This window comes from Anabrus simplex, chromosome 1 (assembly GCF_040414725.1).
Source record: "Anabrus simplex isolate iqAnaSimp1 chromosome 1, ASM4041472v1, whole genome shotgun sequence".
Taxonomy (NCBI): domain Eukaryota; kingdom Metazoa; phylum Arthropoda; class Insecta; order Orthoptera; family Tettigoniidae; genus Anabrus; species Anabrus simplex.
In genome coordinates this window covers 692,827,266-693,115,623 of record NC_090265.1, presented here as the reverse complement: position 1 = coordinate 693,115,623, position 288,358 = coordinate 692,827,266, and the positions used below count along the sequence as shown (strand labels likewise).

Below are 288,358 nucleotides of genomic sequence, written 5' to 3'. Positions count from 1 at the left end.
CTAGCCTGTTAACACTATCAGAGGGAAAAATGGAAGGGATATGACACTTCGCAAAATGAAGGTATCGGCAAAAGAAAGATAAGAGCCACGAAGGGCGTGAAAATTAAAGACTCCCTAGACCTCGAATGCTCTAATACTGTCGGGGTCGGAAAAGAACAAGAGTTGACCAAGGGAGGTCGGATAGGATAGATAAAAGTGAGGAGCCTGGCACAAGCAAGTGGAAATAATGCCATGACTGAGCTAAGGGTCCCATGGTCATCAACCTACGCTCCCAGGTTTAAAGATCTTGGGACCCCTTTTAGTCACCTCTTACGTGTTTTGCTCTTGGCTATACAGTGCCTATCTTTTTTCAGGTTATGTCTGGACTCACACTGATTCATTCTGGGTCTGACAAGAAAGTAAGACCAGGCGCAATTTCTGACACCATGTGATTATTCGGGGGAAAAACGGACTCTAGTATTAACCGGGGTTCGAACCTTGGCCATCTAAGTGACCATTGGATTAATGACATAGCCTACTGTAGTAATATTTTAAACTTGGGAATGTTCTTCCATTCTTTTTCCTTTCCTCTTCTCGTCTCCTCTTGCTTCACTTCATTTATAAACCTCCGATTTAATCTCGATGACACTCTCAAGGATCTATGTTTTTGTTAAACTCCAAACACTGGCTCAATTACGTAAATGTTCTCGTGATTGCCTCGCCATCTCTCGGTCGGTGCATTCCGATGCTGCTCGTGACCGCCATTTTGTATGTGTGTTTGGAGAAGTACGCTGCCCGCACGACAGAGCTGCTTGCTGAGATGCAGCCTACCAGGCGTTGAGACAGAATTCTGCGTACAGGAATTTCCACGCCCCCTTCTCATTAACATCCTGTAACTCCCATTTTCCACTCACGTGTAGCGAGGTCCAGAACTATAAAAAGTCATATTTCCTGATGACTTGTCCCTCATCTTCATCTCAACGAGTACCACACTCAAATTAGTGAATGACAGTTAATAGATTATTTGATAGAATGCTCCGAAAGTTACCACCAGTTACGGATCTCATTCTGAACATATTTTCAATTCTGCTGTGATAAACATAAACAAGTTAAGCGAGTACCTTCTTTCTTCGGTTCTTAGAAGTAAAAATTAAAGATATGAAGAATACAAATATCAGAGACAATTGTTTCATTTTTCAGTAACCATTCTGATGATAGAATTGCACAGTTACCAAAATATCTCGTGTATGCAACTTGGATTCACACTAACTCCCCAAAGTGACAACCCTGGTTCAAAATCCATCAATACACATGATTTTAGACTACAAACAATCTTTGTTTTCAAGGAAATGTGGTGTTACTGAAGATTATTGAAGGTGGGATGGCTTAATTTACACATTAAGAGATACTGAATCAAATTTGTGAAAGCAGGGAAATTTATCAAAATTTGATCGAAAACCAAGGCATCCTAAGTTACTTAAGTTAATACTTCCTTGATTCGTTTTATAACTAATATATCGATCGCCTAATTCTAATACCACGTTATCTCACAATGCTCTTCTTATCGATTATTTCCCTTAAGACTGGTCACGCCTCCCAGCCACATATGAATATGCAGTCCGTCAGAACAATTTTCGTTGTCTTCATTTTCCTATGCTTATTTACTGATTATTTATTTATTTATTTATTCATTTATTTATTTATTTATTTATTTATTTACTTGCCAGGCTGAGTAACTCGCATAGTAGATCGCTGGCCTTCTGACCCCAACTTGGCAGGTTCGATCCTGACTCAAACCGGTGGTATTTGAAGGTTCTTAACTACGCCAGTCTCATGTCGGTAGATATACTGGCACGTAAAAGAACTCTGTGAGACCAAATTTCGGCACCTTGGTGCCTTCGAACACCTAAAAATATAGTTAATGGGACGTACAATTATTATTATTATTATTATTATTATTATTATTATTATTATTATTATTATTATTATTATTATTATTACACGACCCATCATTTGGAGGAAGAGAGACTATGACATGTAGCCTACTAGAATCCTATTTAATGTCAATGATATAGGCTACCACTTTTAATTTCATACTGTGCAGTACCCAGTTTAATAAAAACTTATTTATCTCCAAATGTGCTCCATTTTGGATGGGTAGTAACTTACTTCCACTAAGTGCCTCAGAGATAGAAGGAACTTATAGGAGTTTAACCACCGGGTCCTGGGCAATATATGAGTTAACCCTGTAATAAAGTAATAAATGCTCTTACAGACAGATATTGTGAAGTCTGTTAGTCTTTTGAAGAGAGCACATTAATGCCAGAACCTTAACTCTTGATCTTTTAAGTGGTGTTAAAAATTACATTCAGAAGGCTTTATTTATATGAATACATCCCCAGACCGTAAAATCTTCACTTAACATGACTTATTAAATAGTTCAGTTGTCGATTCGTATCAATCCTTAGGGGGGATTTAAAAGCCTTTTTCCTTATAATATTTGCATCACTGAAACAACATTTTCTAGGGCACCTATATCGGTAATGTTAAAAGAAGCGCTTTGACAGATAGAGTTGGAGGAGAGAAGCATTGCACGGTGTTGCCACATTCCTGCATTCCTTTCTCCTTCCCTTCGCTTCCAACTCACTTGTTCGTTCATACCGCTGTGTTCTCTTTTACGTAACTCAGAAGTGAGAGGTTTGGCAACTCCAAACAACACGAGGCGGCCAGGAAGCTTATCTTCATGGCAATCTCAGTAGATCCACCCACGTTTCCATGGCAACCATAAGCCCCTACACCCTTTTCTCCACCCAGGCAGGCAGTGAACGAACCTCCTTCTAAGAACTGTCATAGCGCATCTTTCAATATTACGACTACATCAGGAAGAGAAATTCTGCTCTGTAACAGCGACGTTAGATCCCTCTGTGGAGGACGTGCAAGATTGTACAGCCACTACTTCAAACTCTTAGAGGAAGGAGAAGGCATTGCAGTGATAGCTACGACTAGGATTTCGATCCAAATAGAGTTTCGTATTTAGCTTTTGCTAAATTTAGAATTGGAAAGTTTAGAAGATCGAAGGCGGAAGATGCAGTAGGCCTAAATCTCATTTACAAAATAATACATTCGCAAATTGATAATACTGAACTCTTTTCCATGTAATCAACCGAGCCGAAATTCATTACTAATTTTAACATTTTAACGTAAATACAAAAGTTAAAGCATCTCCCCATCAATATTCACCCATTAACAGACAATTCAGTGTCTATAACAGTGCGTCTCAGAAAGATAATATTCATTCTTTCACTACAAGCATGGCAATATTTTTAAAAGAATTCATAGCTCTTGCGTGTTTCTGTGAGAGTTGAAAATGTAAATGAAGTTGTGTTTATTTATTTCTTAATCCGTTTACCGTGCACGGTTGGCTTTTCCCCGGACTCAGCGAGGGATCACACTTCTACCTGAAGGGCAGTGTCCCAGAGCGCGAGATTTTTGTCTGAGATACAACTGGAGTGGAGGACCACCAGCTCGCCCACGTGGCCTCACCAGCTATGCTGAACAGGGGCATAGCAGGGAATGGGCAGATTGGAAGGGATAGGGAGGGAAGACGGAAGGAATCGGCCGTGGCCTTAAGTTATGTACAATCCCGGCATTTGGCTGGAGGAGAAGTGAAAAACCACGGAAAACCACTTCGAGGATGACTGAGGTTGTAATCGAACCCATCTCTACTCAGCTGACTTCCCGAGGCTGAGTGAAACCCGCTCCAGCGCTCGTACCACTTTTCAAATTTCGTGGCAGAGCCGGGTATCGAACCCGGGCCTCCGGAGGTGGCGGCTAATCACACTAACCTCTACACCACAAAGACGAACATTATTATTATTATTATTATTATTATTATTATTATTATTATTATTATTATTATTATTATTATTATTAGCCTATACCAAGGCGAACAAGCCCATTAGGACTACGCAAAGTACTTAGAGGCATGCATTTACTTCCTTTGTGCCCATATATCTTTCATTCTTTTACCGTGGGCTTCCTTTCTGTCTTCAGGCCAGGCTGTTCCATTCTTCTTCTTTGGTCTTTCCTCTTGGTCAACTTGCCATTTGTGAATTTTGTATCTGAAGATTACCTTCTTTTGGGCATCTGCTGGTATAATTCCTGCCTGTTTCAAATTGGTTTTGATTTCGCCAATCCATTTCCTTGTGTCAGTTTCGGCTTTATCCTATTTTAGTAGAATTCAACTATTTGTTTTGTAAGTCTGTCTGGGTTCATTCCTTTAATATGTCTATAGAATCTTAAGCTTTGTTTTCTATTATTATTATTATTATTATTATTATTATTATTATTATTATTATTATTATTAGTCTATTATTATTATTATTATTATTATTATTATTATTATTATTATTATTATTATTATTATTATTATTATTATTATTATTACCTAACGAGTTGGCCATGCGTTTGGGGGCTCGCATCTGTGAGCTTGCATCCGGCATATAGTGAGTTCGAAAGCCACTGTCGGCAGACCTGAAGATGGTTTTCCGTGGGTTCCCATTTTCACACCAGGCAAATGCTGGCTGGGGCTGTAACCTTAATTATGGACACGGACGCTTCTTTCTTAGTCCTAGCCTCTGTTGGTGCGACGTAAAGTCAATTGTAAAAAAGTATTATTATTATTATTATTATTATTATTATTATTATTATTATTATTATTATTATTATTATTATTATTATTATTATTATTATTATTATTATTATTATTATTACGTATTAAAATATAGGCCTACTTGTTCAACTTTGTGAGAGAAGAACGATTTGGTGAAAATTTGATTACAAGAAGAGATAGGGCCTACGCTGGTGGGGTGCATCTTGAGAGAAACACAGGACATGTTCATCTGATAATTGAGGGAAACGTAGGACTATGGATGGAATTGGTAGGGGGAGATGAAGGCTTGTTATGGCAATCCAGTGATATCTGTGGTGGTGGTTGTCGGTTTAATGTGAAAAACAACTGGGCTATCAGTCTTTCACGACGAGATCAGCAGTGTTCTCGTATGAATTTGATTTTTTCCGACAAGCCAAGTTTCCGTTTTAGGCCAGGGAGATCGTCTGAGCTACGGTCTGACCGTCACCACAATCACAGTGCGCAGATCTTCCTTGACTAGTGTGCGCGTATGTTCCGTAACGTAACTTGGGGTTCTAATAGACTGGGCCCCTAATGTTTATGCAAATATCTTAGCAGAGTTGTTGTCCGGGCTAGAGGATGGTAATTGTTACTCTGTTCAGCAAGTTTGTATTCTAACCTATAGCCTAAATACACAAATATCCGAGATCCGAGATCAATTCATGACCTATCTTCAACCTGAGCCCATCCCGCGGTGGAGGGGTAGCGTTCCTGCCTCTTACCCATAGCCCCGGGTTTGATTCCCGGTCAGGTCAGAGGTTTTTACCTGGCTGCGATCTGGTTGAAGATCCACTCAACCTACGTGATTACAATTGAGGTGATGCTGAAGTAGAAGCCCCGGTCTAGAAAGCCAAGGGTAAAGGCCCAGAGTATTCGGCGTGCTGACCACATGACACCTCGTAACCTGCAGGCCTTCGGACTGAGCAGCGGTCGCTTGGTAGGCCATGGTCCTTAGAAAATATTGCACCATGGGATATTTTTTATCCTCAACCTGCACAATACTACGGCATCCCTTCTTGAAGTTCGGAAAGAGAACCGCTATCTGATTTTTGGAATTACCTACCTCTGTTCACTTTCCCTCACCTGTCATATGAGAATCGTTTGAAATGAAGAGAGGCAATATTCTCGCCAAACACACTACACTATAATCGTAATATTGAAAGATGCGTTCTGACAGTTCTTAGAGGGAGGTCCGCTTACTGCCTGTCTGGGTGGGGAGAAGGGAGTAGGGGGTGTGGTTGCCATGGAAACGTGGGCGCACACACTGCGGTTACCATGGAGATGAACCTCCTGGCCGGTTCTTGTTGCTTGGAGTTACCAAACCTCTCACTTCTGAGTTACGTACTTCAGAACACAGCGGTCTGAAGGAACGAAAAAGTGAGTTGGTCGCGAAGTGAAGGAGAAAGGAATGTAGGAATGTAGCAACTCCTCCTCCCAGCTCTATATGTCAAAACAGATACAGGAACGCCAACAAATTGAGGTGGTAGAGACACCGCTTAGGATAGGATCTCATGGAGGGCTACATCAAATCACACTGACTCAAAAATTAATGGCACCTGGGATGGTAAAGGAATTTCAAAGTGTGGTACGCGTACCAATAGGGGTCATCTCAAGGGGCACGCAAATTTATCGTAGCTTATATTTTCAGCGAACAGTTCAGAAAAGCGTTGAGCCAGCTCTTTTTCAACAACATCTTGTTTTGATCTAGTGTTTTTTCTACCACTACACATAATCCCCTTCCGAAACTATTCATTCTAGCATACGCCTATGTGTCAGTTTGTATCTCCCATTGACCAGGTACGTAAAAATGTTTACTCACGTTGCATTGCTATTTTTTAATTTTTTGCTTCGAAATCCACTCATTCAATTCAAATTGCCCGGCTCCATGGCTAAATGGTTAGCGAGCTGGTCTTTGGTCAGAGGGTTCCCGGGCTCGATTCCCGGCAGGGTCGGGAATTTTAACCATCATTGGTTAATATCGCTGGCACGGGGGCTGGGTAGCCTATATGTGTCGTCTTCATCATTTCATCCTCATCACGACACGCAGGTCGCCTACGGGAGTAAAATCAAAACACCTGCACCTGGCGAGCCGAATATGTCCTCGGACATTCCCAGCACTAAAAGCCTTACACCATTTCATTTCAAATTTTTCAGTAACAGTGTAAGCCTATACCCTATAGTACAATAGTACAATGGCAACAGAACAATAGTAATTTGTCATTGATGCTTTCACGGCCCGTACTTATAGACATGATACTGTAGGCCTATAGACTTTTGGGCTTATGCCGTGTCAAGAAAATAAGGTGAAATTCGTTACGTTTCGCAAGGAACTTTGCTCTGCGTCTTCAGGAATGTTTACAAGAAAGGCTTCTCAAATAATTGCTTGAGAAGTCGAGATTTTCTTCTGAAGATGCAGAGCAAAGCTCTCTGCGAAACGGAAAGAATTTCACTTTATTTTCTTGGCGCGGCATAAGCCCAATAGCCTATATCATGTCTGCGATACTAATTGTTGCATTAATAATTATACTCTCTCTCTCTTTGCTAGGCAATGAAGACCTCGTAGCCTAATTCCGCTCGCGAGAGTGCCACGTTTTTCTATCTGTCCTGGCTTGCTGCGTTGCCTGAGAAGGGAAAAGAGGACCGCAATGGTTGAATAACTTACTTGGGCTATCGTTAAGCAGTGGAAATGCTAAGAACAGTTCTCCAGCCATTGCTGACCACTCAATTTTGGGCTTCTTCTATAAACTTTACTCCGAAGAAGTTAGGAGGTTTTATTTTCCCACCGACGACATATATAGACTAGTCTATGTTATACAATACATTATTGTTATTATTGGGAAAAAGTGTGGTGCGCCTTAGCTGCTTGCCTCTCATCCCAGCGACCGTGGTTTTATTCCTGGAATTGCTGGGGTGGGATTCTGAGTTGAAAATCCCGTGGTGACAGAAAAGGTATGCGACCTTAAATTCCCGGCCACAACTCTTTCATGCCTCAATGCGTGCAGGGATCTCGAACAAGCGGCATAAGCTGGGGAAGATGATGAAGATTATTTTTATAGTTCATATTATTTAGAATCCAGCAACAATCATTTGTTATTTATGGTATAATCGCAAGATACCGTACTCGTAATTCGGGGGTACAATAACATTTTTGGGTATGCCAACCAAGAGGTTTGAATACCACCGCGAGAATCCTGCAACAAGTGTAATATCGACGAGGGGAAGACGCCACATTACTGGCCAAATAACACTGGACAGTTGAGCTCAATGACTGTTAGCAATGAGGTCGTGGTACAGCGCTGTCCTCCCCTATCAGCTGCATTGGTAATAACAGTTATCTAACCCCTCCGCCCTATACACTCTCATTGGCTAAATTACAACCAACACCTGGCCGTTCGTTTGGAACAATCCTATTGCCGTTGTGTTTAAATCTCTGACCCCACATCCTGGAAACGATCAAACATTCGCATCCGACGCCCCTTCAGAGCCATTCATTCAAAATCTAACGTATTTTTCCGCAAATGGTCTGAGCCTCAAATCTGTATATGAAGCTGAATATGAGTGGATATGAGAGAGAACCGACGTACTGAAGAAGTCTTCCTCTTGAACCAGTAGCGTATGGAGGAGAAGGGGGTTATAGTTACAAAATGATGAAGGAACATAATGAATGTGATGTGTCGGTGCGACGTAAAGCAACTAGCAAAAAAAAAAAAAAAATACTGAGCGAATTCCACCTGCCTCAGTTAAACCCGAACACTCGAGTTGAACGACATACTGTCCAGGTAAAGAATAAACATGGCCCTGCTGCATTTCTTTTTTTTATATTAAAAGTAATTTGACTGTACGACTATTGCAGTTAGAGCTATTTGTGAAGGTCTTTTAGCATTTGTTATGGTGGAAGTCTCACACAAACTAATTTTCAATTTGTAGCCTTGTAAACTTGAAAATGGTGAGATTGGCAGTTTTACTTTGATTAAATGCGTATCATTCAAACTAGTTTCCAAGTTGAAGCCTTGTAACGAACTAACCCCTAATCATATGTTCAAGGCACACATCAGCGGTTCACTCAGTTCGAGTGTTTGCATTTAGGTGAGGTGGGTAGAATTCCCTCAGTTCGTGTGCGCCGATGAAATACGTTGATATTCAGATTGCAGTACCGGTACGCTACAAAATCACAATAATCGGCTATCGCTAAAATAAATCAGTGAATACCTAAATGAAATTGACATTAATAAAGAAACAATTAGACCCTAAAGATAGAATAAAATTCAGAACCTTAATTCACAAATGCAAATTTTCTGTAAAGCCCACCCGACTAAATACAGAATGGACTGAACAACGTAGGCCTACATAGAAACACACAGTGAGAGAGGGAATGAAGATGCACTGGGAAGAGAAGAAGAAGAGACATAACGAATCAAAAAATTAGGTCTAATAGTCTAGGCCTAATATTAATAGGCTAATAACAATAATAATATAGACTAGAAAATAAACAAAACACATACTTGCATTTAAAACAAGTTCGACATGCAAATATAGGCAGGGAGCAAAATATGACACTTCATGAATATCCGAGCAATAATAATAATAATAATAATAATAATAATAATAATAATAATAATAATAATAATAATAATAATAATAATAATAATAATAATAATAATAATATATGCAGCAGAAACACTAAACATGAATTTCAAACGCCAGAAGGAGAAACTTGATCTAAAAGAAAGGAAAATGTTAAGAAAGATCATAGGACTAACATAGGCCTAGGCCTACATCAAGAATGAAACACTCTACAAAAAAGATATGAAAACTTTCATAAAGGCTACTATGCGAAAAAGAAGGATAAAATTTTTACGGTCATCTTCTCAGAATGAACTCTAATAGATGAACCAAAAAATCTTTGACTTCTTCCGCAACCGCAAAACAAACCCCCAACTGGCCTAAAGAAACTGAAAAAGACCTAGTAGAATTAAAAATTACAGAAAATTCACAATTCGATGGAACAGCTAAAGTAGGCCTAATAACGAAAGACGAAATTATTATTATTATTATTATTATTAGACTACAAACTAATGGACCACTGAAAATGAAATGGCGTATGGCTTTTAGTGCCGGGAGTGTCCGAGGACATGTTCGGCTCGCCAGGTGCAGGTCTTTCGATTTGACACCCGTAGGTGAACTGCGCGTCGTGATGAGGATGACATGATGATGAAGACGACACATACACCCAGCCCCAGTGCCAGCGAAATTAACCAATTATGGTTAAAATTCCCGACCCTGCCGGGAATCGAACCCAGGACCCCTGTGACCAAAAGCCAGCACGCTAACCATTTAGCCATGGAGCCGGACAATGGACCACTAAGGATTACGCTACAACTTCATTTCTTTCTCTTCGTGCGGAGTTTTCCCTGTGTCCAATACTCCTTCATCCGTTCGCTGGCCTGCTTCCCTTCTTCTTCTTTATTATTATTATTACTATTATTATTACTATTATTATTATGTAATGTATGTTATTATTGTCCGACTCGTTGGCTGAACGGTCAGCGTACTGGCCTTCGGTTCAGAGGGTCCCGGGTTCGATTCCCGGCCGGGTCGGGGATTTTAATCGTCTCTGATTAATTCTTCTAGCCCGGGGACTGGGTGTTTGTGTTTGTCCCAACACTTTCCTCTTCATATTCACACAACACACTACACTAATAACCACCACAGAAACACGCAATAGTGATTACATCCCTTCATATAGGGTTGGCGTCTGGAAGGGCATCCGGCCGTAAAACAGGGCCAAATCCACATGTGCGACACAGTTCGCACCCGCGACCCCACAGGTGTGGGAAAAGCGGTAGAAAAAGAAAGAAGAAGAATGTATGTTATTATTATTATTATTAGGACCTGAGGGCAAGACAGTCAGGGAGACAGATTGCGATGAAGACTGAATTCAGTAAAGGATAAGAACAAGTTAGCAGTATGTAGACTCGTTTGATTGAGGAAGGGGACTCGCTATGTTCATGTAAGAGGGAGTACAGATGAGCAAGTCCCCTAAACCAGTCTTTAATGGAAGGTTTCGGTCTCGTAAGTCAGTTGTGTTTGTCCACTTCTACTACAGGCACGTGTTGAAGAAGTGAATAGCAAATTTGTATCACAATAGCGTATGGGCGAGCTGGCTTGGGGAGGGTGGCGCTCATACTGTGCAAAACGGAGCCGCTCGGTGCCCCCACTCCCAACCCACCGCTCTGCTGGCACCTGGTCCAGCAGGCCAATCAGCGGGGAGCGTCACGAGGCGGCAGGCGCGCGCTAGCCAATGCTTGTCCACGACACTGCCGCGCCCAACAGCTGGCACATGCGTATTAGCAGCAGAAGGCGGAGTGTGGTTGTCATTGGCGAGGCTATAAGTAGCAGTGAGACCAGCTCCGCGAGCCAGTGCGGGATGAACCATGCCCCGAGGATTTCTAGTCAAACGGCAACCAGAGTCGGATTATCATCCGCTCTACCTGTACTCGGAACCGCCGCTGGATTTGTCGGTGAAGGCGGCAACACCGATAACTCCACCATCAACACCATCGCCTTCGTCACCAGTCAGAAAGAGAGAAGCGCCAGCAATAGAAACATCCACCAAGAAAACCACCACCAAAGCCGTCACACCAAAGAGAACTAAAGCGGTACGGAGATTAACATTCGACGAGGACAACACTTCTCCTGTATCAGGGACAATCATTCGAGAGCTGAGAGACGATGAACCTCCGTTAGTGGTGCGCAAAGGGGACATCGACCCTGCCTTCAATGTAGTAGAAGTGACAGAAGAAGCCAAAGCAGAATTAGCGAAGATTGAGAATCGTATTGGTGATTATATTTGTCGTTTATGTAGGGAGATGTATGAGGACGCTTTTAGTCTGGCACAGCACCGCTGTTCTCGAATTGTTCACGTCGAATATCGCTGTCCAGAGTGCGACAAGGTGTTTAACTGTCCGGCAAATCTGGCGTCTCATAGAAGGTGGCATAAGCCTCGCGTCCCACCTCAGGCGTCGTCACAACCTGTGGATCTACGTCAGTGCGATGATGCCGATAGTAACAGCGCTTCGGATGGAGAGGCGGCGTCTTTCCCATGCCCTGCTTGCCACAAACGCTTTCGACGGCAGGCGTACCTCCGTAAACATCTGGCAACCCACGAGGCGCCAACAACACCGCCGCCGTCATCATCGTCACTGCAACAAGTAGAACATATTCAGACGCCACCAACTATTACTGCTACCACCAGTGGTGTTGTGAGTACGACGCCGACGCCACCACCGCCAGTTTCGCCAAGTTACCATCACCATCACCATCCTCTCCACCACCATCACCACCACGCACACCATGCGCCGCCTCTTGCTCTGACGGTGCCCACGTTCCAGTCGATGACCGCCGCCAACTGACACCCGCTACTGCTGGCTCCACTCTGGCCGCCGCCTCATCCGCCGCCCCCGAGACCTGTCCCACTGCCGCCTCCACCATTCTGGAGGCTGGATCTGCTTTAGCGAGGTGAGTCCTCAAGGGTCGTGCAGTCAGCATCAACAAAACAGTTCTAGTCACATCTAGTCACAAGTCATTCTAGTCATGAACACTGAGTGTTCGCCCATCTGTCTAGTCAGTAATTCTAGTCATCAGACTCTAGTCAGAGAAGCAGTATCTAGTCAGCTGTATCTAGTCATTTATCCACAGATAGTCTACTATAGATTATTATGTGTTTCTAGTCATTAATAGACCTAATAATAATTGTGTGTTTTCATCTACCCACAATATATCTAGTCAGTTTACCTAGTCTAGTCATTTGTTCTAGTCAGAAATATTCGGATACTTGACCATGGAAGTACATTCCTATGTACAGCCAACAACTACACCGAGTAACCCGTTCATGGCGTAATAATTGTTAGGTTAAAAAAATGAGCTTATTAACTCACTGAATGGATTTCAATAATATTTATTTTGAAATAGAATAATTTATCATTCTTTTCAAAATATTCACTGTAATTATTTCAAAATTTCCCTTATTTTTTCATTAAAACAAGAAACAAATAATCGATTCCTGGACATTCCTAACATTTTTGGAACTAATTTTGAAAGTTAGAATACAGTGCTTTCTGTTAGAGATTACCAGATACGTTTTAAACTAAAATATTGGATTAATTTAAACTCCCTTAATCTCTTAAAAAGGAAAGTAAATTGACACTTTTCACCAGTGTATTATTATTATTATTATTATTATTATTATTATTATTATTATTATTATTATTATTATTATTATTATTAACTGTCGAAAACATTTTTCCTCATTCTCATTATAAAAGGCAAGTAAGCAAGATTTGTAGTTTAATGTGACTGTTGATACGTGATCATAGCCAAGAGACTTCCAGTTTTACGCTTAATCAGACGATAGGTCACCAGCAGGCCTATAATCATTTTGATTTCAAAAATTTTACATGCACTGGCAGGGATTCAAACCAGATCCACCTCGATGAGAATCTACTGTCTATGTCACTTGGCTATCAAATATCTTATTATTATTATTATTATTATTATTATTATTATTATTATTATTATTATTATTATTATTATTATTATTATTAGGAAAATGACCTTCGGGCACGAACAGGTTAGAATACAAAGGTATTTGAACAAGGCGCAAGTATGATCTACCCACTCAACAGTTTTGTCGGTGAGTTGCATACATTTTAGGAGTTTTGAAGTTCAGATCGCTAATGTTTATGCAAATCTCATAGGAAAATAGTTGTGCGGCTAGAAGACTCTTGTGCCTTGGTGAAATACTGTACGTTTGTATTATAACCTATTAGTGATTAGAAGTCATTTCCTTGATTATTATTGATTCTATCGTACTTTGTAACTGAATCCCTTCTGTGAGTTACGGCTCTATTAACAGTGTGTTTCGTCGTATCAAATTAAAAATATTAGCTACATTCAACAAATTATTTTCGGGAAGAAAATAAAAGACAATCATATGTTTGAAATAAAATCCCATTCGTGTGCTGCTTCAATGTGAATGTGTGTAGCTGAATACTGAGTGTAGAAAAAGAGTATTAACAACTTCAAAGATTTATTTACACAGATTTTTATTTATTTTTCAAGTTATTTACGATCATATATTATATTTGTTTAATGTGTTCCTTTTATTTGTTAGTTTTAACTCTATTCAATTATTTCTTATTTTTGTTTATTGATAATGTCTGTGAGTAATGCTAAACACAATAGTTGGAGATGGTTAATTTGTGAATAATATTACTCATTCGACTCTACCGTGCAATCGTCTTCAATGTTGAAATGACATCTCTCTGATGTTATTAAGTTTTTGTTTACGTATGCTGGGTGTATTAACATTGTGTTCTCTCATTAGGGGCTAAATAACAGATGTTTCATTTAATTTTTTTAAAACTAGACTATAATCTAACTTCCAACAATTTAAGAAATTTCAGAAGAATTTTCCTTTATTTCCAAATAGTACAACGTATAATATCAATTACAGCTAAGTTTTCAGTCTAATAATAGGTTAGAATGTAAATTTATTGAAGCGAGTATCAAGTGTTCACTAGCCTGTACGACGGGTCTGAAATGAGATCTGTATTTATATTTGGGTACCTACGTCATGTAAGAACCGCTACAGTCTATGCAGCTCTTCCTACATAATCGTAGAGCAGGTTACGTGATACTTGCTAATCCATAGATATATTTGCAGTATGTTGTATAATTGTACAATAATCCGGGCTCCCCATCACATTAAATAACACTGGCAAAGTTTTTGTTAACTGATTCTATTGACAGACGTACATTGAATTTGCAGCTCTAAATAGCATAATGTATGTTAGAATCAAAATTTAATTCAACATATTTTCACATTGCAAAGGAATATCTGGTTAAGAATATAATTAAAAATATTCTTGATGGAAAATTGAAGAAATTCGCCTTGAAGTTATCACAATGCAATTAATCGAAATGTTCATTTTCATTTTCCATTGAGGTTATTTCTATCCAGTTGAATATTAACAGTCTAGAAGCATAGGTAACATTAATCAATTGATCTTCCTTTTTATCGTAAATTTAAAATGGAATTGAAAACTCTTACAATTTATGCAGCTCTTCCTACATTATCGTAGAGCAGATTGCGTGATACCTGGTACTCTATAGTTAAGTTTGCAATCTATCCTTCAATCTACGATTTTTGAATATTTCTAATACAAAATTACTTTCGTAAGCTAGTAGCAAATCAGATAGATTTTATTATGAAATATCTCAAGTCTCATTTCCATCAAAAACAGTCAAAATTATAGTGGTGGGGGGGGGGGTATTAATTAGAAATGTCCAAAAAATGTGAAATATCAAGAGAAATGATACTAGGCCTACTACCATCACTTTGTGCTCGAAATTTAAATAATTATGATTTTACAGACTGTTTTTCTAAATTTCTTGTATGCTACTTCCTACAGCTGAGATTCAAATTTCTTGTAAAATAAGGAAGAGATAACGTTGGCTCTATGGTTGATTGTGAATCATTATTTTCATAAAGCGCTTTCAAATATTATTTCGATTCTCATAAGAACCATTAAGTATTCTTGTACCCAGAAATGTCCACAAATAGGTGAAAGCCAGCGAGTGGAAAATTTACTCAGTCCCCTCAAATGTGTACGAACTTCTACGAACACATTTTTCACAAAATGAACGTACGCTACTATACGCATTTCATATCACACTTGGCTTGTTAAATCGCGGGTGATGTTTCAGAAAGCGAGACATTCTCATTCTTATTTCACCCCCACCTCACGGCTAAGGACCACTAAGGCGAAGCTTTTATATTGCTTAAATTATTGCTCTTTACACAAAATATCTCTAAAAGTTAAATGTAGATATGTACATAATGAATATTATGTTTACATAATATGAAGATGAAAAGTAACTTCAGCATCCCTGGAACATATCTTATAGCATCAACAGTCACTGTGAAATACAAAACTATTGTTCGTTTTTTAACTAATCATCGTAAAAGCAAGATTACCGTACGTTATTATAGCCTAATCATGCTATTAATAAACCTCAGTTTCAAAATTTAGTAAAAATAAAGAGAGAAGGTTTTTCAGAAGTTCTTTCTTCCTCCAAAAAATATTAAGATGGCAATTGAATTGTAAAAATTGTAAAAATATTTGCATTTGCAAATGAAATTATGTTTCCATAGAACAACATTAAAACCTATCTAATGGCATCATCACCCAAATATTTTTACTTCGTAAACAGGTCTTGGAATAGGCTTTCTCCAAGCGGGAAGTTGTAAAAGCACCATCATACTCTAAATATTAATTTTTCATACCATATGAGATACGCAAATCAACATTAGAACAATCTTAAAAGTAGTTTTCTAGTCTAGTACATTTAGAATTCGCGCAGGATTTTCGCAATGTTCCGCAACCTTTTACGCAATGCCTTCAACACTCCCGCTCACTATTTAGGCGCGTAGATGCGACGCTCTTTAGAAGCGTGGCGGAGTCTTTGGCGTCACCTCGCGTGCTGACGCGTCAGTGAGGGAATCTTTGTTGCGTCACAGCTTGTGCAGCGTGGCTTGTTCCAGGAGGCTTGCCTGAATCAGGGAATCCCCGCTACCAACTGCCTACGCCGCTCATTGGCGCTGCAGAGAACCGTTATGTTGACGTAACGGCAATTTTTTTAGTACTTTACTGATCTTGGAATTCAAACAAATACGAGAGAACTGACAAGCCTCTGTTTTCACCTTTCAATATTCACGATCAATATCACAGTTTGGTTTGCTTTGTCGTGACGCGAAGTACAAATCATTACTATTTATATGTTTTCAGTATATTAGAGTTTGAACAAAAATAGAATGTAAGAATACGTGATACTAAACGGTAGATATCACAGAATTAAAAAGCATTAACCTCAGGATAAATATAAGCAATGTATTTTTGCTCCAGAAAGGAATATAGGAGAATAATATTCCCAAGCCCTTTCCTCCAATTAAAAATTCTATTTTATTTCTAACATTACAAAAACTTAGATAAAATGATATATGTTAAAATACGTCCTAAAATAGAAAATAATCACATACTTCCAAAAAACAGATATATATATATATATATATATATATATGTTGAATGTGTAAATTTAACCTTCAGACCCGTTTCCTGATATGAGGTCGGGGATGAGGTGAGATGAAATTTTTATGGCATGCTTTCACGGCCGGATGCCCTTTCTGGTGTCAAACTCAGTTGAGGCGATTTTGAATATGAAATGAATTATAGTAAATGATATTGGATCACGAGGTGGGAGAAAGCGGGTGCGATGTATGGACAGGAGCTAGGCCTATTTGGAATTTTCCTGTAAGTGGAAATCTGAAAACACAGAAACCCATTCTCAGAACAGCTGACGGTGGGGTTCGAACCCACTCGCCTTCCGAATGCTGAGCTTGGCTCCATAGCAGTAGAGCGTTAATACGCGTGGCCTCTCCGCTCAGCAGATAAATCAACTTGTTGAACGTTTGGATTATTTTCTAAAAATTTAATAAAGTTGTGTGATTATTGAGAACTAGCGTAATAATTTTAATTGACTTGATTAATACTTTAGTAAAAATAGTTTTCGACAGTAAGATAATAATATATAAATAGATAACTTCTCTTATACTTTCCCGGAAACCATTTTTGAGAACGATTTCGTGTAAGACCTATTAAGGAGCAGCTACATGAAATAATGTGACAACAAAATTGTATCAGAATTAATAATTGGATTTCAAACATACCTTACGTATAGAATATCCTTAATCAATAAATTAAATATTTCTATAAAAATATATGAATTTACAAATTTTAAAACGAGTTTTATTGTTTACTTTTTCTGCTATAGGAGGTTTGCGAAAAAAACTATTGATCTTAATTCTCTGCTCTTCCCAGCTAAGAAGTAACAAATAAAATAGACAATAGACATAAGAGATACCGAACTACGATAGATCCAATACTTATGCAATTATAAAAATAATAAAGTTAATCATCACTTAAATTCGCAGTAAATCCCAGTTCCTATTTTGGTGAACGTATTCAACCTTCGTTATTCTGATAGTCTATCTCGAAAACTCGTTGGTAAATAGTTATTTCGGGATTTTATTAGAAAATGAATCGGAAGAATTCATCGTTCAATTTCGTGTTGTATTTCATGTATACAATCGTTGCATTGATATTCCACTTCCTACAAAGTCAGATTGTTGGTTTGCCTAATACAACGGATGAATTTGATGTTATCCGGCTAAGTGGCTCAGACAGTTGAGGGGCTGACCTTCTGACCCCAACTTGGAAGGTTCAATCCTGGCTCAGTCTGGTGGTATTTGAAGGTGCTCAAATACGTCAGCCTCATGCTGGTAGATTTACTGTCACGTAAAAGAACTGTTGCGGGACTAAATTCTGGCAACACTGCGTCTCAGAAAACCGTAGACGTAAAGCAAATCACATTAATATTTACGAATTTGATTTTGCGATTTTCTGAGTGAAAACTGTGAAATGAATTTAGAAGTAGGTGAGATAAACTCATTTACGTAATATCGAGTAGATATTTCTTCTCTTTAATGTACATATATCACTTAAACACACTACAATCTTCGTGTAAAAGTGAATGAAAGACAAAAGGTATCATTTTGTACGACATTGTAGATAATATCTCGTATGCTTACAAAAATGGGAAGCATACTTAGGCCTACTTGTAACTAAAATACGGCAGATTCTCCCAGATTTCGAGTTAAACAGCGCTAACGACTTCATAGTAACATATCGATAGACGACACTCGTTACGGAAGAAGCAAGTTTAAAACTCAGAGCCGAATGTAATGTCTCGCCACACGTTAGGGAAGCATCTATTTCTAGATATTTGAAGCTCGAATTCTAGCTATTCTGTGTATAGTTATTCCCGAGTGTTTCTTAATTCAGCCCTGGTAAATGCTTTAAACTGAAATAAAATTTAAGTTTGCGGGTGTATTACCAAATTCATTCAAGACAAAGTGTTCTTATAAAGTCTCATTTCGGGTATCGAAGTATCTATCCCGAACAGAAACTCAGAATAATACTTCACAATATTTATGCAACAGTAACACAAATAATCAGGCTCTTAGATTCCACATAGCCTATTCTATAGAAGTACGAAAATAAAGCGGATCAATAAATGAAAACAAGAAATACCATTTCATTTAAACAATAAGTTTAATAATTTTGTCCTCAAAAGTACTTTAGTACTCAACCAACTGTAATTTATATGGTTTACGGAGAAAGGGGGAATGTAAATTTTATTTAGAAGACCATTCGTAAATCTTTTCCCTTCCAGCGTCTCTGTATTTGCATCCACGAAGCTCCTAATACGGTATGCAACCCGTCCTACCGAACTGTCAGGCGAGTAAGCTGCAGCGCACACACCCTTGTCGTGATGGTGGGGGGATGTAGAGGAAGCCTCGATATTATTACATAGCCTAGAGTGCCAATATTTGCGCATCATCCCCTCAGATTTATTAATGAATTTAACGTGTATCATCAAAGTGTAAATAGGCTAACGTTTCCTTAAAACACTGCCTTATAACGTTGTGTGCATATCTTGTACTGAGGGCCAACTACTGAGAGAGGTCTTTTGAAGCGTCTAAGGTCTAGTTGAACCATATTATGTCGACAATCGGGATGAATATTAAACACTGTACCGTAGATGTTACACCATTCTTCCACACATAACGACAATACGTGCTTCAGAGCTATTTGGTCAACCAGTTTATTTATCCTAATCGCCCCACTATCTATATACTGTCATGAAAGTCTAACAAGGTAGTCCATAACAATTAGGGATGGAAGAAAACAAACTTCATAAATAGTTTCCATCACGGAAGAAATGCAAAGAAGGCAACATTACAATAATTCAGACGAGAATAATTCCACTCGAGTATTCGTCGGCTTTTCGTCGTCAGACAGAGATTTTCGTAATTAGTTTCACTGTAGCAGATCGTCATCCATTAATTCTTCTATCATAAAATTCTATTCGGAGGATGAGATTTGTAAAAAATTCACCGATTCCAAATATATCTTTAAAAGCAAAGCTTGTGTTGCAGGTCAACATTTTGTGAACCTACATCAGACTAGTGATGACCCTTCTGAAGTTGCAATCGAGTGAAGATCGCATTACTGATCATTTAATATTCTGACGGAGCTTTCCCGGAGGTTAATGATACCCTTTACGGTTTAATTAAATAATTCGGCTGAGTACGTCTAAAATTATTTAAGGCAATTCAATAATACGATAATAAATTCTAAAGAAGTAGTGGTCAATAGTCGCCGATGAGGGTGGTTGTAAGAAAGCGAGGATATACGCCTGTTGCTTTCACTCGTACACTCGAGCTTTCAGCATATTTTAACTCGGTCCGACATCCAGAAATTGTGAACTGTTTTCCTGAAGTAAGCTTCCAATCTTATAATAGAGAGAATTAAACAATTAGCAGCTCACATTCATAACAAATTGATGTAGACCACTCCGGAAGAGAAATCATAAGTTAAAATGTCACTTTTCTGTCAGTGACATTCAGAAGAAAACTAACTTTAAATACCTACTCTCTTGAATAGGAGTCCTCAATTAAGAACTGAAATATTTGTTAATTTACTGTTCTGTACTGAGAGAACACATGTGATGACACCCAATGCATTCTATTATGGGCATGTTTTATTATGTTTTCGTTCCAGAATCAGAGAGAAAGATGCCGATTTTATTTACGTTAATCTAATATTTTGTTTTCTACTTCATGAACCAAGTATAGACAACTTGTTAGAGAGCTATATCACATGTTCTGATGTTGGCACTGTTTAATTCCTGTGTGCCATATCTCTTGTATTGTTGTACGATGTAAGGACTTCAATTACGATCTGTGATGACGATTCATAAGAGAAATTATTTAGAATGTATTTTTTCATATTTTTTTTTGTATCAAGATCGTAATTTAGTTCTAGGCTAAGCTTATTCTTTCGACATGGTCTCTTTGTTTTAAGATATTTAGAAACAGCTTAAATCGAGTACCATTTTGAAAGAAACGCTGATTATTTATGTGTATAATTAGGATACAAAATATCTGTAACCTACGCACAAAGAAATACTTTCTCTTCAAGGTGATCACAAAGACAGTATATTTTATAATGTCCTCAGTGATGTATTATTCTGAAATTAACTCTATACCTTCGGAGAGGAATTGTATATCTAATCCGTGAACTAGTCTCACCTCTAGTCAGAATAAAGCTCCTGATGAGGGCACGAATAGATTTTCTAAAAGCGCGTTCAAATTTGACATGCAATGAACGTGTATTATTTTATTTATATAATGGTTTATTCACGAATATTAACCTATATTTTACTATTAACTTGGCGATCTTTTGCTAGTTCCAATACTCTACAACTGATTCAAAGAAACTTACTCCAATTTTCTGGTTAGATTGCTCCCATTCAGGAATTCTATTAATAAAATAGAGGATATACAGTGTAATCAGGTAATTTTGTTGAACTAGGCCTGCAGTTTAACAGAATTCCAGTACACAGTGTCCAGCAAAACGCAATAATTTCTTAATTACAGAGAGTAGAACTAAATACTTACGATATATTAAAACGTATTAGTGTGCAAATATCTGAGGAAAGTTTCAAGGCTTTCAAACTAAGCTTGACACCGAAAAGTAATTTATTCTGACACCAAACGCAAGTAGATTATTATAAGATAAAAATTGCTTCAAATATCTTAACGATCATAAACTTTTGTAAGTTTGTGTTGTTCGAAAAAGCAACTTCAAACATACTCTACACAAGACAATGCCCCCGAATAATGCAAATTATTTAGACTATATAAAGAAATCAGCCGAGAAAAAATCATAACTACGATACCATTCTACGAAGGACAGAAAAGGATAAGAATTGTTTCGCAGGTTTTGAGTGTTGTAAGAAGTTCTTAAGCACCTCACTTCTAATAATCTGAACTATATGAAATTTAACGAATTCTATGAATTCCTGATCATTTTATTTAAATTCTTGAATAGCCTCTTGGCGAAATCATATGTAACTTAATTTCTCATAATTGTAAGGTTGTGCAAAGTACTTAGAGCAAGCAAATGCAGTATTCCTTGACAAAGACAATGCATTTCATTTTTAATTAAACAGATTTATGACATAAAAATTCATAATCGATATTTGAAGCAATATTGCTTAAGTTAGTCTCTAATGAAGGCAATATGGAGAGCAGAAATAATTTGGATAGTTTCATTTGGTGTCCATGATTCTACTCTCGCGAAACAATACGAACAAATTTTGCAGTAAAATACACAATGAATCTTCATTTTATCGAAACTAATTTACATATATACTTACAATATGCTGGCAGGGCACTATAGACGCTGGGAAAATTCGTTACCTTTAATTTTTCCGTAGATCGTACTATGAAACCAATTGCTCTGCTTCACACTACTTTTGCTTAGGAATGAGCTGCTATTTTCAGACATTCAACTGTACTTCATTTAGTTTCAGTCTAGTTATAATTTTCTATGCCTAATATCAACGCCGTTATTTTTGGTAGACGAGTTTTTCTGTTCAGTTGTAGAGTACCTGTAACACGAAAATTGTTCAGTTCTTGTGTGCATGATGAAGATGTTGATGAGGACGTTGGGAGCGACTGCATCTCCGTGGATTCGCGTTGCCATGTGTAGGGACAGGGCCAGTATTAGAGTTGTAACCCTGAGAAATTGTGAGGGAAAGAAGTTGGAGCAATCTGACAAGCCTAAAGCACAAGATTTGCACGGAGAGAATTCTGCATTTTGTTACATGTAGCCATTCACACTTCAGGTAGTGTTAATGAGAATAGAGACTTATCTCGAAGCCAATATTTTAAAATTATTTTTTCAAATTTTTCTTATACATATTTTGTGTTCTGTTTATGATAAATCTCCAAAATTTCCTATTACACATCTCACTGTTCACTTAAAAATGAATATTACGCACAGGAATACTCTTGGTGTTGATATTTCATCGAACAGCATATTCGTGTTAAATGTCCTCATTTAAGTGACTTTGGATATGGTCAACACATGATAGGATTCTGTGTAGATTCCACTGACGAGAGAGAGAAAATTGAATAATAAATCCTCTACAGTAAGCATTAACGGCCTGCTTGAAGATTTGTATGAGCTTACAGTATTGTAAAATGACCATTTTTTTCTATCCTTACAACCATTTTAAAGTTCTAAGCAGAATATTCAATTCAATAAAAAAATCCAAGTCACTAAAAATAACCGGTCATTTGCCCCAGCGTGGCACTGGGCTTGTCAGTAGGAATACCATTAACTCTCCGAGACACTAGCCAGAGAGTAGGGCTTTCTTCAAGCCATCCTGTGATAAGCACGATTCAGTCACAGTTAGTTCCTCCATTTGCTATGTAGCCTATGGCCTCTCTAGCTTTCATAATTTTAGAAAAGCCAATTTGGAAACTTAATTTATTTAAACCTATTGAGAAAAATATTGTTTTTAAATCATGTTATTCTATCGCAAAAAAGTATAAATTTCTTAAAACTATTCAGTTCATGGTATAGAGATATCAGTGGTAATCATTTACCGTATCCTGAACGATTTTAAAACACACGGTTATGTAATTTTGATACCACACTCTGCAAATAAATAGGCTGTGAATTAATTATTTTTGTGAAAATAAAGTAAATGAATCATTTATATCTAATCGAGGACCTTATGATAAATTACAATAAGTTAATATTGTATTCTAAATATCTCTGTACGTCTTAAAAGACGCCGGAATGCCAACGTTTTGCCGTAAAGTGAGGGATATTCTACCACTTAGGACTGTGCTTGGATGGGCTACAGACAGAAAGCAATTTTCCTCCAGCATGTTAAGATGACAACCCTTCAGAAATAGTATCATTTACTCTGATGAGAGATTAATTGTACCTTTATCTTTAATATTTCAGGAGTAGAGCTGTTGTTTATTACAAGCAGAAATTCTTTCCAAGAGTCAAATTCGTGTTCTAGGCGTTTAGGTCGCTCTAAACTGTGTGCCTCTAACTATAGGGTTGTATGCAGTTATGTCTAATTGTAAAAAGCTATCTAAATATTGTATTTTTTTGTAATATGTAAAATAGAAGAAAGAGAGGCATGTTTATTGTTAAATGTTAAGTGTGGCAGTGTGAGTGGTCCTAAGTTCAGGGCCGTTGTTATTCGTTGTAACTGCTACTGATATCTTCAAAACCTCGTGTACATATTAGTCGTTCACACCAATGCTGCATATATAGTCAATAAGTTTGTTTTATACATACCTCACTTTAATTGTTTATTCTAGTCTTATAATAGGTTGTATCATATTATTATAAATTAGATAAGTAATATTCCAGCTTAGCATTTAAGATATTTTGATACATTCGTGCCTTTTACTATAGTTAGCCTAAGTTAATAACATACAGTACAACAGGCGAAGGTAAGTTCTGAAGAGATTCAGAAGGTTTCAACTGTAACCCTTTCGCCTCTGGCTTACGCAAACCCGCCATACGCTCAGGTGATGTCGGGTGCCTGTACCTGGCCCCTTGACTCAGCAGACCGATCTAAAATGTGAATTTTAGTTCATGGAAGACAAGTAGGCAGGTTAACTAGCCTGAACTATAATACTTTCTGTCTATCTCTTCATTGTATCCCTCAATGTAAGATTTCTTTTTCTGCTTGAGAAACATTACTTAAAGATGAAAGAACATAATTTCAATGGTAAGAACATTGTAAGGACTATTATCGCAGTCTTGTTAAATTACTGGTCGTTCGTAATGAGTTACAGTTAAACCTCATTAATGAAAATTTATTCAATTTGACTCAGTGCGTAAAATAAGCATATTTTGTAAATAATTAGTGAGAAATTAATAAATAGAAAATTTCAGAACTTATTACGACTCGCATTTCCCATTCACAATTATAAAGTCAAAAGAACACGCTCCAAAAATATATCTTATATAATTTCTTCTTATATTGAATTTATTTAATTGAATTTGCAATGAGATGGAAGTATGTAAAGATCTATTTATTTAAATATCGCTTCAGTAGCCTACATTGGTAAAATATATTTATATTTCCATCTTAACATGTTATTGAAATGTTCATGTTTACCCGAATAACAATAGCGTGTGGCCTCCGGAGAGGCCTGGTGAAGGTCTTTAGACTTGACATCCGTAGGCGACCTGCGCGTCTGGAATGTTGGGGCCCTACTTACGATATATTCTGATGTTGAAGACGGTAGACACACCCAGCCATCGGAATCAACCAAGCATAATCAGGCCAGCACTCTAACCATTTAGCCATGGAGCCAGAGATCAAGCTTACTCAAAATACGGTACTGAGACGTGAAATTCAGTAATAACAACTGCAACCTAGACTCTAGATTTCTTTTCGTATATAGATGTTACAAGCCGAAAAATGAAGCGTAATAGAGAAATATAAAATGCAGGACAGTATTCTATTACGTTTCAGATTTTTAACCATTAAAACTTTCAATGAATAATGATATTATTTCCTTCACGTCCCACTAACTATTTTTACGGTTTTCGGTGACACCGTAGTGGTGGAATTTAGTCCCGCAGGAGTTCTTGTACGTGCCAGTAAATCTACCGACATGAGGTTGAGTATTGAGCACCTTCAAATACCAACGGAGTGAGCCAGGATGGAACCTGTTAAGTTGGGGTTAGGCTTTACCCTCTTCTCCTCCAAGGGGCTCCATGGCCTGTGAAGAGAAAATTCGCTTTCTGTGCCATATAACTAAGAAATTTTAGGCAGCAGTCCTAGTAGGCTAGAATGCAAAAGTACTGAAGCGGGTAACAAGTAGTCTGTTTCACAGAACGTTTATGCTATGAGATTTGCATAAACGTTAGGGGTACGGCCTAACACAACCCCTAGAATTTATGTTACTCTCACTACATTATAGAAGAAAGGTTGCACGAAACTTCCTACTAATCAAATTAGTTTGAATTCTAATACATTACTGACTAAAAATGGTCTACGTATTACTTAGGCCAGACTCGCTGTGTAGGAGTAGGGTGCCTGCCTCTTACTCCAAGGCTCTGGGTTCGATTCTCGGCCAGGTCAGGGATTCTTTACCTGGATCTGAGGGCTGGTTCGAAGTCCACTCAGACTACATGATTAGAATTGAGGAGATATCTACAGTGAGATGGCGGCCCCGGTCTAGAAAACCAAGAATAACGGCCAAGAGAATTCGTCGTGCTGACCACACGACACTTCATAATCTGCAGGCCTTCGGGCTGAGCAGCGGTCGTTTGATAGGCCATAGCCCATCGAGGCTGTTGCGCCGTGGGATTTCGTTTGTTCTACATATAACTTATCGACCTCAGGACTGTACTTTCCAATACCAGACTATCCGCCGTCCAAACCGCGGTGGTCGCTTCCTCTTTAGGTAATCAATTATTAAGTATGACCTCTTTTAGACTCTCCTACTTCAGTACATTCCCGCCAATGTACTGGAAAAATGGAGGTGTTGAACTCCGGACACCAATAGGCTGAACTTTCCGTCGCCAGACCCGCCTACATTCGAATGTATTGGCTTAACAATAATTGAAATAGGGAATTGACAATGTTTCCTGGAATCGAAGCCGTGTATAGTGCTGTCATGTCTGGTACTGGCGACATGCGTGACGTCACAGAAGGCTCACGTAACAAGTCCGCAAGACAGGCGACTGGCGCCAACGAGAGACGGCTATTTGCCTGCCTGGTCATATGTATTATCTATGGACCATTAGAGTAGAGGACACATGCCAGGACCTCATTCGTATTGACGACCTTTTCGGGTTTGCTGCCAAATACAGAGATGTCCGAAGAGTTCAACCACCCCGCCTCACCAATGGTGCAACAGTTCTGAAGGGTCATGGCCTACTAAACGACCGCTGCTAGGATTACGAGATATCATGTGGTCAGCACGACGAGTCCTTGCGGTCGTTATTCTTGGCTTTCTAGACCGTGGCCGCTATATCAACGTCAGATAGCTCCTCAATTGGACCAGCCCTCAGATGCAGGTAAAAATCTCTGACCTGTCCAGGAATCGAACCCGCGGCCTCCAGGTAAGAGGCTGGCACGCTCCCCATACACAGTGGGACCGGTAAGAGTTACAAAATCGACTCTTTAAATGCAGTGGAGTACCGATGATCTTGAAAGCAGACCGCTCGGAACAACGCCCAGACCTTCAGAATGCTTGTGTTCGACTAATTTTTTATAACCGTAGAAATAATCAGTGGCTTAAATTAATAGAAATACGAATACTTAAAATATATAGTCACTGGGCATGGGAAAACCACCGTGTGATAATCAGACCTCGGATTTTTGGGTGCTAAAACGTTACAGCATATAGGTATAGGCATACTACAATCGTCATATTTAGTAAAATATATTTTTGTAGGAAAATTTCAAATATTATAATTACTTTTTTCTGAAGTTTTGTTGAATATATTATGACCTCTTTTTCATGAATAAAGATCTACATTCATGATTGTAGTTCACGGTTAAGACACTAACACCGTGTGCCATATTACGTTGGTTTATCATCAGGCGTAGTTACTGAGATACTGGAGTTATATATTTTGCTTTGTATTACTCTCCTGTAAAAGAGTATTTATTAGAATATTTTTACCACCTCTGGAACTATTAATCACATACTAATAAAATTCACCACACTGTTTTAGTGCACAATTATCTCAAAAATGTACTTAAATCATGAATGTAGCTCATTATTTATGAAAACAAGGGCAATAAAATTTTCAACAACATTTATGAAAAATCGATTAACGATATTTGTAATTTTCTTGACAAAAAACTATTTTAGGAAATATCATTATTTTAGTCCATTTTGTACCTACATGCTCTGGGTAGTACCTGTAAATATATAATTCATGTCACATGAGTAGTTTCCGAGTTCACCCTTCCGGCAGCTTGGAGTGAATTTGCAGCCTTATAAACATCAGCTGTCATAACAAATTAACCATGAAGTATAACCAGTAAATAATGAGTTAATAAGTAGTGTTCGGAAGTTCATGACTAAAAGAAGTAGAAAATATGCACGCAAATATATCCTAAAAAGTTGGTAAATATGCCCCCAAAACTAGCCAACTATGACCTAAAAAGTAGCTAAATATGACCTAAAACTAGCTTAATATGCCTTGAAACTAGCTAGACATGATATAAAATAGCTAAATATACCCCCCCCCCCCTCAAAAAATTAGTTAAATATAGTCTAAAACTAACTAAATATGACCTAAAATAGGTAAAATATGACTTAAGCAGTTTAGCGATAGGTAGCAAGTTTTAAGAGTATTACTAAAATTAAATGTGCCAAGAAGTGATAAGCGATAATACAGCAGACACATCTAATCATGCAGACAGACAGAGCTAGAATTGTTGCGGTAAAAAATTAATTAATTCATGAATTCATTCATTCATGTATTACTCTCCTGTAAAAGGGTATTTCTTAGAATATCTTTACCATCTCTGTAAAAATCATCATCATCAAATTTAGTACAATAGATTTTTGTAGGAAAATTTCAAATATTAGTATTAAAATTCTCTATTGTTGACTATTTTATGGCCTATTTTTCATGAATAAAGAGCTACATTCATGATTGTAGTTCACGGCAGTTCATGCTTTTTGGTATCTGCCGGCGTACGTTCATGCAGCATCTTTCTTTTTCGGAATAATGTCTTCTAAACCTACTACCTACCTTGTTTCGAGAAAGGAATGAAAAATATATCCACTACAGTATTTTGAAATCCTGGAAATTCTGTGTTTTAAACTAGACGCAGATAACATGCAAAGCATATTTTATGAAATGATGCCTCCATTTAAACAAAAATGATCAAAATATAACCAAATATATCAATAAAATGAAAAAAGCACATAAAATGGCAACATAAAATTCCTTTAAACGGGGTCAAGAAACCATGATTCACACTTATTTTTCAAATTTAGGGTAAAATGACCTCAGGAAACTAATATCACTTTTCCTTAACATCCAAACTTGACTGATAGCGATCTACAATGTTCATTAATTGCACATGGCAATTTCTGTTATTTTCTACTGCTTTACTGTCCGACTCGTTGGCTGAATGGTCAGCGTACTGGCCTTCGGTTCAGAGGGTCCCGGGTTCGATTCCCGGCCGGGTCGGGGATTTTAACCTTCATTGTTTAATTCCATTTGCTCGGGGGCTGGGTGTTTGTGCTGTCCCCAACATCCCTGCAACTGACACCCCACACATAACACTATCGTCTACCACAACAATACGCAGTTGCCTACACATGGTAGATGCCGCCCACCCTCATCGGAGAGTCTGCCTTACAAGGACTGCACCCGGCTAGAAATAGCCACACAAAATTATTATCATTACTGCTTTACTGTGGTCTTCACAGACGTGTGCCCTCAACCCTTAAATTCACAGCATACGTGCAACGGAGAATTTACTTGCTTGTTATACTGTATCTGCTATATGATTTTACAAGTGTGCATTGCTTCTACCTGGCAGACAAACTCGCAAGGAGTGTATTTTATGATTTTTTTGCTAATCGGATGAAATGAAGTGTAAACTTTAAACAGTTATGATTAGAGCCCGGATTTTTATGCATTAATAGGTTAGAATGCAAACTTACTGAAGCTAGTTAGAAATATAATCTATCTTCACAACGATTATGCTATGGGGTTTGCATAAAAATTAGGGGTACGGCCCATCAGAACCCCTATAATTCATGTTACTCTTGCTACATTACGGAAGAGCGGGTGGCCGACACTTCCTACTAACCAAATTAGTTTGCAGTCTAACCTGTTACTGCGTAAAAATCCGGGCTTTAGTGATCATAAAACAAACAAAATATTGTTTACCTCAGAAAATTCGTGAGCAAGGACATCCGTAAGACTGAATTGTGACAGTAGCTACAGTAATTTTTTTTCGCTAGTGGCTTTACATCGCATCGACACACATATTAGGTCTTATTGCGACGATGGGTTAGGAAAGGCCTAGGAGTTGGAAGGAAGCGGCCGTGGCCTTAATTAAGGTACATCCCCAGCATTTACCTGGTGTGAAAGTGGGAAACCGCGGAAAACCATATTCAGGGCTGCCGACAGTGGGATTCGAACCCACTACCTCCCGGATGCAAGCTCACAGCCGCGCGCCCCTAACCGCACGGCCAACTCGCCCGGTGATACAGTAATCGTACAACTTTGCGTATAGCGGTTACATAAAACATTCAAAACACTTGACTGATCCAAATAAATAACAAAATATTTATTTTGAAAAATAAATTTTGAAATATTTTTCCGATTATAATGTATTATTTTTCAATGAAAAACCATAATATTTAAAAGAAATAATAAATTGCGCATTTAAGGGTTAAGACCCTCATATCATTGCGGTTGATATAGCCTACCTCTGAGCTCATTCATTAGCTGTTCTCCTGGGACCTCGTTACTGCGATCTGAACACGTCAGGGTTAAAATGACACTGAATCAGTCTGCTCGCATGATCTAGTAGTAAGGGAACGATCTAAATATATCCCATGAGGTAGTCTATAGTAAGTTGACTCATTATGCAAGTGTATCATGTCCAGAAGACGCGTCTTTCTGTGACGTGTGGCATGACTCAGGCCAGCGTCGCCGGCCGGGCGCCCTGGCGTCGGCATGCCTATACATTATCTATCCACGGCGAGTTTCGGCAGCCTCCTTGGCTCTTCTGTTATTGACTGCACGGAGGAGTTCAGGACCTCGCTAAATACCTCAGCACGCTAACAGAAATATTTCTGTGCCACGGCTCTCAATAATACATGGGCTAGCAAGTCACTGGCAACCGCTGAACTCCTTGTGACTGGGGTTGTAGAACTGTACCCTGCTGCTAAACCTGCACGTGACTTAAGAACGTCTTGAGAGTCATGCCGAGAAATCAAACACAAACTCACCTTTCATTTCAGCCATTGTCACAGTAGCGTAGTCCGGCTCCATGAATAAATGGTAGCGTGCTGGCCTTTGGCCACAGGGGTCCCGGGTTCGACTCCCGGCAGGTTTGGAAATTTTAAGCAAATTGGTTAATTCCCCTGGCACTGGGTGTATGTGTCGTCTTCATCATCATTTCATCCTCATCACGACGCGCAGGTCGCCTACGGGAGTCAAATAAAAAGCCCTGCACCTGGCGAACCGAAGTCTTCGGACACGTCCCGGCACTAAAAGCCGTACGCCATTTCCATTTACCGTAGCGTACTTACTTTGGCGCGATCCTGTCACCTCGGAGGCCTGTATTCAAACCCCTCACCTGGCGAAGTTTTATTCTTCGACTGGTGCTTTCATGCCAGTCTTAATCCACGCACAGATTCAGCAACACCACCTCGCAAAGTCCATTTGAATTCGCCTGCGAAGTGATGTGATTGTGATTGTGAATGTGAATGTAGTTATAAGGGCTTAAGTGAAACTCTGCCTTGCCTCACATTAAACCTCGCAGTCGTTCTTTGAAAAACAGCATTGATTCACATTAGCGCTCGTAGGGATAGAAAAAGGCGAAATGCTAATCTAATCGACCGGATAAGGATGATTAAGAAAAGGATTGTAACTTTTTTGGAATGAATAAAGAAGATATTCTCATACTTTATTATTATTATTATTATTATCATTATTATTATTATTATTATTGTTGTTGTACTTTTACGGCCGCATTGGACCACTGTAGTCAATTGCTGTCCGGTCTTCTATGATGATTTATGTTTTTTCTTTCATGTTCTTCCAGTAGGCCTATTTCTTTATTCTATCTGATCTTCGTTGTCGTTCTTCTTCTAAAAATACCCTTTTAGTTGCCGTAAAATAACAGCCAGAGAACATCTTGAGGCAACCTCTATGGTTCACAACCATAGTTGTAACTCGGAGCTTGCTCCATCCAAGGCTATATGCCTTTGGCAGTCAAGAATGGACGGTAATCTTTTCTCATACTTTATTATATATTATTTACCCCAAAATCGTACTTCGATCCCTAGGATGTTTTTTACATTGAGTTACTTACCTGAAGGGCAGTCGATTTTTGGAGGTGGTTTATTAAAATGTATCTCCTTGTTTTCGTGTCTTCTACACAATCCTGCAGATAGTACCAATAATTTTTAAACATCCTGAAGTTCAAATCTTGATCATATATTTTACAACCACCTTTCGCAGGTGGATAACGAAGGAAAACAGATCGGAGATTGGATTAATAGGGAGAACTATAGAAACAGGTTGAAAGAAAATGTGACTAATTTATTTGGTTTCCATCAGTCAAATCATGAGATTGTTCGAGTGAGTTGCCATTAAACCAGATCATCCCGACCTGACAGAATATATTCCTCTTTAAATGTTCAAGCGAAGGCGGTATAGATATTGATGTGGACGTAATACGCTTGTCTCAAAGAAGAGAAGTCTAACAAGATTCCTCTCGAAGCCGTACCACCCACTGGCCCGTCTTAACGGTTTGTTTCTGACATCTCATCAGTAAACGTAATAGAAATGGCTCCTTGACCAATGCCGCCCTGTTCATGGAAATCATCCTTACCAATAAAGAGAAAAATCAGTCATTTCTTTTATCTTGTGTGAAACAAGATAAACTACTGGTTCAACCAATCAATCAATGTGCATTTAGAGCTGTCGCCGAGGTGGTATATTCCCTATCATATATTCCCTAGGCTTTTATTAAATGATTTCAAATTAGATTAAATTTATCAAACTTCTCCCTTGGTAAATTTTTCCAATCCCTAAATCCTTTTCTTACAAACGAATGTTTCGAATTACAACTTTATCTTCATTTTATAATTTTTCCAAATTCAAACACTCCACTGAAGCTTATTCGTCTACTAATGTCAATGAAAGCCATCTTCACTGACAGCTAGAAACATAGGCCTACCACATAGTCGAGCATCTCGTCTTCTTACTCTCAAGTCTTCCCAGCTCAAAGTTTGCAACATTTTCATAACACTACTCTTTTGTCGGAAATCATCCAGAACAAATCGTGCTGCTTTCCTTTGAATATTTTCCAGTTCTTGTATGAAGCAGTCCCCGTGGGGACCACATACTCTAATCGGGGTTTTACCACAGACTTATACGCCATCTCCTTTACAGACTTACGAAACCCCTGAATACCCTCATATCTACAGCACGGATTTATATCCAGTGATATCTTAGAATGCAAAGTTACCGGTACTGAAGCAAGTAACAAGTATAGTCCTTCCCGGACAACAGCTAAGCTGTGATTATTGCATAGACTTCAGGGGTATGGCCCATCAGGGCCCTTAGAATTTATGTTACTTGCAGTACACTACGGAAGAGCGGATAGACGATATTTCAGTGTTTCAGTTAGGACAGTGTATGAATTATACCGGAAGTGTCGGCTTCCAAGTCATCTTTGACTAAGCAGTGGTTACACGAGTTTCCCTATTTCATAGCGAATGGTATAATCATATTCTATGACATTTGCAGCAAACATGTGAGTGAAATTTTTTTATTATTTCGACCTAAAAAATCATTAGCAATTAGCAAAACAGAATTGGCATTTTAATTCATAAATTACTGTTTAAATTCGTAAAATTGAAGCTGCCTAATATATACTTTTAGAACCTATTTTTTCATAATATCTGAGAACCATTTTTTAGACACCTAAAATAATATTTTTAGCACCTAAAAATCCAAGGTCCAATGATGATTCACTGTACGTCTATCTTACGAAATAAACGTTAATATCTGTGATTTAATGGATATTTTATCACAAGATGTCTCATTCATATTGTGAGAGAGAGGTCCTGGTGTTCTGCTATCGAGCGTGTTTAATTGGTCACACTCAGTGAAGATATTCGCTGTTTGCAGCTCGAGTTGCGGCTATATTAGGACGCCGTGTGTCTATATGGGCCAGGCCGCCCTCCACCGCCGCACCACAGCGCCGAGGAAAGAACAATTTTCAAACAAGTGGAGGAAGAATCAGAGGCGCCTCACGCGAGCCACGCCGCACGCGAGCTTCTCTACGTCACATGAGGTCGCCTTACTTCGCATAGCTTTGCCCTGAACTGACCAGACCTCGTCAAACGTACTCCAATTCCTCGCCAGGTCGACAACCCTCAACCAATTCATACATGCGTACTGTTTCATTACGGACCTTGTCTAGCTCCATGGCTAAATGGTTAGCGTGTTCGCCTTTGGCTCAGCAGGTCCCGGGTTCGATTCCCGGCCGGGTCGGGGATTTTAAACTTCATTGGTTAATTCCAACGGCTCGGAGACTGGGTGTTTACGCCGCCTACAGCATTAGATTCTTCACAGGTAGGGCTCCATCCTCACAGACACTCAGGTTGCATATACGACGTCAGCTCGAAAGACCTGCACCAGGCCTCTTCGAAGGCCACATGCCATTATTATTATTATTATTATTATTATTATTATTATTTTCTTCCTTCTTTCTCAATCCGTTTACCCTCCAGGCTTGGTTTTTTCCTCGAACTCAGCGAGGGATCCCACCTCTACCGTATCAAGGGCAGTGTATTGGAGCCTCAGATTTTGGGCTGGGGGATACAACTGGGGAAGAGGACCAGTACCTCACCGAGGTGGCCTAACCTTCTGTGCTGAACAGGGGCCTTGTGGGAGGAGATGGGAAGTTTGGAAGGGATAGACAAGGAGGAGAGAAGGAAGCGGCCGTGGGCTTAATTTGGGCACCATCCCGACATTTGGCTGCAGGAGAAGTGGTTAACCGTGGAAAACCACTTCGAGGATGGCTGAGGTGGGAATCGAACTCTCCTCTACTGAGTTGACCTCCCGAGGCTGAGGGGACCGCGTTCCAGCCCTCGTACCACTTTTAAAATTTCGTGGCAGAGCCGTGAATCGAACTCGGGACTCCGGAGGTGGCAGCTAATCACGCTAACCACTACACCACAGAGGCAGACCTATTATTATTATTATTATTATTATTATTATTATTATTATTATTATTATTATTATTATTATTATTATTATTATTATTATTGGAACTCTCAGAAAAGGCCACTGAGGCTGGGATGTGCTAGAGTGTTGGCCCCCTGATTCTACGACCGCGGGTTCAAACATCACAGAGGGCAAAACAAAGTGCATTTGTTTGTTTGCTTGTTTGTTTGTTTGTTTGTTTGTTTGTTTGTTTTTGTAGTGTTTTTAACGTCGCATTAAGTCATCGAAGGTTTTTGGTGACGATGGGATTAGAAAGGCCCAGGGCTAGGAAGGAAGTTGCCGTAGCCTTAATTAAAGCACAGAGGTACTATGAAAATGGAAAACCACAGAACACCATCTTCAGAACCGCCAACATTTAGGTGCGATTTTGATCCACTGTGTACAATTGTGTCAGCAGGATCTAACTATGTTCGATTACATGTCACTGTTGTACGATTTTTTATCTTCAAAAGCAACTAGTCAGCATTTATGTCACAATGAGCCAACTAGTGAACTATTTTATGTCAGCAGGAGCCAATATGTGAATAACTGTCTGTTACTGAAACCAACTAATGAATGATTTTATGTCATCGAGACCTAACTAATGAACGATTTTATGTCTCTGATTTCCAACTAATGAACGAGTTTATATCACTGAGACTCAACTTGTGTACAATTGTATGTCAACGTGACCCAACTAACGAGCGATTTTATGTCAATGAATCCCAACTAATGAACGATTTTTTGTCAATGAGGCTCAAATAGTGTACTAATTTATGTTACTGAGACCCAACTAATGAACGATTTTATGTCAATAAGACCCAACTAGTAGACGATATATGTCACTGACACTCAACTAGTGTACGGTTTTATGTCACTGAGACCCAACTAATGTACGAATTTATGTCAATGAGACCCAACTAACGACCGATTTTATGTCAATCAGACCCAAGTAATGTACGATTTTATGTCACTGAGACTCAGCTAGTGTAGGATTTTATGTCACTGAGACCCAACTAGCATACGATTTTATGTCACTAAGACTCAATTAGCGTACGATTTGTTATCACTGGGACCCAACTGGTGCAAGATTGTAGCCTATGTCACGGAGATCCTGCTAGCGTACGATTGTACGTCACTGACAGCCAAATGGTGTACGATTTTATGTCACCAGTGTACGATTTTGTGCCAGTGGAAGCCGAGTAGGCCACGAAAATTTAAGTTACCGGAACCCAAATCCTGTGTGATTCAATATCACTTCGAACAAAAGTAAGTGTTACATTACAGACAACTTTCCGGGCTAGGTCAGGGATATTTACCTGGTTCTGGGGATTGGTTCGAAGTCTACTTGGCCTACGTGATTACAAGAATTGAGGAGCTATCTGAAGGTGAGATAGTTACCCCAGTCTACAAAGCCAAGAATTCGTCGTGCCAACCACACGACACCTCGTACCGGTAATCTGCAGACCAGCGCCATGGAATTTGGTTTGGTTTAATTTTTGTAAAACGTGTAAGTTACACTCGGCTCTAAAGGGTTACAGAGTGAAATCAGTAACGTCTTCTTGAATGGTGATACAGTTCTTAAATAAACACTTGTCACTATCCTTAAGCCAACGGCCGTAGCCGTGTTGAAGCACCGGATCCCGTGAGATCTCCGAAGTTAAGCAACATTGAACGTGGTCAGGAGTTGGATGGGTTGCCACGCGCTGTTGGTGGGGGGTAAGGGAATGGAGGAGCGGAAAGGAACTGGCCACCCTACCGCACGTAAACTCCGGCTCAGGAACACCTCTGCGGAGGTTCGGACCTGCCTTCGGGCAGAATAACCCTTGCCAACGGCCGTAGCCGTGTTGAAACACCGGATCCCGTGAGATCTCCGAAGTTAAGCAACATTGGGCGTGGTCGGGAGTTGGATGGGTTGCCACGCGCTGTTGGTTGGGGATAAGGGAATGGAGGAGCGGAAAGGAACTGGCCAACCTACCTCACGTAAACTCCGGCTCAGGAACACCTCTGCGGAGGTTCGGACCTGTCTTCGGGCAGAATAACCCTTACCTTACTGCTATCCTTAAGGAAATTAACACCTTAACTTTTGATAAAGTGCAGTTAATATATATAAGCTAGTTTTAGGCTAATTAGAATTAAATAAGTCATTTCAATAACGTAATTCTCAGATTTACAACAGATCTGATTTCAGCTTTCACTACAATGATCTCATCTCAACAACAAATAGTTTGACAGTATTAAGTCAACTAAGTGTGTGAAATGAAATATAAGCTAATGCTTGTAGAAATGTCGCTTCGCGGAGAAATTCCCTTCGCTTCCATAGAACAAATCACAAAGAAGTCGAAGAAAAGTTGGAATTTTAAATCAAACATTCGGCATTATTAGAAGAAAGATGGTTTGTTCTGAGAAAACGAAGAAATATCTTCATGAAAAATCAGTTTTCCTAAGTAGCTTCTCTCGTTTCACACGGCATTATTATTATTATTATTATTATTATTATTATTATTATTATTATTATTATTATTATTAAACTGAGTAAACGTCATCAATTATTACATTTACGTTAGTTAAGTCAAGTTCATCTGATACAAAGAGGTATTTTCATGTTTCCCGTAACATTTGTTTGATTGTAAGCACTACTAAAATAAGAACACGAGCCTAACAACGCACATGCGGATAGTTATTTCATTTGAAACAAATGACGGACACGAGGCGGCACGCGACGCGGCTGTAAATATACACGTTATCCATCTGTGAAGGGCGGTTTAACATTTTCCATGTTCAGTCCCCATGAAATTTATACGCGCCTTTCGCATGCACTGCACGTAAACTTGAAGTGTTAAACAGTGTAGTATGGAGAGCTGCTATTTTATTGCTAAGATCCTATCTTCAGGGCGCAACCGATGCCAGCCAGTTACATTTTAAGCTAGAGCCGGGGGAGGGGTTATCTGCAACTGGTGGACGCATTTTTGCCATTCTGTTATTGATATTTGTAGAGCAATAATTTCCTTTCTTTCCTTTTCATTTTTTACACAGAACAGGGAGAGATCGGATATAATTGTCTGAAGAAAACAGAATTGGCCAAGAGCAGTCGGATAGGAAAGTAGGAAGAGAAGGAGATTGGCCGAGAGAAGACGAATAGGAAAGTAAGAAGAGAAGAAGTTTGCAAGACAGAAGTCGGTTAGAAACTAGGAAGAGAACAAGACTGGACAAAAGAGGTCGGATAGGAAAGTAGGAGGAGAACAGAATTGGTCAAGGGAGGTCGAAAGGGAAAAGGAAAAACAATCCAAGGAGGAGAAATCAAAACTCTGAGATTTGCCGATGATATTGTTATTGTATCTGAGTCTGCAGAAGATATGGAAAAATTGCTTAATGGTATGGACACAGTTTTGGACAAGGAGAACAAGATGAAAATAAATCCAAAACAAAGGTAATGGAGTGCTGTCGAACAAAGTCAGGTGATGCAGGAAATATTAGATTTTGTAATAAAATCTTAGTCCGTCTCTGTGCGTAGTAGTTAGCGTGATTATCTGCCACCCCCGGGGGCTCGGGTTCGATTCCCGCCTGGGCGAGGCACAAGTCCTCCTCCCCAGTTGTATCCACGACCCAAAGTATGAGGTCCATGACACTGCCCTTGAGGCGGTAGAAGTTGGATCCCTCGCTGAGTCGGAAGGAAAAACCAAACCTGGAGGATAAAGAGATTAAGAAAGAAAGAAAGAAAGAAAATCAAATCTTAAAGGAAGTAGATGAATATTGTTACTTGGGTAGTAAAATAACTAACGACGTCAGACGTAAGGAGGACATAGAATGCAGACTAGCACAAGCAAGGAAGGGCATTTTAAGAAAAGAAATTTGCCTACTTCGAACATTGATATACGAATTAGAAGGGTATTGTTGAAGACTTTTATCTGGAGCGTGGCATTGTGTGGAAGTGAAGCATGGACAATAACTAGCTCAGAAAGAAAGAGAATAGAAGCTATTGAGATGTGGTATTACAGAAGAATGCTGTGACATGGGTAGATCGTATCACCAATGAAGAGATACTGAATCGAATTAATGAGAGGAGATCCATTTGGCGAAATTTGAGTTGTAGAAGAGAGAGAATGATAGGACACATCTTAAGACAACCAGAACTTGTTCAGTTGGTTCTTGAGGGAAGTGTAGGGGGTGAAAGCAGGGTATGAATATGACAAATAGATTAGAGTAGATGTAGGATATAGTAGTTACGTAGAAATGAAAAGGTAAAGTAAACTCGTGTCCTAATCCCGAGGTGGTGCAGCTCTTTTCAGGCACACCCCCGATGGAGCATGTGCATTCTAACCACATACCAGTCCTCCTGCCATTCTTACATTTCTGGCAGTCCGGGAATTGAACCCAGGCCTCCAAGGACGGCAGCTAGTAGCGCTAACCGCTATGCTACGGAGGTGGACAATGAAAAGGTTAGCACAGGATAGGGTGGCATGGAAAGCTGCCTCAAAGCATTCTATGGACTGATGACCGAAACGACAGATACTTTGATTTTAATGTTTACGGAGATGATTTAATTTTCTCTCTCTACAGTTCCATCATTCCCGAGAATCGTCAACCTACTTTTCTTTTGTGAGGGTTCTCCATATTATTCTGTCTTGAGCTTCCTTGCATGCCGTAAAACTACCTCTGTCCACAATCTGCATTCACTTACATCGGCGAAAAGTGGTATGTTACGTCATGGCAACACTAAACAGTAAAGGTTAAAGGATAGGAAGAGCATTGTGACAAACGAGGTATACCTGGGGACAAAACATGACGACCTCGCCTCACATCACTGCAATCCGGCGTCTATTAGTGATCTATAGGATTTACTACGTCTACTGTAGCCGAAGTTGCCAAATCGTCTACTGAAGTTGACACGAACAAAGGTTAAAGACCGAAGAGAATGTGGAAGAAAGTGGTTTGGCAACCTCTCGACACCAAACAAGGATCACTTAGAACTCGTTAACTCAGCAGGCTGCAAGGTATGATTTACTGCTGGCTCCAGCTAGTTTCCAGGAACTGAGTCCGTCATGTCTTGTCCCAAGTTTCTCCACCGACAATACAGCTTTGTAAACTTAGAACGCTGCACAATATCCAGAATGCAATCCATCACTTGTCACTCACTGTATCTGTATGTTGCTACAAACGTTTCAGTGTTTTTTTAATATTCTGATACCATGAAGGGGTAGCCATTCTTCCTCTTCCGTGGAGGCCCAGTGTTCGATTTCAGGGCACGTCACACAAGTCCATACAGCTTACGCGAGAAGAATTGAGGAACTACTTCACGGTGAGATGAGTAGCGCCCATTTCGTAGGCTAAGGCTGCCATAGAGTTTCGGGGAGGAGGGGGAGGGGGAGAGAAGGTGATACCTGTCTCTTATAAGCGTGCTTAGCACTTAGTAATTTGATGAAGTTTTTTCAAGATGTATTTGTTACATTCTTGAGGTAACTGGAACGGTCTGTGTTCCGGTGGCTGGTTATCAGTTTAGAGTACTCACGCGAGAAATAGCGTCCTTTAGGGAAAACTATGGCATGCTGTATAAGTTGTCGATAAACTAATGTGCTGTGTTTTAAAACAATATCAAAGGTTATCTTAACTATGCAGCAACATAACTGAAATACCTGAAATAACCACAGAGCTCGTATCAACATTGCTGCCACCCTCCGGATGTAACAATTGAGAACAAAAAACTAATAGCGCATTCCTCCAACTGCGGCTTCATGGTCATACTATTTTACTTTCTTGAGAGCTATTGCTTAAGTCGAACCTCGATATCTCGAACCACCATTACTCGAATTTTCAGTATCTAGAAGTAACTTATATTTCCCGAACGTTTGTCCTGTTCTTCGCGTGTATTTATTTCTCTATTACTCCAAATTCAGTTACACGAATTTCTCGAGGTTACGAGCTCCTCTCTTACCTGGAGGGCCCTGGTTTCATTCCTGGCAGGTTAGGGGTTTTTATCATTATCTGAGAGCTGGTTCTAGTTTCACTCTGCTTACGTGATAAAAATTGAAGAGACATAGTGCCCCCGGTCTAGAAAGCCAAGAATAAAGACCGTGAGGATTCGTCACGCTGAGGAGCAGCTATTTGGCAGACAAAAGCCTGCCATGGCTGTATGCCATGGGTTTTTTAATTATATTATACCTTTCAGCATTTATCGCTTGGTGACACCTACTTGTATCGTACTACTATTTCGGTTCTTTATTGGATTTCCCAATTCCTGTCATCTCTGTAGCAGAAACTCCGTCTTGAAGTAAGCTCCTCTATTAAACTCGTCCATATAGGATGCAACAAAGGAAGAAAGCCTTCAAATCTTTTCCTCTCGTAATAATTCTTGAGATCGGATAATGTGCTTGCGCTCCTACCTGGGAAGATTACCTCTTGCTCACCACGGAGTGCACTCACACACAGCCGCCTGGGGCTGTTCCCACGCGTAAGCCACCGCCTTCTTCTTCCAGCTCGGTACAAACATTTCTTTGCTTCTTAGATCTGCCGTAATTGGGGAGGATTTTCTGAAGGGGAAAAATGTGTTCCCCTGAAGAATTAGTTCCCTCCGCTGTCTGCCTGGCCGAGGCGGTAAAGGCGTGCTCGGTTCGCTCGGAAGGACGTGGGTTCGAATCCCCGTCAAGAAGTCGGAAAATTTAAGAAACGAGATTTCTACTTCCGGAGGTGCACATGGCCCTGAGGTTCACTCAGCTTACACCAAAAATGAGTACTAGGTTAATTCCTGGGGGCAAAGGCGGCCGGGCGTAGAGCTAACCACTCTATCCCATCATGTTCCGAGGTTACGGATAGTGGAAGCCTTTACCTTCCACCCCTCCCATTGCCTGTACGGAGATGACTTTGCTTTGCTGTTATAATCACCAGCTGGCTTATCTGAATATCTTCAAAGGCTATTTCCAGTCTGGAATTAAACCTGGAACCCCTATACATGGAAGGCAAACTCTGACCGTCATGTCAAGATGCTAAAAAATGTAATAATAATAATAATAATAATAATAATAATAAACCACCGAACGAGTTGGTTAGCGTAGCGTAGCTGTGAGCTTGCATTTGGGAGAGAGTGGCCCACTTTTCCGTCCGGATGCTTTTCCTGACGCTAACACTTGCACCACGGTTGCGTGTTTCTCTTTTCTTTTCTTTTTTCGTTTGTTTGCCAGTATTTAACGTCCCACTAAACAGGCCTAGGGATGAGAAGGTAGCATACGTCCATCCGTAGCCTTAATTAAGGCACAGTCCTAACATTTACCGGATGTGAACACGGGAAACCACTGTGGGATTAGAACCCACCATCTTCCGAATGCAAGTTGCATATGTGTGGTGGTTGATGGTGTCAATGTCTTATATATAAGTAAAGATGTATATTATAAAGAACACAAACCGCTGTCCCCGAGCTACAGCAATTAAGCAAACGAGCCTAAAATCCCCCGCCCGGCCGGGAATCAAATCCGGAGCGTTCTAAACCAAACCTCCTGAACGGTTCCAATAAATTAAATGTTAATAATTTTAAACATTTTTAACTAATAGATATTTCATAGTGGAAACATTTTAAAGAAAATTTTCGTAATTGTGTCGAAAAGCACAGTAAATGCTAAAACCCAACTGAATAATTTTACGAAATGATGTTTTATTGAACTAATTTAATCGAGTATGACACAATCATTACCTCCACAATGACAGGGTTTCACTAATTACGGGCTGTTTATAAGAGTATCTTGTTCCCACAGTGGGTCTTGAGCTGGCAGTCTTTACATGGAACGGGCGATTCTTTCTTTTCACACAACAGTCCCATGTAGTCGAGCTTGAAGGCACGTCGGTTGGCTATCACAACGCACACGATTGATGTGCACTTGGTTCGACTAGAGACAAGACCGATAAATTGCACAATCAACACACAGGACCTCTCCACACACTGAACTCTCCGCTTAAGACTCGTAACTGACTATTCAAAATTTAACACACTCTTCGAAGCGAGCTTACTTTTATTTACCTGGTGATGATGTTGAAGAATCTTCGGGGTACGGCCAGAATACAAGTGTTCTAGTTTCGCCTTCCAGAAAAATTCACGGGGTGCGGTCTATCACAGATGGAACTCCTGATCGAAGATGACAACTGTTTCAGGTTAAAAGGATACTGAACACGCGCGGAAGGTGTACCTTTTATCAACCTGAAAAAACGAACAAAGGTCTGTGACTCGCCAAAAAGTTCCGTGTGACAAACAGCGGCGTGCGCATTAGGGAACACTTCTCTAGCGAATAAAATAGAGCGTTAGCAGATACACACCTAAACCATGACACGATGCAGAAATGAAACATAATACTGCAATAAACACGAAAGATTAGTTTGTTTGACTCCGTTTTCTTTGCTGGTCGCGTGGACGTGTGGTATAACTGGAAGGAGAGGGCTCCGTTTCCATCGGGAAGGTGATTGTGGTAATTTTACTGCCGCGTCCCTTGCGTCCGCTAGTCACGCAATCCAGAAATGTTCATTTTATTCCCAGTTCTTGTTCGAAACTACAAATGACAAGAAATAGGTTTTTTAAAGAAGCACAGATGGAAAAATGATAAAACCAGCCAGACGTGATTTAGTTTCATGAGCCACTGCTGAAAAGAAATTAAAAGTCATGTTGTTGGACCAATTGGTCTTGTCAGGAAATGAATTTTACATAACGGAGAGATGTGATAAGGATGTATAGTCTGGTTCACATTAAACGGAACGGTTCACTTCATATGCTACTAACGTAGACTTATGTTCCTTGACAACGGATAGGCCTACATGGAAATAATTTTTTTGTTTGTTTGCTAGTTGCTTTACGTCGCACCGACACAGATAGGTCTTATGGCGACGATGGGACAAGGAAGGGCTAGGAGTGGGAAGGAAGCGGCCGTGGCCTTAATTAAGGTACAGCCTTTGCCTGGTGTGAAAATGGGAAACCACGGAAAACCATTTTCAGGGCTGCCGATAGTGGGGTTCGAACCTACTATCTCCCGAATACTGGATACTGGCCGCACCTAAGCGACTGCAGCTATCGAGCTCGGTAAGAAATATTTTAAGACGCTTTCAGTGTTTGAGTGGGATGTGTATATCGCCGAGAGTAACTCACGATTATTTGCTACTTCTCAATTAACAGATGTTCCATGTATATATAGCCCTATATCTGAAACATAGTTTTCGTGAAATAGCGCTTCAAAGTAAGGCAAAATTTGTGCTACATATGTGACGTCACACGCATACTCTGTTATAAGATGGCGCTGTGTTGACTCGCGCGTTCAGTTGGAAGTCAGCTGTCATTGTGAATACATCGTGGTCAGTTGTAGGGCCTATAATACAAAGTGAATAATGGAAAAGAAAGATTTGATTAGGATTCGGAAAAAAATGTGTAAAAAGAATTGAAACGAGAAAATAAGTAAGTCTACCCTGCGGCCGCTACAATAGCGACAGCCTACCACCTTTTCTTTTTTTTACAATATTGGCTTTTCGTCTCACCGACACAGATAGGTCTTTAGCTCTTACGGCGACGATGGGATAGCACAGGACTAGGAGTGGTAAGGAAGTGGCTGTGGCTACCTTTTGCCTGGTGTAAAACTGGGAAACCACGGAAAACCATATTCGGGACTGCTGTCAGTAGGGTTCGAACTCACTATCTCTCGAATGCAAGCTCACAGCTGTGCCCTCCCAACCGCACGGCCAACTCGCTCGGTCTACGCGAAATGATTACGAACCCAAGATACATTGACTTGGTCTCCATTCACAGCGGTTTAACTCCTTCTCATTAGTAATCATTTCATGTTATGTTCCTGACGTCTCTTCAACTGCCATTTCCAGGAGATGTCAGAGTGCCGATTTTTTTTTCAGAAAAATATATTCTTCCACAAGCCAAGTAAACTTAATCACATTCCTCCCTAAAAATCGAGTTCTCTTAAAGATCGTTCGACTGCGTCTGTATTCGAACCAACTGTGGAGAGTTTTAAAGGTGAGCGTTTAACCAAATAACCAACACAGCCATTCTCCTTCCAATTCTAAATTCAATTATTTATACACCAGAAGTTGCCATAATAACGTACGGCTCTATGGCTAAATGGTTAGCGTGGTGGCGTTTATTCACAGGGGTCCCGGGTTCGATTCCCGACTGGGTCGGGAATTTTAAACATAATTGGTTATTTCCGCCGGCATAGGGGCTGGGTGTATGTGCCGTCTTCATCATCACGACGCGCAGGTCGCCAACGGGTGTCAGATCAAACCTGCATCTGGCGAGCCGATCTTGCCCTCAGACATTCCCGGTACTAAAAGCCATTCAGCATTTCATTTACCATAATAACGCAGGATAAGAGAGGCATTTTTAAGACTTACTAAAACTACAACACGTTGGTGACTAAGGAGCCTTAGTCCCTAAACTATAGGCCTACAAGAACAAGAATTTTGGAGAGTGCTGTTGCAGAAGTGCTCATAGTATGTGATCAGTTATTGATACATATGAAAAACTCTGACAAATGTCTCGAATAGTAACATAAATATGCAGAGAAGACGAACAGAAAATGAAATCAATTTGCATGATATCAATTTGCACACTTAGCCTTTAAGATATATTATTTAAACCTGAGGTTTACAGTTTCAGTAGCAGTAACAACGAATTAATTGAGTAAGTAAGAAGCCAGTGGGCTCAAGGATGAGTGGTATCTAGTCAATTTGTAGTGAACCGCAGACATCTCACTCCAGAAGCGTACGTGCTTCCTTCGTTGATCTCTGTCTGTGGACTAGTCAGTAAGTTAAATATTAGTTTGTTAGTGACTGTGGAGAACTCCGCGACTAAACAACCCAGAGCGTCAGTGCTCCATTATGTAATTTCATTATAATTATTATTTATTTACATGTGTATCTAGTCATGTGTTATCTAAGTGTTTGTGTTAAATATTTATAGAGGTATTACATGAAAATAACAATTTCCTTCAAGTATTATTATTATTATTATTATTATTATTATTATTATTATTATTATTATTATTATTATTATTATTATTATTATTATCACCATTATTCAGTGTGTATCTAGTCGTGTTATCCAAGTCTTAGTGTTAAAATGTTCCAAAGGATATCGAATGAAAATTGTAATTTTCTTCAGTTATTATTATTATTATTATTATTATTATTATTATTATGTATAACTAGTCATTTTTATCTATTTTTCTGTTGATTATTCCAAGAAATAGTGAATGAAAATGAGAATATTCTACAGGAATTAACTATTATTTTAACATTAATAAAATTATATTATCATCGGTGAAGAAACATTACCTGGTAGGCCTATGTCAAAATGATATTCCTATCCATTATTTTCCTTAAGACTTGTCATGACTACCAGCCACATATTGGTATGCAGTCCATCAGAACAATGTTCGTTATGTTCGTTTTCCAATGGGGAAGTGTAAAAGAAAATTAACGTTAAAGAGAGTATACTGAAGGAGTGTTTAAATATGCCACGCAAACATACATTCCTACAGTCCGGTACCATTGCGGTTACGATATTCTGAAACTCCAAAATGAGGACAACCTGAATGGGACTGATCAACACGGTCTTAGGACTGCCGATTCCCGAATGAAACGTTTATTAGTTCTATTTTATGTTGTCAGATAACTATATTTACATAAGAAATAAACAAAATAAAAAATATTACACACATCGCACACACCTACACTTTAGAGCCCATGTCCCATGTCACTAGAATGATTTTTTTAACAGTTCCTTTAGTTTACACAAATATTTCAAATGTTTTTTTTTGGAATTCACATGTCTAAAAATAAATTTCACCATGGCAGTATCACAGTCTATTTCTGTCCTTTGTCCACTGCGCCTGTATTAAGGAGAACAACCTCTCAACACAAGCGTTCTGGGCTGGCACTGCAAAGAAGAACCGCGGAATTTTAAGTAATTCATTAAATTGTTCTTCGCTATTACACGAATCAATGTACTGCACCATTTCTCCTGGCTTGGCTATAAGTTAGCTAAAACTATCGATACGTCGGTTATTTTCGGTGTTACTAGCATAAAAGATCGATTGTAAGCGAGTAACAAACGATGCAATTCAATAATCGATATAAAAATTATAACTTGTTGACGATTCGAGATGAAAACAAAAATAAAAATCTTACTTCCCAACAATAAAAATGCGGACAACACTAAACGTCGAACACACGGACATGTCTGCATAAATACGGACGTATGGTGACCCTAGGTACGATAAGGACCATTTTCCCTTACACACATGCATAGGAAAATGAACACGAAAAAAATCGTTCTTTATGGATTGCATGTCCATATGTGGCTGGGAGGCGTGACCAGTCTTGAGGGAAATAATGGATACGAGATACGAGGTTTTGTTTGTTCAACGACGAAATACTATTTCCATCATGTGTTTTGTGTCAAGAAACTATAGTGTCTGTATAACAGAAAGAGAAAAATAATGTATAAAATACTTATATGGTATTTATATGTCTATATAGTAAAAGAACTAATCATTTACGGTATAAGCAATTTTAATATATTTGGAAATTTATTTCTAAGCGCTGACTAGCTATCCTTAAAACATATAAATTATTTAAAAATGTGTACCTGAATATAAATTAGCACGTAACAGTAACAGAGAAGTAATTTTGAGGTAGCGGAGTGCTCCACACAGCACAATGGCGAAACTAATTTTCGTTTTGTTCTGTTGATCGAATATGTGTATATTCTTCTCTTATGTGGACATTCAAGAAGCTTGGCATTATTGCTTCAGTGGGATGATAATGTATGTTACATAAATAAGTATTATTAATTATATTCATATTCCCGTCAGCTTGGAGCAAATTAAACACGCTATATTCTAGAATAATGAACTCTTTCAATGTAAAGGAAAAGCATATATTTTTTCACGAAATGTATATATTGGTACAGAACTTCACATAAATGTCTTTATTACTTCATATGAAAGAAATGCCATCTCATTAAATAACGCAAGTTCAAGCTTAAGAACCTTTAACGTAATGCAATACCTCTTTGAAATCATACACACATGTGGAGTGAAAATTACATATACAAAATATAATTTTTTATAAGGACATGTTTCCTGATATTTAAAATCTGGTCGGTGAAAAGCTCTTTGTTGTTTATCCCTAAACCTGTGGGAAAAAGGAGGTCATTTGGTTTCCGTTCTTTATTCTTGACTTACCTTCAATGGTGCAAAAGATGGTTTCAGTGACCTTGACAACTGAAAATGCTACAGAATTAGAAAACAAACATCCTTATATTAATGATAATTTGCATAACTATTTCCAGTTTTTGTTGTTGTAAATTTGCAAAGAAGTATGTAAACCGATTTTATTTGAATATTGTTACTGTACAGAATTTTCTATCGATTTACAAAACAACCCCTCTTCGTTGTCAACTTTCCAAACTTATTTTATAATGTCATTCCAGTTTAAAAAAATCCCCTTTTCTGTTTGAGTTAAAAGTATAATTTAGTTTTCGACCAGGTCACGTGCTTAAGGGCTCTTTAGGGCACACTTAACATTGTGCTAAGATATTCATATTTAAGAAACCTCTATAATCTTTGTTAACATCTCAAAAATATTATAAAGAAAATAGGAAATAATTACAAGTCCTGAATGATCCCCTGTGGTGTTTCTGTGTAGCTTATCTTCCTTACACCCTAGAATAAGACAAGCATTAGCTACTGAGATAAAGGAAAAATTGAGGAGGTTTCTTGCAAATACCACTTAAGTCACTTTTTTAAACATTTTTGTTCTTGTGTAAACAATTCTTGTTAGAATGACGTGTTCGTGCTCTAGTATAAAACTGTGCAAAAAACATTGAAGTCACGCCCAATTTACATTTGAAAACGCGCAAGCTTGTCATTCTAACAAGAATTTTTAACACAAAAACAAAACGTGTTAAAAATGACCTACGTGGTGTTTGCAAGAAAGCTCCTCAATTGTATCTCAAGAGTCTCTGGTAAAAGTCAAAACTGTGCCGACGTATCATTAAAATGGTATCTAACATTACGTTTGCAGAAGATGTGGTTAGTTGTTTAGAATATTATGAATATCGAATGGCAGTTCTTTCACTCTACTTTGTTGATCAAAGTAAATGTTAATTGACAAGGTTACTAGTGCCAATATTGTGTAAATCAAAATAATGTAATATATTTCGAAGAGCTGATTGTCGTATGTATCCCCTCCCCTAGTCTCAGTTTATGTAAACCTCTTGTACAAAGAAAGATGTTGTAATGTACAAATAATGATCCTGTTAGTCGAGGCTTCTAGTCTCTTAGCTTTTCAACGAGAAGCTAAATTAATTGCATCAAATGTAAAGGTTATTAATAATACGAGAAATAATTTCTTGCATTGTAATATTTAAATGTATAGTATTTATATGTAATAGGACCATATTTTATGTGTTACAAATGTGTATATTTAGAAGGAATCACTGTCATTGCCATGTCTTTGTTGACTGAAATTAAAAACATAGTTGTAAGCTAATCTGTAAGTAGCTTTCGAAAATAAAGCTTGTTCTTCCACTTCATGTTTCATTTCGTGCTTCCTTTTAAGTCATTCTCCATTCCCTGCCTCTACAACTATCAATGGCCAAAGGTAAGTTTCTGTTGCGTTGTAGACTTCTTAAAAATTATATGTTAAAGTCATTCAACCATAGTGGAAACTCTATTACTGGAACTTGGGATAAGGCGTAGTAATTCATATTTCCATAATTCAAATGAATGGTTTACACATATTTACATGCATTTTTCTTCCTTTACGTCAAATTTCGATAGTTGAAATATTTCAAAATTCATTCTTCGAGCACCTTGTGTTGCTTTAAAGGAAAGTAAATAGATAACCACCCATAATGACCGCAATCGGAAGGTAAAAATAAGAGGTATGATAATTCGAAGAATAATTAAGGTATCGACTAAGGGAATGTAGGGACCGGAAAGAGCGTGAAAGTGAAAGACAACTAGGTCTCGCAAACTGAATACTGTCGGAGACGGAAGAGAACAAGAGACGGCCACGGGAGTTTGGACAGGAAAGTAGAAAGACGACAAGATTGGTAAAAGTGAGGTCGGATAAGAAAGTAGGAACAGAAAATACTGGACAAGAGAGAGGTCGGATAGGAAAGTAGCAACAGAACAGGACTGGACAAGAGAGAGGTCGGATAGGAAAGTAGGAAGAGAAGAATATTTGGCCAAGAGAGATCGGATAAAAAGTCTGAAGAGAACAGAATTGATCAAGAGAGGTCGGATAGTAAAGTAGGAAGAAAACAAGCTTGGTATAAGTGAGGTCGGATAGGAAAGTAGGAAGGGAACAAGATTTGTAAAAGTAAGGTCGGATAGGAAAATAAGGGGGAAACAAGTTTGGTAGAGGTCGGATAGGAAAGTAGGAAGATAACAAGTTTGCTAGAGGTCGGGTAGGAAGTAGGAATAGAAGAAGATTGGTAAAAGTGATGTCGGATAGAAAAGTAGGAATAGAACAAGCTTGGTTTAAGTGAGGTCGGATAGGAAAGTAGGAATAGAACAAGCTTGGTATAAGTGAGGTCGGATTGGAAAGTAGGAATAGAACAAGCTTGGTATAAGTGAGGTCGGATGGGAAAGTAGGAAGGGAACAAGATTTGTAAAAGTGAGGTCAGAAGGGTAGTAAGAAGAAAACAAGATTGGATAAGAGAGGTCGGATCGGAAAGTAGGAAGATAAGATAATTGGTCAAGAGAGGTCGGATAGGAAATTAGGAAGATAAGAAGATTGGGCAAGGGAAGTCGGACAGGAAAGTAGGAAGAGAGGAAGATTGGACAAAGGGAGCTCAGGTAGGAAAGTACGAAGAGAATTGGTCAGATGGAGGTCGGATAGGAAAGTAGGGAGAAAAAAGGAATTGGTCAAGAGAGGTCGGATAGGAAGTAGGAAGAGAATAAGATTGGCCGAGAGAAGTCGAATAGGAAAGTTGGAAGAGAAGAAAATTGGCCAATGAGAGCTCATATAGGAAAGTAGGGAGAGAACACGTTTGCAAGAGAGAAGTCGGTTAGGAAACTAGGAAGAGAACAATATTGGACGAGAGGGGTTATATAGGAAAGTAGGAGGTGAACATATTTGTCAAGGGAGGTCGGATGGAAAAGTAGGAAGAGAATTGGCCACATGCAGGTCTGATAGGAAAGTAGGAAGAGAACAGGAGTAGCCAGGAGAGGGTGAATAGGAAAGTAGGAAGAGGACAGAATGGTCAGTATATGTCGGATAGGAAAGTAGGAAGAGAACAGAATTGGCCAATATAGTTCGGATAGGAAAGTAGGAAGATAACAGAATTGACCAGAGGGATATCGGATAGGAAAGTAGGAAGAGAAGATGATTGGTCAAGAGAAGTCGGATAGCAAAGTCGGAAGAAAAGAAGATTGCTCAAAGGGTGCTCAGATAGGAAAGAAGGAATATAATTGAATTGGCCAAGAGAGGCCGGGCGCGGCTGTGAGCTTGCATCCGGGAGATAGTAGGTTCGAATCCCACTATTGGCAGCCCTGAAGATGGTTTCCCGTGGTTTCCCATTTTCACACCAGGCAAATGCTGGGGCTGTACCTTAATTAAGGCCACGGCCGCTTCCTTCCAACTCCTAAGCCTTTCCTATCCCATCGTCGCCGTAAGACCTATCTGTGTCGGTGCGACGTAAAGCCCCTAGCAAAAAAAAAAGAGAGACCGGATAGGAAAGTAGGAAGTGAGGAGAGAGGCAATGCCAGCCTGAACTAGCGGACCAGTGGTCGCCGACCCACGCTGCCAAGTTGGGAGCCTCTTACGATGGACGTATTCTACCACCCCCAGCTTTAATGTCGTGGCTAGGACTGAGAAGGAAGAGACCATTGCTTTATTGAAGGTACAGTCCCAGCAGTTGCTTGGTGTAAAAATGAGGCAACCAGAGAAAACCTTCTTCAGGCCTGCCGATAGCGGAGCTCGAACCCACCCTCTCTCGAATGCAAAATATCAGCTACACGGGTCGAGTCGCGCAGCCAAGTCGCTCGATCCCGTGGATATATTCTATGCTCCCACACACGGTGGATATAACCATGCTTGATGAAATCACTCTCAGCTATACTAGCTATTAGCTTGCATTTGGGAGACAGAGCGTTCGAACACCACTGTCGGCAGTCCTGACGATGGTTCTCCGTGGTTACCAATTTTCTCAGGAGGCAAATGCTGGTGCTCTGTCTTAATTTTTTTTTGCTAGGGGCTTTACGTCGCACCGACACAGATAGGTCTTATGACGACGATGGGATAGGAAAGGACAAGGAGTTGGAAGGAAGCGGCCGTGGCCTTAATTAAGGTACAGCCCCAGCATTCGCCTGGTGTGAAAATGGGAAACCACGGAAAACCATTTTCAGGGCTGTCGATAGTGGGATTCGAACCTACTATCTCCCGGATGCAAGCTCACAGCCGCTCTGTCTTAATTAAGGCCACGGCCGCTTTCTCCCCACTCCTGTCCCTTTCCTATTCTATCGTCGCCATAAGACCTACTATATGTGTCGATGCAACGTAAAGCATATTGTAATAATAATAATAATAATAATAATAATAATAATAATAATAATAATAATAATAATAATAATAATAATAATAGAATGCCTCTATGGATCAGAGACACTAATTTTGAACAGGAAAACTGATCTAGAAAATATTCAGAAAAAGGAACGCAAGATCATTTTAGAAAAAGGTTAGGCCCAAAACTCGTAGATGAACAGTACCGCCTTAGAGGGAAACAGGAAATCAAACAATTTTCTAACATTCACAGCGACATCAGAAAACGCAGATTAAGATTCTTTGGACATATAAAAAGGATGAACCCAGATAGACTTACCAAGCAAATAGTTGAATTTTATGAAAACCGAAGTAAAGCCAAAACGGACACAATAAAATGGATTGGCGAAATTAAAACAGATCTCAAACTGGCAGGAATTACACCTGAAGACATCCAAAGCCGGGTTATCTTCAGAACCAAAGTTCATAAGTGGCAAGTTGACCAAGAGGACAAACCAAAGAAGAAGACCGGAACAACATGGTCTCAGGGGAGAAAAGAAGCACACAGCAAAGGAATGAAGGAAGTGTGGGCACAAAGAAAGGCAAATGCCTGTCTCTAAGTACTTTGCGTAGTCCTAATGGGCTCATTCGCAAAATATAAATATATATATATAATACGTCAAATGAAGAAAATTGCAGCATGCTGGCAGATTACTTCAAGAATTTACTTAATTGCTCTAAACCGCAAAGCGCCATTGAGACCAAGGAACCCTTACTCAGGTACCCAGATTCCAGACCACCCGACAGAGATGAAATCAAGCGCCACATTGCCCGTCTCAAAAATAACAAAGCGCCGGGGGAAGACTCAGTAGTAGCAGAACTATGGAAATATGCCCCAGAGGAATCATTTGATATCTTGCAAAAGCAAATAGAAGAAATTTGGAACAAGGAGACCCTACCCGAAGATTGGAAAATAGCTTTGATCCATCCATTACACAAAAAAGGCAGCATGAAGAACATCAACAACTACAGAGGAATATCTTTGTTACCCGTGACTTATAAAATTCTATCACTTGCCATCCTGGAGCGTTTGGAAGCACAAGTCGAACATCAAATAGGTGAATACCAAGGAGGGTTCAGAAAAGGTCGCTCAACAGCTGTACAGATCCAAAATCTCAAAACGATCATCCGATATTGTACACTAAGGTCCAAGCAGTATGTGTCTGTCTTTGTGGACTTTAAGAAAGCGTACGACTCCATTGACCGGGAAGTCCTGCTAAACATCTTAAATGAATTTGGAGTTGATTTGAAACTGCTGGCATTAATTAGAGCCACCCTGACCGATACAAAATCCAAGGTGAAGTTCCACGGATGTCTCTCGCATTCCTTTGACATCAAAACAGGAGTCCGACAAGGTGATGGGCTATCCCCGATACTCTTCAACTGTGTTCTTGAAAAGATCATCAGAACCTGGATTACAGGAAACCAACTACAGTCCATTGAGAATAAGAACCAAATCCAAGAGGATCGCAACAGACTGCTTAGCATTTGCCGATGATATTGCTGTTCTCTCAAACGACATAGAAACCGCTAGAGCTCAAGTTGAAATTTTAAAAGAAATTGCTGAACAAACTGGTTTCCAGATATCGTTTGAGAAAACAGAAGTAATGACTACCATCAAAGAGGCTGCACCAAAACTCCATACAAAATACGGGGACATCACCCGAGTAGACAAATTCAAATACCTGGGGGAGATCATCATGAAAAATGGACTGGACAAAGAAGCACTTCAGGAGCGAGTACGCAAACTGGAAATAGCCTACCAAACATCCCGCACAATCTACAACAAAAAATGCCTTTCCCAAAACACCAAGATACGTCACTATGAAACAGTTCTGAAGCCAGTAGTTCTATATGCAGCCGAAACCCTGTCACTAAATGCCAACAAAGGACTCCTTGAAGAACTGGTGAAAAGAGAACGCAAAATTGTGAGAGGAATCTTGGGATCAAAGTACAGAAATGGAATCCATCAAAAGAGATCCAACAAGGAAGTTTACAGCAAAATAGAGAAAATTACCGACACAATCAGAAAAAGACGGGCACGATTTTACGGTCATCTGAAAAGAATGGACGGAAGAAAGTTAACTAAAGAAATCTTTCACTTTTTTATTCAAACCCCCAAACCACAATTCCCTGGTTTAGAAATACCAAAGAAGACCTGCAAATGCTACATATCTCAGCTGAAGACGCCCTCAACAGAGATCTCTTCCGCAAGAAAATATTGACGAACGGGCTAAACCGAGACGAGCAACCGAAGAGAAGACACGGTGCCCCTTGGACAGAGGAGCGTAAGCAGGCCCACTCACAAAGAATGAGGGAAATTTGGGCTCTAAAGAAGGCCAAGTTTAGTGTCAAATGCAACAAGACTTAACGTGGTCCTTGATGGCCCCAGCGAATTATATAATAATAATAATAATAATAATAATAATAATAATAATAATAATAATAATAATAATAATAATAATTAACAACCATCCTCTAATCAATAGTTATGGGAAAATCTCCCAAGTAGATAAATTCAAATACCTAGGTGAAATTATACAACCAAACGGGATAAATCAGCAAGCAAACAAGGAAAGAATGACAAAATTACAAAACGCATTCAGTATTGTCTGGAGTAGATAACAACAAAAAATCTATATCCCAAAACGCAAAATTACGACACTACAACACAGTTGTCAAATCAGAAGCCCTTTATGCATCAGAAACTCTGATAAATGGTGGCAGATCACAAATAAAAAACATCGAAAATCAAGACAGGAAAATTCTCAGGAAAATTCTAGGACCTAAATGTGAGAAAGGCATTTGGATGAAAAGGAAATCACAGGAAATCTATCAAGTAGCAGAAAAAATCACACAGTTCATTAGAAAAAGAAGATTAAAATTCTATGGTCACTTGATCATGATGGATAACAGGCCAACAAAGAAAATACTAAATCTCGCAGTATCCCTAAAAAAATCACAACTGGCTTACAGAAATAAACAAAGTGCTTCAGGAAATTAAAATAAATGAAGAAATCATGCAAGACAGAAAAATTCAGAAATCTCATAAACAAACACAAATTTGCTGATCAACCTAAACGACAAGCTACAGGACGGACGGAAGGGTGCAAAAAGAAGCACAGCGAAAGGATGAAGAGATTTTGGGAAGACAAGAAGAAACGTTGTGCTAAATAAATTCACACTCGCTCTTTAGTTGGGCATAACGAATAATAATAATAATAATAATAATAATAATAATAATAATAATAATAATAATAATAATAATAATAATAATAATAATTGTTACGGAGATATCCGTAGAGCAGAAAGAGGTGAAAGAAGATGAGGGTGTTGAATGGGTCTAACTATGATATCAGGAATTGAGTAAATAAAGGTTATATTTCGGTTATATTTCTTTCAGAATTTCAAACTTAACGAAATTTTCACTCAGTGAAATAATGAGGTTACATGTGCAATGACAATTTCAAAAATTAGAAAATTCAAGATCCAGAACTTTAACAATTCTGGGCTTCAAGCCCCCAGGTTAAAAATTTACAATTTCAAAGTGGTATTATTTAGGCAAGGGCAGAAATCCCCCAATTCAAGAGCACTTTGCTCCAACAAATTTACAGCCTTCCAGAGGCACTCCTCAATATTACAGTAAACAAGAAAAGAGCTTACGTGCTTTCCAACACTCATCCAATTTTAACCGCCATCTTACGGCAACATTACACAAAGCTTTATGATCTCTGACCTCTCTAGGCACAATTTACACCTAACACAGATTGTACACAGGATTATCTAGTACCCAACCTACTGGGCCTTCGTAGAAAAAGAACAGGTTAAATTAATGGCCCGAAACACAAACTGAATGGAGGCGTACAATTTCACTCCTAGATAATCTTATCTTATCTTACTATATATAAAACTGGATGTATGTGTGTAAATGACACATCTCCTCCTCAACCACTGGAGTAATTTCAATCAAATTTTGAACACTTATTATTTGCTATCTGGAGACGAGCACTGTGGGGGTTAGCCATCTCTAGCCCCCTTAGTGGTGGGGGGTTAGGGGGTCAGGTATAAAAATAATAAAACATAGTGTCGAATCCATAGTTTTCGTGGTCGCCGAGATGAATAGTAACATTCCGATTTTTTAAAGTCAAAGTTCAGCCCCATTGGCGGTGGGGAGCAAGGGGGTAGTTTGCGATGGGGGGCAAGGTGGCAGTGAGATATAAAAATAATTTAAAATAGTGTCCAAACCATACTTTTCGGGGTCGCTGAGATGAATAGTGACACTCCGGAATGTTTTAAAGTCCAAGTTCATCCCTCTTTGGGGTGGGGGCAAGGGGGGAATGATATATAAAGTTAATCGAAAATAGTGTCGAATACATAGTTTTTGGGGTCGCCGAGGTGAATTGTACACTCCGGATTTTTAGTATCAGGAGAAAAACCACTTGGGGGTAAGACACCACAGGAACCCTTAGGGTGGGGGGCGAGGCGGGTGAGAGATAAAAATCATCGAAAGTAGTGTCGAATCCATACTTTTCCGGCTCGCTGAAATGATTAGTGACACTCCGGAAATTTTTACGTCCAAGTTCAGCCCCCTTCGGGGTGGGGGGTGATGGGGGATATATATAAAAAATATAGAAAGTAGTGTCGAATCCATAGTTTTCGCGGTCGCTGAGAAGAATAGTGACACCCTGTATTTTTAGTATCAGGAGACAAACCATGTGGGGGTAATACACCCTAGGAACCCTTAGGGGGGTGCGAGGGGGCTGAGATATAAAAATCATCTAAAGTAGTGTCGAATCCATACTTTTCGGGGTCACTGAGATGAATAGTAACACTCCGGAACTTTTTAAAGTCCAGTTCAATCCCCTTCGGGGTGGAGGGCGATGAGAGAGTGATATAAAACAATAATCGAAAATAGTGTCGAATCCGTATTTTTCGAGATCGCTGAGATGAACAGTGAGACACCGAATATTTTATAAGTCTAAATTCATCTCCCTTTGGGGGTGGGGGCGAGTGACTTATAAAATTAATCGAAAATAGTGTCGAATACGTAGTTTTCGGGGTCACCGAGGTGAATTGTATACTCCGGATTTTTAGTATCTGGAGACAAACCACGTGGGGATAACACACTCCAGGATCCCTTAGGGGTGGGGGCGAGGAGGTGAGATGCAAAAAACATCTAAAGTAGTGTCGAATCCATACTTCTCGGACTCGCTGAAATGAATAGTGACACTCCGGAAATTTTGAATGTCCAAGTTTAGCCCCCTTTGGGGTGGGGGGCGATGGGGAAGTGATATATATAAATCATAGAAAATAGTGTCGAATCCATAGTTTTTGAGATCGCTGAGATGAATAGTGACACTCCGGATTTTTAGTGTCAGGAGACAAACCACGTGGGGTTATACTCCACAGGAACCCTTAGGGGCGGGGGGCGAGGTGGCTGTATATAAAAATCATCGAAAGTAGTGTCAAATCCATTCTTTTTGGGGTCGCTGAGATGAATAGTGACACTCCGGAATTTTTTAAAGTCCAAGTTCAGCCCCCTTCGGTATGGGGGCGATGGGAGAGTGATGCATAACAATAATCGAAAATAGTGTCATATTCATAGTTTTTGGGGTCGCTGAGATGAATAATGACTCTCCGAATATTTTATAAGTCCACGTTCATCCCCCTTAGGGGTGGAGGACGAGGGGAGATTGATAAATAAAAATAAACGAAAATAGTGTCGAATCCATAGTTTTCCGGGTCACTGAGATGAATAGTAGCATTCCAATTTTTTTAAAGTCCGAGTTCAGCCCCCTTTGGCATAAGGGCTGAGAAAAGGTGGAAAAATAAATTGTACAAAATGACCGAGATAATGGACGTGTGTATGTTCCAGTATGACTTACAAGTATGACCTACTACCTAGAAAATATACTTGGGAGTAAGACGCTCCTAGAACCACTAAGGAAGGGAGTGAAATGTAATCCATATTAATAAATGGAAGTCAGTACCGTATGCAGCGATCTATATATACTGTACTATATATATATATATATATATATATATATATAAATTATGTCATAAAACTTGGTACTAGACAAGCTGATGACTCCAGGATCGCTAGAAAAATGGGAAATTCTCAGCATTCTCTGAGGGGGCACGCTGGGAGTTTAAATTCTACCTAAGAACGCAGTCGGATATATTTATCCAAAACGATATACTTCATGTTTGTGGATTACTGTAGTCACGTCCTAGTTCGTGAACCATGGGCAACGGCTGAGTGGCCTAGTAAGTGGTCCTGAGAGTCGGGATACCAGTTGCTATGGAATAGGAGTGGGCATCTCGGACATATTCTGAGTCGTGGCCCACCTTGTGCTCAGGCGGCTAGGACTATACAATTCACCGGTGGTCCCTAACCCGTTAGAGGAGAGATCCTCACTTGGACTATGTGCAAGTAGGGTAGCATCCTGCTTCATGAATTTACCGAGCTCAGAACACTTTAAGCAAGCCTCGGACCTATGGGAGTATCGGAGTCCGACTCCCATTTGACAGGCGAGGGACTCCTTGGAAACAACTTGGCGAACGAAATGGAATTCGATGGAGAGCTATCAATATTAATGGGGCTTATGGAAGACACAAAGTAGAACTGGCTGAGTCAGCAAAGAGGATGTATTTGGATGTGCTAGGAGTAAGTGATATTAGGGTAAGGGGAGATAATGAGGAAGAGATAGGAGATTATAAAGTGTACTTGACGGGTGTTAGAAAGGGAAGGGCAGAGTCTGCGGTAGGGCTCTTTATCAGGAATACCATTGCACGCAACATAGTTTCTGTTAGGCACGTAAATGAGCGAATGATGTGGATAGATTTGTCAGTTGCAGGAATTAGGACTAGAATTGTGTCCGTGTATTCACCATGTGAGGGTGCAGATGAGGATGAAGTGGACAAGTTTTATGAAGCATTGAGTGACATCGAGGTCAGGGTCAACAGCAAGGATAGAATAGTGCTAATGGGCGATTTCAATGCGAGAGTTGGGTATAGAACTGAAGGATACGAAAGGGTGATTGGTAAATGTGGGGAAGATATGGAAGCTAATGGGAATGGGAAGCGTTTGCTGGATTTCTGTGCTAGTATGGGTTTAGCTGTTACGAATACATTCTTCAAGCATAAGGCTATTCACCGCTACACATGGGAGGCTAGGGGTACCAGATCCATAATAGACTATATTTTAACAGACTTCGAATTCAGGAAATCTGTTAGGAATGTACGAGCTTTCCGCGGATTTTTCGATGATACAGACCACTATCTGATCTGTAGTGAACTAAGTATCTCTAGGCCTAGGGTGGAGAAAGTGAAATCTGTCTGCAAACGAATAAGGGTAGAAAATCTCCAGGACGAGGAAATTAGACAGAAGTACATGAATATGATTAGTGAGAAGTTTCAAACAGTAGACAGTAAGCAGGTTCAGGATATAGAAAGTTGTAACTTATTGATGATAATAATAAATAAAATCATGAATAAAAGTATATAAATAAAATTACTCAAAAACTTAATAAAATTAATAAGCATAATTAACCGAAATGTCCGTAGTATGGGCGCCAGAGTTCACCAGAATGGATCCCTCGAATTTAGATAAGAACATGATAAACTGTATATCCCAGGGCGTGTACATAATGCTGCGTACTGGTACATCTGCTGCAGGCCTTACCTAACCTCCTGAAAACGACTAATTATGTAGGAACTGCACCTACGTTCATCAATAACACTGATTCTAAAATAGCTAAATATATTCTTAACAAATTCCGTGCATGAGCATCTCATCAACATACAACATTATACATATAATACACACATAAAATATTGCTGGAAGACTCCATATTTACAACAACAACAAAAATAATGAAAATCGTGGGAAAACGAAAGCGAGAACTAAGCTACCATTTGTAGATAGTCCGATGAACAATGTACATGTATGAAGATAAATATCCTTCACTGTCTCTATATCAATTCGACTTACCGATTCTCATAATCGGCAGTTATCACATCTCACAGATACTGTACCTTGTACTACTGTGTTCACATATTTTAACACTTGTTGTAAAGATATATACACACGTCTGTCGATCCTCAACATAAATTATGGAAAGTCTGAGATAGCTCTCACCAACATATAATGCTAGGCTGCCACAAGTGCTACAATACTTAATGCGCAAGCACTCTCCACAATCAGCCACTTTCCGCGAACATAACAAGACTACGCTCCACGAACGTTTGAAGTCCAGTCCATTGCTGCCGTGTCACTCCAGTACCGTGTATCAGCACTACTTCCTTCCCGTACAGTGTGTCAGTTGTCGTTCCTTCATACAGTGTCACTGGTTGTAGTTGTAGTAGTTGTCTTCCTTCTCGTTCCTTTACAATCACCCATACAATGTTCCTGGTTGCCGCCGTATGATCAACCTTTATAGACATCAACATACCCCTCCTCTCAGATGATACGTCTGGATTGGTGCTTGCCAGCCAATCATGGGTGGTCCTCTTCAGAAGCCCAAGCCCTGAACTACTTCTTCCTCCCAAGACAATAACAAACTCTGGGGTATATTCCACGAGTCACGAAATTTTCCTAATACAACAACAAGCTCATCTCATCAGGCTGGGATATATACATGACTCATGAATTTCCCGACACAAGTACATCACAACAAACACTGGGGTGGCCATATGACTCATTCAAATTACCAGAGTTATTAAAGCAATGTTTTCCCACTCGTGCAAAACAAATTACTCATACCTACATATGTGGATATCTTCCAGCTTACCAATATAAATGGCAAAATATACAAATGAAATACTAATACTAATACTAATACTAATAATACTAATAATAATAATAATGATAATAAATCGAATACTGACAATAATATCTATAACTTCTACATATAATTCGGGGGTGTGATATATGTACTATCACATAACGCCCCCTTGGTGAATCGATGATATCACATATTATGATTCACCATAAAACAGAACTTCATACATAACCTTATAATGACATAACTGAACACTTAATTTACTGTAATAATGATATATACATTGCGTCTACTGCATTGTATTCGCACACACGGAATACAATTTGTCCAAACAATAATAATAATATGGCTATATACACACAACTCTGATTGTTTCATATACCATTGAACACAATCCCTTCTTGCTACTGTACACATAACTCATAATTGATAATATATACATCCAAGGTGCAGATCCTATCTCTTATATCTGCGAAGGCTATAGATATTAAATGTCCCAAGGACCTTTTTGTCAGTGGTTAGGAGCCTATAAGCTCACTTGCCTATTCTACTGTCCACAGTATATGGACCCTGATACAATTGAAAAACTTATGCATAGTTTTCTGATCGGCATTCGACAAATGAGGAACTCTGAGAAGCACCTCGTCTCCCACCTCAAACTCGTCCTGTACTTTCCCCTTTTGCTGGCGAATTCTCCTATTACCTGCCTTAATTAAATTATCCCTAGCCAGCTGGATACAGATATCCCTGGGTACCGCCTCTCCTGTAGCTAAACCTAATATTCTAGCGAGTTCGTTGGTAGGCTTCCTACCTAATTGAACCTCAATCGGAGAATGTCCAGTACTGTCGTGCTTAGTGACGTTAAACCACCGCTCAATATCGTCGAGGCGATTAAACCATGAGCTGTGTTTCTCGCTCACATACGACCTGAACATCCTGCCGAGTTCTCTCATGACTCTTCCAGACATATTCCCTTGCGGATATCGTATCGACGAATAAATATGCTGGATCCCAATTTCCGCCAGTTTGGTTCTCCAGATTTTTGAGGAAAATTGTGATCCAATGTCTGATAGTATCCTGAGTGGCTTACCAAACTCAGGCACATACTTGTGAATGATCAGATTGACACACCCTCTCCCTGTGGCTTTCCTCAGGGGATACAACTTGACGTATTTGCTGAAGGCATCTAATACGACAAATATAAACTGGTATCCATACCGAGAAGACACTAACGGTCCATACAGATCCACGCATACAAGCTCTCCAGGCGCCTGCGTCAAAACTACCTGTCTAGGACCCTCTAAATGCCTGTTGGGGTGCTTGCAGCGCTGACACAAATCACAAGTTGCTAGAATTTTCCTAACGTCCCTTCCCATGTTCTTCCAAATGAAATTGTACTGAAGAGCACATAAAACTTTGTCCGGACCGAAATGGCCCAACTCCTTGTGCTAAAACCAAACAATTTCTTCTGTCAAGGACTTGGGGACTATCACACACCACACATCGTTATAACACTTCTTAGCCAGTAAATCACCTTGTAATCCGTACCACGTGTTACCTTTATGAATCTGAGTATCAGGCTCACTAGCCTCCAATTCACCAATTATCTGAATGAGGTCAACCTCCTTCCTCTGTTCAATTTTAATCTTACGCAAACGTAACTTCTCCTCCTTACGATCATAAAATTTAGCAGTACATACTAAAATGCCCCTTGACTGTTCGGCGACAATGTCTTCACGAGATACCTGAGGGTTTCTACTCAAGAAATCTGCTAAGACATTGTCTGCCCCTTTGACATGAGATATGTCAAAGTCGTACTCTTGTAAGGCCAGAATCCAACGAGACATACGATTAGACGTTAACTTACACGTCTGCATAAAAATCAGAGCATTGTGATCCGTCATAATCTTAAATTTAGTTCCTAACACATACGTTCTAAATTTACCCAAGGAGTACACAATGGCAAGCAACTCTAATTCGGTAACAGTATACCTCTTCTCAGCTAAACTAAGTCCCCTACTAGCTAGAGACACAATCCCAAGGTTACCCTCATCATCCTCCTGAAATAACACCCCCGCAATCCCCTTATCGCTAGCATCAGTCATCACTAAGTATGCACGTTCTGATCTAGGATATTTTAGCATTACAGCTTCTCGAAAACCTAACTTAAGCTGTGTGAAAGCTGTATCATGCTCCAGACCCCAATTCCACCTAGCATTACTCTTAAGGAGTTCCCTAAATGGCTCTACAAGGAAAGAATACCTAATTACAAACCTCCTAAAATAATTGCACACTCCCAAAAAGGACCGAAGTTGTTTGACGTTACGTGGTGTTCTGGTGTTGAAAATGTGTTCTACTTTCGTCTGTTCTGGAGTTACACCCTGCTGCGTGATAGTGTGACCTAGAAATGTTATGTGTTGTGCACAAAATGTAGATTTATTCAATTTCAAGGTAAAACCCCCATCCCTCAACTTACGAAAAACAATCCCTAAGTGTCTCATGTGTTCCTCGAATGTATGTGACGCAACGACCAGGTCATCAACATAGCCCTGATAAGTGCGGCAGATGATGTTTTTGTGCCAAAAGGGACGCGTGTGAACTGAAATAACTTATTCTTATAAAGAAATGCGGTGAATTGCCGATCTTCCTTCCTTAAGGGAACTTGCCAGAAACTAGAGCTTAAATCTACCGCCGGGAGCCATTTCCTACCATCGAAACGTTGGATTAGGTCTTCGGTAGTCTCAGGTCGTTGTTGATCGGGTGCAATGCGTCTGTTCATCTGTCTGGCATCTAAGCACACACGAACACTCCCATCCTTCTTGGCTACAACCACTAAAGGGTTCACATATTGACTACTTGAAGGTTCAATGATCCCATCCTCTAACATTTTCGACATAACCTCATCTACAGCTCTGGCATGAACATGTGGGATAGGGTACCGCGGTCCCACAAAACTCGAGCGATCAGTGATGTCAAACTTATGTTCATAAAGGTGAGTTTTTCCAGGCTTACCACTAAAAACGTCGCTATACTCTACTAACAAAGAAAATAAGCAATCCTTCTGCTCCTGTACTAAATTCGTTCTGTCCACAGCCTCGAGGAACTGGTCTTCCTGACCAGTCTCCAGAGACATGTGACACAGATTTACCTGTGACTCTCTATCACAAACTTCATTTACTTCAACATCGTAGGCCACCTGGATACAACTCAACACATGAACAAAAATTCCCTCATCGATCTTGTACTCCAATTTCATTAAATCACGAGAACTACCCCAAAAGAATCAAACCGTCGCACTATCATACTCCAACTTAACACCTTGACTACCCAACCAATCAGCCCCAAAAATCACCGGATATACTAAATTAGGCACTAATAAACATACCTGAAAAACAGTCTCATTGCCTATCTTAACTGGAATAGCCACTTGACTCTTAATTCTATGTGATTTGCTGCCTACCGCAGACAAGATGAAAGTGTTACTAACAGGAATTTCCTCTATGACGTGTCCTTTCCTCTTAGCATCATCATAAAACTTAAGATTAATACAAGACTTCTCACTACCTGAATCTAATAAAGCCTTGACCTTGCTCTCCCAAATCTCAACTTCAATCACAGGCGTAATCATAATAGCTTCAGATTCCTCTTGATCACAAAACACTTGGTCATTCAATAATTCCTCTTTCACGTCTAAATCATAACTTACCTGTTTCATCACGTGAATAGGAATTTCGGTATCGGACTGCCTATCTGACCCAACTAAGAAGTCCGATTCCGGTTTAAATTACTTGACGTGGACTGTTCACTATTATCATGTCTCTGCACTTGATCTGGAGGTCTTTGATCCGTACGCCCCCTACTTTCTGATTCCCCTTGATTAGGTCTTCTGTCATAATATTCCTGGTGATTACCTCCTTGATTAGAGTGTCTGTTTCCCCTTCCGGAATTACCACCCTGATTCCCTTGCCTAGAATGACTGAAATTCTGATTATTCCTATCTCCCCCTAGCTGATTACCTTGTCTCCCATTATCCCCGTAATTCCTACCTTCACTTTGCCTAGTCCTCCCCTGCCCTTCCAAAGCATCAAACCTCTCTAACAGCTGCTCTAATTCCTTAATCGTAACAATATTCTGCATACATGCAGCTAATCCGACCTTCTCAGGAAAATGCCTCAACATCTGGCGGACTGTATCTCTCTCCGATGCTAGATCTTCAATATTTTGGCTGATCAGAACATGCGCCAAGAAATACTCCGTCATAGATACACCTTCCTGAGGTTTATACTTGCCAAACAGCACGCGATCTCTTTCCCTTCCCTGAATAGCTTCACTCCAAAATTTAGAACTAAATTTCTCCCTAAATTCCTCTAAACTCGAAATACCCTGTCTATAAACTTGAAACCAAGATCTCGCTTCTCCAACAAATGCAACATCCAACAGCTCATCAACCATACTCCACTCAATCAAACCATCGTCAAGATTCTTGGAAAACCGTTTCTCCACCGTTTTCAAGAATTCCATCGGATTAAACTGCCGACCATTAAACTTGGGTAATTTAGAGTCCTTCGTACAAGATACGTACCTATTACATATACTGCTACCTACTTGGATTTGACTGATCTCCTGCCTTAATTTCACATGACATGATTTAATTCCTTCGTCCTCTACCATTCGGGCATTTCCTTCTATTGACTTGAGGTCTTTCTCCAATTTCTCAGTCTTTTCATCTATTCGCCTCGCTAAAACATTCTAACTGGTTTTAATTCTATCTATTTCTTCGACTTTATCTTCCACTATTTTTATTCTCTTGTCACATTCCTTGCTGTTTTCAACAAATTCCTTCTTAACTACATTAAATCGGCATTCGATTTTCTCAGTCAATTCCAAGCGTTGAGATTCTACCTTATTGTTGACTTCCTGAATTTCCCTGCTTTGATGGTCAAATTTCTGGTTTAATTCATCTATTCTACCATTCACAGCACTGCTTAAACTATCAATTATACTATACAGTTCAACACTAACTGAATTTAACTCTTTACTATGATTATCAATCTTACTGGACAGTTCCGTACTAACTGAATTTAATTCACTATTAATACTGTATATTTCATTGCTTAAAAAACTCAATTCACTCTTCAACTCTTTACTCTGACCATCAATCTTACTTGACAATTCAACACTCACTGAATTTAACTCGTTACTATGACTATCAATCTTACTGGACACTTCATCACTCTTACTATTTAATTCAGCACTGTGATTATCGATTTTACTGGATAGTTCAACATTATTATTATCGATTTTACGGGACAATTCCACACTCTGACTATCAATCTTATTGTTAACAACATTTAATTCATCCTTGAACTCTTTATTTTGGATAAGAATCAACTGTAGCAAACTACGAATGGAAGCCTCCTCTAAATCCCCTACATTCTGAGTTTGAGACGGGTTACTCGATTCCTCACCTATCGTTACCGATTGATCTTTCCTACTATCAGCCATTTCGCTATTCTCACTTAAATTAGATAAACTCGATGTGGTGGAATTCTTCTGATTTCTCTTATTCTGACTCATAGTATCCACAACTTTAACAACCTCTCTACTTCTCAATTTTATAATACTGGACTCGCTACAACATTTCTTCATACTCCAATATACATATCACGTACATATAAAACACTTCACTGATATAGTTTGTAGAATTCCATCCACACCTGACAAGTGCACCTACGCTTATAAGCCTAACAGATGTACCAATCATTCAGCCACACGTTGGGAAGCCAATTGTAACTTATTGATGATAATAATAAATAAAATCATGAATAAAAATATATAAATAAAATTACTCAAAAACTTAATAAAATTAATAAGCATAATTAACCGAAATGTCCGTAGTATGGGCGCCAGAGTTCACTAGAATGGATCCCTCGAATTTAGATAAGAGCATGATAAACTGTATATCCCAGGGCGTGTACATAATGCTGCGTACTGGTACATCTGCTGCAGGCCTTACCTAACCTCCTGAAAACGACTAATTATGTAGGAACTGCACCTAGGTTCATCAATAACACTGATTCTAAAACAGCTAAATATATTCTTAACAAATTCCGTGCATGAGCACCTCATCAACATACAACATTATACATATAATACACACATAAAATATTGCTGGAAGACTCCATATTTACAACAACAACAAAAATAATGAAAATCGTGGGAAAACGAAAGCGAGAACTAAGCTACCATTTGTAGATAGTCCGATGAACAATGTACATGTATGAAGATAAATACCCTTCACTGTCTCTATATCAATTCGACTTACCGATTCTCATAATCGGCAGTTATCACATCACACAGATACTGTACCTTGTACTACTGTGTTCACATATTTTAACACTTGTTGTAAAGATATATACACACGTCTGTCGATCCTCAACATAAATTATGGAAAGTCTGAGATAGCTTTCACCAACATATAATGCTAGGCCGCCACAAGTGCTACAATACTTAATGCGCAAGCACTCTCCACAATCAGCCACTTTCCACGAACATAACAAGACTACGCTCCACGAACGTTTGAAGTCCAGTCCATTACTGCCGTGTCACTCCAGTACCGTGTATCAGCACTACTTCCTTCCCGTACAGTGTGTCAGTTGTCGTTCCTTCATACAGTGTCACTGGTTGTAGTTGTAGTAGTTGTCTTCCTTCTCGTTCCTTTACAATCACCCATACAATGTTCCTGGTTGCCGCCGTATGATCAACCTTTATAGACATCAACATACCCCTCCTCTCAGATGATACGTCTGGATTGGTGCTTGCCAGCCAATCATGGGTGGTCCTCTTCAGAAGCCCAAGCCCTGAACTACTTCTTCCTCCCAAGACAATAACAAACTCTGGGGTATATTCCACGAGTCACGAAATTTTCCTAATACAACAACAAGCTCATCTCATCAGGCTGGGATATATACACGACTCATGAATTTCCCGACACAAGTACATCACAACAAACACTGGGGTAGCCATATGACTCATTCAAATTACCAGAGTTATTAAAGCAATGTTTTCCCACTCGTGCAAAACAAATTACTCATACCTATATATGTGGATATCTTCCAGCTTACCAATATAAATGGCAAAATATACAAATGAAATACTAATAATAATAATAATAAGAAGAAGAAGGATCTGGAAAAAGCCCAGATAAACCCAAATGACACCGCGGACAGAAACCTTTATAGGAAAAAAATTAATGGATGGAAAGTGCAACCAGAGAATGAAGTGAAAAAGAAGACTGGAACAAAGTGGACAGAAGAACGAAAAAGGATCCACGGAGAAAGGATGAGAGCTGTTTGGCAACTCAGAAAACAGAATCGTTAGAGCTTTGCGTGATCCATTGGGTCCATACGCACATAATAATAATAATAATAATAATAATAATAATAATAATAATAATAATAATAATAATAATAATAATAACAATAATAATAATCATAATAATAAATCGAATACTGACAATAATATCTATAACTTCTACATATAATTCGGGGGTGTGATATATGTACTATCACAAAGTGAATGGGTGGCATACAGGGATGCTGTAGTAGAAACAGCAAGGGAATGCCTAGGAACAACTGTGTGTAAAGATGGGAAAAGGCGAACATCTTGGTGGAATGATGAAGTGAGAGCAGCCTGTAAACGTAAAAAGAAGGCTTATCAGAAATGGCTCCAAACAAGGGCTGAGGCAGACAGGGAATTCGTAGATGAAAGAAACAGAGCGAAACAAATAGTTGTTGAATCCAAAAAGAAGTCATGGGAAGATTTTGGTAACAACCTGGAAAGGCTAGTTCAAGCAGCAGGGAAACCTTTCTGGACAGTAATATGGAATCTTAGGAATGGAGGGAAAAAGGAAATAAACAGTGTTTTGAGTAATTCAGGTTAACTCATAATAGATCCCAGGGAATCACTGCAGAGGTGGAGGGAATATTTTGAACATCTTCTCAATCTAAAAGGAAATCATCCTTGTGGTGTTGCGAACAGCCAAGCTCATGAGGAGGAGGAAAATGATGTTGGTGAAATTATGCTAGAGGAAGTGGAAAGGATGGTCAATAAACTCCATTGTCATAAAGCAGCAGGAATAGATGAAATTAGACCTGAAATGGTGAAGTATAGTGGGAAGGCATGGATGAAATGGCTTCATAGAGTAGTAAAATTAGCATGGAGTGTTGGTTAGGTACCTTCAGATTGGACAAAAGCAGTAATTGCACCTATCTATAAGCAAGGGAACAGGAAGGATTGCAACAACTATCGAGGTATCTCATTGATTAGTATACCAGGCAAAGTATTCACTGGCATCTTGGAAGGGAGGGTGCGATCAGTCGTTGAGAGGAAGTTGGATGAAACCCAGTGTGGTTTCAGACCACAGAGAGGCTGTCAGGATCAGATTTTCAGTATGCGCCAAGTAATTGAAAAATGCTACGAGAGGAATAGGCAGTTGTGTTTATGTTTCGTAGATCTAGAGAAAGCATACGACAGGGTACCGAGGGAGAAGATGTTCGCTATACTGGGGGACTATGGAATTAAAGGTAGATTATTAAAATCAAACAAAGGTATTTATGTTGACAATTGGGCTTCAGTGAGAATTGATGGTAGAATGAGTTCTTGGTTCAGGGTACTTACAGGGGTTAGACAAGGCTGTAATCTTTCACCTTTGCTGTTCGTAGTTTACATGGATCATCTGCTGAAAGGTATAAAATGGCAGGGAGGGATTCAGTTAGGTGGAAATGTAGTAAGCAGTTTGGCCTTAATGGCAGACTGTGCCGAAAGCCTGCAGTCTAATATCTTGGAACTTGAAAATATGTGCAATGAGTATGGTATGAAAATTAGCCTCTCGAAGACTAAATTGATGTCAGTAGGTAAGAAATTCAACAGAATCGAATGTCAGATTGGTGACACAAAGCTAGAACAGGTCGATAATTTCAAGTATTTAGGTTGTGTATTCTCCCAGGATGGTAATATAGTAAGTGAGATTGAATCAAGTTGTCGTAAAGCTAATGCAGTGAGCTCGCAGTTGCGATCAACAGTATTCTGTAAGAAGGAAGTCAGCTCCCAGACGAAACTATCATTACATCGGTCTGTCTTCAGACCAACTTTGCTTTACGGGAGCGAAAGCTGAGTGGACTCAGGATATCTTATTTATAAGTTAGAGGTAACAGACATGAAAGTAGCAAGAATGACTGCTGGTACAAACAGGTGGGAACAATGGCAGGATGGTACTCGGAATGAGGAGATAAAGGCTAATTTAGGACTGAACTCGATGGATGAAGCTGTACGCATAAACCGCCTTCGGTGGTGGGGTCATGCGAGGCGAATGGAGGAGGATAGGTTACCTAGGAGAATAATGGACTCTGCTATGGAGGGTAAGAGAAGTAGAGGTAGACCAAGACGACGATGGTTAGACTCGGTTTCTAACGATTTAAAGGTAAGAGGTATAGAACTAAATGAGGCCACAACACTAGTTGAAAATCGAGGATTGTGGCGACGTTTAGCAAATTCACAGAGGCTTGCAGACTGAACGCTGAAAGGCATAACAGTCTATAATGATAATGTATGTATGTATGATAACCTATAGGTTTCATGGGCTTAAAAGTTTCCTGAAAGTCCCATTTTTAACCCCCTTCCCCATATCAAGATGGCAGCACAATCTGCCAGATGAACTAGAAAACTGGAATTTGGCAAAATCATGCCTTTTAGCCTGTAACCGACGGGAAATTTACAAGATGTTTAAAATTTTTATTTTTTAACCTCGATAAATATCGAAATATGGAGGCAATGTTAATGACGGTGCAGACCTTCCTTTTGAGGTATTTGGTGGCTAAACGGCTAGTCGTATAACAAAGCTGATGGCACAATCTCCGTTCAATTTGGAGTGATTTACAACTTTGTTCCTATCACTTTTTGTCGTATCTCTATCCTTTATACGTTAAATTTAGCTCTATTTCTGGATTTACCCAAATTTTGCACTTTGTACGCGTATAATTGATTGTTTGATTCACTTAAAGGCAAGGTAGGATCATTAAATTCTACACAAATATTGGGCCACCTAGTTCGCAAGCCAAATTCTATGTTTGAATCTGTCACATAAGTATCTGAAAAGTAATTCAATGTATGAAAACCTTACACAAATTTCACCCTATTCAATGTTTCTAAAGCAATCTTACCTTTAAATAGGTGAGATACGACGAAATATCATAGGACCAGCCATTTAGTTCGCTAAATGAGGCCAGAGGCGTCTTATCGAACGATCCGTTTTTCGATATGATGCACCGTTTAGCAGCCGTTATTCTGAAAATGAAGGTGAACATTCATATACTTCCGTATGTCGATCTATATTTATTCATTGAAGTCGAATTGTAGCGATCTAGAAGGGGTTTGTCTGCCATTGTAATTAATAATTTACAAATCAATAGTGACTGTCAGCAGGAGGGCGTAGCTATTGTAATCAGTACTTCCCACATCGCCTTTAACTGGCAGTAGGAATGGGGTCCACCTCCAACTCCTGTGTACCGTTGTAATGAATAATTCCCTTCTCGATTTTACTAGCACAATGCAAGGGAGCTTGCAATTCTTTTCAAAACCCCTTTACCGATTCTGTTTTTCAGTAGGCGAAGGTGCCCCCTTGAAAGAGTACCCCCATTATAAACAAATTTACCCATCAAAATGTGACTGACGTTACGCATAGTGAATTGCAGTATACAAGTGGACCTGTCGTTATTATCACAACTCTGCAACTCGCACTTTAAATTGGAAATAAATTCTGCGGACCTCCCTATGCTGTTTCTCGGATAACGCCAAGAGATATGCAAGTTAAAAAATGTACAGTAATTTACTTAGATATCCGTATACAATGTAGAATATCGTAGCGAAGCACGGGTACATTTGCTAGTGAAATATTAAAACCCTAACAGGGCTCTCGGCCCGATGATACAGGGGCTAATCCCAAGCTACTGAGGTGACTCGAATGAAAGTTAATTTAATACATTACAGGAAAGAAAAACGGTGCTAAATCGTAGTCACCTCAAACCAAGTTGAAGGGGAACTCGAGAGGGTAACGCACCTCTCTATGCCCGATTTACAGTTTTAAGAATTTATGAAATTTTACATGAAAAGGAAGAAGTTTACATCAAACGGTTTACATAGCCAGAAATTTGGACCTTCCCCTCGGATACGTTTGCGGAGACAGCTAGAAAGATAGAATTTATGTGGCTGATGTTCGGCCTGCCGAAGAATGAGGCGCCCCGCCTCGTGCCTTATCACACACACTCAGAAAGACGACGATCAATGAGACAAGGTAGCCAGAAAAGCCTCAGCTTATATACCCGAAGGGGAGGTTCGAGAGGATTCTGGACTAGTCCGGACACACCCTCTCAATTTTATTGGTAAATTCAAAAGTTACACCCAAAAATCAAGAAGCCTGTTATAGGCTGAAAAATAAGTACAGAAAATTAGTGAATGATCACATTCAAAAACTTCGGAATGAGAGGGAAGTGTTGAAAACCTTGAAATATATATTTTTAAAAATGAAAGTTAATTTACTTGAGAAAACCTATAAACACAAAATTTCTTTCCATAACAGCTTCTTTTATCTTGCAACAGAGTGCATGGCCATAGTTTTTGGTAGTGACATCTATGGAGCAATGTCCAAACTTCTTGAAGTAAACGAACACAAAGCAAATAAATCCCATCAGTTTAGGCAACTTCACAATAACACAATTACTTAATACTTCGGTAGTGACATCTTCTGATTAAAGTTCCAACTTCATGTAGTAGCGCACCGCCGTCTCAATCCCATATAGATTGAGACGGCGGTGAGTAGCAGTTTCACATTTGGTTAGATAGATAGAGTTCTTTAAGGCGCATCTTTTGAATGTGCGGAGTTGAGGTGTACCTCCCGGTACAATTATAATAGAGGAACGTCAGCCGGCGTTGACTCACTACATTGTTCAATAGGGTGATCTAAAATAACAACAACAACAACAACACATGCACGTATTATATTATAGCCTATTTTATGTGCTGCTTTAAAAGAAAAAGTATTAATGTACAGTATACAGTTAGCTAGTGATATTCAAAATGTTGTACGCGTACCACTAGGGGTAGGCTAAGCGGAGTCGTCTCAAGTGGTACTCAAATTTAGCGTAGCTTCTCACTATTTTCAGTGAGCAATTCAGAAGTGAATTGAGCCTGCCTATTTTCAATTAAATCTTGTTTTGATTTAGGCCTAGAGTTTTTGTCTACAACTACACTGTCCAATTTCCGAGATGTTCGTTATAAAATATGTGTCAGTTTGTACCTGCCATTGAAAATTCTTCTAGCGAAGAAGAGGAGCTTGAAGAAGACGTAGCGTGTATTTTCTGCAGTGACTATTATTCTAATTCAAAAGACAAAGAAGGCTGGTTACAACGCTCAGGATGACAGGGATGGGCACACGAAGATTATTGTGGTTTGGATGAGGAGGACGATGGCTTTGTTTGTGATCTGTGCAAACTAAAATGATTGTTTAATGTTTTTGCATAAGGGGACAGTCCATAATTTTGTGCACAACTATATTCAAATATGTACGCCATTTTGTTGTTAAATAGGACTAGTTATCTCCATTTACAATATTATAAAGTAGGCAATGAAATCAAAAGCGTTTTCTAATTTTCCATATAGGCCTACTCCCGGTTTTTTTCTGATGTTTATAGTTTAAGCAAAATGATTGTCTCGTTTATTACTGATGGATACGTTATGAAATAAAACTATTTAAAGATCATCTATGCAGGTTTTAATAGTTATCTGAAAAAAACAAAACAAGAAAGCTTCAGGAAGCCGCCAAAGTCTAGTCACCAGATTTTACCCCACTTTCTCCTACAACACTTCTCCTAAAATTAGGTACGATAATTCACATGCCATGTGTGTCACATTGTGTATTAGTCACCATTTGCACAGAGTTCAGGGGTAAACAATTTATATTAAATGGCTATTTAGTACCCTCTTAATTAAACCCAATTTTAGTTAATATTTCCCTCCTCCCGGCAATATAATTAAGCTAAAGGGGGTGGATGAAGTCCGCTTACCGCAGTGGCTGGTTGAACAGAACTTAAGCACTCATAAAAATGACGCCCTTCAGAAGACCCTTGAGAGCCCAGGGACGTAGATTTTGTACGCTGTACATCCAAGCGGAAGTGTGGAATGGGAGCGTATCAGATGGCTGATTCAAAATAAACAAATCTATCCTTAGCCCATCGCTCTTCTATTATTATCGATTCTTAATTTTCCCGCATGGTGGCCATGATCGTTAAGACGTTTGACACCGTGGTTAGCTAGTTCGAGTCCCGTAGGAGGAAAAAGTCACGATGTGTTAACGATGTGTGAACACCCATTACATGCGAGTAGCTGGCCAGGAGATGTGCACGCATCATGCTAGTCCACTTGCACCGTGTGAACCCAGCTTTAACCTATGAGCTCACAAGACATATAGAAGAACTGCGATTATAAATGTCATTGCCTTCTACGACACGATACCAAGCTTTACATCGAAAACTGTAGGATAAAGAGGCGAATATATGAATAGATTTTTACCAAACAGATGGCATGATAACGTCAGAATTGATGAATTCTGACTAAGAACTGCAGCGTACCATAACGCGCTTCTAATTTAATGTTCATAAAACCATTGGCAAAGGCAGGCAAAACAATATGACTAAGACAGGCATCAAGACGAGTTATCTGATTTACCGTATTTATAACTGTACCGGGCGGTACACCTCCACACCGCTAATTCAAACTTTGCGCCAGTTGAAACTCCTCTACTGGAGGAAGTCAGAACTTTATCTACTGTGTTAATTTTCAAGTTTCTCAGAAGATGTCACTACTTGTAAAATTTTGAAGTTCTGAACTGTGTCAGTTTCGATTCATTTTTGTTTTCTCTGTAGCAAGAAGTGTGAACATTCTCTTCTAGATGGCACTACTTAAGAACTACTATTGTGCACCCTAGTGCGAAGTGAAGGAACCTTTTTTTTTTTTTTGAAGAAATTTAGTATGTATAAGTTTGCTCTTTGTTAAATTTCCTTCAGTCATTGTTTGTGTTGGCAATGTTAATCCTTTCGTTCCGCCAGGTTTGAATTTAGCCAATCCCGAATTTCTTTAATTAATTTATGACCAATCAGGTGTATCTTCTTCAACTTGGATATGTTGCTTAACCCTAGCCAATAAAGTGAGGATGGGGGGGGGGGGGTGGCTTCTCATTCATGAAACGTCTCGAACTTTCCGCGAGGGTTTATAAACTGCTGATTTTAGGGTCTCTGCGCCACTTCAGTAACATCTATCAGTGTGTAAAGTACGTAGCAGGGGGCGGGTAGCGCCTCTTTCTTCGGGCAGCAGTTCAGCCACCAGGTAATGGCCCTTTAATAACTTCTTTTCTTGCTAGCTCAGCAGTTTAACTCTCGGGGCAGGTCCGAAGCCTTTCTACCATGTAACTTTTCCCCTAAAATGTAAAGACACTTCGCATCAATTCTATCTTTTGAACTACATATTGGGATAGAGAGTGCTTAACCCTCTCGACCTCCCACTCATATTGCGTTGAGGTGAACTTATTTTCTCAACCGTTTCTTCCTTAATGTAATGTAAATTGTCTTCTTCTATAAGTCACCTCTCTAGTATGGGATTAGCCCTTGCAGTAACGGCCTAGTGCCAAGTAGGTTTTATATAAAGTGTATTAGGAGTGCAAGAACGCCTCCTCTCAAGTTGGTATTTTAGAGGCCATGTAATTAACCTGTTTCTTTACTTAATAAGGCCTCAGTAGGTTGGGTATTTTACCCCTGTTTTCATGTCCTTGGAGGACAACTTGAAAGTGGAGTTTGGTGTGGCCTTTGATAGGCTTAAATTTTGAGAGCGAGTTGCTCTTTCTTGAAAATTGAGTTGCTGTATGCCTCGAGGAGGCTTTACCGTGTAAAGAGGAGCAAGTGCTCCTAGGCCTGATTGGGGTTTTCTGCCCCTTTGTTGAACCTTGAATATAAGTAAAGTTGGGCTCATTGCTCAAGAATTATGTGTCTGGCTCTCGGAGACCAAATCCTGTAATCACTGTAATTGTACATTTTCGAATTGTGTTTCGGCTACTGAGTACCTGTTCTATTTGTTATTTCTTAATCTTGAAAAGAAAATATAACCTTGTTAAATTTTATCTTAACTTTAATTTCGTATTTTGAGACCTGTTCACCCCCGCACCTTCTTTCACCTCTGCTAATCCACCAAACCACGGTAACAATAACGAATGCTGCGGAGCAGCGCGGGCCCTCTAGTCTTACATTTTTCCCCCTATGATTAGTGAGAGAAGAGGGTGGTTTTCTAATCATCATCACTAATCTTCGCTACTGCAATAATAATATCGATATAGAGAAGCATATACGTGTCACTAAGAATCAATTATGATAATGATATAGGAAGAGGGTGAAATCTGGTATCGGCACATAGCGTACTCCTATCGAATAATACCAAGTGGTCTGCTAAAGGCTTAACGTATCCATCCGACGGGTAAATCATCATCGTCAGCAGCGCCATATGCTCTCAGTCCGTATGAACACTGCAGATAGGTTTAGCATTAAACCCAGGCTTTTTGCACGCAATCTAATGATTAGAAATTGTATACCAGCACCTCTCCTACCCTGTCGAAGTTTTGTATTTCTAGGTTTTTGGTAACTGATTGATGCTCATTTATTTTTGGGTTGGCAATTCTTCCTTTTATTTCCGCCAGTTTTGAATCTAGCCAATCCCTAATTTCTGTAATTAATTTCCAACCAATCCCGTATTTCTTCTTCACCTTGTGTTTAACCAATAAACTGCAGCTTTTCATGTCTCTTGGCCAATTGATCGTCATCTTTTCAAGTGTGTGTGTCAAAGCAGGAGGCGGGCGGCCTCTTTCATCGGTCAGCAGTACATCTACAAAGTAATGGCCACATAAAATCTTTCTTTCATGCTAACTCCGCCGTTTAACCCGAGGGAAAGGTCCAAATCATTAACTATGTAACCTACTTTTCTAAAAATGTAACTTTCTGCCAGCTAATGTAAACACATAAAATTTTTAACTGTAAATCGGGGATATAGAGTGAATTACCCTTTCGAGCTCCCTTTCATCTTGGTTTGAGGTGACTACGTTTTTCTCTAACTGTTTTTCCTACTGTAATGTGTTAATGCAATTTCTATACGAGTCACCTAAGTAGTTTGGGAATAGCCCCTGTTTCATCGGCCTAGAGCCCCTTAGTTTTTTGTGTTCATATATAGGAGTGCAAGTATACGCCTCCATTCATTTTGTGTTCCAGCCATTAATTTAACCTGTTATTCGTATTCCACGAAGGCCCAGTAGGTTGGGTATTTAATACCCCTGTAAAAGTAAGTTCAATTTTGTAAATGGTGGTTTGAGAGACCAGAGAGTGATGTAATGTTGCCTTGAGCAGGCAGTAAGAAACTGAGAGCCTGTTAGCCCTTTTTCAAATTTTGTGATTGTAACAAGTGCCTCTGGAAGGCTAGATATTGCATTTTTGGAGCAAGTGCTCCATGAATTAGGGAATTTCTGCCCTTAAATAAATTTGTGCTCTTTATAAATTTGAGCTTTTAGCTCAGGAAATGTAAAGCTAGGGGCTTAAAGCCCAAAGTGTTACGGTTCTGAATCTTGGATTTTTCCCAATCTGGTTTAATGATTGCTACCTGTACCTGTAATATTGGCATGAACAAATTGTTAAGTTTGAAATTCTGAAAATATAACCTTCAGTTTAAGTTTTAAATTCAATTCTTGACATTGTAGTTAGACCCATTCACCCCGGCACCTTCTTTCACCTCCTTCTGCTCCACGGGTGTCTCCGTAACAATTATCATCATCATGAAGAAGAAGAAGAAGAAGAAGACCGAGCAAGTGGCTGTGCAGTTTCGGTCACGTAGCTATCAATTTGCATTCGACAGATAGTGGGCTCGAACTGCACTGTTGGCAACCATGAAGATGGTTTTCCGTGGTTTCCCCATTGTTCACACCAGGCAAATGCTGGGGCTGTTCCTTAATTACGAGGCCACGGTCACTTCCTTCCCACTAACTAGCCATTTCCTATCCCATCGTCACCATAAGACCTATCTGTGTCTGTGCGACGTCAACCATATTGTAAAAAGAAGAAGAAGAATACTTGGGCATTATGTGAATATTGGGGTACACTTATCATTCGAATTGCATGTATCATTGTTGTAGGAGTGGTATAACACTTGCGGTATATAACTGCGAACCTGTTTGTATAAGCTTTCATAATCTTTACCCCCCACCCTTCTCCGTGGCTAGGGGTGGTAGAATAACAAATACGATATCCCTTTGCCTGTCGTAAGAGGTGACTAAAAGAGGCCCCAGGGTCTCTTAACTTGGAAACCCGGATTGGCGACTACGGGGCCCTTAACTGAGTCCTGGCTTCTTTTCTGTCACTTAGCTTACTTGTGCCAGGCTCCATACTTCATTTTTTCCTAAACGACCTCCCTTGTGTAGTTAACTCGAAAAAAAAAAAACATGAATAATATTATTATACAGTTCCTATTACATTTGCTGCTTCTTTTTTAAAAAAATCTTTGTTTGGAAACTTTCCTATAACATTTTAAAGACTTGGGTGGATTAGAAACATTTTTGGGATCGCAATTCCAGTTGAGTGTTACTGTCCTTCAACACTCTTCTGTTCAAATTGCGACTCATCAAAATGATATCAGAAGAAAATACATAATGGAACCTACAAATACAAAAATTATTCATATAAACATGCGATTCTTCAGGAATATTACCGTTGTAATAACTTACTAACCTCGAACAAGACGGAATTATAAGTGGGTTGCCATTTATCACGCCTGTTATTTTTTACCGTATCCACTGAGCTCACCATTGCTTATCACTGGAAAGCGAAACACTATAATCCCACGAGTTGACAAATTCTGACAATTTGGTGTAGCGCAGTATCCCATTTCCTTTAAAAATGCAAATACAGGTAGACCTCGGTATACGCGATAGTTACGTTCCGCGGAATTGCCGCGGATACCGAATTCGCGTAAATCGAGAGCAATTTTATATGTAGAATATAGGGTTAGGTTTCCGTTTACTCACATATTAAGTTTAAAGTAGCAGAGATTTTAGTATTTTTACACAAAATAACCATTATCGTGTTTATGAAATGCATTTTAATGCAAACTTTATACACTTAAAGTTTAACACTGAAAAACACAATAGTAAACTAAACTCTGCATACAAGTTCTTGGCTTTAGCTTGAATAGCAGCTCCAGAGAGGGGCATGTGTTTTTGGTTGCGATGCCCAATCCAATCCATTCTTTCCATCGCTTCTGAGCGAGATTTGGTCACTCTAGTCACACTTAAGTTAGTAGATGACTGAGCAGTTTTTCGAATTAATTTCGCATTTTCGCGAATGATGATCATGATGATTGTTGTTTAAAGGGGCCTAACATCGAAGGTCATCGGTCCAAATGTCACAAATAGTTCTCACAGTAGACTCACCAAGTCCCAAAGCATGCTAAAAGTCAACAATAAGCTCACCATTCTCACAGCGATCCAAAACTTCTAACTTTGTTTTTAACGAATGCACCACGAAGTCACTTGTTTGATTAATGGAATTTTGTAGAAATATCCTTCTGGGAGATGAAATTAATCTGGTGGTTAAAGGAGGTGATTATTGTTTTACGAGGAAGTACAACTAGGCAACCGTCCTCTATATAAAACTAATTAGAAAGAAAAAATGGAAGGGGTCCGACACTTCGAAAAAATGAAGATATCGGACAAAGAAAGACAGGGGTCATAAGGGCGTGAAAATTAAAAACTCCCTAGGATTCACAAACCTAATACCGCCAGGGTCAGAAAAGAACAAGAGTTGACCAAGGGAGGTCAGACAGGAGGGATGAAAGTGAGGAGCCTGGCACAAGTAAGTGGAAGCAATATCAGGACTCAGCCGGGGGCCCCGTGGTCACAACCCACGCTCCCAAGTTAAGAGCCCCTGGTACTCCTTTTAGTTGCCTCTTATGACAGGCAGGGGATATCATGGGTGTTATTCTACTGCCCCCACTCACAGGGGAAATGGTTGAACAAGTCAGAAACATTTTTGATTCAATCCATAACAGGAGTATTAAAATGTTCTTTATCGCAGTAATCCGCATATAAAATGATATTTTCCCATCAAATGAAAGACCAAATCCAAGTATTTCATTTCTTAAAACATAATTTCCAATGTTTGGCTAGTCCAGGTAATATTAAACCATGTAACCATAATTGGACAATGTAGCCTATGGAGAAGGCAAGTGTTTTAAGAAACTGCAGCATTGACCAAAAGAAGAAATTAGGCTATCAGCGCAATAGTGGCCTAACCAACATTTTTGCATGATGTGTGTTATCGGCCTATAATAACCCTTTATGGCCTTATTCAGTTTCTTAAGTGGCCACAGCTGTCTACCGCCGACATTCATGATGTGGCAGCACAATATGTTTGCCTGGTGCCATAAAAGGCCAATATCGCACTCATCAAAGAAAATGTTGGTTAGGCCACTATTGCACCGATAGCCTCAAACAGAAGAATTCTGATCCTTTAAAATGTGAGTATGGGTTCACGAAGTGGTGTCAATATGTAATCACAGCGGTTTAGGAGAGTATTACAAAATTTGTATATTTTTTGAGGTCAAGTATTTATTGTTGTATTCTAAAAAAAAAAAATATTCAAATGTTTGGCTAGTCCAGAAAATACTTCCGACACACAACTATAACTGGACATAGAAGAGGTGTCTGCATTAATCAAAAGAATTATTCCGATCCCTTGAACAATGAGAACGTGTCCACACCAGGGTCATCCATGGTAATGGAGAACTGAGATGTGTCACTGAATATAATGAGACACTACTTGCATCATCAGTCCATTCCTCCTGGCTATGGTACAGCTCCAAACAGCAGCCCATGCATGGGATGGTAAAACCATAGTCCAGTTGGCAGTCTCTCCTGTAGCATGTGGGAGCCCTCAATTGTTAAATTATGACATCTGAATTCCAAACAAGCCAGCCAATTGCACAATATGATGACTCAGCCTCGTGGAGTACCACAATGCAGTGCCTTTCAAAGTCTATTAAGTGCTAGTAATGCTATCTAATGTGTCTATAAGGTATATTCTACTGTGTTCAGTGACTTTCCCTACGTGTGTTGACCAAACGTCTGGTGGTGACACTACTAATACACCACAGAGCTCGTTCCAGATCATTACAACTGAAGTTCGCACATGGAATCTGTGAAGTATGGTCACACACACACACACATACACACACACATTACTCAAGAGAGAACGGAGCCTGGCAGGGCATACTTATCTTTACTTTCTCCCAGCTAGTCACAAGAACACAGCAGGCAAGTGTATAATGTAGATGCGCAGAACACATACCACCTGCTGATGTGATGTACATAACTTCCCTTAGGCTTCTTTTACCGCTTGTTCCTTACAGTTGTATGGTTGTGAACTGTGTCGCACATGTGGATTTGGCCCTGTTTTACATCCGGGTGCCCTTCCTGACACCAGCTCTATAGGGAGGGATATAATCATTATTGCGTGTTTCTGTGGTGGTAGGTAGTGTGGTGTGTTGTATGAATATGAAGACGGAAGTGCTAGAACAAACACAAACACCCAGTCTCAATCCAGAAGAATTAATCACAACCTGGCTGGGAATCAAAGGTGGGATCCTCTGAACCGAAGGCCTCAACAATGACAATTAAGCCAATGAGTCGGACTCTAATGCTACTGTTATTTTAATATATTAGTATGCAATTTTTATTTTTACAGTTAAACAGACTTTTTCTTTTTTTCCTTCAATTTTTGACATATTCTCTGCTTCAAGACTAACAGCCAAATGGGTAATGTCAACAGGTTATGTTTCATCTCCCAACCCATTCCTTACTGGACTCAGTGGATCAGTCATTTTAGATGCTGCCTCCGCAGAAGGCTTGCTTTCTCGCCAACACTCACCAATTCTGGGTAGAGACATGAATCATTTATATGCTTATTGATGGTAAGCAAGTGTATGAAAATATGTCAAAATAAGTTTATTCTTCAAGAGCATGTTTTCTTTGTCAGTGAATACAAATTAACAGATATGTTTTTCTCTGTGTTTTACAGGAAACATTCAGGCATTTATTATTTTGATCATCATCATCACAGACAATATCACAATGTTGTTGAGAGGTTAGGGATGGAAGATCATTGCAGGTAAAATGTTTTGATTCAATTTGAAATAAGCTCATCGGACAAAAATTAGTCACCCTAGTGCGCGACTGTAAGGCAGTAACGATCAGTGAGACATTGATGTTTCAAGTGAACAATGTACGTCAACATGGGTGGATGTAAGGATGTGACAGAGTGGCAAAAAGGGGCAATCGCGTTTGGCCGTGCCCATGGCCATACAGTGCATGAAGTTCCTGAATTTGTTGATGTTTCGCAGCGGACTGTTCAACGTGTCTACAAGCAGTACTGTACTACACGTGGTCACGAAACACATCATCAAAATTGTGGTAGGAAAAAGATCCTGACAGAGGGACCAGAGATGAGTTTCATGGCTTGTGAATCAAAATCGCTTCCATACCAGACAGGAATTACTGCAGCCAGTGAATGAAGGTTGATCCCAACCTGTCAGCAAAAGAACATTGCGATGGGAACTGAGTAGGTCACCTCGCAACAGGCCATTGCTCACACAGGCACATAAAGCTGAGTGTCTTCAATGGGCCCGAAAACATCAAAAGTGGACAGTAGCTGACTGGTGGAACGTAATGTGGTCTGATGAATCACGCTTTTGCCTGTATTCCAATGATGCACATTGTCGAGTGCACCAAAGGCCAAATGAAGCATTTTGTCCTGAAAGTGTGCAAGGTCAGGTTCAAGCCGGAGGTGGGTCTGTCGTGTTTTCCGTATCATGGATTGGGTCTGTTCTCTGAGGTGACCACTAACTTGAACCAGCATATTTATTTAAACATTCTGGATGATCAGGTGTTGCCTTTCAGTCAACAACTGCATGATGAGTATACTACCGACACCCCGATTTTTGAAGATGACAACAGCAAAGTTCATCGGGTAGGAACAGCGGGTAAAACGCAGACATAAACATCCCTGCAATTTGGTGGAATTGCGCTTTCAAATCCTCAGCGATGTGACGTACTTGTACAACCTTGTGGACTCATTTCCTAATCGAATCCAGGCAGTTATCAAATCCAGAGGCGGAATTACACGATATTATATAATGCTTGTAATGATTTCTCCAGAGGTGACTAATTTTTTGTCTGGTGAGTTTAGGACTGTTTACATTTCTTGCATAAATTCAACACAGGATTGTTGAATACAATTATCCTTTCACTGCATATATTATACTCACACTCACACAATTGCATGATTACCTATTTACAAGAAAGGTCAAATGCTACAATTACAACACCCATATCTGATATTTTGACTTTATTTACATGTCAATATAAGAAAATATATATATGTACAAAAACTGATCTGGTTCATTTATGATCAGCAAAGGTATGAGTGCCATATTCAGAACAGTGATAGTTCAAGGAGAGGGTGTGATAAGAAGTACAACAATAGAATATTATTTAGATATTGTGAAGGCAATGCATACTATCAAGACAGGGATAGAGTATGTACAAGAAATGAATGGTAAGTTGCTTATCCTCACTGTTCACATTACACAAAAGTTCTCCATTTTTACCACACAAAACAATACAGATCCTCATCTCTTCTTAATTTCACTTCATACAATCACTCAACATTGAACATAAGGTGTTATTTCCAAGTAACAGTCACAGGTATGACTAAAATAGGGACTCAGATTTACAGGGTTCTCTAGATTTCAAGTTACTGGGACTAAAGGCCAGAGGTTCAATCTTCCACCTCAGCAATGGTTCAGTGCAGACTGTGCCCAAAGAAGAAGAAACTGGACATTCTTGTCCAGAAAAAAAAAGTCTGTAGCTTAAATTGAGGGAAAGTATTCACATTTTGTGCAAGTCACAATTTGCAGATAACAGTAACTTCTTAAGAAAATCCAATACAGTAGAACCTTGATTCTCTGGACTAAATGGTACCAGAAGTGATACGGACTAACAAAAATTATGGATTATAGAAAAATAATGTAAAAATTGCCATTATACAACATATTTTTTACCATTCTTCTTTTACAGGAATAATAGCTGAGCCACATCAAACAGGTTAATGGTAATTCTTTGGTACTAAGGCAAAACCTGGTATGTCAAAAACATTGAATTTTCAGTTTTAATGGTAGTATGGTAGATTTTTTGATGAAGAGTACGATGGCAAAGCCTGGTATAATTCTGGTACCCATGGAATACGCTGTTCTCGAAGATTCCGATCTGTTCCATATATAGACAGAGGCAACTGAATGATTTGTTCCCTGAACATGCTACATAAATAAGAATTTTTTTGTTGTTTGCTACTTGCTTTACGTCGCACCGACACAGATAGGTCTTATGGCGACGATGGGACAGGAAAGGGCTAGGAGTGGGAAGGAAGCGGCCGTGGCCTTAATTAAGGTACAGCCCCACCATTTGCTTGGTATGAAAATGGGAAACCACAGAAAACCATTTTCAGGGCTGCCGACAGTGGGGTTCGAACCTACTATCTCCCGAATACTGGATACTGGCCGCACTTAAGCGACTGCAGCTATCGAGCTCGGTAAATAAGAATAAAACTTGTTCCTTCTTTTTATTACATTCACAAATGTATGCCACTTCAATTTAGTAGTCATTGAAATATAATACAAAATTCAGTGAGCTCACCAACTTTTAAACGCACCTCCTGAAAAATCAAGGTCTTTGACATATCACGTCCTGCCTTAATCCCACAGAATAATTAATAAATTAAAAGATACAGTGCATATTGGTTAAAATGTTCCTCTCTAGCGTGTTTCCCTGGTATTTACACTATTATTCCAAAGCCCCAGTCCATGTCCTATTAAATACATGCTAAAGAAACCTGGACAGCACATTTATGTCACTCTTTAGTACATTCGTAACTACCTCCACAAAAATTTTGAATTAGTGTTCCCAGCCACGCTGTGGGCACGACACGCAAGTAACGATTGGCCTGGGTAAGGATTTGGTAGAGAACTTAATTTCACGGCCCTAGCGTGGCAGCCTACAGCTGCAGGGAACGCCAGTCTTAAATGTGGGTGTGTGTTTGTCTGGATCGTGCAACAGTAGCTTGTGTGACATGTTGGTGCTTAATTGTACATTCGTAAGTGAATTGTTTAACAAAGTACGTAAATTAGGCCTATGTACATACGTTACAGCTGATGTGTTGGTGCTTAATTTTATGTTCGAAAAATGAATAATGAATTGTGTAACAACGTACATAAATTAGGCCTACTGACACACAGTGGTTTGCAGGACATTAAGTTAAAGAGAAGAAAGCTACATAGTTTACAAATGATGAAAAATTAAAATTTATAGAGAAAGCGGATGCTAATCCACACATGAAACATGTGCAAATCGCCCACATGTTGGACATTCCTACGATAACTTTAAACATAATTGTAACCAACGTGTATAGTTCGTGTCTCTAAAAATGTTTTCCTTGATGTTTTACTATGTTGGTGTTCTTAAAATGTATTATTTCTTTATTTATTTCATTAATTATAACTGTAAACACTAGTTTCTTTGTTTTTACCATAATTATTTTTACGTTCAAACCTAACCTTAAATTTAACAGCGTAATTGTTTTTCATTTTATATCATAATCCCTCTTCATGACTTTTCTTTTGGTCCCCACAAAAACATCCTAACCAGTTTCGGCTGTAATAAGAGTATACCAAATAATGTTTTACCATACTGAACCAGTGCACTATTTAATTTAGGCTAATGCAGTTATTTACTCTCATATTATAGTTTCAGAAATAAAGTACTGAACTCTAATCTATGATAAATTATTTTTCTGCATAATGAATGAATACAAACTTTTCCATAAAATAAAATGTACTAACATTTTCGCTAAACTTGATCCAGACTAAACAAGGTTCTACCATACACTGACGCAGGAACTAAGAAGTGAACAAACAGCAAAACAGTTTCTTTTTGTATACTGGTAAGTAAGCAAATAAATTTGTGTCCCTGCCCTTGGCTCTTTTCAGGCACACCCCCAAAGCAGGTGAGCTGCATGCATCTTTCTCAACCACATACCAGCCTGTATGGAGGCAATGATCATTAAGGTGCCTAGTCTATATGGTCCAACATCCATGGTTAGCTGGTTCGAGTCCAGTTGGTGGAAAGAACTTTCACTATCAGACAGTTGGCCAGCAGAGTAGGAGAGGTGGTAGTATTCAATTTCTATTCACTAGACTGCAAGTCAAAAGTCTGTATTCAATTCCAAATCTCACTGCAGTATTCATATGGAGTGAGGGCATAAGACACTGCTGATGGCGGTTCGTCTGTTGGATGGGGATGTTAAGCCTTGAGCAGATCACTGGTATTATTTCGACAGGAGTAGGCTATGTGTTGGCACTGGCTTTTACAATTTTCCTACCTCATTATCATCATTATATAACACCCAAAAGTGTAGGCCGCCCATGGCCGTCAAACAAAGGCCTGCACTAGGCAAGCCTCTGGCAGTACTAGGAATCAAACCCAGGCCCCACAAGGAAAGCAGTTAATAGCACTAACCATTACATTACGCAGATGGACTGGAAACAGGTAACAACACAAATCAGGAGGATGATTCAAATCCAAATTACTGGAACAACTTCAGGTTCCAAAATTCTTCATTAATTAATTCTCCCGCTCATGTGTTTATCAAGTGGACACCAGAATACACATTTTGTACATGGGTAATCCCAAAAATAAGGTATCCTATTTTTTTTATAAATACAGAACTCTGTTCGTGTGGCTGTTGGTCACAATATTGTGAAGAGTGTTTCCCACGCTCGCATATAAACATGCACATGCTGCGCTCAGGCACTCAGTCGTGGATTGGCAGCCATTGAGAGTGGAGCTCCCATTGGATGTTACCGCCAAGTGCGAAGTGCGCGTAGTTATTCGGTTTATGAACGCAAAAGGTACTGAACCAATTGAAATCTCATCGCCAATTGACGGATGTATATGGTGAGTCGTGCATGGATGTCAAAAATTTTCATAAGTGGTGTAGAGAGTTTGCAGCCGGTCAGACTGAAATTCATGACGAACGAAGGAGCAGGAGACCGTCAATTTCCATCGAGACAGTCGTGAAGGATGAGCAAATCATGCGTGAAGATCGGAGGAACACCCTGGATGATCTCTGCACTTTGGTTCCTGAGGTTTCCCGAAGCGCTGCTCAGATAATTTTAATGGAAAAGTTGAAATACCGGAAGGTTTGTGCAAGATGGGTGCCACACATGCTGACTGAAGACCACATGCGGCAATGAGTTGATTCTTCTCGCGCATTTCTTCAACGCTTTGCAGCCGAACAGGACAACTTTTTGGACTCAATTGTCATGGGTGACGAAATTTGGGCATTCCACTTTACACCTGAGACCAAGCAACAATCATGCCAGTGGCAGCATCCCTCTTCGCCAAAGCTGCGGAAATTCAAGCAAACACAGTCTGCTGGTAAAGTCATGACAACTGTGTTTTGGGATCGAAAAGGGGTATTGTTTGTTGACTTTATGCCCGCTGGGACCACAATTAACGCTGACAGGGACTGTGAACCCTGAAAAACTCACACAGGCAATTCAGAACCGGAGAAGAAGTATTTTAAGCAACGGCGTAAACATTCTCCATGACAACGCTCGCCCGCACATCGCCCGGCAAACCGTTGCTCTCCTGCAACAGTTTCAGTGGAACATCATCACCCACCCACATATAGTCCTGACTTGGCGCCCAGTGACTATCACTTGTTCCCTAAATTGAAAGAATATGTGGCTGGAAAGTGATTCAGCACCGACGACGAAGTGAAAGATGAGGTTCACAACTTCGTGAACAGCATGGCAGCAAGCTGGTATGACATGGGCATACAACCTCAATAAGAAATACCTACTTGTTAGACAATACATGACTGGGCGAGTTGGCCGTGCGCGTAGAGATGCGCGGCTGTGAGCTTGCATCCGGGAGATAGTAGGTTCGAATCCCACTATCGGCAGCCCTGAAAATGGTTTTCCGTGGTTTCCCATTTTCACACCAGGCAAATGCTGGGGCTGTACCTTAATTAAGGCCATGGCCGCTTCCTTCCAACTCCTAGGCCTTTCCTATCCCATCGTCACCATAAGACCTATCTGTGTCGGTGCGACGTAAAGCCCCTAGCAAAAAAAATACAATACATGGAAATACAGTAAAACCTCATTAAGACATTTCTGCAGGAGAAAAGGAAAAAGAATGTGTTAAGCGAGAAAATGTACTACTGAATACACAAATAAAAACTATCTAACAGGGATATGGAAACATTAGATATGAATTTTTCCGACATAGGCGCATTTTATGTCGTATATCCACCGGCACAGTGAGAAATCTAAGAGAAGATAGTATTAAAAGGTGTGGAAAATACGAGAGGACACAGAAAACTTATCCTGCTGGGGCTTATAAAATAACAATGGTGCACTGAAAAGTGTGAAAAACACAAAAAAACAAATATGAAAACATTTGCATGGGGTCCATAAAAATATCGAAGTATTTTTGCAGATCACACCCTTTCTAAAAGAAATGCTAGTAGAAGCCAGCCCCGGAGGCCCCAGGTTCAATTCCCGCCCAGGTCAGGGATTTTTACCGGATCTGAGGGCTGGTTCGAGGTCCACTCAGCCGACGTCATTAGAATTGAGGAGCTATCTGATGGTGAGGTAGCGGTCCTGGTCTAGAAAGCCAAAAATAACGGCCAAGAGGATTCGTCATGCTGACCACACGACACCTCGTAATCTGCAGGACTTCGGGCTGAGCAGTGATCGCTTGGTAGTCCAAGGCCCTTTAAGGACTGTAGTGCCATGGGGGAGAGGAGGGAGGGAGAAGCCTTTTATTTCGGACCAGTGGGTTATTAAACGTTATTTTTCTTGTCACACACTTAGACAATGAATTGGAGGTTATCCTCGGCCATGTGTGACTGTGACAGAATGACTCTGGCCGCCATTTGGAATCAAACAAAACTTTGACCAACCAAAATTGACTCGAGTGATCGAGTCGAAACTGGAAGGTGCGAGTTTCAATATTCACGCCAACTCTGCGCGCTTACAGATGCGGATGTCAGTCGACTTGCTGGCAGATTTTGTCTTCATTAGTAAGGAATTTCATGACTTTTTCTGTATCCATAATTAGGCTATCACAAGACAAATATGCACCATGCTGTTCAACTTCACACGATTATGTTCTAGGTGTAGGCTATCACGCGACATATATTCGCTACCCTTCCCTGTACAACTCAACACGAAATACATTTCTAACTTCCGAATGGAATACAAAATACAAGCTCAAACAGGCTCATTATGTTATTATGCAGTCTCACTGCTAACCGCTAAGCAAAACTTGGCATTTCTGAGACTAACAGCTTGCTCCCCGAAGGTGCAACTTATCCTGTGAAGTTCAAGAATTCAAGGCCTTTTCCTGTTATCACGCAACTGTTGCGAGGACTCTTACCCGAGTTGGAAATCACGTTCCTTCTACAAGGGATGACAAATAACATTTGCAGGGCTAGCAAAAATGTGATCGTACTAAGCGGTAATAGTGATAATTCGTGACATGATAAGGAAGATATTTATGTAGAGATTTAATACAATGATAATCGGGACTTCGAATTTACGATGTGCTAAGCAGGAAAAAGTGTTAATGAGGAATGCACTAACGAGGTTTCACTGTATTACATGTACACTAATTTTCATTTATGCTGTCAAGCTCCTTAGTATTTCCAAGAAAGTTAATTCCACACTTTCCCTTCCCACTGTTCCTAAAGTTTGAGAGAGAGAACTGATACTACCTGGGGAGGGAAAAAAGGAACTCTACAACATGAATAACAGTATCTCCAGGAGTCATATACACAGTGTAATAATAAGGCATGACCAAACATTCAGGACACATTCCTCACACGTACAAGAAGAAGGACATGTGTCTCGGAAGGCTTTATTTCCCATGTTTTAAATCATTTTCTACAACTCAGGTTGATCTGTAATGCCAAACCCAAGAATGGAGCGATTGGCAGGCGCAATCCGGCTAGCGCCTAAATAAAAGGAAGAATGAATATATAACTTCAGATTCACGAGCAATCGGAACTATTCAGGTAGACGGTGAAGACCTGCCGCGAGTGACAAGATTCAAGGATCTTAGCTCCACGATCACTGATGATGGCCAACTTGTCAAAGAGGTTAATGCAAGGATATCCACAGCCTGGATGAAATAGAACAATAACCAGCATCACTTGCCATTGGGCAATGGAAGATAATCTCAAATCAAAAATCTATCCTACTGCCATCCGACCTGTTGCACTGTATGGTTGCAAATATTGGCTGAGTACGACTGAGACACAGCGACTGGGCGCCATGGAGACTAAAATGCTGAGGTGGACACCTGGCGTCACTAACCTCGATCGTATCTCCAATGAATCCATCAGGGAGAGATTTGACCTTTCACTGATTCAAGAAAAAATGTGTGAGAGCCGTGTACGATGGTCTAGACATGCACTAAGGGCAGATGCCGACACTAGCGAAGAGAGGTTACATGTTAGAAGTCGCTGGTAGGAGACCAAAAAGACAACCAAAACAGCGATGGGCTGATACCCTTCACAAAGATCTTAAGAGTATCAATCACCACCCTGACATAGCCCAGGACAGAACTAAATGGAGATAATGAATCCATGTAACAGACCCCGCCAACAGAAGGGACAAATGCTGAAGAAATAGAAGAACCTATTTTCTACAGCTCTACATAGTACATTAATAATGAGAAACACACACGAACAGAACGTACCAGCATACCACATGAAACTGTTCCTCAAAAGGAAATGTTCAAAACGCCCTCCATTAGCATCGATACTTACATATGTAGCAGTGAATGCAGGATTCAATGCAATATTTCCACTTCTAGTATAAATTTTAATCACTTGAGGAAACTTTGTCTAGGGCAAGAAGCTCTAATAGGAATTAAGGGGCAACAATCTTCATGGCGTCAAAAGTGCCATACGCTTCATCTACAGTGACAGTGACATCTTTTCAAAAGAGGTTGTTAGTTCTGGACAGTGCCTTCCCCGTCTTCTCATGGTGAAGTGCAGCAGATATTATAAGTGCTCTGTCGAGCTAGGTCATTCAATACAGCTGTTAATTGGTGTAGATGTTTATTCCCATAGGGAATCTGAAATATTTGTTCCGAATGAGTAAATTTATAATACCAATATAAATGGCCCGTTATTGGACATTATAAATTTTCCAGCTAACACATTCCTGGTTGTCAGCATTTTGCCCCCGTGTGCTAGGCTGGGCTCATCAGTTGGTACCTAGCACACCTACCAAGATGCTGGCTAGTGCATACCGTGGAGGCCACTGCGTAGGCTAATTGTAGCCACCGGCAGTGCCAATGCTCTATGAGGGACTGTCTCATTATCAAAAATTGATGCCTGCTTGGCCATCAGATGGTGTAGATGTTGATTCCCATAGGGAATCTGAAATATTTGTTCCGAATGAGTAAATTTATAATACCAATATAAATGGTCCGTTATTGGACATTATAAATTTTCCAGCTAACTCATTCCTGGTTGCCAGCATTTTGCCCCCGTGTGCTAGGCTGGGCTCATCAGTTGGTACCTAGCACACCTACCAACATCTACACCATCTGATGGTCAAGCAGGCATCAATTTTTGATAATGAGACAAAGTCTCTCTGCATTGGCACTGCCGGTGGCTACAATTAGACTACGCAGTGGCCTCCACGGTATGCACTAGCCAGCGTCTTGGTGGGTGTGCTAGGTACCAACTGATGAGCCCAGCCTAGCACATGGGGGCGAAACGCTGGCAACGAGGAATGAGTTAGCTGGAAAATTTATAATGTCCAATAACGGACCATTTATATTGGTATTACAGCTGTTAATTGTTACAATGTCAAAAAGATGAGGCAGTATTGAGGATGGGCATTTTTCTCATAGAGGAGTACTTTTATATGGAGCCCTGTATATTGCACTCAACAGAAAGAAGTTCAAAGGAAGTTTTCTATAAATTATGTTGAGAAAAAGGAACAAACACTCAGAAACTAAGTTTATATAATTAAAAAACTATTACAGTAGAACCTCAATAATTCTAAATCGGTTCATTCAAAATCACGCCTAATTAGAAGAAGCTCTCGCTCCTGGAAACATGTGGTGCGGTTTTGCATGTTATTTAAATTGTTTAATTCAAAATACGGATAATACATAATTTGAAGAACAATGTCAGTCCTGCCTTAAAGTTTTTAAAAAGTAGTATTTTACAAGTAATTTAAATTCAGAATTTATCCGCGCCGTGATAGAATGCGTCTTCCGAAATGTAGGCCTACAGCAGTAAGTAACTGCACTTTCACTCACTACGGTGTATCTACAGTGTGTTTCATATTTGCTAAGTTCAAGTAAAATCGTAAGTCTTTTGTATTCAGCGTTTTAAGGAACGCTATAATATCACGTAGCAGACAGTGTGTGGAGAAGCAGAATCTGTGAACACCGGCGATGCCGACAGTTGGCGAAAAAGAGTAGCTCATAATCAATTCGTCTTGTAATGCACACAGAAGCGAAAGACTTCCTCCCCGCCTTGTCATAGGAAAGTTCGATAAGCCACGATGTTTTAAGGGCGTCTGGCACTTCCTGTGCAAGTACAAGGCATCAAAAACATGCAAACATTATCAAAAAGGACCTGCATCTGTACCCTTAAAAATTTACTGTTGTGCATGTGTCAAAGCGTGTTGATTTCTGCCGGTGACTTCTGAGTGAAGCGGAGTCTGAGTCAAGGACTTTTGGATCCTCAGTTTTTCATTACTTCAGATGAAGCCATTTCCAGCATCTTCTGTGAGGTTCATTAACAAGGGTCAATCCTGCATCAGTCCTATTGTAAATATCTTCCGGGCCAGTTTTATTTCGTCCACCAGGTACAACCTTGTCATTTTTACTTTAATACTGCATGAGAGCAGGCAGCAGTGATTCAGTAGCCAGTTTATAATATTTTTCATCTAATCATATCTGTACAACCACTATTGTAGCAAACACCATTTCTGACACTGTTCATGTGAAGAGATATTATACTGTGGTAAAAATGAGTTTCGAATACATTTCAGACTGTATTAATAAAATGTTAAGTAGTGCTATTAGTGATTGTGATTCCTCTGATTCATACCACCCATCGAGTGATGCGACTTCGTGATGCGACTTCAGACAATGTAGGAGAGCTGAAGCGTTCCGAGAGGTAGTGATATTTTATGTTTATAACCACCTATAAGTTCCATTGAACTGTATATTATTTTTAAGGTATTTTATAGTGTCACAAACGAAAATAATCTGAACACGTTAAATGTTCACCAATTAGAACAATTTACTAAGGAACAGACATCTAATTCATGAATAAGATTAGTAAGAGAGAATGAATCAAGATGAAGCAAAGCTAATGTACACAGCAATCAATGGTATTCTGTAAGAAAGAAATCAGCTCTTGGATTAAACTATCTGAGCACCAGTCTGTTTTCAGACCAACTTTACTGTACAGAGTCTGGGCGGACTCACGATATATTATTCATAAGTCGGAAGTAACAGACATGAATTAGGATGTGACAACAGTAACCCACACCACAAACCATATGCGAGATTGATCACTGGTAAAAGCAGGTGGGAACAATGGCAGGAGAGTACTTGGAATGAGGAGATCAAGGCAAAGTTAGGATGAAACCCTGCAAGAAGGTTTCGATTATGTACAAATGGGCAATGCTTTAATATCAAAATACAGTTCTTTCACCTACATTTTTGTATGGAAATCTTAGTGAGGTGATGTTGAAGAGGTCCACTAGTTCTTTTAAGGTCTCAACCAAAAATATGACAAACATTAAATGACAATGGTTAGACTCAGTTTCTAATGACTTAAAAATAAGAGGTACAGAACTAACTGAGGCCACGGAGCTAAATGCAAATAGAGGATTGTGAGTAAATTCACACAGGCTTTCAACTGAATGCTGAAAGGCATAACAGACTATAATAAAGATGGATAGATCAAGTGAGAACGGGTGAAAACTGTCTGACCACAAAGATTTTTGACTATACTGTAAGACTAAGGGCAACCAAGAAGTAGGTGGAGGAGGCTAAGAAGTTACGCAGAAGAGACTGACATCACAACAGAGTTCAGGAGTAGAGAGGGCAACTTCAAACTTTTGCCAGAAAAATTGCAAACAGATAATATTCCAGGAACAGAGGAAGATAAGAAGTAAAAGAATTAAGAGGTTCTGGAAAATTGAGAAAATAATGGCCAGAATGCCTTAGGTTCCATGTGGTTCATATCTGGACAAACTTATAAGAAGACACTCTTGAGAGGAAGATGTTGGAACTTCCATAAACAATTTCTCAATACAGTGGAACCTCGATTCTCCATTTTTGGAGGGACCACGAAAAAAAAACGTACAACACGGGAAAACGGAAAATCCGGGAACGAATGAACCATCAACAATTTGCCTAAACATAACAAAAATGAAATATGTATACTTATAATCTTACAAACAGCTGCCTCTGTGGATCCGTGGTAGAGTGTCGGCCTCCGGATCCCAAGATAGCGGGTTCAAACCCGGCAGAGGTAGTCGGATTTTTGAAGGGCGGAAAAAAGTCCATTCGACACTCCATGTCGTACGATGTCGGCATGTAAAAGATCTCTGGTGATACATTTGGTATTTACCCGACAAAATTAATTAAATCTCAGCCATAGACGCCCAAGAGAGATCCGGTTTACTCTAGGTCCGCTAGATGGCAGACAGAGTAAACCGGAACGTCGAAACTGACGAGCAGACAGCCAGATGGCGTCAAATCGAAATGTCTGCAAACGGTAGCTGAGGCCATACGATTATTATTATTATTATTATTATCTTACAAACACTCCTAAACCAAACCAAACCAAACCACAGCCTTCCGCCTACCAAGCGACCGCTGCTCGGTCCAAAGGCTTGCAGATTACGAGGTGACGCATGGTGAGTGTGACGAATCCTCTCGGCAGTTATTCCTGGCTCTCTAGACCTGTGTCACCATCTCACCATTAAATATCTCCTCAACGAAAGGTAATCATAGAATGAATGAACCTGGAACCAGCCATCATATCCAGGTAAAAATGTCTGACCTGACCGGGAATCGAACACGGGCCCTCCGGGTGAGAGGCAGGCAAGTTAGACCGTGGGACCGGCTTCGAACATTAATTACCGGTACGCGACTTAAAATTCTCGAAATTTTACATTCAGTTCTACCGGGGAAACTTCGTCTGTTTCCTCTGAAAACTTCTTTCAGTTCAGCAACTTTGATCAGCTTTGATCTTCGAAAAATCTAATATCCGTAACGCCAAGCCAAACAACAATCGACCACAAGTAGTTTTTAATCTAATAAAATAAAGCTCATTAGATACAAAAGCGCCCAACATGATGGCGAAATCCCCCCATTTTTTAAAATCTTCCATTGTAATTTGGTCACCAGTATACTACTGTTCGTAGTCAGTCGATGGAAATCTTGTACCACATAAAATTAGGTCTACATCGACTTTTAAAGGTTATGCCTGAACTCGAGAATATGGTTTCGAATGTAAGTATGGATCCTCAAGTTCTCGAATGCATTATATTCCATTCTGCCCGTCACTAATCACAATAAAACTGGAAAGAGAAAAATATCATTAACACTTCCGAATTTACGGTTATTCACGACCTTGAGCTCAGCTGGAAAGCGCGCTCGCTGTACAAGTCGTACGAGTGCGAAATGATACGAAGTTTTTAAATGTAACGTGCGCAAATAAAACGACTGAGGTTTTTATAACATTTTAACACAAAAACATGACATTCCCAGTCTTACATGAGGACCAAAACAGTAATAGGCAATCCTAAAACCTCCCATGGCTGTATGTAAGGTGCAACATTTGTTCTGGTCTCGGTAACATAATCGTATACGATAATATTGAAATACTAAATTTGTGTTACTTAAGAAGGAGCAGTTTTGATACCTGCCTGAAATGCCAGTGACTATAAATACAGTGCCCTGAGGAGAGTGCCAAAAACCTGTTCGGCGATACACTCGGGGAATTTAAAAAAAAAAAAACTTGTTCCGTCTTGAAGTAGAGCTGTTGAAATGCGCTCTGTCTCCTTCCAACTGTTGCGGACACACTCTGCTTTATGATTTCTGAGGATTCTCTAAACAATACCACCCGAATGCGATAAGATGGTCCCTTATGCAACTATAGCGCCGACTGCTTTTCCAGTACAATACTTCCTCAAATTACCGCAATGACAGGACATTAACACCAAGATCCATGCCGTAGCCGTCCTTTCGAGAGATACAGTTTCTTGAAAAACGCATGATCGAGGATTTAGCGTTGATGGGACTGAAATTTCTGGACGGTTGATCTGAGAAATTGTTTCAAGGAACGGATAATGCGAGATTTTTAGAACGTGATTTAATTAGGATGCTCGCGGAACCACGTAATTTGAACGAATAATACGGGAAAACGTAGTTCCCGGGAACGTATAATTGAGGTTCTACTGTACACCACATATCTGTCAACAAACACTATGGATCTGGATTTCAAAAATAGGAAACCTTGCAACAAGGTTTTGACTGTGTAAAATGGACAATGCTTTAATATCAAAATACAGTTATTTCACCTAAATTTTGTATGGAAATCTTAGTGAGGTGATGTTGAAGAGAACCACCGAATTTCTTTAAAGGTCTCAACCAAAAATATGACAAACATCATTAGTTAACCTGTGGATTGGTTCAAGAAACTGAAAATTCCTTTCTCCTATACTTATTTTACACAAAAATACCAATAATCTTCATCTTCCTTTAAAAAAATTATTAAAAAAGAAATCTGCCTAAGAGTACAGTTTGAGCGTAATGTCCAGCACCGTGTAATAAATTTTGTGATGAGTACGACATTGCTTTAAAATGAATGAATAGAATTAACTGATGACAAACTTACACAGATTTCTGAACAGAAACAATAATGTGACTGGCCTCTAAGTAACATAGAAAAGAGATGCAAAAGACATCAATATTAGATGATATAAAAGGATTACAAAAAACAGGCAGAGAAGAGGTAACATAAAGATTGTTATAATTCATCCACGTCATTCCGAAAATTAGTTATATAATTCCTGTCATGCACTGTTTCCAACATTCTCCCGCACTGATCATACAAAAATCCAGTGAACAATGGAGAGAGGAATGTTTACTTTTGGCAATAAAAGAAAGAAATGAAGGATGCCAGACTTTGCTAACACCAAAATATTTATTCCCAAGAAGCTCAATTTGTCCTCCTACCGCTATCTTTTCACCAGCTACTTTTAGTAAGACAAACACAGGCAGAACATGTACAATGACCTTCTTGAATATCAATTCTGTCACGGTCAAAGCCTAAAATGTTTGAAACTCAAAATGGTGACATTAACAAGATGAAAAGACACCCAGCAAAACCTTTAAAAAAAAAAAAAAAAAAAATTATTAAAGGGGAGAGTTATTTTAGAACAATGTGAAGTGAACATAATGAAACAAACTCTTTGGCAATCCTTCAAAGGTTTCTCTCGACGGAGGAAAGATCATCACAAATGGTCAATTTCTTTCTAGTGGGTAGTTCATCTATTGTTACCTGGAGAGCTGATGGGTGTTTTCATTTTCTCTCTTTCTTTTCTCTTCTATAAAAGATCACTTCTTTACTAGCCTCATGAACAGTAATAACATATTAGAACATTTAATACTCAGGTGTAAAAACTCATTAATCCTATACTGTATAGAAATACTCAATCTTATATTCAATGCTTGTTTGAACATTACAGGTAAAGCTCATTAGTTCTGTTTGAATCTGTAATGATTTTTTTTTTTTCATATCTACTTTATACAATATTAACTGAGTTCCCAGAAGGCTATGTCAAACAAGAACAAAATATGTACATCACAACAGAGAGAATTAAAGAACAAAACTTAGGAGAAACAATGACCGGCATTTGCTTTTATACTGCCTATAGCGAAAGAGGCACAGCCCCTTAAAAACAGCCTGAAACTGCTCTGGTACAATGTACCATACAGGATGAACAGGAGGATTCCCAGTCCATAAATTCCTGTAGGCATTTCCATTTCACGCTGTTGCACTTCATGACACATGATAACTGTCGACATACATTACAATAAAATAACAAAACTCATTCCTTTGCATCACCAATACCATCAGCATTGATTGCAAACATAGCTTCAGTCTCTGGGAGGCAAGGCGAGTCATAAATCTTGCATATTCTCGTTTCACCTCGACCTTTCCTTAGGTAAAGCCTGAAATAAAAATAAATGCAAAAAACTTTTAGTCACCAAGTAATTATTTCCACTTAACCTAAACAAAATCAACAATGTAAGAGGGAGAGAGGCAATAGTTCCTTTCATAATATTATCTAGGTGTATAGGCACTTTGTGCTGGAACAGCTTTTCGACCGAGTTCGATAACTGCAGTCACTTAAGTGCGGTCAGTGTCCAGTATTCGGGAGATAGTGGGTTCGAACCCCACTGTCGGCAGCCCTGAAAATGGTTTTCCGTGATTTCCCATTTTCACACCAGGCAAATGCTGGGGCTGTACCTTAATTAAGGCCATGGCCGCTTCCTTCCCAACTCTTAAGCCTGTCCTATCCCATCGTCGCCATAAGACCTCGATAAATCCTGTAAAATAACAAAATCTATATATATAAAATAAGAGTTGTGTCTGTACATTGCTCAGAATTTCAAAAGAATGGTATTTCTGTATCAGCCATGTCCACAGTAACAAGGAAATGCACTGTTTACTTTTCCGTAATTTCTGTCTGTATCTCTCTCTCTGTCTGTATGTATGTACACGCATCACTAGCAAACAGCTGAAGAGAATTTAATGAAAATCGGTATGCAAAGTCGGGGAATAAGTCGCTACAATCTAAACCATAAATAATTTTATTCTCGCTGATAGAAATGGTAGTTTAGGGGAAGGTCTAAAATTTAATTTTCAAATATTTACGTTATTAGTGGTACTATTTAAATAAAAATTGGTATGCAAAGTCGGGAATTAAGCCGCTACATTCTAGGCTATAAATAATTTTATTTACGCTGAATGAAATGGTAGTTTAGGGGAAGGCCTAAAATTTAATTCTCAAATATTTATATTATTAGTGGTCGTATCGATAAGTACTTCATAACTAAAGTTATATAGAATTAAATTTCCGACCATTTATGTCTTATACATTTTACCGTACCGGCTATGATAACACAGATATTAATGAATTTGTATTTTTGTTGCTAAGTCCATATCGACGCCGAGTCACGAGAAAATGGGTTAACATAATTTAATGAAAATCGGTATGTAGAGTCGGGAAATAAGAAACTACAGTCTAAGCCATAAACAATTTTATTATAGGGTATTATCCTGCCCATCTTGTAATTTCAAGCTGAAGGTGACGCTACTATGCGCCGAAACTGGTACTTTAAACTAATAAATAACATGTTGTAAACATCATATACGACATACTTTGTATTGACTAGGTTGAACTTTTCCTCAATTCCAATTGTGAATCTCAGTTCAATATGGAAAAATGAAGTTTTTAATTTATAACATTCCTGGTTGCCAGCGTTTTGCCCCAGTGTGCTAAGTTGGGCTCTTCAGTTGGTAAATAGCACACCCACCAAGACGCATGGGTAGTGCATACCGTGAAGGTCACTGCGTAGGCTACTTGGAACCACCGGTAGTGCACTTTGACAGAGGTATCAATTTTTGGTAATGAGACAGTCTCTCAAAGTGCATTGGCACTATGGAAATCAACATCTATATCAACTATTTGTTTTTTCATATTGATTTCTTTAGGCTAAATTTAGGAGCTGTAAGTGAAGAACATGGTGAACGCTTTCACCAAGACATTCACTGCAAGGAAAGAAGGTATCACGGATCTTGGGACTGTGCTATGATGGGAGACTATGTGTCTGGGGTATAGTACGACCAGAAGAACATAAGAGGAAAAGCTGTTCTAATGTACATTTATGAATGTTACCATTGTTGGGTGAAGATTCGGTGTTATTCAATATTTTTGCACTTATTCCCACCAATTCTTGAGGTACTGTATGGTAGATTTCTTCTATAGGACTCTAGCTGTATTAACCTCTTAACATGAAAGCCCGAGTATACTCGGGGTTTTATATATTTATATAAAATAAAATCCTGAGTATACTCGGGAATGTCGCTCATTGATCGGTACCTAATTTAAAAGCCCGAATATACTCGTTTCTTTTTGTTTCTCAATATTTCCGCCAAATGTTTATGAAATTATTACTTCAGGGTCCTATTTTTGCAGATGTCTCTGACTCAACCGTAGTGGATGTCGGTGACTCAGGCAGTTCGTTTTCGCGGCTTTCCCGCCCGATGTAGCATTGTGTGTTGATCCTTGTTTTAGGGCATTTCACACAGCCACAAACATATGAACAGTATTGAGTGTCAAGTTGTATTACTTGCCATCTGTCTAGTGCTGAGTTATTTATTTTAGAACCCATAAAAAATATCACGAGTACACTCGGGATTTTAAAACAAGAACTTTTCGGTGGCTTATATTTCATTGTTAAGTTCGAAAAATATATTTTCATTGTTACCACTGTCATTAGTTTTCAATAAATAGCCCATTTTAACAATAAAAAAATTAGGTAAAGAAAGATCACAATTTTGTAAATAATTGGAATGTTAAGAGGTTAAATAAGCTTAAATAGCTTTTTTTTTAAAAAAAAAAAAAAATTGAAGCATTCATTATCATATCCAAAATATTGACACTTAAGAAAAACTACTTATGTATTCATAAACAGCATAACCAAATTAACCAATAAATGCACAAAAAATAAGATAAACAAAAACTTCGTAAAATTTTGTTACGTAGTGTTATCCTCCAAATCAGTGATATACTCTGCCATATCTTGAGGTGCATCATGTATGTTGGGTATTCAGCCAGAAGGCTGGTCTGATCTTCCACAGCTTCACCAAAGGTTATCGTAGACAGCCTAGGCAGCACCGAAGAGGCATACTAAGGGAAATGGGGAGTGAGGTAGTTTCCCGTTGCTTTCCTCATTGAGCCAGAAGTTGCTATTGCATAACAGTCTGCCAAGCCCACTGAAATGCATGCACCAACCGACCTTATGGGCGATATTTTCACATCAATCATAACAGGGACTGGCTGCATAAGGAATGGTATTACTACCATCACTCATACCTCAGTCACTTTCATATTGTCAAAGCCAAGGATGAGACTGAGACAGGTCAATTAAAGTAACAAATTGCTCTAGAGCCCATACCAGAAGACATAGTGCACTGTAAACACTACATCTTGCCAGCAAGGGCTCGAGGTGCATCACATTCTTCCTTAATTTCAGTATATACCATTAAAAATTATGTGATCGTTTTCTTCAGCCTTCAATTCTAACGTGTTAACAACTGCTATCGCCACGACATTTACGCATTTATTATGAAAATGTGTTATCCTCTTTCACTTTGAATTTTCTTCTACAGAGCAGCAGTCGACCGGCATTACTAACCCCTCAGCGCCGACCTCTATACGTGGTATAGACCCTCTTTTCTTCCGTAGCCGCCGACCTCTATACGTGGTATAGACCCAAACATGGTTTCACTTTTACAGCTATAGCGCGAAGAGTTTTGGAGTTATTGATATGCAAATTCTTTTGTTTCCAAGAAGACATTTTCGGGTTTATCAGTGTTGTAAATAGAAATTGAAAATCGTTATAATGTAGTTGATTTTTACGAGGTTAAGCATCTGTCAGGTAAGTCTGAGCACCATTCTCTGCTTTTTTTAAAAGTCTGTTTGCTTCATTCTTTCCCACAGAATAAAATAAAGAAATGATGATCTGAGTAGTTTGTCTTTTCGCGTGATATTCTTTGCTCTATTTGTACATTGAGAATGCGGTTTATTTATTATATTGTCTTTATTTCTCGGCTTGTAATATTTTCATAACTCTCCACGAGCGCTCTGTGTAGGCATCAGTTAGTGCTTATTTCTGTCTTACGATACGAGAACCAGTTGTTCATGGTATATATCTCGCTTGAAAGACGATGTCTCGACCTTTCATCTGAAATATGTATCAAGTTGGTTTGTTTCGTCATAAATGTTATTCCCCTCGTTCAGTTTCATCCTGCTGCTTTCGGTCTCGCTGCAGCTTCATCAGTCCATGTCACGCACCGCGCTCAGCCGTCGTTTGACTGACAGTAACGTGCTTGAAATATTGTATAATTCAGATGAAAGTTTAGTCGGAAGTAGTAGTGACAGTATGAGCAGTACTGATATTGAAATAGATGATGTGACAGTGGTAAATTATGACAGTGACGATAAGGAGGAAACAGTACTTGGAAATTTCGTGTAGGAGACTATAGATAATTATACAGGTCAAAGGGAAGTTTTCAGCAGTGAATTATGATACCTAAATTCTCTAATAATATTCACACAGGTCACAGAGATAAATATTGAGCAATTACCTTATCGGGTTGAGCAATTACCTTATCGGGTTCAGCTGGTGAAAGGTTTGTTTACAAAATACGCTCGCTCGAGCGGGGAAAGAAATATTCAAGACCGGCGCGCATCAGATAATACAGTTCCAAGGTTGCAGGGAAGACATTTTATCAGGAAATTAGCACCAAAGAGTGAGAAATCCAAACCTCAGAGACGTTGTATCGTGTGTTCAAAACATGACAAAAAGAAGACGTCAGTGTACTGCTGCCAGGAGAGTGACGTGGGTCTCTGTCTCAAAGAGTGCTTCGAACACTATAACACGGAACTAAATTACTAACGAAATGTGAAACAATTATGTAATTATCTGCATGTACTTAGTTCTGTCATAAGGAATTCTAAATTTCGTGAATATCGGGCTACTCTCATACTTGTAGTAACACTTTAAGTGAATCAATGTATTTCCGTCGCGCGTACTTGAAATCTCATCCAGCCGCGGGGTAGGAAGCTCTTTAAATGGCTGCGACGCTGAGGGGCTAATCGACTCAGGCATCGCCTTCGAATGTCAAGGAGAGAGCTCGCAAGTCCGAGAAAACAATACGGTACCATTTTGTGGCAATGTTTCAGTTTTCTTATTCAAACAGTGTCACTTAACCTAACTTCACTGTGCTATATGCATAATAAAAACATATTCCAAGCGCCAGTACAGAAATGATAACATTCTTGCTATAAATTCAAATGGGAATGGCCTCTCCGAAATTTAACCAGATGCGAGAAAATATAAACTAACCTCTGAAATCAGTGACTGGCTCTGCGATATTGTGAGGTGTACTGCATTCTTACTTACTGTATTTACTTGTGTCTTAGACCCCTCTTTTCCCCACTCTTACAGCAAAAAAGAGCAAGGGGTCCAATATGCAATGACCTCAAATTTTGTGCAGTGAACACATGACTTCTAGGCTATAGAGAGCTATAAATTGTGTAGTCCGCGCACCTCTTAGCGATATTTATTTGTACGGGGTATGAGGAGTAAGGAGAGAGCTCTCCCGGTTCCCGGTAATACTGCCAACTGAATGGAAATTAAATCTGAATTGAATCGATAATATGATCGATCAATATGAATTTTCTAAACCTTTATTATCTCAAGCCAACAGTGGTGTCATACACACATTATATAACATTTCGCGATGCAAATTTTGTTCCTAGCAAGAATTCTATAGTTTGACTTGGCTGTGTAAACAACAACAGTACTAGTACATAAAGTGCATGCTAGATGTCGCACAGCGATGCATCCACAATTCATAGTTTGTGTTTGAAAAGTTGCCAACATGAATCTTGAAGATACCCGAGGTCGACCGATTCAGCACTAGGGTGTCCATGTATCGCTAAAAGGTGCGTGTACTATACGTGTAAACATTCTAGACTGTTCTATGTATTCTGAGTTTTACCGGCTATTTTCGTTGGAAGGCAGTACTTCTAAATGTAAAAAGACAACAAATGGTGAACACATGACTTTTAGACCTACATATAAAGTACCGTATAATCCCAAATACCACCCGCCATCGAATAAGACCAAAACCCTAAATTTGAGACGGCAAAATATAGAAAAAATTAAAAAAATCAAATAACTTACATACCTATTTAATTTTCTTCAAATATACCACAAATATAAATTCAAACAGCTTACAATTAATAAAATCATCACAAAATTGTAAAAAGAATTGGTCCAATACTAAGATCATTCACAATTCACTGTCGTCATCTGAAGTTTCATCATAGGAACTATCGTCGCTGACGTCTTTCCACAAATAGTCGTCCTCACTACCGTCCACTGAATTTGAAATTCCACATTTCTTAAAGCTTTTGGACACTAGATCGTTGGGAATCACCGCCCATGCGGTCTTCATCCAGCTGTATATTAGTCCCAACACAGGCCCCTTCACTCGTCCGGTTGGTGTAAATGCATGATCGCCATCAGTCATCCATTCAGTGTACAACTGTTTCATTGCAATTTTGAAAGGCCGGTTCACGCACACATCCAACGGCTGTAAAATAGAAGTGAGTCCTCCAGGAATTATCGCAAGATCGGTTCTTCCTTTCCTCATATCTTTTACGGTGTCCGTTGTATGTCCTCGGTAACTGTCCAACACAAGCATGTTTAGTTTTTGTAACAAAGCTCCCGAGCAACGCCAAACGCACTTCACCCAGTCCTCAACTAACGCACTGTCCATCCAGCCGGACTCGTGTTCTAACACTAAAACCGGACGACAAGTTTCCTTTCGGAAGTGTTTTCCTTTTCAGAACAACATATGGAGGGAGTTTGGTTCCATCCGCTAACATGCACGTTACCGTGTATCGTTGATTTTCATTACAACCTGTTCTGATGGTTACACTTTTAGAACCCTTCGTATCCACTGTATTTTCCAACGGCAATTCAAAATAGACAGGTGTCTGGTCAGCATTCCCAATTTGTGACAACAAATAAGAATTTTGCTTCCTCAAATGAATAATGTGACGCTGAAAGGCCGTTAATTTTTTTTTCATACGCCCCAGGGAGACGTTGTGAAATAGACGTACGTCTCTGAATGCACAATCCCTTTCTCCGATAAAAGTTTCGGATCCATCTGTGGCTTGCCGTAAAATCCTGTGTTTTGAGTTCTTTTGAGATCTCTAGTGCTTTCAACTGACACATTTCACTAGAAACACCATATCCTAACTGACGTTTTCCTATCACAAATTTGTGCAGTCGTTCAATTTTCGGAAACACTACACTCCACCCACAGAACGCTCTGCAATTGCCGTAACTCTTTAGAATCTTTTCCTTCTTCAGCCAATCACTAATACACGATTCACCAATATCATACTTTTTGCCAGCAACATGATTTCTGTATATTTCAGCTTCACTTACAACTTTAAGTTTCTTACGCACAGTAAATGACCACAGATGCCGTTTTGAATCCATAGATTACTATCGAGAGAGCACTTTCACGGGACAGATACAGAACTTGAATGTGAGCGAGGTAGACTTCCATAACCAGCAGCGGCTTTCATATTTACCGCATATTTACCCATATTCTTTGACTTACTGTATGTCATTACTTTACATTTCGCGTCTACATGGCACTGTAACCGTATTGAGAGAAAATCAATCTTGTTTCCTAGAACGCAACTAAAACACAATAAGACATGATTGCCCATTTACATGTGGTATATTGAGTACGGTAACCGTATTCAAAATCTATTTCAATACTCCATGTCAATGTAGTAAATATTTACAAGAATGAACAGCTTCAATACGATCCACACCCAAGATTTAGAACCAATATTTCGGGGAAAAAAGTGCGGGTGGTATTCGGGATTATACGGTAAATACAGTCAGTTTTAGTTACTCTTTTATGACTTCATTCGCTTGATCTCATTAACGCCTCTGGCAAGGTTTATGTCAGGAAGGGCATTCGGTCGTAAAAGCTCGCTACTCATCCATGAGTGAACATTGTAAGGAACTAAACAATAAATACACAATGATCTTACATTATGAACAGAAAGGCAACCTTACTCAATATACTTGAGAATATTTATATTGATACTGACCAATATAACAATTCCTCACACAATCTAAATGAAATTAACGAGAAGAAAATGTTTTACTGGAAACCTTTGTCCGGCTCATCTGTCAATTTTTTTTTTTTTTGCTATGGGCTTTACGTCGCACCGACACAGAAAGGTCTTATGGCGACGATGGGATAGGAAAAGCCTAGGAGTTGGAAGGAAGCGGCTGTGGCCTTAATTAAGGTACAGCCCCAGCATTTGCCTGGTGTGAAAATGGGAAACCACGGAAAACCATTTTCAGGGCTGCCGATAGTGGGATTCGAACCTACTATCTCCCGGATGCAAGCTCACAGCCGCGCGCCTCTACGCGCACGGCCAACTCGCCCGGTCTGTCAAAAATTTGTTAATAAAAAAAAAAAACGAGTTTCACTCTCCTCTAAGAAATAAAATATATCAACAAGGCTCTCATCCTCTTTAAGTGGTAATCTTCCAGCACCTTTTCAACTGGTAGATTAATCAGGAGGCAAACGCAACCTACGATGGCAATACCTGGTTGAACTTCTTTCAGAACTGCTGAAACCCCATTTTTGTGTCCTATCATAACAGAGCATTGTTGGAGCAGAACGTCACATGGTTTTCAATTGGTATGTTATGAGAATTCAGCTGTGACAACATCAGGTTACCTATGATTCTCCCTGTGGAGTCCCTGTCTAACGCTGGTATGGGCAGCACTACTTTTTCCTGCGGAATATCATAGAAAGTAACAACAATAGGATATAACTTGGCATTTGTATCATTTGCTTCCATCCGTTACCAAAGAAAATGGTCCATTCTGAAGGCACTTAATAACTTCAGATGATGCATTTTTGGCCATGTCCATGTTATTAACAATGCATGTAGTTTTCGTGCGACCACAGTTATATTTCTTTTCAACTTCTGATGTGGGGAACATCTTAAATAAAGCACCGGCATGATCAGCCGCACTTATGGGCACATTGTATTCCACCAAAAAGGAAGTAAACAGACACTCGGCCCTAATTACGTCACTGTCAACGTTTCCAGACTTGGCAAAAAAAGTGTCGATTTTCGTGTTATCTTCCTTCGATTTAACATAACTTACGCATGTTTACTGCACTTCACATGATTACTTAAATCGTTTCTTCAACGATGTGCAATATTAATATCACACCCACATACCATGCAAAAGGCAAATTTTTCTCCCTTTCTTGATTTTAGTATGCATGGGAAATCAACAAAATATGATTCTTTAAATGTCTGAAAGTATGGTTTCTTGTTGGATTTATTAATGAATACAACAGGAATATAGCGTACGAAAATGTCCAAGAACAAATGTCTCGATATCTACTGAAATAGAAAGGAATCTGGATCACAGAACGTCATATAAAATTATAACAAAACATTCAAGGCAGTCAAACACTTCATTAAAACATGTCAAAGCACACAAAGTTTAAACCATTAAATGAACACAACGCCAACCTCATGAACAAAGAATATGCACATGGTAATAATAACAATAATAATAATAATAATAATAATAATAATAATAATAATAATAATAATAATAATAATAATAATAATAATAATAATAATAATAATAATGTTTGTGGGTTACTGTAGTCACGTCCTAGTTCGTGAACCATGGGCAACGGCTGAGTGGCCTAGTAAGTGGTCCTGACAGTCGGGATACCAGTTGCTATGGAATGGGAGTGGGCATCTCGGACATATTCTGAGTCGTGGCCCTCCTTGTGCTCAGGCGGCTAGGACTATACAATTCACCGGTGGTCCATAACCCGTTAGAGGAGAGATCCTCACTTGGACTATGTGCAAGTAGGGCAGCATCCTGCTTCATGAATTTATCGAGCTCAGAACACTTTAAGCAAGCCTCGGACCTATGGGAGTAATGGAGTCCCACTCCCATTTGACAGGCGAGGGACTCCTTGGAAACAACTTGGCAAACGAAATGGAATTCGATGGGGAGCTATCAATATTAATGGGGCTTATGGAAGAAAGAAGGTAGAACTGGCTGAGTCAGCAAAGAGGATGCATCTGGATGTGCTAAGAGTAAGTGATATTCGGGTAAGAGGAAATAATGAGGAAGAGATAGGAGATTATAAAGTGTACTTGACGGGTGTTAGAAAGGGAAGGGCACAGTCTGGGGTAGGGCTCTTTATCAGGAATACCATTGCACGCAACATAGTTTCGTTTAGGCACGTAAATGAGCAAACGATGTGGGTAGATTTGTCATTTGGAGGAATTAGGACAAGAATTGTGTCCGTGTATTCACCATGTGAGGGTGCAGATGAGGATGAAGTTGACAAGTTTTATGAAGCATTGAGTGACATCGTGGTCAGGGTCAACAGCAAGGATAGAATAGTGCTAATGGGCGACTTCAATGCGAGAGTTGGGAATAGAACTGAAGGATACGAAAGGGTGATTGGTAAATGTGGGGAAGATATGGAAGCTAATGGGAATGGGAAGCGTTTGCTGGACTTCTGTGCTAGTATGGGTTTAGCTGTTATGAATACATTCTTCAAGCATAAGGCTATTCACCGCTACACATGGGAGGCTAGGGGTACCAGATCCATAATAGACTATATCTTAACAGACTTTGAATTCAGGAAATCTGTTAGGAATGTACGAGTTTATCGCGGATTTTTCGATGATACAGACCACTATCTGATCTGTAGTGAACTAAGTATCTCTAGGCCTAGGGTAGAGAAAGTGAAATCTGTCTGCAAACGAATAAGGGTAGAAAGTCTCCAGGACGAGGAAATTAGACAGAAGTACATGGATATGATTAGTGAGAAGTTTCGATCAGTAGACAGTAAGCAGGTTCAGGATATAGAAAGTGAATGCGTGGCATACAGGGATGCTGTAATAGAATCAGCAAGGGAATGCCTAGGAACAACTGTGTGTAAAGATGGGAAAAGGCGAACATCTTGGTGGAATGATGAAGTGAGAGCTGCCTGTAAACGTAAAAAGAAGGCTTATCAGAAATGGCTCCAAACAAGGGCCAAGGCAGACAGGGATTGGTACGTAGATGAAAGAAACAGAGTGAAACAAATAGTTGTTGAATCCAAAAAGAAGTCATGGGAAGATTTTGGTAATAACCTGGAAAGGCTAGGTCAAGCAGCAGGGAAACCTTTCTGGACAGTAATAAAGAATCTTAGGAAGGGAGGGAAAAAGGAAATGAACAGTGTTTTGAGTAATTCAGGTGAACTCATAATATATCCCAGGGAATCACTGGAGAGGTGGAGGGAATATTTTGAACATCTTCTCAATGTAAAAGGAAATCATCATGGTGGTGATGCAAACAGCCAAGCTCATGGGGAGGAGGAAAACGATGTTGGTGAAATTATGCTTGAGGAAGTGGAAAGGATAGTAAATAAACTCCATTGTCATAAGGCAGCAGGAATAGATGAAATTAGACCTGAAATGGTGAAGTACAGTGGGAAGGCAGGGATGAAATGGCTTCATAGAGTAGTAAAATTAGCGTGGAGTGTTGGTAAGGTACCTTCAGATTGTACAAAAGCAGTAATTGCACCTATCTATAAGCAAGGGAACAGGAAGGATTGCAACAACTATCGAGGTATCTCATTGATTAGTATACCAGGCAAAGTATTCACTGGCATCCTGGAAGGGAGGGTGCGATCAGTCGTTGAGAGGAAGTTGGATGAAAACCAGTGTGGTTTCAGACCACGGAGAGGCTGTCAGGATCAGATTTTCAGCATGCGCCAGGTAAGTGAAAAATGCTACGAGAGGAATAGGCAGTTGTGTTTATGTTTCGTTGATCTAGAGAAAGCATATGACAGGGTACCGAGGGAAAAGATGTTCGCCATACTGGGGGACTATGGAATTAAAGGTAGATTATTAAAATCAACCAAAGGCATTTATGTTGACAATTGGGCTTCAGTGAGAATTGATGGTAGAATGAGTTCTTGGTTCAGGGTACTTACAGGAGTTAGACAAAGCTGTAATCTTTCACCTTTGCTGTTTGTAGTTTACACGGATCATCTGCTGAAAGGTATAAAATGGCAGGGAGGGATTCAGTTAGGTGGAAATGTAGTAAGCAGTTTGGCCTTAATGGCAGACTGTGCCGAAAGCCTGCAGTGTAATATCTTGGAACTTGAAAATAGGTGCAATGAGTATGGTATGAAAATTAGCCTCTCGAAGACTAAATTGATGTCAGTAGGTAAGAAATTCAACAGAATCGAATGTCAGATTGGTGATACAAAGCTAGAACAGGTCGATAATTTCAAGTATTTAGGTTGTGTGTTCTCCCAGGATGGTAATATAGTAAGAGAGATTGAATCAAGGTGTAGTAAAGCAAATGCAGTGAGCTCGCAGTTGCGATTAGCAGTATTCTGTAAGAAGGAAGTCAGCTCCCAGACGAAAGTATCTTTACATCGGTCTGTTTTCAGACCAACTTTGCTTTACGGGAGCGAAAGCTGGGTGGACTCAGGATATCTTATTCATAATTTAGAAGTAACAGATATGAAAGTAGCGAGAATGATTGCTGGTACAAACAGGTGGGAACAATGAGAGGAGGGTACTCGGAATGAGGAGATAAAGGCTAATTTAGGAATGAACTCGATGGATGAAGCTGTACGCATAAACCGGCTTCGGTGGTGGAGTCATGTGAGGCGAATGGAGGAGGATAGGTTACCTAGGAGAATAATGGACTCTGTTATGGAGGATAAGAGAAGTAGAGGGAGTCCAGGACGACGATGGTTAGACTCGGTTTCTAACAATTTAAAGATAAGAGGTATAGAAGTAAATTAGGCCACAACACTAGTTGCAAATCGAGGATTGTGGCGACGTTTAGCAAATTCACAGAGGCTTGCAGACTGAACGCTGAAAGGCATAACGTTCTATTATAATAATAATAATAATAATAATAATAATAATAATAATAATAATAATAATATGTTGCCTCCAGAGAGGTCTGGTGCAGATCTTTAGATCTGACGCCCGTAGGCCACTTGCACGTCGTGATGAGGATGAAATGATGATGAAGACGGTACATACACCCAGTCTCCATGTCAGGGGAACTAACCAAATAAGGTTAAAATTCCCAACTCTGGCCGGAATCAATCCCGGGACCCCTGTGGCCAAAGGCCAGCACGCTAATCATTTAGCCATGGAGCCGGATAAGCACATGGTAAAAAACACACATACACGTGGAACGAATGTAATTAGTCCAAGGAATACAGGAAACGGTGAAGCACGAAGTTATAACTCGAAAACTCGAACCTTTCATTAAAATACGTCATTACCTTAAAAGGCCAAAACAAACATCACACAGTTAAAAGTACCAATCATATCAAAGAATGAGTTATCGACTATCGTCGACTTGCCTTCAACCCATGCAAACAATCGATTGTACAGAAGTGGGGTGATTATCAAATGTTAACATTTCAAATTTTTATCTGCGGTCGTAAAACACCAAACTTCCATAAAACAGTAAAAATGTTGCAATTTCTGTAAATTTTACGGGAAAACCATTTAAGTTGGCAGGTGTGTATTTAGAAAACATGTTCACCTCTTTCATTTCCATTTTTCTTTATGGAACAGCAGTCGACGGGTATTACTAATAGACTCCGACATCGCCTTCAAATTACTACAAACTATAAATCTCATCTTTGTTCTGTATTGAAAACAGCTATCTCACTAAGTTTACAAAAGGAGTATTTTTATTACCCCACCTATTCAATACAATTAATTCTACAATTATGTGGTTAAATAAACATAGAAATTACTAAATTTAAAGGGACATGTTTCGCCCTTCTTTCATTGGGCATCATCAGCCTTATTTAATATTAAAACAAGCATTGGTCAGAGGACATTATCACTTATAACTTGTAAAAATTGAACTGTGATTTCTTAAAAGTAATAACTCCAGATAGACTAACGCTGCTGATACATTAAGATGGACATAGTTTAAGGCGAATGATATAACCACATTCTTTTCCACAGCGTTCTACATCTTCTAGAGGGACCACACTTTCACGAGAATGTCAAACAAACCTGTCAAATTCTCTGTTATACTCATCTCAGCAGCGACTTCAACCAGCAAATCAACGTCTTCTTGCATTAGTTATCTAATAAGATAATTTTAAATCGTTCGCCTTTTCCCGGCCAATATTTTTTAGTTCTTGTTTAATTCTGTGTTTCATAAAAACACAGAATTAAACCTCAGCTTTTGTGTATTTTCATATCATTCTAGTATACTAGACTTGGGTTCGATATCTGACCCCCAAATGATACGTATGCTCAAATTTCTTATGAAGAGGATCCACTTCAGTGTTGGACATGTGTTGTTTTTAGAATTAATATGACACAAAATTCTTTTCTTTTTAGACAAACATATAAAATTGTTTAAAGTGATTTTAGCATGTGTTGTATATGTTATGTCTCAACATCTTTATTTTATAACAACTATTCCACATTGTTGTTACTTTTAAGAAATCACAATTCAATTTTTGCAAGTTATAAGTGATAATGTCCCCTGACCAATGCTTGTTTTATTAAATAAGGCTGATGATGCCCAATAAAAGAAGGGCAAAACATGTCTCTTTAAATTTAGTAATTTCTATGTTTATTTAACCACATAATCGTGAAATTAATTGTATTGAATAGGTGGGGTAATAAAAATACGCCTTTTGTAAACTTAGCGAGATCGCCTTCAAATGTCGACGAGTGATCTCACTAATGGACATAGCGAGGAAACTATACTGAAGATGATTGATCGCATGCAATATAATCGCTGGGTGCATAGATGTTCGTAACGGAAATAATCGCGTACACTTAATTACTCGTCATAATACATGCGTCAGTGATAGCGCTCTCTCTGTAATCGAAGGATAATGCACAGTTTAATATAAGAATTTTGAAGGGACAGACAAAACTGTTGTTATAATGGGGTTCTCGTTATATGCCATGCTCGTTATAGCAGACTTCTACTGTAATTACTAACAGTACCTTATTTAATCAAAAACCGTTGTCAACTACCATACCTTAGAATACAGCTAATATCTTAACTAGAGGGAACCTAGCAGGAAGAAGTGAAACATGTCAGATACTTGGAAGTAAACACATTAACCCTTTGGGGTCTGATGTTGCTAATATGCAGTTCAGGTCCTGTATCAGATCTAGTCCTACCTAACTTTAAGGTTAGAATTATCGCAAATTTACAGGAAAATAGTGCACCTTGTATACAAAATGTTATCTCAGGAAGTATATCATCTATGGACTAATACAGTAGAAGTCCGCTATAACGAGTATGGCATATAACGAGAATTAAGAACTAGTGTTAGGTTTGATGGTACACTCAAACAATACACTTGATTGGGTGGACCATTAAACCTAACACTAGTTCTTAATTTAAACTGTATCAATACAGATTTATATGATGAAGTTCGTAAATTGTAAATATAATGAGAATCCCGTTATAACGACAATTTTTGTCTGTCCCTTCAAAATTACTATATTAAACTGTGTATTATCCATCAATTACAGCGAGAGCACTATCACTGATGCATCCGTTATTATGAGTGATTGAGCGTGCGTGACTTTTTTCCGTTACCAATATTTATGCACCTAGCGATTATATTGTATGCGATCGATCATCTTCGGTATAGTTTTCTCACTATATCCACTAGCGAGCTCTCTTGTCGACATTCGAAGAAGATGTCAGAGTCGATTACTAATACCCGTCAACGGCTGTTCTCTAAAGGAAAATACAAAATGAAAGAGTATAACACGTTTTTGATATAAATGCGTAAATAACATGGCCGATAACATTTGTTAACTTGTTAGAAATAAAGGCTGAAGTAAATGATTACTTAATTGTGTTGTTATATTTTGAAATTAATATAATAAATAATGTTATTTGCTTTATGTCCCACTAACTACTTTTACAGTTTTTGGAGATGCCGAGGTGCCAGAATTTAGTCCTGCACGAGTTCTTTTAGGTGCCAGTAAATCTACCAACACGAGGCTGATGTATTTGAGCAGCTTCAAATACCACCGGACTGAGCCAGGCTCAAACGTGCCAAGACAGGGTCAGAAGGCCAGCGCCTCAATTGTCTGAGCCACTCGGCGTGGCTTGAAATTAAGTAAGAATGTGATACACCTCAAGACATGGCAGAGTACACCACTGATTCCAGGAGGTAGTTCATATTTTCTCGCGTCTAGTTAAATTACGGAAAGGCTGTTCCCATGTAAATTTGTAGCAAGGAGGTTTATCATTTCTCTACGTGCAGTTGAAATATGTTTTCATGATACATATACGGTTAGATTAGGTAACGTTGTTTAAAGAAAACTAGAACGTTTGCCACAGAGGCATCTGGAGTGATACTATATTTTTTCAGTTGAAATTAAACACACACTTTCAAGTAATATCAGATTTTGTAAAATACCTAACGAGTAAGCCGTAGTGTGGATATTGTCTGCAAAAACACAAGTTTTGAACAAACTGACTGCTGTTTCATACCGATTTTAATGTGTATAGGGTTTTCCTGACTGACGTAAAATCGGACATAATGACAATCCATTACAGCGAGTAAATTTTTCACCGTTATGAATTCTGGCTTTAACGGACTTCTACTGTACTTATGTTCAGCAGCAAAATGGTGGCATGCATGCTGACGATATTTACAACCAGTTATTTGATAGTACGATTCTAATGTTCATTTTCAACTCAATACGAAGCTATGCATCATTCATGCCAGAGAGGACAGGAAAATAAAGGACTGTGCCATGTGTTCAGGCAGGAAAGGAAAGGAAAGGAAAGGATGTAGATGTCTCTTTACTGTGGACCAATTCTATGAACACAGAAATGAACCCAACAAGAGCATTCTTAAATACTGCAGGATAGAAAAATTTTGCTATGAGAGTAGTGTATGAAAATATCAGAGTATTTTTTCATATTCATCTGTATGTGGCATGCTTATATACTTGCGTATGGCAGGAACAGAGTTGCCAACAGAGTGGGTGTAAAAGTACCAACTTCCAGATTCTTGTATGTTAGGAACACTTGACACAAATAATACCCACACCCCAGCTTTCTTCCATAAAATTTTGAAAATAAAAAAAATAAAAAATAAGCAGGATTATTCTCATGTATACAGTATTACAACAAAATAATGATCAACTGATCCCTAACTATTATCTTCAATTATGAAACTAATGAATCTAAAATCCATAAAAAATGACCAGGTTTGTCACAGCCACTTCATATACAAGTTTAGTATAGAAAATCTCTCATCTTTTCTTCACTCTACTTTTTTATAGGTGAGTGGTCTATGTAACAGTTTACAGTATTTATCTCTACATCATCAAAGACAAAGAAGAAAGTGTATGATCAACACTGAACTCAAAAGGGTAATACAGGGAAATAAGAATGCAGTCAGGATAAAAGAAATCACAAGTCTTTGTAATAAAAAAAATAAAAAAAAAAAAAAAAAAAAAAAAAACAACCTTCTCTTTGTGATGTTGGAGGAAAAAATCTAGAGCCTAATATAAATAAAAGAAATCTAAGAGCATAGATCAACAAGCAAGACAGGTTTCAAGGTCACCAGCTATGTCCAATAAACTGCATGCTAACCGAATTACAGGGTGGTCCACAGGAAATAGTAAAAGGTAAACGTTGATACAGAACAGTCATGTATATTTACAGCAACATTACTTGTGGCTTATAGTGCTATACATATTGCGAATAATGAAACACAGAACCAAAGGTTATTTCTGGAACAAAAGTTAACTAATGAAGCATGTAAGCAAAGTTTATTTCTGGAACGTAATTTTGTTACTGCAACACAAAACCAAAGTTCTTTCTGGAACAAAAGTTCATTATAAAAACACAAAACTGACATTCATTTCTGGAACAAAAGTTACTGAAACACGAAACCAAAGTTCATTTCTTGAAAATAACATCACGAACTTCATCCATCAGTGGCGCTGAACTTTTGCAGACAATCACGAAAGCTCCTCAACATTCTGAAGCATTTCTGGAGGAATGGCCTCAATCTCCTCCTGGATTGCGTCTCTCAACACAAAAATTGTGTGGAGATGTCGTGCACAAATTTTGTCCTGCAGATTTCACTTTGCACTGCCACAACACTCTTCAAATGCCTCCACTGCCTCTGAACTTTCGAGCGTGTGTTGGCGACCACGGGGCCCTTACCTGAGTCCTGACATTGCTTACACTTATTTGTGCCAGACTCCTCACTTCATCTATCCTATCTGACCTTCCTTGTTCAACTATTGTTCTTTTCCAACACCGACAGTATTAGAGCACTCAAGGCCTACGAAGTCTTTCATTTTTACGCCCTTCGTGGCCCTTGTCTTCTTTGGTCGATACCTTCACTTTTCTAAGTGTCGGATCCCTTCGATTTTTCTCTCTGATTAGTATTATATAGAGGATGGCTGACTAGTTGTACTTCCTCTTAAAACAATAATCGTCACCACCACCACAATACACATCTGCACCGGTCGATGTTCCATGGTGGACTGAATGGCATACCATTGCAGGTCCTATAATATTTGACAGATGGTGCGATTGCACATCAGCCTTCGCAGGATTATCAATTACAAATGTACTATTTCCCATGGGCCACCTGATAAGAGGGTGGGTTATTTTATAGGGAAAGAGATGCACTCAAAAAGCCAGTTAAAAAGAATGAGATTGGCTGGGAAAATTCAATATTTCATTAAGTTTTCTTATTACCGTGTTGTAGAAGCGTGAGCCATGATGTTTCCACCAATTGGCTTCTTGGGGTCAGCAGCAAACATTGCAGCTCCATCCACCTGGGCAACCACCTGGTTTGTGATTACCACTGCAACACCAAACTGTAACAATATTAATTATAAAAATTAGAATTGGCTTTAAAGGGAAGGTAGGTAGCAGCTATGGCTGGAACAGTAACATTATCCAAGTCCATTACATAAGACCCACAGCAACAATGCCATCTACCACAAATTAGTGGCAGCAGAAGGTAAAAAGCACACTTCAATTAACTATGGTCACTTAAAACATCATTACTGTCGATTAGTTTCAGAGGATTAAAACTTTATAGGCTGCAGTACATCTATGTTTAGAGGCATGATATTTTTGTATTAATTTTGTTGTGATCTATACATTTATCCTCATTCTCCCACTTACATTACAAAATTCTTCTAATGACCTCTTACTTCTACATTGTGCAGCAATACATTGCTTTTCAATATCCTTAACTCTTAGGGGTATATTTTTACATATTTTCATCTTCTCTATACAGTCTCTTTTCCAGTAATATCCCATTCCTATTGTTTCCAAAATGTTCCGTACCCCATCCACCAAGTATCCTTCATTCTGGTGTTTCATTTTGTGTTGATATGCTATCTGTAATACTTCGCCACCTTCTCGCAGCTTCAGTCTCAGCCAATACTTTATTATCCTTTTAATAATATTCGCTTGTAGTATCTCTGCACATCATTCTCACTCCACAGTTAACTGTACAACTGGGTAGATCCATAATTATTTTACCATAACTATTCATAATTGTATCAAGTATATCAACCCTCCCTTCAACTCCCCAAATTTCCACTCCGTACAACACTCTAGATTTCACTAATACATTAAAAGCATTTTTATACACGCTGTAATCTGTGTTGGGCATCTTTTTCTCCAGTATGTTAATGGCTGACAGTGCACTCATCCCTTTTAGTTTTGCACATTTTATTTGCTCAGCCCATTTTACATTTACACTTAATATCAAACCCAAATATTCCACTTTCTTGACGACTTCCAATCTCGCCTCGCCCATCCACCATTTTTCATTCTTCGACAATTTATATCCTTTTTTACATACCATTACCTTGGTTTTCTGTGCATTCATTTTTAAATTCCACTCTTTACAGTAATTTATACTACACTGCATACTACTGGGTGTCAAAGTGAGCAGAAGGATGTCGTCAGCAAAAATGAGACCCGGAATATCCTGGTTCTCAAGACTTGGGTAAACCCCTGCTTAAAACCTTTCGATTGAAAGATATCATTTATAAACAGTAAGAACAGTACAGGTGACAACTTACAACCTTGTTTGAGCCCTACTTTAGAGAATATTTCCCCAAATACTACTCCCTCCTTAGTTTTAATAGAGCACTTAACTTCTGAATATACATTTTCAACAGCTCTTATAATCTTCTGAGACACCCCTATCCTTCTCATCTTGGCTACGAGCACCCCTCTCCTCACAGAATCAAATGCTTTCTCCAAGTCATTAGCAGTAATGTACAATTTTTCACCTTTCTTTTTTACATACTTTTATCCATTATTGTTTTCATTACAAAAATATTATCAGTTGTCCTCATCCTTTCTCTAAAGCCTGACTGAAGTCTCTCCAGAATCGATCCCCACTCTGCCCACTTCATTATCCTTTTTGCTAACACACCTGTGTATATTTTACTTAATGTATCCAGCAACATTATGCCCCTATAATTATTTGGGTTAGATTTATCTCCTTTCTTCTTGTAGATTGGGCAGACCACTCCCTCTTGCCAAGATTTGGGAAACTCCCACCCTTCAAATATTCTGTTAAATAATTTCACCATACTTTCTAGGATATCCTTATTCTGCACCACCTGCTTACAAAATTCGTTAGTAATGCCCGAAAATGCTCCTGATTTGCCTTTCTTGGCTTTCCCTAAGACCTCTCTCACTTCTTCTGTCGATATTTCCTTACCTAATGCAGGTACAGTACACCCCAGCCCTATCGACATTCCGTTTTCATCTATTCTCGGTCTCCACCTATCTTCAACCTATAATAATTTCTTATAGTGCTCCATCCAGATAGCTTGACTTATTTCAGCTTTCCGAGGAAGCTTCCGCATTCCACAAATCCTCCTAATTGTACTCCATACTTTACTACTATCATTCTGTTTTGTATTGCTATTCAATTCAACAAAACTCTGCTCCTGCCATTCAGACTTAGTTGTATGCAGTATTTCTCTATATTCTCTTCTCAAGTTACAAAATTCAATCCTATAATTTTCTCCCCCCGTGCTTTCTATACGCCTTCAATGCTTTCAGTACTTCATACTGTTTGTGCCTGCATTCTTCATTGTACCAACCCTTTTCTATTATATTCTTCCCCTCCTTTATCCTCATCTTTTCCCCTGCCATCTTTAGAGTGTTTTCTATTATTTTTACTGCTGCACTCATTAGGTTATTCTCAATCATTGAATCTATTCCAGCTTTCACTATCTGGCCTATTTCTCCCTCATAATAGTTCATAAACTCCTTCTTTAGCTCTTCTCTCCACCTGTATTTAGTAACTAACGTTTCTTTGAATTTTATCGTGTTGCTTGTTAATGCCCTACCCTCTCTATCATTTACTCTGACAATAATTGGTAGACGATGTGACTCACCCCATTCCTTAACCTTCATGCTTTTAATCACAGGCAATGCATTCCTAGAGCATAGCACCAAATCTATGATACTATCCCCTGTCTCTGTTATGTATGTCAGATTCCCTAATTTGTCACCATTCCACCATACATTCAAAATATATAGTTCTACCGTACCACACAGCTCTAGCAACTTTTCTCCATTTTTATTACAGCCCTTATCCTGGCTCACTCTCTTTTGTACATAAACTTCTTCTGCCTCTTTGTCATACACTGGCTTCTGATCCACAACCCTTGCAATGAAGTCCCCCATTATTAGAATACCTGCATCCTCAAAAGTGTTTTGAATTCGATTAATTTCTAGAGCCAACTCATCAAAGAAATCCTTTTTCGCAAATGGGGAGGCTTCAGGAGGGTTGTAGACAAAACCGATACATAAATCTAGCTCGCTCTCATCATACATTTTTATTTTAACCCACATCATCTCCCCCATTTCTGATTCAATGTGGTCTATTCTAGCTTGCACATCCTCTCTAACCATAACCATTATCCCACCCGGGTATCTGCCCCTGCTGGTTCGTCTTTCTTTTGCCTTATAGTAAACCGTGAACTCTTCTATTTCTACATTACTTTTTAGTGGAATCCAGGTTTCCACACACGCGAGGATATGCAAGCTTCGTAACAACTCTTTAAAAGATTTGCTCTGTAACTTACTTCTAAGGCCTTCAATATTGATGCACCCTACTGTCATCTCTAGTTATTTCTTCCTCCCCGGCCCCTCACTCTGACTCATCTTCTTAGACCTCATAATCCTAGTAACACCTAGTTCGTCAGAGTTCTCATCTTGTGTATTCACACATTCCCTGTCGAGGCCACCCTCGTTTAAATTACCTTTCCTGTGCCAGAATTCCTTCAGACTCACACGCCAGCGTTTCGGTGTTGTGTCTCTCACTGAGTCAGCACTCAGTTGCCACTGTAGGTCACCAGGACTACCCTCACTATTAGTTGTCTCTGCGTCGGCTTCTTCCTCTCTCTGTCTTTGTCGCTTCACTTCCTGGTCGCCGCTCGCAGTTCCGGGTTCTGCTGATCTCAGCTGCCTCGTACGTTCACCTTTCTCTTCAGCCAGTGTACTTTGTGTGTTGTACATGCTCTTTAACTGCTCCACCCCCCATGCTCTAGTCCACTCGCAGTCACCTACCACTAATTTGTTGCCCCTTATGTAGGCCATTAATCCTGCACGCCTAGCTTTTCCTAGGTGGAACTGTAGCATTTTCTGGTTCCTGAAGGCCTTTTCTCCAGCTCCTGTTTGATCCATATTCTTTCACCTTTCAATCGGCTTGTTTTATATAAAATCTTCTTCACTAGTAGGGTTGATACAAACCTCACTTTCACTGGTCTCTTGCCTTTTGCCTTCCCCATTCTCTGTATCTCGTCTATATCGGCTTCTCTGCAGCTGATCTTCAACCTCTCGTTTATTAGCTCCAGCACTTTGGATACCAGATCTTCTTTAGAGTCCTCATATAACCCATATATAAAAATATTTTTCTTTCGGGTTTCCTGCTGACACTTTTTCTCCTGCCACCTTATTTCTTTTATCTCTTCCTCCATTCTTCTCAATTTATCCCTTAAACTTGATATTTCTTTATTATTTTGGACCATCAGTTCTGTCACCTTGCCTATCTCCTCTTTCACTATTTTTCGTAGTTCACTGGCTTGCTCTCGTAGTAACTCTCTCATTTGGTCAGCTTGACCCTTAACGATTTCCCTTATCTTCTCCATCTCTTCCCATCCAACTGCATTAGCAGGATCAGATCGGGGTTCATCTCGACCCCTCCAATGACCAACAACACTGCCATCACTGATTCAGCCATCAAAATTGAAATCAGACTCACCTGCTATCCGGCTCTGCAATCCATGTTGCACCTCGTGGGCCTGCCTCTACCATGCCAACGACCTATTGTCACCCGGTACAATTCTATTGAAATCCCCATGTCAGCACTCACTCACTTAACATCTTTGCTCTTCGCTTGCACGATTACAACTGTTCTTTCTTAGTTATGAGGGCATTTTACGTCGTGTATCCACGAGTACAGTGAAACCTACAGTATATCTAACATTTCTAAAAATTAGAGGGAAGTATTAAAATGTGTGAAAAACACAAGAGAACATATATGAAAACCTTTTATGCTGGGACTTATAAAATAACAAGTGCACTGAACGGTTTGAAAAACACCAAACAACACAAATGAAAACATATGCATGGGGGCCAATAAAAATATCCAAGTATTATTGCAGATCACACTCTTTCTAAAACAAATGTTAGTAGAAGCCTTTTATTTCGGAGCAGTGGGATATTAAACATTATTTTCTAGTCACACTCTTAGACAATGAATTGGAGGTTACACTTGTCCATGTGCGACCGAGAGGAATCAGGATTGACTTTGACTGACATTTTGAAAAACTTTGACCAATAGTCGAATGATCGAGTTGAGATATGCGAGTTCAACATTCACGACCTCTGCGCGCTTAAAGATGCGGATGCCAGTCCACTTTCTGAAAGATTTTAATTTTGTCTTCATTAGTAAGGAATTTCACGACTTTTCCATATCCATAAGTAGGCCATCTCAAGACTAATATGCTCCACACTAGTCATTTTCACGCGATTATGTTCCTAATCCAGATAAAGGTTACTGTATCACGCGACAAAACTTCACTGTATCACTCAACACAAAATAAATTTCTAACTCCTGAATGGAATGTGAAATACAAGCACAAATAGGCTCCCTTTTTCTGTAATCACGCAACTGTGGCGATGGCTCTTACCCGAGTTGTAAATCACGTTTGTTTCACAAGGGATGACAAATAACATTTTCAGGGCTAGGAAAAATGTGATCGTACCAAGCAGTAATAGCGAAAATTCATGGCGCAATAAGCGAGGTATTGTTTATATTGATTTAATACAGTGAGAATCGGGACTTTGAATTTACGACATGCTAAGCGGGAAAATGTGTTAACACGTTGACTGCCAGGACACATAGCAAGAAATGTCCCGGTGGCCAAAGCATTTTTTCTAAAAGGCATGTAGTAAATAAGCAGTAAAGCAAAATTCGAAGTGATATTTCACTTAAGTGTTCAATGTACGTACGAAATACAATAAAAATTCTCAGCACCCCGAGGTACCGCCGTGGCCCTACAGAAAAGTTCACTGCATGGTTTTGCCTAGACGGCCAGAGCGGTACAGTCTAGCGGTACCAGAAGCTTGCATCACATGACAGTACACATTGTAGATAACAGAGTGTGCCACGATTTGTTTACTAGCGCTTAGGACTACAATCGCAAGGCACTCATTCTTTTACAGTAGGGTGTGTGTGAAATACTTGCGAGATATTTCTAAGTTATTTTACTAGTGAATGGAGAGGTTAGTTATAAAAATGAAACCGTTTTCTTTTCGAACTCGGAAAATAATGACGCTAGCCCTTCAGTATGAGATCTCTGGTAAGTAGTGTCCATGTCAAACTGGTCTATTACATTCTGCAACACAAATAACTCTTCACCAAATTAAATTTGAAGGATATTTATTTCCTATTTACTCCTTGCCAAATGCTCAGCGGTAATGTAAAATTTTGCTATGTTGTCAATACAAATACACTCATTTTTACGCTATATTTATTGCGATAACCGTAGAAATCAGCTCAGGTATGGGTGCAACAGTTTGGAAGGAATCAGTGTGGCCTATTGATTAGGTAAGCATAAGCTTGGGGTGAAAATGGGAAATCACAGAAATCCATAACCAGGTTTCCCAACAGTAGTGTTCAAACCCACAATCTCCAAAATCTTGAGCTTGCGAGTTAGCTAACCCGGCACACCTAAGCGCATGGCTAAACTGATTGGACAAATACTCACATATTGCCGATAAAAGGAGGTTGGATTAATAAAAAATAAAGATTATATTTTGGAAACCAAGCACGCCAGAATTTGCTCCGAGGCCATAGCGGTACGCTAGCATAGCGAATTCAACGGCTCAGCGGTTCGCCGGCCCGGCAGGGAAAGTCAAATAGCAACACCTGTCAGCGGTACTTTGTACCGCCGTGGCCTCGTGAGACACTCACTCAGCGGTACAATGTACCGCTCTGGCAGCCAACGTGTTAATGAGGAACACACAAATAAGGTTTCACTGTATCTTTCGTAGTGTTTATCGTTACTGCAAAAAAATAATGCCTCTACCCATGTTCTTGGGTGTGTCATACAGTGGTAGGATAAAGCAAGGTGTGTACTCTGACTAATTTGAGCTAGGAATCTGGTAAATGATCCAGGACTTAAGAAACGTATTATCCCAACCATTTCCTGGAGGGTGTAGAATATCCAAAGAGAAAGCCACACCTAGCTTAGCCACATAATTAAAGTTGATTATAATAATAATTATTTGTGCTTTTCAATGTAAAAAATATGACACAAATATATCAATTTGTAATCCTTTCCATCCCTGAGATACGAAGCGTTCATCAATAGGTCTACCGAGGTATTTATTGGTCAATAACTTCTCAATTTGTTGATGTTCAGAGCTTGTTCAATTACAGCACAGACTTCCTGTGAGAACACCCTACCAAGAAATGAATTGAACAAAAAATGTTCAAAATATTTCTTCCCACACTGTTCTACGCACTTACTTTAGAAATGTAACTATTGTGAAAATAGGAGCAAAAAACACTTAGCGATACCTCTAACCACCATAACCCCCCACTCCCCTCTATATACAGAAATATTATCATAGGATATAAACTTCATGGTTTTGATCGGTATTGAATTGTGATCACAATAATAATTTAACTTATGTTGTAATGGTCCACCTTTTCAATACTATAATGTTTAAATTACCTTTCTAATCTAGGAACTAGTTTCGGCCTTGGCTGGCCATCATCAGCCTTAATGCAAAACTGTACACACACATCCAATAACTAAAAGAAATGCACAACACACACAAATGACATTAAAACGTGTTAAAAACATATGGGATGAACTATGTGCACAACGTGTACAATATGACGAAATCAAAATCAGGCTCTAAAATTCTGTTAAAATGTTCCTTAGTGTTTGTTGTTAAAATATCATGAAAATGCTGAAAAGTTCCTCTGTTGGACATTGTCAATGGTTGAATCAAGGACGGCACACGAACATGAGTTGACCAGGTAACTAATCAAAACATCAGCTACATGAAATAGAGGGTAGGTATCATTTTGTTACTAATCTTTATTGTTACACAACCAACACATCCTTCTGCTTCTACTATCAACTTTCCCTTACAGAACAAGTTGCTAAAGTCTACACTTCTTGCCACGCACGATGTGTCCAAAGTACTTCAACTTCGTGTCTTAATTGTCAGCCGAATTTCCGTCTGTGCGCTCACGTTTCAAAACTTCAGTATTTTTAATCCTTCCCATCCATGAGATACAACGCATTTGTCAATAAGTACGCTGAGATGTTTATTGGTCAAAAACTTTTTCAATTTGTAGAAGGTGTTCAGAGCATGTTCGATTCTAGCATAGACTTATTGTGAGAAGTCCCATTGATAATTTAAATGACATTCAAGGTATCTGTAGGTTTTCATACATTCAATATTTTCATTGGACAGTTCTAGTTGTGCATTAATACTGTATACTGATCTTTGCTGACTGTCTTTAATTTAGTCCTTTTTAGTGTTTACATTTTAGACCATATCAAGTACAAGCCACTTGTAACTCACCCGTATAGGGGCTCCTTGTCCATATAGGGGCTGCCTGGCCGAGGCGGTAAAGGCGTGCTCGGTTCGCCCGGAAGGACGTGGGTTCGAATCTCCGTCAGGAAGTCGTCAAATTTAAGAAATGAGATTTCCACTTCCGGAGGTGCATATGGCCCTCAGGTTCACTCAGCCTACACAAAAAATGAGTACCAGGTTAATTCCTGGGGGCAAAGGCGGCCGGGTGTACAGCTAACCACTCTACCCCATCAAGTGCCGAGGTTATGGATAGTGAAAGTCTTTACCTTCCACCCCTCCAAGGGCCTTCATGGCCTGGATGGAAAAGACTTTGCTTTGCTTGTCTGTATTGAACCAAGATTAAAACTTTTTATTATAATTATATTATAGCCAGAAAACTAGAAGCTTATGTACCGTTTGTATGTCATATTATTTTCTTCCTTCATGCTGGCTCAGTCATACGTCTGCCTCAATCTTGTAAGAATTTGTGCATTTGTTATTGCTTTCATTTAAACCATTTGTATTTTTATATTTTTCTTTGCTTCTGGCTGCATTAATTCTTTCTTCTCTGTTTTCCTCTATAATGTAATGAATAAATCTCGAGTTTTACCTGCTACTCTCATTTGTAAGATTTGGTCTAGTAGTTACATGTTTCATAGTAAGATCTGACGAGTCTGAATTCAGGCTGTTCATTGTCTGCCTCAAGTCGAGCAATTGGACGGTTATTTTTCCCTTTAACTTTTTACTTCTTATTTCGGTGTATTCTTCTCGGGGTGCATCCGGTGCAGTTCAGTAAATGTCCATCATCAGGCGCTTAATATCTCAGCAAAGGAATTGTTCAAAGATAACACGAGGCAGTTTTTAGATAGACTAGATGGCAAAAAATCCATGCTCTGACGAAAAGTGGAAAGAAGAAAAAGTCCATTGAACCTGTGGCGAATGAATAGTTCAGGGATGCGAACTCGTCACACCGTGAATCGTGGCCAACAGAGTAAAAGCCTGGAGTATCATGTATGTTATATAGATTGGATGATGACGTCAGAGTAAAAGCAGCCATTCAACAAGCGATGGATGTGACAACAGAAACAGGAGTGACGACCATAATCACGATGAACGAATGAATGAACTGTAACAACAGATAAATACAGTTAATTTACCGTATAAGTAATGTTTAAAATTAAAATAAATAAAAAATTAATACTCTAACACAAGCTTTTATATACATATTCCTTTGCAACAAATTACTGTAATACAAGTACAGTAGAACCTAGATTATACGGTCCCAGAAAATTCCCATATTAGTTCAAATTACGTGGTCCCGCAAGCATCCTAATTAAATCACATTGTAAAAATCCAGCATTATCCGTTCCTCGAGGAAACATTTCCTAGATCAACCGTCAAGAAATTTAAGTCCCATCATCACTAAATCCTCGATCAAGCATTTTTCGAAAAACTGTATCTCAAGAAAGGACGGCAAAGGGATACTTACGGATCTCGGAGTTAATCTCCCGTCATTGCGGTGATTAGAGGAAGTATTGTACTGGAAAAGCAATCACCGGTGAATTCGCATAAGGAAGCATCTTAGCATCGCATGCGAGTGGCACTGTTTAGAGCATCCTCAGAAATCATAAAGCACCGTGTGTCCACAACTACTGGAAGGAGACAAGAGTGCATTTCGGCAGCTTTACTTGAAGATGGAATGAGTTTTGTTAAATGTTTGTACTTGCAAAACGTCTACATTATGTCCGGGGTTAGATGTTTATTTTCACTTTTTGAAGTGTATCACCGAACAGGTTTTCGGCACTTCGCTCAGGCTACTGTATAGTCACTGGGCTTGCAGGCAGGAATCTAAACTACTCCTTCTTAAGTAATACAAATTTAATATTTTAATATTATCGTATAAGATTATGTTATCGAGATCAGAACAGATATTGCACCTTACATACAAAAAGCCATGCGAGGTTTTGGGATTGCCTATTACTGTTTTGGTCCTAATATAAGACTGGGAATTTCAGGTTTTGTGTTAAAATGTTATAAAAACTGCAGTCGTTTTATTTTTGCACATTATATTTAAAAAGTTTTTATCATTTCGTACTCGTACCGACTTGTACAGTGAATGCGAGGTCAGGAATAACCATAATTTGATGATATTTTTTCTCTTTCCAATTTGATTGTGATTAGTGATGGGCAGAAGTAAATATATTGCAATTGAGAACTTGAGAATTGATACATTTGAAACCATAGTCTCAAGTTCAACATAACCTTTAAAAGTCCATGTAGGCCTAATTTATGCAGTACAAGTTTTCCATAAACTGACTATGAACAGTATATCGGTGACCAAATTACAATGGAAGATTAAAGAAAGTGATTTTCCAATCATGTTGGACGCTTTTTGTACCTAATGTGCTTTATTTTATTAGATCAGAGAATGAAAAACTACTTATGGTCGATTGTTGTTTGGCTTGGCGTAACGGGTATTAGATTTTTCGAAGAGTTTGGCTGATCAAAGTTGCTGAACTGAAAGAAATTTTCAGAGGAAACTAAGTTTCCCCAGTAAAACTTAATGTACGTTTTGAAATTGTTTATAGATCTCAGAGAATTAGAGTAGGCAAAGCTTTATCTGACCCTGTAATAATTAAGAGGGGAATTCCTCAAGGCAGTATTATTGGACCTTTATGTTTTCTTATATATATAAATGATATGAGTAAAGGAGTGGAATCGGAGGTAAGGCTTTTTGCGGATGATGTTATTCTCTATAGAGTGATAAATAAGTTACAAGATTGTGAGCAACTGCAACGTGACCTCGAAAATGTTGTGAGATGGACAGCAGGCAATGGTATGTTGATAAACGGGGTTAAAAGTCAGGTTGTGAGTTTCACAAATAGGAAAAGTCCTCTCAGTTTTAACGACTGCGTTGATGGGGTGAAAGTTCCTTTTTGGGGATCATTGTAAGTATCTAGGTGTTAATATAAGGAAAGATCTTCATTGGGTAATCACATAAATGAGATTGTAAATAAAGGGTACAGATCTCTGCACATGGTTATGAGGGTGTTTAGGGGTTGTAGTAAGGATGTAAAGGAGAGTGCATATAAGTCTCTGGTAAGACCCCAACTAGAGTATGGTTCCAGTGTATGGGACCCTCACCAGGATTACCTGATTCAAGAACTGGAAAAAATCCAAAGAAAAGCAGCTCGATTTGTTCTGGGTGATTTCCGACAAAAGAGTAGCGTTACAAAAATGTTGCAATATTTGGGTTGGGAAGAATTGAGAGAAAGAAGAAGAGCTGCTCGACTAAGTGGTATGTTACATGTTATAAACCTCATTTTAGGTCCGTATTGAAAATTTAACAGTTCAACAATGATAAAGGTGTTTTAATTTATTCCACCTATTCAATACTTATATTATCATGTATAGTTGTTACATAATTAAATTCTTAGTTACATGGGACATGTTTCGCCCTCAATTAAGGGCATCTTCAGCCTAAATACAATAATCAAAAATACAACTAAATTAAAAGTGGACGTTAAATACAATCATCAAAAATACAACTAAAATAAAAAGTGGAAGTTAAAAGTTTAGTCTGTTCTTAAAATTCAGAACAATAAAATTGTGAAAAATGATAAAATAAAAAGATGCTAATGGAAAACTGTCTTATGATTAAACTATAATCTTGTCAGAGACTAAAACTTCTATTAAAATTCGAATTAAAACAGTTCATATAAAATATTGGAAAATCAAAGTGGTAGTAATAAAAAGCCAACGACATGAGGGCGTGTACACAAGCATAAACTTGATTGTCATGAATACAATCTTTTCAAGGCCGTTGATGAAATTCGTAGTAAGTAAGGCAGAAGCATCTATTGAAAAATTGTAAGAGGCCGTTAGCACCGGTAGGTAATAAAATGACTGAATCCTTGCCAGAAAATGTCAACAGATGCAGAAATAAGTTTTATGTAAGTGGAAGTTGTTATTTCTTAACTACTGTTGAGTTGGTTGCTGCCCGTCTGTTGGCTCTAAGTCTAAGACAAGACACCAGACTTAGAGCCAACAGACGGGCAGCAACCAACTCAACAGTAGTTAAGAAATAACAACTTCCACTTACATAAAACTTATTTCTGCATCTGTTGACATTTTCTGGCAAGGATTCAGCCATTTTATTACCTACCGGTGCTAACGGCCTCTTACAATTTTTCAATAGATGCTTCTGCCTTACTTACTACGAATTTCATCAACGGCCTTGAAAAGATTGTATTCATGACAATCAAGTTTATGCTTGTGTACACGCCCTCATGTCGTTGGCTTTTTATTACTACCACTTTGATTTTCCAATATTTTATATGAACTGTTTTAATTCGAATTTTAATAGAAGTTTTAGTCTCTGACAAGATTATAGTTTAATCATAAGACAGTTTTCCATTAGCATCTTTTTATTTTATCATTTTTCACAATTTTATTGTTCTGAATTTTAAGAACAGACTAAACTTTTAACTTCCACTTTTTATTTTAGTTGTATTTTTGATGATTGTATTTAACGTCCACTTTTAATTTAGTTGTATTTTTGATTATTGTATTTAGGCTGAAGATGCCCTTAATTGAGGGCGAAACATGTCCCATGTAACTAAGAATTTAATTATGTAACAACTATACGTGATAATATAAGTATTGAATAGGTGGAATAAATTAAAACACCTTTATCATTGTTGAACTAAGTGGTATGTTCCGAGTTGTCAGCGGAGAGATGGCATGGAATGACATTAGTAGACGAATAAGTTTGAATGGCGTTTATAAAAGTAGGAAAGATCACAATAAAAGATAAAGTTGGAATTCAAGAGGACAAACTGGGGCAAATATTCATTTATAGGAAGGGGAGTTAGGGATTGGAATAACTTACCAAGGGAGATGTTCAATAAATTTCCAACTTCTTTGAAATCATTTACGAAAAGGCTAGGAAAGCAACAGATAGGGAATCTGCCACCTGGGCGACTGCCCTAAATGCAGATCAGTATTGATTGATTGATTGACTGATTGAAGGTAATTATTATCTGAAGCCGGCCCCCCGATCTAACTGACTGCTTCTCACCCGGAAAGCCCGGGTTCGATTCCCGGCCAGGTCAGGCATTTTAACCTTGATATGAGGGCTGGCTCCAGGTTCACTCATTCTAAGAACCTTTATTTGAGGAGCTATTTAATGGTGAGATGGTGACCCCAGTCTAGAGAGCCAGGTGGTGGTGGTGATTATTGTTTTAAGAGGAAGTACAACTAGGCAACCATCCTCTATACAATACTAATCAGAGAGAAAAAATGGAAGGGATTTGACACTTCAAAAAATGAAGGTATTGGCCAAAGGCAGACAAGGACCACAATGGGCATGAAAATGAAAGACTCACTAGGCCTGGAGTGCTCTAATACTGCCAGGGTCGGAAAAGAACAAGAGTTGACCACGGGAGGTCGGATAGCATAGACGATAGTGATAAGCCTGGCACAAGTAAGTGGAAGCAATGCCAGGACTCAGCTAAGGGCTCCATGGTCGCCAATCCATGCTCCCAAGTTGAGAGCTAGAGAGCCAGGAATAACGGTCGAGAGATTCTTCACACTGACCAAGCGTCACCTCATAATCTGCAGGCATTCAGACCGAGCAGTGGTCACTTGGTAGGCGGAAAGCCCACTGGGGCTGTAGTTTGGTTTGGTTTAGGCGTGTTTGTAAGATTATAACTATACATATTTCATTTTTGTGATGTTGATGTTTTATTCGTTCCTGGATTTTCCGCTTTCCCCGTGTTGTACTTTTTTTTTTCCTATGGTCCCTCCAAAAAGAGAGAATCAAGGTTCCACTGTAATCATAATCATATTGGTCCGTACTGGCTATATACAACTTAAGAAAAAAAATCTTATTTAAATGTTTGTAGTGTTTAATGTGCTGATGACGGCTCCAAGAGCCTGAACATGTCCACTACTATTTTTTTTTTTTCCCAGTGTTACACATTGATCAGGTGGTTAAAACTTTATATTTTTCTCAAGTCAAATTACTGCATACCTGCCAACTTTTGAAAAGGGCTGTCAGTAAAACTCACGGGCGACAAAAAATCTAACGGTTTTCGACGTACCCCGGCTTGACGAAAATAATAATATTTCTAGGCTACAAAATACAATAATTTATGCTTTAAACAGGATACTTCAATGCAATCATATCTACTTACATCATAGGCCAATGATGTGTAGAGTAATATAACAATTAAGAAGAAATCCATGTTAAACAGCAGCAGACGTGGTGAATATTAGTTTGGAGCATACATAACAGGACTTCCTTGATAAATTAAGCACATATGCGATAACTGAAAAAGGCTTTACACAATAAAACTCATTTAACATAACACAGGCAAGAAATAATATAATACACACTGCAAATCACACGCTAGTTCGACCTGAAAGTCATAGTTGTGGCCTTTTTAGCTTCCTGCAAAGTCTTTAGAACATGTTTTGCCATAACAGTTTCAGAACTCCTGGTCTTCAAAACAGAAATAGACTCCAGAGATTCACTGGACATGGATGATCTGAACTCTGTTCTATTTTTCTTCACAAGGCTGAAATCAGGTTCACATTCTGCATTGCTATGGGGTGTGGTGAGAATATACAGCATTACTCTAGAAATTCGGTTATACTTAAGAAGTCCATCGGCTCCACGAATTCTTGATATTTGTGCCCAACTGGAATCGCTTGCAGAATCGTGATTTGCAACCAAAGTGTCATCAACCTGAACTCATTCACCACCTCATCTGTAGTTGCATTCTCTTTCTTGCATACAAAGATAGAAAACCTTTCCAAGGAAAAAGAAACGAATGGAAGAAAACCGTGCACCTTATATTCTGTCTAACCTAGCAACTTGAGCATGCTTTAACACATCATCTTTGAGTGGAAACTTGTTGATGATGTAGTCTCAGGCAGGTACCAAAGTAGTTTTTCACTGATGAAAAGAAAAGGGATTTATCTGTATCCTGGAGATCATTCACTATGTTGCAAGTCTCAATGCCAATAACTAACTCATCATCACTTAAATCATTGCATCCACCATATGCAATATTAATATCACACTCACATACCATGCGAAAGGCAAATTTTTCTTCCTTTCTTAATTTTACTATGCTTGTAAAATCAACAGAATATGATTCATGATAATCTACAATCGGAATATAGCGTATGGAAATGTCCGAGAACTGAAACATCGAAAGGAACCTGGACCACCGAACGTCACATAAAATTATAACATAAACACTCATGGCAGTCAAACACTTCATTAAAACATGTCAAAGCACACAAAGTCTTAAACAATTAAATGAACACGACACCAACCTCGCGAACAAAGAATATGCACATGGTAAAAAACGTACACACACGTGGAACTAATGTAATTATTATTATTAATTATAACTTAATGGGCTTCGCTAACAGCGGTATACCCAGTCACTGGAACGAATGTAATTATAGTAGTCCAACGAATACAGGAAACTGCGAAGCACAAAGTTATAACACAAAAGCTCGAACACTTCAAAAAACAATCATAACCTTAAAAGGCTAAAACATTCTTGATTTTAGTATGCACGGTGTGCCATTTCACCGTTCTATAGTTGCAGTATTAGGAACAAAAATGGCGCTCCAGCCATTAAAGAATTAAAATAAAGCAATTAGCAGCGGTACGAGCTGAAGAGACAATAAATTCAACCGGCAATCACGGAAAGAACCACTTTTAGAAGGCGGTGCGAAAGAATGACGAGAGCGGATTATTTAAACCGATTATTGAAAAAAAATCTTCCATTAGAACAAATCTCAATCCAACACTGCATCGAAGAAAGGACGGAGTCGAGTAAAGAAACCAGCTACTTATCGGATTCTTTAATCAATTATTGAAGAAAAGATCAAATCTGCGATAACCCGCTTAACATCAGCTGTGGCTGACACATATACGTGAGATTATAAACCAGCTGTTAGGAAACGTCAAGTTGGTTCTGTACTACGTCACGGTTGGGCTCGGAACATTGTATTTGCCCGATACTGCACAACGTCAAGAGAGCTGAATTAAACGGAAAATAAAGTGCAATTCTAAAAGCACGTAAAATTCACACCGTTTCGACGAGCAAGGCAGTTGAAATAAGGACGATATTTAGAGCTCTTACAAGCAAATTAGACGGACCAAATTACACATATACTTTTCGCATTAGCATTACGAAGCAGATTATAGCATGTATGAATCAACTAATGCTTTGTGTTATTCTGTCCTTGACGCAATGAAGACCGCTATGATGTTCTAAGAAGCTGAGGCAGAGACTACTCCGGCTATGGTGGCGCTTCACGAGATTGATGACCCAGGAGGGCGGTAATCAGCTGTGAGGACGAGATGGACCCGATTACCTAAGCCGAACCATGGAGCGAGGCCTACCATCCCATGACGATTAACAGCGAGATGGAAGTCAATACCCAATAAGCAAAGTTAAGTCCCCATTTGAGTCGTGTCGTAAGTAGAAACCTTTATTCTTTTGGTTAATATATAATGTGCATTATGGCATTGTGTGTGCGTAGTTAATATACAAGTGTACTTACAAGGAAATAGGTATTCATCTGAAGTTACCATAAATCCCAGACATAGGTGTAAAATACCAGTGAATGCCGTTCGTAAGTTTGTCAATATGGTAGTGGAGAAGTGATTGATATTTTTCTTAATTCGTTGTCAGTGAAGTGTTAGAGTATTAAGAGGAAGCTAATATATACATGCGTGATGGCTTTAACAAAGTAACGAGCGTAAAGATCGTATTTAGGGAATGTTTACAATAAAATATAGTGGCACAGTTTTAAGGTTACGATGTGCTGTTCTTTGATACTATGACAGTAATGATAATGATTTATATATGTGTAGGTTATGGCACATATGTTGCGTATTTGATGAAACGAGTGCTTTGATTATGAATGCTACGCGATAATTGAAGTGTTAAATGGTGAATGTAATAAGTATATGAGTTGATAGTATATTTTGATGGTGATAGTTATTGTTATATAGGAAGTTGGTCATAGTATTCTTCGAGAGATGGTAGTATGTGTAGGTTACACATGCTAAAGTATATGTATTGAAACGTACTGTTTCCGATCGCTATTTGTATTCCCTAATATATATATATAATACAGATTAGGATACGATCTCAATGCCATCAGTATAGAATTAAATGAGTAAGTAGGATCGTCAGAAGAGCCGAGAGGCCACCTACGTCAATATTTAGGCCTTCACTGACATATTTACGATTATTTTCATGTATTCTCACATACGGCAATTTAACTTATGATTTTATGGGAGCAGTTTAACACATCACTGGTAACTTAGTCTTTCATATGTGGATTTTAGATGAAGATAGAGTCTTCCTATGTGTCAATTTTTACACCTATGGTATTATTTCGTTGGAAGTTAATTAAATACACTTGATAATGCTATATTAAGTCATATACGGACTTTAATTGAATTTCAACCATGAATTTAAATAATAATTGAATGATTTAGCCACATAAGCCTTACGATGGAATTAATTTGAGATTACTTACGACTTAAAGTGGACTTAGATTTGCTTATATGGAGGTCAGTTGATGTGAAATATGGAACATACGAAAATTTGAAACCTCAACTAGTGAAAATCCCTAATGGACAGACATTATTATTTCTCACATGATTTTCCTACTGTGCGTGGACATTGATGTGAAATGTTCAGCCGAGTGATATGCATTTCTTTAATTGCATGTGAATTTAGGTTCAGACGATTGAATTTTGGTAATTTTAAGGAGCAATTCAGCTTAATATGGAAAGATTCCAGATCTTAATTAATTAATTAATTGATTGATTAATTATTGGCCACCTTCTTTGCGTTTTCACATTTTCAATTGAAACTCAATTTGAACATTGTATATAGTAGGGAATATAGCTTGTTTTACTTAAACCATCTGGATGCATCCAATTATTACAATTATGTTGAATAATTTTACTTGATTATATAATTTATTTATTTTTCTTTTCATTTAATTTCCTTGGATACTACTTATTTATGATACAATTCTTCGACAGGCCAGGATTAAGACATAGATGAATGGGGCCTGATTTCATTTCTTTTTATGTTAGAGGTTTTTCTAAACCTTTTTCCTCCGATGCAATATAATTACGGCACTTAGAGATGCTGATTGCGTAGGAAACCAGCCACATTGTATAAATAATTTTCCAAGATATTCTACCTTTATTTCAATCATACTTAGACCAATTTATTAATAAAAGCTGAGTAGTGAAAACATTAAATTCTTTCAATGTCTACTTAGAATAAGTACTAGATATAAGCTTATAATGACTAATTCTGATTACGATTATGATGATGAAATGTACGGAATTCTTGACAAGCCATGATAATCTGATTTTTACGATAAATTTCGGTATCATACAAGTACGGTATCCGACTGATAGCGTGTTGAAGACGTTCATCTACGTAGGTTGGGATTTACCGTAGGCCATCGGTGTACTTTCTCACGCAGAACTCACAACCCAGCAATAGTTGGCAGATATTATTATTAAGAGCTAGTCTGGAACTCGTGTATCCCCACCTGGACGCGGGAGTGGTGCAACGGAAAATCAACAGAATGTGATTCTTTAAATGTCTGGAAGTACTGTTCGTAAACAAAGAACACCACTCGCGTAGTCAAAGAATATAGGTTAAATCACAACAAGCGAACGGAGCAGAACAAAGAATTTGCGGAGCAGAGCCTGTCGACACCTAAGATTATTACAAGTTGTCCATTTCATGACCGTATCGATGTTTAATCAAGAAGTAAGTATAAATAACCACCTAATCGATACTTTATTAATGCCTCAGGCAAAATTGAATAAAATTAAAACTTACAGCTGAAGAGGACCACTAAGTGGTCGAAACATGTCCTGTAAGTTTTAATTTTATTCAATTTTGCCTGAGGCATTAATAAAGTATTGATTAGGTGGTTATTTATAGTTACTTCTTGACCTAAGATTAACACGGAAGAACTGTTATCCCGGGCCCCGGTTTTAAATTCAGTTCCAATAACGACACAAACATCGAAACATCACAGGGTTAAAAATACCAATCATATAAAAGAATGAGTTATCGACTATCATGGACTTGCCTTCAACCCAATACAGTAGAGACAATACGTGACACTTACCTTTTTTTTTCCGGGGGGGGGGCTCCGAAACCCGCTCCTCCCCGCGTGACCATCAACTCAATCTACATGGCCTCCGACATGCTATTATTTCTAAGAAGAAAGAGATAGCAGGGAAGAGTGGGTTTTTGTTGTTGTTGTTGGAGAAGTTATGGGCTCAATTATTTCACCCAGTCACAACACTTATTATTACGCTAGGACACTGATAATGTTAAATCACATGCAATTATTTACACGATGAAAGTCCCAAAAAACAGAGTTGAACACCATGTCTATGCACACATCCTAGGCAACGAGAGACAAAAACAAATGAAGTGCGCAAATCAAAAACAGTGGAAGCAGGGTATGTAACCGCGCTAACATTAAAAATACAGTAATTTACAAAAGTATGTGAGAATCATCCAGATATTGATTGATAGCATGTATTATACCAGGAGACATATCGGTAAGCAAACAGGAGACGTTGGTGGGGAGAGATTTTTGGAGACTGACAAGACGAGAAAGAAAAGCCGGACGAAAAGAATCATACACAGGGCACTGGAAAAATAAATGGTTTACATCAGCATGCGGAGTACCACATATACAGGAAGAATGGGGGGAGAGGTTAAATCGATGTTTATACAGAGGAGTAAGGGCATGATTACAGCGAAGGCGAATAATGTTTGTAATGTGATGGCGTCAATAGTTAACCTTCAAATACCAAGGATAGGGAGGAATACAAGGCTGAATATTGTAATAAAAACGACCTTTATAAGAGGAAAAACGTGTCCAATCTTCTTGCCACTGACGATAAGCAGAACGTTTAAGAACATGGTAAAAATCTGGTAGAGGAACGGCAAGTTTAAGTAGGGATTTTCCATCACAAGCAGCTCGCTTAGTGAATAAATCCGCCTGTTCATTCCCATAGATACCTGTATGACTACGGATCCGGACGAATGTGAAAACCACCCCAGATTGATGCAAGGTATAAATGAGACTTTTAACATGATACAAATACCAGTTAAAAGAATGATGAGAGAATATGAGCGACTGGGCGGCACTGAGAGAATCCATATAAATAGCTGCTTTAGGTATAGAATGATGCTTAATATACATGAGAGCTTGATGAATAGCAAAAAGTTCTGCAGTGTAGATAGAAAAGTCACTGTGTAAACGAAGTTGTTCAGCAACATTGGTAATGACAATACAGAACGCTGCTCCAACGCCAGAAGAGTTTGAGCCGTCCGTATATATGTTGACGCCGGAATCACTTCGAGCAAAACATATTTTTTTAAAAGGAGGGCCAGTCAACGAGGAATCAAGAATAGAAGAGGAAAAGTAAGATGTAGGGGAGATAATGATAGAAGGGACAAAAAATAAACAGTCAAAATGTACTGAATAAAATGGAGGAGAAGGAGTGCGTAAGATAGCATTTTTATATGAGGGAAGAAATTGATATGCACACAACAAAGCAGGCATCTTACAACGGCGGGCATGTGAAAGAAGGGAGTATTCATCTAATAACTGCAATTTAGGAAGCAATGTGGGTGCTGAGCCAGGGCACATCTTTTAAGTAAATATTTAGATGTTATCATTTTACGGCGAATTTGAAGAGGGAGCTCACCGGTCTCGACAAGGAGAGCATTAGTAGGGGTAGACAGCAGTGCTCCAACACAAGTTCTCAGGGCTTTAAATTGTATAGTATTTAAGTGGTTGAGAGAAAAATCAGATGCAGTATCTATAACTTGCGCGCAGTAGTCGAGTCTAGAGCGAATAGTAGCGGAATATAACAACTGAGCAGTGCCAGGATCAGCACCCCACGATCGTCTAGTAACCGCTTGGAGAATTTTAATATGCGTATCAGAAGAATTACGCAACCAATTAATATGATGTTTCCAAGATAACGAGCGATCTAGCAAGACACCAAGGTATTTATGGGAGGAACAAAAAGGAATGACATGAGAATCGAAAACAAGTGGCTCAGAATTAAACCTACGCTTAGAGGTAAAAAACATTGCACAGCATTTGGGGATGGAAAGTCGAAGACCATGGAAAGTAAGCCAGGTAATGACTTGCTCCATTAACTGATGCATATGGTGATGACACACATCGACATTACTATGAGAATACAGTAATAAAGAACTGTATCATCAGCATAAAAGAGAATGCGAGCTTTCTGTGTAACCAATTGTTCAAGATTACTCATATACAGGGTGAACAGCAGACCACTTAAAATGTCTCCCTGAGGAACACCGACAGACGACAAGGAAGAGAAGAATAAGCGGATTTAAGTGAAAGTTTCCGATAAATAAACAAATATGCAAGATGTGAAGAAAATGAGCAGGAAAACCTTTCTGTGCAAGATTAGTCCAGAGAAGATGAAGGGGTATGGAGTCAAAGGCTCCTCTTATGTCCAAACAAAATAGCAATAGTACACTCCTTACGAATTTGAGCTAATAAGATATCTATAATTAAAATGTTAATAGCATCTTGAGCACAATGACCTTCGAAGTAGGCGAATTGATATTTGGGAACCAAATTATAATATTCAAGAGACCACGGGAGTTGCTGAAGGAGAATTTTTAAAAAAATATTTCGGATACACGAATCAAGGACAATCCCTCGAAAGCTGTTAGCGTCAGTGTGAAGCTGACAAGGTCTGGGAATAGGCACCCAAAAAAAATCATTCCAAGAGGTAAGAACAGAAGTAGTGAGAATATTATTATAGAGAACTAATAAAGCTTCTTTAGCACGTAGAGGGAGGATGCAGAGCATATCGTATGATATATAACCAGGGCCTGGAGACGAACTCTTTACGTTACACAAGGTGGCCTCAAGTTCAGGAAGGTGTACAGGTTGGAGTAATACAGAAAAGCGGGAAGAGCAAGGAGACAGTGGAATATTAAGATTGGGCACGACATAATCAGGAGTGAGTGAGTTGAGAAAGATAGATAGGATCTGTGGAGGGGTGACAGAGGGTGGAATGTATTAAGAAGCTCGGGTAAGTGAGGGAATTGCACTCCATATTGAGAAGACGAAGTATGAGCGTTTAAGGAGGAAATAAAGGATCACCATGCAGCACGGCGTTTAGAAAGAAAAACTCATCTAGCGTAAGCAATATGTTGTTTAAGACGGAAATAATGATGGGGGGCTAATTTTTTCCTATATATCCTAAATAAGCGGCGTCGTTTAAGAACAAGATTATGGCACTCTGAATCCCACCATCGTAAAAAAGAAAAGGGATGAGCAGAGTGGAGAGGAATAGTTTTATAGGGATGGTAAAGATCAAGATATTGAAACAGAGTAGAAAAGGACAAAATAGTATCCAAAATAAGCTCAAGATGATGGGTAACATAAGAGATGAAAGATACTCTATCAAAGTGACAGAGGGAGCGAACATTACTGATACATGTAGGAGTGGAAGAAGAACTAGGAAACCTACCAAGACCATACATAAGAATAATAGGGAAATGGTCGCTAGAATGTGTATAAGAAAGGCGATGCCAAGTTACAAACATCGTTATTTGCTTGAAGGACAAACAATTGAAGTAATTTGAACAATTCTCCCTGCAATTACACTTATTTTCATTGCACTACCATCTCTTCGACTTCTATATCTCCTTGATGAATCAATAGACCCTCTTATTACAGTAAAAACTGTGGGTCATAATTTATCATAATGATAAATCCACAGCACTTGGAGGAGAGCCGGGAGGAGTGAGGCGTGTGGGAGAACCATCGTTTAATATGACGAAGTCGTGTGATTGAGAAGCAGTGCGGAAATAAGAACCCAGGGAAGTATCACTACTGCTTCCCCACACAGAATGATGAATACTGAAGTCCCCTAAGAGGAGAAGCTCGTTATGAGAAGAAAATTGCTGCAAGAATCGACACCATTGAATATGAGAAATAGAAAGATCTGGAGGGCAGTAAAGGTTAATAATGGAAAGGCGATTATATGAGATACCGATAAACGTATGGGGTATACAATAGGAGGTATGAATACATTGATAGGATAAACTATGGTGAATAAATAAAGCAACACCACTGAAACCAACACCATCACAACGCTCAACATTAAAGCCATTTAAATAAAACTCAGAGGATGGGGAAAACCAAGTCTCCTGTAATGCAATAATAAAAGGGGAAATTTCAGTTATCAAAAATTGTAACTCATATCGTTTAGATGGAATACTCCTAGCATTCCACTGCAGGATTCGTAGCATCTAAAGAGAACGTAGTGTGCACACAATCACGAAGCTTATAAAGCGTACTTGTAACATCTGGCTGGTCCCCTAATAATTAAATTTGTAGAAGTAGTTGATAAATACCATTTTGGAGATGAGCCTTTTGGCGTAGTAGAGGGGAACTAGATGATTGAGTAGGAGCTGAAGGGAAACACTGAGAATTACGGGACGTAGACGGAATAGAGCACGGGGAGGATGAAGATGAAGCGGATGAAAAGACCGAGGTGTGTGAAGACACTGGAGTGGTTCTGATGAGATTAAGATACCCAGACTTATCAAAACCAGGCAATGGAAATGGGATGGGACTCTTTCATAACCACCTGAGTAAATTTACGTTTCCTGGGGGTTTCCACAGGTGAAGAGGAACTAGTAGAAGGAAGAGGTGGAAAATGATGGGTATTATTGGACATGTCAAATTGGGTCGAGGGTATTCTAGCAGACGCCTCGGAAAAGGAGAAATTTTCTGTACACACAAGCTTTTTAAGGGCAGTTTGCTGTTGATGAGTAGGGCAGTTTGATGAGCCAGTATAATGTTCCTGATAACAGTGAACACATCGGCAAATTTTTCCTGACACTCAGATGATGTAACGCACAATGCCCACATCGGGGTGATTTAGCCTGACAGTTTTTGATCATATGTCCATATCACTGACATTTTGAGCATATTATTGAAGAGAATATGAAAGGGTGAACTTCCAAATGCACTTGAAACAAAGAGACGTATTGAGGAAGAGTCTGAGAGCGAAAAACAATCTTAACTGTTCCAGTAGGAACGTAGGTCACTCCACTGGGCTCCACAACCTTACGGTTAAGCCGCTTGACCGATTTGACCCAAACATCAGATTTGAGGTATTTAAGAATGTCAGAATCGGAAACGTTCTTTTCCACACCGCGTATAAGTCCAACGCGAAAGATATTGGCGCTGGGAATATATGCTTTCAAAAAGTGAGTTTTAAGTATTGAATGACGTAGAAAGGAATTAGCTTGGATCGCGGAACTAAATTCCACCAATAATCTATTTCGTCCTTTGGGCATTATACCTTTCACAAAAATATAATTATTGTAAAACAATCGCCCAAGCGCCATGGGATGTAGCCCACCAATGTTCTTCGACTTAGTTGATTCAACAAAGACAATAAATGGACCAAAATGAGCCTGCTGATAAACCTCCAACTCCACAGGAGGTGGGGGAGGTGGCTGAGCGTCATTAGACTGTTGAGGTTGTAAGGCCTACTGTAATGAATTCATATTTGAAATGAGATTAAGCGAAACAGTTTATATAGGCACAGTCTCTTCATGACCAACATTGCCATTGGATGAGGGATCCAGTGCCTCATCTCCTCCACTCCCAGTATCCATCGCCGAAGCTTACACAGACACACACTCGCCCAACGTTCACACACCACTTGTCACCGCAGGCAAACACCAGACTGCAACCAAAGAACGACCTGCACCGTACAAGACATACGGACGTACAATCCTGGCGTTTAAAAACCGAATTCCAGAATTAGAACATGTGACACTTCTAACACCACCCTTGATTTGTTGGTCATGTTTTTATTTTAGAGGGGAGAGTGGGAAGTGATACGAGGTAGGCATGGGCTGCGAACGGAGTCGCGAAAAATCGAGACTGCTACCTCCGGAACCGACACTCTTGACTCCAGTGTCGACTCTACTGATGCACTAACACCATCTAACAATTATTGTCGGAACTGCTTGGAATTATAGTTCCACGTTCCTCCCTTGGTAACTTGTGATACGATAAATACAAGATGATTATTAGCCAGCAAACATTAAATATTGTTTCGGGATTTTATCATCGTTAGTGTTAATGTTGTAGGTCTATTTTGGCGACGATGATAATGACAACAATAATAGTAGTGGTAATAATAATCTGACAGTATACTATTACATAATCACCAATATTAACTTCAACGTGTTCAGCCGCGTGGTGTAGGGGGCAACGTATCCGCCTGTTACCCGGCGACCCCGGATTCAATTCTTGGCCGGGTTAGGTTTTTTAAATTGTAAATGATTAATACCCCTGGCCTGGGGCATAAAACAGAAAAAAAGAAGCGAGTGCTTAGAGTATGATTTTACAACAATTATTTTACCAAACATTGTGCGTCATAATAGCCGCCTCCACGGTCTAGGGGTATCCCGGGATCGATTCTGGCCTGGTGAGGGATTTTTACCTGTATCTCAGGTTTCGTGATGACTGTGGCCAGGTTAGGTTTTTTTAATTGTAAGTGATTAATACCCCTGCCTTGGGGCATAAAACAGAAAAAAAGAAGCGAGTGCTTAGAGTATGATTTTACAACAAATACTTTACCAAACATTGCGCATCATAATAGCCGCCTCCGCAGTCTAGGGAGGTCCCGGGATAGATTCCAGCCAGGTCAGGGATTTTTACCTGTAAGATTTCGCAATGACTGTGAGGTAGAGACCGGGTCTAGAAAGCCAAGAATAACGGTCGAGAGGATTCGTCGTGCTGAACACACGTCACCTCATAATCCACTACTTCGAGCTGGGCAGAGGTTACTTGGTAGGCCAAGGCCTACCAGGACTGTCGCGATAAGGGGCTTTTGTGTATAATAATAATAATAATAATAATATTAATAATAATAATAATAATTTATTCTGACAGAAAAATCTTCAACAATCGCTAACGTGAACTTGAAGTACATAATACAAACAACTTTCATGTACGGTACTAATGGAATATTACAACAAATGTTTCACCAATTGTTTACAATATTAATAATGTATTATGACAGAATCGTTAGTAATCGCCAATATGAAATTCAGTTTCATAATGACAAAACACCGGAGAGCGTATTGCGTGTGACAGCAATTTCTCATCAGTTATTGCTTATAATAATAATAATAATAATAATAATAATAATGCAACAAGAGTTAACGTGGTCCTTGAATTATAATGAAAATCTACAACCTGTTTTCCAGTCAGTGACCGGATGTTGGAGAGTGTTGCTAAACGGAGTACCTGGAGAAAAACAAATCTCACGTGGAGTGATCGGGATTTGAACCACGGAATCCAGCAGTGAGAGGCCAACAAGCTGCCGCCTGAGCCATGGTGGTTTCAATGGTTTCATCTATGTTCGAATTATGTTAGTGGATTTACCCATATTAGATTTGTTTTCATCGTTCATGTGCAATTCATAATGATTTACCATCGATATCTGTTTATCAGTTTCCTGATCACGACAAATAAAGGCGTGAAATTAAATGCCTGTGGTCTGCTATGCCGATACTTTCTCACTTGACACATTTAATTTTATTTCAACTACTCCATTACGCTCGTCGTCTTCGTTAACTATACCGTACTTCATTCTACAATACTCTTAAAAATCCAATGGGCAAATGAGAAGCAACATGTATGATATTTCATGTTATTTTCCGCGTCTCGACACGCTAGCGGCCCCGCAATGAGAGTCAAGTTCGCTTGGAGTCGCGAGGCTTCATGCGAAGCGACCATGCGGCCCCACAATGCGCATCAAGTTAACTTGGAGTTGAGAGGCTTCATGCGAACCGAGACCGGTGTTCGGAGTCGATGGAGTCGACGCTCTCGATTCCAGGCTTCAGTCGGGCCCATCCCTAATATGAGGAGTATCTGCTGGTTTCCATGTCAGACACGTGTGACACTTACGGATTTAGCCTTCTTAAAATGGGAGACAATTCGACAGTGGCGCTCCGAGTGACTTGACCTGAAAAGTCGGGCTAAATTCAAATATCAATGGAAATGCATATATGAAAATGGATAAATAATTTTAAGTCTAGAAAGAAAGTGTTATTGCGATATTAACTTCGAAGTTGCTAAAGCAATTCTGGATAAATGAATAAAGAATTATTTAAAAGGTTGTTATTTAAAGACTGAAATTAGACATATAAACAAGATGTGAAATGAAATGCTGTGAAATGGCTTGGGCTTTCATTTATGCATTACTTTTTTTTTTTTTTTTTTGCTTTAGCATTCCTGCCTGAACTTTTACGGTTAGATTTGTCTTTTTTCTCATTTAAAAAACATTTTATCATCACGTTAAGACACTTGTCAATAAAAATATCGGCACATTCCTTACACACATGATGCAATGAATTAATATTTAAAAGCTGGACAATTTTCCCCTTAACATGAAGCCTACTAACAATAATAAACTTAGCCTCAAAAACATTCAAAACTTCCCTATAAGCAATACTTGCTATTACATTAGGGTAAAGCAAAGTTGCATCATCAACTGCTTCAACAAAATATGTACATTTCTAAAGTCACCCATATTTTGTTCGGTGCTTGACAACACATTACGACATTCCAAATGGAGTAACTTGAAAAACAACCAGCCACACACATATGGGTATGCATTTTCTTGAATTAAATCAAAACCCACACATCACACTTACAACAACACATCAGTTTTGAAGGTTAACTGCTGCACTATACAATAAAATATGCGCATTATATTTTAAGCCATTGAAAATATGGGTCGAGCAGGTCAGAAGATTATGAATACATACATACATACATACATACATACATACATACATACATACATACATACATACATTATCATTATAGACTGTTATGCCTTTAAGCGTTCAGTCTGCAAGCCTCTGTGAATTTACTAAACGTCGCCACAATCCTCGATTTGCAACTAGTGTTGTGGCCTCATTTAGTTCTATTCCTCTTATCTTTAAATCGTTAGAAACCGAGTCTAACCATCGTCGTCTTGGTCTACCTCTACTTCTTTTACCCTCCATAGCAGAGTCCATTATTCTCCTAGGTAACCTATCCTCCTCCATTCGCCTCACATGACCCCACCACCAAAGCTGGTTTATGCGTACAGCTTCATCCATCAAGTTCATTCCTAACTTAGCCTTTATCTCCTCATTCCGAGTACCCTCCTGCCATTGTTCCAACCTGTTTGTCCCAGCAATCATTCTCGCTACTTTCATGTCTGTTTCTTCTAACTTATGAATAAGGTATCCTGAGTCCACCCAGCTTTGCTCCCGTAAAGCAAAGTTGGTCTGAAAACAGACCAATGTAAAGATAGTTTCGTCTGGGAGCTCACTTCCTTCTTACAGAATACTGTTGATCGCAGCGGCGAGCTCACTGCATTAGCTTTATGACACCTTGATTCAATCTCACAATATTACCATCCTGGGAGAACACACAACCTAAATACTTGAAATTATCGACCTGTTCTAGCTTTGTATCACTGATCTGACATTCAACTCTGTTGAATTTCTTATCCACTGACATCAATTTAGTCTTCGAGAGGCTAATTTTCATACCATAGTCACTGCACCTATTTTCTAGTTCCAAAATATTAGACTGTAGGTTTTCGGCACAATCTGCCATTAAGACCAAATCGTCAGCATAGGCCAGACTACATTTCCACCTAACTGAATCCCTCCTTGCCATTTTATACCTTTCAGCAGATGATCCATGCAAACTACGAACAGCAAAGGTGAAAGATTACAGCCTTGTCTAACCCCTGTAATTACCCTGAACCAAGAACTCATTCTACCGTCAATTCTCACTGAAGCCCAATTGTCAACATAAATGCCTTTGATTGCTTTTAATAATCTGCCTTTAATTCCATAGTTCCCCAGTATGGAGAAAATCTTTTCCCTCGGTAACCTGTCATATGCTTTCTCTAGATCTACAAAACATAAACACAACAGCCTATTCCTCTCGTAGCATTTTTCAATTACCTGGCGCACACTGAAAATCTGATCCTCAAAGCCTCTCTGTGGTCTGAAACCACACTGGTTTTCATCCAGCTTCCTCTCAACGACTGATCGCACCCTCCCTTCCAAGATGCCAGTGAATACTTTGCCTGGTATACTAATCAATGAGATACCTCGATAGTTGTTGCAATCCTTCCTGTTCCCTTGCTTATAGATAGGTGCAATTACTGCTTTTGCCCAATCTGAAGGTACCTTACCAACACTCCATGCTAATTTTACTACTCTATGAAGCCATTTCATCCCTGCCTTCCCACTATACTTCACCGTTTCAGGTCTAATTTCATCTATTCCTGCTGCCTGGAGTTTTTTTTACCATCCTTTCCACTTCCTCAAGCATAATTTCACCAACATCATTTTCCTCCTCCACATGAGCTTGGCTGTTTGCAACACCACCAGGATGATTTCCTTTTACATTGAGAAGATGTTCAAAATATTCCTCCCACCTCTCCAGTGATTCCCTGGGATTTATTAAGAGTTCACCTGAATTACTCAAAAACACTGTTCATTTCCTTTTTCCCCTCCCTTCCTAAGATTCTTTATTACTGTCCAGAAAGGTTTCCCTGCTGCTTGACCTAGCCTTTCCAGGTTGTTACCAAAATCTTCCCAGGACTCCTTTTTGGATTCAACAACTATTTGTTTCGCTCTGTTTCTTTCATCTACGTACAACTCCCTGTCTGCCTCGGCCCTTGTTTGGAGCCATTTCTGATAAGACTTCTTTTTACTTTTACAAGCTGCTCTCACTTCATCATTCCACCAAGATGTTCGCCTTTTCCCATCTTTACACACAGTTGTTCCTAGGCATTCCCTTGCTGTTTCTACTACAGCATCCCTGTATGCTACCCATTCACTTTCTATATCCTGAACCTGCTTACTGTCTACTGTTCGAAACTTCTAACTAATCATATCCATGTACTTCCGTCTAATGTTCTCGTCCTGGAGATTTTCTACCGTTATTCGTTTGCAGACAGGTTTCACTTTCTCTACCCTAGGCCTAGAGTTACTTAGTTCACTACAGATCAGATAGTGGTCTGTATCATTGAAAAATCCACGGAAAACTCGTACATTCCTAACAGATTTCCTGAATTCGAAGTCTGTTAAGATATAGTCTATTATGGATCTGGTACCCCTAGCCTCCCATGTGTAGCGGTGAATAGCCTTATGCTTGAAGAATGTATTCGTAACAGCTAAACCCATACTAGCACAGAAGTCCAGCAAACGCTTCCCATTCCCATTAGCTTCCATATCTTCCCCACATTTACCAATCACCCTTTTGTATCCTTCAGTTCTATTTCCAACTCTCGCATTGAAATCGCCCATTAGCACTATTCTATCCTTGCTGTTGACCCTGACCATGATGTCACTCAATGCTTCATAAAACTTGTCAACTTCATCCTCACCCGCACCCTCACATGGTGAATACACGGACACAATTCTTGTCCTAATTCCTCCAAATGACAAATCTACACACATCATTCGCTCATTTACGTGCCTAACAGAAACTATGTTCCGTGCAATGGTATTTTTTATAAAGAGCCCTACCCCAGACTCTGCCCTTCCCTTTCTAACACCCGTCAAGTACACTTTATAATCTCCTATCTTCCTCGTTATCCCCCATTACCCGAATATCACTTACTCCTAGCACATCCAGATGCATCCTCTTTGCTGACTCAGCCAGTTCTACTTTCTTTCTTCCATAAGCCCCATTAATATTGATAGCTCCCCATCGAATTCCATTTCGTTTGCCAAGTTGTTTCCAAGGAGTTCCTCGCCTGTCAACTGGGAGTGGGACTCCGTTACTCCCATAGGTCCGAGGCTTGCTAAAAATGTTCTGAGCTCGGTAGATTCACGAAGCAGGATGCTACCCTACTTGCACATAGTCCAAGTGAGGATCTCTCCTCTAACGGGTTATGGACCACCGGTGGATTGTATAGTCCTAGCCGCCTGAGCACAAGGAGGGCCATGACTCAGAATATGTCCGAGATGCCCACTCCCATTCCATAGCAACTGGTATCCCGACTCTCAGGACCACTTACTAGGCCACTCAGCCATTGCCCATGGTTCACGAACTAGGACGCGACTACAATAACCCACAAACATGAACCATGAAGATTATGAAGTGCTATAAAAATATCTTTGTCACTGGAAGAATATATATGCAAACACAATATTACTTTTTCTTGCCATGAGCGAAGAGAAAGAAAGACTGCACATTCTTCTCTACTTCATAGTTACTGCAGCCAAACACAGCACATACCTTTCCCCTCATGTTCAGAGGAGATTTCAAGGAATGACACATGCTACTATTTAATTATGTCAACTCACTGAAAACGCATAAATAACACCAAAAACCTGACACGCAAATATACGTGCTCTTATGACAGAATCAGTAGTTCTCAGGTCTACCCGCTAGAGAGAGCTCTAATAGCTGTCCCTCGATATCTCGCTGAGTATCGCGTATTGTCTTTACTGTATTTGCTTCAACCAAGACCGAGAGTGCTTTGACCCACGCAAACAATCGATTGTACGAAAGTGGAGCGATTATCGAATGTTTCAAATTTTTGTCCGCGAAATCATAAAATGACACCGTCCATCCGTAAAACCGTACAATGCTGCAATTTCTGTAAATTTTACGGATAAACCGTAAAAGTTGGCAGATATGTTACTGTATGTCGCACAGTTACCCCTGACCAAAAGTGCAATAGGTTTGTAACTTGAGATGTTGATATGCATTAGTTTATGATAGCAATTCACACTGGAATAATAAATTAACTGACTTGTAATGAATTTGCTACTGATATTTTATTAATACAGTAAAACCTCGATTTCTTTTATCCATTCCCAAATTATTTGTTCAAATTACATGGTCCCGCGAGCATCCTAATTAAATCACGTAAAAATACTGCATTATCCATTCCTCAAAGGAACAATTTCCTAGCTCAACCGTCCAGCAATTTCAGTCCCATCAACACTAAATCCTAGATCAAGCATTTTTCAAGAAACTGTATCTCACGAAAGGTCAGCTATGGCATACCTATGCATCTTTGTGTTAACGTCCTGCCATTAGAGCAAGTACTACAGTAAAGCCTCGTTAATTCGAAATAGTTTGGATGCAAAAATCCGACTTGTGATTTCGAATTAACCGCCAACACATACTTCGGAAATGCCAACCCTTGTGGCGTCACAATATATTCTAAGACCCGTTACTGCGTGCAATTTACCTTGATTCACAGTTTAAAGCTCTCAAATGCCATGGAAAATAACTATTTCCAAAATGTATCCAACAAGGTGCATCTACAGTGTTCAAATAATGCACTTGGATAACTCACCGGCAAGCATAACCTCACGCAATGAAATCAAAAGAAAGAAAACATGATTCAAAGACGAGGAGAAATCTATACTGGCTCTCCTGTGCAAGTGTTTTATTCATTGGATTACTGTACTATATGCATTTTAGATGCCTTGGGCTGGCACAAAAGTACCCGATCCTCTTAAAACATCACGGCTTATCGTACATTACAACAACAGTATAGTGATTATACTATTATACTAGTATGATTTCCTGTCATGGCACTTCTAGGACCCATTAATGCTTGCAATCACTTTGATTCTCAGTTTAAACTTTTCAAATGCCATGGAAAACACTATTTCAGAAATTTATCCAACAAGGTGCATTTACATTATTCAATTACTGCACTTGTAAAAAACAATGGCAAACATAACCTCACGCAACGAAATGAAGAAAAACAATATTCAAAGACAAGGAAAAATTATGCTGGTTCCCCTGTGCAAATGCTTTATCTTTTGGATTACTGTACTGTCTTCATTTTTAGATGCCTAGTACTGGCGTGGCATGGAAAGTGCCCGACGCCCTTAAAACATCGTGGCTTTTCGAACTTTCGCTTCCGAGTGCACTGCATAGCAACACAGTACATTTCCTGGCTGGCAATTCTCTTCTTGTTTAAAACCATAAGTCCGTTTGGCCTCAGCATTTAAGAAAATAAAACAAACAAACAATGCAGTTTCATCGGCATTGACAATATTGTTCGGTGCATACGAATTGATTTATAGGCTATAAGCCAAGCTTTTCCGCCAACTGTCGGCATTGCCAGTGTTCGCGCATTCCACCTCTCCACACAGTTCCTGCTTGGCCTACGTGATATTGTGGCGTTCCTTAAAATGCTGAATACAAAATAATTACAATTCCGCTCGAACACAGCAGATATGAAGCACACTGTAGACACGCTGAAGTAGGTGAAAGTGCACAAAGTTACCCCTGCACGTTCCGAAAGATGGGATCTTTCATGACGCGGATAAATTTTGAATTTAAATTACTCTGTCAAGTACTATTTTTTTCAAAATGTAAAAGCAGTTTCGAATTACAAGTCTAAATTTTGGTAACGGGGCCGACATTGTTCTTCGAATTACGAATTATCCGTATTTCGAAATAAACGATTTAAATAACATGCAAAACCGTACCTCATGTTTCCGGGAACGAGAAACTGCTTCGAATTAGGTGAGATTTTGAAATAACCAATTTTGAATTATCGAGGTTCTTGTATACCGTACTGAATAAGCGATCAGCGGTGAACTTGCATTAGGGACCACCTTAGCATTGCATTCGGGAGATACTGTTTCAGAATCCTTACAAATCATAAAGCAGTGGCCATAACAATTAGAAAGAGACAAGAGCACATTTCAACACCTCTTCTTGAAGACAGAACGAGTTTCGTCAAATGTTCATACTTGTAAAACGCCTACCTTATGTCCAAGGTTAGGGGACCGGGGCGGGGGGCGAAGATTTTTTTTTCAGAGATCTTACTAACTTACATATCCTTGGAAATCAATTAACATACAATTCAACCAAATGTAACTTATTCAAAGACTGGCATATAAAGAGTGTATGATTCTTACCTGCTAAAGTAACAGGTGATCTACAGTACATATCTGAGTGGAGGTTGAAGGACAATTTCTTTTGTTGAGTGCTGTTGTTGCTCCCTTAGCAGCTTGTAGTTCCTGTTTGGTAAATGTACACTGGTGACATGCTTTTTCTTTTGATATCATGTGCATCCTCTGCACTGACAGAGCACTTAACAGTTTGGAGTTCATATTTTTTTTTTTTTTTTTTTGCTAGTTGCTTTACGTCGCACCGACACAGATAGGTCTAGATTCACAATTAAGTATTTATTTTCCACCTAGTCGATACAATGATTGCTTAAGGCAATTTTTAATGGTCAAAAGTGGTACATGTTTCGTATATTATCAACATCTTCAGCCACATAACACTGTTTAGATGAAAAATGTATAAAATTGACACTTCCTCTAAAGCATTACTTTGTCAATTTTATACATTTTTCATCTAAACAGTGTTATGTGGCTGAAGATGTCGATAATATACGAAACATGTACCACTTTTGACCATTAAAAATTGCCTTAAGCAATCATTGTATCGACTAGGTGGAAAATAAATACTTAATTGTGAATCTATTGAAGTGCGATACGGACCATGAAGCTGATTTTATGTAAACAGATAGGTCTTACGGCGACGATGGGACAGGGAAGGGCTGGGAGTGGGAAGGAAGCGGCCGTGGCCTTAATTAAGGTACAGCCCCAGCATTTGCCTGGTGTGAAAATGGGAAACCATGGAAAACCATCTTCAGGGCTGCCGACAGTGGGGTTCGAACCTACTATCTCCCGAATACTGGATACTGGCCGCACTTAAGCGACTGCAGCTATCGAGCTCGGTGGAGTTCATATTAGCACGGAATTTAGTCTTGTTCTTCCTCATCATGCGCATCTGAAAAATCACGGCTACACACACTACAAAACATGTGTGAATGAGATTTTGAGGAACGCAGTAAACAGGGCCATTTTTTTAGTATTCCTTCCTAAATTTTTGAACTATTTCTGGTTTATTACTTGCGTCACTATTCACGGTAACGTAATCACACGTACTTTCCTGCACAAGAAATCGCTTCAATATTTCAAACCTTTCGCATTTTGTAACACACAATTAGTGTATATCCTAGAAGAACAATATATGTAAATTTGGCAACCAAAATTGCAATAAATACTTCAACAGTCACGCACACAGTATTCACAATTAAACAGAGTTTGTCACCACTCGGCCGCCAAAACAAAGACCTCGCATACTTGCATGGAAGTCTAATCATGTGACGAACAAAGACAACAACTCCACAAGATATACCACTTCACAGATGCCTATATTTCCAGTACTGGAAGGACACAATGCGTTTGGCGTGTGAAAAATCAAAATATTCTTAAAAAAGGGACAGGAAAGGGGTATAAATGATTACTGAGAAATCTAAAAATAATATTCTGAGAATTCAAGCTGTAATGGCATTCCTTGTGCATCCTTTTGAACACTTCAGACACTTAGATTTAAAAATCAACAAAAAATCATAATTTGTGGTGTGTGATTCGTAATAGTTGGCATCTCTGTAACTTGCCTGCCTCTCACCAGGAGGACTCGGGTTTCATTACCGGCCTGGTCAGGCATTTTTACCTGGATATGAATATTGGTTCCAAGTCCACTCAGCTTAAGTGATTACCTTTAAATGAGGAGCTATCTAATGGTGAGATGGCGATCCCGGTCTAGAGAGCCAGGAATAAAGGCTGGGAGGATTCATCAAGCTGACCATGCGTCACCTCATAATCTGCAAGCCTTCGGGCTGAGCAGCGGTCACTTGGTATGCGAAGGCCCATTGGGGCTGTAGTTTGGTTTAATATGGTTTAGTTTATTTATTTATTTATTTATTTATTTTATGCCTTTGTATGTGAAGAAGTTAGGGCTCACACCGCTCTCTTACACTTTACCACAACATACGGTACACAGACACATGAATTAGAAAAATAACATTGTTAACAATCTCTAGAAACTACCTAAATTAATGGAGTAATATCATAACTTATTATAACTATTATTTTTAATGATTAATATTATCTATCAACATCACCTAGCTCTAAATCATACTTGCACTCATACACACTAACATTCATACAAACTGATCACATATTTAAGAGGAAATCTCGACAAGACCGCTTAAATGAGACCATTTAAGTGCTATTACATATACTTATTTTGTGGCTTTTAGCATTTGCGATACATGCGAAATATGTTACACTTTGTCAGTATATGTGCCTTCATCTTATATAACCTCTACGAGTGGTTTCTAGCGATTCTGAATTAGCGATAAAATGCGAAATTGTGCAATTTATGCAAAATTCTCGGTTTTATGTGAAACTAGCAAGGTACCAGTGCTTCGCTACGGTATTATACTGAAATTTATAATTGAATGCTTATTGTTTTAGATATATAATCCGCCGAAATTCGCGATCTGGCTCGTTTTCTGCGAAAATCTGCCAAAATTCGCGATCTGACTCGTTTTCTAATAGATAACGGCAAATCCCCCTCCATTCTTCAATCTTTCTTTCCAGCAATTGATTTCGTACTTCCCGGGCTAGGTCCAGGTATTCCACCCAGTCAGTTGCGCCCCTAGATCTTTGCCATCTTTTTCTATAAGCATTTTTAATATGGATGAAATCCTTCAGGAGATCCGGCGTGGTGTCGTCGTGGGTGCCTTGGCGTTTCTAAACCCGCAGCCGGACTGCATTCTTAGTCATTACCCGTCCAGGACCCGTTTCCAGCGCGGTCCGCACATTTGACGACGGTCCAGAACATTATTATTATTATTATTATTATTATTATTATTATTATAGATGTTCTGGACCCAACAGCAAGATGCAAGACCGCTACTTGGCGGTAAATTACATCTGCTGCCATTGTCATTGTTGAGAATGTGACCAGCACTATTGTCGCGCGTAGGCAACTGTGGGGGATTTCTGGCCATACGACTGACATACTTCCGTGCATTGTTGACCTTATTATAGATGTGAAAACTGGACAGTCAATCTCATTCCTATCGTTTATTTCAAATGAGTGTAAATTTTTATTTATATGCCAAGAGAAGGTACTGTAATCTAAGAACGTTCTCCAAAGGGAAAGATGGCTTTTGAAAACGAACCCAGGAAAGATTAAAAATGATCTGTTTATGATCAGAATAAGTACATCGAAAATCTACAGCCTGTTTCCAGTCATTCGACAGGGTCAGGAATGGAATGAATAAAGCCCCCATCTAGCGGCGACAATAGGAATTGTGCCGGCAGCCGAAACTGTCGCACTCCTCTGGGCAATGATTAATGGATGACAAATGAAATAAAATTATATTGGACAGTGTTGCTGGAATGAATGATGTCAGGGAAAACCGGAGTATCCGGAGAAAAACCTGTCCCACCTCCGTTTTGTCCAGCACGATTGTCACATGGAGAGACCGGGATTTGAACCACGGAACCCAGCTGTGAGAGGCCGCCGCGCTGCCGCCTGAGCAACGGAGGTTCCTTATAAATACATTATGAACAGTAAAATCAATTGGTCTCAACTCCTTTTACACCCCACCGCCGTTAAGTTTATTTACCCCCCCCCCCCCAAAAAAAACGAAAAGAGGGCATGTTTCTTTATGTTTAAAAGAGATTCCAAACACCATTGTTTACGTCTATTACCTTCAGTTTTCAGATTAAAATAATTCACTTTTCTTCACTTTCACACTCCTCCTCCCCGCTCTAGTGAATTTTCCGGCAAAAAATACTTGTTTCTTTAATAGTAAAGGATCTTCTAAATACCAATTATCATGACTGTAACTTCTTCAGTTTTTGATTTATGTGTCCTCATGAAAGGAATTCAACTCCTTTTCACTCACGTCTCCCAAGATGCTCCCCCCCCCCCCCACACAAAACGAGCCTTTCTTTGTCTTTAAAGGAGATCCAAATACCAATTTTCACGTCTGTAGGCCCTAACAACTTTAGTTTTTATTAGATGTAAGTATTCTCATACAATTAAGTCAATTAATTTTTCAATTCTTTCACCTCCCCCCCTTCCAATTCATTGGATTTTCCGAGAATTCGTGCTTCTTTACTTTTACAGCAGATTCCTAATATCAAATTTCACATCTGTAACATCTTCATTTTTGAGATAACAGTAGCCTAATTAAAAGAATTCAACACCATTTTTAGTCACTTTTACCCCCCCCCCCTCCACCCAAGTGCTATATCCGAAAACTAAAAATACACGTTTCCTTATCTTTATAGAGATAAAAATACCAATTTTCACTTATGTCACATGTTAAGCTTCTTGAGATATACTGTATACCTTCTCATTTTAAAATTTAACCCCCTTTTTAGTTCCCCTTAAGAGGAGTTTCCAAAAACAAATCGCCTATGTTTCTTTACATTTACAGGAGATTCCAAATATCACTTTTTTCGTCTGTAACATTCTATGTTTCTCAGATATTCTGTAGATATAGTCTTTAAAAAACTTCACCCCAATATGTCACTCCTGTTTAACCGCCATTAATTGTATTTTCCAAAAACAAAAAAATACGTGTTTCTTTATTTTTAAAGGAGATCCCATATACAAATTTTCAGTTCTGTAATATCTTCAGTTTCTGAGATATATGTATCCTCATTAAAGGTATTCAACCCACTATTCACCCTTTTACACCCCTCCTATTGGGATTTTCCGAAAACAAAAAATACATGTTTCTTTATTTTTAAAGGAGATTCAAAATACCAATTTTCACATCTGTAAACGTTTAAAATTTTAGGATGTAGATACACTCATTTTAAAAATTCACTCCCCTTTTCACCCCCCATTATTTAAATTTTCCAGAAAAACAAAACATACCTGTTTCTTTATTATTTTAAAGTAGATCCCAAATACCAATTTTCAGGTCTGTAATATCTTCAGGTTCTGAAATATAATTAGCCTCATTAAAGGCATTCAACATATTTTCACCCTTTTCCACCCTTCCTATTGGGATTTTCCGAAAACAAAAATATACATGTTTCTTTGTTTTTAAAGGAGATTCTAAATACTAATTTTATACGTCTATAAACTTTAAAAGTTTTGTGATATAGATACACTCATTTTAAAAATTCACCCCCTCTCAACCCCCTCCATTAATTGGATTTTCCAAAAACAAAAAATACGTGTTCCTTTATTTTTAAAGGAGATCCAAAACACCAATTTTCAGGTCTGTAATATATTCAGTTTCTGAGATATAAGTATCCTCATTAAATGCATTCAACCCATTTTTCACACCTTTCCAACTTTCCTATTGGGATTTTCCGAAAACAAAAATATACGTGTGTCTTTATTTTTAATGAAGATTCTAAATACCAATTTTTACATCTGTAAACTTTCAAAGTTTTGAGATATAGATACACTGATTTTAAAAATTCACCCCCTTTTCACACTCCTAATAATTGGATTTTCCAAAAACAAAAAAATACGTGTTTCTTTATTTTTAAAAGAGATCAAAAGTACCAATTTTCAGGTCTGTAATACCTTCAGTTTCTGAGATATAAGTACCAGTATCCTGATTAAAGGCATTCAACCCCTTTTTCACCCATTTTCACCCCTCCTATTGGGATTTTCTGAAAACAAAAAATACGTATTTCCTTATTTTTAAAGAAGATTCTAAATACCAATTTTTACATTTGTAAACTTTTAAAGTTTTGAGATATAGATTCACTCATTTTAAAATTTCACCCCCCTTTTCACCCCCTTAGCGACGGAATATCCAAAAATCCTCTCTTAGCGAGCACCTACATCTTAATATGAATGTATCCCCAAAATTTCATTTCATTATGTCCAGTAGTTTTGGCTCGGCGATGATGAATCAGTCAGTCAGTCAGTCAGTCAGTCAGTCAGGACAAGCTATTTTATATATATAGATAAACATATCTTTTTAACAACAATGTATTTTTCTTAAAAATACCGGTAATATATATGTTGTTAATTTTAGGGGAAAGAATTATTACAGCGTCTTAAATCTTTCAATGTGTGAAATATCTTTCAACGGCCAAAGAGCAGTGCAAAGAACAACGAATCAAACAGCTTAATACACTTTCAAGCACACCCATTCATTCGCTTTGTACTGACCCTTGATCACAGTCGGTTATTCTTGACATAGGTGTTAGTAGTAGTTCTGTTTTAAAGTATCCTAGCGATTTATTATTTGGTAGCCACGGGTAGAAGCGAAGTTACGATCAAACAGCGTACCGAGAGTTACAAATCAGAACATTTTTATGTAAGCGATAAAATATATTGATGTGCCGACGTGGCAATCAAAGACTTGAATGGAAGAAGAAATTTATTTTGTAGAAATACTGCAAAAGCAGAAACTAGAGGAGCGATTCTTTTCCCAACCAGTATGCGAACAACGTGGCATCAAGGCACAATAGCAGAAATGGATAGAAAGACAAAAACAGCAAACAGCAAGAAACAAACTTTCACTGAGGATACTGTGAAGATGTGCCTGCAGACTAATATCCGCATCCACAAGCTGGACAATCCCCCTGCTTTCCGAGACTACCGTGAAAAGTGCCGATTTCAGACATATTTTTGGACGTTATTTATATTTGTGTTTAAAATACATTTACACCATCTTGAGTGGTATAGCCTAACTTACTCTGAAATATTCATAAACTAGCGTATATCCCCCCTCACCCTCCAAAAAAAAACCACATGTATGGTTGTTTTGAAGTATTCCGATTGCTATACGGCCTTGATGAATTTTAGGTTAGGTCTCAAACTTTTGACCAACAAACACGCGGATGCATGTTTCCTAATATGATGACTCCACGTGGAATTTAAGTTTCGGTTATTCTATTTTTCGACCAAAAATAAAAACCAAACCAACGTGGATGTATGTTATTTTAACCTTCATCGGCTAACGTATGCGTCTGTTGGCCGCAAAATTTGAAATCAACTCGCCGTTCCGTCTCGGCGTACCACAGTGTAATGGAAGGAGCCAGTATTCCTAAGTTACACCCTTCCCCATTAGGCGGGACGGTTTCCAGAAGTCTCCACGACAAGGAGGCGCCCAGTGTGACTTTAAGTTTATAGGTGTCAGATCGGTGGCTGTCTGTCAAACGTTAGCCAGTGTGCCTCAGCTTTTGGTCACAATGTAGGTGTATGTTGTTATTATTTTGTTTTGTGAATTGCTTTGTAAACAGGTGTTTTCAACGATATCAACTATAAAATTATTAATGTCTGATACAAATTAGTACATATTATAAAACTTTTGTCATAATATAAAATATACGCATACTTACTTAGAAACTTGACCAGCAACTACTACTTCTGTAGCTAACCGCTTGCTGAGCATCTTCTGAAGAATACCGTTACATTCCTTGGGATTCTGCGTGAAGGTGTGTGGCTATCCACCTAAAATATGTAACTGAAAAGAAAAGTTTTGTTTCGGTTGTTTGTAATATGCGAGATATATTTGTTTTGTTCGGACCTGTACTCTTTGGCTAATGTATATTTTGAATGTTCATCATTTCTTTTCGCCTTTATTATATTTATATGATCAACATACTGATATTGTGCATACAAAGGAAAGACAGGCTTACCGACGTGAACTAAAACCAACTGAAAATTGATGTCTTAGAACAATAAGAATTGTGATAATGTTTAAGCTTCTAAAATATGTTGTAATGGAGAAATCATTCCGAAAAATAGTACTTACTATAGTTCAGTTATTATGAGTTTTGACTTGACGTTTGAGCGCTGCCTTTTGGCGGAGGGTAAGTGAATTAATCAACAGCCAATCATAGGCAGCCGATCACTCCGATAGAGCGCGTTAGACTCCAGTTCTGGTTAGCAGTGTTGTCGATTTGTTGTTTACTGTAACCACGTGCTATCAGCTGTGTGCTGTCTTGTGCTCAGTTCTTTTCGCGGTCTTTGTGCTAGGTTGTTGTTCGTTTATATTTCGTAGTGTAGAGTTTATAAATGATTTGTTTAGTATATTTAATAGTATAGCACGTTATATTGTAGTGAATAGTATGTAACAGGTGATCTAGTTTATATAGTAGCTTAGTTTAATATTTCGCTCGGTAGTAATATAGTAGGTTAGTATTTTTTTTTTTTTTTTTGCTCGTTGTTTTACGTTGCACCGACACAGATAGGTCTTACGGCGACGAAGGGACAGGAAAGGGCTAGGAGCGGGAAGGAAGCGACCGTGGCCTTAATTAGGGTACAGACCCAGCATTTGCCTGGTGTGAAAATGGGAAACCACGGAAAACCATTTTCAGGGCTGCCGACAGTGGGTTCGAACCTACTATCTCCCGAATACTGGATACTGGCCGCACTTAAGCGACTGCAGCTATCGAGCTCGCTAGGTTAATTTTAGGCCCGTGTGTGAATTTGATATTCTGTCTTGTCGACGCCTACGTCTAAGGATGATGCTCCCAAGAGAAGAAAACCCTTCGGACACGGTACTCCACTAAAGAGCCAGGCTCGGGAAATTGTTTGTAATGTTAGGAAGTCATTCTTGACAAAGGACAAACTATGGGGGCTAGAAAGAATGAGCTGATTAAGTGGAGAAAAGAGCACAATATTTCGGTTCGCGATGACATGGGGAAGGTGGATCTTACGCATCTCTTGAAACAAAACAAGCCCCAGTGCCCAGTTTATGTGGTGGATGAAACAGCCAGAAAGAACGGGCATAAAGTAGTTCACCTTCCACTATACCATTGCCATTTTAACACCATATAACTGATTTGGGCCCAATTGAAGGATTATATAGCTGAGAATAACCGACTCTTCACAGTTTCGGAAGTTGAAAGACTTATTTTCGAAGCCGTAGGCCGTATAAGTGCGGAGGACTGGAGCAACGTTGTGAGACACACGAAATCTGAGATGATTAGAGCTTGGGAGAAAGAAAGTCTCACAGACGATTATGTTGAAGACTTTATTATCTCTTTAGGGTCAAGCGAGAGTGAAACCTCAACAGACGATGACAACGCCGATAGCGACTCAGAAATGAGTGGTATATTTCGCTTTGTAGGATTATTTACTTCATTACGGGAAACTGAATCTAAAAGCAACGCGAGATCTTCTACATGGTGAGTAGAAATTTAATTTAATTTTCTCACTTTTTATCTGTTTGAGCATTGACATATTTTTATCTTGTAGCCTTATCCTAAATGTGTTTTGTATTATTGTTCATCTTATGTGAATCATGTATGTTGCTACAAAGAATAACTGATTATGGACTTATATTCCAGTATATGCATTTCTGTTCGTGTTGTGTATCGTAAATCAGCTGTTTGCATTCGTAGCAGTTTGGCACCACCGTCTGACTTCCGGCTAACTGTCAAGTCGAAACTCATAAAAACGGGACTATAATACTGATTTAAGAGACCTGCTGTCCATTATGCATTTAAGTTAAACAATAGCACTGGCAGTTAGAAAGATGCAAGTGTGGCTAACAGCCGCAACGGTAGCCGAAGTGTTAAAACATTTATGTTAGCCAATGAAGGTTAAAATGTTACATTTTAATAGATGATCTAGAATGTAAAATAATCTCTTATTTTCATGTACATAAAAGGAAATTTATAGGGAAAAGCTTCAAAACTCGTTCAGTGATTCGCTAGGCCAACATTACACAGAATGTTTAAGTATTTGTCCTTACTTCTAAACTTTATTATTATTATTATTACTACTATGTTTAACGAAATGTTATTGGCCCCATAAGTACATCCCAGGATCAGGAGATCTTCCTCAAGGTAGTATCCTTAGTACAGAGTATGTTCCACATTGCGGAGATTCAGCAAGGGCAGAGGTGAATGCTGCATTGGATGGGAAACCCACTGCAGTAATCGCAGACGAGACGTTGGACAACCGAGGCAGACGTGGTGCTGTTCTATTCAGGACGAGCACACCAAATGCAGAACAACAGGTTTATTTGGCAAGCAATATGAAGAAAGAGGAAATTAAGTGCAACTTAAGCAGTGTATGCTTACATGCATAACTAAGCTCTCGAAGCACGTGAGCGTCAGTGATACTAACGTGTTTTTCAATGAAGTGTGCAATTTATTTAATCCTGCAGTGGCAGGACAAAGCAGTGCTCTGGAATCCAAAGCACTTGTGTTTTTGAAGCATAAGTTGCCATATTTTAGAAGCGTCACTGTTGATCAGTTTGTCGAGGGCTTCGAGGCATATCACCAACAGAACCTGCAGAACATTAAAATAAAAAATTAAAAAAAACACTGACACTGTTTAAATGTTGATGGCACTTAGGTTAAAGTTTCCTTCCTTTGTCTCGGCAGCACTGCAGTGCATATTTTGGCCCTGATAGTCGGTCTCGAATGAAGGACACCATTCAAACAATTGGCATGTTGTAATTCAATCATCATTGAAATTCCTCTTCCTTGTAGGTCTTCTTGTACTCTGATAAATGAATACGTTCAAAAAGGAAAAGAAAAAAAAAATCCCATAGCGCAACAGCCCCGATGAGTCATGGCCTACCAAGTGACCGCTGCTCAGCCCGAGGGCCTGCAGATTAAGAGGTGTAGTGTGGTCAGCACAACGGATCTTCTCGGCCGTAATTCTTGGCTGTCTAGACCGAGGGCACCATCTTAACGACAGATAGCTCCGCAACTGTAATCACGTAGGCTGAGTGGACCTCGAACCAGCTCTCAGATGCAGGTAAAAATCCCTGACCTGGGCGGAAATCGAACCCGGGGCCTCCGGGTAAGAGGCAGGCATGCTACCCGTACACCGCAGGGCCAGCTCAATTAATACGTTCAGAATAGTATTTTTCATTTTGAGATTGGGTTTGTAAATTTGTAAATATGTATACTCATGTGTGTCTGTTAATACTTCTTGCAGTCTTATGTTGATGTTTATCTTATTTTCCATAGTGTATTCAAAACTGCATGAAGAGCAATGTGTAATTAAACAACATGACTTTACTCCCAACTGTTGTGAGTGCAATTTTGCAAATTATGTCTATTTTTAACCAATTTGGTACAAAATGCTAAATTTGAGAAGTACAGATGCTGCAAAATGCTAAATTTGAAAATCAAAACGCTAAATCTCTTGATTTTTAAATGCTATAAACCACGAACTCTACGTATACTGACAGGGAGAGTGTTCCATAGCCTTGCCCCAGACACTTGGAAAGAGTGGCTGTATACAGATGAATGATTAACCGGTATCATAAGGGTAGACGTCTATCTGGTATTACGTCCATGGATAGATGAGGGGAAGTTAAAATGTGAGGATAGGTATTCAGGAGTAGATTCGTTCAAAAGTTGAAAAATAAGTTTAGGAGTATTTGTAAGATTAGAATTATACATATTTTACTTTTGTGATGTTTAACCAAATTATTGATGGTTTTCATTCGTATCCGGATTTTCCGTTTTCCTGTGTTGTACGTTCTTTTCTGCGGTCCCTCCAAAATTGGAAAATCGAGGTTCCACTGTACTGAAATATGTGCTTATAACATCTGTTCAGGTTTCTGACTTTAACAATGAAAAAGAGGGATCATGCAAGAGTACATATCGTAAATAGTATCTTTGCTCTATGACAAAATATATGGCTTACCTCATCTGCTAACCGTAGTAACATTCGGAGGAATCGAGCGAGATGCATTTGCCGAGCTGAAAGTTCTCCTCGCCCTGAGTAGTCTGTCCTGTACAGAGCTGTAGCACTATCCACAATAAGTAAAGCATACCTGAAATAATTAAGGAATACATGAAGAAAGGGGGAAAAAAAAAAAAACAACTGGTCACTGTAAGGAAGATTAGAAGGAGCAGAACAATATTTCTTCGATACAAAAATGGCTGAGGAGACCATTTCTTCAACAAGAAAATGGTAACACAATGCTTTATGCCTTGATTAAGTGCTTCCAGTGACACTAACAAATAAAAAATAGAGTTCCTAAAAAAATTATACCAACCTTTGATCTCCATTAATTTGAAGCCTTTATTTGATTTTATGCAGAATTATGAAAATAATAATTTTTTAGGGAATTTCTTTGTTATTAAATAATACTTCAGAATTTAAAAAACACATACTCTCTCTCTCTCTCTCTAATCATTTGCATTTAGAAGAAAATAATATCAGATCAGAAACTTCCAATGAAAACAGCTAGAAATAGCTTGGGAGATACTAACCGCCTTCATTCTTCATGCACAGTTGAAAACTACCACTTTTTAGATAATACTTAGCAATCACTTTCATTATCAAACATCCTTTTTAACAATACTTATAATATCTACATCATCAGCTTTAACACACTGAAGTTTACATTACATCTACATGTTAACTACCTTTCACTCCATGTATTACCAGTAATATTTCTGCTTGTTGATCCACCATTCAATTATTATTTTCTTCCTGGCAGTTTTAAGAGGTTGGCGATTCTTATGACAACGTGCCCTTTATTTATTGCTACCTGTAGGAGGTTGGTTCATGAAAATCCATAGCAATATTTCAGTTTCAGTCATCAGCCAACATCACATTTTCTCATGATTTTTCCTTCCATAATAACGTGCAAGAGCTCCTATTTGTACCCTGACATAATTTAGTCGATAAATTCAAGATTTCTTTTCTTGATGGTCGGTAGCAGTTTGTGCTCTTTCTTCAACATCCTGAAAATTTCAATGTTTCTTTATCATATCAATTCAATTCGTCTTTGCAACATCCGCATATCTTGAAGCTTACCAGATTCTTTATAATAGTACGATGCAAAGTCAATCCTGTGTAACACCACAGAAAATACGTAATAGCAAACCATCTAAATTTGGAAAACACAAGTTGTCATAATCCATTCCTTTTCATAAATGAATACCATGTCATTTCCATATATGTTTCTATCATCTATCATTGATCCATGAAACAAAGTATTTGAACCAGGAAAACTTATGAACACTGTCTGTTCAGTATAATACCTTTATTAAAGAACTACAGTCTGAGACTTCTGCATCTGTATGTGATGGAAGACTACAGCAAAGAATTCAGTATCTTACCAATGCAATGTAAGTCACACGGCACCCATATTGAACGATCTGTTGAAGGAATTCCCAAGTATCAACGTTGTTCAGCTGTTTAACGTGGACTGATTGTGGTCATTCAGATACACAAGGTTGGCTCATTTTCTTCGTCAAAAAATAGTTAAAGGTACTTCTTGACAGAGATTTTTACAGTGAATCTGTATATTATATACAATAAGTTTTCAAAGTTAAATTAGTTTTTAGTATTTTTTCCATAAGTTTCATCATAGTCTGTTAAATAAATAAATAAATAAATAAATAAATAAATAAACAAACAAACAAACAAACAAACAAACAAATAAATAAATAAATAAATAAATAAGGTACAGCGCCTGCATTTGCCTGGTGTGAAAAATGGAAAACACAGACAACCATCTTCAGGGCTGCCAACAGTGGGGTTTGAAATGACTATCTCCCCAAATGCTAGCTCACAACTGCGCTACCCTACCCACATGGCCAACTCACTCAGTAATAAATAAATAAACAAATTAATTAGCGAACACTAAATTACTGAATATCAAGTATTTGGTCTTGGAGAGTTTTACTATTCTCATCCATTTCTTACAATACAACCACATAAGTAACACATTCCAACTCATAAAAATACACACATACATTTTCATCATAGCATTCAGACTGAAAGCCTCTTTGAATGAACTAAGTGCCTCTACAATCCTCTATTTGCAACTAGCACTGTAGCCTCATCTAGTTCTATACCTCTTACACAATGGAAGTGAGAAACACCTACCTTGACTCAGCCATCATAGCTGATGCTTGTATCAGCAGTTGCGTTTGATGATCTGTATTATAAGCTCTGGCATATGCAACATTGTCTAAGACATCGTTTCCTGACAACTTGTAGCGTTCCGACACAGCCAACAGTCGCTCTGGACGAAAAGTGCCCTCGGTGTCTATGTATAAACACTTTCCTTCGCCACCATTCTGGTCTATTGGAAGCTGAGCATAACATACAATGAATGAGAAGTAATTTACTAAAGGAATCAAACTACATTTTGCCTAACTTGTCTAAAGGTAATAGTCAACATTAATGAAGTTACATAAGGCACCACAGTGGCCTTTTCCCAATTACCTGGGGTCGGCACTTTTGATGGATATAGCCAGGTTTTATGACAGGATGCCTTTCCTGATGCCAGCCCTATGTGGAGGGATGTATTAGCTATTGTGTGTTTCTGTGGTGGTTTGTAATGTGATGTACTGTATACACATGAAGATGTGCATGGCTCAAAAACATTTTCTTCTGATCTAGATGCCAGTTCTGAAAACCAGGCATCATGATTATACTAATAAAATTTGATTAAATCAATAAACTTCATTGTTTGTCCATATTGAACCAAGATTACAACATTTATTATATACACACAAGGTGGACCCAAATTATAATAAATGTTGTAATAAAATTTGATACATAAGCCTACATGTCTTGGCCTTAAATTATAGTTACTGGCATAAAAAGTACAAACATTACTTAGTGCACACAATATTCCTTGAAGATTTCAGCAATTGAAGGCAATATGAACATAGTGTGTTTTACCTGTACCACTGTTTTGGATGGATCAAAATTTTCTAATGATGGGCCATTCATGTTAATTAACATTAAATTAATAAGGCGGTCTGATCCCACCGACAACCTCAAACTGCTCTTTATTAGGTTCATTAAACTAAATCTCCTCTCACAAGAAACACTTAACGCACGTAACACTGACATAATACGGAGAAGCTTGCCTAAAATCAAAATCTTTGTTTGATATGTTGCTGAAGACCTCACTTAACTTCATCCCAATGCCATGCACTCTGAATTCATGAAGAAGGTAAATGGTAGAACCCACAAGTTGGTTCTGAAAATGCTGTACCAATATTTTGATCTCCTTTTCTCCAAAATTCTCAAGTTCCTTCCTTTTTGGCTTGGTAAAAGTATCAAGTGCCCAAGTATACTTTTGAATGCCATGTTCACTCTTGAAAAGTAGTGGTGATTTTTGTTTTAAGAGGAAGTACGATGTGGTAATGATTCTCCCTGAACAAATTAAATGGAAAAAAAGTAAAATAAATATATTTATTCAGTAGAAGAATTTGAAAGTGAACTAAAAATTAAAACAAAAAATATTGTATTAAGCCGAAAAGGACACAAATGCATCTAAATGGAACGTTTCTCTGCATAACAGAACACATGAAATGTATATGCCCACATAAAGTGAATGACGATATCAGCAATATTTTTGTCATCGGCTAGTATGAGATAGGAGTGTCTCCTGCAGGCAGAGGTTCCATCCTAGGCCAGAGAGATTGTTGCACTTTGTGAGGATGTCGGCCATGGTGAATTCGGCACCACAAGAACACACTAGAGGGGTCCTTCTCTCTATAGGAGGTAAGAGAGCGTAGCCTAGCCTACACTAAACTATGGCCTCTCTCTGTAAAGGCCAGAAATAGGACTGCCACATGGCAGTTGTCTCGAAACCTTTCTTCTACATATTTTGTTCCATCTTGCACCACAGCTTCTTTCTAAGGTTGAAGAGAAGAACTGGTACTACTATTCAACCCCTGTAGATGCACACCCTCAAATTTACCTTGGAAACATATATGTTCTAAAAACAGTTGCTCATGAGCACCAGGGCTTTCTACAAGTGCTATCAAAGCCGTTCCTGTACATTTAACATGAAGCTGCATGGTGACAGAATTTTTAAGAGAAGTTTTTCTTTTCTAGTGGCTTTATGACGCATGAACACAAATAGATCTTACAGTGACAATGGGAGAGGAAAGGCCTAGGAGTTGGAAGGAAGCGGCTGTGGCCTTAATTGAGGTACAGCTCCAGCATTTGCCTGGAGTGAAAATGGGAAACCTTGGAAAACCATCTTCAGGGCTGCCGACAGTGGGATTCGAACCCACCATCTCCTGGATGCAAGCTCACAGCCGCATGCCTCTGACCGTACGGCCAACTCGCCCGGTTAAGAGAAGTTAATTAAGAAGGAAATGTGTCATGTTTACAAACCTGAAATCCTTGAGCAATTGCATAAGCATTCTTCTCAGAAGTGTGAAAACATTCAAGACAGATGATGATACATTTCCAATCTCTAGCTAAAGCAGTTAGTCTACCAAATTTATCTCACAGCATGAAGGTATAGGACTTTTGGAAGTATCAACGTCAGAATTCCAGATACATCTCTTAACTGGCGCATTCACTTTGGAGAACATTGATAAAATTGATATATATTTTATATAGCGTATAATCCCGAATACCACCCGCCACCGAATAAGACCCGCACCCTAAATTTGAGACGCAAAATACGGAAAAAGTAAAAAATCAAACAACTTACATACCCATTTAATTTTCTTCAAATATACCACAAATATAAATTCAAACAGCTTATAATTAATAAAATCATCACAAAAAACATCGATAAAATTGGTCCAATACTCAGATCATTCACAATTCACCATCGTCATCCGAAGTTTCAACATAGGAACTTTCGTCGCTGGCATCTTTTCACAAATAGCCATCCTCACTACCCTCGACTGAATTTGAAATTCCACATTTCTGAATGCTTTTGGACATTAGATCGTTGGGAATGCGCACCCATGCGGTCTTGATCGAGCTGTATATTAGCCCCACTTCAGGCCTCTTCACTCGTCCGGTTGGTGTTACGGGTGATCATCAGACATCCATTCGGTTTATAACCGTTTCATTGCAGTTTTGAAAGACCGGTTCACGCACACATCCAACGGCTGTAGAATAGAAGTGGGTCCTTCAGGAATTATCGCAAGATCGGTTTTTTCCTTTCCTCATCATATCTTTTATGGTGTCAGTTGTATGTCCTTGGTAACTATCCAACACAAGCATGTTTCGTTTTTGTAACAAAGCTCCCGGGTGACGTTGCCAAACGCACTTCACTCAGTCCTCAACTAACGCACTGTCCATCCAGCCAGACTCATGTGTTCTAACAATAACACCAGATGGCAAGTTTCCTTTTGGAAGCGTTTTCCTTTTCAGAACAACATATGGAAGGAGTTTGGTTCCATCCGCTAATACGCACAACATTACCGTGCATCGTTGTTTTTCGTTACCACCTGTTCTGATGGTTACACTTTTAGAACCCTTTGCATCCACTGTACTTTCCAATGGCATTTCAAAATAGACGGTGTCTGGTCAGCATTCCCAATTTGCAACAGCAAATAAGAATTTTGCTTCCTCAAATGAATAATGTGATGTTGAAAGGCCGTTAATTTTTCTTCATATGCCCAGGGAGACATTATGAGAGGCGTACGTCTCCAAATGCACAATCCCTTTCTCCGATAAAAGTTTCCGATCCAACCGCAGCTTGCAGTAAAACCCTGTGTTTTGAGATCGTTAGTGCCTTCAATTAACACATTTCACTAGAAACACCATATCCTAACTCACGTTCTTCCATCACAAATTTGTGGAGTCGTTCTTTAATTTCCTGAAACACTGCACTCCGTCCGCAGAACGCTCTCCGATCGCCATTACATTTTAGAAGCTTTTCCTTCTTCTTCCGCCAATCATGAATACACGATTCATCAATATCGTACTTTCTGCCAACGGCATGATTTCCATATATTTCAGCTTCGCTTACAACTTTAAGTTTCTCTTGCACAGTAAAGGACTGCAGACGCTGTTTTGAATCCATCGTTTACTATCGAGACAGCACTTTCATGGGACAGATACGGAACTCGAATGTGAGTGAGTTAGACTTCCGTAACCAACAGTCTTGACTCTCGCAAAGTATGATATCCCGCGAGATCAGCTATTCTTGCACCCAGCATGCCAGCAACACTTGTGAAACAAATGACGATCGAGCATCCGCAGCAGCAGCTTTCATATTTACCGCATATTTACCCATATTCTTTGATTTACCGTATATCATTATCTTACATTTCGCGTTTATATTCCACTGTAACTGTATTAAGAAAAATCAATCTTGTTTGCTAGAACGCAACTAAAACACAACAAGACTTGAATGCCTGTTTACATGTGGTATATTGAGTACGGTAACCGTATTCAAATCTATTTCAATACTTCATGTAAACGCAGTAAATATTTACGAGAATGAAGGGCTTGAATACGACCCACACCCAAGATTTAGAACCAATATTTTGGGGAAAAAAGTGCGGGTGGTATTCGGGATTTTATGGTACATTGTTCAGTACAAAATCTATGACATCAATAGATCATACATTTTTAACAGCACTCAATAAACTTACTTGTAACCTGCGAGTAATGCAGTGAATACTAACCATGCAACACAAATTTCGGCAAATCATGTACCAATCATGTTGGGAGCACCATCAGTTTCCAATGCCAATTAGGTGAATGGAACTCAACCAGTGTGATAACCTATGTATCATCAATTCATCTTCAATTGTTTGTAAACAACCCAATTCATGACTACATTCCAAGTGCATTATCTGGCAGGTTAAAATCCAGACTTCCAGCAATAAAATCTGCTGTTGAACTTTTCAATAAGGGCTTCAATATAAATATAAATAAAGCTGCATGCTTCGTAGTGAATATGGAAGCAACACAATTTTGCTAACTCTTAAGCAAAAACACAGGCACGCATAGCATGGAGCAGGTGGGCTTTCAGTATGAACAAAGAAAACCATCCGATGCCAAACGCTACCACCACATCAAACATGCTCATAACAACGGAAAACTGGAATTTGCAAGCGCAAAGCGAGAGTAAATGGCTGTTCAGTAACTTGCCGTTTGACGTCTGGGTATACAAGGTATGTAAACTGACAATAATCGAAACTCAACAGAATGAAATATATTTGAGGTTCAACTTTGAACTTTATAGGCAATTCTTTTTCATAAATTGTTTTTAACCCACCCAATGAAATACAAACAGTATCTACTAGCAGGTAAATTTTGGGAATACTGTCGTCATAAAAAACTAGTTACCAGACACTATGCATCACCGGACATTATAACTGTTTTAAACACCCAAAGTAAACCAACTGATTTTGATCTGCCTCGACATATGTGGAAAACTGCCAACAGGATTCGTACAAAACATGGAGCATGTAATGACTTCCTCTACAAATGGAACAAAATTTCTGATCCATCTTGTGTTTTATTCCTATCCTCGCTGCTACATGGGGGCTTCATTCATTCCATTCCTGATCCGGTCAGATGACTGGAAACAAGCTGTGGATATTTCGAACTACTGTATGTGCAATGATTTTTTACTAGGATATTGAAGAGACATGAACCATGCATGAGACCTTCAATATCTTACTTTAAATTAGTTTTAATTTTGAAATTTTATTAAACAGGGTCATATCTTGCTTCTTGGCTGGTCAGCATTACCAGCTACCACAGAAACACATAACAGGGAATATATCCCTTTACATAGGATTGGCATCAGGAAGGGCATTTGGCTGTAAAACAGGAAGGACATCTGGATGTAAAACAGTGCCAAATCCATGTGTGTGACACTGTTTGCACCTGCAACCCCAACATATTGAAGAACAACAGAATCATAAGAAAGGTCTGAGATCTATTAATGTATATTATGTTACTGTTAATTGGTATTTGTATGACGCTGATCTGAAGAATCATACCGAGGCAGTCCTCAAAACAAGCAGAATATTTATGCATAATAACTTATTTATTTGCATAACAGACCCACTTTTCTTCCAATTTTTATAGGAAAAATGTAGGGTGCTTCTTTTAAGAAAGGAAGAAATAGTAGCAAAGAAGTTAGAAATTTTAAAATAAAACATTACAGATGAAAAACAATTTATAGCATCAGTAGGGATATTGCCAACCAGTAGCAACTACAAACGAAGTGCTGATAGTCTCGCTACAAACCAATGGATCGACAATTACCATAAGTGATGTAACTTAAGTACTGAAACAAAGGTGGCACACAGCGTACCGTAACTTAAAATTGGAAATACAGTAAAGCAATAATTATTGGTAAAAAAAAAAAAAACCTTACTAGCATTTTATTGCTACTATTAATACGTAGACTTACTTCATTCCGGACTACTTCAGGCATTTCAACAATACAATTTGCACAGCTTCGCTTAACAGTTTTTGAGTGTATTTTGTGTGCGATAAAAAGAACCAATCTTGATAAGAGTTTTCACACACTGTTGTTAAAAATTTGAGTCTGAATATGGTTCCTCCATACTTAAATTGCTAGTCATTGTCAATAAATACCACAAACACACTAAAAATACTGTACAATGCCATCTCTTTACACACATACCATGGATATAATTCCTATCCTTTGCAGAAAGTATACTGTGAGGTCAGCACAATTGAATATGCAACCACTGATCTCCATTTACTAGTTTTATAGCATTCTGCAATCTATCACGTTTTAAGATTTTAAATATTAAAGACAATTATTGTTGATAATGAAATGAATTAATTATGTGAAAAATGTGAAGGGGAAAATTAGGGTGTGGTCCTTATGCGGTGGCATCCATTACGCAAATAAATATGGTATTAAGTATTATAAAATGTACTGACTGGTAGATCAACTGTTAACTTTGTTTAACACCAACCAATATGACTTCTTTCTTCCTTTACAACACTTACCTGACATGTGACAGCCAAAGTGTGACAAAGCTGCGTCTTTCCAGTACGGAACTCCCCAAAAATTTCTGTGATGGATCCAGTTTCAATGCCACCACCCAACAATTTATCCAGTTCACGTGATCCTGTGGTCAACTGAATTATTTCTGAACGCTTCTGATGAAATTCAGTAGCTGTTGTAAAACCCATAGGAACCAATTTTGAAGCTTCAGCCTGGAAAAGTTCAAAAAGAGAGATCTCATTACAGAAATGCAATTCAAAAGAGGTTAATGGTATAGATGTATCCCTGCTACAGAACAGCAATACACTGATACTGTTGTTCTACTGCACTGCACAGCACATAACCACCGTTAGAGCAAAGGTGTGTCCCTCTGCCCTCCTTTCACAAAAATAACAGCATACTTTTCAGGATTTTAATGTTGGACTGCCTGGCTTTGGAACAGCCGTCCAACTGAAATTAAACAACTGTCCACACCTGAGTTCTGTGGCAAAGTGAAAATGAGATAACAAAATTCATGGAGGGAAACAGAGTACGTCTTATATTGTCTGAGAGAGACATAGGTAGAGAGCTTGTGTGCGTTAATGTGAGACAGTGTACTTTGAGACAGAGGAAAAGGTAACGTGTGTGAGACAGAGAGATGGAAAGGGCAGGAGAGACAGAATGTGGAAGTGAGATAAATTTATTTTACATACAGTATTGTAAATATTGATAATCATGTAAATAGAATCACAATCACAATCAGCCAGTTCTATCAATAATTGATGTGGCCTCTTGAAGTCTGAAACTTAGGTAAGTATTTAGGAGTTGCCTTCACTTCCAGCAATCTTGAGCGATGTTTTGCCAATTAACTCTGGTGGCCTTCCTCGCGGTCAAAAGGATGTAAATAGAAATACAATGTATATACAATATGAGCCTCAGTCGAGTTGCCGGTTATTCCCTGGTGAGTGCAAATGTATTAAAGAGTTATGAAAATTGTGAATATATTTAAATGTATGGGTTCAACACTAACCAAAAAACAAATTAAACCAGCTGTCCTAACTGACCAAAAAAATGTAGGATAAAGCTTTCGTACCCAGTGTGCGAAAGTGAGGTTAGACATCCAAAATGGCTTGGGCGACGTCACGTAACACTCACAGAAGCGGCACCATTTCACACTTTTCTGCACAATGGATGGCAAGGAAACTGAAATTGAACTCTTACAGTGTCACTGAAGTGTGAAGTTTAAGTTGAAGAGATCCACCTGCAAAAAATTATTGCAATTGGTTTCTTCAGTCTGTCAACAGTGGTGAATTAAATACTGAATTAGTGCTGTTTTCTGATGAGGCATGGATCCATTTGCATGGATGTGTAAATTCACAGAATAACTGATTTTGGTCATGTGAGATTCCAAGAATAATTAATGAAACTCCACCCATCCACTCGTCGCGAACATGGGTTTTCTATGGGCATAACGGAATGTTTTGATGGCGATCATGCTCTTGTTTACCGACACATAGTATGCAGGAAGAACAGCAACCCTTGTGGACCTCACCCTGTAATATTTAGTACAGTATATAATTTATCCACAGAGATGGACAGACAAATGTCCATGGGGGGCTTGCTCTTTCTTCATCTTCCATCCTTAAATTGTAGCTCCTGCCTTTGCTGGAAAAACATAGTGTTTAAAGTGCACTAGTCTTTTGGTTGAGTTAGAACAAATTTGTTACTTTCATTGATCTGTCACAGTCTCATTCTTGGCTTTGACAATATGAAACTGACCGAGGTATGAGCAGCCAGTCGCTGTCATGAATGGTGTAAATATGTCACTCATAGGGTTGGTTGGTGTGTGCATTTCACTGGGCCTGGTAGACCGATATGAAACAGCATCTTGCATTCGGGAGATAGTGGGTTCGAACCCCACTGTCGGCAGTCCTGAAGATGGTTTTCCGTGGTTTCCCATTTTCACACAAGGCAAATGTAAAATTAATGAATGCTGGAAGAAGGAAAAACAAGCCGTGGATGACAGAAGAAATCCAGAACCTGATGGACCAGAGAAGGTCTTTTAAAAACAAAGATCCTGTAAAGTACAAAAGTTTGCAGAATTTAATACGACAAAGAATAAGGAATGCAAAAGAACAACAACTCTCTGAGGAATGCAACGAAATAGAATTAAAGAATTCCAAACACGATTTTTTCAACATGTACAAGAAAGTGAAACAAGTAACTGGTGCATATAACAGGAAGGGTAGTGGAGTCCTCCTTAATAAGAATGGTGTCATCTTAGCAAGCACAGAAGAGAAACTGAAGGAATGGATGGAATATGTACAAAATCTCTTCTTGGATCGCAGAAATGTGGATCATGGTGCTTGGGCAGACGATGGTGTGGATATCACACGTGCAGAAGTAGAATATGCCATAAGAACAGCGAAGAATGGGAAGGCTCAAGGCCCTGCTGAGATGTATGCTGAGATACTGAAACTCCTTGAGAAAGAAAAATCTCTTTCATTATTAGTTGACCTACTCAACAGTATTCACTGCAGTGGAACCATTCCTCGAGACTGGCTCAAATCGACTTTCGTAATATTGCTTAAGAGAGCCAATGCAAAATTCTGCAATGAATATAGAACAATTAGTTTGATGAGCCACGTTCTGAAAGTGTTCCTAAAAGTCTTGCATGCAAGAATTTATCATAAATGTGAGGAGAATATCGGAACCTCCCAGTTTGGCTTCAGACATGGTTTTGGTACTAGAGAGGCATTATTCAGTCTGCAGGTATTAGTCCAACGGTGCCGAGATGTCAATTTCGATGTTTTTGCTTGTTTCATCGATTACGAAAAGGCTTTCGATACAGTCCGCCATGATGAACTTATGAACATTCTTCGGGAATTAGGACTTGATGGACGGGACATTCGTATTATTGGTAATCTCTACTGGAACCAGTGTGCTGGCATAAGAGTTGATGGTCGTGTCTCGGAAGAAGTCTCAATTATGAAAGGAGTTCCCCAAGGCTGTATTCTTTCCCCCATGCTTTTCAATATCTATTCAGAAAAGATTTTTCGAGATGCTCTTTACGGAAAGACTCAAGGAATTGTGGTTAATGGTTTCATTATAAATAACATCAGGTACGCCGATGACACTGTACTACTTGCAACCAATCTCCAGGATCTACAGGAACTACTTAATGCTGTCACTGAAGCCAGCAGCGCAATGGGCTTGAAGCTTAAGGTAAAGAAGACTAAGTGGATGGTTATAAGTAGGAAAGAAGATGACATTCGAGGTAATCTCACAACAGCGAAGGGACAGATCGCGAGAGTGGCAACATTTAAATACCTGGGATGTCACATCAATGATGACTGGGACCTTACCCACGAGATCCGATGCAGAATTGAGCAGGGCAGAACTTTTTTCACAGACTCAGGAAACTTTTGACAAGCCGTGACCTTTCCATTTCACTATGGACACGACTACTCCGGTGCTACGTTTTCAGCATTCTGTTGTGCGGCGTTGAGGCATGGACACCAACTGAGACCACGTGCAAGAGATTGCAAGCATTTGAAATGTGGACGTACCGAAGGATGCTGAAGATACCTTGGACAGCTAAAAGGACTAATATAGACGTTTTGCACCGTATGAACAAAGAACCAGAAATTCTCACTACCATCAAGAGAAGGAAACTAGAATACTTTGGTCATATGATGCGGAACTCTAAATACCACCTTCTGCAAGTAATACTCCAAGGGAAAATTTTTTTTTTTTTGCTAGTTGCTTTACGTCGCACCGACACAGATAGGTCTTATGGCGACGATGGGACAGGAAAGGCCTAGGAGTTGGAAGGAAGCGGCCGTGGCCTTAATTAAGGTACAGCCCCAGCATTTGCCTGGTGTGAAAATGGGAAACCACGGAAAACCATCTTCAGGGCTGCCGACAGTGGGGCTCGAACCCACGATCTCCCGGATGCAAGCTCACAGCCGCGCGCCTCTACGCGCACGGCCAACTCGCCCGGTCAAGGGAAAATTAATGGAAAACGTGGTCCGGGGAGAAGTAGGACATCATGGCTCGGCAACTTGAGCCAGTGGTTTGGGGTGACAAAGCTTACTCTGTTCAGAACAGCTATGAACAAACAACAGATCATGCTACTGATCGCCAACGTTCTGCGAGGACATTGCACATGAAGAAGAAGAAATGTTGGGGCTGTACCTTATTTAAGGCCATGGTTGCTTCCTTCCAGCTCCCAGCCCTTTCCTATCTCATCATCGCCACAAGACCTGACTGTGTCGGTGCAATGTAAAGCAAATTTCAAACAAACCAACCAACCAACCAACCAACCAACCAACCAACCAACCAACCAACCAACCAACCAACCAACCAACCAACCAATAAATCACTCAATCAATCTTGTGCCATCATGTAATGGACATTCGTACAAAGGGTGAGCAAATGTTTGCTCAAGATTTCCTCTTCATTTTGTGCTGAGACTTTGACATTCTGGTCTGCTCATTCATTACCCTCTATCCCTGCATGGTCCTTGATACTAGTGATGCACATATGTGAGGAGAGGACTAATCTTCTGATGTTTACAACAATTGGGTTGGAACTGTATTTGTCAGTAACTGCTTTGACCGACTATATACATATCATTGCTGATTTCCCAAGATCAGAGCAACATTTGACAGCCTGTTCTATGCTTAGTAATAATTGGACATGTAGGCATATCATGACACTGAGGCGAAACTCTCAGACAGTGGGTGCCAGTTGTCAAAACTATGGAGACAAAGTTGTGCGGATGTCTGATTCCAGTATGTGTGTCGAACAAGGCAAGGCATAAGAGGTTGGACTTTGTTCGGGTGTGTACATTTTAATTCACCCAATAGTCAAGATGGGTTATTTCCAGTGAACAGTGCAGAAAGTCACCGACAGAGTGTTTTATCCGACCCTGAAACTAAGCTGGCAATGATGCTTCCACAGTAGTTTTATGTCTTCCAACAGTTTGTATAGTTTGCTTATCTACATGTTACCTACTTGGAATGTAATGGAAAAATGTATGGCTTCGTTACACTGCAGTACACCTACAAGAATATAAACATCTCCTGTGGAGAGATTATTGTTTTGAGCAAAAATACAAATCCAATTGGAGTGAGGGCTTCTTGAAACCACCAGTCTGTTGTTTTACATTTATCAGGTCTAACTGTCTAAGGAACATGTTATATTTTCAACTGTTGTTTGTCAAGCTGTTCCTAATAAGAAAGCACTAATTACAGTAGTAATGTTTCAGAAAATTTACAGAAATTTGGAGGGAGGCATGCAAATTCCACTGTGAGTTTGAGTAGCACCACCTTAGACATGCACAAGACAGATTTTCTTGAGGTATAACAATAATGAGTGACGGTGATTTGCACAGAGCACTGTGTTGAACAGTGGTTAGCATTCTTACTTGACATTTTTGAGGTCCTGGATTTGATCTCCAACTCTGCCATAACTAGTCGGAGGGTATAGACTGGAACGAGAAGTTTATTTTACAATAGGTGGTAGCAAGAAACTAATATATGTGACTTCTAAATTGGCATGTTAGTCAGCTGGATGTTATTTATCCATTGGAGGGAAATTTACCTTATGACATATAAAGAGATCATTGTCATGTGGTTGGTTTGCAAAGAAAGGATCATACTCAAACTTAAGAGAGCTATCAGCCCTACTCAAAACAGAGCGAGCATATGTTACACTCATCAATCTGAGAAGATAATTTACTACTCTCTTTTATTCATACCACAAACAAAATTCTACTTGCAGACTGTTAGAAATATGAGTATACGCTCAGCTAACTAATTCTTACGAAGTAGGGTATTTGCTCAGAGAAGTTGAGTATATACTAAATACTCATGTTTATCCATACTATTCGTTATGTAATAAGTTTGCTGTTATAAGTAAAGCCTGTCTGAATATATACCTACAGACTGTTGCTAGATACACAGACTGATGGAGTCTGTGACAAAACTGATGTCTTATGTACAGTTTGACACAAATTTGACATTAAGTTAACTGGGCATTTCAATACCCTCGACTTACCAGTATTTTGTCAGCTTTGGCTTCACTAATTCCTTTAATAGAAATCAGATGCTTCTTGGGCGCAAATGCTACTGCTTCAACGGTATGGTATCCAGCTTCTTCTAACTTTTTCACGTCAGCTGCACTGATGCCATGAGACTATACAGAAAAATAAGAATGAATCATTAAGGAAAAGATCAGTGGACCTAACTCACTAATTCGAATCGCACTTGCATAAGGTTATTGCTAATGACATAGGCCTACCTACCTCAAGTTTGTTTATTAACTGTGGTCCGAATTCGTCCACATCCTCTTCCTGTTGCTGCAATGATGCATTTACAGATGCCGATGCTGACAATGCCATGTTTGGTGAAACTGTTGACAGGTCTTTACTTGTAGTCAAGAAATATCATGCAGTTGAAGGGAGAAAAATCATACAATGAAAAGAGTTAGGAATGTAGTGAGGAAATTATAAGCACTTCGATCCTACAACTCCAATATAAAGGCCAAATAAGTCTTAGCAAGTTCATACCAAACTATACTTCACAGTATTTATTTTCATAACCCTCAATACGCAATCCAAATGACAAAGATTTTCCGCCAATTTCAAAGAACGTTAAGTTCTTGCTCGAGATCAGGGAGTGAATATCAGATACAATGATGTGAAAACATTTGAGCTATCCTCGTTACGGGTTGAAACTACTCTTTGTAATGTACACGATTTTTCATTCCTTTCACAGGCAATATTATCCTTTCACTGAATTTCCCTTCGTTAAGGTCATTAGAATATACTTCATGTAGAATGGGAGCGTATCATAAACCACAGAACACCAATGTCATAAACTACAAAAGTTGTAAACAGCGATCGGAATCAGTGGTGAAATTTTGTAACGAAGATTAATGTTTTGTATATTAATTCTTTGCACATTGTGTGCGTTAAATAAATTATAAAATACAAAGAAAGGACGAAATAACGGAATTGAGAACCGGGAAAGCGATGCAATGAAGCTTCGCTACTTTGGAAGTCACGCACTTTTCTTTGTGTATGTTGGTACGAATAGGGCACGGAGTAAAGATTACAATGGGTCCATCGAAGAGAAATTATTCTTAGGAAAATGTCAATTCCTCCGCACAAGATGGCTTCTATGACTGCCAGTGCCACCACCAGACGTACGAGGATTTCCTCTATTTCAGCTATCTTCTTTGATTTAGACAATACTTTAATCAAAACAAGACGAGGCGATAAACTTGCATGTGATAAGGTATTGTAACAAACACTAACTATTTAGCGTATCTGGTTCATGAATAGATTTTCCATTTCCAGGATTTTTTTGTGACAATATTCCAAGGTCAAATTAGTTTACTTCCAAGCAGTGGACGATTGAAGTGTGTACCATACTTCCTGCGCAGTGTGTTGGGAACGTGACTTCACACCAACTTGCATGTAGACTTAAAATAGAATCGTGTAAGCGGACGACGAACCTCATCTGGAAACTTTATACACGTTTTCCCGATTTAGACTTCCGAGTACGTTGTGGCGTTGGGCGTCGAAGTCTGAAATAACTCTTGGCTGGGTGTTGTCGAACGTGAACATGCACAATTCTACCGCCAGTGAGGAGATAGGTTTTATTCGGTGAAGTTGACAAGTGAGCAGTTTTTTCGTAATATCTGTTTAAATAATATCGAGTGGTGTTTTCTATTTCTTTTAAACTGTTGGTGAAATCCTGTGTCACATTACCACTACGTAAGAAAAGTAAACGTTTGAACGTATTTACAATGGCTGATATACCAGATTCAGTGAAAAAGTGTGCAGCTATTTTGAAAGCTGCAGGCAATGACACAGAGAAATTTGCTGGATTGTTTATGGTTACAAAAGTTGTGAAAGGATCTGAATGTAGTGCTCAAAGTAAGAAGCTGCTTTTTGAAGCTATTGGTTTTAAGTTTTTGAAGCGCTTGCTTGAATCTTCCAATGTACCTGTCGACTGCCCTCCACTCATGTATAAATCTGTTGCATTGTCTGTACTATCAGCATTCTGCTCTGAACCAGAACTTGCAACACATCCAGAAATGCTGGCAAACATTCCTGTATTTCTCAATATTGTGCAACAGGCTGATGATGATGATTTGGATGATAATCTTATGGTTGTCGGTGAAGCATACACGTGTCTTCAACATATAGCATCATATGAACCGGGTCAGAAGGCATTGTTGCAATTAGGTGCTATCGCCAAAATGTCAGAAATTTATGCTCAACAAAGCTTCCAGACTGACGAAGCTCTTAATGTTCTTGTTACACTTGTTGGACGATTTGGCCCTACAGCTTGGGATGAAAATCCGAAGCCATTTCATGCAATTGTTAACAAAATAGCATTGGATTTCGAGACAGATCATAGCGAAAGAAAGTTTGAACTTTGTAGTATATTACAAGCGTTATTATCCAGCTGTCGGAGGGAAATTGTTGCAGCAACAGCTTCTGATGAATTATGGCCCGGAAGCATATACAAGGGTCTTACAGATATCCTCACGAGTAAGATAGGCAAAGCACAGAGGGATCCTGCCTTGAAACTAGCATCTATTATGGTGGACTTGTTAGGGGTGGAGTGGACACTCACAGATGAAGAGAAACCAAAGCAGTTTTTCCTTCTCCTTGTGCAACTCAGTTCCATTGAAGTTCGAATGCAGTTAGAAGATCGTAATTTTAAAACTGTCTTGAGTAATGCAGATCTTGTCACCGCGTGTTTCATAATTTTGGAACTCTCTATTGCTTATATTGCTACAGATACCCTCGAATTGGAACAAAAAGAAAAGCAGCAGTTATATACGGCGCTCAAGGGAGCATTTGCAGCTGTCGTAGCCACACTGACTACAGTTTCCAAAGACTTTCCAAAGAACAAAGATAAATATGATGCTAGAGCAAAATTGTTTATAATTGCTAATGTTCGTGTGTTATCAGCATGGCTTTGTCAAGAAACATCTGCTATGCGAAATGCAGTCTATGCTCTTCTTCCATTCATGTTATCATTAGCTAACGAAACATTTTATGCATACAGAAATCGTCGTCTTGCGGAAAAGGCTCAAGGAGATGCTAGTAAGAGTGGTGACAGTATGATGGAGACGGACACTGATTTGATTGGTCAAACAGATATTTTACGGGTGATGCTTCCTGCTTTATGCCATTTAGCAGTGGAAGAAGAGGCCCGCAAAATTCTGCTTAGTGTCAAAGAAGAAGAAGTATTGTATGAATGTTTGGCTCATCACTGGTCAATTGTTCATTTCAAGAAACCCATTGTCCCAAAGTCTGAAAGAGGAAAAGTGAAGAAAGATCAAGACTCTCAACCTGATCCCCAACTTCTAGAGGAAATGAAGGATTCTCGTGCTGCCATGGTCAGCATATGCAACATATTCATGAATATAACTGTGCTGGAAGCAAAGATTGTAGAAGAAAGCACCTTGTTTGCGACATTGCTAAAGTTTATCTTCAATAATTTGCCAGAAATAAAAAATACCCCAGAAAATTTAGTTTTATATGGTAATCTTGCAGTTCTTGGTTTATTGCTTTTGAAGCAACATTATAAACGCATGAAGAAAAATGATTTCACAATTTGCAGATATATACAATCAACTATTCGCTTCTTGTGGGACGCTTACAGTGTGGATGAAGCTGGTGGAGGCTCAACGATGGTGATAAATATGACATATAAGGAATACTGGATGGAACTGGCAGAACTTTGGTTCCTTGGCATGCAGACTATGAGTGCTGTTATTGCTCTTATCCCATGGATATCAGAGTTTGCAATTGAGAGTGGCTGGGCAGAAGGTATAATTGACATGCTTCGTAATGTTAAGATGGGTTTGTTACCTGCTAATACCAAATCTGCTTATGAAGATTTCTTATGTCATTTGGTGGATGCCAACAATAGCGTGACAACAGTATTGAAAGATCATGATGCGTTGTCAGTTTGCAGAACCCATCGCCTCATGGAACTTGGCAAGCGTTTGTTTGGGGATTAAGAATGGAAAAGACTTGTAATAAGTTACAACATAGTTTGCATTTCGTATTTAATGGACTTTTTTTTTTTACAGTGGATAATTTTACATCAGAGTTTTCCTCAGATGTGCTGAACTTTCATGCAACTAGAGGCTTATTTTTGTACTTAAGCTAATGAGAAAAATTTACTGTGTGACTAAATTTGTTTTGTATTCTGAGTGTTTTGCGTGTGCTAACCTTGGGATCCAGACTGTGAAGTTTGCGACCAATGGATGTTGTTTGCTGGATGGTGTCTGCCACCTGATGATTCACTTCACTCTGACAGGTATATTCATAAATTGATGGCTTATTCGTAATCTTATTAAAACTGCAAAGCTATTCCTGCTCTTAACAGTCATGCTGGTTGACGAAGCGTTCCAGTCTTGTTAACATATTTGAGAAACTGCTGGATGGATTTGATGCAGAGTGCTAGGCGTATACATTTTTCTAAAGATATATAGGCTATTTGGTTGTAGACCTATTGTAGTAAATTAATATTGTAGGCCTAACGTTTGCTTAGGGTAAAACTTTACTGGTGAGGGTTGCAAAAGAGATATTAGAAATCCAGCCTGTAGAGGCTCAAACGACGTCACGACATGCTATATGGGCTGCCAACTTAAGTGTGGTTAGTGACAAGAATATTGGTCTGGTTTAGTTAGGTAATTGACTAGTGACGAATGCATTGGTCTGGATAGACCATTGATTAGTAATACCCTAATAATGGTGCATGGAGAGGCCCGGTGGAGGTCTTTTGAATTGGCTTTTATAGGTAACCTTTTTGTCTGTGAGGATGAATTCTAATGTTGAAGATGCCGCACACCTAGCCCCCTAGCCAGAGGATTTAACCAACTGAGGTTAAAATCCCTGACCTGTCCATGAATCAAACCTGGAACTCCTTGAGATTATGTGAACAAATCGTATGTATGAAATTTCAAGATGATGTACAATATAAGAAGGATCCACCTTTCAATACTCCGTTGTAAGTTGAACTAAAAAGAAGTCACAACTTGTTTATTGGGACCGGTTTCGACACATTACAAGTGTCATCATCAGCCAAATAGTAAAATAGGGCAAGATATAAAGATCTTAAAAGAACTAATACATTGAACACAGGCAAAAAATTAATTATTAATTATGTATTAGTTGTTTTAGGATCTTTATATCTTGCCCTATTTTACTATTTGGCTGATGATGACACTTATAATGTGTCGAAACCGGTCCCAATAAACAAGTTGTGACTTCTTTTTAGTTCAACTTACAACGGAGTATTGAAAGGTTGATTCTTATATTGTACATCTTCTTATTTCTCTATTCAATACGGAACGATTATGAAGTTTTTAACTTTAAATGTATGAAATTTCATTGTAATTTTTATACTAAATGGAAGATAATTGCTTTCACACAAATCAACAATAAAATTACTGTAGCGGTAAATTAATAAATACCATTATTACTAGAGAAATATAGATACATAACTACAGCGACTATTTCGCTGTGGACAGGAGACTCTTCTGTGGCGTTCTGCTTCATCGTACCGTCTTTTGTTTCCTTCCTGAGGTCCTGGGATAGCACCAATGAATGGAAGTGTGAGGTGGGGCGTGTGTGTGAGAGAGAGAGAATTCTCAGTGTCTTTGTCCATCATGACTAGTGTGGGCGGTTCAGACGGGAAAATGGCGGTGAAAAGAATATTGTAAATAGCATAAAAATTAATTTTGTGGTAAGAAAAATAGCATGATCCCTGGAACAATATTTAGGCTATATTAAATAATGAGTTATGAGCACAAGTCAACAACTCGCCCCACCAAGTAACATCAAGCAAAGCAAAGAAGTTAAGTGAGCAAAGACTTCTCACACAAACAAAAGTGTTATGTGAACAAATGACATACTGAAGCACTAAGACATAGTAGAATTCATAGTCGTAATCTAGTAAAGTATGTATGTGTACTGTACACGCACTTTTTAGTGATAGATTTTTGTACTCGGTGAGGAGTAAGAAGGAAGCACTGCCGGTTCCGGTAAATACTGCCAACGGAATGGAAATGAAATCTGAATTGAATCGGTAATATGATCGATCGATATGAATTTTCTAAACCTTTATTATCTTAACGCCAACAACTGTGTCACACACACAATATATAATACTATATAATATTTCCCGATGCGAATCTTCTTCCTAGCATGAATTCTATAGTTTGGCTTTGCTGTGTAAACAACAGTACGAGTACTTAAAGTGTACGCCAGATGTCGCACAGCGATGATAAGCGATTCTTAGTTTGTGATTTAAAAGTTGCCAATACGAATCTCGAAGATAACCGAAGTCGATCGATTCAGCACCAGGGTGTAAATCTATCGCTAAAAAGTGCGCAGATAGTACATTTCTCTAGTAATACTCGTATTTATTAATTCACTGCTAATTGTACTCTTAATTTGCTTAAAAGCAATTATTTTCTTATTCTTCTTGTTTCCGAATTTGGCCGCCCAGAACCTCTTCATCCTTTCACTTCTGATCTTCCTTTCTTTCTCAGATAAGACCAGTTTGGGTCTACATTTTGGTGGTTTCTCCTGGTATATTTTGATGCTGTCCACTCGGCTTCTAAATTCTTTTCAGTTGTGAATCATATCCATTTAGGACAAAAATGATAATGAAATTTCATGGATGCGATTCATTCACGTAACCCACCTTCATTCAAAGGCCAGCGCGTTAAACATTTAGCCACAGAACTGGACCATTGGTTAGCGATGAAGTGACAAGACCATTAGTCTGAGTAGGTTATATCATTGGCTAGTGACAAGAGCATTGGTCTGGAGGCATGCGTTAGAGCCTGCACTAGTATCCCCTGCAACAGTATTGGCTAGTGACAAGACCATTGGTCTGGTTAGGTCAGGCCATTGGCTAGTGACAAGAATGAGATAAGCGCATTCTATATTACGACAATGGACAAAACTTCAATTAATAGAAACTTGGTGGAGGATACAGTGTGCTTGCTGCCAGTTGAAATCGACTGGAGGCTGTTTAGATCTTGCTGCAATCTCCACAATAATTCAGTGGCTTAATTAACCCATGAGTAACCAACACGCCACAGTATTTCACTCGTTGTGCAACTTAATATATTAACGTCGTAGATACTGTAGTGAGACATCACTTTTAAACTTTGTGGTTTCATTATTTTCACAGAATGTAGCAGCCATGGGCAACACATTACGCAAGCTCGATCGGAGACAATAGCAAGCTGCTCTCCAGCCAATACGAACGCAGAAAATGGTCATATTTGTCGGATTAACATAGTCTCAGTTTTCATTTTTCTATATAGGCCTATATTCAAGAATACTTCTAAGATTGGTTTGGTAGATCCCTGACAGGCATGAAGGAAGGATCTCTCCTACTACTTAAGGTTTCATTTCACATCATTTTTGCATTATTTTCTTCTTCCTAAACATGCACTCCAGTTAGTAAAGTGCTACCTTGCTTGGAAAATAACATGTTCATAATGTGTACACTTATTTATAGTGGCAATATTTTGTTTCTATTGGCCATCTGTTATGGACTGTAGATTCTTCTGTTGTTGTGGTGCAGTGTTATGTTTGATGTTAGGTTGATAAACTGGGAAAGGGAGGAAATTATCAGAGTTTTGCACGCTGTGCATAGGCAGGTCCAGATGTTTACATTTCATTTTTACAAAAAATTGTCGGGGATTTCATTCTATGCTTGCATGTCCCGTATAATATCTGTTGCACAGTTGTTCAGAGTTAGCATGCACATAGTTCGTGTTGGTGTTAGATGTCCCTTCTTCAGATACAGTGATGAAAGCCATGTTCTGCAAATCGTGTCATGGTATGCCTCAGTTTGTAACTTTCATTCGTCCATTCTCTGTTGATCTTTGTGTCTCTAGGGTTAAAATTACAGCCATATTTCTTCCCTCCTTTCTTGTAGTTCCTGAAGTAAGTTCTAATAATGGAAGTGATAACTTCCTCCCTTTGATGTAGAACAGGCCCTCTCAGGGTGCATGCACCAGTGCATTGCGCTGTGCACGTTGCAAAAGACGACTTCACTTGGTTGACCAAAGAGCAGACGCCCACTCCTGAATTTGGAGCAATAGCGCTCTCTCTCCCCACGCCTGTCTCCCTCTTCCTCACTTGCTCCGTAGTGCTCCAAATCTGAGCCGAGCTTAGCCGAGTTGTCCTGAGACGACACGCTGTTCTGAGCTGAATGGGACCGATGCACTGTGCACAGGAACTCTGGGCCTCAGTTTGCACGCGTGGGATTTTGGGCATTTGAGAGGCCCTGATGTAGAAGGATTCTTTTGTTACAACAGTAAATTCCTAGTTAAATGCCTGTGAAAGGATCGAACATTAACCGCGTATTAAGCGGAAGACAAATCAGATGTGTACAGTATAACAGTTCCAGACCATTTTCAGGTTTTTTGGGCATTTTTATTTAACTGTTGCATACACTTCATTGTAAATACTGGACATTTTGCTAATCAATAACTTTTTCATGGACAGATTCTGACTCAACAGAAATTTGATGGTAAACATGTCAAAATCTTTGTTTAAATTGGTCCATTCAACCATTAGTTGCAGAAAATTCAGTGTTCGATCTGATGGGGCGGGAAAGAACTAGAATTGGGAAGGAAGTGACTGTGGCGTTAAGATCCAGCCCCAGCATTAGCATGGTGTGAATATGGGAAACCACAGAAAACCATCTTCAGGACTGTCGACAGTGGGGTGCGAACCCCCTGTCTCCCGGATGCAAGCTGACGGTTATGTGACCCAAACTGCACAGCCGCTCGGTCCATGCATCTGTAAGGTGACTCCGTAATATTCAAAGTTTCGGATGGCTGTTAGAATTTCTCTTTTATATGTTATCACATCTCTCTCCCCTTCCCACACTGCTCGAAGACTATAAGTGAGAGATTGTGAATTGTACAGATAGCAAGGGTATCCTATGACATGCACAACCATTGGTGTATGCCGCGAGAGGCAGAACTGACTGAATGCTCCACAGGCAAGACTGCTGTAGACTCCTGCAGTTCAGTGCTCTTTAGTTGGATTAGTTAGTAGTTTGGAGGACTGTTAGTCATGCTACAAACTATTGAGGAGGTGTCTCGTAGGGTCAATCCATTGCTCTAGACCAGGCATTGCCAGCGGGCTTGTAGTTTTATTTCATGCACTGCGTTGATGGTTGAGCAGCGGTGTTTGTGTATACAGGTGGAGTACAATGGTGGGTTTATTGACCAGACACTAAAATTAGACTAATTGTGATACCGAGGAAAAATATATGAAAGCAAAGGCTTAGATTGTGTTATTAGGACAACAATTATGGGTTATGCCTAATGGTAGTTTATTCATTTTTATTAGTTTTTTAATTTTTTGTTTGCATTTTAATACAATAATCAAGCTTGCTATTGTTGAAAGGACTGCTTTCTTTGATGTTATAGGTGTCAAAGCAAAGAATGAATTAATGAATTTTGTTTTGCATAGTTTCAAGTACAGAATGTATCATTAATGGTTTATTTTATTATTAGGCATGTAATTAACAAGAGTACTGGGATAGTTATGTTATATACTATAGTGTTTTAGTCTTACAGTTCATGTTTTGACAGACTGCAAAGCGTATAAGATGTATTAACTGTGTTGACACTTAAAAGAAAAAAAGAAAAAAAAGGCTCCCTTCTTAAGAAATGCAGATCAGTGATGATTGATGGACAAAAAATAGGAATATGAGCTTAACATACCTTTGGGATCAATTTTTCAAATACAAGGGCTGTTTCTTTATTAACAACACTGTTTCTCGCATAAATAATCCCTGCCATGTAAACTTATACACTAAGGGTACAACCTTACTCTTCACCAACTGTTTGGTTCGATTCAGTGTTGCTAACTATAGGGACACTACTTGCCTAAATGATGTCTTACTGTTAATCTTGCAGTCATATAGTCATGATTTTTTCGTGACTTGCGAGATTAAGCGGTAATGCTACTGCCGTATTATGAAAACCACTAATGTTACATTTGCAGGTATAAGTAAAGCATATTTTATTTTTCATTAGGTTTGTAAATCTGTTTGGGTAATACCAGGTAAGTAGAATTCTGGCATGTTCGAATAATGCAGTTAATAACTTGGTGTTAAATGACGAACACAGCATTTTAATAATACAGTCTTATCTCATCCAATTTGTGTGTATAGAATTCGATTAGGATGTAGGGCCTATAAGAAGCAAGAAAAATTCAATCAGTCAATACTGATCTGCGTTTAGGATAGTCGCCCAGGTGGCAGATTCCCTGTCTGTTGTTTTCCTAGCCTTTTCTTAAATGATTTAAAAGAAATTGGTTATTGAACATCTTCCTTGGTAAGTTATTCCAATCCCTAACTCCCCTTCCTATAAACAAATATTTGCCCCAATTTGTCCTCTTGAATTCCAACTTTATCTTCATATGGTGATCTTTCCTACTTTTAAAGACCTCTCTCAAACTTATTCGTCTACTAATGTCATTCCACGCCATCTCTCCGTTGACAGGTCGGAACATACGACTTAATGTAAAAAGTTTCAAACAAATTTATTAAAAACCACCATTCCAATACTCTACAATCTTTAAATTTAAGATACAATTGTTACAAGGATGTTACATGGACATGTTTAGCTTGAACTTAGTAAGCATCTTCAGCCATTTAATGCAAAGTAAAGTCAAGGCCCTGAACCAGGTTCCTCTTTAAGATCTAATACTTGCAATATTATAAGGTAGAAAGATGTAAAAATCTAATCTATGGAGTAAGTGGTGTTTAAATATAACTGAAATTCAAATATTGGACTTGTCATAGTATCATATACAGTATATACATGAAATAAAATATTAGTATATGTCTAGGATGGTACAAGTTGACTATTTGTAGAGTGAACAGAGTCATAAAATTCTAACATTACAATTGGATTGTACAAGTTTATCTATATTAGTGAAGCGTGGATTAATTAAAATATCGAAAATTAAATCTTCGAACATTGGTGAAATGAGTCGGGTACGTAGAATTGCAGTGGAATTGTTGCTTAACATCAAGCAGTTATGTAATAAAGTTAAAAGGCACGTTGAAAAGCATCGGTGTGCAGAAGTATTGTATCACTTTCTGCGAAATATTCTTTGTATTGGATTGTAGTCAAAAGCTATCTTGCGTAGATTCAACAGTTAGGGTGTTCAACTAAGCCTTAGATGTAGGAAAATTCGCAATGTGACGTGTGTTGAAGACTGAAATGTAAAAGAAAAATAAGCGTAAGTTTTACAAAAACAGAGAATATTCTACTAATGAGCGGGAGTTGAACAACGCTTACCCCTTATGTTGACAGAGAGGTGATCAGCCTCGTTGGCTGCTTGAGAAGATTCGGCAGTCGTTATTCTGCTACTTCTTGTGTGGTAGGGGTGCGTCTGTAAAGGCGGAAAGTGAGTTGGAAGAGGGGGGTTAGGCATAGAATCTCAAGGATAATTTAATTAAACCACCTATTCAATACTTTCCACGTTTAATGTTGTTTGAATCTACATGAATTTATGTAGACTTATTAGGTCAGGTGCATGTTTCACCCATTATTATGGCATCTTCAGCCTGTAGACAATTTTTAGGTCAAGATTTGGGACCTTTTGAACCATATATAGTATAGTATGCGAACGTTAATAAACTCTTAAGACTAAAATGCCGGGATAATAATTTTAAAAATGTGAACAAAACATAACTGTGGGTAACAAATTATTGGTGTTTTAACACAAAACTTGTTGATCCTATTCTGTCTAACTTTTAACATATGTCCAAAATTAAAATGAATCCTCTTCCTCTATCATAAGTCTTGGATAAAGAGGATATTACAAACCGGAGTTAATTTGACCCACCTATATCATTTCATGTTCTTGACGTACCGTAACTAATGTCAGAATGTGTTGTCAGCCACAAGTGGAGATTTAGAACTGATTGTTAGTTGTAGTCTGGTCAAGATTGTTGTGAATGAAAATATAAATTTTAATTCAGTGTTTTTTACACAGTTAAAACTTGTCAGTCCTATTCTATTTAACTTAAAAATATGTTCAAAACTAAAATGGTCCTTCTACCTCTTGTTCTTTTTCTTCTTTGTGTAAAGAGGGGGGTTAGGCAGAACCTTGAGAACATTAGGTGTAGGCGGAGGGCATGTAACGTGGATAGATGACATGAGAGCAGTTACTCTTGTTACATGTATCATACAACTTAGTCGAGCAGCTCGTCTTCTTTCTCCCAAGTCTTCCCAGCCCAAAAATTGCAACATTTTAGTTACGCTAGTCTTTTAACGGAAATCGCCCAGAACAAATCGAGCTGCTTTTCATTGGATTTTTTCCAGTTCTTGAATCAAGGGACACCATGACCTTGACGTCGGTGTTGGGGCTTGTGTGCTTGTTGATCCCGAGGGCTGCGCCAGCCTAGGGTTGTGGAAAACGTAGAAGCAGCAACTAGGAACTTCGGGAGCGGCGATGCAGTGCTTATCATCGGTGGGACGAACGACGTAGCTCGCGACGACGCCAATAATGTAAGATCACAACTTAAACATACACTAGGGAAGCTGACCCACACTAACGTTTTTGTAGTGAACGTGCCCCACAGGCATGATTTGAGTAGAGACTCGTGTGTGAACATTGAAGTGGACAAGGTCAATACAGATATTGTTAAAATTTGTAAACATTTTCGGAATACTCAGGTTATTGAATGCAGCAGTTTTGAGAGATACTGTTATACAAAACATGGCCTCCATCTAAACAATTCAGGTAAACGAAAGATAGCAAATATTGTTCTAGATTTTATTAATCTTAAGATATGTACTGTAAAACAGGCAACTCCCTTGAGTTATAATACTGACCAGGAAAACTAGTAGAAAGAGCCAGCTGTACTTCAAGCTGGCTCAGTCAACTAGAAAAAGAAACTCAGGATAGTAAGGAATTTCAAGTTACCCAATTGCAACAGTCAAGTTTTAGGGAGGAAGGGGGTCTGAGATTGCTCTTGGTAAACTGTCAAAGTGTAGTAAATAAACAATTAAAATTCGGTACATTGATGGAATCTTATGAGACTGATGTGGTGATAGGAGTGGAATCGTGGTTGAAAGAAGGGGTGGGTAATAGAGAAGTATTTCCAGAAGGGTACACAGTCTATCGTAGAGACCGAGGAGATAAAAAGGGAGGGGGGGTGTTTATTCTGGTGAAGGAAAATTACTGTTCACATGAATGGTTTACCGATGAAAGGGATGAAATATTAGGGATAAAATTAGTTTGTGATAATATGAAGGAGGTGGGAATTATAGGAACATACAGGCGTGGAAGAGAGGAAAGAGACATGGAAATCTTTGAAAAAATAATAGATTATACTCATAAAAACAATAATAATGATATGGTAATAATTGGGGGAGATTAAATTTGCCTGAAGTTGAATGGAAAGGAGCTGCAAGTGAAGTCCATGAACAGAAACTGGCAAATAAGTTAATTTGGGAGGGAGGATTTACACAAGTAGTACAAGAACCGACTCGTCTCAATAACTTACTAGATGTATTCTTGGTTAAACCATGGGAAATTGTTGATAAAACTGAGGTAATTGAAGGAATAGGAGACCATAAGGCTGTAATAATGGATGTAGGACTCGTACCAAAAAGGCTTAATAAGAGGGTTACACAAGACAAGAAATTGTACAGAAATACTAAAGTTGATGAATTTGGGACTTACCTTAAATCACAATTCAGTTGTTGGATAAGTGAAGGGAGGAACGTGGATACACTTTGGGCTAAATTTAAAGGAATTATTTGGGAAGGAGAGAAGAGATTTGTACCTGTTAAGAAGGGTAAAATGACCTCAGACCCTGTTTATTATACAAGGGAAATAAGAAAATTAAAAAGAAAATGTAGAATAGTAAACAGGAAAATCAAAAAGGGTAGGGAGAGTAGAGAAACTAGAAAACAGCTAATGAGGGAACTGAATAGAGTGAAAAAGGAAGCAAAAGAGAATTATATGAATGGCGTACTTCAAGAGGGTAATGACCACAAAGGGAAATGGAAAAAGCTGTATTCATATATCAGGAATCAAAAAGGAAAAGGAGTCCAAATTCCTACAATGGTGGGAGAAGGGGGTGAACACTATTTAACAGATACTGAGAAAGCAAACCTATTTAGTAGGGAATTTAGAGATTCAGTAGATGATTGTCAAGAGTTGGAAACCGAAACAGAAGATAGAGAGGGAGAGAGACAGAGGGAAACAAGAAGCTTCTCATTCACAAACGAAGATATTTTCAGAGAAATCCAACTGCTTCAGCAAGGAAAATTTGCAGGAAGTGATCAAATTACTGGGGAGGTATTAAAGACAATGGGGTGGTACATAGTGCCTTATTTAAAATTTCTCTTTGACTATGTCATAAATAATAGTGTAATACCAAAGGAATGGAAGGAATCTATAATACCAATTTATAAAGGAAAGGGTGATAAAAGGAAACCAGAGAACTACAGACCAATCAGCCTGACCAGTATAGTTTGTAAAATTCTGGAGAGTTTAATATCGAAGTACATCAGAGGGATATGTGATGATAAAAATTGGTTCATGAGGAGCCAGTATGGATTTAGAAAGAAATTTTCTTGTGAGGCACAACTGGTGGGATTTCAGCAGGACATATCAGATCAGTTGGATTCAGGAGGTCAGTTAGATTGCATAGCCATAGATCTTTCCAAAGCCTTTGATAGAGTGGAACATGGAATATTATTAAAGAAATTGGAGGGAATAGGATTGGACGTAAGGGTTACACGTTGGATAAAAGCATTTCTAAATTCAAGGGTTCAGAAAGTCAAAGTAGGAAATAATGTATCGCAGGAAGAGAAAGTTTGGAAGGGAATTGCACAGGGTAGTATAATCGGTCCGTTACTTTTCTTAATATACGCAAATGATTTAGGGAACAATATAACATCAAAAATAAGATTGTATGCAGATGACATAATTGTTTATAGAGAAATAAACAACATTGAGGATTGTTCAGAATTACAAAGGGACCTTGAAAGTATCCAACAATGGGTTGAAGAAAATAATATGAAGGTTAATGGAGGCAAATCAACTGTTACAACTTTTACAAACAGGAGCTTTAAAACTGAATTTGAATATACTTTGGATGAGGTAGTTATCCCAAAAGATGGCAAGTGCAAATACTTAGGTGTGAGATTTGAAAGTAATTTGCACTGGAAGGGTCATATTGATGACATTGTTGGGAAAGCATACAGATCATTACATGTCATAATGAGGCTACTTAAAGGATGCAACAAAGAATTAAAAGAAAAAAGTTACTTGAGTATGGTTCGTCCATTATTGGAATATGCAAACAGTGTTTGGGATCCTCACCAAGAATACCTAATAAAAGAAATAGATAGTGTGCAGAGGAAAGCAGCAAGATTTGTAACAGGGGATTTCAGGAGAAAGAGTAGTGTATCAGAAATGTTAAAGGAACTTGGGTGGGAAACTTTAAGTAAGAGAAGGGAGAAAACTACACTTACAGGATTATATAGAGCCTATACAGGAGAAGAAGCATGGGGAGATATCCATGAGAGGCTTCAGTTGGAAAATAATTATATCGGCAGGACTGACCACAAATATAAAATTAGAAGGAATTTTAGCAGAAGCGATTGGGGTAAATTTTCATTCATTGGGAAAGGTGTGAAGGAGTGGAACAGTTTACCAGGGGTAGTGTTTGATCCTTTTCCAAAATCTGTACAGATATTCAAGAAGAGAATAAACAGCAACAGAGAAAATAAATGAAGTGTTAGAGGGCATTCGACCGGTGCAGGTTATTGTAAATAAAAAAAAAATGTGTGTGAATAAATTAATTCCATCCCCTGGTCTAAGGAGTTTGGACAGCCAAAGTAGGGGACTGCCTGTAGGGGTGAAGTACAGTGGGGACTTCGAGGGCCCTGGGACCGCTACGGTAGCTGTGAAGGCCCTTCAGGAACTCTGAAAAGTGGTGGCAAAAGGGGCTCTGGTTAAGACGCAGCAGGTCGTTATGCTACTTAGGATCCAGAACGGGTAAAAAAAAAAAAAGTAAATAAATAAATGCAATGTAAATATTAATGTTATACCAGTTTTATAGTATCATTTGAAGCAATTCCACATACTGTATATCAGTTGACTATATTTGTAAGTAGTACAGGAGATATTATAATTAGAATTTTGTAAACAATATAAATTTATTAAGGATGAGCTGTGTGTTTAATAGAAAACATTGTTAGCGTAAATTGTATAATATTGTATTATAGGAAAAATTTTCTTCTCTTGTTAATTTAATATTTAGTGCTTGACAATAATGTATTTTAGTGTACCATTTGCCACCGAGGTAGACACCTCATTTGCAAATAAAGAGATTTTGATTTTGATTTGATGCTGGATTGGCCTCGGTGTAGGGCCAGACTAACAAGGTGTCCCCCGAGTTGCTTGAGAGGTGTCTGTACTCTTTAAATTTCATAACTATTTCTACCCTTCTGTCCTCACCTTCTTAAATTTCATTCCTCTTCCTGTCTAGCCAGCCACTCTGCCTCGGGTAGAATAAATGATAAGAATAATTAGAATAGGTAAAATAGGTTAGTATGGAGGTTTTATCCTCCCCCAATCGCAAGTTTCGGGTCGTGGCGAGGTGATGCATGGCTACTGGGAGAGTAGTTCTTAGCGGCCCACCCCAATCACAAGTTTCGGGTCGTGGCGAGGTGATGCATGGCTACTGGGAGAGTAGTTCTTAGCGGCCCACCCCAATCACAAGTTTCGGGTCGTGGCGAGGTGATGCATGGCTACTGGGAGAGTAGTTCCTAGCGACCCACCTCCAGATACCGGGCGCCCTCTGGAGTATATAGCCTTGCCTTCGGTACGTCAGGGCTCTGACGAAGGTCGACCTTTTATATCCCGGGTACTCGTGGGACTGTGGATGGTTTTTGAGTTTGGTTTTGATTCTTCTTCGAAGGCTGCAAGCTGCAGGCCTTAAAACTGCGTCCTTTAATTGTTCAGTTAGGAAACGTAAACGTTTCAATCCTGTTGACCTGTGTAATAAGGAAGATTCTGAAGAGCGTCTGCCACGATTTCTGGTTGCGACCAGAGTTGATGGACAGAGCTTTCTTCAAGAGAACCCGTTCCTGATAAGCAATGCTGTGGAAGGTCTTGTTGGTGAAGTAGATGAAATGAGGAAATTGCAGGATGGTAGCGTACTCATTAAGACCAGTACACTCGTACGGAGTAAAAAGTTATTGGAAGCCACAATGTTTGGATCAGTGCCAGTTAAGATTGAGAGCCACAAGTCCCTTAACTCCTGCAAAGGAGTTATCTTTCGTAGGGACTTGATTAAGGCCTCCGATGATGATCTTATCCGGAGCCTTGCTCGTAGAGGTGTATCCGATGTTAAACGTCTAAAGAGGCGTGTCGGTGATAACCTCTACGACACGGGGGCTTTCATCTTAACATTCGATCTCGAGAAACTGCCCGAGCGTATTAAGGTATCCATGTACACACTCACTGTTCGACCATATTTTCCTTCTCCTATGAGGTGCTACAACTGCCAGCATTTTGGCCACACCTCACCACGCTGCCAGGGATCAGCAATATGCGGGGCATGTGGAAAAGCGGCGCATGCCGGTGCGGACTGCACACCACCACCAGTGTGTGTTAACTGCACTGGGGAGCACGCCCCTCGATCCAAGGAATGCCGTACATTTAAACAGGAGAAAAAGATCCAGGAGATTAAGACTCTGGATAAACTTTCTTATCCAGAGGCACGGAAGAAGTATAAATCAATGGCTCCTCTGGAATTCTCCGTCTCCTTTGCAGAGAAGGCTTCTAGTGTACGCATAAATCCCGTAAGTTTTGTACCCTCTGTCCCACCATCAACTCCGCAAACATCCAGCAATCAGCAAGTAAACGTCAAACCACAGGTTAAACAGACAGCAAGTACGTCATTGCCGAAGACGTCTGGGAAAACATTCTTCCCAGACACATTCGGCTGGGAAGTCCTCCCCCACAAGGGCGGGGGAAAAGACTTCCCCAACAAAGGCTGGAAAATCACCTTCCAGCCATCCTTCAACTGGCCCGAAAAAGGAGGAGAAAGGGAAGCCTAAATGCCCCCCTACACATTTGGAGAAGAAACCTGCAACGAGACTGGGGATCCTAGGATCTCCAAAAAAGCCTGGCAAGTCATCTGCCAGTCCTCCTCCGAAGTGTTCGAAAACGGTGGGTAAGAGCGAGAGGCCCCGACGCCCTCTTGTTCGATCTCTTTCTGGAGAATCTAGTTCTCCCAGGAAGAAGGCCCACTGTCCCCGATCAATGAGATCACCGTCCGCGGAGTGTCCAGTCACCGCGCCTCCTACTTCTGAGGAGACGATGGAGACTGAATCACTCATTATCATGGATGATGACGACAGTACCGACAAGAATGGCGGAAAATGGCAGGTAGTTGACAAAAAGAAGGGCAAGCAATTGTCCTAATTTTGCAACACTACTAATTCACACAATGGCACTATTGCAGTAGAACTGCAGTAGTTATCACTGTCGCCTAACTGAGCTACGTCAATTGATATCCGTCTACGCGGCCTCCATAGTCTGTCTACAGGAATCTCGTTTGAGACCTGGACACGAATTACAATAAATAAACTTGATATTTCCACCTATTCAATACAATTTTAATGCTGTATTCAATTACAACATATTAAATTTCACAGGACTAGTTTCGACGCTGACTTGCGTCATCTTCAGCTTTTTCGGAAAATAGGCAACCTTAAAATTCATGACATGTCTTAAAATGTTTGGCATGAAAACCAGTTAAATCTATAATTAAAACCTTAACTCATTAAAAACTATTATGACAAGTAAAAGACTTGCAAGTCAGTCGTATGATAAAAGTTCATTGGTTAAATGATACTCAGATTAGCTGTGGATGGCGCGGCAACTGGGGGCGTTTGTACCCTAGTTCGCTCCGACATCTTCAGCGAAGAAGTACCGCTCCATACTCAGCTAGATGCAGTTGCAGTTCGCACTCCGTTGCCAGTAATGACAACGGTGTGCAACGTGTACTTGCCACTGGATTATAACCTTGACATTCGTGCACTACAAGATTTGATCAGTCAGCTGCCTCCTCCTTTCCTCATGCTGGGAGACGTGAACGCCCGTAACATACTATGGGGTTCTCCGTCCTCCTGTTCTAGGGGGAGGATGCTTGAGCGAATGATCAATCTATTTGATCTTTGCGTGCTTAATGCAGGGGAACCGACACATTTCAGCAGCGCACATGGCACATTCTCACACCTGGATGTCACTCTGTGCAGCCGTGCGCTAGTTCCCCTGCTACGGTGGCAAGTACACGACGACCTCTGTGATAGTGACCACTTCCCGATAATTCTGTCTCTCTTAAATCAAAGACAGTCCGAAGTACCCAAGCGCTGGTTACTTCGGCGGGCAAACTGGCCAGAATTTACAACATGCGCATCGATGGCTGATGATATGCTGGAGTCTGTTGACGACCACGTTTCTTCCATTACTACTGGAATTTTGGCTGCAGAGGAAACAATTCCTTCCTTATCCGGTATTCGTCGCCGGAAACAGGTCCCATGGTGGACGGACGAAATTGCAGCAGCCATATGTGATCGCCGACGGGCTTTTAAGCATTTTCGTCGGAATCCTACGATGGCCAATCATAACTTTCAAGCGTCTGCTCGCGAAGGCCCGTTTTTTTTATTCGAGAAAGTAACAAATCTACGTGGGAAAAGTATGTGTCATCCATCACGGCACATACCCTGTCATCACAAGTGTGGACAAAACTCCACCGTATTGTTGGAGTACAGAATGTGCCCTCAGTACCCGGAATCTCCATTAATGGAGATATAGTTACGATTCCTTCAGTCATTGCCGACCACATCGCGTCACATTTCGCAGATACGTCCAGCTCTAGGAGATACGACCCTGCATTTTTCCCAATTAAGCGCGAAGCAGAGGCACACCATCTCTCTTTTGCCTCTAGTGCTTCGCATCCTTACAACGTGCCCTTCACGAAGTGGGAGTTGCGGAGTGCACTTGCGCTATGCAGAGATACGGCTCCTGGTCCGGACAAAATCCATAATCAAATGCTTAAAATAATCAAATGCTTAAGCATTTGAGTGGCAGATGTCTCAAGGATATCCTCACCCTATTCAACAGAATATGGACTGAGGGAGTGTTTCCATCTCAATGGCGTGAGGGAATTGTGATACCTATTCCCAAGCCAGGTAAAGATCCAAAACTTCTGGATAGTTATAGGCCAATATGCCTTACAAATGGTCTCTGTAAGCTATTTGAAAGGATGGTTAACCGGCGTCTTGTGTGGGCCATGGAAAAGGAGGGTCTCTTATCTAACTACCAGTGTGGTTTTCGCTCTCATCAGTCTGCCACTGATCATCTGGTCAGACTGGAGAGCGCCATTCAGGAGGCCTTTCTCTGGAAGGAACACCTAGTCGCCCTGTTTTTTGATCTGGAGAAAGCTTACGACACTACCTGGCAATATGGGATTCTCTCCACACTACACCAGTGGGGATTTCGGGGAAATTTGCCAACGTTTATTGAAAACTTCATGTCCCTCCGTCTCTTACGAGTCCGTGTAGGGAATGCATTTTCTCAATATTATGTTCAGGAAAATGGAGTACCTCAGGGATCGGTACTGAGTGTCACGCTGTTCGCAATCGCCATCAACGGCATAGTTGCCGCTGCTGGGCCCGCAGTCGTTCCTTCGCTGTTTGTAGACGACTTAGCTTTTCATTACAGCTCCGGAAGGGTGGCGTTTGCTGAGAGACAGCTACAGTAAGCTTTTAACCGAGTCGACAGATGGGCCCTGCAACACGGTTTTCGTTTTTCAGCAGCGAAAACCTCAGTTGTACACTTCTGTCGACGTCGGCCTGTGCATCCCGAACCAGAGCTCCGCTTGCGAAATAGTGTCTTACCATTGGTTGACATCTGCAGATTCCTGGGTCTCCATTTTTATAAGAGACTTACGTGGCAGCCCCACATCCGTCAGTTGAAGGTTGCCTGCATGAAGATACTTAACATGCTTAAGTTTCTCAGCGGCACTTCGTGGGGGGCTGACCGTGCGGTACTGCTGCGATTTTACACGGCTACGGTCCTCTCCCGGATTGACTATGGAAGTGCGGCTTATGGCTCAGCATCAAAATCTACGCTGAGCCTTTTAGACAGTATTCACCATAGTGGAGTAAGGCTGGCAACCAGTGCTTCCTGTACTAGCCCCATTCCCAGCCTACTCACTGAAGCGGGAGTTCCACCTTTACGGATAAGGAGGCAGCTGTTACTCCTCACGTACGCTGCCAAAATTCGTGAAATGCCGCTACACCCAAGCTATCAATGCATCTATCGTACTCAATACCACCAGCGGTACCAAGACCGGCCGAATGCCACACGGCCGGTTGGGTTTCGGATTGATAGCTTGTGTCATGATTTGAATATTGATATCGGTGGTTGTATTGAAAGAACTCTTAGCGAGGTACCTCCGTGATTGGTTCCGCGACCGGATATACGTCTAGATCTGCTACGTGGACCCAAGGTGAACACGGATTCCTCCGTTTATCGGAGGTATTTCCAGGACTTTGTTCACCAATATCCGGCTGCGAGACTTATCTTCACGGATGGTTAAAAAATCGGAGATAATGTTGGTTGCTCTTTCGTCATTGATGATATCAGCACGAAGATCTCGCTCCCGAAAGTATGTAGCGTGTATACTGCAGAGCTTTACGCCATCTTAAAGGCTCTGCAGTTTGCACTGCGTGACGAAAGAAGCCACTTTCTGTTGTGTACCGATTCGTTAAGCTCTCTGCAGTCTATTGAAACCTGTTTCTCGCAACACCCACTGGTGCGGCAGATACATGACCTTCTAGCCAGGTTATGGGATGCTGGCACCATAATCACTTTCGGGTGGCTTCCAAGCCACGTTAGGATTGCAGGAAACGAACTTGCGGATGAAGCTGCAAAGGAAGCTGTACTTTTACCTCCAAGACCAATCAATGTACCTGCAAAGGATATTTGTTCTCAGCTACGTCGAACCATCTTGGCGTCCTGGGAATCGGAGTGGCTAGATATCCGAACTCCCAACAAGCTGAGAGCAATTAAGAAGACAACTACCGTGTGGCGGTCCTCTTTCCGACCTTCACGGAGAGAGGCCATAGTACTATGCAGGCTGAGGATAGCTCATTTACGATCCACGCACTCTTATCTCCTAAAGAGGGAAGACCCCCCCCAGTGTGTTCTTGTGATGCCGACTTCACCGTGGCCCACATCCTCACAGAGTGCGCCGATCTCTCTGGCCTAAGACGGAGCCTCGGCCTGCAGGAAACACTCGAACGCATACTAGCCGATGACGCGACTACTGCTGATCTCGTCATCCGCTTTATGTGCGACAGTGGACTTATCAAGGGTATATAAATTACAAGTGTAATGTTACTCAGGGAACATACATTCCCTTTTGATATATTAGTAATCCTTTCGGCCTAATTCTAGTTTTTTGTTTTATTTTGTACTGCGTTTCCAAATTACTTTATTGAATAAATAATTTCATTTTTATATTTTAAAATTTTCTTCCACTTATTTGTTCAGATAGGATGATTACCTCGTTGTACTTCCTCTTAAAACAACTACCACCACCACTGAATCAACGTATGTTCCCTGAGTAACAGTACACTTGTAATTTATATACCCTTGATAAGTCCACTGTCGCACATAAAGCGGATGACGAGATCAGCAGTAGTCGCGTCATCGGCTAGTATGTGTTCGAGTGTTTCCTGCAGGCCAAGGCTCCGTCTTAGGCCAGAGAGATCGGCGCACTCTGTGCACTTATGTGCCGTCTCCTTTACATCTTTGCTACAAGCCCTATATACCCTCATAACCATGTGCAGAGATGTGTACGCTTTATTTACAATACCATTTATGTGATTACCCCAGTGATGATCTTCCCTTATTTGCAAGAATTTTTCCAAAAAGGAGAAAGTTACCTTCTCTATAATGATCAGTTCAGTTCACATTAAAAGTAATTTCATTATCAACCTAACCTTGTCTTTTAGGACTTTAGTACTGTTTGCAGACTTAGCCTTTGTGTATTCATATTAACTTACGGCATATGATATTTACATGTAATGTATTTGCTTGTGGGTGTTATTACCGCGTGATTTCACATAAGTCAGACAAGTCATAGCAAATTTCAAGAAGGGAGCTCAATTATTTACATTGGGCAAACACCGAAGAATGCGGTTATAGTAATGCATATGTCAAAATAAAGGCAGAAATATGGAACATTAAATTGAGTGACTGTGAGAAAGTGTTTATTTCCTTAATTTCTCATTGAGCTGGACAACTGACTTAATTATGAATATTTTGATTGATCGTTTACTTGGGTAAGGGAACCTCCATTATTGTTACTTACATTGAGGTTATTTGTCGATGGGTAGGTCTCGTGATTTCAATACGTTACTAGTCAAGTTGGCAGCAGTGATGAAACATTCAAAATACAGGATCTTTTTTTTTTTTTTTTTTTTTAGCTCGTTCCGTGTGTCAGGGGAATACGCACAGAAGCGCAGCCGGGTGACTCATTTGTCAAGAGATATATTGCTTCATGACCGGCTAAGATGATCTAATGCAGTACAATAGCGATAACCATTGCTTCATTGCAATAGTTTAGTTCAACATCTGTGGTATTGGTAGCGTGTTCGATGTGTTCGCTTTAAAATAGTGTGGTTTCTATAGGAATACGAAAGTAAGTGTGTTTAACAAGCGATGTATACAGTAGAACAGCGTGTATTCATTGCGTTGTGCTATGCGAAGCATTCTATACAAAATGCTGCTTTCGATTCATTCGCAAATTTCCTGGCATCCTCCCTCCCCATTGGAGTATGATACGTAAATTAATAAAGAAGTTCCGCACCACCGGGTCCATTCTTAACAAGAAATCACGCAGGCGACGAACCTTTTATCAGAGGAAAAGCTTGACAAAATAGGAGCTCTCTTGGAAAGAAATTGAACAAAATCCCTGTCGGGGTCTCGCTGTACAAGCTAATGTGTCATTATCTTCTGCCCGCAAAGCATCAAAACTCTTAAAAGCAAAACCGTACAAACCCACCCCTGCCCAGTGTTTAAGAGGACCTGACACTTTCACTAGGGCTCGGTATTGTAACTGGTTGCTTCAGTCAGTTCACGATGGGTATGTTGATCCAGAACTTTTATGGCGATGAAGCAAGGCTACACTGAAGTGGCTATGTAAATAGTCAATACAGTTGCTACTGGTGTGCAGAAAATCCTCACCCGCTGCATGTCTGTCCACTTCATGATGTAAAGATAGGAGTTTGGTGTGCAGTAAGTGCTCGCAGAATTATAGGACCTACATTTTTCTGTGAAACAATAAATACTGATTGATATATAGACCTCATTTTCAGACCATTCTTTCAAGAGCTGACGGAAGAAGAAAGGCGTAATAGTTACTGTAGGTGTGCAAGATAATGTGACGGCACACACTGCTAATCGGTCTATGGAGGTAATACAGGAAGTTTTCGAAGATCGTGTGGTTAATTATCCCCCTAGATCTCCTGATTTAAATCCCTATTATTATTACCTGTGGGGGATGTTGAAGGGAAAAGTGTATGTGAACAACCCTTACACAAGAGAACAACTACAAGATAACATTGCACAAGTTTCACATGGACTGAGATCCGCCGAGTGTCTGCAAACGTATTCACGAGGTGTCAGGTGTATTTGACAGCTGAGGTACAACATTTTGAACATCAAATGTAATGCCAGGTAGGTTTTAGACTAAATAGTTTAACTAGAAATGGATTTCTATAAGTCTGAATTGCCGTGAGTAGTAGAGAGGAAAAGCGCGCATTATACCTGCTAGCAACGGAGTGTCATTGCGCCAGCTGTGCCGTGCTCTGAGTGGTGCTACGTAGCTAGCCAAAAAAAGACCCTGTACGTGCCGAGTACTATACACACATTTGGGGGGTACCCAACCTACCTGATAGTACAGTACACAGACTCCTCCATTCAACGCTCTGCACATGCGCTATGATACAAAGAATTGCGTTGTCTATGGGAGGCTGGTCGAATGGTTAGTTATCCAAAATGTTCTTGAAACGGGTAAAGCACAGCTGGGTTAAAATTGAATGTACCTAAGGCCACACAGCACAATAGTGACTTGAAGGCCTTTATGAGGCTTACAGGAATTCGGCATTGCCTCACAGGACCGTGGCACAGTGGGTGAAAGCCTTAAATGATGGAAGACAACAGCGTGTAGTCAACATGCCTCAGCCAGGTCACCCTTATGTCGGTAATGAGGACATCCAGCTTCTTGGTGGGTTACTGGGAGTGGACAACTCAGATGGTTCATGAGTTAGCCTGAGAGATGGACATAGAATCTAAGGCTGTGGCTTGTGCTTCTGAACTGTTCCCGAAATTCTTCTGGTGGTAGACTGTTCCATTCATACCATGCAGGGGACAGGTTGTACACATTCATTGCGGACGACTGCATTGAAGACTGTAGAGTTTCATTTAGGTATCTTATTTGTATCCGTTGAAATTGAAAGTTGCCACTAATAAAGAAACAGCCCTCATGTTACACCACAGAAAAGATCAGGATTTTCATGTTCAGGATAACCTATTAAAATTATGATGCTGATTCAACCGGGTGAGTTGGCCATGCGGTGAGGGGCGCACAGCTGTGAGCTTGCATCCGGGAGGTGGTGGGTTCAAACTCCACTGTCAGCAGCCCTGAAGATGGTTTTCTGTGGTTTCCCATTTTCACACCAGGCAAATGCTGAGTCTGTACCTTAATTAAGGCTACAGCCACGTCCTACCCACTCCTAGGTCTTTCCTATCCCATCATTGCCATAAGACTTATCTGTGTCAGTGCGACATAAAACAAAACTTGTAAAAAAGATACTGATTCAGTGGTTGACTACCTGGCCTTGCTGCACGTATGCTGCTTGAAGGACAGGCCTGTCTAGGCAAGTAACTCCAACCTACACGACAGTGCATTTCGTGGCGGTCTAGACCGACTTGGCTCGTGAATTTTCAAGGTTGCATAATAAAGAGCCTAGCTGGCATTTGATGGGGTGGGTGCAGTGCCTTCTTTTAGTTCAAGTGTGGTCAATTATAGAGGAGTGTCTATTGTTGATGACAAGTGTCCATCTGGTGTGTTGAAATTAGCCTATGTTTTTACAAAATAGATCAAGGTGGTGGAAAAGGCTTTTATCAATAATTTTAATATCTTCTGAAAATAATGTTGTACCAACTGTTTTTCTTCAAAGAAACACATCATTTTGAAAACATTTTTATTTTCTTTGGATTCCACACACCTTAAACTACTTCTTCACCTAGTCACCACCATTATTAGGGCACTAGTCATAACGGGGCACCAATTTTTAGTGTGCTTTCATCATAGAATGCCACTGCCTGTGGTGAAAGCCACCCAAAGCAGAGAGAGTGACACAATTGGGAAACATCTGTCCTCACAAATTTTTGCTTCAACCGCACACACAAAATCATCTTGGATGGCCGACAGTCGGCTGCTCTGGGGGACTTCATGCATGATTTAGCACTTGTTTATTCTGTGGTGGTTTCATAGTTTTCTTACTGGGTATCGAGGAGGAATGTTCATCTAGTCAGTCTTTCATTTTGACCCAATCTGAAACTGTAGAAATCTGTACATTTAAATCTGCTGTTACTGTTTGCAAAATGTCTCTAGTTTTACTCTCCTGACTGGCCCAAATTTTTGTCCATTTGTTGGTACACCCTCGTTTTGTTCTGCCAATATATATGCAATTTAGGCAGGAGACTCCCGATTTTCAACAGTTTTTCCCGCCTCCCGATTTTTTTTTTTTTTGTGAACTTCAAACATTTGTTTTGAAATCCCACTATTTCAACTTTGTACGCCAGTGGCCGGAAGTCCTTCCCTCATTGGCCGCTTTCAGATGAAATATTGACATTTATTAATACGAGAAATGCGCACAAATGTTTATTGAAACCTGTATATCGCGACTCGTATATCGATTGTCAGTCCAGTTCTTGCGTGCTGCTATGTTCGCATTCATTCACATCAGTCTAGTTGATTCTAGAGACTGGTCGCTAAATTTGGAGGTTTTTTAAAGTAATTTAGTGACAGAATTTCAAAGATGCGACTAGTGACATTTCTAGAGATTTTAGGAGCCATTTGGGCACAATTCTGGTGTTTTTTAATTTATTACTTGATAAAAATAGCATTATGCTTCACATAATCGTGTAGGTAAAGAAGTACTATGTACTATGGATCTTCATATGTGTTCGATTGTGTTATGACTTTGTGCCTAACAGTGTATACAAGCTAACTCATTTAACCGCCGCTTTTCATAAACATTATAAGACTTTGCCTAACATTGCGTGTGCCATACTGCCGCTCAGAAAATTACACACTGTTTCTTTTAAGTGACTTGCATTTTACTTCTTCTGAATTTTACAATATCTACCGTCATTTTTTATATTGCCTCTTCTACTGATCCGGTGTGAACTTGATCTTTTATCTTCTTTATCCTATGCATTGTTTTTCGTGTTTTAATCGGCTGATGATGACCTGGACTAGGGTCGAAACCGGTACCACTTCTACTTATTATTAAATAAGACTGTAATCACTGCATTTCTTATTCTTTGGTATTGAATAGGTTGAACCTCTTTATTTATTATTTCAATTTTAACTGTGATACTTTTCAATACGGAACAATGAAATTTTTATCTTCAATCATGTAGGCGTGTGATGCAGTATATTAATCTATGCCTTTGCTGAGTAATGGCATGACTGATTCACATGGGTGGAGCATGAGTTCATACTATTTTCGGAAGGCTTATCGGAGAACGATCAACTCGCCTACATACTTCTTGTGAGGGAATAGAGCTATGTAATTTTTAGCCTTGTAGCCTCATGTAGCAACAGTCTGGTTTTGAGACAATAAATACTCCTGTGTTGTGCAAGACATGTAGAACAAGCTGCTTTGACCAATTGTACCTCCTGATTTTCATATCAAAATCTCCTGATTTTTTGTTTTGTAAAGATGGCAGGTATGGTATTGTAGGTCTATGCTAAAAAAATCACACTCAGCACAACTGACCAAGCCACAGTGAGACTTAACTAATATTTAAAATGGCTAAACTGCTATGTGACGATGCTGTTGGAAAGATACTGACCTGCAACACATATATCATTAAGAATAAAAATTCTTTGAAATAATTTGCACAGTATTGAGCCTTAGATGACAGAACCTTACCAGTCAAAATTGTAAGCTGAAATATTTCACATAACGATTTTCCTAGGTGCAACAATGATATTAATTTAGATCAGCTCATTTATCATTCAAATGTTCAATCATTTACTATGGTAAACTCCTAGTGAAATGGGATTTCAACATGCCATGAACATAATTGGGTTGCAAATAATTATAGTAGAATAGTAACTGATAATTTTAAGTTATTCTGAAAGTGTGAATGTGTTTTAAGTTTTTTTTTTGTTACAATTAGTTTTTATGTTGCGCTGACACAGATAGGTCTTTTGGCATTGATGGGGCAGGAAAGCTAGGAGTGAGAAGGAAGCGGCCGTGGCCTTAATTAAGGTACAGCTCCAGCATTTGCCTGGAGTGAAAATGGGAAAACTGGAAAACCATCTTCAGGGCTGCCGACAGTGGGGCTCGAACCCACTATCTCCCGGATGCAAGCTCATAGCTGCGCGCCCCTAACTGCACGGCTAACTCGCTCGGTTGTTTTAAGTTTACGTGTCATGGCGGTAACTGTAAATATGAAGATGGTTCTTGAAGTAACCTCCCCCTGTGGGTGGGGGCGGTAGAATAACACCCACGGAATCCCCTGCCTGTCGTAAGAGGCGACTAAAAGGGGCTTCAGGGGCTCTGAACTTTGGAGCGTGGGTTGGCGACCACGGGGCCCTCAGCTGAGTCCTGGCATTGCTTCCACTTACTTGTGCCCGGCTCCTCACTTTCATCTATCCTATCAGATCTTCCTTGATCAACTCTTGTTCTTTTCCGACCCCGACGCTATTAGGTTTGCGAGGGCTAGGGAGTCTTTCATTTTCACGTCCTTCGTGGCCCTTGTCTTCCTTTGGCCGATAACTTCACTTTTGGAAGTGTCGAGTCCCTTCCTTTTATCCCTCTGATTAGTGTTATATAGAGGATGGTTGCCTAGTTGTACTTCCTCTTAAAACAATCACCACCAATCACCACCTTGAAGTAACCATTTTACTCCTTATGTCATTAATCTGAAATATCAGTTCATATCCCATAGTGTGTAAATGGTGAGTTCTGTTCTGATGCTCACGAGTGTTATTTTACTTTGTCAGGATATTTAGCATTGAAAATCTGACTGACTCAGCCAAAACAGTTATCATTCATGTTTACCAGTCTGGAAGTACATGCTATCTAGAATTCTGTTGCTAGTTGTCACTTTATGATCCTGCCTTAGGTAAAGGTACATATTGATGACACCGTTAAGAGAAAAAATGACAAAATGAGAACTGTGCTTACACATAATGCTATTTTATTGAACAAGAAACTAGCTTACGTGCCCTGGAGTATCCCCTGCTGGAATATGGGTTTAGTTATTGATTTTATTTATTCAACTATTGTTAGTTAAATTTATCCTTACGTTTTGCGTTAGTCCTGATAGGTGACACCCCTCAAGTCAAGATTCCCAATAGATGACATAAGTCTTGGCCCAATCTTAAAACACAAAAACATTTTAGATCATTGTTACAAGAAGGAACATTTCTAATAGTGTTAGTCAAGAAAAACAGTTGCTAGTACTTTAAAAATATAAAAAGTCAGTCTCAAAAGTAGAAATAAATGAAATCAGACTTTAAAGTTTAAAAAAGAGATGGAGTCTGTCTTCAAATTAAGAAAACCTATGATATGTCTTTGAAGTAAAACTGCGATGAAATCAGTCTTCAAAGTTTTAAAAATTCAAGCCACATAAACAATGAAATCAAATGACTTTATAGATTGTCACCCTAAGAGAACTCCCTTGGCTGCTACCATCATAGAACTCTAATTTCTCACTTCTACTGCATCAGCCATGTCTCTTGTGAATAATTTAATATATTTTTACATTTTGAATCTAGGGACAAAAAAAGAGAAAAATTGTAAAACGAATCAACGAGCCAATGCCTGACACCTCTTGTCAACTACTGGTTCTGGAAGTCAAATGATAACGAAATTAACAGTGTTTACCATGTATGTTAAAAAATAACACTTATAACAAAATCCCAATCCCTTACACCCCTGTCAATCATTGGGTCAATGGGGTTCAGTCAGACCAATAGATGACACCCATGATAACACATGCAATTTAAGATTAACCTTTTCAACTACTGCAAGTAAATAGAGCCTAGAACCCTGCAACCCATTATACAGTAGGAAACTTCACCTTCCTTCATAAAAGAAATTGTGAAAGACAATAAACTTCCAATTTACCTCTTAAGGAATGTGTGTAGAAGAAGGAAAATATTGAGTCATACATTCACAAGTCTTTCAAAGATCTGTTTCACATGAAAAAACACCACTGATCCTAGGGATCAGTTCAGATAGTCAAGTAAGGGTCACTGATGTAGCCAGTACAGTGGTGGCTCTCAACTCAAGAAGACCCTGAGCACAAACATCAATCTGAGTACTTGATGTGCCAGTGAAGATCGTACACGCTGGCACACAACCAGTTCAGGTGATGTTGCACAGTTTGAATGTGAACATTAAAGGAATGAAGAACAGAAATGTCAAGAGACTTACATTATATCAGGCCCAGACACGTCCTACACCTTCCATTACATGCATTCATTGTAGCTGCGTCCGGCTCCATGGCTAGGCCTAAATGGTTAGCATGCTGGCCTTTGGTCACAGGGGACCCGGGTTCGATTCCTGGCAGGCTCGGGAATTTTAACCATCATTGGTTAATTTGGCTGGCACGAGGGCTGGGTGTATGTGTTATCTTCAACATCTTTTCATCCTCATCACAACGCGCAGGTCACCTACGGGAGTCAAATCGAAAAATCTGCACCTGGCGAGTCGAACATGTCCTCGGACATTCCCAGCACTAAATGCCATACGCCATTCCATTTAGTGTAGCCACATGTTTCATGCCAGGATTGGTCTGCTAAGCTATCAAAGACATGTGCGTAGATCATGGAGATAATGAAAGAATTGCACGTGATAAATTAATTTTTTTTTTTGCCGGGCTGAGTGTCTCAGACGGTTGAGGCGCTGGCCTTCTGACCCCAACTTGGCAGGTTCGATCCTGGCTCAGTCCGGTGGTATTTGAAGGTGTTCAAGTACGTCGGCTCATGTCGGTAGATTTACTGGCACGTAAAAGAACTCCTGCGGGACTAAATTCTGGCACCTCGGCGTCTCCGAAAACCTTAAAAAGTAGTTAGTGGGACGTAAAGCAAATAACATTAACATTATTATTAAATTAATATTTGGATACGAATATCAGCAGACGACAACGCTAAAGTACTGGCAATCTGGGAGTCTGGTTAATCCAAACTGGAAATTGAAAACTTTATTTTACAGTATTTTAAAAGATTAAAGGAAAGAATACATTTCAGAATGAAAATACGCTATTTTCATACAGAAACACCTTGTGCATCACAAATATCAGTCACTGATGCTTTTCTTTAGAAATTCTCTTAGTGTCTTTTGCTACACTGATTAGAACCTGCTGGATGATGCAGTACTAAGCCAGGATCTCATAAACATCACATCAGCAGCTGTAGTAGTTGAATGTTGCTCAACGTAATTTACTGCAAGTTTAAAAACACAGCATCTGAATGTGAAACAAGTTGTACTCAGTGGTCATCTGGTTTGTTATGTTAGAACTTTGTCTGCTGACTTTTATGAACTTCCACAACCATGGGTGTTAATAGTTGAATGACTTCTTCACCACTTTCTTGGTAAGGTGGTCTTGTTTTAAATTGTGGTTGCAAGTGAGATTTTCAAAATGAAATGTCACATTGCAGTTGTATGGATTCCATGAAAAACTGAAAGCCCCATGGCGTGTTACGTAAGATAATAGTCTCATAGAATTTGAAGTTAGTTTTGTTTTTCTTAAAACCATACATTATTACTCTGTTGATTACTGATACATGAATTAATTATCTCCATTTCTATGGTTGATTTTTACTGACTAGGCCTATATACTTCATCTACAGTATACAAGTGTTGAAATTAAATATAGGAAGAAGGAACATGTTTGCTCTAATATAAAAGTCCTTCAGATTAAAACTTATTCATTTTGTGTTACTAAATGAATTAATTTCACTGAAAAAGTACTCACAATTTAAATTTTGGCACACACAATAGGCATATTAAGGGTGCTTCTATGTACAAAACTTACCTTGGTAGATGTATTGAAATACATATCAATTCATAATTTTAACACAATGGGTATTTCTCAAGTTAAAGGGACATTAACTGCATAGTACATTGTCTAGAGGTGCAAACTGCACAAGTCTTTCCTGTGTTTTCTTTGGTGTTATTTAAAGACTTGAAGCCATAATTGGGAAATGTAATTGGGCTCTGATATTTTGTTTTCACAATTGGAATCTGAATCTCCATTATAGTTCTGACTGATCTGGAATGAAACAATAATTTGCTTTGACCATGATGCAATGTAAATAGAGTTTTGGTCATGTTTGACATTTTCTAACCTAAACATATTGGTTTAATGCACTTGCTGATTTTCCAGTGAATGATTATAATATGTTACATAGCTAATGCATATAAGTGGAACAGTGTGATATAATCTGTTCATTTAATTCATTGTAAGGCTGTATAATATAATGGGCCTACAATTTAGATTGATACATTCATGACTGAATAAAATGCATGATGCTCCTTTTTGAGTTTGTGCTGTGTGAAATGAGATTAACTTCAGGGAAATGTTTTTTCCTGAAGACTTCTGTTAGGTCAAATACTACTCTACATTCTGTTATGGTTAGTTCTAATTCTTCTAGTATTTCCTACATCTGTGCAGTGATGTATTCTTTGGGGGTTGTTGGTGGTCACTTGAAAAGTAGTGACAGTGGGCTGCTTTATTTCCTCATTTAGACAAATATTTAGTTATAAATTTACAGTAGAATGATTTATTTTCCATAATTCCTTTTTTTGTTTACATTTTTTTATTACGGAACATTCATAGACAGAAAACTCAAATCTGCTGCACCTGAGAGTAAATATTATGGAATTCACTTTTATGTATGTCCAACACATTTCTCTACGGGGTCGGGCATGAAGCAAGATGAATTTTCGTAGCAAGTTTTTACAATTGGATGCCCTTCCTGGCATCACCCTCATCAGAGGAGTTAGTGAAATTAATTAAATGATGTGATATAAGAAAGTAGGAAGGGAGAGGATGAAACTGATGCCAGCACAAAGCCTACTCCTGTCATTTTACCAAGGGGTCTGCTCTAGGCTTTACGTCCCCATCTGATGGACGAATCACTATCGACAGCAACATATGCCCTCAATCCATATGAGCTCTGTGAAGAGTTTTGGAATTTAATCCAGGCTTTTGGCATGCATTTATTTATTTAGCATATGACATTAAAAATATAAACACACAATCACAAATTAAATATTCAATACACTATGTAGGTTACAATTTCACCATCAAGCTCTGCAAATAGTCTATACAAGAAGGATTTAGGTCAAGAAAGTCTTTTGGGTTACCCTGATAAGCAGTCAGAGGGCACTGTTCCACTATATGACGAACTGTTTGCTTAGGGGGACTGCAGCTACATTGTGGAGAGGGAAGTTTGCCCCATTTATAGCGGAAGTCAGCGCACTTTCCATGGCCTGTCCTGATACGATGTTCAACTTCGGGTAAACATTCATCAAACTGTTATCTAAATGATCTTACAGAGCTGTGAAAGAAAGTACGACACATTTGCATGTTTCACATCAGAAGGAAAGCTTTATATGCCATTCTCATTTGCTCCATGACTCCAACTGAAGAAGTGTAGAAGTTCACAGCAGTGATCTCATCTATGCCTGGTAGTTAATTACTTGCTTACAGCATCAGATCTTTCGCGAGTGGAATTCCAAACTACAGTCACAAAAGATGCTTCTAGACTGCTGTTTCTTCATTATTTCTAGCTTCATATCAACAGAGATTTTTCACTTTCATTTAGTATGATTTGCAACAGTGACTTGATGATTGCCTTACCATCTTTGTTCAAGACTCCTACAAGCTTCTTTTTCTAGCAGGCTATCGACATTTGAGACGAGCAGCCACTAAATAGAAGGCCTCGCTTCATCTAGTGGCACACTCAGAAGATTACAACAGACTGTGTTGTGTGTAGTAACATATAGAACAAAGAAAGATGAAGAGAATCCAAAGTCTCCAAAAACCCTTTCATTGGAACTAGGCCTGCACCGAGACGTGCTATATGATAGAGAGTGAACAGTGGAATAATTTATCACTGTATATAATTATGTAAAATAATTTATTTCCTTCTGAGAAATGTTCAAAATCCTTTCCACTTTCAGAATATAGGACTGTCTCTCATATCTGACCTCGGGATATATGATTTTAGAGATATCCAACTATCCTCCTGTTGTGCTTATCGTAACATACAAGTGAGTTAATGCGACTTAAATATATTTAGATCATTACCAGTGTTCTCCAGGCTGATGTTAATGAGGACGATACATACAATGAAGGTAAAAAAGAAACCGATGAGTCACTCTGTGGCTAAGGATGCTTTCAACATACTGTTGAAATACATTAAACAGCATCCAGCAGCAATACCTGTGGACGTATTGTGTGCAAAGAAATGGAGGGATGCGTGCACAGAAACAGGGATTTTAAATTTGAAACGAAAGTATATCGCTGACTTTTTCAGGTGAATTAAGTTTTGTAAAGCAATTTTTATACAATACCCTATGCTTTAATATTTTAACAAACATATTGTAATGGCCAATAGGTCTGCAGAACTGTACATTTTTTCATGTTCGTTACATTAAATGTACGGAAATAAATTCCGTTCGCAACTCTGTTACTGTCAGTGTTATATGATTTTTTTTTTAAGTTACTGCAAAACTATTTCACATTCCTTTCTGTATTACAATCAATGTTTTTGTTGGTTCTTCGGAATATCTGATATCTCTTATCCACCGACCCTGTTCTGGTCCCATGAATGACGATTTCATAAGGCCGGGCTGAGTGGCTCGGACGGTTGAGGCGCTGGCCTTCTGATCCCAACTTGGCAGGCTTGATCCTGGCTCGGTCCAGTGGTATTTGAAGGTGCTCAAATATGCCAGTCTCATGTCAGTAGATTTACTGGCACATAAAAGAACTCCTGCAAAATAAAATTCTGGCACCTCGGCGTCTCCAAAAACCGAAAAAGTAGTTAGTGGGACGTAAAGGTAATAGTATTATTGATGTGATACGGCCTGTTTTATATCATTACACACTTACTTTTCCAGCAAAATAATATGTATAGAGTTAACTAGCCAAACTTATTTGACTGGTTTCAGATTCTTAAATATGTTATGTTTTGCAGAACTTTTAACCATTGTATATTTGAAAGATGCTAATGTACTTTGTCTAGATTTTTGATCAAGATGTTTATATTGGAATTTGATCTAGTTTGTCTTTTTTTCAGGATGGTTTTGATAGTGCCCTAATTATGTGATCGAGAGTAATCTGAGGTATGACTGAGGAAAGGCTATATTGTTTTACTAATGTAGTTTGTTTACAGATTATGATAATGATAGATGTAGTTTGGAGTGTAACATGTATTTTCTTGGTGAACTTCAGCTTAGTTTGTTTAACTTGTGTTTTCGTTTGATTTCATTTCGTCCAGTAGTGCATTTTTGTCACGTAATAGGAGGAGTGTTTAAATGAAAAGGTACAAAACAACACTGTGGGTATAATCGACGTCTCTGTTCAAAAGTAATCACCCTAGGCCTGAGCACAACTAACCCACTGTTTCACGAGCAGAAGGATTCCCTGCTCCCAGAATTCCTGTGGCTGTGGCAGGAGCTAGTCCTTCATGGTGTTCTTAAGTTCTGCATCCGAGTGGAAGCGCTTCCCTTTGAGATGGTTTTTTTTTAGCGGACCAAACAGATGGAAATCTCAGGGTGACATGTCCAGGCTGTAGGGTAGATGCTCAGGCTGCTCCCACTTGAACTTGGCCAGTATACTTTGTGTGACCTTGGAGATGTGTGGACGAGCCTTATCACGGAGCAGAATCACTCCCTCCGTGTGCAGCCCACTCCGTTTGCTCTTGATGGACTTTTGTAGACTACGGAGTGTTTCACAGTATACGTCGCTGTTAATGGTTTTTCCGTGCTTGAAGAATTTGTTGAGTATTGGACCTTGGGCGCTGAAAAAGACAGTGAGCGTCACCTTGCGTCATGTGAGAGCCCCCGTGCAATACGCACTACCACGCCAGACACTACATTCGCTTCCCTAGGTGTCGCACTGCGTTATCCCAAAGTGGCGTATTCAAATTTTCAACCAGTTTGGTTTTTATGACTTTTGGTACCTTTTATTTGAACGTCCCTCTTAAACTGTAAATGATGCGGATGGAATGCTTGTATAACATTTACTACAAGGATAATTTTGAATTTCTTACAGTTGGCATCTATTCTACATCAACAATACCTCATACCAAGTGATGCTGCTACTGTAGCCACTCAGACATTCTTGCGGAACTTCCGACTGTGCCCGGACAATGGCAAAACAAGCCTGTTTGATTGGAGATGCCTTCTATGGGCTCAAGCACTTGGAGAACAGTACGCTGGGATTGCAGGTAACTAGTTTTTTGACCTTGTGGAAAAAATGAGGGGTTCAGTCTTTGCAGATGTTAACTCATTGCAGACCGTGGACGGCGTAAGACATTTAATGTTCCGCGCGAAGCAATGCTGTTTATATTTGTCATCTATGTATTCTTACATCTTAGTCAGCGTTACTGGTTGTAACAGGAAGTTGGTCGACCTTGTTGAGATAACCCTCACGTTGAGTGGGCTCATGTTTATCTCAGCTGTTTTAGCGGGAAAATCTCAGCACTTCCTCGTGCGTCAAGTCGGTACTTGAGATTCCAATACAGTGCGTGTCGTTCTTACCGAGTGTAGTATAATGGTTTATGAAACAAAGTTTCTTACGGGAGAAGAATTGTTAGATATTGGTCACAATGATGATTCTGGTGATGAAATAGGCTCAGATAGTGAAAGTGAGAATGACAAGGAAATTCCGATTCCCGAATGTGATAGACCTATAGAGGAAAGTGAACTGCCTGATACATATCATCCTAGTTATTGTCCACCTGTTCCACCATTTACAGGGAATTCAGGTCTAAACGTTCAAATAGAAAATGAGCAGGATATTATGAGTTACGTGAGTATTTTCATGAATGACGAATTTCGTCAGTATGGGTGTGAGCAGACGAATCTACACGTGAGTCAAGTGATAGGTGCGGCACAGGTATAGTCCAAGAGCCTGGTAAAAAAATGTACGGGATCAAAGACCATGTTTTTCAGACTCCGAATATTTTCTAAAACAATGTCCCGAACACGCTTCCTTCATATTCTTTCATTTCTTCACTTCAGTGACAGTAATCATTATGCCGATAGTACAGATAGGCTTTATAAAATTAGACCTATTTTGGAAATATTGAGCAATAAATTTTCAACCTATTCACTCCAGGCAAAAAGATTGCATTGGATGAGGGGATGCTAGCTTGGCGAGGGCGTTCGAAATTTCGAGTCTACAATCCTGGAAAACTTTCTAAGTACGGCATTTTAGTCAGGATGGTGTGCGAGTCTAGTTCAGGATAAATTTGAATTCTGAAAATTTATGATGGAAGTATAATTTCACTCAGAGACACAGTGTTGGAATTACTGTATCCCTACCTTGACTAGGGGTACGCAGTATATATGGATAATTTCTATAACGGTGTAGGTTTAGTTAAGGAGTTGCGTGAACACAACACTACTGTTTGTGGAACAATACGGCAAAACGGGGGGGGGGGGGGGGGCGGTCCTAAAGAAGTCGGGGAACGACAGAAAAGTCTGAAGAGGGGAGAAATGACTTTTATTAGAGATGGCGAGGTGGTTCTTCTTTCATGGGTGGACAAGAGGGTCATAACAATGATTTCAACAATGCATTCAACAGAAATGGCAGAAAACCTGCAATGAAGCCGGAATGTATTGTTGATTATGAGCTACACATGCATGGAGTGGATATTGCTGATCAGTATCTTGCAATGTATCCATTCATTAGAAAAACAGTTAAATGGCCCTAAAAGGTTTTCTTTTTCATGTTACAATCTGCCCTCTTTAGTGCATTTAGGCTTAATCAAAAGAACACTAGAAACAAACTCCTCTCATTTCTGTTGTTCATGCAAACAGTCTGTAGATATCCGATACAAGATACGCAAATAATTCAGTCAGTATCTCCAGTTCCTTCTGAAGCGTATTCATCAAAATATGAACACCTGTAAATCCCCATCCCCACGACGAGCACCAACAAAGAACTCAATTTTCCGGCTTGATGGAAAAATGAAGCAGCATGTTCTTGTTAATTTTCCCCCTGTAAAAAGTAAGGGCACTCCCTCAAGAAAGTGTAGTGTGTGCACAAAAAACAAAGTTAGAAGTGAAACAATATTGTACTGCAATAAGTGTGGTGTTCCTCTCCACCTAGAACCTGTGACACCAGATATCACACCCTTAATATCTACTAGAGGTAAGCACAAAGTATCATGTTTCTAACTTTTATAGTTCAGGAGTAAGTGATACATGTTAAGGGGGCCGGGCATGAAAATGGCTGGTTCAGGCATTCAAGTGTCCCGCTGAGACTAGCAGATTCTATTAATATTATACCCCTTCTCATTCTGTAGCCAGCAAGTAGTTTGAAACAAATTAATGTTGTGGGCTGGACAAAATATTAAAAGTAACTGAGCTTATTTAAATGACAGTGAACATAAATTTGTGGAGGAAAACTGTATTGCGATGTGGAGTAACGACCAAGTTAACCCTTATAGAGCCAGGCGAAAATGTAAAACTGAGGTCTAAAAGTGCCAGGCTGTTTTAATAGAAAATGTAGGCTTTCAGAATAAAGAATGCAACTCCTCTATTTTTAAAGATATGAAAGCAAAACTTAATCAGATTATGCAAAACATAGTTATATAAATTCAGGATAACTTTCAGATCATAATGAAATGTATTCCTCATGTTAATTAAAATAATTTATTAAGGAAAATTAAACTTGGAAAATTTGGTAATTCCTATTACCACATGCTTACTAATGGAGTAAAAAACACTGGAGGGCACACATACATAATACAAGAACCAAGAAATGCATTTTGTTTTTTCTAAAAATATCTGCAGGGGTGTGAAAAATCTTAAATTCTAAAATCTTAGCATATTAAAAAAATATCAGCAATGGCAATCACACAAGTAAACAATTAAATGATGACAGTGAAAACAAATCAATCTTGGTTGACAAATGAAGTGCCGATTTCACCCCATACATTGAATTACCTGTCCGCCTCTGTGGTGTAGTGGTTAGTGTGATTAGCTGCCACCCCCTGAGGCCTGGGTTCGATTCCCGGCTCTGCCACGAAATTTGAAATGTGGTACGAGGGCTGGAAAGGGGTCCATTCAGCCTCGGGAGGTCAACTGAGTAGAGGGGGGTTCGATTCCCTCCTCGGCCATCCTGGAAGTGGTTTTCCGTGGTTTCCCACTTCTCCTCCAGGCAAATGCAGGGATGGTACCTAACTTAAGGCCACGGCCGCTCCCTTCCCTCTTCCTTGTCTATCCCTTCCACACTTCCCATCCCCACACGAGGCTCCTGTTCAGCATAGCGGGTGAGGCCGCCTGGGTGAGGTACTGGCCATCCTCCCCAGTTGTATCCCCTGACCCAGAGTCTGAATCTCCAGGGCACTGCCCTTGAGGCGGTAGAGGTGGGATCCCTTGCTAAGTCCGAGGGAAAAACCGACCATGGAGGCTAAACAGATTACGAACGAACAATGAATTACCTGCTCAGAATGTGACTATATAACCAAGCAAGTGATGGTGGTAATGTTGCTAACTGATAGTGACAGTGAGGAAAGGAATATTGACCAGGACAATCCCGCACAGGCTCCACAACATTTCCTGGACTCATTAGTTCTTTAATTTTGTCCTCTCTTACACAACTCTTTGCTGGGCTGAGTGGCTCAGATGGGTAAGGCGCTGGTCTTCTAACCCCAACTTGGCAGGTTCGATCCTGGCTCAGTCCGGTGGTATTTGAAGGTGCTCAGATACGACAGCCTTGTGTCGGTAGATTTACTGGCACGTAAAAGTACTCCTGCGGGACAAAATTACGGCACCTCGGCGTCTCCGAAGACCGTAAAAGTAGTTAGTGGGACGTAAATCAAATAACATTATTATTACACAACTCTTCTTACACTTTGACGCCATGCTTTTACGAGTTGCCCGTAAACAAGTCAGGGAACTTCAAACATCGCTCGATTATTGATGGACATCAAACCAGAGAATGTTGTAAGGACATGGTAGCTTGAACTCCCTTAATGGTCGTGCCAAGATTAAGAGCCATTTTTGGTCTAGAAGCTTATCAAACAATAAAGAAACGAAACGTTTCTCAGAGCGACGCTGGAAAGTTTCATTCATTTCTTGAGGATTGCTCATAGCGACTCTGGCTATTGGTTTTTTCTTAACAGTACGGTACTACAGTTATTAAAAATAGTGCCCACTTGCATTCAAGCTCAATCCTTAGCGGTAGAGAAAGTTCTGGAGAACTCGTTGAAGTTCATCTTGGATTGTCCTTTTATATCAGTATTACTGAACTTGATGAGCTCTTGTACTAGTCTGAAGAATATGTGGGTTGTTTCAGATTATTCCTGTTGATTTTCTCTTTGAAATTATCCCATGTAATAGAATATGGGAAGCATTTTTCTTTTTTCTGTGTGACCTGTTGTTATGATCATAGTCATGGTACCTGCAATATTATGCAGTGAAACTCTGTTAAGTTTTTCAAGGAGGGGCGAGGGGGGGAACCCAAGGGATAATGCCCTAAAACTTATTCTGTACTTCGAAATACATGTGGTACACACAGCCAACAGATTTCCTTGTTTGTGAACAATACCTAAATAGGCTGATATATAAAAGCTGCTAAAAGAAAGCCACAATATAAATATTAGATTATCATGACATATATTTTTGGTGATAAAGTAAAATAATCGAAATCGAACATACTGTATTTCCCGGCATAATCATTGCACTTTTTATATAAAAATTTTTCAAAAAATAGTAGGGTGCGACCATTAAACGAAGAATTTTTAATACCAGTATTTGTATTTCTCAAAAAATTTATTTATACCTAAATTGTATTTGACACAAATTTAAGATGCTCGTAATACTCGCGTTTATACATCAAAATAATTAAAATAGTCTAAAACAAAATTCATAATTATTCGCAACAATTCGGCGAACGTTTTTCCAGTCTGAAAATATAAATGAACGTATTGGGTTAATTGTCATTAATTTGAGTATTAAAGTTAAAATATTACACTTGCAAAAAATTATCGCTTTGTTGTGAAATACGGACTTACCGGTACACAATTTATTCCAAATCTTCTGTGTCACTATCGCAGGTTTCAGTATCTGATGCGCCATCCTCGCCGCTGTTAATACCAGTATCAGATTCTTCGTCTCTCTGCCACACTGCATCATCTTCGGATCCATCTAGTGCATTCGAAATCCCAGTCCTTTTGAAGCTCTTGGAGACTAGTTCAGGTGGTATAAGATCCCAACTCTTCATCACCTACGAGCATAACAAGTCCCCGGGTGGACACCTGATATTTCCAGCGGGCGCCAATTGCTGATCGCTGCTCATCATCCACTCGTAAAATCGACGTAAGTGGTCTTTAAAGGGTTAATTAATACATACGTCTATTGGCTGCAAAGCAGATGTTAGGCCACCAGGTATGACTGTCGTGTCTTATTTTTACTGAGAAGTTGCTTCACGTTCATTCAGTGCAGCATGAGTTCTATGTCCATCCAACCCTTTGGTTGCACTCGTACATGAATTCCACGGGGAATCTGTATATTCTTAGGCATCGTTTTCCTCTTGAAAATTGTGTAAGGCGGCAACTTTCTTCCGTCAGCTGTAATGGCTAGCATTGCTGTGCATCGCATCTTCTCACTACCGCTGGTTTTCATTAATACACTCCGTGATCCTGTTAGCGCAATAGTGCTGTTGCGAGGCATAGCAAAAAAGATTGTAGTCTGATTGGCATTACTGATTTGAGAAAGCAAGTACGAAACTTCCCTGCGCAAACATATGACAAATCGGTGAAAATTTACAATCTTGTCCGTGTAATCAGCAGGCAACTTTTGGCTTAGTGTTGTTCTCCTTCGCACTGACAGATTGTGTCGTCGCATGAACCCATTAATCCACCCACGACTTGCCTTAAACTGAGTTACCGGTATGTAGTGTTTGCGCGCTACCTCCCGTCCCTTAATTTGTATCATTTCATATGATAGACTGCAGCCATTGCTACGTATTTCATTGACGTACATAAACACTTCTTTGTCAATTATAGGAAACTTCCCTGTTTTAGGACCTCTAAACGCGCGTCTAGAAGGGTTTGTGCTTTTTAGCTTGTTTTTTAATTTCTGCCAGTCGCGCACCAACTTTTCACTCACTGAAAATTTTCTTTCTGCAGCTCTGTTCCCATGCTGTTCAGCGAAGGCAATTATGCTTACCTTGAAGCTAGCAGAATAGTTTCTATATTTACCCATAATCGTTAATGTTTTGCAATATAAATGACTTTCCATAATTGTTCACTATTAAAACAAATTCATTCTACAAACACCCTAAACACAAATTTTAAAAAATTCTCACGCACACATGTCTACAGTAATCACGTCAGTCACAAACAAATAAATGCATCTGTGATCTGTCTATTCCAGAGCAGCCAATACTGTTAGGCTGCAAGGAAGCATGCAGCAATTTATCAATTGAGCTCGTTGGTTGCGACACACTAGTGCGCTTGCGCAAAGCTCGCAAACCAGAGCACGGACGTCTTCATACATCGCTCTAGCTAGCGCGGTGTAGATCTACTGTAGTTGACCGTGTTCCGAGACGTCGGTAACAAACATTCATTTTTTCAATTTCTTTTAAACATACGGTAATTAGGTTAATATTTCTTCCCAGTTATTGATGATTTTACATTACATTACTGACAAGTTTATAAAATAAAACTTTAATACCCTTGGATAATAATTATCTTGACTGCTTGGGTAAAAGTTTCCATCCCATGCCCGGACACTTATGACGTAGTAGTAAGATGAGAGTCTAGCGATGACAACTGAGACATCATAAATAATTCGGCTGACCGTGAGCTGAATGATTCCATGGAAATCTGCGTTGTCTTGGATTTCACTTCGTGCGCAATAACGCAGGAGCCGGCCCCATAGTGTAGGGGTAGTGTGCCTGCCTCTTACACGGAGGCCCCGGGTTCAATTCATGGCCGGGTTGGGGAATTTTACCTGTATCTGAGGGCTGGTTCGAGGTCCACTCAACCTACGTGATTACAATTGAGGAGCTGTCTGACAGTGAGATGGCAGCCCCGGTCTAGAGAGCCAAGAATAACGGCCGTGAGTATTTGTCGTGCTGACCACACGACACCTCGTAATCTTCAGGCCTTCGGGCTGAGCAGCAGTCGCTTGCTAGGCCAAGGTCCTTCGCGACTGTTGCGCCGGGGGGTGGGTGGTTGTAATAACGCAGAATTCTATCAGACTTCTTGTCTACTAGAAGACAAGTGTGCGGTACTGTATTATAAAAATGCTTGATAAGAGAAGGGAACATACAATATAAAACCTTGGAGAAGAGATAAGAAATACTAAGAACATTAAAACGGTAGATGGTAACCGTACATTATGTAAATTTCATATTGTACTAGACATTAAATACATTTCCAAACACAAAAGTCTAGGCTCCTACTTGGAAAAGAAATTGTTCAGGGTTGACTGTTTCAGGTTTTTACTGCTTTCTTGAAGTATAAACCTCTCCATTTCCCACATTGCCTTCTATGTGTTCTGAGGCACACTGATTGAACCTTCCATAAACTGCCTCAGTTTTTCAAGGCAGATGCTTGCCTCACTGCAAGATGGTCTTGGGGGATTCTCTTCCTCAGCTTCTTCTTCTTCTTCTTCTTCTTCTTCTTCTTCTTCAAACTCCTCATCTGCCTGAATTTCCTTCCAGATCTCATCGATGGTCTGCTCCTCGCAAGTGATTAGCATATCATCAATGGCAGTGAAGTCGTCAAAACTACTGGTAATCTCCATCTTGTCCTGTATAATTTTCCAGCACCCTGGCTCATCACTAACTTCCATAACAATGCTGTTGGTACCATCACCGAAGCCTGCTTTCTTGAAGCAATTTGCTATTATTACAGGCTCCACTGAATCCCATGATATGGCAATGAAATGCATTGTGTCCGAAAGAGATGGTTATGGAGATGGGTTTGCCTGCTTCCATGTGTAGCACCATAAGGCGCACAACTGATTTTCGGTACCTCTTGTTTAATACCTTAATGATTGCTTGGTTCGTGAGCTGTAGTACCGATGTAGTATTCAGTGGAAAAAATTCTACCTTGGCGTTCCTTAAATGGGGCCACTCCTTGGGGTAAACGGGGCAGTGGTCCATAAACACCACAATCTTCCTGTTCTGGCTTCCCATTTTGGCATCTAATGCCTGCATACACTCTTCAAACAGGGAACTTGTCATCCAGGCTGATTTGTTATTGGTGTATACTTCACGGTGAAGTCTTGACATTTTTGAAACAATGTGGCTTCCTAGACTTCCATATCATCAGTAGAGGTAGTTTTTCAATTCCTTCCATATTAGCCCCAACCAAAACCGTAACTCGCAATTTACTTAATTTTCTCCCGTGGCAAGATTCTCCCTTCAAAACTAGAGATTTATCCGGGATAAGCTGGTTAAAAAGTGTGAATTCATCAAGATTTAAAACGTTGCAAGGTTTGTAACTGCTTATTTTAGCAGGCAGAACTGTTTCCTTCCACGCTCCCCATTCCTCCACACTTACACTCTCTGCTTCGCCACAAATTGTTTTATAAACGATACCAGCTCAATTTTTAAAGCGGGTCGGCCACCCGTTCGATGCAGTAAAAGGTACCTTTAAATTCCATAGAATTTCTTCAGCTTTCTCCTTCACAATAGTCCCGCTCAGGCGTATGTTTAAACTTCGCTGCTGTTTAAACCATATTAGCAGAGCTTGTTCTACTTCATCATACTTTCCAGATTTATCTTGCAATTTGCTGAAGTATTCCCTGCAGAAGCCAAGATCTCTTCTTTCTTTGCTATAATGCTGTTCAAATTAGATGGCGGCGTCCCCAGCTCCTTCGCCAAAGCAACACGGGAAAGTGTAGATGACTCCACTATCCTTATAATCTCCAGTTGGTCTATAATTGTTAGTGCCATTTGCTTGATCACTTTCCTCTGAGTTCCGCTCATTTTCACTTAAAACGTTTGTACGTTGATATTACAAATACAACTAACTTCACTGACTCCAATTCACCCTAATTACGATGCTACACTACACTTGGCAATCCGTAGCTTAGGCTTACAAGACAAAAAGACGACGTGTACTACAGTTCGTTGGCATGTGCTTTCTATATTCCTCACCCCTCACCCCCGACACCTGCTTCATGTTAAGGGGGAGACCCAGCTTAACAAAGGAAAAAAGTAGGTTAATATTCATTCGGTTGTTAAATATGCTACAATTATTGTTGTTGACAATTGCTGCACATAACCCAGTACTGGCATGCTTCCTGGCAACCAGAAGCAACTTCAATAATGTCAGAATTTTAATAATTTTAATTTTAAAATAAAATATTCAAAATTTTCCGCCTTTTTAACAGTATATCACTGTTTCCCTTATAAATTCCAAGTTTATAAGAATTTTCGTACTTTTCCTTTTTTAAAGTGTGTATCAAAACTCCAGCTACAAAATGAACCTCAATCATTAACACAGACTGTGATTTGGATTTTTTGCCGCGTTTTTATTCCGAGCACCAGAAAATGTTAATAGCTTTTTAAATAAAAATGTTATGAAAAATCAAATTTAAATCCTATTGATCTGAATGAGGTACAGATTGTAGTACAATATTATGGGAGGAAACTCTGAAAAAATCATAATTATCTGTGAATCAGTAAGAGAGTTATGAAGGAAAAAATGATATATTGTTAAAAAGGTGGGAAAGTTTGAACATTTTATTTTAAAATGTTATAATTAGAATTTTGATATTATTGAAGTTGCTTCTGATTGCTCTTAAGCATGTCAATCCTGGGGTATGTGCAGCGTTTGTCAACAACGTTTGTAGCATATACAACAATCGAATGAATATTGGCCTATTTTCCTCGTGTTAAGCTAGGTCTACCCCCTTAACGGTAGCAAATGGGAAATCCGGCTACTTATTCTTAGAGATTTTTAGAACTTACTCATAGGATTCATAGGCCTATAACGCCCCTGCATTCCTACTGGTTGTCACGGCAACGGGCGTAGTTTCTGCCTCTTTCGCAGGTACCGCATGGACAAGCCGGTATTGAGATTATTTTCCTGCTTTAATCCTCTTCATGCTATAGGTAATGAAGAAAAGAAACGCAGGTTCGAAGTTGCCAAAATGAGTGCATGGGAAAGTATTGGGGTATTACATGCAAGTAATAAAGGTGCAGTAGCAACACTAGCACATCTAAATGTAAAAAGTTTATTTCCCCACGAGAATTTTATTTCATGTCTCCTCATCCTTGTGCTACGTTCCAATAATGTGATATAATAATTAAGAGTGACACGATAATAAAATGTTTAGCTCATATAAAGGTAAAAATAAAAATTACTTTCAATTTTATGCCAACACGTGGTATCGCAATGCTTCTGTGTGCGTGTGGCTGTGTGTCAGGCCCCCTCCCCCCAGCACCCAGCTGGTTATCAACTTTTGTTCAACTTCATTGATGATCGAGAGTTTTCGGCCGGCTGTTTGGCGGCATAATATGTATCAGCTGGCAAGTCGGCTGTTTCCTGCATGGAAGTTTCTTTGTTTCATAATAGTTTATTCACCTAACTAATAATGGACACGGAAAATCTTATCAGTTTAGTTCCAAAATTTAATTTCGTCTACGACAAGACCCATAAGTATTATTGCAACAACAATGTAAGAGAGAATGCCTGGAAATAAATAAGCAAGGGAATGAAAAATCAAACAGGTTAGAATATTCTATTTTTTTATAGATTAGACCTATATAGTACTTTATTTTCGTGATTATTGTTGACCTTATTTCAGAATTATATTATGTTGGAGTCCATATACAGTACGTAAATAAAATCGGTCAATACTCAGATCATTCACAATTCTCCATAGGTACTTTCGTCGCTGGCATCTTTCCACAAATAGTCATTCCCACTACCGTCCACTGAATTTGAAATTCCACATTTCTTAGAGCTTTTGGACACTAGATCGTTGGGAATGCGCGCCCATGTGGTCTTGATCTAGCTGCATATTAGTCCCACTTCAGACCTCTTCACTTGTCTGGTTGGTGTTAATGCGTGATCACCATCAGACATCCATTTGGTGTACAACTGTTTCATTGCAGTTTTGAAAGGCCAGTTCACGCACACATCTAACTAGAGATGGGGAGATTCTGAACGAGTGATTCATAATGAACGAATCATTGCACTGAACGATTGAATCATGATTCAGTGAACGAAATGAATCGACTCGCTTGTGAATCAAAAGGTGAATCAAGAGATGGCAGCCGCAACTCGTTCCTTGGTTCCTCGTTTGTTCTGATTCATGTCGGCAAATCGGGTATCCACCATTTTTTAATCAATGACAACTTGTGGGAACGACTCTGTTATTTTTTATTTAACCTGAACTAACAGTTCGGTTCACAAGTCAGATACTCCTAAACTAACCTTACATGAAATATATATATATTTTTTTTTTAATGAGAAATTTTCACGTTGTTTCAAGTCACTTCCAGCTCGTTGCGAAATGTTAGGTAAAGTTTACTTCAAGGTTCCCGTTCTCGTGAGCTACTCTGAACTAACGTGTGGAACATGGCCACAAAAATGTTCATAGCTACCATAAATTTCAAATTCGATTGTCGTATAGTGTCGAAGGGTAGCTACTTAAGTTTACAAAGTATTAGTCGTGTAGCATTTTTCGACTATAACCTCCAAGCAGGAATGGTTCATCTGAGTGTGGTTTTGCTTTTGACTCTCCGTCACGTGGTAATCGAATGAACGAATCATTTTAGTGAATCGTTTCAAACAAATCTGTTCTTCTAAATGATCAGATTCCCCATCTCTACATCCAACGGCTGTAGAATAGAAGTCAGTCCTCCGGGAATTATCGCAAGATCGGTTTGTCCTTTCCTCATCATATCTTTTAGGTGTCAGTTGTATGTCCTTGGTAACTGTCCAACACAAGCATGTTTAGTTTTTGTAACAAAGCTCCCAGTTAACGTTGCCAAACGCACTTCACCCAGTCCTCAACTAACACACTGTCCTTCCAGCTGGACCCACGTGTTCTAACAATAACACCGGACGGCAAGTTTCCTTTTGGAAGCGTTTTCCTCTTCAGAACCACATATGGAGGGAGTGCATCATTGCTTTTCGTTACCACCTGTTTTGATGGTTACACTTTTAGAACCCTTCGTATTCATTGTATTTTCCAACAGCATTTCAAAATAGACAGTTGTCTGGTCTGCATTCCCAATTTGCGACAGCAAACAAGAATTTTGTTTCCTCAGATGAATAATGTGACGCTGAAAGGCCGTTAATTTTTCTTCATACGCCCCAGGAAGATGTGAAATAGACGTACGTCTCCAAATGCACAATTCCTTTCTCCGATAAAAGTTTTGGATCCATCCGGGGCTTGCAGTAAAACCCTGTGTTTTGAGTTCTTTTGAGATCTCTAGTGCTTTCAATTGACACATTTCACTAGAAACACCATATCCTAACTCATATTTTTCTATCACAAATTTGTGGAGTCGTTCTTCAATTTCCGGAAACGTTGCACTCTGCCCCCGGAATGCTCTGCAATCGCCGTTACTTTTTAGAAGTTTTTCCTTCTTCCGCCAATCACGAATACACGATTCATCAATATCATCCTTTCTGCCAACGGCACGACTTCCATATATTTCAGCTTCGCTTACAACGTAACTATGACTCTCTTAAGGTAGCCAAATGCCTCGTCATCTAATTAGTGATGCGCATGAATGGATTAACGAGATTCCCACTGTCCCTATCTACTATCTAGCGAAACCACTGCCAAGGGAACGGGCTTGGGAGAATTAGCGGGGAAAGAAGACCCTGTTGAGCTTGACTCTAGTCTGGCATTGTAAGGAGACATGAGAGGTGTAGCATAAGTGGGAGATGGCAACATCGCCGGTGAAATACCACTACTTTCATCGTTTCTTTACTTACTCGGTTGGGCGGAGCGTGTGCGTCACCGGCTTTCAGCCCTGGCATCACGGTGTTCTCGAGCCAAGCGTGTTAAGGATGCGTCATGCTCGCGGACCCTCGTCCGTCGTGTCGTCGTCGTGCGTCTGGGATTCTTCCCTGCGCGCGCGCGTGCGGCGGCGTGACCGCGGCCGCGCAAATTACTCCCTCGCGTGATCCGATTCGAGGACACTGCCAGGCGGGGAGTTTGACTGGGGCAGTACATCTGTCAAAGAATAACGCAGGTGTCCTAAGGCCAGCTCAGCGAGGACAGAAACCTCGCGTGGAGCAAAAGGGCAAAAGCTGGCTTGATCCCGATTTAAGTTTCTCACGCACAGTAAATGACCGCAGACGCCGGTTGGAATCCCGCTTACTGTCAAGACAGCCCTTTCACTGGACAGATACGGAACTCGAATGTGATCGAGGTAGACTTCCATAACCAACAGTCTCGACTTGCAAAGTACGATATCCAGCGAGATCAGCTATTCGCACGCCCAGCATTCCAGCAACACTTGTGAAACAAATGACGATCGAGCATCTGCAGCAGCGTCTTTCATACTTACTGCATATTTACCCATATTCTTTGATTTACCATATTTCATTACCTTACATTTCGCGTTTACATGCCACTGTAACTGTATTGAGAAAAAATCAATATTGTTTTCTAGAACACAACAGCTAAAACACAATAAGACCTGAATGCCCATTTACATGTGGTGTATTTAGTACTGTAACCATATTCAAATCTATTTCAATACTCCATGTAAACGTAGTAAATATTTACGAGAATGAACGGCTTGAGTATGACCCGCACCCAAGATTTAGAACCAATATTTTTAGGAAAAAAGTGTTGGTGATATTCGGGATTATACAGTACCTTTGCTGTTCATAGTTTACATGGATCATCTACTGAAACGTAGATTCGGGTAGAGAGATTCAGTGTGGTGGATATGTAGGAAGTAGTTAAGCCTATGCCAATGACCTTATTTTAATGACAGGTAGTTTTGAAAGCCTGTAGTCTAATGTATTGCAGTTTAAAAATAGGTGCAAAGAGTATGGTATGAAAATTAGCCTCTGCAAGACTAAAGTGATGTCAGTAGGTAAGAAACCCTAAGAGAATTGAATGTCAGGTTGGGAGTACAAAGCTGGAACAGGTAGACAATTTCAAGTATTTAGGATGTGTATTCTCCCAGGATGGTAGTATAAGAAGTGAGATTGAATCAAGGTGCAGGAAAGCTAATACAGTGAGTTTACAGTTGCGATAAACAATATTCTGTAATAAGGAAACCAGTACCCAGGCAAAACTATCGTTACACTAGTCTGTTTTCAGACCAACTTTGCTTTATGCGAGTGAAAGCTGGGTGGACTCAGACTATCTTATTCATAAGTTATAAGTAATAGATATGAATGTAGCGAGAATGATTGCCAATACAAACAGGTGGGAACAATGACAGGAGGGCATTTGGAACAAGGAGATAAAAGCTAAGTTATGACTGAACTTCATTGATGAAGCTGTACGCTTAAACAGGCTTTGGTGGTGGGGTCATCTGAGTTAAATGGAGGGTGATGGGTTAGGTAAGAGAGTAATGGTCCTAGAGGGTAAGAGAAGTAGAGGGAGACAATGACTATGATGGTTTGACATGGTTTGTAAGGATTTAAATATAAGTATAGAATTAAACGAGGGCACAGAACTAATAGAGGATTTTGGTGGTGTTTAGTAAATTCACAGAGGCTTGCAGATTGAATGCTGAAAGGATAACAGTCTCTATTGGAGATGTATGTTTATGTCATTTGCTGCTGGAGCAGTCTTTCAAAGACTGACATTGTTTGTACGTACTCTTACATCGCTTAGTTATTGAGCTGGCTTCGCGCCTCTGTTCCAAGAGAGTGGGAGTGGGTGGAAGTACTCTTCGTCTTGTAGAAAACAAATGTGTCACAGAAAACGTTTGTTCCACTGACTCACTGAGTACAATAAGAGATCTTGGCATGTTCTGGAACACATTATCTTTAGAATGGTATGAAGTTCATCACTTGTGCGATGAAATATCCCAAAAAAGTTGTGTGTATTTTTAGCTCTTGTGTTGAACTCTTGCCATGGGAACTAAACACTATTCGTGATATTCAGCAGCTATCCTGCAGAAAGTTTATTTATCTTATACATATTTTTTCATTCCGGAATTTCACGTTTTCATACACATTCTGAACTGAAATAACATATTTCTTTTATTTTAATGTGATTATGTTTTAGGTTGTCTCAAGTTGTACCTCTTGGATGAAAACATTGAGTCGCTTGCCATTTGAAAGGAGATTTATTTTTAAAAAATCTCTGGAATATCCCAATATATGTAACACATCCAAGAAGGCTTGCTTTCTATTGTAGGTTAAAACAAAAATGTTACCAGCTTATCTTTTTATGTACATTTCATGTTTGCTGATTTAAGTAAGGTACCTACAGTAGAACCTCGATAATTCGAAATCGGTTAATTCAAAGAAGCTCTAGTTTCCGGAAATATTGAGGTTCAGTTTTACGTGTCATTTAAATTGTTTAATTCGAAATACAGATAATTCGTAATTCGGAGAACAACTTTGGTCCCATTACTGAAATTCAGACTTTTAATTCAAAATTGCCTTTACATTTTGTAAAGAAAGTTTTTTACAGAGTAATACATTTGAAATTTATCCGCGTCATGATAGAACACGTCTTCTGGAACGTGCAGAGGTAACTTTCTGCACTTTCACTCACTTTGGTTTGTCTCCAGTGTGCTTCATATTTGCTAAGTTTGAGTAAAATCATAAATCTTTTGTATTCAGTGTTTTGAGGTACACCACAATATTACGTAGCAGGCAGTGTGTGGAGAAGCAGAATCTGCGAACACTGGCGATGCTGACAGTTGACAAAAACGCACCTAACAATATTGTCAATTGTGATGAAACTGCATTGTTTTATCTTTTTGTTAATGCCAAGCCCAAACGGACTTATGGTTTTAAAAGAGAGAATTGCCAGCCGTGAAATCATGCAAGGGTAGGGGTCATTGTAGTGTGTTGCAATGCACAAGGAAGCAAAAGACTTCCTCCCCTTGTCATGTGAAAGTCCAATAAGCCACAATGTTTTAAGGGCATCGGGCACTTTCCGTGCAAGTACAAGGCATCTAAAACATGCAAACAGTACAGTAATCCAAAAAATTAAGCATTTGCTCAGGAGAGCCAGCATAATTTGTCCTACTCTTTGAATCGTGTGTTTTTTCTTTTGTTGCGTGAGGTTATGTTTTATCCAAGTGCATTATTTGAATAATGTGAATACATTTTGTTGGATACATTTCGTAAATATTTTTTTCCATGCCATTTGAAAGGCTTAAAATGTGAATCAAGGTGATTGCATGTATGTAATGATTCTTAGAATACTTTGTGATGCAGCAAGTGGTAGCATTTCTGAATCAAGAGAGAAATGCAATGGTAAGAAATTGTACAAGAATATGTAGTCGCTGTACTGGGTTCTATTGTAATGCAGATGGAAGTGAGAAACTTTCTCCTTGAATGATAGGTATGCAGACTAAACATCACACCTTCCAGATACTTCGATTCGGAAATTTTCAAAAACTTCTGTAATAATGGTTGTATCAACTCTCGAGATACGTAATTTTGTATGGAATTACAAGATCGTCTACCATAGCATGTTTCAAGCAAATCCACCGAGGGATTTTCGCGTTATTCCACTTCTTCAGAATCTCGACATCTGATGACGTATGAGCTCCAAATCGTATATAAGGGAGCCAGCTACGCAGTAGATACCAGTCACAGCTGGGAGCTCTGATGTGTCAGACTCACCATGCTACGTTGTAATTCTGTTCGTTGGAACATAATACTGTTCAAAGTCTGTGAGTGAAATGAACTTGCTGTAGAACTAGTAAATAGGACTTAGAATTTGTCTGCAAGTAGGGACTTCAAGTCTTTAAAACTTTTCAACGAATTGTGGAGCTTAGATTTCTCACCATCGAGTGTTATAAAAGTGCTAATGAACTTTCATATTTGTCAAGTCTTTAAAATTTTCAACGATTTATGGAACTTAGATTTTTTACCATCAAGTGCTTATGGACTTTGAGATTTGTCCAGTCTTTAAAATTCCTTTTCAACGGATTGTGGAACTTAGATTCCCCACTACCAAGTGTTGTAAATGTGGTAATTATTTCAAAGTGACACACTGCAACATTATGTCACCAACTGTGGAATTTTCCTTAGAATGTCTCTAGTTCGAAACTCAGTTCAATTTATTTCATTTGTTACGCAAAGGTAAACTTGAAAGTGCTTTAACTGCTTCGCTATACAAGTGTTTGCCTATTGCACAATTCAATACTCGAGTGCTTCGATACAAGTGATTGATTCTGTGTTGAAGTGAATGCTAATCAATTCAAACTGGATTGAATTTATAACTGTACATAATAATTTCCAAACTTTATTATTTCATAAGAGTGATTAACAATTTATCAGTTCGTCACCAATAGCAGTGTCCAATGGATAAACTTTTGAGCGGCTATATTTTTTGTCAAGTGCAACATTATTTACTGTGGAAACCAACCACGAACAATGCACAATACGTGAACAAGCTTTAGTTTCATTATTTCTAGAAATTCATACCCATGAACTGTTTTTTTTTTTTTTTTCCCTTTCTTAATTCGATGCTACCCACATCTTCAACTTCTTAAATGACATTTAAATTCTGCTATCTACACGTGACAAGTTAAGTTCTGACTACTTCAAACTTTGAAATCCAATATATGACCCCATGAAGTTCAACTTTAAGTGTAGGGAATACCATGGATGAAGATTTGAAATGACTATCAACTTCTCAGTATTGTTAATATGATGTATTAATGACTATACATGCCAATAAATGCCTGCCATACTTGATATACTATCAAATGCAACCTATAAGTAGGTATCTAATGTTGAAATATTCATTTAAACGAATAATCATGCATATTAGGGTTTATTTTGATGATCATTTCCTGCCATATTATTCATAAGTATCATATTATGCTGCCATTTATTGTGTGATATGGATTATCTACTAACAAAACATCTTTATTGCTTCAATAAATATTAATGATCCGTGCCTGCACCAATATTTTATCCTTTCTCCTCTCGTAATTCATTCATTTCAATTATATCCTCGCAGCATTAACATCTTTTCTCAATTCCTTCCTATCTTCATATAATATCTCATATCTCTACTGTATTCTCATATTTCACTTCATATCTAATGTAACACATTTCAATATTAATCTTATCTAACCCACATTGACGCAAAAATTCTCTTCATCTTTTAAATATATCAATCTCCAGATCAATATTTACATTTTCAATATCAACATATCTCCCGTCTATCTGTATATCCATATGTAACCTTATCTCGCTCATTTATGGCAACAGGAAACCTATATTTCTTAAATACGAGATCCTACATTTCCCCTAACTTCCTATGGCATTCTGTTCTTAAAATATTTCACACATGTTATTTCATGATACTATAACCGATTGATATTGTAGACAATGATATAATATAGTCTCTTCCCTAGTTGGATATGATCTTATTTTCTTAAGAAGATTGCCTAATTCCTTCCTTAAAATAACACTATCAAGTCACTCTCGAGACAATAGTTTAGATTGATATGTCTCGGTAGAGGCGCGCGGCTGTGAGCTTGCATCCGGGAGATAGTAGGTTCGAATCCCACTATCGGCAGCCCTGAAAATGGTTTTCCGTGGTTACCCATTTTCACACCAGGCAAATGCTGGGGCTGTGCCTTAATTAAGGCCACGGCCGCTTCCTTCCAACTCCTAGGCCCCTTCCTATCCCATCGTCGCCATAAGACCTATCTGTGTCGGAGCGACGTAAAGCCCCTAGCAAAAAAAAAAAGTCTCGGAAGATATAAATGATCTATCACATGATAATCAAAATGCAAACAATGTACAATGCATGAAAACTATGGAATTCAATTGATATTATTCTGAGACTTATCTTATTCTCTGCCTGCTGGGATCAATTCTGTTTAGCCATCAGTTGCATTGGTCAGCCTCATTGTTCCGCTGCCAGTCATCGGGATTTCCTCGGAAATCTAGCTCTGCTTTGCCCATCAAATCGGCTGGGTTTCCTCCGGACAGCTCCCCCATATTCTTCTTTACAGGTCCATGACGTAGGTGTGTTGCGCAATTGGGAAATACGAAATCATAGAAGAGATTAGTGAAAATGTATTGACAAATGCACAGCGTTCTTGTATAATAATGGTTTTAAGTATCGGCTTAGATATTTGTTTTTTTTTAAATTCTGTGCAGACTACCAATATGTCTGCTTTAGCTTTGTGTTCATCTCAATTGTAGTTGCTAGTTTTATTTGTTTAGCTAAAATTGTGTGTTCTAGTTGAATCTTTCTTCTTATAAGCCAAGGCCTGTTCAATGCCCTCTTCTTATGATATGGCTAGGTGAGTCTTAAGAGACTTACAATAATAAAAATCTTCCACCTTTTTGATACTTTTATTTGCTTTTTAACAAATTAATTAATTACTACAGTACATGTTTCGTTCTTTTTAAGAACGTCTTCAGCTGTTACATAGCTTAGGTGAAAAACTAAGTTTTTTAAGTACATTATAATCAGGTACCTTGTTATTCTTAAATACTATTTAAATATAAATTGAATTAAAATGAAATTAAAAAACAATATGGTGGTTAAATGGGTTAGTGAAATGAGACGGAATGGATACACTTATAGTTAGCCTACTTTAACCTTTAGATACTCGCACTCAGTTTTCCTCCTTTATTACTCACGTGGGGTCTTTAAGGCCTCCGGGATAGTATGCATTGAAAAAATACTTTAATTACAATACAATTGCATCTTATTTTATTGCAAACACTGCACCACATTAAAAAGCATGTTTACAAGAAATCAATACACATTAAATAACATTAAGTTCATGACAGTGTTCTTTTTCTCACATTACACACACTTCTCACATATTTTCTTCATGTGCTATCCACAGACATGTTCCTTGCATTTTTCACATCTAGTTTTTATTTTCCTATCCTTTGACCTAGGGCAAATCACGTATCTCTTTCTTGAATTGTCTGGCTCCTCTACATCTTCCCTGTCACCATTATCTGTACGTAGTCTTTTCTTGAGTTTTCTAGGCAGGCTAGGTATAGCAGCACGTGTCAATAGCCATGCACTTTCGCCAGCTCTTTCAAAAATACTCTCCTTGGCATGTTTTTCTCGTGGCTGCAATTGAATTTCCATAAAACAAAAGCGTTGATACCAACCACATTGAAGAGATGGTAGAAAACGAGTGTCCATCTGTTGGTTCGCCGTGCTACGTTGTAAGTTTGGCATAACTTGTCATTTGTGTCTACACCACCTTTCGTGCTGTTATAAAACAGAACTATTTCTGATTTCTTCTTCTCATCCTCTTCAATAGGTGTATCATGATGCATGCTGGAGATCAGTATTACCGCTTTAGATTTCTTTGAGACATATGAGTAAAACGTAAGGTGTTGAGTAAATCCAAACATAGTACTGTAAACATCTCTGTTTTTGTTAGCCTTGAAGCTCTGTGGGATTTCCTTCTTATTGCTCTTCAGTGTACCAACGAACGTTAGGTTGTCTTCATTTAGTAGGGATTCAGCCACTGGAATGTTGCCATACCAATTATCAGCAGTAACATTTCGCCCTGTTCCCCTTATTGGGGTAATTAGCCTCTTGACTATACTTTGACCATCATTAGTTGAATGGAAAGGTCCATCAGGCTGTTTTCCGCAATAAATATAAAAATTTAAGAGGTAGAAAGTTCTTGCATCAACTACGGAGAACAACTTTATTCCATATTTATTGGGCTTGGATGGAATATACTGACGGAAGCTGCAGCATCCTCTGAACAATGGTAATTGCTCATCAGCTGTCACATACTCTGATACTGAATAGCATTATACAAAACTTTCTTTCAGAAATGTAATCAAATCTCTGACAGCTGCGAGTTTGTTAATTTTCTTTGTGGTCTGTTATTCCTGTCGTCAAATCGAATGCATCGTAAAATGAAAAGAAAGCGATTGTATGACATTGTTTTCACAAACATTTCTGCTCCAGTGTCATCATCTGTCCATAAATCCTTGAAGTTCAAATGAGAAGATCGCAACACTCCAGACATATACAATAATCCAAAGAAAGCAAGCAGTTCTTCATACGAAACATCTCTGCAGTCCCGATCTCTCGAGAAGTTGCTACGGATTTCCTTTATGAAATGATTGGTGTTGTTAAGAATCAGATCCATCACTTCCTGATTGAAAAATAACAAGAATGCCTCCATAGGGCATTTAGCTGTTTTGGCCCGAGCCTTGACACACAGCAGATGCGTTTTTATAATATTGCGCCTTGTACGAACACTAGAATTCAGTGGGTTCCTATTCCACATAGTAACTTTGTCCTTTCCCATGAAATACTGTTGGTGTGTTGCCAGTCCTGCGTCATTTACACCATCTGAATCCGAACTCACTAATTCACTTTCGGAGTTATGATTGCTGAATATTTCAGTCTGGATCAGAATCAGAAGCAACTGGGAAATCATCATCGTCTTCTTCTTGACAACTGTGCCTTCCAGCCATATTCATCTGAAAGTGAAATACAAATAGAAGTAACCCGGAAATATGAGAGAAAATCAATAACACATCGCTCTATTTACTGCACTGTATCTCATGTCAAAGTATAAGCGTCTTATACTGGAGGTTATAGGCTTACTTCTTGTATAATAACAATTCCCAGACATCACAAGAGGTTCAGATGCTGGACAAAGTATGTGTATTACACGTTCACATCATCAAAATTAAATAAATAGTTAGTTATAAGCAATATGTGCAAGAATATGAAAAGAGTTACCTCATTTTATTTTCATACGTAATTACTCGCGTGGGATCTTCCAGGCCTGGTCACTGGTCTCTACTGAGAACCTTACTTGGCAACAGTGAGCCAACTACTGAACTGAGCACCCCTCCCCACTACATGAAGCTATTGCATGTGTCAAGGTTACACGTAATCACTTCGGGGAAATACAGCAATTTAGAAAGGGAGTGGAGCCTCAAAGACCCCGCGCGAGTAATTAAAGGTTAAAAACTATTTCTATTCATTTGAATAGTTGTTAAAATGTCTCCAGCACTGTTACACTAAAATATTCCACGTGTCTTCAAGTTAAAAGTTCTTTATAAAATGTATGACTCCTTGACACTGTTCTAAGTATTGTTGAGTGTTCACTTCTTTCACTCCCTCGAAGTTGGCTGTTATTTGTTTTTGAGCTTACTTAATATATCTTAAATAGGGTTAATTGCGGAACCTTGAAGCTGATTGTCGTTTGCTAATTATAAAGGGAGCTTTCTCATATTCTTGCTGTTGTCAAAATCCGTCATGTGTAATAATAATAATATTACACAAGACGTAAGGCTGCTTCAAACGTAGCTCCTCCAAGGTCACGGTAGGAATAGATTTTGACAACAGCAAGAATATGAGGAAGCTCCCTTTATAATTAGCAAATGGCATTCAGCTTCAAGGTTCCACAATTAACCCAATTTAAGGTATATTAAGTAAACTCAAAAACAAATAAGAGCCAACTTGGAGGGAGTGAAAGAAGTGAACACTCAACAATACTTAGAACAGTGTCAAGGAGTCATACATTTTATAAAAAACTTTTTACTTGAAGACAAGCGGAATATTTTAGCGTAACAGTGCTGGAGACTTTTTAACAACTACTATTCAGATGAATAGAAATAGTTTTTAAAGTAGGCTAACTATAGGTGTATCCATTCCGTCTCTTTTCACTAACCCATTTAACCACCATATTGTTTTTTAATTTCATTTTAATTAAATTTATATTTAAATAGTATTTAAGAATAACAAGGTACCTGATTATAAATTACTTAAAAACTTAGTAATTCACCTAAGCTATGTAACAGCTGAAGATGTTCTTTAAAAGAACAAAACATGTACTGTAGTAATTAATAATTTACTTAAATGCAAATAAAAGTATCAAAAAGGTGGAAGATTTTTATTATTATAAGTCTCTGTGATTAGGATTTGATACGGAAAATGAAGCTGATTTCTTGCAATAGGTGAGTCTTGCCGTGTTTTTTGTATTCAATGGAATTCTCTTAATGTTAATATTAAAATTATACGTAGTTTACATGTATAAAGCTTATAATATATCTTTCTTCTTTAGTTGATATTATAACCCTGATGTATTTCCTTCCGAATCACTCCTCTTGAAGCTAACTTGCGTGCACTTTTTCTTTCAATGTGCATTCAAATCGATTTTATTTTTCTAAGTGTTGGCATTAACAATTCGACCATTACTTTGTCTTGCTCATGGCCACTGGATTCTGATCGTAACTGTTCCATGCAATTCCATATTTCCTTGATGTTTTAACATCTTATGCATACTATTTAATTTCATTAGCGGTAATCGAATGCAGTTAGACTCCGCGTAATTGTTCTCAGAACAGTGAAATGGCACACTAGCGAACTGAGCAACAGAGCTTAGCTTCTGTTGTCTCGGCAGTCAACACTTCTTATCACGCCAAGCTTGACACAAACCACATGGCACTTGCTCGGGGATTCCCACAGTCTGTGAGCGGAAGAGTGAAGTCTTAAACTATAATTCCTTGTAGATATCTGTTTTGTTTGAAATTGAGATGGACCAGTGACAGTGATAGAATTTTCTCATTGCCTGGTTATACGTTTTCACTGTTAACATATTTTACAATACTGTCCTTTTTCCATGCAGCTCTGCAATTACAAAATTTGCAAAAAAAACTCGGTGAAACCGTGGCATGTAAAATTTCATCTTAGTATTGCCGAGTCCTCTCGCGGGCATTTATAGCCATGCACCCCATAACCTCTACATGTTGTGCACATCGAAGTTCAAACAATGACAGGAAGTGTAAACACACATCATGCGTCCTGTCTCATGCCAATATAGCGTTTTAGTATGAATAGAAAAGCGGTATGAAATCAGAAATTCAGAAACTAAATGGTGCACATCTCGCGTCTTGCCGATATAGTTTATTTGTAAAAAAATTGATAAAAAGTTCTATGACTAACACATTAGTTTGAAGAGCCCGATTTTAAGAGGTTGCAGCTTTTCATATCTTCACACGTTAGTTTGAAGGGCCTGCTTTTTAACCCCTCCAGTTCTCGCACAGAGTTTTGTCTCGCCAATACTCGTGTGGGGTAAAATATTACTCCATTCTCTCATGAAAATTCATCATAACGTAAAACTAAAATTATGCTATTTTCATGACGTTTCTGATTTAGCACCCTGTAAATGAGGAAAACACAATTGTTTATCTTTCAGTTCATGGTGGTTTCTTTTGAAATTACAAAATTTAAATAACTCCTAGTATTTCCATTAAAAAAGCTGAAGTTTAGCAAGAAATATGAAAATGATGGTCAATCCATTTCCACAAATTGCAGAGATATGTCAACCATCATTTGTGTCTGTGAATCCCAAATTCAAATCACTTTCTTTATATTCATATTTTATTGGAGGTTCTTCCCTGTGCTGCCCCACATCTGTCACGTTTTGCAAACAATGATTGGGGTGACACCGCAGATTCTAAAATGATTTCTTTTGGAGAAAGTTGTTCCATCAAACAAATGCTGGTTATAATCTTTCTTTGTCATTGGCTCATCTGGTGAAGTAATGAAGTTTGGCCTATTTTTCAAATGTAACATCTTTTTTCTTCAAGCTATCTGTTTGAAGCCAATGATCCGTGCCTAAAAGAAAATCACACAAAAATATGAGAATAACCAAATTTATATTTAGTGTAACCTGGAACACAGCTGGCCCTGTGGTGTAGGGGTAGCGTGCCTGCCTCTTACCCCGAGGCCCCGGGTTCTGTTCACGGCCAGGTCAGGGATTTTACCTGGATCTGAGGGCTGATTCGAGGTCCATTCAACCTACGTGATTACAATTGAGGAACTATCGGACGGTGATCTGGCGGCCCCGGTCTAGAGCCAAGAATAATGGGCGTGAGGATTTGTTGTGCTAACCACACGAAACCTCGTAATCTGCCGGCCTTTGGGCTGAGCAGCGGTCGCTTGGTAGGCCAAAGCTCTTCGGGTCTGTTGCACCATGGGAGGAGTTAACCTGGAACACAAAATGAGGCAAATATAATTACTTGCCTACTTGAAAACCAGTAACAGCATTTGATCAGTAATGTAATGTCCTGCTGGAAATGTATCACAGTAGTTTGGGGTTTGAACATTCGAGTAGAACAAAATACAACACTTTATTAACAAACACTTGCTAACTGCACAACTAAACCTTAACAAAGAGATAAATCGCGCAGAAAACATGTGAAAGAATTGCTAAGATAATGGGACATATGCAAACTAGCATTTTCTAGTCCCGTAAAGAATGCTGGTTGCCGATAAGAGGTTAAGTTAGTATAAAACCATGTGTTAACTGCCGTAACCATACGAGTTTTGCATTCGGTCATTCGGTGTTACTGTTGTTTACAGCTCGTTTCTATTTCTTGCAGTGCATATTCAGTGTTCTACGATGTCGGAGATATCAGAAACACATGTAGAAATTGATGTAAATTATCAATTCATTTCAATGAACGCACGGCCAACTTGCCCTGTATTAAACTTTACTAGACAATTTGATGAAATACCGTATCAGTCCGTGAACTGTGTAGTAATTAAAAAAAGAATCATTAGACCTAACATAGTTTTCTTTCTTTTATGAATCATTCATGTTGAGTTCATTTTATTAATCTGTAGATCAAGGTCAGGAATTCTGTTTCATCAACATTTCAGGAGAATGTTCTGTAGGAGGAAGTAAGGATGTGAAATAGTGATATCAATGATGATGGCATACCGCTATAGAGTACGGCACCACCACCAAGAAAATAAAGTTAGCTGCAGAGACTGAGGAGACAGAAAGTCTTTCGATCATGGAATTCCAGAGAATGGTGTTATTGGAACAGCTTAAGTTAGCTTGTATGCAACAGCAGGAAGTAGAAGAACGGAAATTACCTTCAAACTTAAGTGAACAAACCTACATACAGTTTGAATGATGTGTGGAACATAAAATCTGAGAGATAAGTATTTGTATTTGTATTCAACTGAGGCAAAATAATACAGTAGCATACAACATGACGTGAATCGCAAATAAATTTATAACTATGTAAGAGTATAAGTTAAGTGAAAAATACAAGCCACACAACTGTTCCATTTTGTTGTCATTTCCAGATCACAGTGCTTCACTTTCATAGTTAATTTACAGCAACTTGTTGAAAAAAAATATTAGCAATTTCATTTCTTCTCTGTGCACCACGTCTTCTCATGTCATCATAACCATATTCTTGTTCACCCCCATCACCAGCACCATCATCGTTCGTCATTATAAACATCAAAATTGTCCTCATCTCTTAAATGCCTAGAGACGTTATGCAGAACAAAGCAACAGAAGGGTGAAATTTTCTATAAAGAGTTTCAGACTTTGTTTTCTAGTACAGGGAAACGTCTCTTCAGCTGACCAAAACATCTTTCAATAATTACTCTGTTTTGAGGACGCACGCAGTTGTAATTTTCTCCTTGTGGAGTTTGAAGGTTTCGGTAAGGAGTTCTCAACCAAGGTGCAAGCTCGTAACCTGAATCACCCAACAATATTGCAGCTCCCGCGTGTTCTCACAATCCTTCATACACACGTGAATTCTTAAATATGCGACTGCCGTGAACAGAACTAGGCCAGCTAGCATCAACACTTGTAAAAAGTTTGCTTGAATTGCAGGTTGCTTGTATATTGATAGAAGTGAAATTTTTGCGGTTGATGTATTCATCGCCGTGTAGTCGTGGCTTTAAAATAGGTACATATGTACAGTCAAGACACCAATCACACAAGGAAAGTTATAGCGTTGAGACAATAATTTACGCTACCCTAATTTGTGGGACATATGTATTTGTGTGTGGGGACTTTATCTACCATTCTCGGCCATTGTTTGAATTGCCATTAATTTATGTGCCTGAACTATGCCTATTTAAAATGCATATTTTGCCATTGTTACGTCGGTCCTTCGATTTTTCTGATTCGCTCAATAAGCTAGTTGATTCAAGCGTGCAAGCGCACTTATCCTTTGAACTGAGCGAAGCGTGGCTTGCTCGCCTGCACGCCAGTCTGTTCCCAGCTGAGCGCCATGATGGACGCATTTGGAGAAGTTGTTGTGTACAAGACTCAATTGAAATTTGGTGGAATGGAGTCTGATTCTCCAGGCTAATAACCATGGAAATAGGACGTTGCCCTTAGTTATAGTGTAATTATATATCTAATGTAGTTTCTATTCATCATTCTTTCGTATTTGTGTTGTGGAATGAATATCTGAGTTAGTGTACCTTTTGCAATATGAGCTAACTATGTAACTATTGGATTATATTAAATTGGACACCCAAAGATGTTAAGTACAAGTATCATCTTAATTGTTTTGAAACTGTTCTACTGCCGGATTATTTGGAGAAGAAGAATGTGTGCGACATTAATTTGGTGAAGTATTTCGGCAACACCGTTTGAATCGTATCAAGCCAACCTACTGTCGGATTTTTTATTATGGACACTCGAGTTTAGGCTTTAATTACAAAGGAACCAATAGGCCTATTGCAATGCGAGTTATACCAATATTTTCTTTGTTGAATTCTACGTTATCGTATATAAGACACATTGTTTTCGACGTTCATTAAATATTTTTTATTTGAGGTTGTAATAAATATTGCCCGGGTTTTTGGCTTCTTCTCTAGGGAGCGCTTACTTAGGAATATATACAAGGAAAGCTACTTGTCTGATGGTAATGAAATTGTTATATGTTATAACTACATGCATTTGTAGTGTAATACTCAAATTACAATTTTTTTCAACCACCCCGAAAAAGGTTCTTATCATCTTTGTAAAGCAACTCTTTCTCAGCCCAGGATAAACGTACAGCAGCAAACTTGGGCTTGTTTTGAAGCACTCAGTCGTGGTTATCAGAAACTACAACAACTGTAACCGTACAGTTTGGTACCGAATTTATGAAGAGTAATATTGAAAGAAGGTTTTGTGTACGCCGGACCGTGCGATTAACTGCAGGCCGGGTGGTGTAATCGGGCGCAGTGTTGCCGCGTTCAGTAGTAATCGCGCGCGCAACGAACACAGCTTTTTGTTTAATTAACCTTTAATTTTACTTTCTCTTATAAATTCCACAGTTGCTGCATCCTGACATACCTACCTTAGACGAATTAGAGACTTTAGGGCACAGGGTTACAAGATAATCTTTACAGACGAGACCTGGTGCGGACAGAACCGTACTATGAAATATGGGTGGCAAGAAAACGTGGTTGAAGCTTTAGAAAACTTTGACAACTATAATCTGTACCGAGGGTACATTCAGCAAATTTATGGATGGCATGGAGTATTCAAAACACCGTCTGGAACTGAGAAACGTCATTATTTTACACATTGGAAGTGAAGGAGGATTCCTTGACGGTGCAGAACTTCGTTTTATTGGCAAGAAAGGAAGTGGTGATTACTTCAATGAGATAAACTCAACTCATTATGAAGAATGGTTCAAGAATGTCCTGAGTTTGTCTCAAAGGTCGGCTGTCATTATAGATCAGGCTCCATATCATACGACGGTCGATCCTTCATTTAAAAATACGAACATGTCTTGGCTGAAACCTGAAATTATATCTTGGATAACATTGAAGAATATTTCACTACCACCTGGAGTTGACGATTATAAAAAATTAAATCACAGGTGATTGTCCTTGCTAGGCTTTTTTTTTTTTTTTACGTCGCACCGACATAGATCGGTCTTATGGCAACGATGGGACAGAAAAGGCCTAGGAATGGGAAGGAAGCGGCCGTGGCCTTAATTAAGGTACAGCCCCAGCATTTGCCTGGTGTAAAAATTGGAAACAACGGAAAACCATCTTCAGGGCTGTCGACGGTGGGGTTCGAACCCACTATCCCCCGGGTACGAGCTCACAGCTGCGCGCCCATAATCACATGGCCAACTCGCCCGGTAGCCCTTATTTTCAAACACCGGTAAAGAAGCTGGAACAACTGACAAAACGACTTCGACCAGATGTACAGCTTGTTTGATTACCAGTGGCCCATTGCGAGCTTAATCCAATCGAGCTCATTTGGGCTTCCGTAAAAAGGAAAATAGCAAAAACAAATATGGCTAACACATTAGAAAATGGTAGAGGTATGGAAGCAATTAACGCTTTATGCCGAGAAGCCTTGCGTGCCATGACCCCTGAACTCTGGAAACAATGTGTTAAATACGCTAAGTGAAAATTGAAGACCACTGCTGGGGAAAAGATGGACTGTCTGAAAACGTCCCTTATTTCGAGCCAGTTGTAATCAACATGAATGACAGCAGCATCGATTCATCGGAACACAGTGATTTTTCAGCCGAAGAAAGTTGATATGTAAATAATAATGCAAATAACTCTTGTAAAAATTGTACAGTGTGCTATTTCTAAATTAGGAAGTCAACCGTCCGCGTCTGTGGTGTAGTGGTTAGTGTGATAAGCTGCCACCCTCGGAGGCCCGGGTTCGATTCCCGGCTCTGCCACGAAATTTGAGAAGTGTTACGAGGGCTGGAATGGGGTCCACTCAGCCTCGGGAGGTCAACTGAGTAGAGGTGGGCTCGATTCCCACCTCATCCATCCTGGAAGTGGTTTTCTGTGGTTTCCCACTTCTCCTCCAGGCAAATGCCGGGATGGTACCTAACTTAAGGCCATGGCCGCTTCCTTCTCTCTTCCTTGCCTGTCCCTTCTAATCTTCCCATTTCCCACCAAGGCCTCCGTTCAGATTAGCAGGTGAGACCGCCTGGGCGAGGTACTGCTCATCCTCCGCAGTTGTATCCCCCAACCCAGTGTCTGAAGCTCCAGGACACTGCCCTTGAGGTGGTAGAGGTGGGATCCCTCGCTGAGTCGGTGGGAAAAACCAACCCTGGCGGGTGAGCAGATTAAGAAAGGAAGAAACGTCAACCATTTTTAAATTTGCCATTGAAGGTCCAAAGCCCTTATGAGAAAAGTGGAATTTATAAGAGGAAATAAAAGGTTAATTAAACGAAAAGCTGTGTTCGTTGCGCGCGTGATTACTACTGAATGCGGCAACACTGCGCCCGATTTCACTACTCGGCCTGCTGCTAATCGCACGGTCCGGCGTACACAAAACCTCCTTTCAATATTACTCTTCATAAATTCGGTACCAAACTGTACGGTTACAGTTGTTGTAGTTTCTGATAACCATGACTGAGTGCTTCTAATCAAGCCCAAGTTTGCTGCTGTATATTTATCCTGGGCTGAGGAAGAGTTGCTGTAGAAAAATGATAAGAAATTTTTTTGGGGTGGTTGAAAAAGATTGTAATTGAGTATTACACTACAAATACATGTGGTTATAACATATAAAGAATTCATTACCATCAGACAAGTAGTTTTCCTTGTATATATTCCTAAGTGAGCTCTTCCTAGAGAAGAAGCCAAAAACCCAGGCAATATTTATTACAACCACAAATAAAAAATACTTAATGAACCTCTAAAACAATGTGTCTTATATACGCTAACGTAGAATTAAACAAGGAGCATATTGGTACAACTCTCATTGCAATAGGCCTATTGGTTCGTTTGTAATTAAAGCCTAAACTCGAGTGTCCATAATAAAAAATCCGACTGTAGTACCGGTAATTTAAAATTACGCCTACCTTTTCGTGAAGTTGTCGGCCACCGTTTATTCATTATATTAAACTGGAATTTCTTCTACATCGGACATTTTAATGATATAAATTGAACCTTCAAACTATTAAAATCTAACCTAACTAAATTTTTGTAAAATTCTATATCCAAATTATGGAGTAATTCTGGAATTTGGTATATGCGCAGATGAGAGGCAGATTATTCCATTCCTTTAATTTTACTGATATTATCGTTGTGCTACCTTTTTCTGTTTCATAAGTTGTTATTATTATTATTATTATTATTATTATTATTATTATTATTAATTTAGTTGGTGGATTTCCTTCTACTTTTCTTGGTTCATATTTGTGGTATCCATTGGACTGTTATCAATGTTTTGAAAGACGTGTGCTAGTATTGTTTTCGTAATGGATCATTGTTTAATTACTTAATGGGATAGTTTATTTCCGGTCTTATTCGGCCATTACCGTTTTCCAGAGCCTCCTAAAATCAAAATTTAATAACCGGCATTTAAATCCTCTATTAATATTTGGTTGGAGGAAATGTTGAATTCAAAATATTATTATATTATTGTAATATCGAGGTTGTAGGAAGCTGAATTGTTTCTGCCATTTCTTGGTGATACTTATGCTTGCCCTCCTCAGGTTATTCGTGTCTGTGTTTTCTTTCTCTCTTTCATTATTGCATGTGATACCTTTATCTTACCTCCAGCACGCTAAATTTTGTGTGGGCCTTGCCTGTTGTTTTTAAGTCGGATGTTGGCTTGGTTTTAGGAAGCTGCATGCTCCGTGTGTACCATTGGTCGTTTGGAATTTTAATTATGTTTCCCTTCGTAATTTGTAAATTATTTGAGACATATTTTATTCGGGTTCATGCTATTCTCTCTTGTGTTCTTTTATTTACGTGTGGAATTTTGGTTGGTTATCGTTGCCTTTTGTATTCTGTGTGATTCCGTATTTCTGGGATGATTGAAATCCTTGTGTACGTAGTCTGGAAACAAATTTCAGTTTAGTGAGATTTATTGTAGTACACCCGCGTACAAAAACACTGGTCGGTGGTGTAATGAATTTTCTAAAGCACGGATCAGTTTTGACATTTGTCATTTGTTGATTCTAATGCAAGCTGTAGTTTGTAATCTGAGTATGTTTCCACGATTTTAATTATTTTAAAAATAGACATTGTCTCCTATTTTAATGAATTGAATAATAAGAATTTTTTTTCTTTTGTGGGGTATATGGGGTATATGGGACGTAAAGCAAATAACATTATTATTGTTGTTTTAAGCAGAGTCAGGGACTTGTCATTCTCAGTTTTTCTTTCATATGTCCAGTAAAATAAGCTCAAGAAAGAAATAGGACTTTTCCTTAACATCCAAACCTTACTGATAAGCTTGATGTGACACATAATGCTAATTAATTTTCATTGTTTTCTTTTTCTAGGAGAGGTTACTATGCACTGGCTGCAGTGGAGGTACCATTACCTTGCCATCTCACCTGAAGTTTCATCTTTACTCACCAAGTTGAGGCGTAATTACATGCTGTGTTTGATTACAAATGGCCCTTCTCGTGCTCAGTGGGAGAAAGTACAGCAGCTCAACTTACGTCAGTACTTTGACTGCATTCTTGTATCTGGTGATCTTCCCTGGGAGAAACCCAATCAGAAAATCTTCCTAGAAGCGTGCCAGTTTCTGGGTGTTCAGCCTCGTAATTGTCTCATGGTGGGGGATAAACTGGAGACAGATATCCAAGGTGGGAAGGAAGCCGCCCTGGGGGCTACTGTTTGGATCCCACTCAATGGAGAAGAGTATGATGAACATGGCCCACGTCCCGACTTCACATTGAACTCAGTAATGGATCTTCCTCGCGTGTTGCCAACCAAACCTATGCTCCTCCGTAGCATACGACCTCTGGCAGACCTCGAGGATTGCAATAGTAATGGCAGTGATGGTAGTTGAGTCCATTACATTGTAGATTACAATTATGCTGAAGGTGCTGTAGTCATAATCAGTCTCTTGAAACATTAGGTCTTCTAAGCAGCATGTTCTTATAACATTCTGGTCATCCATTTTTATAGTTTCCTTTGTTGGATACTTTTCCTTATGTAGGCCCTATCAGAGTAAAATATTTTACAAAACTTATTTCGGTTTTAAGAAGTGAGATTTAGTTCATAAGCTTGGGCGTATGCCACTGTATTTTGTAGTCTAATCGGGTATAATTTTTAAGCCACAAATTGAATGGGACACCATGGTTTTGAGATAAAGAAACGCAGATTCTTATGGTCGTTTGTGAAATGGTTTTCAGCCTTTTTATATATAAACACTGTATGGAAACATGTTCACTCCTGTCACAAAGTTCTGAGCTCGAGTCCAAACAAGATCCGAGACAATATTTTTGATATAAAATAATATAAATACTTTCCAAAAGAAAAAGCAAGAATTCCTCATTCATGTCATATAATAGAATAATCTTGCATTTGTTTCACAATAGTCATGAATGCTAACAACTTTTCTTGAGAGGAAAAGAGCGCAGTCAGTATTTCGAAACAAGAAATTGCAGTACTTCCAGATGGACAGTGAGGTTCATGAACTTTCATAGTACCTTTCCAGGACAGGCTGATAAATTTGTTTTTAATACAATCCCTGCTCGGGCCAGTTGCATGTGAGGGTAGTATTACTGCTTCATGTTGTTAGATCTAGATGCCAATAACTGAATTTCTTTTGAACACATTTTCAATCAACAAATATCTCCAGAAAATAAAATAATAAGAATTATTATTATTATTATTATTATTATTATTATTATTATTATTATTATTATTATTATTATTATTATTATTATTATTATGCAGTGCCTTATTAATCCTTGGTTAAATTCTATTTCTGAAAGTAGATAAACATCTCCTATTAATTTTATTGTGCTTACAACTTCATGGTCCATTAATTATCTGATGTGTTTGTGAACATGGTGTGTTCAGAACATAGGCTTTACTGTATGCATCTTTATGAAACAACTACTCAGACATTGGTCATGTGAAGTAAATACCAGCAATCATTCCAACAAAACATACTGAAGTTTGATAGAGGCAATAGATATGCCAAGAAATCATCATTGATAGGATATGAAATACATATTTGTTTCACCAATTCAGATCATATTCTGTGTAAAATATGTAATATGGATATCTCTCACTCTTTATTTCATAACAGGACACAAAATATTTTCGTTTAATAATATAATGTATATATAAAATGTTATATATATAAAGCAAATACATATGTAATAGGTATTTTATATGCTTTTCATTTGAAAATTGAATTTTTCCTTTTGACCCTACTTTTCCTCATGCATTTGATTCACAGAAATGATGTGTTAAATTTAGAAGTTTAACTTGGTTCTGCCAAATGTATGAGGATGTGTATATATATATAGTACTTAATAATTTTATTTCATTACTGTACAGTTTTGATCCACATTATGTTGAACATTTTCTTAATATTCAAGGTATCTCAACTGGAAGTAGGTGGTGTACATATTTGAGTTATTTTAATAATATTTTCACATTACTCATTCTTTTGCTGGTTCCCAAAATGAAATTTGCCTGTTTCTTTCAATCTCTTAATGTTTGCAATTCCTGTTTGTGAATACACTTTTTATAGAATTAATTACTATAATATTAAAAAAAAAAGAAGTGTATATAATTATTCTTTAGAAGTTAGTCATGAGAAGATGGTTAAATTCAGAAGTTGGTTGTTGAAAGATTACAGTGAAGATAGGAAGGGATAGTTTGTGATACAGCATTGTATTGCGTGTTAGATGATGTGTCTTGTAAGGTAAGCTCAATTCGCCAAAAATAACAGAAGCTGTCTTGATAATGTTGTGCATCCCAGCTGCTCCTTATGACGGAAGTACACTACTGTCACTTCACGTGAGTTCATGCGTATCGTGACGCAATGGAACCTGTCAGGAAAGATGTGCTATGCCTTTTCCACACTGCATGAAATGTAGAGTGATCACACTGCATCCATGTCACGACTGTTGACGTCGGCTGACGTCATTGCAACATAGAATCTTGTGACGGTGCTCTTCACGCAGAGCACAATTTTCTGCTCCTGCGCACATCTGGTGACGTGAAGTGTGAATAGAAGCAATTTCCTTTAGCGGTATGGAAGAAATGTTAATTGCATTGGTGCGTGTGCATGAGAATCTGTATGACATTGATTCGATTATATATAGACATCAGCAAATGTTGCACGTGGCATGGTACAAAATAGGAAAGGAATTAAAGATCACACATACTAATTTTAATAGGCATTCAGTTGTTGAAAACAGTTCCCAATTTTACTTATGATCATTATCCCAATAATAATAATAATAAATATAAATGAAATGGCTTATGGCTTTTAGTGCCAGGAGTGTCCGAGGACATGTTCAGCTCTCTAGGGGCAGATCTTTTGATTTGATGCCCGTAGGTGACCTGCACGTCGTGATGAAGTTGAAATGATGATGAAGACGACGCATACACCCAGCCCCCTTGCCAGCGAAATTAACCATTGGTGGTTAAAATTCTCGACCCTGCCGGGAATCGAACCCGGGAGCCAGACATAATAATAATTACTACACAAATTACAAATTATCCTGTTGAATTACAGAACAGCGAATAAATATTTATTGTATGATCCATTCACTGCCGCACAGTTCTTTTCTTCTTAGTTCTGTTTATTCTTCCACGACGAACTTTTGGTAATTGCCATGGCACAGAGCCTACAAGCGAGTTGAAGTCATTTCTGAAATATTCTCATATCTGAAAAGCCTGTGTAGGATTACTCCTAATCTGTTGCAAATGCAGAGCATACTTCGGCCAACAATTTCCTCCTTAATATTATGAAAGTAGTGGAATTCATCTTTGTTCAGCCTGAAGTACATCTGAAATCTTTCTGGATGCCCATTTAGCTCCCGTACTAAATTGTGGTATTCACCGCAAATTACTTTCATGTACCCACAGTCGTTTGCGACACACAGTACTTATAATACCAATATAAATGGTCCGTTATTGGACATCAAAAGATCATCAGAATGCAATGAACTTGATGAACTGGACAAAGTATACTGTGATCTGTGAGCATGAGGACAGTGCGTTTCCTGTCTTCACGCTGCATGCAGCGACATCATCAACCTCCCCTCCATGCTGACTCAGCTCAGAGTTCACGCGAAGTGACAGTAATGTGTTTCCGCCTTTAGGCTTGCCACAGTAATGAAAAGGTAAATATACATTGTTTTTGTGATCATTAATCTCATTTAAGGTGAATGTTTTAAAAGATTATTTATGTCACTGAATTTGTTCCATAAATAGTAGTAGTACTTGAAAGAAAGTAATTTAAAGATAAATTTGTTAGAATACTAAATTGAATCCTAATTCAAGCCTAATGAAGGAATAGAAGCTAGTATATAGCCTACACTGTATTCAAGAAGAAAGAAATTCTTAATTCCATTTTGAGCAGGAAAATATAACCGTGCGTCGATGGTTTGTCTGCCGTTCATAAATATGTTTGTTGATATGTCAAGAGTAATTATAAGAAGAAAGGGAAAGCGCACACAGCCTTTAACATAGCAATGTTTTTTTTTTGACTGATCAAATGTAAAGGTTGAAGGACGAAGCACTCGGTCTTTTTCACACTATATTCGTCTGACAGTTGTAGTGCGTTTTCATACAGGTCCTGTTCCCCTTGTTCACTTGTTCAAGTCTTAGGATCACCAGTCAGCTATAAAAGCAACCCAGTTAAAATATGAAAAATAATCTAAAATAATCTAGGTACTGGTGTTTGTTTCATTGATATGTCTTTATTCTTCAATAATTTTCTTCTGTTGCACTGATTTGTTGGAGAGCTGAGTTATTCTGTTGCAATAAATCTTTGGGCTTATCCTCCTTTCAGTTGATATACCACTGCCTTCTTATAATTTTCTGTGATACTATGGTACATCAAATTTTTTTTTTCCTAGTTGTTTTACGTCGCACCGACACAGATAGGTCTTACGGCGACGATGGGACAGGAAAGGACTAGGAGTGGGAAGGAAGCGGCCGTGGCCTTAATTAAGGTACAGCCCCAGCATTTGCCTGGTGTGAAAATGGGAAACCACAGAAAATCATTTTCAGGGCTGCCGACAGTGGGGTTCGAACCTACTATCTCCCGAATAGTGGATACTGGCCGCACTTAAGCGACTGCAGCTATCGAGCTCGGTGGTACGTCAAAATCATGCTGTATATGGTCAAACTCAAAACATTAGGAAATTTTGAAATTTAACTTTCTGTAACAATGTTTTGTTTAACAAAGAGAAATTCTTTGTGGTGCTTTATTACTGTAATGAATTCATACTGGATGCACAGTATGCTATAAATCAAGGGGAACCAAGTTACGAGTATCACATTGTTAATAAATTGAGACCCATTCCATAATATTTCTTGTAATATCTTACAAGTCGTGTAGTAGTTTTTTGTACAGTCTTTGTATGAGGAAAGAATGAATAACAAGGGAACTCTTTTGTTGAAATATCTTGGTATGAAATATGCAGTGGACTGTGTTTGTGGTAAATTTTAGTCGTAATGTTTCTAAAAACTTAAGCAATAGAGGTGTAGGTAATACAGAATTACTAATCTTTGTTATATAGGCTACAGGAAATCTAAGCATGTTGACTTCCACTTTACTGTAATCTTTCTTACTTCACACTGATGTGCCTTATGTATATGGGTCTATCGGTTAAGTCATTAGTTGTAGGTATCTATACTTCGGTGTAGCTGTGAATTGTACTTCTGTGTTAGAAGGTATCATCAATGCAATAGTTCTGATTATTTTTTTATTGTAAATAACTTTTATTATATGTTTTATGTTAAAACAGACAATTGTATTCTTCATAAATGATGTGTGATTTATTTTGTATGTATTATGTCAATATTTTATATCTTTTCAGTTGTTGTTCAACTCCAGAGAAAGTTATTTACAGAATCAATCAGAAATTGACGTACAAATCCATTGCAGTGTTCTTTTAGGTGGAAGTGGATGCTTGCTTTTAAACTTTCATCTTGGGGCTTGGTAGGTAAATGCATTTGTCTTCAGGTGTCTCTAGTTTGAATCCCAGTCAATACACATATGAACTTTAAAATAAAAGTTTTTGTATGTTCTCTCTGTGACATATTTTCCTGTTTGCAATGTTCTATTTTAAAATTGTACATGGAGCTCCATTCTTTGGTTGTATATTTTAGAAACAGGGAATCCATAAGCTCCCCATTATTGGAAATTGGGTATAGTATATGTAGTTCCATATCACTTGAATATGAAATAGAGTGCATAACTACATTCATCATTATATACAAAGAGAAATAAAATTCTTCTCAGTTCCATTATGAGTGGGAAAATATGTGTGGGTGGTTTGCCTGCATATCTCTTGATGTTGTCAAGCCGCATGGTTTTGTGTTCAACCTCTCAATGTTCAATACATTTCACAATTCATACAGGCATTTTGCTATAAGCCTCCGTGGCTCAGACGGCAGCGCGTTGGCCTTTCACCGCTGGATACCGTGGTTCAAATCCCGGTCACTCCATGTGAGATTTGTGCTGGACAAAGCGGAGGTGGGACAGGTTTTTCTCCGGGTACTCCGGTTTTCCCTGTCATCTTTCATTCCAGCAACACTCTCCATTATCATTTCATAGCATATATCATTCATTACAAATCACTTTGGGAGTGGCGACCCCATCGTACTAATAGCCTAACTCTGCTTCATTCATTACATCCCTGACCCAGTCAATGACAGGAAAACAGGTTGTAGGTTTTTCATTTTGCTATAAATTGTGTTCACTTCTTCAAACATAGATGTTGGAGAAGAAAATTAATATTTCCAGCTCATACAAGAAAGAAAATGCCTAGACTCAGCTCAGGACCTATTATGCAAATTTTAATTTGCAAAGATAGAGCACATTCATTTTTATCTGTTTATTTCATGATCATCTCTAATTACAGTCAGGGAAAAATACTCTGGTGATTTATACCCAGTAGGACGTAAACAAGATTTATTGAATGGTGGGGCTTGGTAGGTAAATGCATTTGTCTTCAGGTGTCTTATAATTTGAATCCCATTCAATACACCTGTGAACTTTAAAATGAAAATTCAAAACAGTGGGGATTGGAATCCATATAATACCGGTGCTCTTGTTGCTATGATCACAAAATAAAGGTAAAATTGCAAGCTTGATTTATTAATTCAAGAGAGGTTGCACAGATGACTTGTGCAAATGAAACATTGTTTTCCTTTCTGTTGCTAGATAGGATATAAAGTTCATCATGTAATGCAGTGACACACCCTTAGGCATTTTGAATTAACTTTATATTAAAACTATAATGGACTGGGCAACTTCAGTTCAGAGTAGTGATTTCACTTTCCATTCCTTAAAAAATGTGATGGATTTGCAGATAGAAATTTTTTTTTTTAATTATCTCTCTTGTTTCCTTCTTACCTCCTTTTCTCTTATTTATTTATTTATTTATTTATTTATTTATTTATTTATTCATTCATTCATTCTTATTCACAGTATACCAAACAAAAATGAGATCTTACAGAAGTCTGTACACCATTGATATCAAGGAACTAAGTAATTTATAAATGTTTGACTGCTATGTACTAGACTGAGTTGTGTTAGTGATACAGGGTTGTGTTTTTTACTCATAATGAAATGCTGCTGGTGGAATGGATTATAAATGTTATGTTGTACATTCAGTTCATTACATATTTTGACCATCTGTATCATATAATAATGAAGTATATCATTTACATTCAAAGGACTCAGGTTTCCTTTTGTACTTATTAGCAATAAATCCACTGATTTCACAGTAAAATTCATCAAGAAGATAATTATTTTTAACATTAAGGGTTGACTGGTCTATCGAGAGCTGTTTTCTTTCCATCCAAACAAGCCAAAACTATTGGTTTAGGCTTTCACAGCTGATGTCATCTTCTTTTGGGATACTAGACTGTTTGATAAGGGAAATAGAAATGTCAACAAGTTTACAGTATCAACATAGCCTGATACCCTGGAAGAAAATAAAAACTTAATTTGAACTTACAAACAAATTTAGAATTATTGTCAAGGCAAACAAACCACATTTCGGTATAGAACAAAGAAACTGTATTAGAGAAGGGATTTTTTTTCATAAATTTTGAAGAGAACAGTATATTCTGTGGTTATCTGTTCCATATAAGAGTTGGTTTTGGCGATGCAAATCATGATTCGCTTTGAAGACTTCTAATGTTAACGATTATGGTGTTTTCTTCTTGGTGGGTTCTCACTGTATAATTTGAAAATATTTCAATCCTAAATTTTAGATGTATTAGTCAAATAATCTGTTGTTTTCAGTTTTTTTTATATTTCAGTTTTTAAAGTTTTAAATGATACGTTTCGGATGTGCACATTTTGTAATGTAATTTTTTCATTGAACATATGAAACCAGATGACTGCATCATTCTGTGTTGTGTGCTTATTGTGAACTACGCAGGAAACTGACAAATATATCTTAGGAAATAGGAATGAATTTGTCATGTAAAAATTTTGTTTATAGGGAAGGTAATGTACAAGTTGTTTCATAATCTCAAATAGGTTTGTGGTCTACTCGAAAAGAATCTTGTAATTTTGAGTATATTGTTGTTGAAGGGAAGAAAGATCTTTCTTAAAGCCATCACAATTCAGATCCATTGGTCAAAACTCTTTTTATACTTAGGTAATATTGTTGTTAATGATCTTGTAATAATAAATTCTCTTTGAGATACATTGTTTTTTTCTCTTCATTTGTTGAACCCTTTGCCTGTACATCACCAAGAGAAGTACACTGGTGTCAGTGATGGGAAAAGTACAAAATAAAAGTAACTGGGCAGAATTAGTTACCTGAGAAATATTCTGCTCAAGAATAGTTACTCTCCCGATTTAAGTGGGTGACTCCAGATATTTCATCGTTCTTCCCAATCTCCCGATTGCCAGGACCAATCCCCCGATTTTCAGAGCAGTTTTAGAAATTTTCATATTTTAAATTCCCACACGGTTTCTCGTTCTATCAATATATGCCCGGTCGATAGTAGTACTAATAATCACAACGGGATGGCAGTACAGGGCACAGTGGCCAGCCGTGTGCTCCTCTTTGGTCTCTTGAGTCAAATACTCAAATAGCTTAATAATAGGAAGTGGAAGTTGCAAGCGAGTAACCTAACCTCAGAAGTAGAACGCCATAGACGTCTGCCCGGGGCAGGACCTGAATAAGTGCTTGTGTTACATCACGTAGTTAGTAGTGCTTCTTGGTTGTACTATATGTCTTAATATTTGTTTTGGCCAAAATGTCAAAAAAGAAATATGATTTAAAAGCGCTTATAGGGAAGAGTTTCAGTGAATCCAGGAAGGGACCCCCATTCACATTCTGTACTATATGTAGGTGTGATTTTTCAGTTGTACATTGTGGGAAGTGCAATATATTCGAACATGTGCAAACGATAAAACATAAGGAGGGTGTCCAGTGTGTAGAAAGAAACCAGATAACTTTTCATGTAAAACCCAAGATGTAAATCCTGTGACGAATGCAGAGGCTTTATTTACGCCATTTATCGTAGGCTGCTCTCATCACCTAATTAATCTTGCTGCAGAGAAGGGTGTGGCGTGCTTGCATGTAAATGTAGATGAACTTATAACTGATACATTTTATTATCTGGAAAGGAGTACAAAGGGAAAATAAAAATTCAGAGAGTTTCAGACTTTACACAACACAAGAGATCACTAAAATTCTGAAACATATGCCTACTCGAGGGTTATCACTATGAAGGTGTTTAGATAGGATTTTGCTGCAGTGGGACCCTTTGGTTACTTTATTCAGGAACAAACTTGTGAGTAAGGATTCTCAGATGGGAACTTTGAATACTTACAAAATTTGTAATCACAGTCTAAGTGCAGATATGTTTTGTTTGTCTGAAGAGATGAAGCACTGTCATAACATTTCACTACACACTTCAGTTAAAAGGAAAACCCAGTCATCAGTTTCACACAAAAAAAATTTAAAAAATGAAACTACTGATGACACTAAGCCATGCTTTTTTACGTGAAGAGAAGCTGTTCGTGTTCCTTTAATCAAGTTTACATAAATCTTTTGCCTTTTTTTTTCCCTCTCAAATTCTTCATTAAGTACGCCGCACATCCACTTATTGAAGTCAGTTTTGGAGGAACTATTGAAGAATGTGATGGCAAGATTTATGAAACGCCTCTCCTTGATGTAGATTATCATACTCCAGGAGTCTGCCTCCATGGCTAAATGGTTAGCGTGCTGGCCTTTGGCCACAGGGGTCGCGGGTTCGATTCCCGGCAGGGTCGAGAATTTTAACCATCGGTTGATTTCCCTGGCACGGGAGGCTGTGTGCGCGTTGTCTTCATCATCATCACGACGCACATGTCGCCTACAGGATTCAAATAAAATGACCTGCACCTGCGAGCCGAACCCGTCTGGGATATCCCAGTATTAAAAGCCATACAACATTTCATTTCATACTCCAGGAAATCAAAAGTGTGATTGTGATTTGATGATAGGGAACTCTGCCTTTTTTTTTTTTTTTTTTTTTTTTTTTTGTGAACACTTAGAAGTCTGAGGAAAAGTGTATATATTCTTTAAGGCTGTTAGAAAGTGTTTCATCATGTGACTACATGGTACACAAATTTCCATTCAAACATGTTTTAATTAATGCAGTAGTTGCAAATATTTCTGCTATAAGTAAGGCATCATTTGTAATTTTCAGCTCGAAGAAACAGACCTGGCAAAAGGAAGAGTTCAGTGGGCATTGGTAGGTCAGATGAAATCAGCTGATGGTGTACTTCAGTATGACGAAAGGATTTTTAGCAGAGTCACAAAGACAATTCGAATCCTTGCTGTCTGAACAAACTTTGGAGAAACTTTTAACCTTAAAATCAGTTCAGCAAGGCATGTGCTTTGAGCAAAAATTTAGTTCCGAGTTTCTGAAAAGGGCTAGGTTAGCTACGGGTGTATTGAGCAATGTGTCGTTATGTGTTCAGCATGCTGAAGGATGAGAATTCGCGTGTCTGAAGTTCAGTTATATCCAGTATTTAGTAGGTATTCACATTTATATAATGAAAAATATATACATGTAGGCTAAATAGAGTTGTTAATTATAGGTAGCGCACGTTTTTCTTTTCCGTAATTTCTATATGTACACGCATTACTTGAAAACGGCTGAAGAGAATTTAATGAAAATCGGTATGTAAAGTCGGGGGATGAGCCACTACAATCTAGGCTATAAATAATTTTATTCACGCCGAGTGAAATGATAGTTTAGGGGAAGGCCTAAAATTCAATTCTCAAATATTTATATTTTAAGTGGTCTTGTCGATAAATACTACATAACTAAAGTTACATTGAATTAAATTTCCGATCATTTATGTCTTATACAATTTTACCGTACCAGCTACGATAACACTGATATTCATGAATTTCGATTTTTGTTGCTAAGTCCACATCAACGCCGAACCACGAGAAAATGGGTGAACAGAATTTAATGAAAATCGGTATATAGAGTCGGGGAAGAAAGAACTGTAGTCTAAACTATAAACAATTTTACTGAACCTGGGTGAAATGGTAGTTTAGGGGTAGGCGCCTAAAATTTAATTTTTAAGTACCTTCGTTATTGCTCCTATAGAAAAGTACTAACTTACATAACAAAAGTTATAGAGAATACATTTATGTTCTAATCAGTTTTACCGTACCGACTGTGATAAGAGTAGTATTTCAGAGGCGGAAGAAAACTAAATGCGAAGGCCTACAATATGGAAAGCGCATAACATTGATCAACAATAACACTACATTGACCATTGTTTGTTGTGATGTTCTTTGCCTCTTATCGTGCCCTCAACTCGGATAGATGGGATTACTGTTGCGTACCGAGTAAAACAGCCCGACTCAATATTGGCGGGAAAGACCTGGTGAGTTAAAAAAATGTTTTCTTTAGCATGCCATTCCTCTGGTTCATACATTGTCTGATACTGCTGGTACGTAACACACTGGTTCATCAGTATTCCAGCTATTCACTCCCTACTCTGACGCGCTGTTTTGAATGAGCAGTGTGCAGATTTGGCAGAGGCTCACCAAATACAGTAAAGACAATACACGACACTTACGGATTTCGCCTTGCTAAAATGGGAGACAATTCGACGGTGGCGCTCCTAGTGACTTGACCTGAACAAATCGCGCTAAATTCAAATATCAATGGAAATGTATATACGGAAATGAACAAATAAATTACGTCTAGAAAGACAGTGGTATTGAGATATTAACTTCGAAGTTGCTAAAGCAATTCTGGATAAATGAATGAAGAATTATTTAAAAGGTTAGTATTCAAAGACTGAAATTAGACATATAAACAAGGTGTGAAATGGACTGCTGTGAAATGGCTTGATCTTTCATTTATGCATTACTTTTTTAGCTTTAGCATACCTGCCTGAAATCTTACGGTTGGATTTGTCTTTTTTCCTCATTTAAAAACAATGTATCATCACATTAAGACATTTGTCAATAAAAATATCGGCACATTCCTTACACATATGATGCAATGAATTAACATTTAATAGCTGGTCAATTTTCCTCTTAACATGAAGCGTACTAACAGAAAGAAAATCTATAAAATCTCGGCTTTAATCTGAGAAGAGGGATAAAAGAAAGAAAAGTTCGAAAATGTTGTCGATAGTGATGCTTTGAGGAATATTTACGTACAATTAGAGTAAAAATGTAACATACCCTTGGCTGTAAAGTCGAGGATTTTTAAAGTCGCTGGCCTGGAAATGATCTGAACAGATCTTATAATTCTTATACAAGCGTTACGTCCCTTCTTTCTTGTACACTTTATCCAAATCGCTTCTGTGACATTTCAAAACCCACAGATCACACCTACAACACCACATCGGTATTGAAGGTTAACTGCTACACTATACAATAAAATATGCGTATTATATTTTAAGTCCGTTAAAACATGGGTCGAGCAGGTCAGAAGATTATGACGTACTATAAAAATCTCTGTCACTGGAAGAATAGATATGCAAACACAATATTACTTACATGTTCTTGTCACGAGGGAACCTGAAGAACGAGGGCACATTTTTCTCTACTTCGTAATTACTGCAGCCAAACACAGCACATACCATTCCCCTCATGTTGAGAGGAGATATCAAGGAATGACACACGCTACTATTTAATTATGTCAACTCACTGAAAACGCATAAATAACACCAAAACTTCACACAAAAATACACGTGCTCTTATGACAGAATCAGTACCGTTCAGGTCTATCCGCTAGAGTGAGCTCCAATAGCTGCCCCTCGATATCTCGCGCAGTGTCGTGTATTGTCTACTGTATTTGGGCTCACTTAGTAATAGTAGTATGACCTGGTCTAGAATTACAATTTAAGCCTATTCCAAATTACAGCACAATTCATTAATAATTCAAATTCAACCCTGAAAAGAGACGTTACTTAAGAAAAGCGTCTTCCTCTTCACTTTTATTAAATTCTACATTCATTTTGTTCGAAATTAGCAATGAAGAGGGGTTTTCTCCTCTGGATTGGAGGAAAAATTTGCCTCCAAGTCAGATAGATTTTTCCGCCACCAGTGTAGTGAAATGAGATTTTCCGACTCATCGGGTACTCCTAGGAAAGAGATTAGTAAAAGGGCATAGATATGTCCTCCTGGGACACCCCGCTATTCGAATTCCCCCCCGAACGAATAGAGACGAAGAGTGTTCATGGATCAAGGCTGTGCGGCTTGGCCGTTCTAGCTCTGGAACTTTGGACTGTTAGATCGGCAGCGTAGTAAGTGCGAAAATGTGTTGTTTTTCATTTGATCGAGTATTTCATATTGCTTTTAATCGCGCCACTCCTACTGACGTCATTGTAATGACCTATGTTCATTTCACTTGGGAAAACCACTAAGGCGGTCTTTCTGAGAATGTAAAAAAGCAGGTGGAGAGTGAGTGTCTGCCATTATAATGAAAACTCCCCAACCTGATTGTGACAGAGTAGGCAAGCAGACCTACCATCACAATGAAAATTCCCTAACCCAGTCTTCATATGAGAAAAGACGTTTGGTGACTTCCCCGTCGCGTTTCTAGGGTAACGTTGCTATGCAATATAATACAATCTTGCTCACAAGATGTACACTACTTAACATAGAATTCTGTATACAATGTAGAATTCCGTAGCGAAGCACGGGTACATCAGCTAGTCAGTAATATGTCGCGATTCGCTGCCGAATTTCTCCTGATATGTTACTTTTGTAAGTTGGCATGTCTGGTTACAAATTCAAGCAATCAGAAAAATTACAATTACTGTACAGAAAGCTAGTCTAGGAAATCACTGGTTGTTTTTTTTTTTGCATGGGACTGGAATGATACCTATATGATTTTTCACGAGAGTTTAATCCTGATGTAAACAAATAGGCGGAGCACCTTGGCTTTGCACGTGGACATAGACGTACAGTAGTTGATTGGAGAAGCAACTGTCGCACTCACTCGACTGTATGCGAGCTCGAAGAAAATTAGTACGTCGCATTAATTTAATTTGATCTTAGTTTATTACATTTAGATAGTCTGAAAGAGTACGCAATCAAATTAAAATATGGTTGTCATATATACCGGTATATATATAAATGTTTTTTTAAAAATAAAACGGTGATTAAATAACGAGATATGAAGGCAGAAGGCGTGGTGTAATGCAGGAAGTCTTCTCATAGTGAGGGAAAGTCCCAAGCTGTACAGCGTGGAGATAAGGTGTTGCATCTTGCAGCAGCTGTCAGTGTCAGTATTCATAGTGAGAGAGAATTGGAGCAAGAGGTAGGACCATCCCGTGTAGTGAAGCGCAAAAGAGGAAAACCGCTCAGAAGTGACCACAGGCAGTGCGTTGTGAATGTTTTAAATAAAATAAGTGAACAGAATCCAGGTTTAGCCGTAAAAGAGATAGAGAAACTAAGTGCAGAGTTGTATGGTGTGTCGGCTAGTTCGGTTCATAACATGCGGACAAAGTTTAGAAAGACAGGGAAATTAACAACGCCGAGGAAAGGACGTAAACGTAAACGACCTCAAAGAATCGAGAAGTATGACGATATTGTCAAAAGTGGTATTAGAAGGAAAATTCATGATTTTTTTTTTTTTTTTTTTTTTTTTTTTTCGGAATGAACCACCTACTTTACGCAAAGTATTAGACAGTGTGAATAAAGATAAAACTTTACCCACCTTCAGTTTAACTACATTGTACAGACTTTTAAAGGACATAGGGTTCCAGTTTGTTAAAAGAGAACGTAAACCTGTGTTAATGGATAGGGAGGATATTATATTGTCTTTTTGAGTTGTTTCTTTTCGATAGATGTTGTTACAGAATTATCAACAGTTCCGTCTGACATGTCCAATCATGCTATATGCTCTATCATGATAGGAACTCTACAAGATAAGAGATATACATTTCAATTCGAAAGTTGGTATTCTATTAGATTACAGTCTACCGGACGGACATTTCAAACAGCTGTCCTAAGATAAATCAAATACAGTAGAGACAATACACGACACTTACGGATTTCACCTTGCTAAAATGGGAGACAATTCGACGGTGGCGTTCCTAGTGACTTGACCTGATCAAATCGCGCTAAATTCAAATATCAATGGAAATGTATATACGGAAATGGATAAATAAATTACGTCTAGAAAGACAGTGGTATTGAGATATTAACTTCGAAGTTGCTAAAGCAATTATGGATAAATGAATGAAGAATTATTTAAAAGGTTATTATTCAAAGACTGAAATTAGACATATAAACAAGGTGTGAAATGGACTGCTGTGAAATAGCTTGATCTTTCATTTATGCATTACTTTTTTTAGCTTTAGCATCCCTGCCTGAAATCTTACGGTTGGATTTGTCTTTTTTCCTCATTTAAAAACAATGTATCATCACATTAAGACATTTGTCAATAAAAATATCGGCACATTCCTTACACATATGATGCATTGAATTAACATTTAATAGCTGGACAATTTTCCTCTTAACATGAAGCCTACTAACAGAAAGAAAATCTATAAAATCCCGGCTTTAATCTGAGAAGAGGGATAACAGAAAGAAAAGTTAGAAAATGTTGTCGATAGTGATGCTTTGAGGAATATTTACGTACAATTAGAGTAAAAATGTAACATACCCTTGGCTGTATAGTCGAGGATTTTTAAAGTCGCTGGCCTGGAAATGATCTGAACAGATCTTATAATTCTTATACAAGCGTAACGTCCCTTCTTTCTTGTACACTTTATCCAAATCGCTTGTGTGACATTTCAAAACCCACAGATCACACCTACAACAACACATCGGTATTGAAGGTTAACTGCTGCACTATACAATAAAATATGCGTATTATATTTTAAGCCCGTTAAAACATGGGTCGAGCAGGTCAGAAGATTATGAAGTACTATAAAAATCTCTGTCACTGGAAGAATATATATGCAAACACAATATTACTTACGTGTTCTTGTCACGAGGGAACCTGAAGAACGAGCGCGCATTTTTCTCTACTTCGTAATTACTGCAGCCAAACACAGCACATACCTTTCCCCTCATGTTGAGAGGAGATATCAAGGAATGACACACGCTACTATTTAATTATGTCAACTCACTGAAAACTCATAAATAACACCAAAAACTTCACACAAAAATACACGTGCTCTTATGACAGAATCAGTACCGTTCAGGTCTATCCGCTAGAGTGAGCTCCAATAGCTGTCCCTCGATATCTCGCTCAGTGTCGTGTATTGTCTCTACTGTATTTGGATAAATCTTCCTACGTGTGTAATTTTGTGCTCTAGCCTACGATAGCTTTCTTTAATATTCAGAAATGAATAAATAAATAAATAAATAACGTAGGCCCTAATCATCAGCAGTACATGCCCCTTCAAACCCCTCCGTTTAGTTTCACACAGCTCAAAAACTGTTCCTCGTCTATTTTAGGTCATATGCGCAGCGCTGTATGTCCGAACACGAGACGTTGACGGGGCGGAGGTCGATACTACACGCTCAGCTAATCACAACTCTTTCTTTGGCTAAGGCGTGGACATGCCTTGTTTACATCAGGATTAAACTCTCGTGAAAAATCATATACCAAAATTTGCAAGGAAAAAGATGTTGCTTCATTTTATGAGAGTTTTTTCTTGGTACCGGTATGCATAGGCCTACATTACGTGGCTATCATTACTAGGTAATGGCCTTCGGTTCAGAGGGTCCCGGGTTCGATTCCCGGCCGGGTCGGGGATTTTAACCTTAATTGGTTAATTCCAATGGCACGGGGGCTGGGTGTATGTGTTGTCTTCATCATCATTTCATCCTCATCACGACGCGCAGGTCGTCTACAGGTGTCAAATAGAAAGACCTGCACCTGGCGAGCCGAACCCGTCCTGGGATATCCCGGCACTAAAAGCCATACGACATTTCATTACTAGGTAAGATTAAGCAGATACCGTACCTTGAAACTTTCTGGATGATTGCTCCCAAACCATTTCACATTTCGCACCTTCGTTCTCATTATTTTGAGGGCGAATTAATTCAGTCTACTTATTCAAATAGGGAATTGGAAATTCCTTACCATTTTCGGAGTCTCGTGTTTCCATTATCGACTAAGTGCAAACTCTTGAAGTTTTAATTCACAATTATCTCAATCCCACATGCTGTGAGTAAATGACTACTGCTGCAAAAATGTTTTCATTCTGTACTTTGATGGCGTACAGCAGGCCTCCTAGAGGAGCTTCCTTCTCTCAGGCCGGGAGATTTGAAATGTGCAAAAGGTAAGAAGGGAGCAGCCTTGGCCTATAAAAATAACTGTCTCAGCATTATCCTTGATGAGGAGAATGAAAACCCATTCTCAGGACGGATGACAGTGGGACCAGCCCACCGTTTCCCGAATGTAGGGCGGTAAAGCCGTGGCCTCTGTTTGACAAGTAAATGAACATTCTTGGCTTTATACCCGTGGTGTGACGTCTCAACAGTGCTTTGGTTCTAAAGTTGCCAAACTCTTGATGCATTATGTATCAATTACTACAATGTAATTATTACAACTGTCCTTCAAGAAGTGAAAATGAAAATCCACAGCCTGTTTCCAGTCATTTGACCAGGTCAGGAATGGAATGAATGAAGCCCTCTTCTAGCGGCGAGGATGGGAATTGTGCCGGCTGCGGAGGCCTGTCGCCCTCCTCTGGGCCAATGATTTATGAAATGAAAGTATTTTGGAGTGTGTTGCTGCAATGAAAGATCACAGGGAAAGCCGGAGTACCCAGAGAAAAGCCTGTCCCACCTCCGCTTTGTCCAGCACAGTGGCGGCGCGTGACTTTCGTCACTGGGGGTTCAACAGAAAGAAATATCCCCCCCCCCCTCAATATCTCCTCTCCCCCCTGTCACCTGTGCCATGACTAAGATCAGAGAATGGGCATAACGGTGCACATAATGTGCATGCCTAAAATCTTCCCTGATTAGAACTTGCACCCGGAATGGTGACCACTCATTACATTTGCTCCATCGTAATCTTGTGAAATCAACTTATCTCTATTATCCACAACTTCGCTCAAAAAAAATTTTAAACACTCTGCTATTGTCTTAGCATCATGACTAGAGGGTAGAGGAAACCCCAGAATCTTTCAACTGGCTTACCGTTGGGAAAAATGATAACAAATTGTGCTGTAGTTGATATATCGGTGGTCTCATCTGCGATTACCGAAATGAAGTGCGCTGTGGTGATTTTTTGTCCTCACGACAGATTTCATACCTGCACGAAAGCAAATCATTCTGAATGTCTTTCGAGGTGCCTTTGAAAACAGTAGCTTTGAACAGATGGTCTCTTAATGCAACGTCAATTTCAGAATTAAAATTGACGAGGCCTCGAAATATGCCAGGATTCGATGATTCTCTTGTTTCGTCATGCCCGCGCAATGCCATCTCAAACGCGCCACATACTTTACACAGCACATAACGAATTTTCCGTACTTGGTCGTTGTCTCTTTCCACAGACTGCCTGTAAGCACAGTCAAATTACTGACGGTTATCGTGTCTTCCCAGGATATCGAATTGTAACTGGGCAAGCATATGAGATTTAGAACTTCTGTGTTTCTTTATTATTATTTTTTGGGCAGATATCCTATATCTACCACTCCGACTTTGGTCCAAGTCCCTTTGCTTTCATCACTCATGAATCATAAAAAAGGAAAACAAATCAACATGTTAGTAATTTCGCACCCACAGATCCACTCGATTATTTTATACGGTATAAATCCAATCTGAATTTACGCACGATTTCATTATTTTACTTTTAGGATGCCTCGTTATATCAAGATCAGGCATTGGGCGTCCGGCATCCTTAATCTTAAGTTTACGCTCAAGAGAGAGAGAAAGAAAGGTTGTCTTCTTAAATGTCATATCACTCTTCAAACTTATTATGTAGCTCCTTACCTTTCCCGGGAACAAAAATTATGGACGCAACTACAGTGTACAAAAATACACACACGGAGAAAATATTGTTACTTCTTTATGTCCTAAAAAATATGTTTCTGAACGGCACAACAATGCAGAAAAACACTCGCACGCTTGCACAGCGTACAATAATATTACGAATTACGATAACTATTGCAAACTGTTGTAAACACTAGCATCACACTTGAAAAACAGAGTAAACTTTATGGATGAATGTTCGCAATGTTGGCAACTTAATTTTAAGAACTCCTGTGGCTAGGCAGTTAGCGTTTTCTTTGGTATTACATTCCCGCTACTCTTTGCCTCGGTGATTTTTAAGTTAATTTTCTCTCCAAAAAGTAATTATTCCAAAGAAGGCAAAATTTGGGAAAATACATCAATTGGAATTTGGCAGTTTAATGTGACTGCTGGCAGTAATGATGCTCTTCAGCACTAGCGCTAATTATGTGCACTATTTTCTGTTACGTAGTTGAATTCCTGTAAGGGCAACAGATGGCAGGCACATACCCCAACACAAGGTCAGTCTACCTTGCCCCAACACCCCCGACAACACTAGAGAGAGTGGCATATTGCGCATGCGTAACCCAAGGATATCTGTTTCTGCGATATCCTGGTCTTGTCTACGTGCCGGCCGATGTCCCCCCGCACCTCGCCACTCCCTTCGCCCAGGTACGGACGGAGAGAGCGCCTTCGAAGGGGGTTCATTCCAGACAAGTATCCAGCCACGGAACGTGCGCAGTTCACATGAAATGAAAGCCAATACGAGTATATTACGGATAGATTGGCTAAGTAAGAGCTTCGAGATTGACAAGGGAGTTATGAATATTAAGTAGTTGAATAAAATTTGATATAAACTGGAGGTTCATTGCTCCATTGCACTATACCAGAAACCGCCACTGGTCCAGCACAAACCTCACATGAGTTGTAATCGAGCTAGCGAAGCGAGAGGTTGTATTGTGCAGTGAGTGCTGAGTGAGAAGTATGAATATTGCTATAGAGCAATATCGCGCGGCCATAGGTTGATGGCACGGGCGAGTGAAGTGTGTGTGTACGCCAAGTGATAAGGTGCATTTACGAAAATCTGGGCTTGAGGGAACTATGATGGTAGCAGCAGTGGCGGCAATTCTTCTGATAATAGGAGGCATAGAAATGAACCCTGGACCAACGGGTTCATTGAGCTGGGAGGACATAGATAAGATTAGGGAAATAGTCAGAGATGCTTGCCAGTTTGAGCAAACGAGGGAGTTAATTCGCGAGCTGAGAAATGACATGACAGAAATGAAAGACTGTATAAAAGAAGAGAGAAGAATTATGACAGAAAAGGTGGTGGAAAACTATAGGGAAATAGAATTATTGAAGTCGAATATGAAGGAGATTGAAGGAGAAACTGATAAATTAAAGTGGCAACAGAAAATGACTATCCGGGACGCAAAGAGGAAAAATATTTTCATATACGGCATTCCAGAGAAGGAAAAGGAGGATTTGAATGATCTAACGAATAAAGTGTTAGATATCATAAATAACCATATAAAGATAAATTGTAAAGAAGAAGATATTGATGAAATCTATAGGCTGGGGAGAGTCAAAGGGAAACGACCCATTAAGGTTAAGTTGATTTCTGCTTTGAAGGCGAACAAAATTATCCTAAATGGGAAGAACTTAAAAGGAGAAAGGATTTGGATAAGAAGAGATATGGATAAAGAGACAATCATGGAACAGAGAGTCTTCCGATTTCACCTAGTAAAAGCTAGGAACTATGGACTAAAAGCATACATAAGAGGCAAACGTCTTATAGTAGGTGACAGTAACTGGTCGCGTATCTGGTCAATTGCACAGCTACGAGAAATGGATAGACAGTTGAGTTCATCACACCAGGAAGTGCAACGGCCTGTAGAGGAAGGAATGTGTCAGTCAGCTGCCTGCACAGTGGCTGATAACATACAATCTGATGACAACAGCGATCTGCATACTCTACAGAGGAACAGAAGACGGCAGAGTGACGAACACCTAGTGGAGGAGGATGGACAAACAGCTGACTGTCGAGTCGACACGAATCCAGGAAGTAGCGGCACACCTGATGACAGAACCAAGACTCTGGCTGGGAAAGGTAAATCCTTGAGTGTAATAGACTTATGGATTAGAAAGGGCAAAGGACAGAAAGACAATTTAGACAAAGAAATAGTTACTTCACCAGAGGGTAGTATTATAGAACTGTAGAAAAAGAGAATAACCAGAAGTAAAACAAGCAACTCGTCTGAGAGTAAAAGTAAGAAATAACTAGAATGGAATATTGGTATGGTCAACATTGAAGGTTTCTTGAGCAAGTTAGGAAATGAACAGGTGAAATTGTTAATGTCAGAAATGCACATCATTACCTTTGTTGAGAGTTGGATAGCACCGGGATATGAAGTACATATTGAAGGTTTTAAAACGTATAGTAAGGCAAGGGGCAGGAATGCTCGTAAAGGTAGATATCCCGGTGGTATTCTAACCTTGATAAGGGAAGAAATAAAGGAGAAAATTGAAATAATAGAAACAGATATTGAAGAAATACTTTGGGTGAAAACAAGGGTAAAACAGAACAGGGAGGTTAATCTATGTTTCGGTTTTGTATACAATCCTCCCGAGGACTCGACACTGGCAAACAAGGAATTCTTCACAGAATTAGCATTAGAAGTAAACAGATTAAGGAATATATATGAAGATATAGGTATTGTAATAATGGGGGACTTTAATGCGAGGATTGCAGACTTAAAACCAATTTATAGTAAAGAGGCTGAGGAAATAATAATTAGAAAAAGAATTAGTCAAGATAAAGTTTGCAATAACTATGGTGGAAAACTGTTAGAATGATGTGGTACAGAAGAACTCTGTATTTTAAATGGGTGGTGGCCAGGAGATGAATTGGGTAATTTAACGTTTATAACAGAAATGGGTGGTAGTGCAATTGACCTAGTATTATGTTCTAGGGAGGCATTAACACTCGTTAAGAGGATAAATGTTAAAGGTTGGGGAGAATCGCATCACTTACCCATAATTATTAATATGGTAAGCACGGAAGAGAATACTGGGGGGAATTATATAAATAATATTAAAGAGAGGCCAGTGACAAAATATATATGGAGAGAAGACCTCAGCGCAGAATTCAAGGAATATTTTGAAGGTAGGTCCTTTGAAATGATCAAGATAGGAATAAAGTCCGCGATGGAAGATAATAAAATAGACGAGGCGATAAAGCTATTAGAAAACTCAATACTGATGGCAGGACATAAGATGCGGGCTCGGGAGGTAAGAATACAAAGAAATAGTGGGCGGTACAATGAAGAATGCAGACAAAAAAAATCAGAAGTTATGAAAGCCCTAGACACATTCAGAAAAATAGGCGGGCAGGAACCAAGAACTGCATTCTGTAGCAAAAGAAAAGAGTATAAAGAATTATTGGTAAGAACTAAAGTTTTGTGGCAGAAGAAACAAACTGACAACTTAAACAGAGAGGCTCTGAATAATAATACTAAGAAAGTATGGCTTAAAATAAATCAAATTTGTAAGGATAGAAAAAATATAACCCAGGTAAATATAAGCCATAGAGAATGGTTGAATTACTTTAGTAAATTATTAAGTGGTGAAGATAGTTGGAAACAGGATGTTCAGAAGAGGGGAATCTCGAGAGGATTGCGGTGCTCCCTACCCGATTTAGATAAGGAAATTTCAGCCGCTGAAGTAAAAGAAATATTAGAGAAAGGGAGGAAAGGGAAAGCAGGAGCAATTTCAGGCATAAACAATGAATTCTGGAAGGAAGCAAGCAAAAATAGCTTTATCCTAGCTAGTATAGTCAAAATATTTAACAAGATCTTCGAGGGAGCAAGATTCCCTAAATCATGGCAAGAAGGTATCATCTGTCCTGTATACAAGAATCGTGGAGAGAGATCTAACCCAAGTAACTATAGAGGGATTACGTTGCTAGATTCTTTAAGCAAGATATACACAGGGATATTGGCAAAAAGATTAATGAATTGGGCAGAGGAGTACTCGATCCTGTCGAGATTACAAGCAGGATTCAGAAAGGGAATGAGGACTAGTGACAATATAATGGTAGTTAAAACAATATTAGATAAATATATCAAAAAGAAAAGAGGCAAGTTGTACATTACCGTAATTGATTTAGAAAAGGCTTTTGATTCGGTGAGTAGAAAAGCTGTTGCCCATAAGTTGGGGCAGATCGGAGTATCAGCTAAAATTATAAGAGCAATTGATAATATATATTCGGAATTTAAATGTTCAGTTAAAGTTAAGAATGGTTTAGTAGTGGGAGAGATAACTTCTAAAGTGGGCCTTAAACAAGGGTGTAAACTGTCCCCCATATTATTTTTATTGTTTATTAACGATATTTTCCACTCGAAAGAATTTCAGAAAGGAGCTTCTCCATGTCTTGAGTGCCAAGATATTCCAGGCCTAATCTTTGCGGACGATATCATTTTACTTGCATTAACACCCAGCAAGATGCAAAATAGTATTAATGAGGTAGAGAACTACTGCAAAGAGTGGAATTTAAAGGTTAACCCACAGAAAACCAGAGTAATGGTCTGTAAAAGGGGTGTTAAGCATTCTAAGAGTGAACAGTGGTGGATGGGTAGGACAAAGTTAGAAGTGGTAAAAAAAAATCGAATACTTAGGGACGATTATAAGTAGTAATGGAAACTGGTCTGACCAGATAAAAAGATCAAAAATGAGGGGAATAAGTGCCTTGGCTAGTAGCAAAATATTAGATAAAAAGATGCCTAACGTAGAATACAAAATCCAGGAAAACATATTTAATGCAATAGTTAAAGCTAAAGTACTGTATGGATCAGAAATTTGGGGAGTAGATCAGGGAATTGTAGCTTTAGATGTAATCGTTAGCAAATTTGCCAAAATAATTATGGGACTACCTAACTGTACTGCAAATAGTGGAGTAAGAATGATGTGTGAAGGGGTGAGTATGCGAGCTGAGATTGCTAAGCGAATAGTCAAGTATTGGTTGAGATTAAAGACTGGGGGAGGTGGTGTAATATTAGGCTTAGCCTACCATCACCAAATGAAGCATTTAAACGAAGGCTACTGGGTGGATGGGGTGAAGAAGCTTCTAGAGTACATAGGAATGGGATCATACTGGGTGACTAATATTGAAAGGGATGACAGGAGATTGCATAAGAAAGTAGTTCAAAGAGTGAAAGATATAGAAAGACAAACAATTAGGACAGAATGCAATAGTAAGAGAACACTAATAGAATTTTGTAAAATAAGTGAGAATATGACAATAAGGACACAAATGTTAACAAAAAGGGTAATGAGAGGAATAATCTGGTGGCTGATGGGAGTGTATAAAAATAAAGCTTTAAGAGAAAAAAATGACGAAAATAAATGTATTTTATGTAATTCAAATATGGAAGTGGCTCATTTGATTAAGGACTGCAAAGAAACTAGAAACATTAGAGAGAAATACATAGAAAGGAAAGAATTGGACAAAATTCTAAATGAAAATGAACTGTACACACTCTCTAGTCTATTAAGCAGAGAATGGAAGAAACCGGGAAAAATAGCCAAATTATTTAATGTTATGAGAGGTATTTGGGAAAAAAATTGTTAAGAAAACAGAGATAATTACATGTAGCTACGTTCAAAGATATATGTAACTAGCTATTAATGAATATGTCTGTGGTAGTAAATTATAACTGAATGTGGAATTAATATATTCGATTTATTCACAGATATGGAACATTATATAGTATAACTCACTAATAAGTAAGGGCGAAAATAATTTTAAGTTTAGTATTATGTTTTGTTTTTATATTTGTTCAGTTTTGTTTCTTTGTTCCTTAGGTATTGTATATTTCTAATTAGTAGATTCAATTCATTGATATGTAAGCCGTACTGTATACCTTCTAATGAGTTTGTTGGTTGTTTGTCGGCCCGTTTTTATTTTGGTTTTATTTTAGTTTGGTTTTGTTAGTTTTTTTTTTGGCTGCTGACGTACAGTAGATTTGGAAGAGGGGGAGATAGGCCTGTCCTATCTCAAGCTAAAGTGTTGATTCGGTACGTCTGCACATGTATAGTAGAGTAAAGTAGTGAATAGTGTTAGATTAGAGGAAGTAAGTTGTCAATGAGACAGTGAAAGATGAGCCGAGTTATGGAATCCGTCTCGGCAGTGAAATACAGGTGTGACAGCCTACATGTGGAGCTAGGCAATCCGCACACATGTGGGTTGTTACAGGAAGGAGTGGTGAGGAAATAACATTGACAGCTTAAAGGGTCTATGAGGTATCGGTTCCCGAGCCTCATGAGACATGTCTGGTCGTGGCATCCCAGGGAAGGGTGGTAGCAGTTCCTCACCATGGGTGATGTCGCGGCCGGACAGATTTAGGATAGATTTAGTATATATTTATGTAGTAAAGTAGTTAGTTTAGTTAGGTGGTGTGTTGCATGTGGAGCTGGCGATCCGCCCATGTGCAAGATGCTACAAAGTAGATTTAGAAGTAGTTAAGTAGTATATTCATGTAGTAAGTAGTTAGTTTAGTTAGGTGGTGTGTTGCATGTGGAGCTGGCGATCCGCCCATGTGCAAGATGCTACAAAGTAGATTTAGAAGTAGTTAAGTAGTATATTCATGTAGTGAGTAGTTAGTTTAGTTAGGTGGTGTGTTGCATGTGGAGCTGGCGATCCGCCCATGTGCAAGATGCTACACAGTAGATTTAGAAGTAGTAAGTAGTTAGTGTCTAGCTATAAATAGTCTGTGAGTGTTTTATTTTGAATTGCATATTGGAACATTGTAACTGGACGAAAGCCTGTTATGTTCAGTTCAATAAATTCATTCAACAAACCTCACATGGAGTGACCGGGATTTGAACCACGGAACCCAGTGGTGAGAGGCCGGCTCGCTGCCGCCTGAGCCACGGAGGCTTTCCTCCAAGAAGTAAATTGTGTAAAACTTGCATTTTGTGAAAAGTAATGAATACAAGTAACAATTACTTAAATATTCGTTACAAGTAATTTCATTACTTTTACTCGATTACTTCCCAACTCTGACTAGCTAGCGTTATATTTCTCTGACTATTGTACAGGCATCCCCACCCCTCATAAAGATTCAGACGGTGAATCTCCTGGAGATATTTTGTTTAGAAGTATTCTCTCAAAAGGTTAAAAAATATTCAGGTCTGCTACTCTATTGAAATCATTTAAAAAACTCATGGTGTTACAGCCCTGATGGGCCTTGGTCTACAAAGCAACTGCTGTTCAGCCTGAAAGCCTGTAGTTTATGAAGTAACACATGGTCATCTTAACAAACCCAGTCAGTTGTTGCCCTTGACTTTCAAAGACTAGTCTCTCTCTCACTGTCATATGGCTCTTTAGTCCTCACGTAACGTGAATGGACCTTGAACCAGCCGTCAGACAGGTAAAAATCCCCATCCTGGCCGGAAATCAAACCCAGCGCTTTTGAGTAAGAGGAAGACTCTCTACTCCTAGACTGTGGGGATGGCATTTTTAATATGGTAACTGAATTAATATATCAGTGTACTGGCTGCTAAGCTAGAAGTTGCCGACTTGCAATTCTGCTGTTTCTGAATGCTAATAAGAAACCAAATCAAAATTAATAGTATAGCCAAAGAAATATAAAATGGAATCTGTAGATGGGTATAAATGTGCAAGCTTCTGTATTCAGCACAATACCAATGTTGTGCGGTACCTTGAGAGCAATAACATGCTCTGACATCAACCAGACAAATCAGGAAGTAGTTTGGTCTTCCATTCACAGCAAATATGACAGGCATATGTGAAATTAGGAAGGAAGTTGATAGGTGGTGATGTTTTCATCAACCCTTGAGGCAGATAGATAGAATCTTATAATTTCATTTGAGCCTGAGCCTTCGATTTATAGTGGATGGGAAAGTTATTCACCCTTTTTCTCATAATTTATTAATACTATCTGAAGTACCTGTACCAGTTCTATGTACAAGTTTATGAGCAAGATTTAAAGTAGTTAAATGAAGGTGACCTGCAAGTATATGGCTGTGTGTATTTCTTGCATCACACTCTTGTAGACGATGTTTACAATCTTTTTTTATGTGGACATAAATATGTAGCACCCAACATAAAGCTGACTGAAGCACTGATTATCTAGATGCAGTCCTCCTACCTTCAGTGTCTGACCTTGCGACTTGTTTATTGACATTACACAGGGAGCTGCAATCTCTTGAAGTTTAATGGCAAGTCTAATGGTATTAATGGGATGTGCAGGATGGAAACATGCTGGTCTTTGGCACAGCCTGTCAAAATAACACCGTTAATAATATTGAGCCCTACCGGGCTGAGTGGCTCAGACGGTTAAGGTGCTGGCCTTCTAACCCCAACTTGGCAGGTTCGATCCTGGCTCAGTCCGGTGATATTTGAAGGTGTTCAAATACGACAGCCTCGTGTCGGTAGATTTACTGGCACGTAAAAGAACTCCTGCGGGACTAAATTCCGGCACCTCGGCGTCTCCGAAGACCGTAAAAGTAGTTTGTAGGACGTAAAACAAATAACATTAATTAATTATTAATATTGAGCCCGTCGAAAAGTCTGGTGCTGTTGTACAGTCTGGGTTCATCCTAATTGTACATCAAAATGACCACTCTACCTACTTTAAGATGGAGTTTACCGCGCGAGTTGGGCGTGCTGCTGTGAGCTTGCATCCGGGAGATAGTGGGTTCGAACCCCCCCCCCCTGTCGGCAGCCCTGAAGATGGTTTTCCGTGGTTTCCCAAGTTCACACCAGGCCTTTCCTATCCCATCGTTGCCATAATACCTATCTGTGTCGGTGCGACATAGGCTGAAGCAAATAGAAAAAAAAGATGGAGTTTGTGGGAGGGAACCCCAGATATATCCGAATAATTTAAACATTCCGTTCAATAAATGACGGCCTGGTGGTGGTCCATAATATTTTCAATGAAGAGGAAGTGCTCTGCCCGGTTAACAGCTTCATGATCCCCTTCTTGATGGAGTGCACATGCTCTTATCTTTCTTTCTGGAGTAAGTATTACCCGATTATACAACCAGTTGAATTGTGGGCAGTTGTGGTATATATCAGGAAACACTGAGGAAATGAGGTTAAGTATCTGTAGATGTGACCAGGATGGCAAAGCTCGGATGGTGTACTAATCTCTGCTGGTCGTCAGCAGAAAATTTCTCTTCGCCTATCTTGAGGGGATCCACCGAAAACAATCCTGAAGCTGTGTCGTGCAGATGCACCGTCATGTTCTTCATCACATTGAGTTTAACGAGTGTTTCACATGACAGACATCTTGTAGAAGGTATTGATCCTGTCAGCAAAGGCACTTTTCTCTATGATTGACAACGTTTGTGAAGTATCCGGCCAACAGAACTACCAGGTTTCCCATCAACTGGTTGTTGCTTCTCAAGTCCTGCAGTATGAGGTGAAGTTCCTCTAAAACATGCTTGTGATTCATGGTGGACTCATCCTACACCAGCAGCCTACATTGAAGCAGTAGAGCCGCCGGGTCGGAGAGTCTTTGCTGATATTCAGTGGCGTGCACTGAACGCCAGTAAAGAATTTTGTATTTACATTTTCTTATTATTCCTTAGAACGTTTCTTTATCAAGTAAAAAAACTGCAAACAGCTAAGTCAAGGCAAGTTCAGCTGTCTCGATATCCCGTTCGCTTTACTGCACTCCAGATCTCTCCAGCGATCTAGGTTTCTATACCGGCGCGAAAGAGAGCTACACCAGTGAAATTACAGTGAACAGTGGCGGCTGGTGCAGAAAATCAGTTGTGTGCTGTAACCTATCCCCCCTCCAGAAAGTAAAAATATTGAGAAACATACCGGTCGGTTTTCAAGAGGCTCTCCACTGAGTTTTCCACACTGAACAAACACGCAAACAACCCCAGCACATATACACATTCCTCATTTTAAAAACTATAAAACTATATAATTAAACACACAATAACATCTGCAATGGCAAAATATTCAGGAACTCAAACACTTGGTGTGAGCGCGCAAAAACATAACTTCCCAGTGTTACCAAAATCGTTGAAATAAAACCAGCAACGTCGTAATGCAAAATTACATGTTATGTTTTTATAGTGACATTTATAAACTAGACATTTTTATTAAAGAAAATCACAATATCATGTCCTTGTTTTGACGACATAAAAAGTACAAATTTTATAGTTCATCGACTTACTATAAAATAGCTATGGAATAGGGAAGTTAAGAGTATTCTATCCTCTTTGGTATTAAAAGACCTGGCGGGAACAGCTCTACAGTATTTTATTTTACGTTTGCTTTGAGCGATCTCCTCTTAAATACTACCGCTGAGTCAAGAGGTTGCCACCTGCGACGTTCTAATTTCGGCCGTGATGCAAATGTGATTATTGCTGTCTCTCTGTGGTCGAACGAAGAATCGCTGTGATATCTTGGCGGTTTTGGCTGTTGTTTCCACAACCTATCCGAAAAGTTGGGCACGCATGCAGAAAAGGCAGAGTTCCTGCTTTCTGGCGAAAAGCTTAGAAATTCTCTCTGAGCTGTGATCGCACAGCCACCCGCTGTGGAGCACACGGCTAGTTATCTGGTTGTGAGGGGAGTTGAATAATTTCCTATTCTTTGGCTGACGTCTTTTTCAATGCATTGTATTTGATTGCAGATAATATTATTAAAGTTATTTATTTTTCAAATAGGCAATGTGCTGCAGCACTTCAGCACATAAGGTACGGCCGCCCCTGACAGTAAAGTCGTTTTGTTGACGGATGAGCTTTGACGCTATGCACTAATGGGTTAAGCCTCCTTCTCTTGGTGTGGCGGGGTGATAGCTGTTGGCCTCGCTCGAGATTAACAGCATCTTACGGCAGCAGAGCAGCTAGCTTGGGTCCATGATAGTTGTTTTAGTTAACGCTTGAAGTGTTCAGCGCCACACACCAGAGGCTACAAGAGAAAACAGTATAGCCACTTGGAGATAGTCTTTCCTAATAGAAATAGCCATTTTATGAAATCAATTTTAATGAAGCATCTATTATTCTTGGATTTCAGCATGTATGAAGTTTTTAGTAGCGATTCATTGAGGACACCTGTAGAGTACCGGTATGTTTTCCGATGCACCAGAAAAACATTTAGGTTATCCAGCATGAACACGAATCCAAGCGCGAAGTAAAATAATTTTGTATTTGGTTGGTCTGTACGAGTGGGTTTGGCTGTAATGGTGGTACAAGGTGAATTTTTGTTGCGTTCCTCTGGATTGTAGGTGAAGTTTTCGAGTTCTGTAGCATTCTTCGTGAATATAACAGTGGTATACGCCGTGAGGAATATTTCCCCTCGTTTGTCGTTTCTGTACCTACGCTCAGTAAGCGATTGAAACTGTAAAACTTCGGGGACGGTAAAATACCTGCTAAATTTTGCTCATTCACTTTAGGTTAGGCTTTGTAAGTTAAGGGGCAGTGGGATGAAACTCTTAAGTAGCCTACATTTTTAAAACTCTGCTGTAGCTTAAACTGTGATGGTACCGTCACTGCCGCGGATAGCAATTTGGAAATATGTGCGAGTATGTGGTTGCAAATACTCGTATTCATGTGAATAATAATAAATAGGTTATTTGATATTTATTTATTTACTTATGTATTATCTGATCTGTTTGCTTGTTATATTTCCACTTAGTTATCGAGTAAGTTTATAAAATAGTAATGTTTGCTTTAGAGAGAGAGGTGGGGCTGCGATTGGTTTAAGAAAATAATTTACAGCTGGGGTAACGAATGTGTTCAGCGCACGCTACTGCTGATATTGCATGTAGCATCTCAGCCCTGATCAAATTCAGCGGCAGTTTGTAGTTAGAGTGTGCGGTACTTCCACCAGGTAACAGTGCGGACGCGATTCCCGATGACGTACAGCTACTGCAGTACCGGTATCGTTGTTTAACTTGAGCCATTATGAGGTTAATAAAAGTTTTGTCTAGTGTATGAGGACAGAATGTTATTGAGGAGTCTTTCAGTACAGAAGCGTCCTGGCAAAGGGATTATTCTCTCTCAAGTTTTAAAAAATGCCGCGAGTGTTGTGTTAAGAGGCTTTAGGATTCGTTCCTGGAAGTTAACCTTGTTAAAGTAGACATTTTGGCCGATTTGTAGAAACATGTTCAAGTGTACAACCGTGGAATGTCCTTGTGGGTGGGGGTGGTAGAATAACACCCACAGCATCTTCTACATGTCGTATGATACGACTGAAAGGGGCCCAGGGGTTCTTAACTTGGCAGCGTGTTTTGGTGACCACGCGTCCCTTAGCTGAGTTCCAGTATTGCTTCCACTTGTGCCAGACTCCTCAATTTCCTCTATCCTGTCCAACTTTCCTTGGTCAACTCTTGTTCTTTACCAAACCCGACGGTATTAGGTCTCGAGGCCTAATGCGTCTTTCATTTACAGGTAAACGCTCTTCATGGCCCTCGTCTTTCTTTCGTCGATACCTTCATTTTTCGAACAGTCGGACCCCTTCCGTTTTTTTTCGTCTGATTAGTGTTAATAGAGGACGGTTGCTTAGATGTACTTCCTTTTAAAATGATAACCATTACCACCACCTAATGTTATTTGTAATATCAGATATGATACAACAGGTCACCACAAGTTATTGTCCGAGACAGGAAAAAATCCACAGTTCTAGTCCTTCAGACAAGCAACTCAATGTTGAAAACATTCTAGGGATGTGAGCTACGAATTTTTTGCTAAATAAAAGGTAATAAAACATGAGAATATATTCTTTATTCATTCCTTCATTCATTCATTTGCTTCTTCATCTGTTTATCCTCCAGGGTCGGTTCTTCCCTTGGATTCAGTGAGGGATCCCACCTCTACCGCCTCAAGGGCAGTGTCCTGGAGCGTCAGACTGGGTCGGGGGATCCAAGTGGGGAGAATGGCCAATTCCTCGCCCAGGTGGCCTCACCTGTTATGCTGAACAGGGGCCTGGTGGAGGGATGGGAAGTTTGGAAGGGATAGACAAGGAAGAGGGAAGGAAGCGACCGTAGTCTTAAGTTAGGTACCATCCCGGCATATGTCTGAAGGGGAAGTGGGAAACCACTTCCAGGATGGCTGAGATGGGAATCGAACCCACCTCTACTCATTTGACCTCCCGAGGTTAAGTGGACCCCGTTCCAGCCCTCATGCCTCTTTTGAAACTTCGTGGCAGAGCCGGGAATCGAACCCGGGCCTCCGGTCGTGGCAGCAAATCACACTAACAGAAGCTGACGCAATCCGGAGCATTAGATTAGCAGTTTGATTTTTCTACCACTACGAGCGCCAATGTGAGTCAATGCAGAGTTTCACCTAAACCCATATAACTATATTTCGTGTGGACATTTTTCATAAAATCAAAAAATACCTGAGGGTATTGCTATTTTGCTTTACGTCGCACCGACACAGATAGGTCTTATGACGACGATGGGACGGGAAAGGCCTAGGAATGGGAAGGAAGCGGCCGTGGCCTTAATTAAGGTACAGCCAAAGCATTTGCCTGGTGTGAAAATGGGAAACCACGGAAAACCATCTTCAGGTCTGCCGACAGTGGGACTCGAACCCACTATCTCCCGAATGCGAGCTCACAGCTGAGGGTATTGAACCAAGAAACACATTGCATAAAGAATTGTGTAAATAAGTTAATTTGGCTAGGATTTGAATTTTAAAAAAAGGAACGAGCGATTTTGACTGTTTTCTCCGGAAGTGATTTTCGATTTTTTAAAAGTTTGATAGAGCTATACAAGACTCACAATTTGAAACCTTTCCGAGCCCTTTAACTCTTCAACTTTCGGCACAATTGAGGAAATTACTTAATTTTACATTTTCCGTAGCGGGGGATCTCTACTTTGGTAATAAATATTTTCAGCATTAAAATAAAGTACCTGATGTATCATGCCTGACACACAGGATCACCGTATGGCTTATCTGAGGTACAGCGATAATTATTCAAAGCATTATTTGTAATATTTAATTTATTTAATAAATTCCCTGTACCGCTAATGAGAGAACACCCACACAGGTCTGTCAACGTCAATGGTTTCTCCCCATCGCGTCATTCACCTGATGTACGGCACGTATACGATAATCTGAAAGGCAATTATTAGGAAGATGATGTCTAATTCAAGACAATATTGTAGAGATTTATATTGTTACAAATCTCTGCAGTTTCGTTGATCGTTTTGTCAATATTGTCTATACATTCCTTCGCTAGGGGTTTTACGTCGCACCGACACAGATAGGTCTTATGGCGACGATGGGATAGGAAAGGTCTAGGAGTTGGAAGGAAGCGGCCGTGGCCTTAATTAAGGTACAGCCCCAGCATTTGCCTGGTGTGAAAATGGGAAACCACGGAAAACCATCTTCAGGGCTGCCGATAGTGGGATTCGAACCTACTATCTCCCGGATGCTAGCTCACAGCCGCGCGCCTCTACGCGCACGGCCAACTCGCCCGGTCTATACATTCCTTCTTAACCCTTTGCACTCGTATGTCATATGATCCGACATATGTTTATTCCGAGAACAGTGCGTGTTAATGGCATCATTTAAGCCTTTAGTACAGTATCACGTCTGTAAGGTACCACTTTACGGTGTGTACAATATATTTTTTCAGTCAATATGAGGGGCCACTAAACGGAGAGAGACACTTCATCTAGGCACGCACTCAGAATATTACAAAGAGCTGTATTAAGTACAGTAATGACCGAATCGTTGGCTGAATGGTCAGCGTATTGACCTTCGGTTCAGCCCGGGTTCGATTACCAGCCAGGTCGGGGATTTTAACTTCCATGGAATGTTTTTGCTGTCCCCAACATCCCTGCAACTCTCACACCACACACAACACTATACTCCACCACAATAACACGCAATTACCTACACATGGCAAATGCCGCCCACTCTCATCAGAGGGTCTGCCTTACAAGGGCTGCACCCGGCTATAGTTAGCCACACGAAATTATTATTGGTACAGTAATAAACAGAATAAAGAAAGGCGAAGAGAAACCCAATTCTTCTTCAAAATATTTACAACGAAACTAGCCCTTCATCGAGATGTTTGCTTCGCGACATGCTATACAGAGGGTAAAAGTAAACAAAACATTCTTCATTTCCAGATTTTAGGAATCCTGTAAAGAATTTCATTTCCGTTTTTTTTGTTCAGTTTTAGCCGTAAGAACAGATAGCACTACACCCATACCTTTTCACAAAAGTAAATACGAATGAAGTTGTTTGAATGAAAATTGTATAACCAGACAAATTTATTCGAGTGCTAAGGGTTAAACTTATGTTTAGGGTACTACTATAGCGATAACTCACCTCGCGTCGGCGAAATTCCATAGCTCCGCACTATTACGTGAATCGCGTTCTAGTTTTACTGGTTTCGTCCCTTGATTCTTTTATAAAACATATCCTAGAATGTCTTTTCCCTATTCTACTCTCTTATAATTGAAAAAAAAAAAAGGTAACATCAGCCCAAAATAGTTAAGCATTTTCAACCACGTGATGAGTAGTGTGTTGTGGAAAAGAGAATCTAACTTCTAACATTCTGCCCTAATTGAAGCAGATATTCTTGAGGCAGCACATCGCATTTTTTTTTACCAATCAGTGATTTCCCCACGATTTATCCTGTTAGGGCGAGAGAATAATGATTAATTTATTTGTATCTAACGAATCGTTTTCGAGAGACATCTGTGTGGAATATTGAGTCGACAAGTGTAGGATTCAATGCTTCAGAAGGAGGAAACTGACTCAGGACCTACGAAACTACCATGGATTAAATCCTCCTTGGGTAGGGGCGGTAAAATGACACCCACGGTATTCCCTGCCTGTCGTAAGAGCCGACTAAAATGGGCTTTGAACTTTGGAGCGAGAGTTGGCAACCACCGGGCCCTTAGCTGAGTCCCGGCATTGCTTCCACTTACTTGTACCAGGCTCCTCACTTTCACTTATCTTATTCGACCTCCCTTGGCTAATTCTTTTTCTTTTCCGAACGCGACGGTATTAGACCGCTCGAGGCCTAGGGAGTCTTTCATTTTCACGCCCTTCGTGGTCCTTGTCTTTCTTTGGCCGATACTTTCATTTTTGAAGTGTCGGATCCTTTAATTTTTTCTCTCTCTGATTAGTGTTATATAGAGGATGGTTGCCTAGTTGTACTTCTCTTAAAACAATAATCACCACCACCACCACTACTATCACCACCCTGGATGAAATAGAGTATGATTAGATGGGACCTCTTTGATAAAAGAGACTTCAAGGTACTTCGCATCACAGCCTGTACGGTTGCTAGGTAACATCGCGTAACACAGTTTGTATCGCTAATTTCGTGGCGTAAATATTCAGATAACCCCGAGCCATAAGACATGTAAAGAATGATAGAATCAAGAGCTGAGAATGGTAAATCAAGGTTGTCCAGTTATTCTATTGCCCGTTCGGAGACATTCAGGAAGAGCGGTTGAGTTGGACGTGCAGTTAGGGTCATGTAGCTGTGAGCTTGCATTCGGGAGATAGTGGGTTAGAATCCCACCGTTGACAGGTAAATGCTGGGGCTGTACTTGAATTAAGACCACGGCCGCTACCTTCCCAATCCTAGTCCTTTCCAATCCTTCCGTTGCCGAGAACCTTCGATGTGTTAGTGCGACGTTAAACAAGTAGCAAAGAAAAAAAAAAGAGTCACGAAGTCCTTCACAGATCCAGAGAAGGCCCTGGATGCACATTCGGTGACGATACACCGTAGTCTACTGTTTAACTCTGGTGCACCATAATCACAGTTAAGGGAAGATCTTCTACCCCATTTATGGAGCAATGAACCACATCATCCATTGTTTGTTCGGGCTCTGTTCAGGGCAACCCATGTTTTGCGTGGCAATGGATGTTACATAACGCCTCCCACTCGTTTTAAGCTGCATTGGTCCATCCAAATCGCCAGCAAGTTGCTGTGTTGAAGTTCTTGCTGATCATCTCTTGTGTTGTCCGGCTCCATGGCTAAATGGTTAGCGTGCTAGCCTTTGGTCACAGGGGTCCCGGATTCGATTCCCGGCAGGGTCGAGAAATTTAACCACCATTGGTCAATTTCTCTGGCACGGGGAGTGGGTGTATGTGTCACCTTCATCATATTTCATACTAATCATGACGCGCAGGTCGCCTGCGGGTGTCAAATCGAATGACATGCACCTGGCGAGCCAAACATGTCCTCGGACACTCCCGGTACTAAAAGCCATACGCCATTTGTTTTGATATTTGACGCCCTAATTTTGCTGATATTTTCTTGTTTTCTCGGACTAAATTGTTCAGTTCTAGGAGATTCTATGTGACTCAACACGGGCAACCAGAGAAGGGGAGTGGATTTCACTCAGTCAATAATAATAAAAAATAATAACGTTATTAACTTTACATTCGACTAACTACTTTTACGATTTTCGGAGACGTCGAGGTTCCGGAATTTAGTCCCGCAGAAGTTCTTTTACGTGTCAGTAAATCTACCAACACGAAGCTGACGTATTTGAGCACGTTCAAATAGGCCTACTACCGGACTGAGCCAAGTTGAGGTCAGATGGCTGGTGCCTCAACTGCCTGAGCCACTCAATCGGACCACTGATAATGTGCGTTTTTTGATTTAACACTGCGTTCACCTTTTCGATATGACGATTGTTCATCCATACCGAAGAACATTTTTTAGCTGTAGACTATTGCTGAGGAGCGAAGTGTAAGCGCAGAAGCTCCCCTTGTAGACCTGCAGCGCTGTTGGATAAGCATTGCTTGAATGACAATAGTCGGTCAAAAGCAATTCCAAGATATCTGGGATTAGTATTGTGTGGAAGGGGATTGTCACTGAGCGACACATCTAAGGCAATACTTGATTGCGTGTTGTTAAGATGTAAAAAGACAGGTTTTTGCTTTACTGCTGCTATATTATTTACTGTATAATACACTGACTGACAGAGCAAATGCAACACCAAGAAGGAGTGGTTCGAAAGGGATGAAAGTTGGGGAAAAAAACAGAGACGGCACGGACGAATAATTGATGTTTATTTCAAACCGATATGCAGGTTACACAATGCGCACGGCATCGACTCAGTAGGATGTAGGACCACCGCGAGCGGCGATGCACGCAGAAACACGTCGAGGTACAGAGTCAATAAGAGTGCGGATGGTGTCCTGAGGGATGGTTCTCCATTCTCTGTCAACCATTTGCCACAGTTGGTCGTCCGTACGAGGCTGGGGCAGAGTTTGCAAACGGCGTCCAATGAGATCCCACACGTGTTCGATTGGTGAGAGATCCGGAGAGTACGCTGACCACGGAAGCATCTGTACACCTCGTAGAGCCTGTTGGGAGATGCGAGCAGTGTGTGGGCGGGCATTATCCTGCTGAAACAGAGCATTGGGCAGCCCCTGAAGGTACGGGAGTGCCACCGGCCGCAGCACATGCTGCACGTAGCGGTGGGCATTTAACGTGCCTTGAATACGCACTAGAGGTGACGTGGAATCATACGCAATAGCGCCCCAAACCATGATGCCGCGTTGTCTAGCGGTAGGGCGCTCCACAGTTACTGTCGGATTTGGCCTTTCTCCACGCCGACGCCACACTCGTCTGCGGTGACTATCACTGACAGAACAGAAGCGTGACTCATCGGAGAACACGACGTTCCGCCATTCCCTCATCCAAGTCGCTCTAGCCCGGCACCATGCCAGGCGTGCACGTCTATGCTGTGGAGGCAATGGTAGTCTTCTGAGCGGACGCCGGGAGTGCAGGCCTCCTTCAACCAATCGACGGGAAATTGTTCTGGTCGATGTTGGAACAGCCAGGGTGTCTTGCACATGCTGAAGAATGGCGGTTGACGTGGCGTGCGGGGCTGCCACCGCTTGGCGGCGGATGCGCCGATCCTCGCGTGCTGACGTCACTCGGGCTGCGCCTGGACCCCTCGCACGTGCCACATGTCCCTGCGCCAACCATCTTCGCCACAGGCGCTGCACCGTGGACACATCCCTATGGGTATCGGCTGCGATTTGACGAAGCGACCAACCTGCCCTTCTCAGCCCGATCACCATACCCCTCGTAAAGTCGTCTGTCTGCTGGAAATGCCTCCGTTGACGGCGGCCTGGCATTCTTAGCTATACACGTGTCCTGTGGCACACGACAACACGTTCTACAATGACTGTCGGCTGAGAAATCACGGTACGAAGTGGGCCATTCGCCAACGCCGTGTCCCATTTATCGTTCGCTACGTGCGCAGCACAGCGGCGCATTTCACATCATGAGCATACCTCAGTGACGTCAGTCTACCCTGCAATTGGCATAAAGTTCTGACCACTCCTTCTTGGTGTTGCATTTGCTCTGTCAGTCAGTGTATGATGTACTCAAACTGTATCATACAGTGGTTAAGTGTAAGAGAGGGCCAAGAGCCCTAACTTCGCCACCTACAAAGGCATAATAAATAAATAAATAAATAAATAAATAAATAAATAAATAAATAAATAAATATTTTTAACACTACATCGTTAAGTACTCACATAAGATGTCCAAGTCTCCATTGAGAATTTATCCTATTTCATTCACCTCATCCAATCATGTGAGAATGATCATTTTAGCTGAAGAAAAGACATGATGAGGAATGGCAACCAAATAAAATTCTCCCAGTGCCTCTCAAGCCGAATAGACTTGAGGTTTGATGATGACAATTATTGTCAACCGAGGGTACGGTGATCTGAGAGCACACTTTGTGAACGATACGTTACTTCTTTGCTTCATACCATTTTTATTGTATATCACCATTCACTTACGTAGTCGTGTTTCCTACAGTCTAATACCACTGATCTGTGGAGGTTGTGTCCAATAGAAAGTGAAACATTGATATATGGAGGTTATTAAGTAAGTAAGTAAGTAAGTAAGTAAGTAAGTAAGTAAGTAAGTAAGTAAGTAAGTAAGTAAGTAAGTAAGTAAGTAAGTAAGTAAGTAAGTAAGTAAGTAAATAAGTAAGTAAGTAATGTTTTATATTACCTGGCAAGATTAAGGCATCTGGCCTTCTCTTCCATCTAACCAGGCACTAAAACATACATATATTACATTGCATATACAATAATAAGATTTAATAGAAATTAAATTAATAATAATACAAGAATGATGAAAGGTAAGATAAGTACCCTTCCACCGGATAACCTGGACGATTTTTTTTTGTTTCAAGTTCCCGTCGACTGATGTGTATTAAGTGTAATTCCAGAGTTTAAACTCTTAAATCCTATAGGAAATGCTTCATTTTTAATATTTAGTGCATGCTTGCATACTTCAATTTGGCTACGCCCCCTTTAGCATGAAGATCCTTCGCTCTTTCATAAGTTACTACTCCACGAGTTTTTGTGTCAGATTTATGAATATACCCTTGTTTGAAATAGGAGTTTACGTAGCTGAAGTTGGCCATACTGTCATCAGAGTTGTGTGTTTTGTTTTTACCACCGCCGTCTCAATCCTAAATACTGCCTGCTCTATACTATGCTGTTAACATGCTTTTCAGCGTGAGCTCTTAGTGTCACGAACCTCCGCCAGGGGCGCCAGCTAACGCATCCAAGTTATCTCCGTACCCACGTTATTGTGTTCCAGTGCGTTTGCATCGAGCATTTATGTGTATGTCTCTGTTTGTAAAATGATTAATTGTTGTCTTCCTCTCTGTATATCAAAGCAGAAAATCCAAATCCTTCAGGTGTGAGGATTCCTGTTATCCCCCCAAGTAAAAAACTTTGGGAAAATTATCTTAACGCTGTATCAAGGCAAGGAGCAACCAAGGGTGGTCAATGGATTCCATCCGATTATTCTCGTGTTTGTAGCCTGAATTTTAGAGATGGAGATAAAAGATAAAACTTTCTTTTTTTGCTACGGGCTTTACGTCGCACCGACACAGATACCGTAGGTTTTATGGCGACGATGAGATAGGAAAGGCCTAGGAGTTAGAAGGAAGCGGACGTGGCCTTAATTAAGGTACAGCCACAACATTTGCCTGGTGTGAAAATGGGAAACCACGGAAAACCATCTTCAGGGCTGCCGACAGTGGGATTCGAACCCACGATCTCCCGGATGTAAGCTCACAGCCGCGCGCCTCTACGCGCACGGCCAACTCGCCCGGTAAAAAAGATAAAACTAAAAGAAAAATATATTGAAGCCTTGTCGGTCTTCGAATTATCCCCATTACCTTCAAACCAGAAAAATAGCTCCACGAAAGACCAGACAGCGACAAGATATTTCTTCGAAAGAAATCTATGATGAAACAAGCTCTTCAACCGCAGGGAATACATTGGATGACGAGTACGAAATTCATATGAACAACGATGTATCAATCCAAGTCAATATACCAACGAGTAAGAATGACAGCAGTGATCAGAAAATCAGACTATAGAGGCTCCGATCAAGAATTCTGAGACTACGATAACAGCCGATGATAATGATGATGACTAACCATAGTGAAGTTAAAAGACTACAGAGACAATTCGAAGACAACCCAGAAATTGATCGTCTGGATAAAGTAAAGGAAGTAGTCATACATAAAGGAAAAAAAGTTTTTTAAAATCAAATCCATAATTTTCGCAAGACAAAATCCGGGCAGTCAGAACAAATCAGGTGGTACTATGTGGCGTGGGGAATAGTATCCAAAACTGTTACGAATATGGCAGGACTCCTGGTCTAGTGTCAGCTCCATCACAAAGTACTCTGGACAGGTAGCCTAAATGGAAAATGTCGATAGCCTTTGTCGGGATTTCCCAATTAGTGAAGGAAAGATTTTGAGCTGAATGTAAAACTCTCAGACCAACAGAGAGGAGTGTAACAGTGATCGCCGATTAAATGGTTAATTAGGTACGGCTCCTCTACGACCGAACCAGTGATAAGTTCGTTTGCGTGGTCAATGTTAAAGGCGTGTGCGGCACAAATATTGTAAAATCTCCTGCTCTCGCGAATAAACTGTTGTTTTCTTGTAATCCGACTTTCAAAGAAGTTCTCAAGTCCTGCTGCCTACTTCCTCGTTAAAGGCTTAGAAGTCTCCGATCTAGCACTTTTAGGTCAGAAATGATTACTGCAATGCCTTTCGGCAAAACAATCCAGATTCTGTGCATTTCTGTTCACCGGCAGATAAAATACTTACAATGGTTGAATTATGATTTTATCGAGTACGTTAAAATAATTCGGTTTGAATCAAAACGTGAAAAACTGAAGTGTCTGACTGATGAGATGGCAGATGCTATCTCGCTATCTGTGAAATCGATAGTGGAATGTGTGTCTTATCTGTTA

At 39.2% G+C, this 288,358-nt stretch overlaps 3 protein-coding genes across 6 annotated transcripts; 2 read left to right on the top strand and 1 right to left on the bottom strand.

Annotated features, from left to right (window-relative positions):
* Nucleotides 1-11,103: 11,103 nt before the first annotated feature.
* LOC136886515 (insulinoma-associated protein 1-like) lies at nucleotides 11,104-12,081 on the top strand. The gene has a single exon (XM_067159362.2). The coding sequence runs from the start codon at nucleotides 11,104-11,106 to the stop codon at nucleotides 12,079-12,081; it is 978 nt and encodes a 325-aa protein (XP_067015463.2).
* Nucleotides 12,082-97,825: 85,744 nt separating this feature from the next.
* spn-A (RAD51 recombinase homolog spn-A) lies at nucleotides 97,826-178,750 on the bottom strand. Of its 2 annotated transcripts, XM_067135959.2 has the most exons (8): nucleotides 178,704-178,743; nucleotides 178,440-178,558; nucleotides 178,193-178,330; nucleotides 172,153-172,362; nucleotides 165,319-165,527; nucleotides 163,120-163,249; nucleotides 117,061-117,182; nucleotides 97,826-98,586 (listed from the first exon to the last, which is right to left on the bottom strand). In XM_067135959.2, the coding sequence occupies exons 2-8, from the start codon at nucleotides 178,533-178,535 to the stop codon at nucleotides 98,463-98,465; spliced, it is 1,029 nt and encodes a 342-aa protein (XP_066992060.1). In that variant the 5' UTR covers nucleotides 178,536-178,558; nucleotides 178,704-178,743; the 3' UTR covers nucleotides 97,826-98,462. The 2 variants fall into 2 exon arrangements, with proteins under 2 accessions (XP_066992060.1, XP_066992059.1); XM_067135958.2 differs by having other exon boundaries at nucleotides 178,440-178,750.
* Nucleotides 178,751-179,310: 560 nt separating this feature from the next.
* Nucleotides 179,311-214,998, top strand: Neurochondrin (neurochondrin). 3 transcript variants are annotated; one of them, XR_010858531.1, is made up of 3 exons: nucleotides 179,311-179,433; nucleotides 213,892-213,937; nucleotides 214,869-214,998. XR_010858531.1 is itself a non-coding variant. In XM_067135956.2 (3 exons), exon 1 carries the CDS (start codon nucleotides 179,948-179,950, stop codon nucleotides 182,180-182,182), a length of 2,235 nt encoding a protein of 744 aa, XP_066992057.2. In that variant the 5' UTR covers nucleotides 179,692-179,947; the 3' UTR covers nucleotides 182,183-182,484; nucleotides 213,892-213,937; nucleotides 214,869-214,998. The 3 variants fall into 3 exon arrangements, 2 of the variants coding, with proteins under 2 accessions (XP_066992057.2, XP_066992058.2); XM_067135956.2 differs by lacking the exon at nucleotides 179,311-179,433 and adding an exon at nucleotides 179,692-182,484; XM_067135957.2 differs by lacking the exons at nucleotides 179,311-179,433; nucleotides 213,892-213,937 and adding an exon at nucleotides 179,692-182,484 and having other exon boundaries at nucleotides 214,869-214,993.
* The last annotated feature ends 73,360 nt before the right edge of the window (nucleotides 214,999-288,358 follow it).

What these genes read in the sequence shown, in the direction of transcription:
- LOC136886515 (XM_067159362.2), top strand. Translation starts at nt 11,104, where the DNA reads ATGCCCCGAGGATTTCTAGTCAAACGGCAACCAGAGTCGGATTATCAT.
- spn-A (XM_067135958.2), bottom strand. Translation starts at nt 178,535, where the DNA reads ATGGCATTGTCAGCATCGGCATCTGTAAATGCATCATTGCAGCAACAG. An exon ending in GCTATGATGGCTGAGTCAAG is followed by an intron (nt 163,250 to 165,318) that starts GTAGGTGTTTCT and finishes TAATTATTTCAG; the next exon opens with GTATGCTTTACTTATTGTGG. An exon ending in GCTCACGCTTCTACAACACG is followed by an intron (nt 98,587 to 117,060) that starts GTAATAAGAAAA and finishes TTTTTATTTCAG; the next exon opens with GCTTTACCTAAGGAAAGGTC.
- Neurochondrin (XM_067135956.2), top strand. Translation starts at nt 179,948, where the DNA reads ATGGCTGATATACCAGATTCAGTGAAAAAGTGTGCAGCTATTTTGAAA.